At 41.8% G+C, this 277010-nt stretch overlaps 4 protein-coding genes and 4 long non-coding RNA genes across 18 annotated transcripts; 3 read left to right on the top strand and 5 right to left on the bottom strand.

The window, feature by feature from the left end:
- Positions 1 to 20871: 20871 nt before the first annotated feature.
- GUCA2B (guanylate cyclase activator 2B) lies at positions 20872 to 23348 on the top strand. The gene is made up of 3 exons (XM_019429177.2): positions 20872 to 21019; positions 22139 to 22325; positions 23060 to 23348. The coding sequence occupies exons 1-3, from the start codon at positions 20930 to 20932 to the stop codon at positions 23119 to 23121; spliced, it is 339 nt and encodes a 112-aa protein (XP_019284722.1). The 5' UTR covers positions 20872 to 20929; the 3' UTR covers positions 23122 to 23348.
- LOC109254890 (uncharacterized) lies at positions 22695 to 23883 on the bottom strand. The gene is made up of 2 exons (XR_002075012.2): positions 23804 to 23883; positions 22695 to 22859 (listed from the first exon to the last, which is right to left on the bottom strand). It is a non-coding gene; the product is annotated as an uncharacterized LOC109254890 (long non-coding RNA).
- Positions 23884 to 26617: 2734 nt separating this feature from the next.
- GUCA2A (guanylate cyclase activator 2A) lies at positions 26618 to 28016 on the bottom strand. Its single transcript, XM_019429179.1, has 3 exons — positions 27885 to 28016; positions 27250 to 27445; positions 26618 to 26857 (listed from the first exon to the last, which is right to left on the bottom strand). Exons 1-3 carry the CDS (start codon positions 27957 to 27959, stop codon positions 26793 to 26795), a joined length of 336 nt encoding a protein of 111 aa, XP_019284724.1. The 5' UTR covers positions 27960 to 28016; the 3' UTR covers positions 26618 to 26792.
- A 9783-nt stretch (positions 28017 to 37799) lies between these two features.
- Positions 37800 to 185484, bottom strand: FOXJ3 (forkhead box J3). 5 transcript variants are annotated; one of them, XM_019429184.2, is made up of 13 exons: positions 185313 to 185484; positions 162618 to 162678; positions 134361 to 134685; positions 121213 to 121287; positions 97381 to 97464; positions 80034 to 80135; positions 67325 to 67453; positions 63968 to 64142; positions 59650 to 60066; positions 55802 to 55903; positions 54983 to 55174; positions 42864 to 42971; positions 37800 to 40819 (listed from the first exon to the last, which is right to left on the bottom strand). In XM_019429184.2, exons 2-13 carry the CDS (start codon positions 162659 to 162661, stop codon positions 40704 to 40706), a joined length of 1869 nt encoding a protein of 622 aa, XP_019284729.1. In that variant the 5' UTR covers positions 162662 to 162678; positions 185313 to 185484; the 3' UTR covers positions 37800 to 40703. The 5 variants fall into 5 exon arrangements, with proteins under 5 accessions (XP_019284729.1, XP_019284730.1, XP_019284726.1 ...); XM_019429185.2 differs by lacking the exon at positions 185313 to 185484 and adding an exon at positions 183110 to 183671; XM_019429181.2 differs by lacking the exon at positions 185313 to 185484 and adding an exon at positions 168471 to 168510.
- On the top strand, positions 184711 to 232771 carry LOC128775445 (uncharacterized). Of its 2 annotated transcripts, none has more exons than XR_008420140.1 (6): positions 184711 to 184915; positions 197779 to 197880; positions 204498 to 204578; positions 220352 to 220413; positions 228078 to 228282; positions 232659 to 232771. It is a non-coding gene; the product is annotated as an uncharacterized LOC128775445 (long non-coding RNA). The 2 variants fall into 2 exon arrangements; XR_008420141.1 differs by lacking the exon at positions 232659 to 232771 and adding an exon at positions 231938 to 232115.
- On the bottom strand, positions 218229 to 233892 carry LOC128775446 (uncharacterized). Of its 2 annotated transcripts, none has more exons than XR_008420144.1 (3): positions 233362 to 233892; positions 232281 to 232882; positions 218229 to 218424 (listed from the first exon to the last, which is right to left on the bottom strand). It is a non-coding gene; the product is annotated as an uncharacterized LOC128775446 (long non-coding RNA). The 2 variants fall into 2 exon arrangements; XR_008420142.1 differs by lacking the exon at positions 218229 to 218424 and adding an exon at positions 232056 to 232168.
- A 62-nt stretch (positions 233893 to 233954) lies between these two features.
- On the bottom strand, positions 233955 to 239540 carry LOC109254833 (uncharacterized). The gene is made up of 3 exons (XR_008420146.1): positions 239430 to 239540; positions 238814 to 238881; positions 233955 to 233987 (listed from the first exon to the last, which is right to left on the bottom strand). It is a non-coding gene; the product is annotated as an uncharacterized LOC109254833 (long non-coding RNA).
- A 346-nt stretch (positions 239541 to 239886) lies between these two features.
- Positions 239887 to 272930, top strand: RIMKLA (ribosomal modification protein rimK like family member A). 5 transcript variants are annotated; one of them, XM_019429190.2, is made up of 7 exons: positions 240154 to 240174; positions 253682 to 253742; positions 254340 to 254469; positions 255974 to 256204; positions 260292 to 260378; positions 265761 to 265964; positions 268440 to 272930. In XM_019429190.2, the coding sequence occupies exons 3-7, from the start codon at positions 254433 to 254435 to the stop codon at positions 268928 to 268930; spliced, it is 1050 nt and encodes a 349-aa protein (XP_019284735.1). In that variant the 5' UTR covers positions 240154 to 240174; positions 253682 to 253742; positions 254340 to 254432; the 3' UTR covers positions 268931 to 272930. The 5 variants fall into 5 exon arrangements, with proteins under 5 accessions (XP_019284734.1, XP_019284735.1, XP_019284739.1 ...); XM_019429194.2 differs by lacking the exon at positions 240154 to 240174 and adding an exon at positions 240523 to 240771 and having other exon boundaries at positions 254353 to 254469; XM_019429191.2 differs by lacking the exon at positions 240154 to 240174 and adding an exon at positions 240523 to 240771.
- The last annotated feature ends 4080 nt before the right edge of the window (positions 272931 to 277010 follow it).

Below are 277010 nucleotides of genomic sequence, written 5' to 3'. Positions count from 1 at the left end.
CCACATGCCATAGTTTGCCGACTCCTGTCCTAGACTATTGTCTTTGCATGGATTTAGAAAGTTTAGTCTGAAACTTAGGGCTAGCAATGATTTCTTTGTCATAGGTAGTAGCCTCTCTCCTCTTTCCTGGACAATGAACTTGGTCTCCTGGCCCAGCTTTAAGGGCTTCAAGAGAGCAAAAAGTAGATTGCTAAGAAGGGAAAATATATCAGGAGATTCTTCAAAGCACTATCCTTCCAGTATAGTAAAGCCTTAACAAAAAGTATTTATAGCATATAGAATGAAAATCCTATCTGACTTTATTCATTGTTATAAAAGCTTGGACGGCTTGGAACTAATCTCCCCACTTCTGTTCTTGCCTCCTTTCAACCCAGTCTCCACTCTCCTGCCAGAGCATCTTTTAAAAACACAAATCAGATCGTGTCGTTCTGCTGCTTCAAGCCCCACAGTGGCCCCCCGCTGCTGTTAGGATAAAGGCTCTACAGAACAATAGAGTTCCTGCCAACATCCATTCTCCACTTCTTCCTTGCCACCAAAGCCTGGCTGGCTCCAGGGGATGGGTCGTGGCTGGTCTAACTCAGCCACAGCAATCCAACACCAGGGACCGGTCTGGGGTGCACGGGCAACACAGTTTTGACCAATAGACACAAGGAGAAGTCTGCTGGGCACTTGGGGGAAAGTTCTTCTCTGATAAGAGAGAACATTAAAAGAAAGCTGTTTTCCCCTGCCCTCAGATACGCTTCCAACATCAGATGCATGGGCCTCTCCACACTAAGCAAATCTCCCATTCTCCGTGGACACGGAGATAGGCATCCTACAATTTAACTCAAATCTGACACTTTTCTGCCAAGAGTTAGGGCAGGGCAGACCTCCCCCCCCCCCCGCCAGGTTAGGAGCTCAGTCCCACAAGACTGCCCCCCACTCGAGACTCTTGCAAGTCCCAGGCCGTCACCCGTACTTCTGATTGGCTGGCTATACATCGAGAGTTCTAGAACCCCTCCTCAGGTTTGATCATTTGCTAGCATGGCTCACAGAATTCAGGGAACCAGTTACTGATGTTTACTGACTTATTATAAAGGATATTACGGTGGATACAGATGACCAGCCAGATGAAGAGGTGCATAGGACGAGGTATAGGGACGGGGCACGGGGCTTCCGTTCCCTCTCCAGGCACGCCACCTTCCCTGCACCTCACGTGTCCACCAGCCCGGGTGCTCTCTGAACTCCATAGTGTAGGGATTTGTATGGGGCCCTCATCACGTAGGCATAATCAATTATTAACTCAATCTCCAGCCCCTCATCCTTCCCTGGAGGTCAGGAGGTGGGGCTGAAGGTTCCATGGCTTGATATTTCTGGTGCTCATCCCCCCCATTCCGGAGCTCTCTAGGGCCCCCCGCCCCCTAGCCACCAGTCATTTCATCAGCATTCAAAAAGACACACTTATCACTCAGGAGATTCCAAGGATATTAGAAGCTCTTGCGTCAGGAACCGGGGCCAAAGACCAAATGTTAGAATAAAGGATGCTCCTACCACCCCTAGCCCTCGGGGAAATTAAAGGGTTTTAGGAACTCTGTGACAGGAACAGAGACAAAGATAAAGCTGTTTCTTATTCTGTCACAACATGCAAACAGGTTTGCTCACAGCCCCTGCCTTTCTGCTTGGGAAACTGTCCTGCAGGAGGGCTATGCCTGGAGCTGCACCAGTATCCTACATCATACCACCCCAGGCTATCCTCTAGAGAGAAGGAAGTTGATCCAGAATCCCTTAGGAGCCCAAAAGATTGAGCTCCCAAGATGTACCCCAGGGCGAACAGAACTTCTGAGCAAGCCTGGACCAAATTTAGCTCTCGGTTGTATAGGGAGCAAGAAGATGAATGGACACGTCCAGGTCTCCCTGGGTCAAGGCTGACAGGAGCCTCTCTTCTTTTGCCACTGGTGCACACAGCATGAACTCTATCCTCCCAGGAGACCAGCGCCATGGAGAGTTGCCCAAAGCTGGCCGCTTATGGTAAGTCAGGCTCGTGGCTAAACCCTGCTGTGAAACTTCTGCTTGAATTAACACGCAGAGGTACTTGGTTTTATTTACCCAGCTCAGTACCCAGATGGACTTTCAAGATTTTGAGTTCTTATGTATACATGTCATACTGCCAAAGTTGCTATAAACCCTCGGGCAATTTGCAACATATCCTAGTCCGGTCTTGGCTCCCAGGGGTCACCCTCTGAGGAGGAACTGCTGAGTTCTTGGACTGCGGTCAAAGCACTTAACCATCCAGGACTTTTCCAAATATGTGCATTTAGTTGTGAAAGCTGTGCCTTCTCCCCGCCTTGGCCCAGCAGCTTGGGGCGCTCCTGTGGGCAAGAGCCAAGGGAGATTCGTTTTTCTTCTCCTTCCTGCTGGGGACGGCACCTCTTTATGCAGACTGGCTTTAAAAGGAAGCGATGCTGTGAGGAGCCATAAAGAACCCCGCTGCTGAAGAGAACCTGGAGTCCCGGTGTTTGGTGGCGTTCTCGTCCCTGTGTCCCTTGACTGCCCCCCAACTCCTTCCTTTATGTTCTCCAGGCCCCATGGAACAGAAGGCAAGAATCCTAACTGGGCTGGGACTTGCTTCTGGCAGAGGATAAAGTTTAACAGAAAAGAGAAACGTAGAGTGCACATTTGTATTGCACGCAGAATGAGGAAAACCAAGACTTCTAAAGTCAAGGATTCTCCCGTCAGAAAGTTAGTATCGAATAACACCAAGTGGTTACCGTGTCCAGCTCTGTTTTACTTGTTCCCCATGTAATAACTCGTCTAAACATCACAACATCCTCGTGAAGTAAATGGCGTTATCATCATCATCCTCGTTTTACAGATGTGGAATCTGAAGCCCTGGGAGTTTAAGTTACTTGCTCAAGACTATGGAGGTAGCAAGTAACAGAGTTTGGATTTGGACCCAGAAATCTGATTTCAGAACCCTCTGTGACCTCTTAGGAGAGGAGAGAAAACAGCAAGGACAGAGTGTGCGTTTACAAATGCAAACCAGGGGGCACCTGGGTGGCTCAGTCGTTAAAGGCCCGACTCTTCATTTCGGGTCCAGTCATGATCTCACGGCTTTGTGAGTTTGAGCCCCGCATCGGGCTCTGTGCTGACAGCATGGAGCCTGCTTGGGATTCTCTCTCCCTCTCTCTCTCTCTCTCTCTCTGCCCTTCCCTCCCTCACACTGTCTCTGTCTCTCTCAAAAATAAATAAACAAACTTAAAAAAATAAATAAAATAGGGGCGCCTGGGTGGCTCAGTCGGTTGAGCATCCAACTTCAGCTCAGGCCATGATCTAGCAGTTCGTGTGTTCAAGCCCCCCGTCGGGCTCTGTGATGACAGCTCAGAGCCTGGAGCCTGCTTCGGATTCTGTGTCTCCCTCTCTCTCTGCCCCTCCCCCTCTTGTACTCTGCCTCCGTCTCTCTCAAAAAGAAACATTAAAAGTTTTTAAAAATAAAAACCAAAGCTAAAATAAAATGCAACTCAGATCATGTCACCTCACTGTTTAAAATCCCTTTGACAGCTTCCCACTGTTTGCGGGATGGGGACCAGCTCCTCAGCCAGGCCCACGAAACCCTGCACAGTCGGCCACACTCTCCACCACGCCGGCCCACTGTCTGTCTCAGCTGCACTGGGCGCCCGCCTGGCTCAGCGCTTTGGCACGAGCTGTCCCCTCTGCACCAACTGCTTTTCCTCCTTCTCCTCCCTCAGAGCTTCTCTCTAGCATCGCTTCCTCAGGTGAGCGTTCCCTGACCCCTGACCCCCGACCTCTGGCCCTTGAGCTCCCCCGGCCCGTGCTCTTGTCTCCCTCGTGAGCAGCTCGTCCTCTCGGTACTCTCCCTGGTGTCTCTTTGATTCACATTCGTCCCTTCTCTACACCAACACTGTCTGACAGAAGTGAGTGTGAGGCACACAGGTCATTTTGGATTTCCTCGCAGCCACATTTTTAAAAAAGTAAAAAGGAACCGGCAAAACTAATGTTAATACTATATTTTAGTTAGCCCAAAATATCCCAAATACTGTTTCAACATGGAAGCAATATGAAAACTGATGAGACATTCTGAACGACTCTTCTCCAAATGCAGCCTGTGTTTTACACACGCAGGACATCTCTGTCCCACTAGCCCCATCCCAAGTGTTCGATAGCCACCTGTGCCCCGTGGCTGCCCTACGGGACAGTGCAGGTCTAGTCCAACCCCTCGCCCTCCAGGAGGTCCAGTGTGGCCATTTCACAGGTGATGCAGCTAAGGCCCCAAGTGGTTAGTCCAGTGGCTCTCAAGCGGGGTGATCTCTCCCCTAGGGGACATTTGGCAATGTCCGGGGACAGTTTGGACGGTCGTGACTTTGGTGGGGTCAGCGGGGTGGTAAATGCTGCTGGCGCGTCATTGAGTGGAGGCCAGGGTGTTGCTCAAAGCGCTACCCCGAGTGCCACAGCCCCTCGCCATGGGGATGCCAGCGGTGCTCAGGGTCAGAGGAAGGACTCTAGGGCTCACGCACGCACTCGCTGTGTGTTGCCCTCATTCTCACAGCTCACCTCTGCCTGAGCCTGCCTTTATCCATCGGTCCAGCAGGGCCTTCCAAGGACCGGCAAGCCAGGAGAGGGGACTTGCACGGCTGCCCCTGGAGGGAGGGAGGGAGGGAGGGAGGGAGGGAGGGAGCCCAGTGGCTTCTGGCATCTGCCTTGGGTTTGTATCCTACAGACACACACACACACACACACACACACACACACACACACACCAAGAAGCTGCGGGTGGGATATCCAGTGGCGATTTCCATTGCAAACCATTTCTGAGCATCATTAAAAATCTTCACTTGAGCTGGTGCAGGGAGGGCAGAAGCACCAGACCGTGGACAGACGCATCGTCTCAGCCGAGCCCTGTCTGCCTGCCGAGTTTTGCCTGCTCGGGAGACAGGCTGTGATATGCATGAGACCGCCCACGTCCCGGGGGCGCTGCAAGATGACGAACACGTGGAGAAAACACCCAGGGCCCGGCCCCCCGAGACTCCCCTTCCCTGGCTTAGCTCTGAGCCGGGAGGCTGGCACGGGGACTGCCAGCATCGCTGAAACACAATGGTCTTCACCTTCCCCCATCGCCTAGAAGGAGGTTTAGGGAAACCACTCCACGGAACTTGCTTTCTAGAAGGGCCAAGACGACATATCTGTAAAGTGGAGGGCTGAGTGGGGGATGTAAAGGGATTTCTCCAAGCTCTCCCCCACCCCCTGCCCTTTAAGGGGGCATTTGCTTGCACATCTGCTTCCCAGGTCCTGAGAACACAAAGTGGGGGGGGGGGGGGGGCTAGTACAGGGCCTGGCCTGTACTGGAGATTTAATTTTTAAAAAGAGGGTTTTTTTAATAAGCGGTAAGCTAGAGGGAGCCAGGGTTGAACCACTCGGGGCCTCCAAAAGCTCTCCAACCCCCCTCTTCACATAAGCATCTCATTTTCGACAGTTGTGTTAAGGTATAACTGACAGGCAAAAACAGAAGCTATCTAACACCTACAGCTTGGTAGGTTTTGCTAAATGTATACACCTGTGAAACCATGGCCACGCCAGAGAGTGAACATATCTTTCTCTCCTAAAATCTTATCATGCCCTTTGGAATCTGCCCCCTTTGCCCCTCGCCCCTGGTCCCCAACAACCACCGCTCTGCTTTCCGTCGATACGGGTTTCTCTGCATTTCCTGTAATTTCCAGGAAATTACCTGGAAGTTGCTTATCCGTTCCCTTGGCGGGCTTTTACCACCGGCTTCTGTGAACGTCCGTGTGCAAGTGTACCCATGGATATGCGCACCCGTTCCTCTTGGATGAATACCCAGGAGTGTTTACTTGGCAACAGCTGGGATCATAAGACAGGTGTCCGTTCAACTTTTTAAGAAACTGCCACACTGTTTTCCAAAAATGGTTTTACTGCTTTCTGTTCCAGCCAGCAGCGTATGAGAGTTCTGATTCCTCCACATCCTTGCTAACCCTTGGTGCGGTCAGTCTTTACAATTTTAGCTATTCTGGTGGGCGTCAAGTAATATTTGCATTAAAACCATGACAGTTGACGTGGAGCATTCTGTCATGTGCTCACGTGACATCCATTGGACTTCTCGGTTCAAGTGTGGGCTGAAATCTCTTTTGTCCATTTTTTAAAAATGAGGCTATTTGTTTATTTGTTGTTGTCCTTTGACACTTGCTCATGGCATCTGGGTTCAAAGCTTTTATTGATATCGGATTTGCGAGTATTTTCTCCCTGGCTGTCGCTTGCCTTTTCACTCGCTTCATGGTGTCTTACGAAGGACGAGAGTTCTTTGTTTTTAATTAAAAAGAAAGACTCACCTTATGGTGAAGTGGTTTCACAGATGTTAGGGGACCCATCAGGATGGCTTCGCGAAACGCGTGAAATACGTTCTATCGTTCTCTCGTCTGAAACCAAAGCACACCCTTGATGAGCAGCCTGCAGCCGTGTGGGGCTCCCTAAGAGATTGCCCGGAGACACTTCTCTGTGCCTCCATTTTCTCGTCTGTAAAATAAAGACGATAATAATACTGGGGTCATAAGGTTGATGTAGGAACTAACTTATTAATACCTGTCAAGCTCTTACAACAGCGTCTGGCACTGTGATCTGGTATTATTACTTCACACCGTGTCACGCTGGAGACTTCCATTGCAGGCCAAATATACCACCTTGGGGCAAGACACCTGGACAATTCTCGTTGTTGTAATAAACATTTATTTCTAGGGGCACCTGGGTGGCTCAGTTGGTTGAGCGTCTGACTCTTGATTTTGGCTCAGGTCATGATCCCAGGATGGCGGGGTCAAGCCCTGCACCGTGGACTCAGTGCAGAGCCTGTTTGAGATTCTCTCTCTCTCCCTCTGCCCCTCTCCCCCACTCCCGCTCTCTCTGTGTCTAAAATAAACAAACAACCAAAACCTTTAATTCTACGTGGGTCCTGGGCTAAAAGCTTTATGCATTTACCTACTGAAACAACCTCCCAAAAGGTAAAATTATTATCCCCATTTTACATATGAGGAAACTGAGACCCAGCGTGGTCGGGGAGTGGCTGAGCTGGAATTCAAACTTAGGTCTTTTTGGCCCCAAATCCATGCTGTTAACTGCCAGTCCACAGTGACTTTCCTCCCAAAAAGGATGCCTTGCCAATGAGTAGAGTGGGCCATTTCTAACACCACGTGCTCTCCTGCCCCAGGCCTTGCTTATTCACCCGTCCTGGTGGGAGACTGCAGACCTGTCCCAGGACCTCGTTTCAAGTGGGGGAGAACCTGCCGTGTGAGGAGGCTCCTCTCTAGATCTGGCTCTCTCCTAGGGCCAGAAATGACACAGCTTCAAGGGCCACTCGGGTGCAAGTCAGACATAGACCCGCAGGCTCTTAAGAATGGAAATGAGGGGCACCTGGGTGGCTCAGAGGGTTGAGCGTCCAACTTTGGCTCAGGTTATGCTCTCACAGTTCATGAGTTCAAGCCCCGCATTGGGCTCTGTGCTGACAGCTCGGAGCCTGGAGCCTGTTTCAGATTCTGTGTGTGTGTGTGTGTGTGTGTGTGTGTGTGTGTGTGTCCCTCCCCCGCTAACGCTCTGACTCTGAAAAATGAATAAACCTTAAAAAAATTTTAAAAAAAAGAATGGAAATGAAATTTCAGGGTCACCCAGTTCAGCATTTTGCTCACACAAAACTCCCCATCATCATCTTTGGCCGTGTTCAGGGAGGGAGGGAGCAGAGAGAGCCCTGTCTCTCCAGGCAGCCTTTCCACTTCTCCAGCCCCAACCATCAGACACCCTCCCTGCCTCCCTTGCAGCTTCCTGACACAACAAGCCACCCCACAAACGCTTTGAAATAATGGGCTGTCATGACACAGGTCTTCCAGGGTGGCGTTCGCCAGGCCTTCTCGATATGACACCTGTGGCCCACCGGGAGACACCACACCTGTCCCGTAGTGTGTTCTCAAGTCAGGGATCCTGGCTCTACCAGTTCCGAGCTGTACCAGCTGGGACACAGGCTCTCAGAGCCTCAGCTTCTTCATCGCTGCAGTGGTGCTGACCACGTCCCAGAGATGTTGTGAGGAGTAAATGACTGAATACTGTAAAATACTGACAACTTCTTGCACAGACTAAGCCCTCAGAAGCTGCTGAGAGTTGATATGATGGTGACAGTTTCCAGGAAGGTCACAACCTCCCAACCTGCTGCCAAGTCGTTTCCTGAATCGTGACATAAAGAAAAAAGAAGGACAAGTGGGGGATACAGGTACTGATAACACTATGGATTCTTTTTAAAGTAGTCTCCGAACCCCGTGTGGAGCCCAATGCGGGGCTTGAACTCAAAACGCTGAGATGAAGAGCTGATCTGAGATCAAGAGTCGGATGCTTAACTGACTGAGCCACCTAGGTGCCCCAACATGATGGATTTTTCTAAATGTTTATTTTTGAGAGAGAGGGAGAGAGAAACAGAGAGAGCAGTGGAGGGGGAGAGAGAGAGAGAGGGAGACACAGAATCCAAAGCGGGCTCCAGGCTCCGAGCTGTCAGCACAGAGCCTGACGCGGGGCTCGAACTCACGAATCGTGAGATCATGACCTGAGCTGAAGTCGGAGGCTTAACTGACTGAGCCACCCAGGCTTCCCCCAACATGATGGATTTTTAAATGAACAGGTGGGAACGTATGCCAATGAATGGTGCCCCTTCAAATGTACCGCCTTGGCTATTCAACGACGCTTGAAAACTTTCAGTCACTGCCCATTCCTGTGCCATTTCTTCAGGAGCCTCAGGAGTGGCAAGTGACAAGGGAAGGAAGTTGGGGACCAAGCTGGGGTGCCATTTGGCGTCCAGATAAGGTGCAAAGGAAACACCATGAAATTAGTTTTCTCTGATTGTCATTTCCAACCCAGATTTGAGCAATGGCAGGATGGTGGGACATATGCAACAGGTGCCCGGCTCGGAGTTGAATAGCTCTTTCAATGTCCACATTCTTGTCTTTTTTTCTCTCAATACTCTTTCCATGACTTTTTTTGATTCACTCCCTCAAAAAGCATTTACCACCTCTCAGTCGGAATAACCACCTTCTGGTAATTTGCCACAGTGACAAACACAAAGGAAAAGAGGAAAGACGGCAACTCTGTGTTCTGTAGGCTTTTAGAAAAACACAGACTTGGGGCACCTGGGTGCCTCAGTCGGCTAAGCCTCCGACTTCGGCTCAGGTCATGATCTCATGGTCCGTGAGTTCGAGCCCCGTGTCAGGCTCTGTGCTGACAGCTCAGAGCCTGGAGCCTGTTTCCCATTCCGTGTCTCCCTCTCTCTGCCCCTCCCCCACTCACACTCTCTCAAAAATAAATTTTTAAAAAGTTAAAAAAAAATTTTTTTAAAAAAGAAGAGAAAAGATAAACACGGACTTGATCTACACAAGGACTTGTTCCATGCAAATCTGTAAAGAAGGTGATATCCAGACAGCAAGGGAATGGACACTCTTCAGAAAGGAAAAGAATGGCCCGTAAAGGCCACGGCAGCAAAACCGGAAGGGTCTGCGTTGCCCAGCGTGTGTTGCTGGCGTTGTTACGAACAGACAAGTTCAAGGCAAGACTCTTGCCAGGAGAACGAAAGTACATCTTGAGTGTATTAAGCGCTCTAAGAATGGAGTGAGATTCCCAAAAGGCCTAGGAAAAATGATCAGGAAAAGACGGTTCAACTGCCACCAGCCTCTCCATCCAGAGACACACGCTTGTGGGAAGCAATGAAAAGGAGCCTGAATTCATGGCCTAACAGGTGTGAAAAAAGGAGACGGAGAGGAAGAAGAAGACGGTGAAGGAGGAGGAGGGCAGTGAAGGCACTTCGTGTGACGTTACAATGAGGCATGTATGTCATTATACGTTTGTCCAAACCCATAGAATATTCAACACCAAGGGTGAACCCTAAGATTAACTATGAACTTTGGGTGGTTACGATGTTTCAGTAGGAGTTCATCCTTGGTTAAAAAACTGCGCCATTGTGGTGAGCGGTGTTGAGAACAGGGGAGGCTGTGCACGTGTGGGCACAGAGGGCAGGTGGGGAATCTCTACACCTTCCTCTCAGCTGGGTGTTGAACCTAAAACTGCTCTTAAAAAAAAAAAAAGCATAGTTTTTTTTAAGACCTCCAGGATGTTTTTTAAAAGGCATTTATGGAGCACATTTCTGCCAGCACTGGGTTAGGCATTCTGCCAGCGCATGAGAGATACAAAAATGAATAAAATACAGTCCCTGGCTTTGAATAATCATAGCTAATGCTTTTATAACTTGCACCAAATGTGAGGCTTCGAAGTGTGCTCATGTATTCCCGAGAGCAATCCTATGAGAAGAGTACTCTCATCATCCCCGTTTTATAGATGAGGAAACTGAGGCAAGGAAGCATTAAGAAGCTTGTTGGAGATGTCACAGTTGGTAAGGAGTAGAGCCAGACCTTGGGGCCAGGAAGGCTGACAGTAGGGTCCATCCACCCCACTGAACGGCCGCTGGAGAGCTTCAGCTGGGGGGTAAGGGCGAGAGAGAAATAAACACACAACTGGACAATACGTGGAGGAGAAGAGGGTCCCTAATATGTTTCGCAAGCTAGAGGTGTCTGTTACAAAAGCTTGGTAACCCTGGTCTGAGGGTGTCACCTATGCCATTTGAGTCACCCGTTTATTCAAGACATACTCTCCAGTACATGGCCCTGGGAGGCACACACCATGAGCGCACCACCCAGGGTTCCTGCCTCGTGATGGAGAAGACACATCCGGGCAGGAGTTGCAAAGGCACTGAGTGCCATGAGGAGGTACAAAGAGATTTGGGACCATCTTAATGGGGACCGGCCTCCTCTGAGAATAAGGACAAGCTTGCCAGAAGGAGGCACATTTTAGCTGAGTCACTTATGCTAAGTGAGGAGGAGGGAAGTTCTAAGCCAAGGGGAAAACGTATGATAAGGTCATAATGTTGGAGACTGTCCAGAGCATCCGAGCACCTGGGAGAAAGCCCATACGACTTGTGTGTAGGAGAAGAGGGGAGGGACATGCTTGGTGGAGCCGGGAAGGCATTCAGGGGCCAGGCTTTTCCGGACCCTTCATCCTGAAGCAATGAGGGAGCCACAGAAGCAGTGGAGCACTCCAATTAGGGTAAGCCAAACTGCTATCGCAAGTCAACCCCAAAACGTACGACAGAACTTTCCGGCACAGATTCAGTCCTGGCTGGTAGACTGCTGTGTCGGCTACCTATCGTCGTGATGCCACGTAACGAACAACCGCGAAACTTCAGCGGCACACAACAGTGTCTATTGCGCAGACATCTGGAGTCAGATGGGGCTCGGCGAGATAGCTCTGCGCATCTCACCGGGCTCATTCAGGCGTCAGGGATTGCTGGTTGAAGGCTGGTCTAGGCTGGCCTTGGCTGCACAACTGGGGGACTAGGCTTACTCCATGCAGGCCAAACTCTCAAGTGGCCATTCGATGGGGTGGGTGGGCTCTGTTGCCTGGGTCCAAGGCCTGGATCTACTTCTTACCAACTGTGACATCTCCAACAAGCTTCCTAGGCTCATCTCGTCTCCTCTAGCAGACAAGTCAGCAATGTTCACGTGCAGATGGCAGAAATGAAAGCCCACACACAGAAGCATGTGGGGTTTCATGAGATTTAAGCTTGGAAGTTTTGCCTCATTTTACTGATTCCCCATTCCTCTGATTTGACCAGTATACTTCACCTTTTTGAGGGGAACTATGAGTTCACATAACAGTAAGACGTAGATGCACACGGGGACAAGACGTGGAACCATTCGATGTACTCTATCTGCCATGGACCCTATCCTGAAGGTATCGATTTAAGGACCCTGGCTCCTTCCCCTTTGTGACCCTGCCATCTTATAGAACATTGTCATCATCTGAAACTAACCAGCAAAAGAGGGAAATAAGGATGGAGGAGGCATGTTGTCTCTCAAGAGCCTTGAACTTCAAGTGGCCCGCATCACTTCCTGACATACTCCAGCGATGAAAGCTAGCTTTATGACCAAGCCTAGCGGCATGTTCCCAGCTAGACAGCTGCTTTCCAGCCATGACTGTATAGTTCGGGAGGGGAAAGGGAGCTTCAATGGACGACCAGCCATCTCTGACATCGGGAGTGACTCACCATTGTGCTACCTTAAACTCCTGAGAGGATGAGAAGGAGGGTAATAACCTCTTGCATCATGGCACTGCCCCAGGTAGAGGTGATGGCAAAGCCACATCACCCAGCCAGATGGTTCAGAGAGTCACAGGGAGCAGCGTATGTACTGGGGCATCATCGGGTGGGCCACGATGCCAGTCTTCGCAGACCCTAATGCAACTGACAGAGAGATACAGAGGGGCCAGACAGGTTACATTGTCCCTGGGCTCCACCTACCCTCCTGAAGTTCAGCCAAGCTCCCAGTGGGGCTTATGTGAGGGGATCCCCCTCCCTCCACGCAGATGTCCTCTCCCACGAAGAGGATGCCATGCAAATACTCGGGACACCCAGCCAACATCAAGCTCAACAGGCTCCACTACAAGGCAAGGAGGAATCCCGGCACCCCCTGCCTGCTCCCTCTCAGAATGATGCCCCAGGAGCACGTGTCTCTGGAAAGCAGTGGGTCGGCTTGGCAAGCCTCTCTCCAGAAAGCCGAGACATGACGTGAATGCCAATGATCCCCTACGCCCGAGAGGAGGGGGACGCAATTATAGCAAATTCTGCTTACGGTTCAGATTCAATATTTGGAAGGGATAATCCTGAAATAAGAGATTGCCTGATTTCTCTCCCAAGCCTGTGAATGGTTCATTAGCTCCTATTTGACATTTGATGGTTGAGTCTGATTGGCTTTATTGTGGAGTTGGACTTTAAGACGTCCCCAAGACAGAGCAATCAAGTTTCACAATGATCCCCAACTGCAAATTTTAAAACATAAATGGCAGCTGCGCCTTGGACATCGATCCATGAATGCTGCGGAGAATTTGTGTTTCAGCCCCACTTAATGAAACGCAATCCTGCTTGGCAAAGCTGGGCCCTGACTCAGCACTTAGGATTTCCTCAGCAGTTCAGCCCCGGGGGCTGCAAACAAAGAACCCCCAGACTCAAGCATCAGTAAAGATGAGTGTGTCCCCGTCTTGCGTGGGACCACCTAGGCACGGGCGTCCCTGAGGAACGTGACATTGAGGTTGTACCCTGGAGGGGACACAGTCTGTGCAGATGGGTCCCTTGCACCAAAAACAGAATTATAAAGATAGCAGACACTCGGTTCCACCGTGGGGGGCCCAAAGACTGCAGGAACTCCTCAGAAGAGGAGAGAATGGGGAGCCATGGTCTGGGCTGGTGCTCCAGTAGGGTGGGAGAGGGCATTCTAGGCATGAGATGTGAGCAAAGGGCCGAAGGAGCCTGAAAGCTCCCTGCTTCCTCACTGGAGGAAGGCGGTGCCTTCTCGGGGTTCCTGCACCTCCTGAGCTTCCGCATTCCCTGCATCTAACACATGACATCGTCCTCATCTGTCCTTATCGACCATGGGCCCTTTGCAGACCGACACTGTCTTCTCCATTTCCAGGTGCCTAGTAAACGTTTGTGGGTCAAACGAAGCATCACGCCTAACCATGTTCTACACTCTCCATATGTTGTTGCTGTGATGTTGCCAGTGGTGTGGTTACACGAGCCAACATCTGAGTCTATTCTCCGAGCGACCAGGATTCCAGGAATCCAGGAACTTCCTGTGGTGTAGTGGTGTTCACAGGGGACGGGAAGAAGACTCATTCTCTCCCTCAGTTGATCCCTTAAGCCCTAGGAGGGACAGAGAGTGGAGGGGATGAGGGGACACCTGTGGAGGGTCTACGATGTGCCCAGCACTGGGAGGGGTGCCTCATAGTCACTTATGGCTCACGGAGGCCGATCGTACAGTGCTTAGGGCATCAGCGCGGGGGCTCTGCCACTTTAAAGGTGTGGGTTCTCAGGCAGGTCAGCAAAGCTCTCCGTGCCCCGGTGTTCTCTCTAAAAAGGGAGTTGCCTACTGCCCAGGCTTGTAGGAGGAAGCCACGTGTTTGCACTTGCAAAGGCCTCAGATCGGGGCCCGGCGTGTCGTCGGCTCCCAGCGAGCGCTAGCGGGCACGACTGCCCCCATTCACCCTCATCACCCCCACTTTGCAGCCAGGTGTCGTTCCCACCTCACCACTGAGAGCTCACACTGAGACAAGTGGGTGACCGGCCCCAGACCCGGCAGTAGTGGGACCTCACTCGGCCTGACTCCAGAGCCATACCATTCAGGTGGCCACTGGCAGGAGGGAGGAGTGGAAGAAGGGAGAACGTTCTGATATGGCTGCCACAGGCTGGACACCCTCCCGGCTCCTGCGTCACTTCAAGTCAGCTGCCCGAAGGCCCACCTCCGCCTGGCTCCAGCCTCCATCTGTCCACACCGCGAGCCCTCCCCTCACCCTGGCACCACGCCACAGGGTCTCCCACGTGGGACGGAACCCTCTCAGCCACTCTCCGCAGGCAAACGCGCACGGCCTCCCTTCCAACACCGGACACGCACTCACACACCCTCACCTGTACACACTCATGCCGACCCAAAAATACACACACACACATGCTCCTATGCACCACTCGCACACACATCTGCTCACCCTCGTGCTCTTGCACGTGCCTACACACACGCGCTCAGATACACACACACCCACGCTTTCACACCTACAGGTGCACGGACACAGAAACCGTACCCATATACAAATGCACGCTATTCTCACACATGCACGTACGTGGACACATAAACACACTCACACGGGCGCACAGTCACAACACATCCTTCTCACCCCTACGGGCACAGATACACACAAACACACTCACGTGTACGCACACGCACACACACGCTCGTTCACACGTGCGTGTTCACACACACACACACACACACAACTTGCCACGCTTGCCTTTGACACAGGGGAGGGAAGGCAGAAATGCCGGCAGAAGTCAGGGTCAAAGGCACACACCCACCCCTTGTACCAGAACAGCCCGGCTCAGGCAGCACCGGTCTCCGGAAGCCCAGTGTCTCTTCTCAGTTTCTCTTGCTGCCCCAGCAGGCCCTTGGCTGCCCCCCAAGACCCGATTTCAGTGCCAGGTCCCCCCTCCCCATGGCCTGAACATTCTCTTCCCCATTTCAGCCTTTTTGTTCACCTCAGCATCTGCTATCTGGAGACCACAGGACTTGGGTATCTTCCAGCAAACAGGAACTTTTCCGAAACAACCTCACACGTTTTCCTTCCTGGCACCTCCAAGGAACATCACTGACGGTGACCATCATGACCGTGCTGGTAGGAGCCCCCCCCCCGCCCCCCACCTAGGCATACACATGGGGACCAAGCCTTCCCATTGCCCCTCACATCAGAGACTGTAAATGTCTGCTCACCCATTAACTCTCAAGCAGCGCCTCAGAAAGACGTGGATTCTTCGAGGATTAAAGGCAATTCATCTTTCTCTGTCTGCAGTGTCACCTGCCCATCACCAGGGGGCAACCCTGATTCACGTATTTGTGTTTAAACACTTCTTACCCCACCCCCAGTCCATAAAAACAGTGAAGCTGGTGAGAATATACACAAGCCAGAAAGGAGTGTGTGGGGGGTGGGTGGGTTTGGGTGAGTGGGTGTGTGTGAGTGTGTGGGGGTGTGTGGAGGGGTGTGTGGTGTGGGTGGGAGTGAGGATGACTTGGTGAGGGTGAGTGCGTGGGTGTGTGTGGTTGTGGGTGGGGTGGAGGAGGGAGGGGGAGGGGGAGTGTGTGTGGGTGTGTGGGTGTGTGGGTGTGTGTGGGGTATGGGTGGGGATGTGTGGGTGGGGTGGGGGTGAGGATGAGTAGGTGAGGGTGAGTGTGGGTGGGGGATGAGAGTGAGGGTGAGTGGGTGGGGATGTGTGGGTGGGGGGGTGTGGGTGGAGGTGTGTGGATGGGGCTGAGTGGGGGAAGGTGAGTGGGTGGAGGGGGTGAGTGGGTGTTAAGTGTGTGGGGTGGGGTTGGGGGTGTGTGGAGAGCAAGATCAGTGCAATATGGATAGACTGGGAAAAGAGACAAAGGGGAAGACATAGACTGGATGAGATTCAATGTGGTTACTATTATTGGGGTATATATTTGATTCTGAGTTTCCTTTTGGCCATAGAAAAAATAGAACCATGCCCTAGGTCACCCACTTCTCCAGGGACAGGCCAAAATTTCATTTGGGAGGCTGCTGGGAAATCCACCACACCTTGGCTTATACAGCTGCCCACACAGGGCCTTCCAGATCGATCCTGCTCATGCATTGGACCCAGTATGCTGACCCTTCTGTAAATCTGTCATTTTCCCATTTTAGCCTTGAATGTAAAGGGATAGCTAAGAGCTCTCACCCTACAGCCACACCTGCACTCCCACCAGGTCCTGCCCTGGTGCTTGTCGCATGGTAGGCCATCAGTAAATATTTGGTGACTAAGTTATTGGATGCCTTAGAGTTTGCCAAGCACATAAGACACAAAGAGGATTCTGTTTCTTGATAAACAAATGATTTCTCAACTCTGAAAATAATAATCACCAGCATTTTTTGAAGACGCACCACGTGCCAGGCTCCTTGCCTGTGTCAGGAAGGTGCTAGATGAGATGAATAAGGCTCAGAGAAGTAGGATACTGTCCAAGGCCAAACATCTAGTGGTTCCTGGAGTAGATATTTCAAATATATTCATTTATTCAACTCATCAGGTGTTAGCTGAGCACCAGCCGTGTGCCAGATACTGTTTTGGGAGAACAAAATGGACAAATGCCTTACTCTAATAGAGCTTACAATCCAGTAGGGGGAGAAATGTAAGAAGTAAAATGTATATATAGGACCAGTGCTACAGGAAAGCAAGTTAAGAAAACAAGGATTGATGGGGGAAGCTCTCTGAGGTAGGATGGCCAGGCAAGATCTCTTTGGGCAAGTGGCATTTAGGCAGAGACCCAGATGAAGTGACAGGTGAGCCACATATATAGTGGGTGAAGAGCAAAGACCCGACGTAAGCAACCTTTAGTGTGTTTGGGTGACAGCAAGGAAGCTAGTGTGGCCAGAATCCAGAGAGTGAAGGGCGGAATCTTTGGAGATAAGCTCAAAATCTTTGGAGGGATGCCAAAGGAACCTTACAGAACAGTAGAAGCCTTTGGGTTTACCCTGAGTACACTGGAAAGCTGTTAGATTTGAGCAGAAGAGAGACATGGTCTCACTTAGACTGTGATAGGATCACTCTGGCTGCTTCAGGTGGAGAAGGGCCTGAAGAAAGCCAAGAGCAGGTACAGAGAGATCTAGCCGAAGGTCTCCCTTGGCCAGGCTGTGGTGCCCAGTTGTTTGGTCAAACAACGGTCTGGATGTCGCTATGAAGATATTTGTTCAGATGTGATTAACATTTACAATCAGCAGACTTGAAGTGAATAACACGGATGGGCTTCACCCAATTAGTGGGAGGCCTGAAGAGCAAAGACTGAGGTTTCCCAAAGAAGAGGGAAATCTGCCCCAAGACAGCCACAGAAAGACCCTGCCTGCGTTTGCCACCTACTGACCTGTCCTACAGGTTTCCGACTCAAGACTCAGACTCAAGACCCAGACTCAAGACCCAGACCCGAGACTACAGTGTCAACTCTTAACTGAATTTCCAGCCTGCCAGTCTGCAGTCTGCCCTCCAGATTTCAAACTAGCCAGCCCCACAACGAAATAAGCCAGTTCCTTAAAAAACATCTAGATAGATAGACAGACATAGATTAGATGATTGATTGATAGGTAGCTGATAGGGGGATAGATAGATTGTACAAAGAAAGGAAGGATAAGATATAAATTATATATATATATAAATAGGATATATGTGTGTGTGTGTGTGTGTGTGTGTGTGTGTGTGTATTCATATTCTGTTTCTGTTTCTCTGCAGAATTCTGACTAATACAAGGCTGTTGGAATAATCTGTGAGACCAATGACCAGGGATGATAGCTTGGACCTCGGGGAGCAGTGGACATGGTGAGATACGGTTAGAGTCTAGAAATATTTTAAAGGGAGAGCCAACTGGATTTGCTAATGAATTGAATTTGGCAGATAAAAGAAAAAGAGGCATGAGGGATGACTCAGATTTTCGGCCTGAGCAATGAGGTGATGTTAGTGCCATCGACTGTTATGGTAGATGCTGAGCTCATAAATAAAGGAGTCTGGAACAGAGGGGAGAGGCCAGGTTAGGGAGAGAATAGGGCACTGGTGGCATTTAAGTCCTTGAGACTGGATCAGATCACTGGTGACTATGGACACAGGAAAGTGGTCCGAGGATCGAGCCCTGGGGTCCCTGGGTCATTCTGAGGAAACAGAGAAGATGAGCCAATGAGATTGGCAGAAAATCTGGGGAGCGGGTGGCCCAGTCGGCAAGTGGAAAAAATGCTTTATTCCAAGAAAGACAGGGTGGTCTGCTGTGACAAACGCTGCTCTGCTGGGGAAGGGGTCCGTTTAGGGGCAGGGAGGGTCACAGGCTCTGGGGCACCACGGCGGGGGGGCCCTGAGTGGGGAGCCCAGTGTGGAGATAGACGTTCCCAAACACACACACAGTGAGCTGTCACTCACTCCGCTGGGGTGTTTGAGGCTTCCGCACAGGGACCAGAGTACAGGCTAGCGCGACAGTCGTTTCCCAGGTCCCTCAAGAAAGAAGCGCCCTGAGAAACGTCAGAGTACGCTGGCCGAACGGGGCGGCGGGCAGGGTTTGTGTCTGTGACTGGTTTAGTTTTGATAGATAATGGGTCATTCGTGAAGTGATTAGGAGGAGCTGGGCTGAACTATGAATTTGAGTCATGTTAGGCAGATAGGGAAGTCACACAACTTGTTCCCAGGGAAAGAAGAACACATGAGGGGCCCTGGCTGGCGGAGCTGGAAGGCAGAGAAGAGAAAGGGGGGTCTCCAGCCCCTCCAGGTTTGTTCCTCACCCTTTGGTGTGGGGGCAGGGGGGCTGAGCTTGCTCTGATGGGGAAAGCAAGGGTTCGGGAGCCAAAGATCAGAACTGTTCCAGCCGTAGGTTCAGAGATGGGGCTTGTCAGGGAGAGCTCCCTGGAGAAGGAGAGGTGGACGACCCAGCGCTGACTGCGTGGCCACCGTGGACCAGACGCTGGCTGGGGAGACAGTCCGCTTGGGGACAGGGGGAGTCACCAGTTCCTCTGGGATCGGACTGGTCCCATGAAGCCACGATGAGGTCGTCCATTATTTCCCACACTTACTGATGAAGAAACAGAGGCTCGGAGAAGCTAAGTGAGGTATCCAAGGTCACACAGTTGAGAAGCACTGAGATCTTCTTGCCTCCAAGGCCCAAGTTCCATTTTCTAGAACACCATCAGCTGAGCAGATGCAAGAATCTCAGCGATAAAGCCTGCTCTTCCCTCTCACTCACATGGTGCTTGACCTTGTCAGGCCTCAGGTTACTCATCTGGAAAATGGAGACAACCATTACACCTCTCCTAGAGGATTCGAAGGACTCGTGCACATAAACCAGGCCTAGCACGCGGGGCCTGTTCAAGAAACGAGAGCTATGGTTCCCGACGATTCTTTTCAGTTTAACGATGAGAAAGCGTGTAAGGGCGCGTTAATTCCTTCATACTCTAAACAATAAAGGCTGAAGTCTGGATCCAGAGCTAGACATAGGAAATGCCAGAGTTCACTCCAGCCCTTCTCCATTTCCTGCCAAGTTAAGAGAAAGGGACATGGGCATCCTAGGCAGGTAGAATGCGTCAGCAAAGGCATGTGCAGGTAGGGTTTGTCTTAGGACATGTGATGACAGCAAATTTGAACCACAGGTTGGAGAGTGAGCCTCAGATACCTAGCTGGGCCACCTGGGCTTCAATTCAATGTCACGTGTGGGGTGCCTATCACATGCCAGGCTCCCTGTCCGGCAGAGGTGAGTCCTGACTCTCAGGCACTGTTTACAGCTACCTGGTGGCAGTGGTGATAACACCCTCGCGGACTTTGTCCTCTTCTCTCTGACCCCACCTTCAGCCACGGATATAGTGGGTTACACATTGCCTAGAAGGAGATTAGGGGGCAAGTATTACTCAGTGGACCCGGCCCCATCACCCCCACAGCAACCTCATGCAGTGGATTTTGTCATTATGCCCATTTGATGGAAGGGGAAAGAGGCTCAGTCAGCGTTGAGGTGACTTGTCCAAACTGATAGAGCTGCAACAGGACCAGAATTCGAGCCGAGGTCAATCTGTCCCCAAGGTCGGCATTCTTTCCTCCTCCTCTAACCCAATAGCATGCTGGGTTAGGCGATTGGCTTCTGCGAGGCACGGACAGGCGAGATGGGTCAAACATGGCCTGAGGGTCCCGAGCACCATTTGCAGGTGGCAGAGAGAGGCAGGTTGAGGGCCCAGGTGGGGACTGATCAGGAGGAGGGGCCTTAAACTGAACCCGGTGGAGGGTCAGGAGACAATCAGGTCCAGAGCCACGGAGAGTGCTGACATCAGTCCTGTGTCTGCCCATCTCACCCTGGACCAGCCTGTCTATCTGCCTCCTTTGCCCGGAGAAAGGACCATAGGCTGACCTGAGTCAAAGACGCTTGAGTCCCTGCTGTGTCACTGACTAGCTTGGTGACCTGAGGCAAGTGAATTCACCTCCTGGGCCTCACTTTCCCAGTCTGTACAATGGTCTCTCCATCATTCCATGTGAATAGGTGTCTCACAGAGCTAAAGAGAGGGGTGCATCCAAGGCCCTCCCACAGAGCCACCCGCACAGGTGCCTGACACATAGTATCTTGTTTCTGAATTCTCTGGGCCTCTCTGCCCTCATCACCCCCAGCCAGCCAACCAGCTGTCAACCCCGCCCCAGCTGGCCAGTTAATGAGTGGCTAGGGTACTGGAGCCTGGCCTATAAAGAGCTGCTCGCTGGGGAAGCAGGTGGGAGCCTGTGGGAGCAGCAGCGGGATACAGACGGCGTGAGATGCGCGGCAGGATGGCGTCAGGACTCCTGTCCAGGATGGCTGTGTTCCTCCTGGTGCTCCTGCAGGGCACACAGTCAGTCTACATTCAGGTGAGTCCCTCCGGCCAGTGTGCCCTTTGCCTGAAGGTCCCCCCGTGAGGGGCTGGGATGGAGAGGGGACGTTAGAAACGTCATGGGATATAGGGGAGCAAGAGCTGGTGGGCCCAGGGCTCAGCCCAACACCCAAGCACGACCCAGGGACCAAGACAGCTGGTGGGTGGCGGCAGCGAGAATGCTGAAAGGAGTGATGATAGCAGTGATGGCAATAATAAACCGCTGCTATTCAGCATTGCTCTATCAGAAGGCCGGTCCTGGCCAGAGGTCAGAAGGTGGAACAAGACATAGTCCCTGCCCTTCGGGAGCCCAGAAGGAGGGGGGTCTCCCACAGCTCCCTATATTCTCCCATGAATGGGTGGAGCGGGGGAGAGTCACCCGAAGAGCTTCCCTGGCAGGTAACTGAGCTGATATTGCAAGATGAGCGGGAGGTAGCTAGGCACAGAGGACAAGGACAGTTCAGGGCAGAGGGCACAGCGTATGCAAAGGCTCAGAGAGAAGACAGCAGGGGGGCAGGGGCTCCTTCCTGGACAACCGTGAGGCTGGAGGGAGTCGTGGAAGCAGGGTCCGCCTGCCAGGCGGTGGGATGCCGCTGGCCAGCAAGAGTGGGGAGGTCTGTGGCCCTGTCACATTCCCAACTCTGGGTGGAGCCTCCTTGGGAGGGACGGGAAGAGTCACCTTCCCCCCACCCCTGCGTCCCTGGCCTTGGAACCCGGCCAACTTGGGGTTGCCATCATTTTGCCACGTCGGTTCAGGGGTGATCGCCCAGTTACCCAGCGTGGACTGTACTGGTGGCAGGCGCTGGGGAGGGGCCATTTGCCAGATGACTCTCAGGGTGCAGAAGACACAGGCGGCCTATTGGGAAGAGCTGGGATTTGAACCGGGGTGGGGGAGGGGGTTTACACTGGTCTCCAAAGCCCGTGCCCTGAACCACCTGCTCCCCAGCCCCATCGGATCCTCATCTACAGTTCCTGGGGGCCTGAGGCACGATGGGGTGTGAAGTGGCAGGTGCCTGCTCCCACCTCCCAGGCTGTCCTTTGAGTATGGCCTGGACCCCCCATGAGAACAGGGAAAGTTCTGCGGATCCCTCTCATCTCCTCTCCTCTGCCCCCCTAGTACCAAGGCTTCCAGGTCCAGCTGGAATCAGTGAAGAAGCTGAGTAACCTGGAGCAGCAGTGGCTGCCCAACCCCCGCCTCCAGGCCCAGAGCGTCGTGCCCTCCGTGTGTCACCACCCAGCCCTGCCACAGGACCTCCAGCCCATCTGTGCATCCAGGGAAGCGGCCAGCGTCTTCCAGGCTTTGAGTGAGTGCCCCCACCCCTGCGAAGCTTCCTGCCTCTGGCTCCCTCTCCTGCCCACACCCCAGCTCCTCCACTGCCCGTTCTTTCCATTAAGCACCCAGTGGCCGGGCCAGGGAGAGTCAAGGCCTGCCCCCTCAGGCCCTGGCAACCTGGACCGTCGATTGTCCTACCAGACGTCACGGATGGGAGGGAAGGGGGCACCGGACAACAGACCCGTAGGCCATGCCTGCAATACGGTGGCTGATGGGGAAGCACGGGGGACACAGAGGAGAGATGGCTCATGTCTGGGGTGGCATAAGGAGTCTGAAAGACTTCCAAGAGGAGGTGACATCTAAGCTGAAATGTGAGGGAAGAAGCAGAACTGGCCAGTGACAATAGCGACTTACTAGCATTTGTTGAGCACCTACTAAGTGCCAGGCCTGTGTCAGTCCCTTTGCTGGTCTTCTCTCTTCACGGCCACCCTGTCAGTTGATGCTGTCCACAGAGTCAGCAGGGAAACTCCAGCCCGGAGAGTGTAAGAGGCACGCCCAGGCCCCGCTAGGAAGGAGAGGGCCGGGACTTGAACCCGAGTCACTCTCTGCTTCTCCAGCATCATGCTCCTGATCTGTGAGAAAGATGCTGGTCCTCGCCCTCAGGCCCCCTCCGAAGCAGCCTTCTCTGGCTGCCCGGCCAGCAGCTCCCTGGACCACACGTGGTTCACGGGCAGGGTCAGCTGACCGGTTTTCTCCCCTGCCCAGGGACCATGGCTAATGACGACTGTGAGCTGTGTGTGAATGTCGCCTGTACCGGCTGCCTCTGAGATGGCTGGGCATCCTGAGCCCACCCCGGACACTTTGTCCCCAGCCCGCTGCCTTCAGAGCCTGCACCCCCACCCGAGTTCCGGGGGGGACCCTGAGGTCATCACCACCAGCCAGAGGCTCGAGCGGCTAGATCGGGCACAAAGCAGTTGGACACTTGGTTGGAGGAGAGTTTGGCCCCTGAGGCAACCCTGCTGCTGAATAAAGATTCCCCACCTACACACGGAGTCTGGAGTCCATTTGTTCATCCCCGGGGGCCATGGGCAGAGGCGCTCGGGTAGCTGAGCGGTTGAGGAAAAAGGTTGATCTAATGATATGGTCAGGAATTTCCCAGTTTCCAGCACCTGGGGAGTTGGTTCATCAAGCCCTATTTCATATAGGAGGAGGGAGGCTCCAGGATGCGGGCCGGGGGAGTGAAATGAGTCTCGCACAATCACAGACCTAAGAAACCATGGAGCACCTGTTCCCACCTGACCCCACAAGCCGAGCCCAAGCGCTGGCCCAGCCGCAGAGCCAGAGCGACAACCAGGGGGCAGGGAGGGCAGGGAGCGTCCCCCAGGAGGTGGGGCTGCAGGAGTAGTGGGTGCAGGGAAGAACCACGTGGTGCCCCCTCCCCAGGCCCATTTTCTGCTCTGCCTCCACCCCGGGGCTCCCGAGAAGAGGGGCCTTGGCCCTTATCCTTACCTTCCTGGGCTCCCCAGGACCCTCTGGCCAGCTCTAGATGGAAGGAAGAACTTTCCTCCCTCACTCCATCCTGGCGGCCCTGAGGAATAATAATAACAATAATAGCCAACATCTACTGAGCATTCGCTATACCCTAGGCCCTATTCTAAATGCTTTGCACTTATTAACTCACTGAGTCCTCAAAACTGTCTGATGAAGCAGGTGCTATTATAAATACTCCACTTTATGAATAAAGAGACCCAGGTACAGACAGAGAACCAGCTCGCCCAAGACCACAGGCTCGGCAACGTGGCAAAGCGGACTTCTTCCCAGGCAGTCGGGGACAGAGCCCATGCTCTGAAGCATCTTGTTGCCACCTCCCTGTGACTCGGCCACGCTGATGACACCTGATGCAACACCCTTGCAGCTGCAGCCCACTCCTTCACTCAAGGCAGGAGCCGTGCTGGGCATTCCCTGAAGAAGGGCCCTTCCACACGATGGGCTCCTCCACAGCCCCTGTCCCAGGCAGCCAGAGAGGAGAGCCAGGCATAAAGGGGTGGTGATCTCTGAACTCAGATCACCCAGGGCCAAGGCCATGGCGAATTTCCCCAGACCAGCTCCCCATCCCAACCGCCCAGCTCTGCTCATGAGCCCCACAGCCCCCCATTTGACCAGGCCACAAACCCCAGAGTTCTAGTTCCTTCCTCTCCCTCACCCCACGGGCAAGGCTGGCTGGGGCCTTTGCAATGCCTCCTGTGACTCTCGGGGCCCTCTCTTCTCTTACCACCACTCGAGATGAGCCCTTATCACATTTCCCCAGGCCAGGCAGACCTTCCTCCCTGGCCCTGCATCCTGCAGACTCTCTGTGCCCAACATGCCAGGGGAACCCCGCAGCCCTGCTCTGACAGGGCCCCTTATCCTTCTGGGGCTCCCCAGCACGCCCTCTCCGTTCTAAACTGAGCCCAAAGGTACCATTTGGCCTCGCTCCCACTGCTCCCTTCAGCTACGCTGGGTGTCCACCTGCCTGGGGAGGAGGCAGTGAAGGGAAATGCCACTGACCGACCACCTACTATGTGCCAGGCTCAAGCTGAGCCATCTACACAGAAACTGTAATAATAGCAGCCGCAGAAGTGTCCACTATGGGCCCTGCAGGGCTCTCAGAGTTTTTCCTATGTGACTGCATTTAACCTTCCCTCAACCCTACCAAGTAGGGATTCTTGTGATCCCCATTTCACAGATAAGGAGACTGAAGAGAAAAGACGCTAAGTAACTGGCCAAAGTCACACAGCCGGTAACAGGCAGAGCCAGGATTCACACCCAGAGCTCAGCTCCAGAGTGGGAGCGTTTCATGATTCTGCCCCAGCATGCGTCACATCAAATCCCCTGCAGCCCTGGGAGGTGCTGTCATCATCCCCATTTTCAGATGAGGAAACCAAGTCTCAGGGAGACTTGGTTCGTAGGGTAAGTAGCATTACATACACATTTGCGTGCATTATTTGTACACAGCTTGTAAGTGACATGGTCAGGTTCAAACCCAGCCCTGGGTGCCTCCCAGGACCCACCCTGTCCAGACTGAACCATTCTAGTGCCTTGGACCTTCCCACTTCTAGGTCCGCACCTACTCCCCCTTCTGGAACGCCCTCGGCCTCCCTCCCTCCAGATTGGTTTTGAATGTCCATCCACCCCAGTGCCTATCCCAAACACTCGTGCAGATGCCTGCCACCCCTCCCCTTTGCAGAGCCTCCCCTGACCTGGCCCTGAAGACACCTCGCCCTCTGAATTCTGCGGCCCAAGGACTTCTGCCTCAATCACCCCATGACACTTCTCTGCCTGACTCCCCAAGAAATACCCTGGTCACCTCCTCTTTGCCCATTCCCTCTAACTTTGCTAACAAGCAGCCCTCCATGCCTCGCCTCCTCACCCCTGTCTGAACCATTCTCAGCTTGGCTCTGGTTCCCCATGTTTTGGTTTACTTCTCCCAGCCTGGGTGGCAGATACTAGTACAGTCCTAGTTTTACAGGGAAGGAGATTGAGGCACAGAGAGGGAAAGTGACTTCTCCTAGCATTGCACAGTATGTGGTATGGGGCTGGAACTGGGTATCTCTGGCTTTTGCCTGCCCTAGGTTATATCCTCATGCAATCATTGGCGTGGTGGGTTTCACCCACTCTGGGGGTCAGAGAGACTCCCCTGGCACAGAAGCCATTATGGCTCAGGGTGGCCAGAGCCTCGCAAGGGGCATGGGTGATCAAAGTGCCCACAGAGCACAGAGGACAAAGCGGGAGCATGAAGACCCCCCTGGGAGGGTAAAGAAAGGCTTCTGGGGAGGGGCCATAGAAGCACAACCTTGGCACCTGAGCAGGAGTTTATCTGGCCAGGAGTGTGGGAAGAGGAGCAGAGCACAGGTGAGGGGAGCAGAGGAAGGGGTGAGTCCCAGGGGGTAGGGCAGGAGGCAACGCTGAGGTGGTCAGGGAACCAGGGCTGGGGGTCCCCTGAACACCGCAGAGTTTGGGGCCAGTCTCACAGCCACCCAAACTGGGCTGGACATGCAGACCAGGGACTCCTGAGCTCACTCAGGGCTTAGAGACTTTGGTGCCCTCCCCCAACCCGCCCGGAGGAGGTGAAAGAAAAGCAGAGGTTCTGCTCCACCACCCTCCCCCCAGCTGGTGGCCTGCAGATTGAGGTCCCCTCAGTGCCTGTGTGCGATGGCAGCCCCAGTTCAGTAGGGAGAGAGGGTCCTTGCACTTCATACAGTAAACTCTGAGCTTGAGGGCAGGGTAGGCACCCATAAAGCTGGGTGATGAGTCGGCTGGCAGATGAAAGATCGACACCAGGAGTACTCTGGGATCTGGTTTATTAGCTGAGGGTCGGAGGGGATCTTGGGGGGCAGGGGCCGGGCTTGCGCAGGTCGCCCCAGGCCACGCCCTCTTCACGCCTCCCCTGGGGGCAGGGTAGGCCGAGCTGCGGGCAGTGGGAGCATCGGCCGGGGCAGGAGGCAGCGAGCCGACCGTCCTAGCATCCAGCACAGGCAGCGAAGGCACAGATCTCGCACGAGTCCGGGTCCTCGGCGATGGCCTCTGCGCAGGAGAGATGGGGCGCCCAGAGAGCCAAGGCCCCGCCCTCCCTTGAGCCAGAGCTTGGACATCTGCCCCGGAGTCCCCAGGAGAAACCCAAGCCTGTCCTCTCCGACCGGCTGGCCTTTCCCCCTCAAACAGGTAGCGCTCAAGCCAGCCAGTCAAAGTGGAGATGCCGCCCAGAAGGAGCAATTGCTAAGGCCGGAGGGGCGGGATGCAGAACTACCAACGAATCATCAGCCAGAGCGGGGATCTTCCTAGAGCAAGCTCCACCAATTACAACTTAGAACTACTTACGACCGCCTCATCAGACCCACCAATCAGAGCACATCCCCCTCCCGTGCCACCAATCAGGGAGTTCCCAGGCCCCACCCACCAGGGAGGTGGCTACTCACCCAACCTCCGGAGGATCTCCTGGGCATTGGGCTCCTTGCAGAGAGGCTTGAGTTCTTCGGGAAACTTCTGGTGGCTGCAGGCTTTGGGAACCACGGGCCCACCACTCTTCCTACGGTTCCGAATGCTGGGCTCCTGGAGCTCCCGAAGGTCTTTGAGCTTCTTCACTGACTCCAGAGAAAAAGAGAACTCTCCATCCTGAGAGAGACAAGTTCAGAGTGTCAGGCCAGACTACAGCCTGCTCTGGGATGTCCGCATGGTTCCCAAGACCCAGGTCGATGCTCTGGCTGAGAGGAAGGTCTAGAACTGAATCTAGCTCCTTCACTTCCCAGCCGTGTGCCTAGGGCTAGTTACAGAACCTCTCTGAGGCTCAATTTTCCTCCTCTGAAAAATGGGACTAATAATCCCATTCTCAGTAAATTGGCTAATCAACCCGCTTTCCCAAATGGTGATTTCTCTTCTGTCCAAGTTTGAAGGGGAGGGCATACGAGACAGGACTGAGAAACAGGTTCCTGAGAAAGGGCCACACCTGAGACCTTGCTCCAGCTCCAGAAAGAGGGGGTGCTTTCTCAGGGGACGGGCCCTGGGAACTGGGAGCAGAGAGCAAGCCGGGCCGGGGTAGGGACAGAGGATTTACCTGTACGGTGACTCCCCCTGCCAGGACTGCCCAGGTCCCGAGGAGGCACAGTGCAGAGAGCAGGAAGGTATTCATGGCAGCAGTGCCCAGGAGGGAGAAGCGGTCGGTTCTGGATGCCAGGGGGAAACAGTGGGATTTTTAAAGAGGGCAAGGTTACTGAGTAACCCGGGAACCATGTCAGCATGTCACCAGCTTGCTTTCAACTCAGGCCTAACCAGATAAGGCTGGAGACAGCCCTGGCAAATAAGAGATCAGTCCCAGAAGCCCGGCAGAAGCCCCGCCCCACCCTGAGCTCCTTCCTACTTTAACCCCTAGCCAGGTGGGTCCTGTGTTCATTCACCAACCACACGCACTCACTGACACCTGCTGTAGGCCGGCCCTGGCTGGGGTGGGGCTGCAGACCGAGCCCAGCCCTTAAGGAGGGAGGCCTAGACAGTGGTAATGCAGGGTGGTCAGGGAGTGGGGGTTGGGAGGTAGAGAGGCCAGGGTGGTGCCCCCTCACCCAGCCTGGGGCAGGCAGTTCAGAAAGATTTCCCAAAGGAGGTTGTGCCAGGGCTGAGTTCTGGAGAAGGGGTGGAATTTTCTTAGAGAAGGGGCAAGGGTTAGAAGGCCACTTCTTGCACAAGACGCTATATGCAGAACATCCAGGAGGTGAACACGGTCTGGAATATTCAGGGAAATGCGAGGAGTTCAGCCTGCAGGGAGGAGGGGCTTCCAAGGGGGCTTCAAATGATGAGAGATGAGTCGCAGGCCAAGGCAGGTCCTAGGTTTGGCCACTATGACTTTGAGGGAGGCCTCAGCTCTTCCTGTCCCACAGGCCTGGGTTCAAGTCCTACCTGCTGCCTGATTTTAATGTGCATGAATTTGGGCAAATTGTTTCTCCTCTGAGCCTCAGTATCCCTTGTGGATCAATAATTCTAATACCACCCACCTGGTGGGCTCATGCTGGGGATTAAATGATGTCATACAAATGCTCAGCTCGGTGCCTGGCACACAGGAAGCACTCGGTGAAAGCTCATTCAGCTATTACTATTATTATTATTATTATTATTATTATTATTATTTTGATCAATATCAGCAGCTTCTGGCCCCGGTTGACCCCTCTGGTGACCACCTGCCTGCCTGTGCTGACCTGGCTCTCCCGTCTGTCCTTCAGTCTCAGATGGTCTTAGAATGAACTCCTCCCCTCTCCCTCCAGATACCCTGGCCGCTGCTCCCCCAGCCCTCTCCATCCCGCTGTTTCTGCCTTCCGACTACCCCCACCATGTGTGCCTTTCCTCCTACCCCCTTTCTTCCCCAACTAGACCAGCCTAACCGCCCTGCCCTGGCCTTTCTTACCAGGCTCACCTCCCCAACCCTTCCTGAACATGCTTCCCTGCCTTTGAACGTGCTATTTTATCTGCCACCCTTGTCACTAGGTGAACTCCTCCTCAAACTTTAAGACCCGGACCAAAGAACCCCCACTCCATCCCTAGCTGCCTCTTGTAGCTCCCATAGAAGCAGGCACGTTCCTCTACCGGGAATGTTGGGCAGGATTACCCGGGTGTATGTCTCTGCCCCTCTAGACTCTGATCACCACGAGGACTTGCCCTGGTCCAGTGGGTGTTCATCGGACTCTGTTGTGAGACAGGCCTCCAGGACACAGAAGAAGGAAAGCCCTGGGAGCTCCGTGGTTCTAATGTACAAACAAACCAGGCTAGAAGCCAGGAAAGCTGGGAGAGGGGCAGGAACCGCTCGGTGGAGAGAGTAAGTATTGAAGAAGGAGCTGGAGGAGTCCAGCCGAGGGTGGGGCACGTTGGAGTGCGTGCATGTCTGTGCATGCTGAGGGGCGTGTGTATGTGTGTGCACCCCAAGGTCTGCACATGCAGTCCAGCCACGTGGCGGCCTCTGCTAGCTGAGTGCTGGGTGGGAGCGCACCCGCGGGGAGGGTCAGAGATGGGATAGGGTCTGGTAGGGTTATGGATGGAGTCCAGGTTGAAGGTGAGGCTAGACGTTTGCGTAAGGGTAGAGTCTGCTGTGATTGGGATGGAGGTGAACACCAGGTACAGATCCGGGGTACAGCTGGGGTAAGGGGAAAGCTGCTTAGGGTCAGCCTGAGGTTCTGGGCTGGGGTCGGGGCTAAGCTGCGGCAAGGCAGACAAGCAGTTAGTGTAGGAGTTCAAGTCGGGAGCCAAGGTTAGAGGGAGCGGAGGGTGGGGCGGGACTTCAGGGTGAGGTTTGGAATTGGGGTGCGTCTGAGATTGAGTTGATGTCGGGATTGCCAATGATGTGGATGCTGGTTAGGACTGGGTTTGGGATCAGGGTTGCGTCAGTGGGGGACTCAAGGAAACTGAAATATAGTTTAAGGATGAGGCTTGGGTGGGGCTGCTGTGTGCTGGGAGAGCCCCATTTCTGGCTTGCTTTGGTTTTTTTTGTCTTTCCCCTCCTGAGGAACAGAGGGACTGAGGGGCTTTGGTTCTTAGAGCCTCTTTGTCCCACAGCCCCCTAGCCGGGGGCTGTCTGGTGCCAGGCGGGACTGGAGTGGGTGGGGGCTGCAGGAGTGACGTAGTTAACACAGTTCACACTGTGGGAAAGAGGAAATAGCTCCCTGCCCTCAGGACTTTGGGCCCTGCCCTACCTAACTCCACCTCTGATGTCTGCCCTGGGAAATGGGAACCAGCTCCCCTTCCCGTACCCTCCCAGCCCAGCCCTGGCCCAGGTGTGAGTTCGGGCCCCCTCCCTGCCGGGGGCTGGATCTTGGGGCCCTTCTGGAACCCCGGGCCCACACCTGAGTCCTGAGGCATTGGTCCCCAGGACACCCAACACCCCTCTTCGTTCCTTATGGGGAGCAGGGGAGGCTGGGGTTGTTGTGCTTTCCACATCCGAGGCCACCTCTTTTGGCAAACTCCTGCTCCTCTGTAGCCTTCCAGGCCATTCTGCCTCTACCACCTGCTGCCCTACCCGAAAACCCATCCGTGGCTGTCCCAGACCTTCAGAAGAAAGCCCAGACTCCCTGGCCTGGCATTCAAGGCCCCTCATGATCAGCCCCTGCTCACCCTTCAACCGGAATCCCAAAAGCGCCCCAAAGAATGAACCGGGAGGCAGGGCCCAGACCTGCTGTCGGTGACAAAGCTCCAGCTTTGAAGCTAGGCAGCCCTGGCCTAGGGTCCCAGCCCCATCAGTGAACAGCTGTGTGGCCTTTCCCAGACTCAGTTTCTACATCCGAAAAGTGGAGACAACCCCATTGCGAATTTCGGATTGTCCAGGAAACTTTCCTCCCTGACGCCCAGCTCCAGTAAGGCTGGCTTAAGACCATCTCTACCTCCTCTGGGCTCCACCAACCTCCTACCTACCCTTTCCCACTGTAAAACCTGCCAACCTGTCTGTCCTGCCCACTCTCCGGTGAGCTCCTGGAAGCAGAACCTGTGTCGTGCTTTGTTGTGACCCCAGTGCTCACACAAGGCCTGGCATCTAGTGGGGCTGCTGAGCCCTTAGGGGATCAGGAAGGTAGTGGTTTTTGCAATAGCCGTGGATGGATATTTGTCAGACACCCATTATGGACTAAGTGCTCTACAGGTGTGGAAGCCAGCCACCCCTCACCCCCACCAGCAGCTGCCTGAGAAGATGCCTGGTGCTACTCCTTTCTGCCCAGCGGTTAACTCAGCCTGGTTCCAGCGTGCACGTCAAAGTTGGGTCCGCCGAGGCCCGGTCCGCCAGGGCCAGAGGCCCCCCGCTGACTCCAGCAAGAAAGGCCCGGACCAGAGCCCAGGCGGGAGTCTCTGATATGTGTGACCTTGAAGAGGGCGTGGCTCACATTTCACAGGCTCCCCGTCCGGTTGTAAACATGTGCTGGAGGGTGTAACAGGTTCTGGTTCCTCTAAGAGAAAGAGTTGCAGTGTATGTGAAATTCTTAACACTTCTGGGAATATGTAAGAAATAATATTTAAAAAATTTTTTTTATTTGAGAGAGAGAGAGTGGGGAGAGGGGCAGGAGAGGGAGAAAGAACCTCAGGCAGGCTCCATGCTTCAGCGTGGAGCCTGAGGCAGGGCTCGATCCCATGCCCCCGGAACCATGACCTGAGCCGAAATCAAGAGCCAGACACTAAACCAACCGAGCCACCCAGGAGCCCTGGAAGAAATAACTGTAGGACCCCACTTTATAGATGAGTACACTGAAGCTCAGAAACCTAGAGAGGTTGGGTTGCCCAGGTGGCTCAGTTGGTTAAGCATCCGACTCTGGCCCAGGTCATGATCTCGCGGTTCGTGAGTTCGAGCCCCGCGTCGGGCTCTGTGCTGTCAGCTCAGAGCCTGGAGCCTGCTTCAGATTTTGTGTCTCTGCCTCTCCCCCGCTCACGCTCTGTCTCTCAAAACTAAATAAAACATTAAAAAAGAAAAATAAAAAGGCATTCCTCTCTTTGAAGAAAAAAAAAAAAGTTGAGAGGCTAAGAAACCATGGCTTTCCCAAGGGTGCATACACAGGTGCCATGTACAGTTGTACTGGTAGTGCACTGCTCAGGGCACCCAGCCAGCAAAGAGGATAAAGTGCAGACACGAGCACGTGGCTACCTAGGCCTAGTGGAAGGTGCAACTTTTCGGATTCGTTGCCATATGGGCTTGGCCGCAGCTACGGTCATAAAGCTGAAAAGTTCCAGAAAAGAAGTCAGTTCTCACCAATTCCAAAGAAAGGATTCAACATCTACTCAGTCCATACCTCCGCACTATCTTCCTGGCCCCAGGCTCCCATCTTTAAAGAAGGGGAAGAAGAAAGGAGCAGCTGCTGAGTCAGACTCCAGGAAGTAGGTCAATGATCCCCATTTTACAGAAGAGGAAACAGAGGCTGTCGGAAGAGAGTGCCCAGTGTTACACAGGAAATGCCTGCTGAGTTGGCATCTGAAGCCTATTGGCTTGATCCAAGTCCAGGCTGGGCTGGAGGGGTCCCTCCTCTCCCCCAGGCCCTGGGGTAGGCAGGCTCTTTCACTGATGCTCCAGGGGGCAGCGGGGGAGTGGACAGAGGGTGTGTCTGGTTGTCATCTCACATCCCTGTGGCCTGGCCAGGAGGCAGCAGTGTCAGAGCCCCATTAACTGGCAGCTGCCTCCTCACCCCCCCAGCCCCCAGTCTGCTCTCAGCATTGGCCACTGAGACGCCCTACCTCCCCGAAGACTGTCGGGAAGGAAAGGGACACAGCTGGAGCTCCCACCACATGCTCCGGAGGCCACAGGCTTGAGGGAGGGCAGGACACGAGCACAGGAGCACAGCCTCCCCAGGGCTCTGCGGGAAGCAGACCAAGAGCCACCGGAGAAGATCCCCTGGGGCCAGGTCTGAGAATGCTTGCCCGACCAGGTGGCGTTTGAACTGGGCCTTGGTCACTGGGCAGATTTGAGGCCCCAGAGATGGGGGCCGTGGGGCAAAGGGCAGGAAGCACAGAGAGGAAGGGGGCAGTGGACAGGGCTGAAGCCGAGAATGTGTCAAGAGGTGCTGTGGGCAACAGCCAGGGAGGGAAGCTCTAAATACCGGGCTGAGGCATTTTGCCCTTCACCTCGAGACGGTGACAAGTCGGGGAGGGTTCAGAGCGGGGGAAGATCACGAGAAGAGCAGCGATTTCCAAAGACTACGCTGGCACCTGGGGTGTTGCACCAGTCCAGCAGCCGAGGGATGCATGCCACCCCTGTCCCTGCTCCGGGAGGGCGAGGATGGCGTGCAGGAGACTCGACTGGTCTGGACGGCGCAGCGACAGGCTGCGCGTGGAAGACAAAGAAGGCGGCGGCAGACAGGGCAGGGCAGTGTTCAGGACTGAGATGGGCCGGGGCCCGGCCGGCTGCCTTCCGTCGGGCTTCTCCTGGACCGTCTCATCAACGCTTTGAGATAAGGCGTTTCATCTCCATTTAATAGATAAGGAAACCGAGGCTCAGAGAGGACAGTGTCTTGCCCAAATGGAACCCCAGCTTCTTCTGACTGCAGAGTCTGTGTTCTTACTGTAGCCTCTTGTATTTTTCTGGCCTTTGGGGCCTGCAGGGAACATGCTTAGCCACAGGCCAGCAGCTCAGGATGGACCAGCTTCTGGGAAGCTTTGGGCGGGGCAGGGTGGGGGCTGCCTGGGGACAGGAGCAGGTACAGCTAGATCTGGGATCCAGCTCCGATCAGGAGGGAGGAGTGGCAATGGGGCCAAGGCCAGGGCCAAGATGACAAAAGGGGAAGAATTCTTTTGTATGGGACTCCCAGTCCTCAACCCTGACAGTGCCTGGGAACCCAGCTCTCTTCCAGGGAAGCGTCCTCTGGGACATGGAGGATGTTGCCTCTTTGACCTTTTGGGGCCTGCGTTGAGAGAGGGGCATCATTCACCCGCGATGACGTCAGCTCAGACCCTGCACCGAGGTGGGTGGGGTGGAGTGGGGTGTGGTGTGGTGACTTTTGCGGGGAGGGAAGTCAAGGGCACCTGGACAGTGCTGTGGAAGAGGCAGCGTGCCTCAGTGGGAAGAGCAGACTGGAGGGAGGCAGAGCTGACTTCCTGATCTCTTGCCTGCCTCTCTCACCGGCTGTGACCTTGGGCAAATGACTTCACCTCTCTCAACAGCAGGGACCAGCAGGAAAAGGGAGATGATGACCCCGACCTCCAAAGCAGTTGGGAGTGTTAACTCAGATAGTGGCTGTCAAGCACTGGGCAGAGGGCCTGGCAAATGGTGGCAGTAATCACAATGTTTGTGACGGCCGCGGGAGAGTGTGAGTGTGTGGGGACACCAGAACCTGCTTAGGCTGAAGCAGGGCTGGGAGGGCCACAGCCCTCTCTCCATATCTGCCTGAACAACGCCAGCCCCCAGCATCAGTCGGTCCGAGAAAGGCAGAAACTCAGGACAGTCAGAGTTTGGGGGTGAAGGTGGGCTGAGCTTTCCCACCCTGCCTTCAGTCAGAGTAGGGGGACAGCAGACAGCAGAAGGGCTGGGACAGGGCAGCAGGCTCAGAGGCAGCTCTGGAGTAGGCCCCAGCAGTATGTTTACTGATGAGAACTAGGCGGGCTCCTGGCTCCATCCGGCAAGCTCTAAATCGGGAGAAGATCCGAGGGCCGGTGGCTGGGCTCCCTACCCAGGGAGCAGCCAGCCCTGGGGGCTGTGGAGAAAGGGAGCACAGCCCCAGTGGGAAAGGCACACAGCCGCAGCCCTCTGCCCTCTGGTGGCCTCCGGTGCTCACTGCAGCCTCGCTGCTTGGAGGCCCTGACGCTCTGACGGGCCAGCCCTGGGAATAGGAATCAAGGGCACGTTGTGATGAAGAGGGCAGAACAGCAGGGCTGGGCGGCCTAGGTCTGAAATGGCAGCTCTCCGGCTGTCGCTGCTATTATTACATCTACTAACTTACGAGCTGGATGACACTGGGCCAGTGACTTGATCTCTTTATAGCTCAGATTCTGCGTTTGCAAAAATGAGGTTGATAATAATAGCTGTTTCGAACAGTAAATACGCTCTACATCAAGCGCCTGGGATAAGTAATATTAAGTAACAATAAACAGTCGCCATCCTATTCTGTACTTCTGGGGTCAGCGTTACTTAGGGGCACTGCTTGAGATTTAGAGGTTGGAGACAGCCCTGACTCGGGGCTGAGTTCTGGCTCTGCTGCAGCCACCTCCCAGGTCTGTGCTTGGCACATGTTGACTGGTCACACATCATAAATGGAGGGAGAGACACAGGGAGGTGAAGTTCAAAGCCACTCTTGAAAATCCTTTAGGAAGGCACCATGTTGGGGATAAAGAGACCATGTCTCAGTAAGGCCAATAACGCCAGTTTTTCTACTCTTGGTTACAGTAGGTCTTTGAAGTAGCTGGCTTGCATCCAAAAGCAATATTGCACAGAACAGGTGTATCTTAACCCGCCGGAATCACGCTCGGCGACGAGACAGATGCTCACGCAGACAGGTACATGGACGCAGCTACCACTTATGGTCTCAGGTTCAGATTTTCCACCTCGCACTCACAGAGGGGCACATGTTCGTCGCAGGTGGATCTTCGGTATTTCCATTCTCCCTTTTTGGCTGAGCTGAACTAGGAGAGCTTTGATGGAAGGCATTCAGGATGTAGCTGCACTGTGCCTGCTTCTCTGCTGTAAAACGGGGAGTAACATACTACAGCATCAGGTTCTTGCGTAGATCAAATAAGATCTATGTAGGAGTTTTAAATGCTTGCCAAGTAAATGACGTTCTCCACTCCTGCCCTTCCCCAAATCCTCTAGATCTGTGACTTCGAGCAAGTCACTTCCCTTGCTCACTAGGTCATCACTAGACTTCAAAGGCCCCTTCTAGCTCGAAGCCTTTAAGACAGCTCTGTGATCCTAGGGCGTTTACACTGGACCCTCATATGAATGCTAACTGATGCTACTGTGGCTTCTGCAGGACTGCTTTATCCAACTGGTAAGGGCGCATCTGTAAACAGCAGCCCTTTGCACACTGGAACATGTCAAAAGCTCAAGAGTTAAACCTGCATCTTAATGATCTTGTTTACTTTTTTCATTTGATGAGCCCAAATTCAGCTGCACCTGAATCAGCACAAAGTGGCCAGACTTAACCATGCCCCAACTACAGTCCTTCAGAGGCCCTGCTGATGACCAAGATTTACCTCTAACGGGAAAAAAGCAGAGCTCCTCTCTCCAAGGGACCCTTATACGCTGGTGGGCAGGCGTTATCTCTGGCTTTGGGAAAATTCCCTTGCGGAAGGCAGTGGGGCAAAAAGAAATGAGCTTTGGGGTCAGTCCCAGACTGAATTATCCCAGATCCATTGGCTGGGAGAACTCAGGTAAGTTAACCTTTCTGAGCCTCAGTTTCCCCAACTGTAAAGTTGCAACAAATAGCTTTTCCTAGCAGTGATGTACAGTTAAGTTAGAAGTAGCAAGAGGCCCTGGGCAGGAAGCCCTACCTTTCCTGAGGGAGGCAGACTGCAACTTCAAGTCCACTTCCATCCATGTTGCTCCCTGCCCAGTGCTTAGCCTCTGCACCTGTCATGTCAGTCAAGCTGGGCCACCATCACTTACCTCCTAGGATCACTGTGCTTGGTTCTTCCCTGACAAGCCACAACTACTCCCGCTTCAAACTCCAGCCCTCTGCTGGTCTAGCTTGCGTGCCTGGCCCAGTAGTATAAATGGAAAAACCTTCTCCTGTGTGTCCAGGGCCCTTTTAAGACTCAAATGAAACAGCCCATGCCAGCCTGAGGCCTTCCTAAACCATTGCCTCAGCCCTCAGCATGACCCACCTCCTCACCAGCAGAACTTTGCTGTGCCAAGGCTGCTCCCCCCGGCTGCTGTCCACACCTGTCCCGGAGAAGTCTGCACTCGCTAAAGGCAGGGGTTGTGGCTTTCTCATGGAAAGGCTTGAGCTGGTGTCTGTTCGGCAAACTTTAAGAAGCTCCACTTTCACCTTTAGAAGTAGCTCTCTGGGAAGGCCGCACGGGGGCAAGAACAGGGGCCAAAGATAGGGGGAAGGTAGGGGAATTTCCTGGAAGTAATGGAGGATGGTGTAAAAAGAACACAACATTGGATTCAAATGACCCAGATTCAAACTCAGCTCTGTCACTTCCAACAAAGGATCTGGGGGAGCCATTGTACCCATATCATGAGAATAACAGTATCTACTTAGCATCGCACCTGGCACACGCTGAGTACTTTTTTGTGTTCCGATACTGTTCTAAATGTATAAATGCATTGATTTATTTAATCCCACTACAACTCTAGGAGACAGGTATTATTATTCTCATTTTAGAAGCACTGCAAATGAGGAAAACGAGGCTCAGAGAAACTAAGGAAGTTCTTCTTAGAGCTAGTGAGATATTCCTAAAGGCAGCAACAAATGGGACATACAATCTCCAAGACCACAAGGACTGACTGCAAGTTTCTGCATCAGGACTGGCTCCAATCTTGTTCCCTCAACTGTAGCAAATGACACAGGCCAACTGGTGTTGTAAATAGAGTTAACATAATATATTTATTTTAAGTGCCATTCATGCATATCAGTCTGGCAGCAACAATCCTAATGACACTTGGGATATTTCTTTACAGCACTAAACAGTTACAAAGAATGGGTGCCGTTCATCATAGAGGCAAAATATGAAATCGTGCAATAGCAAAACTGTAGAAACATTAAAACACTGACTGTCCAACAGCAGTACAGAGAGCAGATTGTGTTTGCACAAAAAGCCAATGCATTTTCATCACATATATACAATATAGATATGTACACATCACCCTCTGAATGAACAATATCAAAATACTCTATTCCATTTGAAATAATCCCCGGATTGATTCCCTCCCACTTCAAAGGACATCTGAGAGACATGTATTTACAAGAACACACATGAATACGTTTACATTTCAAAAACTGCCACAAATGCCAGTCGGATTATTCTCCTGGACAGAGTGCCCCCATCTGATTATATGCATTTATTATTCTTTTCCCCAAGAGTCTTCGGTCAATTTAAACCCAAGACAGAGCTTGTTCTGCACTGACAACTAGCAACAGAAACAGCCGCCAGAGGGGATGCGCTGCACCTCACCGGGTAACTCCCGGCTGTCTGGCGCCCCCCACGAAGGCCTGTCCTGGGCTCCCGGGCCACCTGAGTCACAAGGGTGGGATGGGTCCGAGTGGAGGCTCTGCCTCCAGGGCCGTGTGTGGTTAGGTTTAAATTCTCATAAAAATATTGATCACTGCAAATCAGTAAATGATTGCCAAATGGGAAATCAGCTTCACACAATTTGTAAAATCTTCATCAGTGGTTTCTACTCAAATCATTCAATGTAAGACTGCATTCCAATACCCAAATTGTTTAAAGTGCACATTGCTACCCAAGCAATTTAAAGTTTCAAAACAGCTTTTGTGGTATCTAGAAAACAGTGACTTGAGCAGACTATTGAAAATCACCCCCATTTTTCCAAGTGTTTGCTCTGCAGGCTGCTAGCTCATCTTGCCTCCGATCCACGTAAGAGGGGCCTGTTGGCTGCCTTGCCAGAATCCTCCGATTTTCACCGAGCCAAGGGGCTGGAACCGAGCTTCATTTTTCATGCCAAGCAAGGTCCAAACAACAGGAACATAAAAGCCCTTCCTTTCTCCCCAACCTCATCAGCCTTTTACCGTGGCTGGCCTCCCAGTGATTCATTAAAGGCAACACTCCATTAAAACAAAATAGCCACACACAGTGACAAACACTCTCACATACACACATACAGAAACAAAGATGTCTGTCTAGTCCCAGCAGAGGACACTCAACCACAAAATCACTAAGGCTAACTGGAGTGATTTAATAAGCATGGCTGTAGAGACTAGAGATGCTGAAAAGCAACCAGTGAGCAGTGATTACCCCCTGATTTGATGGAACAGATCATTCCCTCATCATAACTGAAAGAAATTCCACCTTTTTATGGTCTAAAGAACCAATTAAAAATCTATTCATTAAAAAAAAAAAGTAATTTCTGTTACTTTTATTATAAAACTAAGACAATCAATCCATGCAAAGTAACTATGATATGATATGAAACAAAACAAAACAAAAAAAACAACTAATAAAAACCTCAAAGAGGCAGGCTGCATTTCAAGGAAAGTAACCAAATGTCATGCATACACAGACACAAAGGACAACAGAAACAGCAAACCACTTAATGACATCTGCACTGAAGACTGAGGCAAATAAAATCTATGTGTGGCTCTACCCTCCTTTCAGTGCTTCCTAAGTGGAAAGAGAATGAGTGAGGAAACCTGCTTTATAAACAGTGCCCTGCTGTTCTACTGCCCAAATGAACTCTGATTCAAATTCCAGAAAAATTCTATTTAGCTAGTAAGTCTCAATCAGCAGGAATGCTAAGACAGAGACATGCACTCTCACGGTAAAAGGAGTGCCAACAAAGAGAATGACACAATCTTTCTGATTGTCTTGTCTGTAAACTCTTAAGAAAAACAATTCTGTGCTTTCAGACACCGCACTTCTCCTTAATGAACCCAATAGGAGCTGAGCATTCACAGAAGGTAGCAATAAATATTAAAATAACACTTCTGAATAATAAATACAAGAGTGAATATGGAGGCAATGATTTTGTTAAAGAGCTGAGCAATATGCCCAGCTGCTAATCGATCAAAGAAATTTTAGAACTGTTATAATGCAGATTTAGGGAAACAGACATGGAAAAGGTACAACATAAACTCTATAATCCCCCCAAGCATCAGAACAAATTTGGTCAGTTCTTTATGCTGCTCAGGAACAACATGCCCCTCTGGACTGTTTGGAAAGCATCAAACTCTGGGTCCTTACTGAGTAGAACTCAATGCCCATGTTTCTGAAAAACAGATTAAATGAGGGGAACTGGGCTTTGAAAAAATCCATTTCCTTTCAGTTGCCTACATCAGTTAAAAGCATCCTGCAGAAAATAGCCTAACAAGGAATAAAAACTCACAGTTAACTTTCTTTCCAAGACGTAATAATCCAATTAGAAAAACTGAAGCCTTTCAGTAATTTTTGTACATATATTTACACATATGTATCTATAAACTGCTTGCAGCAAAATAGGCTCTGTCTGAAAAATCAGTCTGGCACTTGTGGTCAACATGGAACTGACACAAATATGCAAAAGCCGTTCAAATCACACAACAGTTAGGAGCTACATAGGGCAGCTGGCAGGGAGACAAACATGTAGTACTTGTTTGGGTCAGATAAAAGCAGTAATTTATCCAGCTAAAATCTTTTTGATTGTCTTCAAAAGAAATTTTGATAACATCGGTAAAGTGATTAGCAACTTTGTTTTCTCGACTGGATTCTCTGAAACCTTTCCCTTCACTGCACAGAAAGGTGACGCTGGGGTCTGGTGCCTTTGCAGAAACAAGCTCTACACAATTGAATCCCAATCAAAGTCATCCTGGATGTCATCTGGAGGCAGAGAGCGCCGCATCTGGAAGGCTTGGGAAGGCATCATGTGCTGCTGGTTCATGGCTCCGTGATGGCCTAGAAGGAAGGAGGCAATGTCAGCAGTGACTTGGGTAGAGAAGAAAGAAATAAATGAACACTGATTGAGTACTTACTATGTGCCAGGCACTCAGTGCACATTATTGCTCTAATCTACGTAAGAGCCTTCACCGAGGTGGCTCTTATGATCCTCATTTTATAAATAACAAGGCCTGGGTTTAACAGAATGAGCAAGTTACCCATGGTCATCCAACTAGTAAAGGGAAGTGATTTGAACTCCATTCACTTGGCTCCAAAACCCACACCTGTTGGATTAAACCAGGAGATAGCAAGGAGGGCATAAAAAGAATGCTAGAGTGCCCAAGTATGGGCACAACCCTTTCTCTTAGTCTGTCCTGCGTCAATCTGTGTTTCAGCAACATGAATTGGCTCCCATGAGAATGGGAAAAGGAGAATGATGTCAGTGTACCAGTGAGGTCACACTGGGTCATCATGAATTCTCACCAGCAAGTTAACTTTTGAGCCACCAAGTAACAGCGGGTAAACACAGAGGATATCAGCGTGGCTGAGTGCCGGAGGCCCTCCCTGAGTGCAGGACAGGGCGCCCGCTCTCCACGTTCCTCTTCTTAGATCTGTGTGGCCGTGTGCAAGAGCTTGTGCTCTGCAATTTTGGTGTGTTCTACCCTTGTCACCATGGCTTTGACAAACCCCTTTCCAAACCAGACTTTTTTTTAAAAGTAATAATCTCTGTTTACTTGCAGAATTCATTCTTTTATCAGGAATTAAACATATCCTTTTCATGCAGATTTTTTTACTGGATTACAGTTTTTGTTTGGCTTGCTTGACCTGATTACAAAGTTTCAAGTAGTCTGCTGCTAATCTCATTTTTCTTATAAGCCCTGCCATTTTTAATGTACCGTTTTACAAAATGCTAAGGTTTTCAATACATCACAGTACAGCAGAAATGCCTATATTTATTTTTTAACTTATAAATATCTTAACTATGTGCCAAGCACTAATTTAAGTGATTTGCCTATAATTTTCATTCAATTCTCTTAACAATCCTCGGAGTTAGATAGTGTTGTGAGCTCTCTTTAACAGAGAAGGAAGTGGAAATAGTAAGGTTAGGCAGCTATCAAGTGGCAAAGCACCAGAATGCAAACCCTGCGAATCCAGTGCCAGAGTCTTAACTACCCTATCTTGCCACTTTCAAGTTCCTGGTGAGTGCTGAGGACAGATAACACTTATTCTTTCCTGTTCACCAAAGAACAGGTCACTTGGCCCCCAACTCCTCCTTCACTATTACCTGGCACACAGTTCTTTGGGGGTTTTGAGTTCCTGTCTGCACATCACCATTCTGCTCCTCGAGCAGCCTAAGTGGAGGGGGCAGTGTGGTACACGAGAAAAACAATGAACTCTAAATCCAGATATCAAGGCTTGAGTCTTGGTTTGGCAACTTAGCCAAACTGGGGGCTCTGAGCAAGTTATCTCAACTTCTGAGCCTCCATTTCCTCGTCTAGATAATCCTTAAGCTCCCTTCCACCTCTAACCACGTGCCTGCCTTTGCTGCCCTGGTAAATGTAACTTATCCTGTATTCAGGAACCTAGGGGGGAAAGCTTATGAACCAGTGACTCCTGCAACTTACCTCTTCTGTAAGAGGCTTCCTTAGAAACTAGAGGTGGGGCGGGGGGAGGGGGACTTCAGCAGAATGAATGGAACAGAATACGTAGGAGCTAATCAAAGCAAGTTCTTGAAGCCTGCTCAAGTCCCATCAAAGTCAAAAAGCCTCAAAGATTCCTAAGACCCCAGGACAAGCTCTATGCCCTGGACCTCATTAGAGAGGCAGGACAACAATTAGAATCATAGCATCGAAGAGACTTCAGGTCAAATGGCCTAAAAAGCAAATGGCACTTGAATCCCCTTCCTCAGCACTGAAGCCAAGTAACTCTGCACCCCACACCCCATCCTCCCTCACCAAGGAGTTTACTCCCTCCTCAATGGCCTTGTTCACTGCTGAGACAGCTAAAGCTTTTCCGTATCACCCTCTGAGTACCAAATGCAACGCAACACAGCCCAAATTACCTGCAATAGTCGTTCCTGGAGTGCTGAGTGCCTGTGGGATGTGAGGGTAACCAGGGGGCGGCATCACTGAAGGAGGGAGATTTTGCCTGGAGTCTATGTACAAATTTCCTAATCAGATTGAAAAACAGAAAGAAGGAAAACATATTGCCATAAATAAACAAGTTAAACATTAAAATCTTAATACAATTGTTACCTAAAACTAAATTAAGCAGGTAAGGCAAGGAAGAAAAGAGAAAGAAAAATTACTCCTTTCAGATGCTAAAACTACCAAAAGGTGGTGCTGGCTTCTCGAACATGGTGCCAGGCTGGATGTGAGTACACGATGCTAATTCCAGCTCTGCCTCTTACCGTCTGGAGGCCTGAAGGCAAGTTATATGTCTCTATTGTTGTTATATACTTCATAACAGTTCAAAAGCATTTTCATATCTATTACCATCTGAGCCTCCCATTAAGTCCAAAATGAGGGCAAGACAGGGATTATCCCCATTTTATGGCTGAGGCAACCGAGGCTCAGAGAGACTAAGCAGACTTGCCCAAAGAATATCAGTTTGACAGGGGTAGGGCTACAATCCAGTTCTCCTAAATCACAGGCTCTTTCTAGTAACCACTGTCCCTATGTCCCTGATTTTCTCACTTTCAAAGCAGACCTATCTGTAAGTGCCCTAGCTGATTAACAAAGTGAATGGGGGCACAAAATGACAGGAAAGATCTGCGCAAGTTTACCAAGTAAAGGTGATCAAAAATGTATTATTCAGAAGTGTGGAGATGGGAAACAGAAATCTCATTTGAATGGCATTTCAGAAGGTTCTTAATATATTTTTGTTGACAGGAGCCACTAAGTGTAACAGCTCTAAAATGTCAATTACATTGCATCCTAATGCAAAGTAGAAAGAGAGGGAAGCAAACATCATAAGCCCACCACCAATTACTCCTGGGGAAAAAGAACCATAACACTGGCTCACATTGTATGGAGCATCTGGAATTCTGGAAAGGCTATTTCTCCCTTAGGTATTCTACTGTGTCACACAAATTACAATTGCATTCTACCACTGCTGTAATCAAACTAGAAAATAGCAACCATTTTCCCAGAGGAAACTAAAACGATACTCATGGTAGGAACACTGTATTTGGCTGCTCACAAGTTTTTACCTGTCACTGGAATGTCAGACTGTCCATGCTTAAAACAGCCTCTGAAACAGTCTAATTCAGGCCTACCTCTGTTCATGCAAATGAGGACCTAAGACCAGAGGAAAAATAAGACAGAACCAGGAACAGAACCCAGACCTCTGACTTCCAGCCACTGCTTCCCAAGATAACATGACTTTTTATAGCAAAGTTTACAGTCAGAACTAAACTCTTTGGCCAATTTCCCATACTGAAGATTTAGGAAGAAAAGAAAGGAGAAAAGTTACACTAAGCTGCAGCTCTAGTATATTCTTAGAGGAAAAATCCTGCCCCCAAGTGCTGATGAGGCTTTACATGAGTGGCTGGTGCAATTTCTAAACACTGCACCAGGGTGGAGGGACTATGCCACTTTGAGTAATATGGTCACTCATTTATCAGTGACTTCTCAGCCTCTGTCTTGTAAAATCTTAGCTCTCTTTCTACTCATCCTTAAAAATTCAAGTCACAATCAAAAGACAACTGATTTTTATGAAGATTTATATCAGTTTAACTTCTATAATACCCAGAACCTCAGTTCCTTTACAGCTCCATCTCTACCCCTTTTGGTTGCTGACATCACATAATCACTTCTTTATACATAGTGTGCCCAAAAATATATATCAATAATTCCTTTAAATGCATTCGTCTCTTAAATTATGTAGAAAACAACATGTGGAGTTACAAATGAAAGTTACAATAATATAAGCTTCTAGACTAATCGTTTTTAGAAAATATATTAGTCTCTTTAGTCGTGTAGAGAAGAAAAAGTAGTTATAGATTGTTGCTACAGTAATACTAGCTCTTGTGATTCTCATGTATTTACCTTTTTTGAGATCTGTATTTCTTCATACAGCTTTGAGTTACTGTCTAGTGTCCTTTTATTTCACCCTGCACAACTCCCTTGAGCATTTCTTGGAGGGCAGGTCTAATGGTAACAAACTTCTTTAGCCTTTGTTTATCTGGAAATGTCTTATTTTCTCCCTCCCTCTTGAAAAGGACAGTTTTGTTGGGTTTAGCAATTCTTGGTTGACACTTTTTCTTTTAGCACTTTGAATAGATTAGCCCACTGACTTCTGACTCCCAGCATTTCTCATGAAAAATCTTCTATCTTATTGAGGTTCCTTTGTATGTGACAAGTCACTTCCCTCTCCTTTTAAGATTGTCTCTTTATCTTTGGCTTTTGAAAATTTGATTAGAGTGTTATAACTTTAGGATGGTAAATGTAATCCCCATGGCAACCACAAAGCGCTATGCAATATACACAAAAGGAATGTGAAAGAATTCAAATATTTCACTACAAAAAAATCAACTAAATACAAAAGAAGACAGTAATGCAAAAATAAGTGTCAAAAACCTATAAAACCTTATAGATGACAGAAATCACTCACCAGTAATTACTTTAAATGTGAAGGGATCAAATTCTCCAATCAAAAGACAGAGACTGGCAGAATATGTAAGAACACATATCTATAAAAGACTCACTTTACATCCAAAGACACACATAAAATGAATGTGGAAGGATTGAAAAAGATATTCCATGCCAAAAAGCAACCAAAGAGAACAGGGATTACTACATTAGTATCAGACAGACTTTCAATCAAAAAAGGTTACAAAGACAAAGAAGGACATTATATATCAACAAAAGGTTCAATACAGCAAAAAGACATAACAATTATAAACACCTTATGCACCTAATAATAGACCACAAAAAATATGAAGCAAAAACTGACAGAATGGAAAGGAGAAATAAACAACTCTGCAATAATAATTGGTGATGTAAATACCCCACACTCAATAATGGAAAGAACAACCAGGCAGAAGAGAAGTAAGGAAACAGAGAACACAATAAACCGACTAGATCTAACAAATACAGAACATTGTACCCAAAACAGTATAGTATACACATTCTTCTCAAGTGCACCTGGACATTTCATAGGACAGATCATATTTAGGCTCCACATTAAGGCTCAACAGATTTTAAATGATAAGATATACAAAGTATCTTCTCTGACCACAACAGGATGAAGTTAGAAATCAGTAACAGAAGTAAACTGGAAAATTCTCAAATTTGTGGAAGTTAAAACAACCCTCAAACAACTAACAGATCAAAGAAGAGATCATAAGAAAAATTAGAAAATACTTAGAGGCAAATGTAAACAAAACAACATATGGAGACTTATGGAACAGCCAGAGTAGTGTCAAGGGGGAAATTTACAGCCAGAGTAGTGTCAAGGGGGAAATTTATAGTCATAAACACATAAAAACAAGGAAGATCTCCATCAAAAACCTAACTTTACAATTTTAAGACCTACAGGGGCACCTGGGTGGCTCAGTTAAGTGTCTGACTCAATTTCAGCTCAGGTCACGATCTCATGGTTCATGAGTTCAAGACCTGCATCAGGCTCTGTGCTGACTGTTAGCCTGCTTGGGATTCTCTCTCTCCCTCTGCCCCTCCCATGCTGGTGCACACTCAATACCTCTCTCAAAATAAATAAACATTAAAAAAAAAAAAAAAAAAAAAAAGACCTACAAAAAAAGAACAGAATAAATCCAAAGCTATCAGAAAGAAGGAAATCATAAAGATTAGAGCAGAGATAAATAAAATAGAGAACGGATAAAATCAGAAATGAAAGTGGTGATAGTACAATGGATAAAAAATGGGGCACCTGGGTGGCTCAGTCAGTTAAACATCTAACTTTGGTTCAGGTCATGATCTCACAGTTTGAGTTCAAGCCCCATGTTGGGCTCTGTGTTGACAGCTCAGAGCTTGGAGCCTGCTTCGGATTCTGTGTCTCCCTCTCTGCCCTTCCCCACTTGTGCTTGCTCGCTCGCTCTCTCACAAAAATAAAATAAACATTAAAAAATTACTAAAACTGATCAAAAAGTAAAAAAACAGGATCATATGAGAGTACTACAAGCAACCGTACACTAATATATTGGATAACCTAGATGAAATGAACAAATTCCTAGAAACACAAGAGCCACCAAGACTAAATCACAAAGAAATAGAAAATCTGAATACACTTAAAACTATAAGATTGAATCAGTTAATCAAAAATCTATCAGCAAACAAAAGCCTTGGACCTGACAGCTTCACTGGTGAATTATACCAAACATTTAAATAACTAACACCAATCCTTCTCAAACTTTTCCAAAACAATGAAAGATAGGAAGCACTTCCTAACTCATCCCATGAGGCCAAAATTAGCCTGATACCAAAGTGAGACAAAGACACCTAACAAGGAAACTACAGACCAGTGTCCTTTATGAACACTGATCCAAAAAGTCTAAACAAAATACAAGCAAAATTAATTTAATACCATATTAGAAGGATTAAACACCATGACCAAGTGAGATTATTTCTGGAATATAAAAGGGTAGTCCAACATATGAAAATTGATCAATGCAATACACCACACTAACAGAATAAAGGGGGGGATAAACCTACATGCTCATCTCAATTGATGCAGGAGAAGTTAATGATGAAAGTTTCATAATAAAAACACAAACTAGGAATAAAAGGAAGCTACTTTAACATGTTAAAAACCATATTCGGAAATCCCACAGCAAACATTATGTTCGATGGTGAAAGACTTGAAAACTTTTCTAAGACCAAGAACACAGCAAGGATGTCGACTTTTACCACTTTCATTCACCATACTACTGGGAGTTCTACCCAGAGCAATTAAGCAAGAAAGAGAAATAAAAGGCATCAAAATCAGAAAGGAAAAAGTATATTTATCTCAGCTCACAGATATGATCTTATATGTAAAAACCTCCAAAGTTTACACCCCCAAAGTAAGCAAACTGTCAGAATAAGTAAATCCAGCAAAGTAGAGGATACAAAGCCAATATGCAAAAATCAGTTCCATTTTTACACAATGAGCAATCTGAAAAAGGAAATTATAGAAATAAGTCCATTTACAGTGGCATAAAAAATGCTTAGGAATTATTACAGAAGTTTAAGACTTGTACAATGAAAACTACAAAAACACTGCTGAAAGAAATTCAAGACGACATAAATTAAATGAAAACGTATCTCATGTTCACAGACTGGAAGACAATACTGTTAAGATGTCAATACTATCCAAAGTGATCTACAGAGTCAATGTGATCTACAGATACAATGTAATGTATCAAAAATCCATTTTTTCTTTTTGGCAAAAACAGAAAATCCCATCCTAAAATGTATAGGGAATCTCAAGGGACCCTGAAGAGCCAAAACTATCTTGAACAACAAAGCTGGCAGACTCACACTTCCTGATTTCAAAACTTACTGCAAAAATATAGTAGCTGAAATAATGTGGTGCTGGCATAAAGACAAATATAGTAAGAACACTGGAATAGAACACAGAACCCAGGAACGAACTCTTGCATATATAGTCAAATGATTTTTTTTCAAGTTTGTGTATTTATTTTGAGAGGGGGTGGGGAAGGGGCAGAGGGAGAGGGAGAGAAAATCCTAAGCAGGCCCTGTGCTGTCAGTGTGGGGCCCAATGTGGGGCTTGAACCCATGAACCATGAGATCACGACCTGAGCTGAAACCAAGAGTCAGACGCCCAACTGACTGAGCCACCCAGGAGCCCCTGGTCAAATGATTTTTAACAAAGGTGTCAAAACCTTTCTATGGGGAAAGGACAGTCTTTTCAGCTAGGAAAAGACTGGATATACATATGCAAAAGCAGGAAACTGGACTGTTATCTGACAGCATATACAAAAATTAACTCAAAATGGGTCAAAGACTTAAATGCAAGACCCAAACCATAAAATTCTTAGATGAAAACATAGGGAAAGAGCTACATAACATTGGATTTGGCAATGATTTCTTGGATAGGATACCAAAGTCATAGGCAACAAAAAACAGATGAGCTGGACTCCATGAAAAATTTAAAAACTGTGCATCAAAAGATACTATCAACACAGTAAAAAAAGAAAACAAAATAATAAAAGAAAATATCTGCAAATCATGTACCTGACAAAGCGTTAATAACCAGAAATATCAAGAACTACTAACAAAAACTACTAAAAACTCAGCAACAAAACAAAAACACAACCCAGTTAAAAAATGGACAAAGGACTTGAATAGACAGTTCTCCAAAGAAGATCCAAAAATGGCCAATAAGCAGATGAAAAGCTGCTCAGTATCACTAATTATCAACGAATGCAAATCAAAACTACAATGAGATACCACCTCACACCCAATAACTATTTTTTTTAAAAAGAAAGAGAAAAAAAACAACAACAGAAAATAACAAATGTTGGCGAGGCAGAAAAACTGGAACCCTTGTACACTGTTAGTGGGATTGTAAAATGGTATAGCCACTGTGAAAAACAGTATGGTGGTTCCTCAAAAAAATGAAACAGGGAAGCTTGCTAAGAGGGTTCTCGGTGAAAAGCCTGGCTCGGCTTTTGGCAGGCCGACCAACTGGAAAAGAGCTATTCGCTGATAACCCTGCTGCTAACCATAGTCAAGCAGTAATTTGGATTACTTCCGCAACCCAGGGTGGAGCTCCCGCCAGTGCTAGACCCTGAGCTTGGCACAGTGGGGATCTCTGAAGACCTAAAGTAGGATAGATCTGCCTGTGAATGAGTGGAAATCATATGTATTTCAGAAGTGGTTTTTGTTCGGGAAGTCCATTCCGGTCATAATCTCTACTGCAGAGACTTTGAGCGATATCTTTCTTCACTCCTCTTTGCTTCTTCAACCTGAGGATGAGATGTTTTTGCAATCCAGGCCTATCTCAAGAAACAAGAAAAATCCGAAATACAAAATCTAACAGCACACCCCTAAAGGAACTAGAAGCAGAACAGCAAAGACACCCCAAACCCAGCAGAAGAAGAGAAATAATAAAGATCAGAGCAGAAATAAACAACATAGAATCTAAAAAAACTGTAGAGCAGATCAATAAAACCAAGAGTTGGTTTTGTGAAAAAATAAACAAAATTGATAAATCTCTAGCCAGACTTCTCAAAAAGAAAAGGGAGATGACCCAAATAGATAAAATCATGAATGAAAATGGAATTATTACAACCAACCCCTCAGAAATACAAGCAATTATCAGAGAATACTATGAAAAATTATATGCCAACAAACTGGACAACCTGGAAGAAGTGGACAAATTCCTAAACACCCACACACTTCCAAAACTCAAACAGGAAGAAATAGAAAACTTGAACAGACCCATAACCAGCAAAGAAATTCAATCAGTTACCAAAAATTTCCCAACAAATAAGAGTCCAGGACCAGATGGCTTCCCTGGGGAATTCTACCAGACATTTAAAGCAGAGATAATACCTATCCTTCTCAAGCTGTTCCAAAAAATAGAAAGGGAAGGAAAACTTTCAGACTCATTCTATGAAGCCAGCATTACTTTGATTCCTAAACCAGAGACCCAGCAAAAAAAAGAGAACTACAGGCCAATATCCCTGATGAATATGGATGCAAAAATTCTCAATAAGATACTAATGAATCTAATTCAACAGCATATAAAAAGAAGTATTCACCATGCTCAAGTGGGATTCATTCCTGGGCTGCAAGGCTGGTTCAACATTCACAAATCAATCAATGTGATACATCACATTAATAAAAGAAAAGAAAAGAACCATATGATTCTGTCAATCGATGCAGAAAAAGCATTTGACAAAATTCAGCATTCTTAATAAAAACCCTCGAGAAAGTTGGGATAGAAGGAACATACTTAAACACCATAAAAGCCATTTATCAAAAGCCCACAGCTAATATCATCCTCAATGGGGAAAAACTGAGAGCTTTCCCTGAGATCAGGAACACGACAGGGATGTCCACTCTCACCGCTGTTGTTTAACATAGTGTTGGAAGTTCTAGCATCAATGATCAGACAACAAAAGGAAATCAAAGGCATCAAAATTGGCAAAGATGAAGTCAAGCTCTCACTTTTTGCAGATGACATGTATACATGGAAAACCCGACAGACTCCACCAAAAGTCTGCTAGAACTGATACATGAATTCAGCAAAGTTGCAGGATACAAAATTAATGTACAGAAATCAGTTGCATTCTTATACAGTAATGATGCAGCAACAGAAAGACAAATAAAGAAACTGATCCCATTCACAATTGCACCAAGAATCATAAAATACCTAGGAATAAATCTAACCAAAGATGTAAAAGATCTGTATGCTGAAAACTATAGAAAGCTTATGAAGGAAATTGAAGAAGATACAAAGAAATGGAAAAACATTCCATGCTCATGGATTGGAAGAATAGTTAAAATGTCAATACTACCCAAAGCTATCTACACATTCAATGCAATCCCCATCAAAATTTCACCATTCTTCTTGAAGCTAGAACAAGCAATCCTAAAATTTGTATGGAACCACAGAAGACCCCGAATAGCCCAAGTGATATTGAAGAAGAAGACCAAAGCGGGAGGCACCACAATCCCAGACTTTAGCCTCTACTACAAAGCTGTAATCATCAAGACAGCATGGTACTGGCACAAAAACAGACACATAGACCAATGGAATGGAATAGAGACTCCAGAATTGGACCCACAAAAGTATGGCCAACTAATCTTTGACAAAACAGGAAAGAATATCCAATGGAAAAAAGACAGTCTCTTTAACAAATGGTGCTGGGAGAATTGGACAGCAACATGCAGAAGAATGAAACTAGACCACTTTCTTACACCATTCACAAAAATAAACTCAAAATAGATAAAGGACCTGAATGTGAGACAGGAAACCATCAAAACCCTAGAGGAGAAAGCAGGAAAAAACCTCTCTGGCCTCAGCCGCAGCAATTTCTTACTTGACACATCTCCAAAGGCAAGGGAATTAAAAGCAAAAATGAACTATTGGGACCTCATCAAGATAAAAAGCTTCTGCACTGCAAAGGAAACAATCAACAAAACTAAAAGGCAACCAACGGAATGGGAGAAAATATTTGCAAATGACATATCAGACAAAGGGCTAGTATCCAAAGTCTGTAAAGAACTCACCAAACTCCACACCCGAAACACAAATAATCCAGTGAAGAAATGGGCAGAAAACATGAATAGACACTTCTCTAAAGAAGACATCCAGATGGCCAACAGGCACATGAAAAGATGCTCAACGTCACTCCTCATGAGGGAAATACAAATCAAAACCACACTGAGATACCACCTCACACTGGTCAGAGTGGCTAAAATGAACAAATCAGGAGACTATAGATGCTGGTGAGGATGTGGAGAAACGGGAACCCTCTTGCATTGTTGGTGAGAATGCAAACTGGTGCAGCCACTCTGGAAAACAGTGTGGAGGTTCCTCAAAAAATTGAAAATAGATCTACCCTATGACCCAGCAATAGCACTGCTAGGAATTACCCAAGGGATACAGGAGTGCTGATGCATAGGGGCACTTGTACCTCAATGTTTATAGCAGCACTTTCAACAATAGCCAAATTATGGAAAGAGCCTAAATGTCCATCAACTGATGAATGGATAAAGAAAAATTGTGGTTTACATACACAATGGAATACTACTTGGCAATGAGAAAGAAAGAAATATGACCTTTTGTAGCAACACGGATGGAACCGGAGAATGTTATGCTAAGTGAAATAAGTCATACATAGAAAGATACGTATGTTTTCACTCTTACATGGATCCTGAGAAACTTAACAGAAGACCATGGCAGAGGGGAAGGGAAAAAAAAAGTTAGAGAGGGAGAGAGCCAAACCATAAGAGACTCTTAAAAACTGAGAATAGGGGCGCCTGGGTGGCTCAGTCGGTTGGGCGTCCGACTTCAGCTCAGGTCACGATCTCGCGGTCCGTGAGTTCGAGACCCCGTTGGGCTCTGGGCTGATGGCTCAGAGCCTGGAGCCTGCTTCAGATTCTGTGTCTCCCTCTCTCTCTGCCCCTCCCCCATTCGTGCTCTGTCTCTCTCTGTCTCAAAAATAAACGTTAAAAAAAAAAATTTAAAAACTGAGAATAAACTGAGGGTTGATTGGGGGGGGTGGGAGGGAGGGGAAGGTGGGTGATGGGCATTGAGGAGGGCACCTGTTGGAATGAGCACTGGGTGTTGTATGGGAACCAACTCGACAATAAATTTCATATTTAAAAAAAAAAAGAAAAGAAACAGAATTACCACAAGATCCAGGAATTCCAGATATGGATATACACCCAAAAGAACTGAAAGCCGGGCTTTGAAAAAATATCAGTACACTCATGTTCACAGCAACATTATTCACAACAGCTAAAACATGAAAGCATCCTAAGTGTTCATCAACAGATGAGTGGATAAGCAAATGTGGTATACACATAAAGTGCACTAGTACACAGCCATAAAAAGGAAATTCTAACATGTGCCACAACATGGATGAAGAGATGTGAAGTGAAATAAGCCAGTCACAAAAAGACAAATACTGTATTTCACTTACATGAAGTACTTAGAGTAGTCAAAAATCAGAAACAGAAAGTAGAATAGTGGCTTCCAGGGCCTTGGCAGGGGGTTGAGGGATGGTTAGAATGGGGGGCGGGGGATGTATTGTTTAATGAGTACAGAATATCATCCACTTTACAAGATGAAAAGAGTTATGGAGATGGATGGTGGGGACAGTTGCACGCTATGAATATATTTAACGCCACTGAACTATACATTTAAGGATGACTGGGATGGTGAATTTTACATTATATTTTACAATAAAAAATGTTTTTCATAGAGTATATATCAGGAAGATACCAAAAACGAAGTGACAGAGAAAGACACAGACAGGAATGAGCTAAAGAGTTATCAAAACATGAAGCTTAGTTGTCAGGCACATAGAGGGCACTCAACAAATTCAGGTATATGGCAAGCACTGAATGAGGTTCTTGGATATAATTTATGAAATGAGTAAGTCATCAAAATCAAATAGCCACTGAGGGTTTCACGTTAGGTAAGCTATTCAAGTGGAAGAAGCACAGATGATGGAAGATTGCTACCAAAAGACACATAAATAAAGATTTCAGGAAAAGAAAGATCTGGGAATCTTGAGAATATGTAAAGACCAAATATGTGAAATTTGCTAGGATAATGGTTGAAGAAAGCCACTCAGGATAGAAAAGAAAGGACTTTTGGCGGCACCTGGATGCCTCAGTCGGTTAAGCATCCAACTCCTGGTTTCAGCTCAGGTCATAGTCTCACGGTTTGGTAAGTTCAAGTCCTGCACTGGGCTTTGTGCAGACAGCACAGAGTCTGCTTTGGATTCTCTCTCTCTCTGCCCCTCCCCCACTCATGCTGTCTCTGTCTCTCTCAAAATAAGTAAATAAAATGAGAGAACTTTTTAAAAATGCATCAAATATAAAACCAAAATAACAAACAGAAAGTCAACTTAAGAGATAAAAGGTGGAAAGAAATTAAAATGAAGAAAGAACTTGGATATTAAACACCTACAGAACAGAAACTTGAGAAAAGGGAAGGCATTGTAATCAGAGATGGCTACAAAGGTAACGAGAAAAGAAAGTGAGATGAAAACTACAGAGCACAAATTTTGAGTCAAGAGTAAAATACTGAGACTATTTACCATTATGTGCTCTTCAAGTAAACTTTGAAATTTAAATCTTAACATTCTTGGAAGATATATAAAATTAGACATGCTGATTTTCTTTGCAAGTCTATACACATTTAAACTGATATAACTTCATAACTATATTCTTATAAAAATGTATCTAAAACATTTAATTCTTGTTTGAGAACTTAAAAGATCACAAAGGAAAGTCAATTGTAAACAAAAGAATCATAGAAATCATGACAGAAAAATATAGTCTCTTTATCTCAATTTTTCTAAAATATACCTTAAATACATATATTATTTGAGTTCATTTCATTTCTTAAAAATAAAAAGATGCAAACAGATCATTGTCACCATTAATATACCAGGTAACATACCAAGTTACCTCACTTACTGAATTTCACACAAATAAAGAGAGAAAATCGAGAAGATAATTAAATCCATACCTGTTCCAATGTGTTGGGAAGGTTTTGCTGGATGCATGGCACCATGACAGACGTTTTGCTGAACATTACTCTGTGAGTGGATAAGGCCAGTTTGTGTAAAGAATTGGTTAAGAGAAGAACAGAGATCAGCAAACTGAACCTGATCCAAAGACCAGTTCTTGAGATCTGCCTGTCTCATACTCTCCATCAAACCTATGAGAAAAGCATTAGAAATACAGTTAGCATAGGTTGTTCTACAAATATCCCAATGAAAATAACAAGACACAATTTTTTTTTAGCCCTCAAGATTTCCACTGGTAGTGATTTTCCCATGCAATGCAAAATGACATTTAAAAATTATTCAAAGCCTAATTATTCTAAATGTGGCCAAACTTCTTTCAGAACTCTTGTCTGACCCTCTGCTATATCAACTGACTAAAAGACTTAATTATGAATTTTGCAGAATTTTTAAGCATACTCCAACTGCAAAAGAAACACTAGATAAGAAGATATCTGGGGTGCCTGGGTGGCTCAGTCGATTAAGCGGCCGACTTTGGCTCAGGTCATGATCTCACGGTCCATGAGTTCGAGCCCCGCGTCGGGCTCTGTGCTGACAACTCAGAGCCTGGAGCCTGCTTCAGATTCTGTGTCTCCCTCTCTCTCTCTGGCCCTCCCCCGTTCATGCTCTGTCTCTCTCTGTCTCAAAAATAAATAAACGTTAAAAAAATAATAATAAAAAAAAAAAGAAGACCTCTATTTCTATCACAACGAAACTTGTATCTATGAGAGAAAACAGGATCATGTGTATTTGGTTATATGTCAAAAAGACCCAATACTCACCTTGGAACTGTGAAAGGTCTACATCTGACCAATTAACACTGCTGGCAATTCGACAACTTTCTTTTAGCATATCAAGTGTTGCATACCAATCATTCGAAACACCTATAAAAATAATATTGACAACACTATAAGTCTTGAATAGTGAGCGTGAAGTATAGAGGGGAAGATAATGAGCTGGGCTTATTCCTGACACTGGCAGATTCCTATCCAGTTTTACAAATGGATTTGCACACATTAATATCATGTATTTCTGGGGGCAGTCATCTCTGTGAAACAGGAAGAGGGGTCTTATTCCTCTTCGTTCCATAAATAAAAAGAAAATGAACCCAGAGAGATGGCATAACTTAGCAAGGTCACCATGATGAATCCAAAACTTGAACCTGGTGCTTCTAAGCTCTAGTCTGACAGCTCACAAATAGCCCTATCACCTTAAAATGTCAAACTTGATTAGTGCTCTTTACATCTGTACAGTACAAATGAATGGCCAGGCACTACAGGTCATATAAATCAATAATACATCTGCCCTCGCCACTATATGAAGTTCATTTTCCTGTCTTGTTATGACATTAAGAGATATGTTCTTTGTAACTCAGAGGTAGGTTCCCATTTAGAAGCAACACAGTATAACTTAAAGCACTGACTTAAGTGACTTAGGGAGTTAAATGAGATTGTATAGCAAGTAGACAAATTTCTTACAAGGCAACCTTAGGAGAGAGAAATGTCTTAATACAGTCCTCCTGGCAAAGTAGCAAAAGAAAGGGTTGAGACCTCTCTAAGAAATGCTGATGAATCCAAACCAGGGCATTTCTAGTCAGGAACAGTGCGCTCTGATGTGACATCATCAGGAGGGTTAAGACTCCACAGTTTGTATGTCAGCAAAGTGATCACTACTCAGGGGCATGGGGCAAGAACTACCCTCAATGAGACAGTACTGAGCAGAGGAAGAAAATCCTCCCTTCAGTGACTGCTGCACAAATTATTCTGTTATCGGAATCATCCCTGGATGGATAAAGGTAAGAACTAGTAAAAAGGATTTTTTTGCCGTAACACGGATAACTCTCTAGCAACTACTGGTTACTTGGTTTACAAAAACCTGCCAATTATGGACTTTTGTTTCAAATAAACAATGAACCAGAGACAACATGACTCTGCCCTTAGGCAACTCTTAATTTAGCGAGAAATTTGTTGGGGAAAAATAATGCCCTAACTGAGGCACAAACATTCAAGTCCATCAGACTTTCAAGTCCATAACCTATAATAAATGCTGACTTGGCAACGCAAAGCAATCTCTGCAAGAGAGTGGCTAGGCAAACAAGCTCTACAAATCAGTAAATGGTTACTGATTTTAGTCCTTTTGGAATTACTAGTGTTACAATCTTTGAAGTCCTGAAGAGCCACAAAATAAATTCCAATTCTACCACTTATTAGCTCTGATCTCAAGCAAACTACTTAATTTTTTTGAGTTACACTTTCCTATCTACTAAATGTGGTAATTCATACTTGAATTGGGAAGATAATATGAGATGATGTATCTAAATTGCCTACCACATAGTGGGAACTCAAACAACTATTAGTTTCTTCCATTCCTTCCCTATTTAAGACAACCTGCTTAGCCTCATCTTATAAATGACAAATTTTTAATTCAAAGAGATTATTATCACAGCCAAAATGTTTATTCCTAACAGCTCCAGGTGAACAGCTACTTTCCTTCTCCTGCAAGCAACTGCTGATATAATAACAAGCAACTAAGACCACATGATGGAGTGTTTTCAGCTGTAATAGTACTTTTTTTCTGCCCTAGCAATCATTAGATTTAATAGAAAGAAAGACCAGAGCATCAGACTTCTACTGGTATCAAATCTCTACGATCATTAGTCAATCCTTAAAATCATATTAAAAACAAGGTGCCTGGGTGGCTCAGTTGAACATTTGACTCTTGATTTCACCTCAGGGTATGATCCCAGGGTCATGGAATCAAGCCCCCCATCAGGCTCCATGCTGGGTGTAGAGCCTGGTTAAGATTTTCATTCTCTCCCCATCCCTCACTCTCTGCCCTTTTCCCCCACTAGCGCTCTCTAAAATAAAATACAATAATTTTTTTAAAGTGTCTTTAAAAAATCATACTAAGAACAAGCTTAACTTTCTGAAGAGTGCACTGACATTAAAAGGTAGGCAAGTGTAAGTGAAGAAAGTCAGAGGAAGTCAAATATCATTAAGATCTCACTTATATGTGGAATCTGAAAACACAGAACAAACAGGTTGGGGGTGCCAAATGGGTGAAGAGGAGTGGGAGGTACAGGCTTCTAATTATGACACAAATCACAGGTATGAAAGGTACAGCGTAAGAAATACAGTCAGTGGTAGGTATTTTAACAGCATTGTATAGTGACAGATGGTAGCTATACTTGTGGACAGAGCATAACATGTAGAGTTGTTGAATCACTGTGTTGTACATCTAAAACTAATGTAACATGGTGCATGAATTACAAGTTCAATAAAAAAAATTTTTTTTAAAGGTGGGCAATAGTGACTAACACTAACAGTTACAAAAGAGGCCTATATTTATACTTTTTTTTCTAGGCATAAACTTAAAAATAATTTTAAGGTGTTTTAGGAGATCTTCCATCAAGGAAAGAACTATACCCAATTTTCAACTTTATTCTAGAACCTACTTAGTTATTAACTGGGAAAACAAAATAAATTATGAAAAGAAACTTACTAAGTTTCAAGTACTCTGATATGCATTTCTGTACCTTAATTCTCCCCTCCCCCCAAATTATATTTTTTCTACTTTGTAAAAAAGGAAACCATTTCAGAAAAACTTAAACTTTATAGCAAAGTCAGAATATAAGAGACAGTATACACTATCTAAAGGTTACTTCCCCCTCAACAGATTTTTAATTGCCTGAAATAATGATCAATTTCTAATTGGTAAGAACTAGCACTGGCCAGCACTTAGAAATTGTCCCTCCAGGATAGAAATCTCATCAGTGATTTAGATGGTTAAGTGGGCAGCCAGGCAAGCTGAGGGAAGGATCTGTACTCTGGCACAGCTCCAAAGGGCCCCAATCACCTTGTAGTCTATGTCTGTGGCACCCCTTGGGAGTGCTGCAATACAGAGAGATGCCTGGTCTATAAGCAATGTCAATTAAGCATGTCACCAGAAACTATCAAGACCTATCTTAAGAGCAATAGATTTTTTAAAAATGAGAATGTGAAGAATGTCTTCTTCCTTTGCAATCTATCTTTCTAAAATGAGATACTTGGCAGGAGTAAGTGAAGAAAGGAAGAGTGGGAACATTCTCTGAATACTTAAAGGCTAGGTACCTGACGAGGCATTTCCTATTTGTATTCTCAAAGCAATCCTCATAACAACACTGTATATCAGGGTACTTTAGTTCCATATTTATAGATGAGAAAATAATAAGACTAAGAGAAATACATGAAAGATCATAAGAGCCATAATGAGGACTCAAATACACGTTTTTCTGACACAAATCTATACTTTCTTCTATACCACACTGAATCACAATAGATTGTAGACAGACTGTGCATCCCATTCTTATTTCAAATGATCACAAAAACACTTATTTTCCAGAGAACAAACAAGAGTTAAAACCAAAACCTACAAGGTTACTGAGTCTGCCTATGATGTCACGATAAATTTTAATCACAAAAATCTGATACAATGTACGGATTCAATGCGTTACAACTACAGGATTACAGCAAGGAAACACAAAAGGAGAAGAGAGAAGAGTTTTGGTAGTAAATATACATAAGCCCCAGATAACAAAGAACATATCCTAATTCACAGTTAGCCAAACACAAGTCAGGAGACACCAACTTACCAGAATTACAGGATACCTGTTGTGGGGGTGGCGGCGCCTGATGTGTTAACGGCTGATGTTGATGGTTCGGATGGTGCTGTACGTGTTGATGTGGAGAGGGGTGCTGGGGGTGAGGGGGCTGGAGCTGGCTGTGTTGCTGCGGGTGCGATGCCGGGTGCTGGGGACGCTGTGGATGCTGTGGTAAACCATGTGGTCGATGGGATGGGTGTGGAGACGGCTGTGTATGCATCTGGGAGTGAGGCAGTGAGACCTGTGCGACTGAATTACTGCCCGTGGTGCTGAGGCCACTGCCATGATTGTTGGACAGGTTGCTCTGGTTGCTGTGTGGATGAGAGCTCACTGTGTTGCTAGGAGAGTGCTGATATGGACACGAGGTGTGGGACTGCTGGGAAGATTCGGAAGGGATGGTCATCAAACCTAGACATAGTCAGAGAAGCAAGAGCATTCAGGGTCAGATTTCAGTTGTATTTTGTGGCAGACGTTTACAAAATAAACAGACGTTTACAGAGCAGAGGTACACATCCTCAGGAAACAATGCAGTTCGGTTTAAAAAGTGTTGATGGAACATCCACTGAACACCAGACTCTGGAATCACTGAGAAGAGTTAAGAAACACCAGGCTCTGCCCTCAAGTAGCCCATGGCCTAGAAGAAGGACAGACACTCAAGGAGGTTATGTCCAATAACGTAAGTACTAAGGCAGAAGTATACAGAAGGCACACAGGAATTCTGCCTCTTGCCTATTCAGTTAGGAAAGGGCTGGGATATGGAAAAGCTGTCCTTAAAAAGGCAGTATCTGAGGGGCGCCTGGGTGGCTCCATTGGTTAAGCATCCGACTTCAGCTCAGGTCATGATCCCACGGTTCATGGGTTCAAGCCCCGCATCGGGCTCTGTGCTGACAGGTCAGAGCCTGGAGCCTGCTTCGGATTCTGTGTCTCCTTCTCTCTCTGCCCCTCCCCCATGTGTGCTCTGTCTCTGTCTCTCAAAACTAAATAAATGCAAAACTTTTTTTTTTTCCCCTTAAAAAGGCAGTATCTGAGATAAAGTCTTGAAAGACCGAGTAAATGTTAGGGGAAAAGTGGGAAAGGTGTTGGGTTACGTCCAGGATGGTTCTCTACAGGCCTGAAGACCAAAGGCTTTGACAGAGGTGGAAAGGAAAATAAGGCCCTGTTATTTCTGAACTCTTTGACTACTCCAAAAACTCTTAAGTCAAAGGTAGCTAGAATTCTTAAAACTAAGAGAAACAAAACAGCCACCTCCACTGCTTCTTCATTTGGCTTATGGAGTATTCTTGAGACATGTACACTTTAGGGACTAAGACTGCATAATTTACAGCACCGGAAAGTAAGGATTCAAGTCTCTGTACTGCCATCTGCACGCTTGGTAACTTTGAAAAGTTATTAACCTCTGCAAGCCACCATTACCTCAATTATAGATGGGTATGATATATCTATTTCACAGAATCGTGAGGATTAAATGCCATGGTGCAAGTGCAGGGTGCGGATGAGCTCAGTAAATGTTAGCTGCTATGATGATAATGATGATTAGACCAGAAGCACCTAATGTTAAAAATAATGTACTTTTGGTTTGCAGGTACACATTCATTTTAAGAAATCTTATTCCAATATTTTGTTCTACATGACTACGCTACTTACAGATCCCAAAGGATGGCACATAACACATTTTACTGAACCAAACACAAGAAAAATTTTATTAAATGAAAAATAAAATCTTGAAGCGTAGTGCCAGTCAGTAAAAGAATCAAACCTTTTAAACAAAAGTGATATTATTCTCATACTCCCCATTAATAGTAAAATTACATTAGAGGCACCTGGGTGGCTCAGTCGGTTAAGCATCCGACTCTCAATTCAGCTCAGGTCATGACCTCACGGTTCATGGGTTCGAGCCCTGCACTGTGTTCTGTGCTGACAGTGGGGAGCCTGCTTGGGATTCTCTCTCTCTCCTTCTCTCTCTCTCTCTCTCTGCCCCTCCCCTGCTCTTTCTCTCTCTCAAAAAATAAACTAAATTTTTTTTAATAGCAAAATTGCATTAGAGTACATTGTAAGATAACCTCAAAACCTAATAAATTAAGGTTTTATACACGGAAGAGTTAAGTTCTTGCCTTGGCCCTGGAAAGAACTGTTATTTACAGGGAATCTACAAGGTTATTACAGTCACATAAAATAAAGCAGTTACTTCATTATCTATTTCCAATAACATCTTACCATTTTAAAAGGGAACCCAGATATGATCTATTCCATTTTCAATCCCAAATTGTTTAAAAAAAAAAATTTAGTGTGATGAAATATCATTAGGGGTTTCAGAAATTCTTGCCATTGCTATTTCAAAGCCAGTATTTCTCTTTTTTTAATGTTTATTTATTTTTGAGAGAGGCAGATAGAGTGTGAGCAGGGGAGGAACAGAGAGAGAGAGACATCATCTGAAGCAGGCTCCAGGCTCCGAGCTGTCAGCACAGAGCCCGACGCAGGGCAAAGCCAGTATTTTCCTAATATGATCACCACAGCTGGATCTGCTAGCAAAATCTTGTATTAGTCCCTTTTGCACTTTTCTAGAAAGAAAATTTAAAACAAAATTTGAGAAAAATACATGAATCTTACCTTAACCAGAAAAACCAACTTCCTGTACAAGTTACTGATATTCACTGATGCAAATAACTTTCATAGTATTTGACAATGATAATCATTAAAATGTAAACTATAAACACAGGGATTTTTGTATATTTTATTCACTGCTGTGAACAGGTACGCTCTCTGAGTTGGGGCAGAAATAATTTGTCAAACGAAGCAATTAGAAAGTACTTTAATAGTAGAGTTCCCAACAATTTCTGACTAGTATTTTATGGAGGAAGGACAATGCAACATCTTGATCCTATCACATGACTCTAACTAAAATTAAACCAGCAGCTAAAGGACAGTAACACATAACAGAACAATCTAGCATTTGACTGAGATGCCAACAGAGCATCTCAACCAAAATCACTTTTATTGCTAAAATATGATTTAAGTGTGTTGTATAAAATGGTGATCCTATAGTGTTCACTTATAAGTGCCACACATTAAATTACAAACTTGGTGCTACCATATTCCAACAGCTATCTCTTTGCTAATAACGGTACAGAAAGGCAAGGCACATCTATTCCTGTAGTGCAACATTTACCACTCAAACACTTCACATGCCAGACACTAATTAACCATGGCAGCCTCCCCCACAGGGCACAGATGCAGTGTCAGAACTCTTCACACAGCACTCCTCCAGGACACCACTAGGAAGTGAAGTAAGTATGCAAGATGAAATTGATCTGCATTCTTGTGCTATTATATAAATATACACAGGGCACAGTAAAGGCACAAAGAATATTCAGTTTGATCATGATGATACTGTTCAACCATTAAAGAAATGTAACAGCTGCTATGTGAAAATAAGCCTTAAAAAGATTTTTCAATAAAAATTTCCTTTACAACAGTATCATATGACTTCACTCATATGAGGACTTTAAGATACAAAACAGATGAACAGGGGCGCCTGGGTGGCTCAGTCGGTTAAGCGGCCGACTTCGGCTCAGGTCATGATCTCGCGGTCCGTGAGTTTGAGCCCGTGTCGGGCTCTGTGCTGACAGCTCAGAGCCTGGAGCCTGTTTCAGATTCTGTGTCTCCGTCTCTCTGACCCTCCCCCATTCATGCTCTGTCTCTCTCGGTCTCAAAAATAAATAAATGTTAAAAAAAAAAATTTTTTTTCAAAACAGATGAACATAAGGGAAGGGAAGCAAAAGTAATTAAAAAACAGGGAGGGGGCAAAACATAAGAGACTCTTAAATATGGAGAACAAACAGAGGGGTTGTGTGGGGGGGGATGGACTAAATGGGTAGGGGCATTAAGGAATCTACTCCTGGGGGCGCCTGCGTGGCTCAGTCGGTTAATCGTCCGACTTCAGCTCAGGTCATAATCTCACGGTTTGTGAGTTTGAGCCCCACACTGAGCTCTGTGCTGACAGCTCGGAGCCTGGAGCCTGCTTGGGATTCTGTGTCTCCCTCGCTCTCTGCCCCTCCCCCACTCATGCTCTGTCTCTCTCTCAAAAATAAATAAACATTAAAAAAAAAAAAAAAAAAGGAATCTACTCCTGAAATCACTGTTGCACTATATGCTAACTAACTTGGATGTAAATTTAAAAAATAAATTAAATTTTTAGAAAACTTTACTTTACAAAAAAGGTATTTTAAAAAAGTCCACCTGAAACTAATAGGATATGTATGTCAATTACACTTCAATAAAACAATCCCCACCCCCAAGAAAACAAACTCACCTTGTTGACTAAGTGACTGCTCAAAAACTGACTTATAAAGGCTCCGAAATGAGGCACTGAGATCTTCAAAATTATACTCTGAGAAAAGTAGTTGTTTGTCTCGTTCGGGAAGGTTGTACTGTGGCTGCTGTTGAGGAGTTAATGACTGAGAGACCGTTTCTGGATGGTTTGTCACCTAACGTTAAAAGAAAATACCACTAATTTAGTAGCTCTATACATCAGAATTGGTTTGTTACATACAATACAGGAATGAAACTATTTGAATATTGTCCCTGTCTTTGGCTTTCCCATTCTCTGTTAAGTTGGGTACACATAAAGGACAAGACCACAAAATTGTTAACTTGGATTTTAAAGAACCACAGAAATCTAACCCAATCACCACATCTCATAAAAGAGGGGAAAGAGTTCAAAGAAGTTCAATGACCTTCCCAAGATCACACTAATAAATGATGAGCCAGGCCTGGAACCCTTCCAGTTTCTGTAGAATCTTCATCTTGATTCTTCTGAAGCAATTTCGTCTCCAACTCCACTCTATTAGGGTATTACTAACATTTCTCATTCATTTATTCAATTAATCTTTAAGTATTTAAACTCAAATACTGTGAGTCAGGTTGTATGGCACTGCCCAAAGCAGCAAGGAGCTTCAATACACCTAACTCTCCATTTCTAAAGAAAATTGTTTCAAATGAAACCAAGGGGAAATAAGAAACGAAAGGTAACAGGTAAAGAAGATTCTGAGAAAAACAAATACAGCCTGGCTTTGAGCTATGCAAAGAAAAAAAAAAAAAACAGCATAACTACCTAAAAAATAAGAATTATCGTTGAAGGCAGCACAACTAGAAATAAAATAAAAAATGATCATCTGTATCTCTTAAAGATTTTATCAAGGGGTGGTACTGGCACTGACACATTGGCAACATTACACATCTCTACACAGGCCATAGAGGCAAGGCTCAATGGCAGGATGACCTAAGCTGTGGCGATTATCCTGGAACATGGAATGCGAGTGGTCTTTGAGGAGCAAGTTCTCATCCATTTCTCATCTGCCTTCCTATTTTGTGGGAGGCAGCCATGGGGCAGTTTCTCATCCCCCTCTCTACCTTGCAGGAAGTTGCCACGAGACAGTTTCTCATCTGCCTCCCTATTTCCAGCGAGGCAGGGGACTTTCTACTTTACCCTCTTAGGGTACAGCTGTAAGTTATACAACTGCTTAGTTGCAGTATGGAATGTGTTCCTGCACTACAGTGACCCACCACTTGTGAAGTCTGTCACCTGGCTCCCCTAGTTTGGAATCATCCTGTGGGATGTGGAGCTGACACCATACTGATCTGGCTTATACATAAGTAGTAACACTGTCCCAATGCATCTGGGCTCACTGTGTCATTACAGACTCAATCTATACACCTGTGACAAGCCCAACCAGCAGCTGGTGCTATACGATTGCTTAAGAAGTGTTTGATGACCACTTGGTGTCTTGTTAAATGAAAAAGAGCAGTCTAGGGGCACTCAGGTGGCTCAGTGAGTTAAGCATCCGACTCCTAATTTCACCTTAGGTCATGATCTCATGGGTCGTGAGTTGGAGCTCTGTGTCCGGCTCTGCAAGGGCACTACGGAACCTGCTTAGGTTTCTCTGTCTCCCTCTCTCTCTGTCCCTCCCCTGATTGCTCTCTATTTCTCTCAAAATAAATAAACATTAAAAAAATAAATAAATAAGAGCGGTCTACAATGTCTGGCTTTTCACAGAGAAGTTTAACCCTCCTACGTGTACATAGATAGGTTTGTTCTTTCTTCTGTCACCTAGTTCTACAAATTTAATTTTTTCCTTTCCTTTTATTTTATTTTCTGATACCATACTCTGTGTTCTTTGATTCTGTTTGCTGTCAAGATTTCCTACATTCACATTATTTTAAAAGCAACTTAAAATCATTAAATCTTTGCTTAGTTTGCTTCAATGCACCAACCAATCCTTTTATATCGTGATTTCACCATTACTGAATGCTTTACTCTAGTTCATCTCTTGATCAGCGAAGTAATGTTTTTTAGGAAGGGTACATGAAAACAAAGGTAGGATGCTTTTTAAGCTCCATGTATCAAAGAAGGTCTCTCTCTTGAGTTCACATATGAATGCAAATTTAGCTGGACATAATCCAAACCTATTCCCTCAAAACTCTACATGAAGTATTCCATTATCCTCTGATACTTAGCATTCCAGAAGTATGATTTGTGTTTCTTTGAATATATCTTATTTCTTCTACCAGAGTATTTATATGGATGATTACTTTTGAAATTTTAAAATGTGTCATGATGTGTCTAGGTATAGGTTTTTCCCCATTAACTTTTCCTACAGCTCAGTAACCCTTTTATAATCTCTATTTCTTCTGAAAACTGCTTCTATGCTAACTATTCTAGCTGCTTCTTCAGGGACACCTATAATTCTCAATTCTCCAGATCTAGTACCTTCTTTTACATAACTGTTATTCCATTATGTTACTTCTGCATTCTGAAAGAGTATTTTTTTCCCCAGAGCACTGAAAACAGTTTTGCAGAGCCACCTTTTGTTTTTTTACATTCAATGTGAATTTTAATTCTGCTCTTTCAGTTTGGTTTCCCTGGAGTTGTTTTCTTATTTAAGGTTCCTCCCACCCCTGTGTATCTTTATCCTGTATAAGGTTTTGCCTATTTACTCAATCTGGGATAGGGACTGAACTAGTGAGACCAAATTTAAACCAAAGAACAGAGTAGTATATGGCTCTTGGGCTCTGTTCTATCTTCTAGGGAAGACAGTTGCCAGATGATTTGAAAAGAGGTATCAAATAACACAAGGGTCATGTTCTTATTATAGGTAACAAAATCAGCACACACAGGTCCCTTAATAGCATAGCTTTGTTTTCCAGACTAAAATTAAAAATATAAGGCTGCTTAACAACTGGGTACCAAGTCATCCTAATCTTTGTGGTTTGTAGAATCCCCCTCTCATATCTACAGCTGGAAAACGAGGTGATATGTACATCTTCTAAACTCTTTTACCAAGGACTGTAAAGTATCATCAAGTATAGCTTTGCTAGACTGAAGTAGAATTTTTTTTCCTATTCCAATTACTTTTCATTTGGACACAGAACAGATAAAGTAGACCAAAATAATAAAACATCATACAACCATATATTTGTATCTAACCTGGTAAAATATAAGTCCAATTAATACACTGTCAAGGTAGGAATCTGCTCTACTTATCTAAGCTAATGAATTGATTGTGAAAAATACACATTTTCACTTTTTATTTGCACTTCAATGATATCTGGTTTAGTTTTAAGCACTAAAGGTGTACTTAACAAAGATGTTAACTTCATCAAGACTTACCGGTGTATAATTATGCACACTTCCAACACTGTTCAAATTAACAGATGCCAAACTCTGATCTGAGAGACTGTTGTTAAGGCTACTGCGTGGGCTATCACTACCATCCTGATCAGTGTTGTACAATGTTACCTAGAAAAGAAAAAAACATTTGTATAAGTAGTTCCCACTGAAAAGAGTACTTTTTAAGCAACTCTACAAAAATACAATTAGGCTGGTATATGGCAGGAGGATAAAATGTTAGCAGTCTTTCCTTTGCTGCTTACCTACCCCAACTCCATGCCCTTCATTGCTAACTCCATGTTCACCATTAAATAAACAATTTACTCTCAAACTGAAAAGCATATCCTATCTAGAAGTCATAAATTCGATATATTTTCAGGTATAATTAGTTCATCAACATTCAATAAGGGGATTGTAGATTTTTACTGTTAAACATTTCTACAATGCATACATTTATTTTTACTCAAGCCTTAAACAAAACTGTTATTCTCTTCTGTGAAAATCTTAGGCATCAGGGTGCCTGGGTGGCTCAGTCATTTAAGTGTCCGACTCCTGATCTCAGCTCAGGTCATGATGCCACATTTTGTGTGACTGAGCCCCATGCTGGGGCTGTTAGCACAGAGCCTGCTTGGAATTCTCTCTCTTCCCCTCTCTCTGACCCTTTTCCACTCATGTGCGTGCGTGGGCACATGCTCTCTATAAAAAAAAAAAAAATCTTAGGCATCAAAAAACACAAAAAAGGAATTTTTAAAAATCACAGGCATCATAGTGGTTGCATTATTGAAAAGTGGAAACTCAACAGTCTAACACATTTGCAAACTCATAGGTATGTGATCTAATTTTTAAAAATAACAAGATGAAGGGGTGCCTGGGTGGCTCAGTCGGTTAAGCTTCCGACTTTGGCTCAGGTCATGATCTCACGGTACGCGAATTCAAGCCCCATGTCAGGCTCTGTGCTGACAGCTCAGAGCCCAGGGCCTGCTTCGGATTCTGTGTCTCCCTCTCTCTCTGCCCCTCCCCCACTCATGCTTTGTCTCTCTCTGTCTCAAAAATAAACACTAAAAAAAAAAAACAAAAAAAAAAAACCCTCATTAAAAAACAAGATGCTAATATAAACATTAGATGTTAAGGTCTATAAATCAAGCTGTTAACAATGGTTAAATTGGCAGGTGGCTGGGTATTCCTGAAGACTTATCACTGATATTTTTACAATGCTCAAGTTTGTTTAAAATAAGTAATATAATTTTTAATTAGAAACCAATAAAAATGAGATTTTTAAAAACAGTTAACTAGCCTAAGTATAATTCAACGTTCTATTCAGATGCTACTACCAACTTTCCTTTCTATGCTATTTCCATGGGCACAATACATTTAGCTGTATGGTATAACTAATTTTTATCAAATTTTTATCCACTATTAGACTGTTAGCTCCTTAAGTCCCCAATAAGTAATCATAACCAACATAGTGCTTTCTACCAGTATACAGTTAATAAATATTTGCTAACTTAATAACCAATTGACCTATCACCACCCTTCTGTTTGTGCTAAAAATGGAGTCATGCTAAATGCTACAAATATTTGCCAAGAGGCCAAATATGTAAAAAACTGGGCATGTATGCCTCTATACTTAAGGCAAAACCAAACTGTTCCTCATTCAACATCAGCTAGGAACAATACATGCCTAGGAACTAAATAGGGAAAAGAATATAAGAAAAACTAAGAGGGAGTAAAGGAAACTCTGGCAAAGATTTTTCTGGTAAATACTTCCAATATAAATTTCATTAAAAAAAAAAAAAAATCAACCTTACAGGCTCCTAGCCCAACAAATTACAAGCATCCTATGGTAATTTTCTTAGCCGATCACTCTGTCCTGTCCATGCTCAGTTACCTATCACTCAAGTCAGAAATCTTGGACAAAATCTTATCTGGAAGAAGGATAAACATTTTTTATTAAAATGTAACACATACACAGAGTAAAGTGCACAAATTACTAATTTATTACAAAGTGGGCTACTTATGTAATCACCAGCCAGAACAAAGTATAGAACAGTTCTCAAACTGATCTTAGAACACTTTTGCAGTCTTAAAAATTGGAGAGTCAAGGAGCTGTTTGTGCTGATGTATCTACTAATAATTAGCATGTTGTATATTAAAACACATTTTTCATTAACTTAAAGAAAACAATTATAAACCCAACTAAATGTTAACATAAGAAATATTTTCTCCCAATAAACAAATAAAATTAGAGGAGTTCCTTTAGTTTTACATTATTGTAAATCTCGATGCCTGGCTTAAGAGAAAACCACTAGATTCTCTTTCCTGCTGCAGTAAGTTGTTTAGGTGCAACTATAGAAAGCAAGCCCAGTATCTCTCTCTCTCTCTCTCTCTCTCTCTCTCTCTCTCTCTCTCTCTCACACACACACACACACACACACACACACACACACACATATATATTTGGAAAAGGGAAGAATATTTTAACAGGCTTTCAGATCATTGTGGATGGACTTTTTTGATACCATACCAAAACAGGACAAATGACAATTTTTTAAAGATTAGTTGCAATGTGGACCTGAAAACATACCACTAAATTTTTCATACTCTGATACATTAAAGTCCACTGTTGGACCCTGTATTGTGAATGGACCGTTCATCTATGCATGGTTTTGTAACATTATTCACTGCCATATGGAAAATACTCGTTCATTGTTATACAGATCTTCTAAATACGGACACATTTCATTACACAACATCAAAACATCATACTTGCTAATATCACCAATGATCTCATTAGAAGTCTTTTGTGGTGGATACAAGTGTTCCAAACTTCTACTTTTTGCTTCAAAGCTCAAATTTTACCATTGGCAAAGGATACTGCCAACAGTTTTCCTGGAGGTGACAGATTCACTATGTTCATTACCAAGAAAACACCTGCCAAATGCCCAAATCTGAATAATCAGTGTCAACTGTTCTTTCAAGTAAAAACAATGATCCAGGGGCACAGGGGTGGCTCCGTCCAACTCTTGATTTCGGCTCGGGTCATGATTCCAGGGTCATGGAATTGAGCCCAGTGTGTGGCTTTGCACTGAGTGTGGAGCCTGTTAAGGATTTTCTCCCTCTCTCTCTCTCCTTCTGCCCCTCTCCCTCAACCCTAAGGAACCCTATGATCCACGAACAAAGCAGTTGGCTTCACATCCACCTCAAACAACCACACAAAACAACCACAGGCAGGTACTTCAGCATGTAGTCTAAGTGTTTTATGCATACTTCCCATTTCATTACAAAGAATGTTAAAAAGACATGTACTCAAAGGTCACAACTTAATAAAACTATTTTTCCTGCTTCACCAAAGAAATCTTTAAGTAAAACTGTTATTCTTTATTTTAATCTGAAGGGTGTGGGCAGCGAAAATACAATGACTATTAATACTTAGGTGTCACTGCCTTGATCTGTGCTAACATTTACATACTACTGCTTCTGCTCCATCAATGAAAATACAAAAATAAAGGAAAAGACAAATAGTATGATAGTATTATTATAAAAATAGTTTTGACCTGATGGAATCCCTAAAAGGGTCTTAGTTACCTAGGAGTCCAAAGACCACAGAACCTGATACAGAACATTACCAGCATTCCAGAAGGCCCACTCAGGTGCTCTCCCATTCACCAGCTAGTCATTATCCATCCCTTTCTCTATCACAGGCACCCACTATACCAACTTCTACCACTATTGACTGGTTTTCCTGTTTTTGAACTAAGTATAAATGGAATCATACAATGTATGCTTTTCTGTCCTTTTATAGTAAAATTAAAGGATTACACAAAGCTTTATTTTCTGTTACACTAATATCTACTCTTAAATCTTTATTACTTCATTACATTTCTTAAAATTCCTTTTCTTTTTCATCCAACTGAGAGTTTTATGGTTTTATCATTTATATTTGTATCTCAGATCCATCTCGAACTGATTTTTGTGAATGGAAAATCTGGTTTCCCTATTGATCCAGCACCGTTCGTTCAAAGACATCACTGAGTTCTGTTCCTTAAGTCTATTTGTGGACTCTTATGCCAATATCACTCTTTCAATTATTGTAGGCTTACTCTTGATATTTGGAAGTATAAATATAAATCCTCTACCATTTATCTTTTTCTTCAACATTTTCTTCAACTACCATTTGCCATTTGGATTCTCATTTACATTTTAAGATCAGTTAGTCATTTTCTATTCCCTTCCCTTCCCCCCCAAAAAACATAGGGGACTTTTGATTGAGATTTTAATCTACAGATCAATTTAGGAAAAACTGACTTTATAATAATCTTCTCAATGAAAATTATACATACATTTGTTTATACTTCCTTTGTTTTCTCTGGGTTTTTTATTTTTTATTTTTTTAATTCTTATTTTGTTCTTTCTATAATTTATTTTTCTGAGTCTTTTTTTTATAGTTTTCTGTGTAGAGTTCATCTTCCATTTAATCCTAGGTATTTGATGTTTTTGGAAGCTAACTTAATTGTCATCTTTTTATTTTCTGTCTCATATAGAGAAATGTAATTGATTTCTAAAATCTAATACTGATATCAAGACCTTGTTAATTTATTAGTTCTCAGTTTATCTGTAGATTTTTCTGAATTTTCCATATAAACAATCATGTCACCTATAATAGCTTTGTTTCTGCTTACTCAAAGTTTATTTAATACTTCTTTCCTAACACTTCCATTTCTCCTCTACCTGCCTGAGTACTACTGTTGTCCTATATTTTATTTCTACATGTTATAAACCCAGAACATACTTTTGTTATCTTTAAATAGTTTATTATCGGGGCGCCTGGGTGGCTCAGTCAGTTAAGCCTCTGACTTCAGCTCAGGTCACGGTCTCCCAGTTCCTGGGTTCAAGCCCCGTGTTGGTGTTGACAGCTCAGTGCCTGGAGCCTGCTTCAGATTCTGTGTCTCCCTCACTCTCTGCCCGTCCCCTGCTCACACTGTCTCTCTCTCAAAAATAAATAAACATAAAACATTTTTTAAAAAATAATAAGAAAAAGTTTATTATTTTTTAAAGAGATTTAGATTAAAAAGAAAAAGCTTTATATTTACTCATGTCGTTACCATTTCTAGTCCTAATTCCTTTCTATAGATCCAGAGTTCCATTAGGAACTTCAATTACACATATATTAGGTTGCTTTAAGTTGTTACCAGTGCTAATACTCTATGTATGTACTTTTTTAAAGTCTTTTCACGTATTTCATTTTGTCTAACTTTTACTGCTATATTTTCAAGGTCAATCATCTTTCTGTCTTATCTGCTATTAATTCCATCAAGTGTATTTTTCAAGTCAGACACAATTTTTATCTCTAAGAAGTTTGATTTGTATTTAAAAAAAATATCTTCCATGTGTCTATACAAATGTTCAACCTATCCTTTAGCTCCTCCATGAATACAGTTATAATAACTGGGCTTTTTCCAACTTTGAGATAGAACATAAAAGTTTAAGGTATACAAGGTGTTCATTTGATACACTTATGTACTCCAAAATAAATACCACTCTTGCATCAACATAATTACCATTTCCGTTTAATGATGAGTATATTTAAGATTTACTCACCTAGCCAGCTTTCATGTACACGTGAATACAATACTGTTAACAATAATCACCACGCTATACAATAGATCCTCCACACTCAATCATCTTATAACTGAAAGTTTGTACCTTTTGACCAACATTTTTCCATTTCTGCCACCCGATAGCCCCCTGGTAACCACCGTTTTACTTTGTTTCTAGGAGTTTGGCCTTTTAAGATTCCACATATAAATACAGTATATATCTTTCACTTGGTATAATGCCCTCAAGGTCTATCTATGTTGTCATAAATGGCAGAACTTGCGTTTCATGGCTAAATAATATTCTATTTTGTGTCTACACACACACACACACACACACACACACACACACACACACACACACACACACAGAGCTTCATTACCCATTCATCCACTGATAGACACTTCGGTTATTTCTGTATCTTGGCTTACAGTAATTGTCTATGTCCTTTTATACTAATTCTATCACCTGTGTTATTTCTGGGTCAGTTCTGATTAATTTTCACCTCATTATGGGTTGTTTTTTTTACTACTTCTTGCCAGCCTGGTAATTTTTTATTAGATGCCAGACCACTGTGAACTTTACACTGTTAAGTGCTAGACAGTTTTGTATTCTTGTAAATTTTCTTGAGCTTTATTCTGGAACACAGTTAAATTATTTGACAACAGGGACGAAGTCCTGATATATGCTGCAACATGGCTGAACCTTGAAAATGTGTTTAGTGAAAGAAATCAGACATAACAGGTCACATATTTATTATAGGATTCCATTTATACGAAATGTCCAGAATAGGCAAATTCATAGAGTTAGAAAGTAAATTAACAGTTACAGGAAATGGATGGAATAGGGAATGAATGCTAATAAGTACAGGGTTTTCTTTTTGGGTGATGAAAATGTTCTGGAATTAGATGGTTGTTAACAGGAGCACAACCTTGTGAATATACCAAGAACTCCTGAATTATAAACTTTAAAAGGGGAAATTTTATAATGGCCTCTGAATTACATATGAAAAAAATCAAAATCAAATTTAAAAAACTGATTTATCTGAAAATAGACCGATCTTCTTGGGTTTTGCTTTGAAGGTGTGTAGACAGGACCAGAGCAGTGTTTTAGTCTAGGGCTAATTTTATTCCACTATTAAAGCAAACTCCTGAGTACCTTACCTAATGACCTGTGAATTACGAAAACACTTCACTCTTGTGTGAAAGTTACTATGCCTGGCCCTATAGGAATATCAGTAATTATCCACACTAATCCTTTCAGGTGGTTCTTTCCCTTGTCTTCCTTACTCATGCATGCACTGGTAAGTACTCAGCTGAAGACTCAAGGAGACCTTTTGCATATCACTGGAATTCTCCCTTGGTGCAGCTTTCTCTTCTCTGATATGCTGCCCTGCGAACTCTAGCCACCCTGGAGTTTCCATGATCTCCTAGATCCACATGCTCTACTCAGGGAGACCTCTGTACCTTGGAAACTTTCTCCAGACAGTAAGCTAGGACAATCATAGGGCTGACCTTATTTGTTCACAATTTCTCAGGGATCATTGTCCTATGGCCCAATCTCTTAAAAACCATTGTTGCACATATTTTGTCTGTTTTTTCAATTGTTTCAGGTAGCAAAGTAAATTTAGACCTTGTTATCCCACCTTGGCTAGAAATTTTATTAATCCTTACAAAGAATCAACTTCTTGCTTGCTGACTTATTTATAACCTTCGTCTTCTTCAGATTTATTTTGATCTTTATCTAGACGCTTAAATCATTAATATTCAATCTTTCTTCTGTTCTAGTACATGCATTTAGGCTAATACTTCAACTGCATTCTACAGGCTTTCATATTTTATGTTTCTTTAAGTATTTTCTAATTTCTATTATGATTCTTTCTTGATCCTGGGTTATTTATAACTATACTGCTTAATCTGCAAACTTTAGGTAATTTTTTAATTATCTATTTGTTATTATTTCCACTTAAATTCCCCTGTGCTGGAAAAGATACACTGTACGATGGTCTTCTGAAATTTGTTGAGACTTCTTTATAGTCTAGCATTCATCAGTATTACATGATCAATTTTGGTAAATATTCCATGTGCACTTAAAAATGTATATTCTGCAATTGTTAAATGCAATATTCTATATATATCAAATGGGTCAAATTCCTAATTTCATGATTCAAATCTTCTCTATCTTTAATGGGATTTGTTTGATTTGTTATGTTTTAATTTTGATCTGCTTCTTCCAGGAGTTATAGAGAGACATAAAATCTTCCTCTGATCAAGGACTTATCTATTTCTCCTTTTAGTTTTGTTGGCTTTAAAAGGCCGACAAATTTAGTATTACTAAAATGATCCTTTTTCATAATAAAGTATCTTTTATTTTCAGTAATGTGTCTTGTCCTTTAAGATATACTTCTTGTAAGTAGCACATAGTTGAATTTTACTTTTTTATCCAGTCTGACAATCTTTGACTTCTAAATGGAATATTTTGTTCATTTACATTTCCCAACACAATTCAATCTGAATACATATTTATTTTCCTATTTCTCTATCTCTTCTTTGCTCATTTATTTCTCCTTTTGTGTCTACTTCTGGATTTATTATTTTTCCTTGCTTATTTTATATTCTTTTACTCTTCTTGTAGTAAGCAATAATAGGACCAGTATCTGAGTACTATTAGAAATTCAAATTTTCAGGGGTGCTTAGCTGGCTCAGTTGGTAGAACATGTGGCTTCTGATCTCAAGGTTGTGAGTTCCAGGCCCATGTTGGGTGTGGAGACTACTTAAATCTTAAAAAAAGAAAAAAAAATTCTAATTTTCAGACCCCAAATCCAATGTACTAAATCAGAAATTCTGAGGCTCAGCAACCTCGGTTTTAACAAGTCCTCCTAGTTATTCTGATACATGCTGGTGTGTTAAAATAACCACTGCCCTAAATATCACAACATGCCCTTGACTTCGTACTTTTACCAATTCCCATGTAATGCAAAGGTTTCAACTGTATACACAGCTGGTCCTTAACAACATGGATTTGAACTGCGTGGGTCTACTTATACAGAGAATTTTTTCAATAAACCCAGCACAGTACTAGGGAGTCTGACTGCCTTAGTAGGTAGAGCATGTAACTTTTGATATTGGGGTCATGAGTTCAAACCCCATGTTGGGTGAAGAGTTTGATTTAAAATTAAAAATAAATAGGAGCACCTGAGTGGCTCAGTCAGTTAAGTGTCTGACTTTGGCCCAGGTCATAATCTCATGGTTTGGGAGTTTGAGCCCTGTGTCAGGCTCCGTGCTGACAGTGTGCTGACAGTGCACTGTGCCAGTGAGGAGCCTGCTTGGGATTCTCTCTCTCCCCCCTTCTCTCTGCTCCTTCCCCACTTGTGTGGGCACACATTTGCTCTTTCTCTCTCTCTCTCTAAAAACAAATAAACTTTAAAAATAAAAAAATACAAGGGCGCCTGGGTGGCCTAGTCGGTTAAGCGTCCAACTTCAGCTCAGGTCATGAATTTGCGGTCAGTGAGTTCAAGCCCCACGTCGGGCTCTGTGCTGATGGCTCAGAGACTGAAGCCTACCTCAGATTCATTTTTCCCACTCTGTTCCTCCCCAGCTCTCACTCTGTTCCCCCGCCCCCAAACATAAAGATTAAAAAAATTAAAAATAAATACAAATAAATACATACATACAATACAGTACTGTAAAAATATTTTTTCTCTCCCTTAAGGTTTTCTTAATAACATTTTCTTTTCTCTAGCTTTCTTGTAAGAATACAGAATATAATGCATATAACATACAAAATATGTATTAATCAACTATTTATGGTATCAGTAAGGCTTCCAGTCAACAGTAGGCTATTAGTTAAGTCAAAAGTTATACACGGATTTTCAATTGTTTGGGGGGCATGGGAGGTGGCATCCCTAAATTTCACATTGTACGAGGGTCAATTATATTTCTTCCTGCCTTACCCTAGTATTGTCATGTATTTTAACTTCTGTAGTATTTTAGACTCAAAGGCATTGTGTTATGTAACAGAAATGTTATTGTTTTAAATACTCAATACACATTCACATTTATCAACATACTCTTTTAGTGTTCTCCATTCTTTCCAGCACAGGATAATTTCCTTCTATCTAAAAAATTAGTTCCCTTTAATTGTTTACTACTGATGTATTAGTAACATATTCTCTCTAATTTTGTTTTTATAAAAATCTATTTATTTAACCTTCATTTTCCACAGAAATTTTAATTGCAGAATTCTGGATTAGTAGGTATTTCCTTTAAGCATGATACAAATTTCATTCTCATGTCTAGCTTTTAGCATTTCTATTCAGAAGTCAGTGCCTGGCTTACTGTTGTTCCTTTGAAGTTGCCTGTTTTGCCTCTGATTTTAAGATTTTTTTAATCTTTGTTTTTTTAGGAGCTTGATTTTCTTTGCCCAATAAGGTTTCTTTTCATTAATCTTTCTTGGGGTTCTCAGAAATTCCTGAATCTGTACTGTGTTATCATCAGTTTAAAAACTTTAAAATATTGTTCCTTCCTTATTCCTTTTTCCTCTGGAAGACTAAAAAGTTTGTTAGACCTTTTCCCACATATCCCATTTATCCCTTAAGTTTTTCTGAATTTTCATTGTTTTTCTTTGTGTTTCATTCTATTTTCTACGAACCTTTCTTCCAGTTCACTATTCTCTCCTCTGGTGTGCCTAATTTACTGCTGAACCCATCTATCAAATTCTTAATTTCAGTTATTATATTTTTCAATTTTAGAGTTTCCTCTTGATTCTTCCATACAGATTCCAATTCTTGGATAAATTTTCTATAATTCGACTATTTTGAACATATTAGTCATAGTTATTTTAAAATCCATATCTAGATCACTTGTAGATATGTTTATGTTGTCTTTCCATACCCACCCCCTTGTCACTTATTTGGTCCTGTTTCCTGGAATGTCTGAAATTTTTGACTGAAAGTTGAGATCTTATGAAAAACTGCAAAAGCTCAGTATGATGTTATCTTCTTCCAGAAAGGATTTAGTTTTCTTTTGGCAAGTAGAAGAATATTAGCAACCACCCAATAATAATTTGCAGTTGGTCTATTTTGGTTTGCTCTTCCTCTGGAACATAACCCTTCTGAGGTAACTTGAAAGCCTTTTACCATGGCTTCCTCCTCCCTGAAGATCATGAACGACAATTTTTGTCCCTTCCTTCTCTGTGAAACTGCTTAATTCTGAGTAGTGAAAAATCCACTTGTTTTGTCTAGGCCTGAGCCCAAGTACATAAATGAATCAGGAGTTAGCAAATGCCTTAAGTGGATATTACTTGCAAGAAGGTAAACTTACTTCTGAGATCCATGAGGATCTAGTCCTCAAGCCCAGGCTGTTTCGTAGCCCCAAACTCCAGTTTTTGTCTCCCTAACCCAATGGCTGCTTTTGGCTTCTGTTTTCTTTTCAGTCTGTATGTCATGCATTAAGAACTGAGAAATGTCCCAAGGCAAAATTTGTAGGGCTTATCTCAATGTATTTCCCTTTTTTATGGGATCTTCATCCCTGAAGGCCTGGCTTTTCTGTTCTCCAGTGCCTCTTCCCTGTTTTTTATTGGTAGTGGGGGATGGTAGTATTTTATATAGATAGGAAGAAGGATTAATCTAAAACTAGCTACTCCGTTGTATCTAGAAGTCCAAAAACTCCACCTCCTTTGACCTCCATATTATTTCATCATGAAGTCCTAGCATTACTAGTTCCTAATTGTTTCTTAACAGCCATAACTACCTATGTTTAAGCCTCCTACTTGGACTACCACAAAGAACAGTATTGGATATTTCTGATCCTAGCCCATTCTGCTTCACCAGAAATTCTCAAGTCTAGTTGGGCACAATAAGGGATGATTTCTTAAAGTACAGATTTCTGAACCCTATCCATAAGTGTAAAATAAATGATCTGGTAGGCCTGCTATAAAACCTTGTAATTACCACCACCACCACCAAACACTCACACATATGCACCCACACAGACCTCTCCTAAGTGATTCTGATGGAATCATTCCATGGACTGGTTATTTGAGAAAAATCAATACTCTACACCTCAGGTGCCAGTTTACTTTCTAAATTGTAAATGTGATCAGTCACTAAAATTATAAACTGTCTTCTATTGGTTTATTATCTTTGTACAAATAAAAAGATCCTGTGTACGCTGTGTCAGTATAGTTATGGGTGTGTGTGTGTGTGCGCACGTGCACGTGTATGTGTTTATGTGTGTGCATGATAAAGTGGAAGAGAAAGAGACAGAAATAAAGTAAGAACAAGTGAAAGCAAGGGAGAGAGGAGATTAGGGTAAAAGCAAGATTTGAAAGTTAGACTGAATGAGAATACAAGCATGAGTGTCAGAAATATATGGCTTCAAGGCGTTCATGGTCTAGGAAGGGAGGAAATGCATGCATAGAACTGAATTACTTCATAAACCTCCCAATACCTTTTAGGATTTTGAGATATGACCTTAACAAATTACCTTGTAAAGATGAGACATGTATTTCCCACTAGGTATCTGACTTGGCATGAAATGTGAATGAGAAGGGAGGGGAGGGGAGGGGAGGGGAGGGGAGGGGAGGGGAGGGGAGGGGAGGGGAGGGGAGGGACAGCAGATTATAACATACTGTATTTCTGGATATGGACCTACAGTTGAATATCATGAAATAGGGTGACCACCATTCCAACGAACTGTATGAGTTTGTCCACATTATTCATTTTCCTGGATTGTGCTGACTGCTTGGGAATCTGACAATCTTTTCTTTTTCAATCACATATTTAGAGGGGTAATCAATGGTTTTTTTTAAACAAACTGATTTGATAAAATGCAGACTCAAAATTTTATCATTGGGAACTGGCAGTGTCAAGGATTTAAATTAATATAGAGCTTCCCAATAAGCATCCTCCAACTTGATCTTCAGAGAAATATTTCCTTCTAATTTGTGCACACCTCAAAACATTGTGGATTCAAGCTTTCAAGCTGCCATGAATAGGTTAGCCAAATTTATATCATCTGTAACCTCACTCATACAGAACTCTATTGTTATTATAAAGGCAAATTAAATGGATTATTCAATCACATTTCAAAAGTGTTTAAAAAAACAGAATTACTTTGTTAGTCACAGTGTTGATTGCCAGAGTTGGAGAGGCACTTCCCGAAATAATACACTCCATTCCCAAAGAATCTGAATCTATGCTATATGGAGTTGAGGCCTAAAATACAAGAACAAAATAAATAATTATTAGCTCATATATCCAGCAACTTTAACACAATTTGAAGATATTTCATCAAATTCTAACATCTGGTTTTGTGCTTTGTTCCTAAAAACATGAACTTAAATCCCTGCTTAAATCTCTTGTACTATATTTTAATATGCTACTGACTTGATATCACAAAGTCCATTGGTATGGCTACTTCTTACCAGCTCTTTTAATTGACTGTAGGATAGTTTAGCAAAAATTCTATAGCAGAGACTGCTAATGGTCCTATAAATATCCATATTCCCCCCTTCTTCCTTTTAGTAATAAAACCCTACAGTTACTGACTTATGGCCTGCCCAGCTAAATACTACCTTTTCCAGCCTCATTTGCAACCATCTGTGTCCATGCGACTAAGGTGTATGTGGCCATATAACTAACATGTGTAAAGAAGATGTGAGCAAGAGTGATGTGTGCAAGTTCTGGATCGTGCCTGTGAAAAAAAACCTGCTTGTCCTCCACTCTTGTCTTTCCCTACTACTGCAGGCTGGGACACAGAGTGGTGGTAATCTTGCTTCATCATAAAGCTGAGGGTAATACCCTGGGGAACACCGAAAATACAAGATTAGAAGGAACACGGACATCTAAATGAATTTGTGGAACACAGCTGGTTATCTGTCTGGTCCAATCTATCTCAAAACTTCTACTTGAAAGAGAAATAAATCTCTCTGATTTAAGGTTCTCAGTTGTTTCATTTTTCTTCCCTTGTTAGTGCAGCTAAACAGCACTGAAGAACATAACTTCATACACATTGCTTATAGAGCTAACATGGGGGGTCAAAATTCTGTATTTAGAATTTGGGGTATAAATTGTGATAACTCCTCTTTCTTCCATCAAAATGGTGCTTATGGCTTTGATGAGCACTCAAGGGAGTTCAACTTCAATGCTGGAAGTTAAAGAAAGGGAAGATATAAACAATTTGTGGCTATGATGCTAGTTCTATGTACATTCCTCTTCTGGAAAAAAAAAAAAGTGCCACACATGATCTCAACTGAATATGCATTTTTAAAAGATCACACTAAATGAAAAAAGAGAGCAATTTCACTGAGACATATTTCTAAGATTAATCTATTTATCAATTAATTCCTCACCGTGAATTTTTCACCAGATATCCTGTGAAAGTAGGGAATAGGCAGCTTATTGAAATGAACAAAATAAAAGATAAGAATCACCCCCCAGATAATAGTATCTGGCACTTAGGTGCTGGGTACACAATGAGAATGAGGTGAAAGTGGCAAAGGGCTTCAGAAATACAAGTAGAAAGGGGCGCCTGGGTGGCTCAGTCGGGTGAGCATCCAACTCTTGATTTCAGCTTAGGTCATTATCCCAGGGTCGTGGGATACAGTCCAGTGTCAGGCCCCACACTGAGCGTGGAGCCTGCTTAAGATTCTCTCTCCCTCTGTCCCTTTCCCCAACTTGTGCACACACTCTCTAAAACAGAAAGAAAAAAAAAGAAAAGAAAGCAATACAAGTGGAAGAACTACACAGACAACTGTGTCTATGCCTCAATTTTGGTGCCAACCAATTTAGCTATACCTGAATTAACATTTACTTTGGAACACTGCAAATCTCATGTTCCTCTAACCCAACTTAGTCATCTCCATTTCGACTATAATTCTCACTCCTCCTCACTGGTAGGAAGAGGCAAGCCTGTGTGGTGTGACTGCAGACAAATTACTCAACCTTTATGCTCTTTTATCCATGTATAAAAAAGAGGATTATGTCACTTCCTTTAGAGGTCTGTTAAGAGCATTAATGAAATAACTTGTGCAAAGCTCTTAGCACAGTACCTGAAATGCATGGTAAGGGCTAGCTGTTATGATAACCACGAAAACTTAGCTGTTACTGATGCTGAATATCTATGATACAGAAGGATATTTAATAGTGATTAAGGAGAAAAGAAAGAGCTTTGATATGAGACACTGTTTTCCTACAAAGGCAGATTCATAACTTCAGCTATAATAAATTAGATGGCAAAATTTAAAACTCTTTTAATTATATATTCTTCATGGATACTTCAGTCTGGTTCCATCAAGAGAATAAACAACATTCTCTTTACATGCTTTGATATGCTCAATAGTATGGTATATATTTTTAGTAATAGGCTCAAGGATTCTACATTATTAACAGACAATAAACAGTCTGATTAGTAAAGCCAGTCATCTAGGTATCCCAAAATGTATCCTGATAACTATTATAATGGCAGCCGAAACTCAAATTCTGGACAAAGCAAGTATCAATGAGTCTAATCTAGGAGAGAGTAGTCAGCTTGTGAAAGGTCCTTTCTGGAGTTTCCTCTTTCTCCCTGTCAAAATCCTATTCATTCAAATTCTACTTCCAGAATGGTGGTGTGATCTTCCCACAGACCAAGCTTCTGCTGATAACAACTACAAGTTGGGGGCGGTGGAGGAGGGAGGCATGGGACACAGAATGAAAACTAGCTGAGGATTCTGAAAAGTAATTCTATGAGGCAGATGTGGAGACAAGTCAAAACTTGGGAGACACCAGCCTCAGTTTCCTGTTTTCTTGCAGCTTTGCCCCAAGACTGGGCAGTAGATGTGGAACTAAGTAGATGTGGCTGAAGTTATCTTTCTGTCAGAGGGAACTAGGGAAGAGAGCCCAGGTAAACACTGCCAGCTATCAGAGAGAAGACTGAATCCCCTGGGGAGAAAGTCAAAAGAGATGCCCTAGTACTATGTATGAAACACCACAAAAGTTTTCACAAAAGGCTGACTTCTGAACCATGCAAATGCAGACTAAAGCACAGACTTAAAGAATTAAATTGAAATTAGAACCACTGTCCACAGAAGGCTAGAGAGAATTAACAGTTTGAGTCTAACGTGGTTACCTGCCAGCTAAAACAAAAATATCAATATTCTATACAAGATTATAACAGACCTCAGAGTCTATATAACATAACACGGTGTCCAGGATACAATCTAAAATTACTAGACATACAAGCAACAGGAAAATGAAACCCATTCTCAAGAGAAAAGCCGATCTATAAAAGCCTACAACAAGAAGACTGAGCTACTGGAATTATGTGGCAAAGATTTTTAAGAAGCTATTACAATTAAGCTCAATGAGGTAAAGTAAAAACAAAACAAAGCACACATGAATGAAAACATAATAAAGGAAATCTCAGTGGAGAAATTAAAAATATAAAAAGGAACAAAATCAACAAATTTTTCATTTACAAATGAAAAGTACATTATCTGTATTTTTAAAGTCAATGGATAGGCTGAATATTAGAATGGAGATAAAACAGTGAAGAGTCAATGAACTCAAAGGCAGATCAACAAAAATTACCCAATCTAAAGAACAAAAAGAATAAAGACAGAAGAAGAAGAAGAAGAAGAAGAAGAAGAAGAAGAAGAAGAAAAAGAAGAGGAGGAAGAGGAGGAGGAGGGAGAGGAGGAGGAGGGAGAGGAGGAGGAGGGAGAGGAGGAGGAGGGAGAGGAGGAGGAGGGAGAGGAGGAGGAGGGAGAGGAGGAGGAGGGAGAGGAGGAGGAGGAAGAGGAAGAGGAGGAGGAGGAGGAAGAGGAAGAGGAAGAGGAGGAGGAGGAAGAGGAAGAGGAAGAGGAGGAAGAGGAAGAGGAGGAGGAGGAAGAGGAAGAGGAGGAGGAGGAGGAGGAGGAGGAGGAGGAAGAGGTGGAAGAGGAAGAGGAGGAGGAGGAGGAGGAGGAGGAGGAGGAGGAGGAGGAGGAAGATAGATCAGTGTATCAGAAAGCTATGGGATAATCTCAAATGGTTTAATATGTGTCACTAGAGTTCCAGAAGGAGAGGAAAGGGGGGGGGGGAGCAGAAAGAATATGAAGAATTGATGACTGAAAACTTCAGAAATTTATTCAAAGACAAATGTACAGACTTGAGAATTTCATAGTGAACCTCCATCAGTGTCAATTAAAAAAAAAATCCCACTTGGATACATCATAATTGAGCTGCTGAAAAATAAAGATAGAAAGCAGCCAAAGAAAGATGGCATCCACATACAGAAGAACACTGATTGGAAATGACTGTATTTCTCATAAAGATGACAGAGGTCATTAGACTGTAAACATCTTTAAAGTACTGAAAGAAAAAAATTTTCAATCTAAACTTGTATATCTAATGAAAATATTCTTTAGGAATGAAGGCAAAAGAAAGACCTTCTCAGAGAATGTAAAACCAGGAGAATTTATTGCCAGGAGACTTGCAATATAAGAAAGTTCACTAAGATGAAGAAAAATTATAGCACAGGAAAACGTGGATCTTGAGGAATGAACTAAATAAAACAAAAGAAATGGTAAACATCTGAGTAAAATATAAGACTGTTTTCCTCTTACGTTTCAAAAATCACATATGATTATTTAAGGCCAAACTTAAAACACTGCCTTGCAAGGCTTCCATGTAATACATCATACATATTACAACTAGGAGAAATGATGAGGAAAGGGGCAAAAGGGACCCATATGGTTGGAAATTTCTGCATCTTGTATGAAATGGTAAAATACTGGGGTGCCAGGGTGGCTCAGTCACTTAAGTGTCTGACTTCGGCTCAGGTTATGATCTCACAGTTTGTGGGTTCGAGCCCCGCATCGGGCTCTGTGCTGACAGCTCAGAGCCTGGAGCCTGCTTTGTATTCTTTGTCTCCCTCTCTCTCTCTGCCCCTCTCCCACTTCCTTCTCTGACTCTCAAAAACAAATAGATGTTCAAAATATTATTTTTTTAAATGGTAAAATATGAACTGAGTAGACTGAAAAGGTTAGGAATGTATACCAAAATGCCCAAAAATGTACTGAAATACTCAAAAAGGTGTAGATAAGTTAAAATAGAATACTAAATATAGCTAAGTAATGTAAGTAACATATAAGTAATCTAAAAGAAGGCAGGAAAGGGGGGAAGAAAGGAACTAAAAATGTAGAGGTCAAACAGAAAACAAAATGTAGACCTAAATCTAACAATATCAATAATTACAAAATGCTAATAATCTAAACCCTCCAATAAAACAAGATCATCAGAGATACTAAAAAAGACTTAGCTAACTGCAGCCTACAAGAGTCACAACTTCATATAGACACAGATGAAAGTAATACATGGAAAAATATATACAATGCAAACCAGTAAAAATAAGGGTGAAATAGCTGTATTAATATCAGATAAAATAGACTTTAAGACAGAGTATATCAGACATTTTAAAAACATTTGATAAAAGAATAATTGAAGATATAACACTTATAAATGTAAATGTGACTAATAACAAAGCTTCAAAACATATGAAGTGAAAAACTGACAATTAAAAATCAGTAAGAAAAAGAACACTGGGGTACATTAGCAAATGCCTTGATCTGAGAACATTACACTAAACTGTGTAATACATATTCTTTTCAAGTGCACACAGACATTCACAAAGATATAGGAAATGTTGAGCCACAAAATAAGTCTGAATAAATATGTAAAGACTGAAATGAAAAAAAAAAACTATTCTAAAATAATAAGATATCCAGGAAAACCCAACATTTGGAATATTTGGAAATGAACACATCTGTAAGTAATTCATGGGTCAGATAAGGCTCACCAGAGAATTTTTTTAATATTTTGAACTAAATTATAAAAAAGATGCAACATACCAAAATTTGTGAGATGCAGTTAAAGCAGTGCTTGGAGGTAAACCTATGGCTTTACACTCCTATATTACAAGAGGAGGTGCATCAAATGGGTGATGGGCATTGAGGGCACTTGTTGGGATGAGCACTGGGTGTTATATGTAAGTGATGAATCACCTGGTTCTACTCCTGAAGCCAAGACTACACTGTATGTTAACTAACTTGAGAATTAAAGAGAGAGAGTGAGAGGGAGAGGTGGAAGGAGAGGGATGGAAGGAGGGAGGGAGGGAGAGAAATATAATAAACCCCAGGTATTCATGAGGGGAAAAAAAAAAAAGAATGGAGTGCATTTTTACAGCACAGCCTTTACATGCAGGTTGGTTTTTTCCTAAATATTCTCTACTTTCCAATATAAGTATCATTATTATATTCCTCTTCATACAATGAGACCATTAAAACAAGTGTAAGTTTTTCAGGATACTACCTGGATTACTTTTTGGAATTTATCAGAGGATAATAATGTTGTGAATTATCTTTCTTCTTTCTTGATATTTGAGATTCGTAATGGAAATAGTATAATCTGTAAAACTGCAGAAGAGTAAGCAATTTAGGCTAAGTTAAACCTATAATTATACAGACAATAAATGTTCCACTTTGTGTTGAAAAAAAGAAAGAAAATTTTAATAGTCCTATATCAAATAAATTAAATATCAAAAACAGGGGTGCCTGGGTGGCTCAGTCGGTTGAGCGTCCAACTTCGGCTCAGGTCATGATCTCACAGCTCGTGAGTTTGAGCCCCTCGTCCAGGCTCTGTGCTGACAGCTCGGAGCCTGGAGCCTGCTTCGGATTCTGTGTCTCCCTCTCTCTCTGCCCCTAACCCACTTGCATCCTATCTCTGTCTCTCTCAAAAATAAATAAAAATTAAAAAATAAATAAATACCAAAAACCTCCCCCCAAAAAACCCTGCAGGGCCAGATGGTTCCACTAATGAACTTTCTCAAACATTCAAGGAAGATATACCAATCTACAGAAACTTTTTCAGAAAATAGAGGAAAGAATACTACCAACATAAGGCCAATACAACTCTAACACCAATACCTGACAGACATTACAAAAGAATAAAATTATAAATCCATATCCTTCATGAACATACATGCAAAAGTCCTTAACAATAAATACAGCAAACTGAATTCAATAATACATGAAAGGGGTAACATATCACGACTTAGTAGGGTTTGTCCAAAGAATGCAAGGTTTAACATTCAAAATACAACCAATGTAATTCAACATGCTACCAGAATAAAGAAAAGCCGTATGACCATTTCAATAGGTATGAAAGGCATTTGATGAAATTCTTTCTACATCCATTCATGATAAAAACTCTCAGCAAACTAGACTTAACAGAGAACCTCCTCATTCTGATAAAGGGTATCTACAAAAGCCCTACAGCTTATGTTCCACTTAGTGGTGAAATACTGAACACTTTATACTTTTCCCCTAAAAATGGAATTAAGGGAAGGATGCCCACTTTCATCACTTCTATTCAACAATGTAGTGGAGATTCCAGTCACTATAAGGTGGGAAGGGACAGAAGAGCAAGAGGGAGAGGGACAGGAAAACTATTTGCAGATCACATAACTGTTTATATAGAAAATCCCAAGGCACTATAAAACTATTACCAATAACACGATTACAGGATGCAAGGTTAATATATAAAAATTAATTACATTTTTATATACTAGCAGCAAGCAATTGGAAAACTGATTTTAAAATATATAGCTTCCAAAAACAAAATATTCAGTATTAAATCTAACTGGAATTATCACAGTCCCCTACACTGAACTCTAAAAACATTCCTGATAGAAATTAGAGATCTAATTAATGGAAAGATACAACATTTTTGTGACTTGCAATGATCAATATCATTAATATGTCAAATCCCCCCAGATCAGGGCAGCCTGGGAATGAAAACGGAGGAAGGCATAAATTCCAAAGGGGCATGAGAAAACTTTTGGGGGTGACAGCAGTGTTCATTTGATACTGGTGATAACCTCACATGTGAAAACTCCTCAAATTGTAAACTGTATTTGACGAATTGTCAAATCCTACCCATTCGTCCAAATGACCCCTCATGAAACACTTCCTGGTCAAAAATCTCTAACTGGATAGGATTTCTCTGACTTTAAAACTCCCAGGAAATTCTAGTCACACCTATCTCTTGCAGGCAGCATGTAGCTCCTCCCACATAATGTACACTCTGTACATGTTTGTCCACTTGAAATAGATGTTTTTTTCAGTTCTAGGAGTTCGAAGAGTGGGCATGTAGATTACATTCCTTCCTCTGTTCACTTATACCTTTAAATGAATCCCCCCTTATTCAGACTCACGCAGGCACACAAGTGGGCTCTCTGAATCAACAAGACCACTCCATATGACTGAAACTGCGTCACAAAATAACAACAGAATGACAACAATCTGAGATATGCAGCAAATGCAGAATATCCTGCCTAGAAGAATGTCCTCTTTTCTATTTATCCATCTATCTTTCAGTTATCTCCCCGATTAAACCTGTAATCACCTTTGAACTGTTAACACACAACTTCAAGAAAAAGTAATGTGTTACGCCCCCATCTTTGTTCCAATAAAAGCTGGCTAATCGCAGAGTAGGTGTTTCTTTGCAGAGTCCAACACGCTTAAGGCAGTGAGTTTATATACTTCTATCTGGCCTTTACTCCTTCAAATAATTTCCACAGCAGTGCTTGGAAGATTTAAGCAAAACTATCCACAGCAATTTCCTCCTGATTTGCCTGCTTCTAGTGCTGTTCTCTTACAACTTACACTCCACACAGCAGCTACAGTGTTCCTATGAAAATGTAAGTCACATTATTTCACTACTTTGCTTATAGCCTTCCATTCAATGGCTTTCCACACCTCCCTCAAAGTAAAAACAAAGTCTTTATAAAGGCACACAAGGCGCTACACCATCTTTTTCCTGCTCCCACCATTTACTTCTCTGATGTCAGGTCCCACTACTCTTCCCTCCTCACACATGGCCACAGTGACCTCCTTGCTGTTTCTCAAGGTGCCAGGTATGTTTCTCCCTCGGAGCCTTTGCACTCGAGGGATTTCCTGGGCCTACAGAGCTGACAATCCACTTATATTTAAAGAAACCATGACCAGAAAATTAAATATTTAAGTTATAGTACAATTAATTTTAAAACTAGATCTCCTAACTTCCTGGTTAAATTCTATTTCCCCCCAAATCTTGTACTTAATAAAAGTGACACCTCATGACTCTGTAATATGACTTGATTGTGCTCATAATTTTACTATATTCTTAAACAAAAGAACTTTGAATAATTACATGAAGCTAAAACATAACACAGTCCAAACGTTGTTTTTTTCTTGTTTTTGTATTTAGAATTTCTATTTCCTACCACCAGCAGTACCCCATCCTCCTTCCCAGCTTTGAAATGTTCAGAAATTTTACATTCCTAACAGGGGCATTATTTCCTACTTACAATTCTTTCAAAGCACCTTACTTGTGCCAAGCATAAAACAAAAACACTTCACTATCCATAAGCAGCAGTCACATACAACCATTTCAACAACTTCTCTAACAGTACTAAATTTTGTCCACTTATTTTAAAACCCTGAATGAGGCACCTAGGCAAATACTAACCAGTGACCAGGAAGAGTCTCTTTCAATTACAAGAAATCTACTCCAAAAGATGTACCTTCAATCTACCAATTTAACAGTTGTGCCCATACACACCTTGAAGAGACAAAAGATTTTTTAAAGGATTTCCTGGATTGGATTCAATCAATTTCTTAGGTCAAAGGCTATGAACATCCAAGAGCCTGTGAAACAAACAAACAAACAAACAAAGGTGCACACAGATCTGAAAACACACACATACACTCCACTAGTAGAAAAGAAGTAAAGACACATAGTAAACACTGTCAGAACCCAACCACATTCCCCTCGGGTTCCTCTCTACCCTGCTTACTACAAACACCTCTACCTCTCCACCTGAGCATTTTTTTTCCTAACTGGGGAGCATGCTTTGGCTTTGTGCAGGGCAGGCCAGAAGTGCAGAAAAGGTCATGTCCCCGGTAGCATCATCACTCAATGGGGGAAGAGCTGATGGACAGATATCTTAGCTTGTTGTCCACAATTCTAAACCACCTCCCAACATTTCCCAGTTGGACTGCGCTCTTAAGTGCTCACAGTGGTAACTGACTTGATAATTGCCCTACTTTCCTAGTATCACCCCTCAAACTACCTGCACTCAATTCCTTGTCTACTTGCAGTAGAACTTAAATCATGACAAAGATCTTTTCTCAAAAGGAATGTCTCCTGGAAGAGACAGGAAATCTTCCTTTAATACAATATGCCTCAAATTTTATCTCAGGACCCCTTTGCAACTATTTAAAGTTACTGAGGCTCCCAAAGAGCTCTTATTTATCTGAGTTATATCTATTGATATTTACCTACTAGAAATTTAAACTGAGACAAAACTTATTAATTCATTTACATTGCATGCTAACATAGTTCTGTATGAAAAATACAGTCTCTAAACAAAAAACTAAGTGAGAAGAATGGATTTTAAATTTTTAAACAAACTGCTTTAATGCTCTACTTAATAGAAGACCACTGGATTCTCATATCTGCCTCTGCCTTCAATCTATGGTAAAATCACAGGTCATGTAACCTCTGAAAAATTATGAGTAAAAAAGACAAAGTTCTTTGCCTCAGTATTATGAACAGTTTTCACCTTGTGGGTCCCCTGAATGGGCCTTACACACAGAGAACCACTGCTTTAGCATAAGAGATTCCATGTAAGTAAAGAATAACTACAAAATAACTAAGACACATGATTTAGTTTGGGGAAGGGGAGGGCAATCAAAGCATGAACAGAGAATATGTTTCTGTGATTATCAATATGATAAAGGAAATAATTTACCATACTAATCTTCTGGAGTACTCATTCTCTCAAAGCATTTTTTTTTTTTTTTAACAAAAAACTGCCCAAAACTGGAGTTACCTTTTCTATTCCTTAATATTTGGTTCCCTTGAAATAGTTCACTGCTTTGCAGTCTTCAAACAAAACTCTGTAGATAATATCCAGCTAATCTTGCTTTTTTTCTACACTAAGCAGCTTCCAGGACAGGGCACTTTTCAGTAATATATCCTTTGGCTGAACTGAACAAGCAAAGCCAAATTAAAAAAGAAAATAAATGCAAAAGGTCAAAGAGAAATGTATTTATTAATCAACGTAAGAACAGAAACTAATAGGACAGAAAAAAATGAAAGTTAGAAATTACTGTCCTTCTTGGACTCTTATGTTCCAGCCACACTAACTAGTCAGTTCCTCAAAACTTTGGGCACTTGTTTTAACGACTAGGCTTACACATGTGATTTCCCCTCACTCTCACATTGCCAACCACCCTCATCTGCCTTATTTCTGCTCATTTAACAGGCCTCACTGCAACATCAGCTCTCTGCTATATGGCCGCAAAGTTCTCAAAACCCTTCTCTTTAGAGTACTTACATAATTTATCATCCAAATGCTATTCTGAGAATGATCAGGGAACTATTAATTATGCTAAGACCACAAGCCATATTATGAGTTATCAGCTTAGCTTTCCTGCTTAAGAGCTTCGTAAGGAGAATCTGTCTTGCGTACTACCACTATTCCCCCGACATTTAGCTCTACGCTTATAAAAGGTGTACACTCACTCTCTCAACGAATGGCATGTATAATGCAAATTAAAGTAAAAGAGGAAAAATTCATCCAGATAAAATGACCTACTATGTTCTCTCCCAAATCCTGACACTATTCCACCCCTATTTTCTTACCTTTGATCATGCCCTCGTATCTCATGCCTCTCTATCCACACCCCACCTCAACAGAATATAAACTTCAGGAGAGCAGAGAATGTCTGTTTTGTTAATTGAGGCTTCCCCAGCACCTAAAACAGTGCCTGCTCAGAGCAGGCACTCAACACTCAGTAATTGTGTGCTCAGTGAATGCTGTTCTGTGTTGCCCTGCTTATCTATACTTGAAAGCCAAACCATAGAACCCATATGAAGGTGCCCCAGATATTATGGTAAAACATAATTTCTCCTTCCTTTGTATACAATAACATGTCATATCCTTCTTAAAATACTTTCTGTACACTACTTTGTCTTTGTGTTAGAATTCTAGGTCTTATCAGGTCTCATTATTCTTGGTATACCGTACATTTTAGCATAATGCCTGACACACAGTATCTAGAGAACAAAGATCTGTCAAATTAACGTGGTAAAATGACAGCATTTCACAAAATTATGAGTATGTATTAAGAAACCTGATACTATGCTAATTTTCTAGAGAACTTTCTTATTCATATATATATCCCTAGCCCAGGCCATTGTCATTTCACAATGGCAACTCCATCCATTGAGGGGATTCAGAACAAGGCATCCCAAAACATGCCCCACTCCGGCACATGATTTTTGAGCTGAAGGCAAACAGGACCCAGTAGATTCAGTAAAAATTACTTTCTCCTTCACTGCCCAAAAGAAATGAGAAAGGGATCTGTACCAGGAAGTTTTTACCAGAGAAAACTTTTTATATCTGACTTTTCTGCACACCTGGGAAAACATTTATTTACCAAACATCTGCTCTTCTCTCCCCTTTCTGTGAATTGCCTTCTTCCTCTCTGAAACCCCAGACCACACTCCTTTCCTTAGCTCAGGGTGGTATATAAGCCTCAAATGCCTTTGAGCCTGATATCTTTGTGGGACTTCCATATACACATGTGTAATTAAATTTGTTTTTCTTGTATTAATCTGCCTTTTTATTACAGGGGGGTCCCAGCCAAGAACCTAGAAGGGTAGAGGGAAAATTAATTTTCTCCGCTACAGCATATTCCTTTTGCAAGGAGTATTTTTATAAAGAGCAAGTATCTTCCTTTTTTTTTTTTTTAATTTTTTTTTTTAACCTTTATTTATTTTTGAGACAGAGAGAGACAGAGCATGAATGGGGGAGGGGCAGAGAGAGAGGGAGACACAGAATCGGAAGCAGGGTCCAGGCTCTGAGCCATCAGCCCAGAGCCCGACGCGGGGCTCGAACTCACGGACCGCGAGATGGTGACCTGAGCTGAAGTCGGACGCTTAACCGACTGAGCCACCCAGGCGCCCCAAGAGCAAGTATCTTTCTTAACTGTTTGATTCCTTTCTCAACACTACAGGTTATCAAATCAAAATAACTTCCTTGATTCCAAGGCTTTAGGCTTTCTACTCCTTATCTAAATGTCCATGCCCTAAATTCTTCACTATTGTTAAAAGGGTTCTCAATTATCCCACCTGCACTTCCTACCTGCCACTCAATCATGCACAGTTTTCTCCAAGTGGAACAACTATTTCTAGGCAAAAAAATTCCACGCCAAGCTTCACTCCTCTTCCCAAAGGCCTTCCCAGGGCAGTATTATCCATATTGTGCTACTTTAGTTATCCTTGCTTGGTGTAACAGATTAACTAGTACTTGTTCTGTCATTTATAATCATATTCATGTCCCTAATTATGTGTCTATGTATGCATATATATTATACATGTATGTTAAATGTTAGGGTTCTCTTTTAAAATCAAGGACCATTAATTAGCTCGCAAGATATGCACACATAAGAAGAAATTTGATTCAGTAATGTGGTCTTCAGCATAGTACATACTAGTGGCAGGACAGGACAGTTGTAAACAGCACAGACTCTAAAGGCAGACTACCTGGGTTCATAATCCTGGTCTTGGTACCCAGTGGTCTTAGTACCCTTTGACAACTTACTCAACATCTATACCTATCCGTTTCATAATTTGGAGTTACTATAAAAATTACAGGAGTTAATATACATAAAATTCTTTAAAGCATCTGGCACATACACTCAATACAATTATCTATTATTATTACAATGTTGTCTTAGCACACAGATTTCTACAACAAATCATAAGCTGGATGGCTTATCAACAAATGAAATGTTATTTCTCACAGTTTTAGAGGCAGGGAGCCCAAGATCATGGTGCCAGCATGGTCAGGTTCTGGTGAGAGCCCTCTTCCAGGTATTCTCATGGGTATTCCCACATGGTACAGACAGCTGGCTAGCTCTTTGGCCTATTCATGTAAAGGCACGAATCCCATTCATGACGGCTTCATCCTTTTGACCTAATTACCTCCCAAAGGGCCCACCTCCAAATACCATCACACTGGAATTAGGCAGGGTTTCAAACATATGAATTTGGGGGGTTTTTGGTTGTTGTTGTTGTTTTTTTTTTTTTTTTTTTTTTTAACGTTTATTCATTTTTGAGAGACAGAGAGAGACAGAGAGGGGAAGGGGCAGAGAGAGAGAGGGAGACACAGAATCTGAAGCAGGCTCCAGGCTCCGAGCTGTCAGCACAGAGCCTGATGCGGGGCTTGAACTCACGAACTGCGAGATCACGACCTGAGCCGAAGTCAGACACTTAAACGACTGAGCCACCCAGGCACCCCAAACATATGAATTTTGGAGGAACACAAACATTCAGTTCATAGCAGCTGTCAAGACTTCTATCTTCTTACTTTATAACTGAGGATACTGAAGCTCAAAAAATGTCTAACAATTTGCCAAAAGTCACAAGAACAAGTAAATTGTAAAGCCAGAAGAGAAACACAGGACTCCTAGTAAAGGAGCCCATTCATTTCACCATGCTAAATTTTATTCAATATATTTTTAAGGTCTACAGGTCCATTTTATGATAAAAGTGGTAAGAAAATGGAAGAAATAAGAAAAAGGAAAATGAGAGACATTTATACTCAAGAATTAAGAAAAGAAGAAAGGGACACTGTAATGATCAGGCCAGAACATGGGCTTCTGTTCAAGTAAATAGAGGGACAGGGAGGTGGTCCAGAGAACTGAGTTAAGAATATTAGGCTGGAAATAATGATCATGCTTCATTTTTCATTTAGGACATAAAGACATTGTTACTTGCATTTTTAAAAATTCTTTCTCTTCAGCAGTTTAGAAAGCCAATTCTGTTCCACTACAAGCTCATCTCTTCAAAAATGTGTGAAATATTTTGATTTTTCACATAGAATTCTGATGTTTACACATGGAAAAAAATAACAAATTTCAGAAATTTAATAAGAATCTTTGAGGGATGTCAACATATTTGCCATCTACATTTTAAAATCTTTTAAAAATTTAGAGGTGTCCAACTGGCTCAGTTGGTAGAGCATGTGACTCTTGATCTTGGAGCGCTGACTTTGAGCCCCATACTAGGTGCAGAGATTACTTAAAAAAATAAAAATAAATAAAATCTTTTAAAAGTTTCAACTTATGGGTCATGTTTAGTTTTTGAGAAAACTTTAAATACATGAAAATCACATTCAGAACCATCACTATTTGACTGTCTTACACATTTCCTTAGATAAGACCCAACGGTCATTTAAAATACAAACTCTGTTCTAATAAAAATATTACTACCCCTCTACTCCCAAGAAAACCTCTAAATGAAAAATATAGACATAACCAGCTTGTCAAAGCAATAAATTTTGTTTTGAAAGATTATCGTTTAGAGAATTTGTTAAACAACATCTGTCTCCCTGATTATATGTACTCTGCTTACGGCTAGAATTTTCTATATAGTTTCTCTCTTATGGTAGCAACCAATACACAGCTCAGGCCAAAATAATTATCAACAGTACTAGCCAAAAGGCTCTGGTACTGGATATTTTATGGGACTATACTACAAAGATAAGTTGTTGAAGTTTTTACACACATTTTAGCTTAAAATGAAAATAAAAAGATAAACATCAGAAAATATGTCCAAAATTCAAGAACACATGCTTTGTATGTAAAACATACTTCTGTAATCTGAATCCTTTATTTCTATAAACTTCCACTGTAAACTGGACAATATGGTCTTCAGAAAAAAAAAAAAGGACTCTCAGAGTGATTGCTCTAAGAACTATGAAACAAGAATAAAATTTAAAGCTGATACCCAAAAGAAATGCACAGTTGTCAACCCAACAATCAATTCAAATTTCCAAAAATAATTCAAGTTCCAGGCACTGCAGAAAAAGAACAAATGGTTGAGAAGACCACAATTCCTCAACCCTCCAAGATATGCATCCCTGCTGATGCTCTGGGTTAACAATGTGGATACCTCTCTCCTTCCTTCACATTCTGGCAAGAGATGCTAAAAATCTTGTGCTCCACGTTCTCACACAATTAAAGTCCATGTGCTAAGTCTCTTCTAAAAGGCGGAAGTGGGAGGGCAGGAACTGAGGTTGGTTCCCTCTCAAATCATTACATGCATAGTTCATCAGCATCTCAATCTTAAAACTGTTAACAGAAGACCATCCCACCAATATGAAACTTTAATTTCTTAAACTTTGGTATGTACAAAACCAAAAAGTGGGCCTAAGAGTTCACCTCTAATTCCATATAGCTTGGTAACTGGAGTATCGAATTCCTTCTGCTGGCTCCATAAATCTGCCTCACTAAATCCCATTGCACCTATACTTCATGAGCTCGCCTGATCCCAACTTAAACCCTCAGCTTAATTAAGGTCCTTATCTTTAAGATTGAAAAGTTTTATCTCTCTACCAGGAAGGGGCATAAAACAAATTTATCTGACCAAACAATTACCCAGTTTCCTTTATCTTATCTTATTCCCTTTGCCCTGATTTATTCTGAAAACACTTACTGATACTTATAAGCTGTGAAAAATACTAACACTGGAGATACAAATATATTTTCTCTGCTCTTAAGGGATCACAGTCCAGGGAAGGAGACAAATATGGAAACAAATAATTTCTACCAAGTATGAGAAATTCTATAAAACAACTTTGTAAAAGTTCTACAAGAACACAACGAATTGAGGAAAGGTTTCACAATGCAGTTAACGTCTGAAATGAGTCAAAGAATAGTAGGGTAGAATGGGGTCTGTATGTGTTTTAGCTGAGATGGACATACAGAATGAGGAAAGCTGAAAGGTAAAGTTAATGTCTGATGATAGCCAAAGTGCTGACTAAAAGTATGTTACAATAAGTATCCTAGGATATCAACTAGAGCTCCTTTTCTCTTTCGTTCTTGCAAATTCATTCTAACCATAAATTCCCAAGAATGATCTTACAAACAACACAGAGGCACAGATTTTGTACACAAAATAATTATTCCATGGTTGGAAGCAGGAAAAACCATTTTGAAAGCCATCAGGAAAATTCAATGTAATCAGACTGATTCTCTGCAGTGAAAAGGAACAGCTCTGTTACATAAAACCAGTCCTCGGTGTTGGAGATACAGAAGAAAGAATAGCAAATTACAATTCAAGAGACCTGGACTCAAGTCTATGGGAACAGTTATGCCATAATTACGAAACAAACCTTTTACTTAATTCCTAAACTGCCTACCTCACTCAAAGAGTTATGAAGATCAAATAAAATGAGTCTGAAAGTGCTCTGTAAAAACAGAAATGCTATACAAATAAAATACTACCTTCATTAAGGTTGTAGTTGCTATATAGGAAATGAACTTTAAAAAGCTGTACTGCTGACATAAACCCTGCCATATTCAATTTGTGATAAAGAGCGTTTTACCCGTTCTACAGATCGTGCTCTCTTCTTTGGCCGAGTAGGCAGTGCATCTTCCTTCGGATTGGTGTCTATTGCCCAGTAGGACCCCTAAAGGTAAAGAAAGAAATATTAACAGTATATCACAGCAACTCTATAAGGTTAAAAATGGATTTTTACAATCTTCTGCTCCAGAAGCAAATATTTTGCAGATACAACAGTGGAAAAGTAGCATGAGAAGAAATACTAGCTTTGCACTGAGAAAAATAAGGTTTACATGAGAAAAAAGGTCCATTTACAACTAGATTATTAAAGAGGAAAAAAAAAAATCACAATCTGAAGTAGTTAAGTCCAAGAACTTCTGCCACAGCCAAAGAACAAATGAACACACTTTTTAAATATATACTAATTCTTTGGACACATATGATAATTACAACAGCATATGACATTCAAGTCTGGGGAGAGTTTTATATATATAAAGATACTACAGTTTCCATACTCTAGGACCTCACAAATCTAAATGGTAAATGAAACCATTTTATATAAAGACAAACTGCTTGAACACATTTTATATAATAAATGCATCCTGGAGAGCAATGGTCTGTACATAAATCTTTTATTGCTTATTGTGTTAAAGCTTTTTAATTATTTATCCTCTCTTAGATACAAATTCTCAAGACCACTCATTTGAACATACATATTTAGCACCTACTGTGTTCCAGGCACTCAAGAATTGGGACTCCCTCAAAAAATATTTGAAAAGTATAGATCATGAAGAAACCAAAGCTCAAAAAGAGAAGTGGTTTGTTCAACCAAGGGTATGAGAACCGGGACCAGAACCAAGGCGTGCTTCCTTTCTCCCTCAGTTAACTTGTTTATACACACACACGCACACACACGGGAGGAGGGCAAGGAATGAGGGAGAAAGTAAAAGGAAGGGAGGGAGATATGCATTTCAGAAACAGAAATACAATGCACATCCCAGTTTTATAATTTTACAATTAATCCAGTGTTAAAAGTTTAATCTTTGCCTCTATTACTTCATTAACATTCTCAGGCTGTTTTTTCAGGCAGTATTTGACAATAAGGGGAAATATAGCTCTCATCTAACAATCCTCATTCTTTGTGTCCAACATGAATTATCTGCTTATCATCTTTTAAGCATACGTACCATGTTCTTTCACACAGCTTTGCCTACCCTACATGCTGATCTCAGTACCACTGACAAACTCACATTCTACCTTCAAAACCCAGCTCAGATCCCATCTAAAGGAATCCTTCCTCTGATCCTCCTACTAAATTCATCACTCTCTCCCTCTGTAAGATCTCCACACATTTTATACATTTAGACCACTGACTGCACTTTACATTATAAGCTTATTTATAGGTCTGTATCCTTTCTGGGCTGACTGAGTTCCTTAACGGTAGAAACTCATTTCTATATCCACTGCGCCAGGTACAATGTCAAATACATAGTAAGTACTCAATAAACATTTTTTGAAAAACGAAGAAGAGCATTTGAACAGTGCCAACAATTTTAAGAGTACAGGGTATGATACCAGGTCTTCCCAGGTCCTAGTCTATAAAGGTACCTCAACTTAGCACTCATTTCATCACCCAGCCATTACTGGAGGATTCATCTCTATCTTTTCAAAGTAGTCACTGTGGTTTCAGCTAATGAATCTAGCAGACCTGATATAAACTTGCCAAGAACCATGTAAAATGTAGACACTACAGAAATTAAGCACTAAAAATGAAAACAATGATTTTTGAGTAGGTTCAGCTAGCAAGTTGCAAAATAAAGAAGGAAAAAAGTTTTATATTCCGTTGTTATAGAAGTTGAAAATTAAAGCAGGAAGACAAATACCAACACTTGTTGAACAATAGTTTAATGTTCATGGAAATGACAAATTCCAGTGTTTCATGCTGTTTTCATGGTGTACACTTGTGTGTTAATCTGGGGAAACGGTTCACTGTCCAAACTTCAGACTTATTAAACATTTTAATAAAACTATTTTTAAAAGTATCTATTCTTCCACACAAAATATGATGGGTGTAGCTTATCACAAAGAAAAAAATTGTTCATACGCCTAACTATTTAGGATATAGTCACAAAACCCTGAATGCCTAAATGCAAACACAAACCGTTGAAATTCACAAAAGAAATTGTAAAATCGTCCACCTTAGGTAGCTCTTGCTAACCTACTGACTGAATTTCATCTGCAAAATCACAGGTTTGGATTAAATGACCTTAAAATTTCCCTTCACAAATGAAAACCACAAGATACCACTTCACACCTATTAGGACGTCTATTATCAATCAATAAATAATAATAAATAAAATAAAATAATAAAATAAAATAAAATAAAATAAAATAAAATAAAATAAAATAAAATAAAATAAAATAAAATAAAATAAAATGTGCTGGCAAGGAAATGGACACACTAATAATGCAAAATGGTGCAGTCACTGTGGAAAATGAGTGGCAGATTATCAAAAAATTAAACACAGAATTACTATGTGATCCATCAATTTCACTTCAAGGTATATACCCACAAGAATCAAAAACAAGGACTTGAACAGATATTCATATCCTCATGTTCACAGCAGTATCATTCACAATAGTTAAAAGGTAAAAGCAACCCAAATGTCCATCAATAGATAGATAATATGTGGTGTATACATACACACACACATACACACACACAATGGAATGTTATTCAGTGTTTAAAAGGAAGGCAATTCTGTCATATATGCGATAACATGAGTGAACCATTATGACATCATGCTAGGTGAAGTAAATCACAAAAAGACATGGTGTAATTCCACTTACATAAAGTACCAAGAATAGTCAAAATCACAGACACAGAAAGTAGAATGGTGGCTGCCATGGGCTGGGGGATGGGAAGAGGAAGAATTACTATTTAGTGGGTGTAGTTTCAATCTGGGAAGTGAAGGAGTTCTGGAAATAGATGGTGGCGATGGTTGTACAACAATGTAAATATGCTTAATGCCACTGAACTATACACTTACATGGTTACAATGATAAATTTTATGTTCTATATCATACCACAAAAGGTCCCTTTCAGCTACCTTTAAAAAGCAGTTATCTTTGTTCTTCCTTAATAATATTTCTCACAGAAACTGAACTGCCCAAATATAACCTATCTACAAACACACATTTCATCGAACTTCTTCCCAGAGTAAGGCCTACTACTCTAGGCTCATGTGCAACAAGTAGGAAACAACAGTTTATTGTTGTGATTTTATTTTTAAAACCAACTTCATTGGAGTATACATATTTTTAAATGAAGTACACCCATTTGAAATATACAGTTCAAGGAGTTCTGACAAATGTATACACTCATGCAATACCAAAATCAAGATACAGAACATTTCCATCACCCCAAAAGGATCCTTTTTGTGACTCAGCAAGCAATTCCCTTTCCTTTGCCCCCACCTCCATCCCATACAACCATTGATCAGCTTCCATTATAAATTATTCGCCCTTTTCTAAAATTTCACATAAATGGAATCAACCTGTCAAACTATTTTCCACACCGACTAGCAATGCATGAGTTCAGCTGCTCTATGTCCTAACCAACACTTAGTATTTTAAGTCTTCAAGGACAAACAATATAGTGGAAGTTGTCATTGTAACTCAGTGATTTTTATGTGTGCTTCCTGAATGAATAATGATAGTAGGCAGCATCTTTGCATGTGCTTGCCATCCATGTATCATTTTGCAAAGTGTTGAAAACTTTTGCCCATGTTTTATTTGGATTATAAGACTTTGGGTTATTTGTATTCCAAGAATTTTTTAATATTTTTTGAGTAACAAAAGAGATATAGATAGAAAGATAGATAGATATAGATATAGATAGATAATATATAATAAATATTTTCTCTCAGTCTGTGGTTATCTCTTCATTTTTATTACAGCATCACCTAAGGAGCAAAAATCTTAAATTCAGCAAGTCCCAATTATCAATTTTCATTTTGTGGTCTGTGCTGTTTGTCTAGCTTAAAAAAATACATTTGCCTACTCCAACATGGCAAATATTTTCCTCCATTTTCTTCTAGATGTTTTATAAAATAGTCTTAATTTTTATGCTAAGGTATCTCATCCACTTAAGGTTAACTGCGTAAGTCTGAGATAAGGATCAATATAAATTGAGTCTATTCCTGAACTCTATTCTATTCCATTGATCTACATGTCTATCCTTATACCAATACCACTGTGTCTTAATTATTGTAGCTAGGTAGAAAGTCTTGAAATCAGGCACTACAAGTCCCACAACTTCATGTTTTGTTTTGTTTTTCAAAACTGTTTGCTTATTCTAGGTCCTTTGCATTTCCTTGCAAAGCTTGTTGGTGGGGTGGGGAAGGGAAGGGAGGGGAGGGGAGGGGAGGGGAGGGGAGGGGAGGGGAGGGGAGGGGAGGGGAGGGGAGGGGAGGGGAGGGGAGGGGAGGGGAGGGGAGGGGAGGGGAGGGGAGGGGAGGGGAGGGGAGGGGAGGGGAGGGGAAGAAAAGTATGCTAGGATTTTTATTGGGATTGCATTAATGTTATAAATCAATTTGGGGAAACTGACATCTAACAGTGAGTCCTCTATTCCACAAACATGCTGTATCTCTCCATTTACTTAGGTCTTTTATTTCTCTTGGTAATGTTTTACAGTTTTGAGTAAACAGGTCTATATTTATTTTGTTAAAATACATCCCTCAAGTATTTCATTATTTTGCTACTGTAAATGGAATTGCTTCTGTTAACTTGCAGTCATTCCTCAGTAATATAAAGAAATTATACTGACCTTGTATCTTCTGACTTTGCTAAACTCACTTATTAGTTCTAGGGGCTTTCCCATAGATTAGGATTTTCTATATATGCAATAATGTTGCTTCCAAATAAAGACAGTTTCACTTACTATTTTTCAATATGGATGTCTTTTCTTTTTCCTGCCTTACTCCATTGGCTTGGACCTCTAATAGAATGTTGCACAACAGTGAATACAAACATCTTTGTTCTTAATCTCAGAGAGAAAGCATGCAGTTTCTCATCATTAAATATGATGCAAATTGTTAAGTTTTTGATAGATTTCTTTAATCAAATTAAGGAAATACCCTTTTATTCCTAGTCTGCTGAATGAGTGCCAAAACTTTTCTACACTTAAGATGATATGATTTTTCTGTTTCTTCTACTACATGGTGAGTTACATCAATTAGTTTTCCAATTTTAACCTGCATCGCATTCCTGGGACAAATCCCACTTGATCATGATGTATTCTTTTTATGTATCAATAAATTTAGTTCGGTGCTATTTTATTAAAGATTTTTGAGTAGTCTATTTTCACAAAGGATATTGGTCTGTAGTTTTCTTATTGTTTCTTTGCCTGACTTTGGTATCATGGTGATGCTGAACTCATGAAATGAGCTGTAAACTGCTACTTCATCCACTATTTTTTTAAAAGTTTCTGGAAAACTGGCATCACTATTTCCTCAAGTATTTCAGCTTCTGGTTTCGTTGCTTTTGTTTGTCCATTTTCTATTTTATTTATTTCTAATTTTACCTTTATTGTTTCCTTCCACTTACTTTGGGTTGAATTTGCTCTTTATTTTCCTAACTTCTTAAGGTAAATGCTTACATAACTGATTTCAGACCCTTCTGATTTTTCTAATTTAAAGTTTTAAGCTTCTTTCTCAACATGCATTGGCTGTATGTCACAAATTTTTATATATTCTGCTCTCATTATCATACAGTTCAAAATACTTTCTAATATCCCTTATGATTTTTGTTGTTGACCCAGAGGTACTTTAGAAATGTATCATTTAGGGGCGCCTGGGTGGCTCAGTCAGTCGGTTGAGCATCCGACTTCGGCTCAGGTCATGATATCTCACAGCTCGTGAGTTCAAGCCCCGCGTCGGGCTGTGCTGACAGCTCAGAGCCTGGAGCCTGCTTCGGATTCTGTGTCTCCCTCTCTCTCTGCCCCTAATCCACTCGCATTCTGTCTCTGTCTCTCTCAAAAAATAAATAAACATTAAAAAAAAAAGAAAAAAGAAAGAAATGTATCAATTAGTTTCTAATTTGGGGTTTTTAAAATATATTTTTGTTACTGACTTCTAATTTAATTCTACCAGTCAAAAAATATATATGTAAATTTTCACCCTTTAGTTATGTACTGAAACTTGTTTTCGTGTTACTTTAGTGTCTGGGCATTGTGGACTGATGGGCAATGATGAAATAAGGAGATGCAATCATTTCAAGATTTAGGAAAAATAAGATCAATAAAATCCCATAATGCATGTTAGATTTATAAAGGAATCACATGGTAATTGCAAGAGAGAATAAGTTTTATTCACTTTTTAAAATGCATAAATTTTCTATTTGTTCTTTAGAAAATTTCTAAGAAAGAATATAAGTCATAAAATAACCATCTTTATGAATCAAAACTGCTCAAAAGAGATGCTCAAAAACTGAACCGGGTCCAATGGACTCTGATGAAGTACTGAGGATTAAATAAAACATATATAAAATATTTCCTCCTCCAGTATTTGACCACATATTGCTTCAAATTACTCTTCCAATATTCTTTCTCATCTCCTACAATTTCTATCAAACAGCAAACAAAAAAATATTTGGCAAATCTTAAATTTTAAGGGCTGAAAAGGACCTTTGAAATAATCTATTACAACTTTCATTTGATTGCTTGAAGAGAGCTGTGCCTGAGAAAGTTAAATAATTTGGCTGATCCTAAACTTTCATCTTTTCATTTAACATTTATTTTATTTGTACTTTGCACAAAAAAAGACAAAAGATTAATGATAACAGCCAAACTACATTTAGTAAGGCTTATCAGAAAGTAAATGCAAGAACAGCAAGCTATGCCTAGATATAACCTGAATATTATCTAACCCACCACTGGGAAAATGACACATGTTCAATCACCCAAACTGGTTAAACTTCTCAAACTATGGACAGACACAAGAAAGGTGAACAACCTTTCTCTTAATGACAGTTCATGAAGGGCTGATTGTGTATGTGCTAGTCACAACATTAGCACTAGGAATACAAATAAAAAAGTCAGTCTTCAGCTGTGGTGAAGGAGACGGAAAAGGTATCTGTATTGTTAACTCTCACCACTTCCGTGTTCTTGTTAAAAGTCATTTTCTCAATCAGCTTACCTTGCTTATTACTCTTTTGAAAATGGCAATGCATACTGAATCCACTTTATCCTACTGCATATTTTTCTACAGCATTTATAATTATCTAACATTCTATATAATTCTATATAATTTATGTATTTGTTTACTGTCATTCTCCCATAAGGCTGTAAGTTCCTCAGGGGCAAAGATTTTTGTTCAGTTTCCTGATGTATTCCAAATACATCAGAATAGTGACTAGCAAATAAAAGGCAAGTAAATAATCAGCAAGTGCTAAGTGAGACAAGTGAGCTAAATCTCAGGCTGATCATCATCAGATGCGGCAGGAGGAAAAGGGAATAAAAAACAATTTTAGGCAGAGGAAAAGAGTGGAAATAGCATTTTTAACCTGGCATTCATGAACTCCGCAAGGGTCTATGCACAGGATTCAGGAACATTATGAAATTGGGTAAGGAGAAAATGCTGAAAATTCAGCATGTCCTTCCATTACAAATGTAAGGAACAAATGACAAATCGATTTGATTCCTGTCACGTTAATAGTTTTTGTCTCAAAAGGTCAGTCATTACTACTCATTATTCATTTCCACTTTTGTTATTTAATAGGCTACCACACTCAAAAATACTACTACTACTATGCTGCCACATTCAATTTTGTTATTTAGTGTTACTAAAGCAGCATGTAGATTACTGAATCATGAATTTGTTATAATATTTTTATAACAATTTTAATATAACTGTTTATCTTTTGCATCCTGATTATTCTGGCTTAAGTAAAATATTATTCTGGGGAGCGCGGGTGGCTCAGTTGGTTGAGAGTCTGACTCTTGATTTCGACTCAGGTCATAATCCCAAGGCTGTGGGACCGAGCCTTGTGTCGGACTCCGCACTGAGCATGGAGCCTGTTTGGGATTCTGTCTCTCTCCCCTCTGCTTGTAATCCCCAACTCATGCAAAATAAAAAATAAAAATGAAGTTAAATTAAATTTAATTTAATTTAAATTTAAATATTATTCCAAGAGGGGTTCCCAGGCTTCAACAGAACTGCCAAATTCTGGTGCTAAAGTCACACAGATCTATGAGACAATAATAAATTAAATAGGACTAGGTTTTAAAAAAAAAAAAAAAAAAAAAAAAAAAGGCAAGAAAGGAGTCCAGATAGCTAAAGAGAATTTTTTTCTTTTTTTAGTTTTTCTTTTGCTTTACATGAATGCTGTTTATTTCCTTCAATATTTTAGGTGGCATGCTGATTCTAAGTTTTTTTGTAATTATTAATTCATAAATCCTGAAAATTCATTAAAAATGTATTATTGATACTAACAATCCAAAATTCAAAGTCTTAAGAACCTTTACGGTACTTATTTTTAACTTCTCTATAAGCTATCACAACTAGGAAAAGTTGTGCTAATACACAATTCATAATCACTTTTTTATGTAGCAAAAAGCTTTACACGTGAAGACTGGCCAACAACTCTCAAGAAATCTTTATCTCTGAACCTAATATACTGTATGAAATTATCTTTATAAGTGATTTCCTCCCTAGACCAGAAGTCTTAATGGCAGTGATCTCTTAGTCATCCTTGTATCTCCAGAGCCAAGCTTAATAACTAGCATAAGTTATAATTTAATAAATGATTACCAAGCTTAACTCCAATAAATGTCTTATTTGAAGATACACTAAAATTATTAAAATAGTTAAAATATTCAGAACTTCCAGAGGTTCATGGGACTATAGATACTGCTGCTCTACTTGTTTTTATACATACCCAGTATTTTATTCAAGTTAAAAGGAATAAAGGATGTAAAAATATATTGTGCTCATGGACTGGAAGATTTAATATTGTTAAGATGGCAATACACCCCAAATTGATCTCTAATTCAATGCAATTCCTATCAAAATCACAGTTTATTTGTAGAAATTAACAAGCTGACCCTAAAATAAATATGTATTTGACCTAGAATAGTCAAAACAATCTTGAAAACGAAGAAAAAAGTTGGAAGATTCACATCTCCTAATTTTAAAAGTATGAAATTATAGTAATCCGAATTAAGAGTCTAGAAATAAACCTGTATATTTACAGCCAAAGGATTTTTCCACAGAATACTGAGATAAAACAATGGGGAAAGAACAGTCTTTTCAACAAATGGTGCTGGGAAAACTGGATATCCACATGCAAAAGTATGAAACTGGGCCTCTTCACAGCATACAAAAAATTTACCCAAAATGGATCAGGGACCTAAATGTAAGAACTGAAAGTATATAACTCTTAAAAAAGAAATATAAATCCTCATTACCTGGGATTAGTCAATGACTTTTTAGATATGACACGAAAAGCACAACAACCAAAGAAAAATAGATAAATTTATCAAAATTTAAAGTCTGTGTTTTATCAATAGACACTATCAAGACAGTGAAAACACACCTGCACAATGGAAGGAAACCTGCAACAAACATATGATACCGGACTTGTACCTAAAATAGATAAAGGACACTTAAAACTCACTAATCAAAAGACAACCTGATTAAAAAATGGCCAAAGGATCTGAATAGACACTTCTCCAAAAGAAATATATGAATGGCCAATACACACATGAAAAAATGAACCTCATCATTTACCGTTAGAGCAATGCAATCAAACCCATAAGAGAATGAGATACCACTTCAAACCCACTGGGATGGCTGTAATCAAAAAGGCATAATCAAAAGGGTTGGCAAGGGTATGAAAAAACTGGAAGCCTCATAACTGTGAAAATGTAAAATGGCATATAGTTCCTACAGAAAAGTATGGCAGTTCCTCAAAAGATTAAACATATGACCCAGCAATCCCATTTCTAGAAAAATGAAAACATTATGTTCATACAAAAGCTTGTACAAAAATGATCATAGCAGCATTTTTCATAATAACCAAAGTAGAAACAACCCAAATGTCCATCAACTGATGAACAGATAAATAATTGTGATATGTTCATACATATCACAGAGTATGATTTAGGCACAAAAAAGGGATGAAATACTGCTACATGCTTCAATATAGATGACCCTGAAAATCTTACGCTAAATGAAAGAAGCCAGACACAAAAGGCCACATACAATGAGTCTATTCACATAAAATGTCCAAACTGGCAAATCCATAGAGATGGAGAGTAAAGGCAGAATGAAGGATGACTACTAATGACTACTGAAGGGTTTCTTTTTGGGGTGATAAAATAAAAACGTCCTGAAATTAGACAGTGGTGATGGTCCCACAACTTTGCAAATATACTAAAAACCACTGAATCATATGCCTTTAAACGCTAAATCTTATAGCATGTGAATTAGATCTCAATAAAAAATATTTAAGAAAAAATAAGAATCAAGAGCTCTAATCTAATAAAGTGATATGCTTAACGGTCAAAAGTCACTTTTCACAAAACCAAGTCAGTAGTATTGCCCAGAGAGAACTCAAATCTCTTGATTTCTTTGGACCACGTGAGTCTTTGATACAAGTTCTAACTAGTCATTAATGTCAGAGAAAGTCAAGCAGTTCATCTACTTGAAGAACTCCAAAGATTCTCTCAAACTCGTATTAGTAAACTAATGTTGAGAAATGAAATAAATTGTCTTGACGCTGCCTTACTGATCAAGAGTAAAAGAAGAAATAAAGTGACAACTTCTAAACACCTAAAAACCATCCTTAATTTAAAATACCAAGAGAATTAATGCATAATTAGAAAAGTTTCCTTAAGAAACATACAACAGCCACTTCTTGGTTAACTAGGAAAAGATAAATATCATTCTTGTGATAAATGTTTATTAAACAGCCACTATGTACAGATAAAATGCTAGGTGCTATGGGGGTATGAAGATGTCAAGTACAAAGACCCAATCCCCAAACCTTATCAACAAAAAACTCACAACAGAGTATAACAGATAAAAATACAGATAGCTACCATCGTTCAAGAACTATAATAGTGGTATGCTCAAAGAGCTATGGTAATAAAAAGAAGAGAGGTGAAAATAAACAGAAAGGAAGAAAAGTTGTTACAGGGAGAATAAAGACTTTTACCCACTGTTCAGAGTAATGTGGACATTTCAGTTGGCCACCAAAGGATGAAGAAGATGGAAAGAAAGACTATTTTAAACACAATGAAGATAGGAAAATACCTTCAGAAATAAAAAGATATAAAACTGCATCATAAATGGAAGAAAAATAATGCAGTATAGCCTGAATATAACTTTAGGGGCATGAAGCGGGGGGCTGGAGTTGAAAATATGACAATAGAGACATGTTTGTGGTTTTACTTGCATATCATAGCTAAAGGTAGCATTGCAGAAGATAGAGCAGAGGGAAACAGATTAGAGGAAGGAGACCAGTTGGAAGTAACACAGTAATATAACTTATCATTAAAATAACTTTATTTCTTAAAATTCTCATTTCTTGTAATAACTTTGTTTTAAACATAAAAACCCAGGATCCAGGGGCACCTGAGTCCCAGTGACTCAGTTGGTTAAGCGTCCAGCTCTTGATTTTGGCTTGGGTCATGACCCCAGGGTTGTGGGATCAAGACCCATGTTGGGCTCCATTCTGAGTGTGGAGCCTACCTGGGACTCTCTCTGTCCCTCTCCCCAACTTGTGTGCATGCTCACTCGATCTCTCTCTCTCTCTCTCTCAAAAACACAAAACAAAACAACTCTTTAAAAACCCAGGATCTGAAAACATCAAAGATGTAAGAAATCAGATGTAAGAATAAACTAGGTTCATGAGCTTCCTAAACCCTGTACAGATCAGGGCAGTACTACATATCTTCTTACTATAAAAATGAAAAAAAAAAAAACAAAAAAACAAAAAACACAATGAAGCAGAAGCTCCTGGGCATGTCTCAGGTCCAGGAACTGGCTGGGACAAACAAAAAAGCCCTAACGTCCCAGCATCAAAGCATTTGATTAAACTAATTTCACCAATTATCTGTGAACATACCCAAAAAGACCAATGGAAATTCTAGATTTAAAAATCCAGTAACCGGAATAAAAAGTTCACCAGACAGGTTTAACAGGACAAAGTGAAAGAGAAATCCTGAAGATAGATCAGTAAAAGTGATCTAATATGAGGAATAAAAAGAAAAAAAGAACAAGTGAAAATAAAGCCTCAGTGACCTATGAAATGATGTCAGTCATTTCTGGGGAGGGGCAGAGAAAAGAAAGGAGTTGAGAGAATCCCAAACAGACTCTGCACTATCTGTGCAGAGCCCCATGTGGGGCTCAAACTTATGAAACATGAGATCATGACCTGAGCCGAAATTAAGAGTCAGATGCTTAAAAGACTGAGCCACCCAGGTGCCCCAAACAGTCTATATTTTATTTTACTTTATTTTAAGTCTGTATTTTAACTGGACTAGAAGAAAAGAAAACAGGGCCCTAATTTTTTGAAAAAACTAATGACCCAAATATCCCAAATTTAGATGAAAACCTCTCTTTGTAGATCCTAGAAGATAAGCAAATCCCATGCAGAATAAATACAAAGAAAATTACACTGGGGCACAAACTCCTTCAATCTAAAAATAGAGAAAAATCTTGGAAACCACAAAAGACAGAGAGGGGAGAGCAAGGGGGCACATTACCACAGCCCCCCTTATCTACAGGAAATACATTCTAAGACCTCCACAGCGGATGTCTGAAACTGGATAGCATCAAACCCTATTCATACTATGTTTTTTCCTATACGCACATACCGATGATAAAGCTTAATTTAAAAATTAGGCACAATAAAAAATAAAAATAATAATCAGGTACCATAAAAGATTAACAACAATAATAAAGTAGAACAATTATAACATACTATAATAAAAGTTATATGAATGTGGTCTCTCTCTCAACATATCTTATTGTGCCATACTCACCCTTCTTCCTGCGATGATGTGAGATGATAAAATGCCTATATGATGAGATGAAGTGAGGTGAATGACGTAAGCATTGTGACACAGCATGAGGCTACCACTGACCTTCTGACGATACGTCAGAAGGAGGATCATCTGCTTCAGGAACACAGCTGACCACGGGTAACTGAAACTGCTGAAAGCAAATCCATGGATAAGATGGGTCTACTACAGGTACAGGGGAATAAAAATACAAATGACACCTGACTTTTCACCAGAAATAAGGGAGGCTAAGTACAACAGAACATCTGAAAGGTGGGGGAAACCCTGCAAACTGAAGATTCCACATCCAGAAAAAGGATTCAGAGGATGAAATAAAGACCTTTTCAGATAAATAAGAGCCAACAAAATGTGTTTTCTGCAGACGTGCACTATAAAAAATGCCCAAGGATGGTATTAGGCTAAAGGGGAAAGAGATCAGCTTGAAACTTGGATTTACAGAAAAGAACATCAGAGAAGGTAAATAATTAGGAAAATATTTTCTGCAACATGATTTCCTTAAAACACAGCTATCTAAAGCAAATAAAACAATCCTAAGGTGAGACTTGTGTCGTAAGTAAAAGTATAAGCTATGACAGCACAAAGAAAGAAAAAGATAAATAAATAGAACTGTACTGTTCTAAGGTTATTGGATTTGTCAAGTGGGTGGGAAAAGGTAAGTAGTAAACGTTATGAAGTATGAAATATGAAGTGAAAGGTGGTATATTACCTCTAGACTTTGGTAAGTTAGTATTACACATTTAGCTCTAGCATGACTAACAAAAAAATAAAAAGAGCACAGTTAAGTCAATAAAGGAGATAAAAGAGAGTACTTTAAACTAGTTGATTAATCCCAAAGGTTGCAGAAATGAAGCAACAAAGAAACAAAAGAAAAACAAATTGCAACCATATGAATAATCATATTAAATATGGACTAAGCACCCCAACTAGAAGGCAGAGATTGTTAGACTGGATTTAAAAGGCAAGAGCCAATAACTACATGCTGTTTATAAGAGACATACTTTAAATACAAAAGCATGTATAGGCCAACAGCAAAATACTAGAAAATATATACCGTAAAGCTACATAAGAAAACTGTAGTGGTTATATTAGGATAAGAAAAAGTAAGCTTCAAAACAAAGAGTATTTTAAGAACATTTCATAAAGATAAAAGACAAATCAACAGGAAGATTAAACACATCATTAAACACATTAATTTCAAATGAGTTACAGACCTAAAAGTTAACTCTAAAACCATAAAATCTGGGGTGCCTGGCTGGCTCAGTCGGTAGAGCAGGCAAATCTTGATCTCAGAGTCCTGAGTTCAAGTCCCACGCTGGGCATAGAGATTACTTTATAAAATTTAAAAAATTAAAATTAAAAAAATGTAAGATCTACAGAAGAAAATAGAGGATAATATTATGGCCTTGGCTGATTTCCTCAACGCAAAACTCACTAATCATTAAATTAAAAATTGGTAAATTAGACTTCATCAAAAGCCAAAATGTCTACTCGTTTTAAGACACTATTATAAAAACAAAGGCAAACCAGTCTGAAAAAATATTTACAAAATTTAAATCTAAGAAAAAAACGTATCCAGAATACATTAAAAAACAACAAAACCCTCCTACAGCTCAGTAATAATGACAACCAAATTTTAAAAAGAAAAAAAAAGGGCAAAAGACTTTAAAGGAACCTTGAGAAGAGAGAATATACAAATGACCTGTAGGCACATGGAAAGATGCTCAACATAAAAAATTCAAAATAAAGGGGCGCCTGGGTGGCGCAGTCGGTTAAGCGTCCGACTTCAGCCAGGTCACGATCTCGCGGTCGGTGAGTTTGAGCCCCGCGTCAGGCTCTGGGCTGATGGCTCGGAGCCTGGAGCCTGTTTTAGATTCTGTGTCTCCCTCTCTCTCTGCCCCTCCCCCGTTCATGCTCTGTCTCTCTCTGTCCCAAAAATAAATAAAAAACGTTGAAAAAAAAAATTTAAAAAAAAAAAAAAAATTCAAAATAAAACCATAACAAGATACCACCTCATACCCCCCAACATGGCTAAACTAAAGAGATAGCTGACACCACCTGTTGACCAGGATGTGGAGCATCTGAAATTCTCATGCACTGCTATTGGGAATTTAAAATACACAACTACTACAGAAAAGGATTTGGCAGTTTCTTATGAAGTTACTCTTCCACCTGCCCTTTGACACAGAAATACTGTATTATTCTAGAGAAATGAAGGCACATGTCCACAGAAAACTTGTACAAGAATTTCTTAGTAGCCTGTTCTTAATAGTCCCAAAATGAAAACTACCCAAATGTCCATCAACAGATCCATGAATAAATGGAATACTACTTAGCAATAATAAACAAAAACTGACATATGCAATAGCATCACAGACATGACTGAAAGAAGTCAGACATAAACAGAAAATACAGTTGCCCTGAGAACATGCTTTGGGGCATGTTCATCAAAATTTAACTTTTGACTCTCCCATACCTTAACTAATAGCCTACTGTTGACCAGAAGAAGGCTTACTGATAACATAAACAGTTAATTAACACATTTTGTGTTATATGTATTATACTCTGTATTCTTACAATAGAGTAAACTAGAGGAAAACAATGTTTAAAACAAATGTAAGAAAAACAAAATACACTTAAAGTACTTTATTTCTTGAAAAATTCCATGTATAAGTGGATCTGTGTTTTCAAGGATCAACTGTATACTGAATGATTTCATCTACGCGAAGTTCCATTATGTGACACTTACAAAAACTAATCTTCTATGGAAAACTCTACCATGGGCTTAAAGATCACCATCTAAAACTGGGGTTTATTGTAAAGATTGAGATAATACCTATAAGTAACTCCCTCATCTGTAAAGTAGTATACAGATGTAGAATTGTTATTAATTCATGTCAACAATTCTGGTACAGCAGGTTAATGTCCTCCTGAGGGAGAAAACTGCAATGTCTTAGTGTGCAAAATCCCAAAGATCACAAACTAGAATTGTACAGCTTTGAACACATCTTCCAAAAACAATCAACTGCCAACTTCAAGATATCCCACATGGGGTACCTGGCTGGCTCACTTGGAAAAGCGTGCAACTCTTGATCTCAGGGTTGTGAGTTTGAGTCCCAAGTTAGGTGTAGAGATCACTTAAAAAAAGTCTTTTTGGGGTGCCTGGGTGGCTCAGTAGGTTGGGCGCTTGAACCCTGTGTCGAGTTCCGTGTTGACAGCTCAGAGCCTGGAACCTGCTTCGGATTCTGTGTCTCCCTCTCCCTCTGCCCCTCCCCCGCTCATGCTCTGTCTCTCTCTCTCTCTCTCTGTGTCTCTCTCTCAGAAATATGTAAACATTAAAACAATTTTTTTAATAAAATATTTTTTAATGCCATTATCTGATTAAATATAAACATAAGAAGTTACTATTTATTTCATACTCCTGGGGAAAACAGTCCCTATCATAAGTTGCTAACCATTCCAAATGGCTAAATCTGTGAATTTTATGTTTTAACGAACCCTACTGCCAAGTATACATGGTTCGCTGGTAAAGTGAATCATCACAGACTATTCTCTGCTCATCCTCATCTCTCAATGCACATCATCAAGAGCCTCAGACACAATACTGGATGCTTTTTGTCCCTGACTTCTTTGGCTTTATACTTCATATTTTGTCTCAATGTTTTATTTCTCTCCCAGTTTAGATTTGCAAATCAGTTTAAAAGGTTTGTTTTGTTTTGTTTTGTTTACCTTCCAACATCTTAGGATGCTGGTAACTGCCTGGTAACTGCCCATAGTTCCATGGTACAGCAGTTGCATGTACCATACAGAGTGAACATACTTCCCAGTTTGTCTTGGTTTATACCTGTTTCCTAAGCATAATTACGAATAGTGCCCCCTTTCATTCTTAGCAGTCTCTAGTTTGGACCAGAAGTTAAACAGTCATTCTACTCAGACCACAAAAACAGACTATAAGCAGTCGAATACACAGGAGGCACTCAAAGGCAGGTAGCGTGGCTAAATGAATATATGGACAAAAATTATCCTGATGCCAGCTCAGTTCCCTGGAATACTCTTGCTGAACAAGTGAAGGTTTTTATTACTTTTAAATATATTGATTATCAAATTAAGCTAAGTGTTGCTCAGGAAAGACTGTTAAGGAATTTACCCCTAATCACTGAATTAAAAATATATAATTAGCATATCAATTATAGTATATCCTTAAATGTTAAGGATACTTAAAAATAATATGCTCTAGTAAGTGATTAATAGTTGGCCATATCTTGTTTTTAAATCATCAGTGCCCTTAGTCCTTTTGGAAATTAATTTCTTAAGCTGGAAATAAATAAAGTTTACTGTATCACAACTGATTTGCAAGAGACAGAATGCTCACCTATATTTAATATAACCCACAAAGCAGTTTAGTATGACTATTACAGGTTATTAGTTTAGATTAATTCAACATTGTCCTGTATCTTAGTATTTGCCAAATTAATTATTGAGTCTAAGCCTAAAAGAAAAGAATTTGATGGTCAAATGAAATTACGGCTGGCAACAACCCACATGTTCTTCAAATGGTGATTAAATGTGGTAAATCTAAACAATGGAATATATACAATAAAACAGAATGAGCTGCTAATACAACAACATAGATGGAACTCAAATGCCTAATGCTAAGTGAAAGAAGCCAGACTCAAAAGGCTACCTACTTTATGAGTCTCACTTATATGAACTTCTGGAAAAGGCAAAATTACAGGGACAGAAAACAGATCAATAGTGACCTGGGAGTGGAGGAAAGGGCTGACTACCAACGGACAATAATATTCCACAGCTTGATGATAGTGTTGGTTAAATTGTATCCATTTGTCAAAACAACTAGAATTCTACACCAAAAAGGAAATTTTACCATATATAATTTTTTAAATTAATTTGTTGGCAAAATACTATTTTTTAAAGTAGTTTAGATACAGAAAAGAAAACAGGAGGCCAGCAACAACAAAATGTTACCTCCCACCCTTAAAAAGAGAAGAGAGAATATGGTATGGTGCAAATAAAAGGCCACTCTAAACTGCCCTAAGTATACTGTCAAGGCTCTATGGCAGCACTTCTGTCGATTTCTGCAATGCGCTCTCTCTCTCTCCCCCTCTCTGAATATGACCCTCATATCTCTTACTTCACTCAATCTTTCAAACCTCTTCAAATGCTGTGCTCACTCTGGGCTTTCTAATCGTGGTTTGTCTAATGAACAGTCTTACATTCATAATCCACCTTTGCCTTAAAATGCACTCATGGTACCAATCCTTTTTGTCATTCTTGGACCTCATAAGAGTACACTAGTCCCTCCCCTATCCCCAGTTTCACATTCTGCAGTTTGTCACAACTATGGTCCAGAAGCAGATGACCCTCCCTCTAACATCGTCAGAAGGACAAGAGTAGCCCAGTGCGACATACCACAATACCTACATCATTCACCTCTCTTCATCCCATCAGGCAGGCAGGCATTTTATCATCTCACAATCATCACAAGAACAAGGGGGAATAGATGATAATAAGATATTTGTGGGGGGCATGACATTCACATAATTTTTATCATAGTATATTATAAAAATTGTTAATATTTTACCATTAGTTATTATTGTTAATCTCTTACTGTGCCTAATTTGTAAATTAAATTTTATCATAGGTATGTATGTATAGGAAAAAGACATAGTATAGAGCCTCTGTACTATCCACGGCTTCAGGCATCCACTGGGGGTCTTGGAATATATCCCCTGCAGATAAGGGGTGACTACTGTACTTACATTAATTCCCTTAACTCCTGATTCTATCCCAACTTTGTTCTCACTAGTCCCTCAGCTCAACTTGATCATGTCCTGTTCTCAGCCTTCAAGTGGGGCTCTTACCTACCATGAGTTAAAACCACAAAGATTAAGAATTTCATCTATCCTTAAAATGCTTCAGAAGTGGCAAACTCTAAAACATCCCTTGGAACCCTACCAGTGTTTTTTTTCAATCAAATAAATAAGATGCCCTTATTTTTGTCTAACCAAACTCTTGCTTTTGTCTTTACAGCCTATTTCCTGTTTGGTTTTACACAAAGACAAAGATAAGAAGTTAACTTCTTCTTCACAAAAATCATACACCTACTTTAAGATTAGTATTAAAATTACACTCGTATCTTCCTTCTTTACGTTACGCACCTGTGATTGCTACAACACTGTTAAATCACTTAATGTTGTATCTTATGTACTTTCAAACCTCTCCATTTTTTTCTACATCTTTTAACAAATAAAGTGACCAAAACAGGATACCAACAAATAAGAGACAATTTATAAATAAATACAACACAATACTAATAAGGCCAAAAAAAGAATATCCTTTGAAAACAAGAGATCAGTCAACTAAGCTATGGTCTCCATATCATGACAGAGGACAAGAATAGAAAAAAATTACAGTCTCAGAACTTCCAAAAGTTCATTTTCTAGCAGCTGAGTTTGTTGTTTCCTCACCAACCAGGAGACTCCGATATTCACAGCCACGAAGCCTTTACAACTTTCCCATCCCCGGGCAAGAAAAAGCATCACCTCCACCAGCCCCAAAAAGCTCTTCTTACTATGAATTCACTGAAGTTATCTTTCCCAGAACAGAACAGACAGGTGGCCTTCACGGGGTATTCTTAGCTACCACCTCAGTTCTATTAGAACCCACTATTGCTAATTAATTATGCAATTATTGAAACCACTTCCTATTATCTTTCATTTCCTTTAAAATCAAAGTACCATTTTTCTGAGTTGGAGAAGAGGGAAAAGGGTTGAGAAATGATGAAGGTAGAAAGCAAAGAAAGACATTTTTTTTTTAAAGTAAATTTAGCTGATAGGCTCTGTTTTCCCATAATGTGAAAATATTTACCTTCCTTTAAGTTAATTAAGAGGCATGTGTGAATAAAAGGCAGGATAAGAAGACTTTAACAACAACAACAATTAGATTAAAAAAACAGACAAAAATACAGAAAATAAAGCTAATGAAAAGAGAAGAGATAAAAGGCAGAAATAATTTAAAAAAAAAATGGAGATGGACTAAAACATACAGAAACATGGTTGTAATCAAGGGAAAAGGGGCACCTGGGTGGCTCAGTCGGTTAAGTGTCCCACCCTTGGTTTCTGCTCAGGTCATGATCTTACCATACATGAGAGTTCGAGCCCCACATCAGACTCTGCACTGACAGCATGGAGCCTACTTGAAATTCTCTCTCTGCCCCTCCCCCACTTGCTCTGTCTCTCTCAAAATAAATCAATAAACTTTAAAGGGGGTTGGGGGAGAGAAAATAGAAATCTGTCCCACAAAAGACAGAGTTATGGCTGCAAAATGTAATTTCATTTTGTGTTTCTTTTTAAAGAAAGTATAATGTGGCTATTTGAAATTAGTTTAAGGGAACATAGGAAAATCAATGTCAGCCCATTAATGTACATGGGAGAAATTCAAATATTAAGGGTTTTTATGACAAAGATTTCTAGAAAATGAAGAAGTGAATCAGGAATAAATAATCATATAAAAATATCTGTAATTCATCAACACTCTTCCAAGTTTAGGTCGGCCTTCATATCTCTCCGGTAATCCACTGAACAGGAAGCCATACAAATGAAAATAGAGGGAAAAAGACACTGGACACACTACTTCTACCTCTACCTCTTGGACCCAATGTGAGTCATGGCAGCAGCTAGTAAAATCCTAAGGGGTTAAAGTCCACCCCATACCCAAGACCGAAAACTACTCCCACCCCACCTTGGCTCAATGGTTTTCTCCCACTGTGGTGAGGGTGGTTTTGGAAAAGCTCCTCAAATGCCAGGAAACACTGTAATACAAAAAGAAAAAACAATTCATAAGTACCAAAACTTAACTAACATTTTGGTCTCTCTCTCAAGGAAGACTGGTACAGCAGAAAAAGCATTAGTCTAAGAAACAAGGAACCAAGAAACCAGGTATGTTCTGCTTGCTCAGCAGGCATTCTAAGATGTTTGCTCTATTCCAGGTGACTCGGTGGGGGAGGACACCAAACACCCCCCTTCTGCTAAGGGTTAGTAAACTAGTAGAACAGAAGCCAGAATAAACTAGGAGAATAGAAGCCAGAAGCTGCTGATGGTCATCTCTGCCATTAACTGGGATGAAAAAAGAAGCCATCAGAGAAGTTAGCAGAACTAAGGGATGTAAAGAGACATTTGTGGTAGAACCAGGCTCCAGCTCGTCCTGTAGATGTTTAGTTGGTCTGTAGTTGGGTTACTGTGACTGCAAGTAAGTCTGGCCAATTGGGCTCTTATTCCACACTAAACCTGGACAAGTCATTCTTCATTTACTGGCCTGAGTTTCCTCTTCTATCAAATGGGCTAGATCTGAAGTTTTTCAAAATGTTTTTTAGGCAATGGGATTTTTAAACAAAAATCATATTTTGATATCAAAAATTAAAATGATTTGATTCATATAAATTTTATAAGATGAGATTTACAACATTTACTTCTGACCAAAATAAGTAAGAACAATGGGTATTTAAATCTCACCTTGAGACTGGAAAAAAAAAATGTATCTATTATTAATATACTGTACTTTATAAGATTAAATGTATGGTATTTACTATTGTGACCCAAATCAATGATAACAATGATGCATTTTGATTAAAACAAACTTTAAAACTGGAGACTAATGGTAAAAGTTGAAATCTGTTATTAACTTCTCAGGATTCTATTTATTTCTGCATTTTGTTTTGGTTGCATGTTAAGACAATTCTGATTCAAAAAGAATAGTTGAAGAGTAATATATGTTTTCTACATCTGCCTTATCCATGACACTATTTAATTAAAGGTGGAGAAAAGTTTTAGGTTCTGCACAAAAGAAAACCTGACAGCACAAGCTTTTTAAAATAGATCTCCAACTGGTTAAGACTTAGTACATAATATAGTAAAGCACTCAGGTGTGTTGGTTTATTTTTTTAATGATTTAAACCTCATGTAAAAATTAAATCTGAACCAAATATTTATAAAATCCAATTAGTGCCCTCAAAGAACTCTAATAATCTCTAAACTCTTAAGAACATTTTCATTGAGATTCATATATACTCACTGCCCCCCAAAATTGTAATGAAGCAAATATAAAAAGTTACAATTCATTATTATTATTGTTTTTTTACAAATAAGCCTGCTTTAAAGAAAAGAAACAAAACCTTGGAGAATTATGAACACAGACAAATAATAAATTGGACCAAATAACCAGACTATAATAATAATTTATTCAATCTTACTGAGAACCAACTTAATGGGGCAGGTCACAGAAGGTGCTATAGAAAACTTCCACTTTTTAAGAGTGCCTGCTTTATAGTGAAAATGAGTAACTCTCCATCTCTAACCTCAAGAAATTAACCATCTAGAAGAGGATACAATACATTCATTCATTCAACAAGAGTGTGTCCTCCCTCAGTGCCACCAGCTACTGTCCAAGCAACTGGAGCTAAAAAGTGAACAATATACATGATTCCCTACCCTCATAAGTTTAGACTTTAACCCAAGGACAGTAGATAAACAATGAAGATTTTAAACACAGAAAACATGTGATTAGCTTAACATTTTTGAAAGACAGCACTGGCTACTTTGTGAAAGTTACTATACATTGTAGGTAGTAAACCCAAGAATCGAACAGTCAGAAGCTACTGCAATGATGACAAAGTAATAGGAAATCAAGAGGGAACAACAAACTCAGCTGAAGTACATGGAAACAAAAAGCTTCAGAGAAGTAATGCTGTAGCTCAATCTTAAAAGACCCAAGGAGTAGGCCAGGTAAGCAGAGAAAGAGAGTTTGTGCAGCAAGAGAAGATCATATGAAAGGCATGAGAAACTTTAAGTAGTTCCTCACAGTGGGTCTTGAACGAGAATCATAGCTAGAAAGGCAGATCAAGGAAAAGCATAAAGGGTATTTGACAACACAAGGAAACATCTCCAAGACACGGGGAGTACTTTTAAGCAGGGTGGTAACATAACCAGGCTTACTAAAATTTTAGAAACATTCTTTCAGGGATGGTTAGCTTAAAACACCGGCTGGTTCCAGCCAAACAACAATGCACGTTTGCCAACAGATACACTCTCTCAAAGTCCTAATCTAATAATTTATCATGACAATGAAATTATGGTCTAACAGAGTACCCTGAGGTTTAGAAGCCAAGTAACTAGTACCAAGTTCAGGGAACACTGCAGTTAATATGACTATTAAAACCAAAAAGAGGAGAAGTCTCTGTAGATAAAATACTAAAAGTGTACTGGTGGCAGGATATAAACGGAATGCAAAGGAAAAAACAGCAACTAAGAAAACAAGGAACATACAATTTTATTTCAGGGTAAGAATTACTTCTATGTGTTGTCAAGATCTACCAAATCTACCTCCTACATGCAATAAATAACAAACTGTGGTTCCTGACAAGCAGTTCAAAAACCAAATTTAAATTAATATACAGTACTTAATAACCAAAGAGAAACAAGATTAGAAGTACTAAACTTTAACAGAAGACCAGCTCTACACTAGCTAACTTCGACTGCTTAAAAAGAATGCTGTCTCTGCCTAGTTGGTCCTTGAAGATTACCAATTAAAATGGGGATGAGGTAGGGTGAAGTGAAAAAGGATCAGGAAGGTTCCTAATCAATGAACTAGGCATGTTCTTGAGTGCTCTCATTCCAATTCTGTTTCTCTATATATAAAAGACATTACTCAGATACAAACGTGATAACAGATATAATGAAGAATCCAATTATTTTATCTTAAGATAATGAATCCTACCTTTCCGGGGTCATCCTTTGATCGAGGCACTTTAAGGAAACACTTGTTCAGTGACAGATTATGTCGTATGGAGTTCTGAAATTAAAGAAGAGAAGCCACAGGGTCATTGGAAATCCAAAAAACCAAATCCCATCTTTAAAAACAGAATCAGGGGATGCCTGGTTGGCTCAGTTGGTTAAGTGTCCAACTCTTGGTTTCAGCTCAGGTCATGATCTCATGCTTTCATGAATTTGAGTCCTGCATTAGGCTCTGCGCTAGCAGCACAGATGCTGCTTAGGATTCTCTGTCTCCCTCTTTGCCCCTCTCCCACTTGCGCGGTCTCTCTCAGAATAAACTTAAAAAAAAGTAAAACAACAACAGAATCAGGAGTCTAAATATCTCTATGCATAGAATACAATTTCAAGTAGAATAAGCTTTTTAAATGAGCTTCAGATTTAAATCTTTCTGGGGGGTGCCTGGGTGGCTCAGTTGGTTAAGTGTCCATCTTCAGCTCAGATCATGATCTCATGGTTTGTGAGTTCAAGCCCTGCATCGGGCTCTGTGCTGACAGCTCAGAGCTTGGAGCCTGCTTCAGATTCTGGGTCTCCCTCTCTTTCTGCCCCTCCCCTGCTCATGCACATGTGCACACACACTCTCTCTCAAAAATAAACATTAAAAGAAAAAAATTGTTAACCTTTCCAATTTTCAAATTATCAACGCTGAAAAAAATTCCACTGTGCCATTACAAAATGAGTGTATAAATGCCAATTAGGTTCTTACTACAATGAGAAGATTACTACATGAGAAGACACTGGCTACAGAGGGCTAGCAAGAACACCTACATTCCTCAGTGCGGCAAGAAAGAATAACCATCTTGGATGACAGGAAAATGCACTTGAAGACCTGAAGAATCTGTGAAATAGGAAATCTTTTCATGAATAAGTAGGACTGTGCCATAATTTTTATAGAAAATAACCAAAGGCCATTTCTTTTTAATGAAATGCTCCAAATCCATTCCATAAATTTTGTTCCACAACAGCCAGGTATTTGGTAGAGAGGGACTCCAACTGCATTTAGCCACTACTTAGAATTTTAGGAGGCATATTTTGGCATAATGTCTATTTTATTTTTTAACATAAAATTCAGAACTCTAACAATAATGCCTATATGAAAATTCCCCTCTCACAGGGTAATACTGGCATTAAAAAAGTTTTTAAAAGATGACCATAGAACATAAATTCAAGCCTATCTTATCAAAACATCAATTGAAAACTTATGAATGGGAGTTCCACCTCTGCTTGGGTAAGTAAAAATAAAACCCTATTTTTGAGCCACACTGGGGAGCTAAAGCTACAAGGCAGACCAATAAATTAAATTCCTGAGAAGGACAAGCCCAAAGAGAAAAGGGACAAGTTGTCTCACCTTTTGGCAGAGTATAGGAGAAAGAGGCGGCCACCATCCAAGCATGTAAGAAGCTAGCTAAAATTTGAAAGGCCAAGGGCTAGTGTGTCAGTTTAGAGTACCAAGGGCCCCAAATATAAGGGAAGTTCCCACTCACTCTTTAAGCTCTTCTCCATGGGCCTTTACTATATGCTCACAAAAAAAGAATGGGGATAGGAAAGGAGAACAAAGAAAGTCTCCCTAGTGGCATAGGCAGGAAGTAATAGCTCTAAGTGGAAGACAAAGTCCTACCACGTTTGACAGATTTCACAAAGCCAAAGCCTTAACTGTGAGGTAAGAACAGCAAAACTTCTCACAGGACTCTGGCAAAGATAGCTTTCGAGAGAACAGAAACAAAAACCCTTCTCAAGACACAAGCAAAGATCTACCGCTGGCTGGTAGAGGAAAGATAGAAGCAAAAACAGTTTTATCTCTGAGACAACTGTCAGAAACTACCTTGGGTCCAGGACCCTACATCAAAAGCAACTACAGATACAGGCTAGAATGGCTGAAGGAAAGAAACACTGAAGAAGCCCCACCTAAGTCCAAGGGCCTGAGTAAGACTGAGGCTGAATCAAGAAAACAGAAGGGTGCCTGGCTGGCTCAGTGGGTAGAGCATGTGACTTGATCTTAAGACCAGCAGATTAAGCCCCACATTGGGCACAGGTATTACTGAGAAGAGAAAAGAGAAGAGAAGAGAAGAGAAGAGAAGAGAAGAGAAGAGAAGAGAAGAGAAGAGAAGAGAAGAGAAGAGGAGAGGCGATGCGACGCAACAAGACAGCGGAAATGCACAGCCTCTACCACAAGCCTAGCAGTGAATAACACACACTAACGACATATTGACAGAGGAGGCACAGGAGCATGGAGAGAGACCCCCATTTGTAGCAAGGTAGGCAGAGACAACTAACAGCTAAAGAGAAAGCAGGAAAACAGAAAATTCTACAGCACCCATGCCCCTCATTCCAAGCACAGGTAGTAAAACCCTACTGCTAGAGGAATGCAAAATCTATGGTATACTGAAGGTAAAGATACCAACAACAAAACCCAAATCCAACTCAACTATTGACAAATCGACTCAATTTCCCATACAAATGGCCTGAGGAAAAAAAAAAGAGTCTGTGCATCTACAAGTATAAATACCATTTATCTCAATCTCTACCACTCTTTTCTACACACATTATCTGGCACTCAAAAATTATATGACACATTAGAAATGCAAGGAAAAACAAACATATTGACATGAGATAAAATCATCAATACTCAACTGAAAGGTGTCAGAACTATCAGACAGGAAATTTAAAATAACTATGACTAATATGTTCAAGGACCAAGTAGAAAAAGTGGTAACGTGCATAAAGAAGTGGGAAATTTCTACAGAGATATGGAAATTGTAAGAGTCAAATGTAAAGGGGTGCCTTGCTGGTTCAGCTGGTACAGCATGTGACTCTTGATCTCAGTATCATGAGTTCAAGCCCCACAGTAGGTATGGAGCCTACTCAAAAAAATAAAATACACACACACGTGTGTCTGTGTATATATTTATTTATTATATATTTATATATACATGTGTGTGTGTGTATATATATATATATATATACACACACACACACAATGTAAATGATATGAATAAAAAAACATGATCAAAAATAAAGAATTCCCAAGATGGGTTCATCAGTAGACTGGACACAATCAGAGAAAGGCTCAGATATCCTGAGGATACATCAACAGAAATGATCCAAATTGACTCACACATGTACATAAAACTTACACACACAAGATATTTCAAGAACTATGGAATAATATATATATTGTGAGTCCTAGAAGGAGAAAAAAAAAGTATGGGGCAGAAGAAAAATGTGAAGAAGTAACAGCCAAGAATCCTCTGTAAGACATGTAGGACATCAAATCAAAGATGTAAGAATTTCAGAGATCACCAAGAAGAAGAAATTAAAAATTCACACACATATATTCATTATAGATCAAAATGGTGAAAACCAAAATGAAGAGAATTTCTTGAAGGCAACAAGAGGAAAAAAATGATGTACAGAGCAATAAAAATAAAAATCGTAGCAGAACTCTCAAAAACTATGCAAGTTAGGGGCACCTGGCTGGATCAGTCGGTTAAGCTTCCAACTTTGGCACAGGTCATGATCTCAGTGTTCGTGAGTTTGAGCCCTGTGTTGGGCTCTGTGTTGACAGCTCAGAGCCTGGAGCCTGCTTCAGATTCTGTGTGTCCCTCTCTCTCTGTCCTTCCCCTGCTCATGCTCTCTCTCTCTCTCTCAAAAATAAATAAACATTAAAAAAAAAATTACAAAAAAAAAACAAAACTATGCAAGTTAGAAGACAACAGAATAACATCTTTAAATACTAAAAGAAAAACTATTCATATGCAGTGAAAATATCCCTCAAAAATGAGGGCAAAATAAAGACTTCCAGACAAGAAAAAGCTGTAAGAATCTATTTTGAATAGTGCCAGGGGGCTGGTAATATTATCAGGAAGTCTTCAGGCAGAAGTATGATAAATAGAAACTTGGATCTCAAAAAGAAAGAGTTCCAGAAACTGTAAAAATGAAGGTAAATTTTAAAAACCCTTTTTCTTATTGGGTGCCTGGGTGGCTCAGTAAGTTAGATGTCCCCTTCTTGGTTTTGCATCAGGTCATGATCCCATGGTTTGTGAGCTTGAGCCCCGCATCAGGCTCTGTGCTGACAGTGTGGAACCTGCTTGGGATTCTCTCTCTCCCTCTCTCTCTCTGCCCCTCCCCTGCTCATGCTCCCTCTCTCTCAAAATAAATAAACTTAAAAAAATAAATAAAAACACTTTTTCGTATTTATAATACCTTTAAAATGTAACTGTCTAAAGAAAATGTAACAATTACATGGTTTATAACATGTGAAAGTAAAATGTACAATGATAGCACAAAAGATGGGTCAAAAGAATTAGAAATATAAGGTTTATAAAGTTCTTACATTATACATAAAATGGTATACTTGAAGGTAGGCTGTGATAAGATAAAGATGTATGTGGTAATAGCTAGAGCAGCCACTAAAACAAAATTTAGGAAAAGGTATAATAAACTTATAGCAGAGATAAAATGGAATCATAAAAAATAGTCCAAATATAAAAGAAGACAAGAAAAAAAGAACTAATCAGATAAACTGGCATTCACCTAACCACCTTAGAAGTTCAACAGGGGGGGAAAAAAATCAAGATGGTCATGTTTTTTCTAAATGGCCAAAGAGGAAGAACACATCTCTACTTGAGGCTTCCTCCTCTACAGAAAGTTTAAATGTTGGAAATCATCAAGGCTCTGCTCTAAGTCCTTTTTTCATTTCTACATTTGCTGCCTACGAAAATATCATCTACAGTCACGGCTTCGATGACCATCTGTGACAATCTATCTAGACCTCAAAACTACACCTGTTTCCTGAGTTCCAAACATATATTTTTAACAATCTACTGGACATCTCCAGAAACACCTAAAACTCAGAATGTCTAAAATTAAACTCGATCTTTATCCCCAGTGTGATCTTCCAGTTTTCTCTTCTGAGGTTAAAAGCAGTTATTCACATAACAGCTCCAATCAGAAAGCTGTAAAACATCCTTAACTCTTCCTTCTTCCTCACCATCTAAAACAAATCTGTTACCAGATATTAAGTCTACCTTTGATCTACCTACTTTATTCCATCTCTACCATGCTCCTTCCTGAGGCAGTTATCTCTTCATAAGGTAAATTCAGTATTACTTAAAACTTTTCCATGACTTCCCACTGCACTTAGGATAAAATCCAAAATCCTTAACAAAGCTTCCAAAGGCCCTTCATGATCTGACCCCACCTCCCTACCTTGCTGTCCATACTCATCCTCTCCAATGTTCTTTCTCACTACTAGGCTTTCCATTTGTTGCTCCCCCTGCAAAGATGACTGTCCCTGGTATTACCCCATCCGCTTCACTTAAATGACTCTACTCAACTTTCAATTCATTCTTGACTTAAACATCAGTTCTTTTTTTTTTTTTTTTTAAGTAGGCTTCACACCCAGTGTGGGGCCCAATGCAGGGCTTGAACTCACGGCCCTGAGATCAAGAGTTGGACACTTAATCAACTGAGTCACCCAGGAGTCCCAACATTAGTTCTTTAGAGAAGTCCTTTCTGACTTTTCTTGACAGGTTAGCTCTCATCATAATAAATTTATCACCCTGGATTTCTCATCACACTTGTAATTATTTAATGTCTTCTTCCTATATACTGCATCCTATACCAAAATGTAAGTAGGCTCCATAAGGGTGGGAACCTTGTCTATCAACTCACAACCTAGAATATAATGCTTTTCATACTGTAATCCCAAATCTGTTGAAAACAATACCAAAAGCATATTGAGAAAGTAAAAATACCCAGAAAGATACCAAAGCCAAGACAAGAATATAGACACACACAATTAAGAAAAGAGATTACTGGGGGACCTGGTGGCTCAGTCAGTTTGATATCGCAGTTCATGAGTTCAAGCCCCACATCGGGCTCTGTGCTGGAGCCTGAAGCCTGCTTTGGATTTGAGGTCTCCCTCTCTCTCTGCCCCTCCCCCACTCATTCGCTCTCGCTCTCTCTCCCTCTCTCAAAAATAAATAAAACATTTTTTAAAATTTAAAAAAAAAAAAAAAAGAGATTATTTCATACAACCTGGGCAGAACCTACCTCTAATAATCACAAGAAAAGAAGTTGGGAGAGTAGAGAGGTAGATATAATTTAAATGGTCTAAGTTAATGTGGAGAAAAATGGCCCAGGTTAAACAATTAACCAAGGCATATTGCTTGGGTTTGAAAATCCAAGCCCCAAGTGTGGTTTCTCAAAAGTACTGTCTACCTGCACTAGAATTAAGATGAATTTTAATGCAGATTCCTAGGCTCCATCCAAGATGACTAATTCAAAATCTCTGGAGTTGTGACCCAGGAATCTAAAATTTAAAAACATTTAAAAAAAAATTTAAGTTTATTTATTTTGAAGGGGGAAGGGGGAGGGAAAGGAATCCTAAGCAGGCTGCTGTCAGCACAGAGCCCTACGTGGGGCTCCAACTGACAAACCATGAGATCATGAACTGAGCCCAAATCAAGAGTGGGACACTTAACCAACTGAGCCATCCAGGTGCCCCTAAATTTTAAAAACACTCAGGGCGCCTGGGTGGCTCACTTCGTTAAGCGTCCAACTTTGCCTAAGGTCACATCTCACGTTTGCGAGTTCAAGCCCCTCATGGGGCTCTGCTGAGAGGTGGGAGGCTGGAGACTGCTTCAGATTCTGTGTCTCCCTCTCTCTCTGCCCCTCCCCTGCTTGCACTCTATCTGTCTCTCTCTCTCAAAAGTAAACATTAAAAAAAAAATTTTTTTAAACATTCTAAGTGATTTTTACTTTAAACTTGAGTTTAAATGGGAACCTCCAATTCAAATTAACTACCACATTCCTACCTGTATCTTTTTTTCCCCCACTGTGAGAACCTTGGTTCCCCCACAACATCAATATATGTACTCATTTTTTCTACCCTACCATGCACATAAAATAGTTTCAGAATTGTTCCCAACTTCCCAACTTCTTTTCTCGGGGTTACTGGAGGTAGAGACAGCCTCTAGTGAAAAACCACTAGACAAATCCATTAAGTAAAGGTCATAATTTCTTTGCAATTCTTTTCAACCTTAGTATGTATCCCATGAAAACAACAGAATGCTCTTTAAGTTTTTTGAATTTTTTTTGTGTGATTATTTTATCCATTTGATATGATATACAGCTTATTTGTTTCTGCTTATATTCAGTTCCAAGGTTTCCTTTTTCCATCCTGTTTGATTATATGTAATATTTTTTAGATGTGTAAAACACTTACATGGCTTAGAACTAAATAAAAAGATATACTTGAAGTCTTATTCTTGTCTATATCCCTTCTACCTGAGTTCCATCCAACCTCCATGGTTAACTATGTTCACTACATTTCTAGTTTATTATTCCTAAGTTTCTTTTTGTAACAATAAGCAAATATGTATTTTTCTCCCCCCACACACACACATAAAAAGTAGCACAATATACCCCCACATATGTATAACATTCTTTTGTATTTTTCTTTCTGTACCCTAAACTCCAGTAAGTTAATAGGCTAATTTTCTTTAGTAAAGTGAATAGCACAAAAATGTTAATTCCTTTTCCTCTAGTTCAGATTACATAATTATTCCATTATAGAAACCTAAAGAGTGTTTTTTAAATTCTTCTGGAATATTCAAAGAGTTATTTTTTTTTTAATGTTTATTTATTTTTGAGAGAGAGAAAGAGACAGAGCATGGGGGGGGGGGGGGGGGGCGGGGGGCAGAGAGAGAGGGAGACACAGAATCTGAAACAGGTTCCAGGCTCTGAGGTGTCAGCACAGAGCCCGACGCGGGGCTCAAACTCACAAACCGCGAGATCATGACCTGAGCCAAAGTTGGACACTTAATCCACTGAGCCACCCAGGTGTCCCAAAGAGTTATTTTTAATATTGTAATCTCCCTTCAATACTCTGGCATAAGTGAAAAGGAATTTTACCTAAATATTAGAATTTTATTTGAATTCTTTTAAATGACCATGGCAACATTTGTCCTCTGGGTGATAGAAGAAATAGTGAGCAGCACACTGTAGGAGTGTGCAAAACAAATCTAAGGATAGCAAACTGTAAAATATGAAAAGAGAAATAGGACCTGAGAAAAGGAGAAGATAAACCAGTTTCCATTTGTCTCCATTTGCAATGTTTACTTACACTATTTCTGTGTTTACAAAAATAAAATTAGAAGCATTCATGGCAAGTTCTAAGCACCTAAAACTAGGTGGAAAAGACTTTTTTAAAAGAATAATCATGAGGGATGACTGGATGGCTCAGTCTGTTAAGCATCTGACTTGGGCTCAGGTTATGACCTCACGGTTCATGAGTTTGAGCCCCGCGTCAGGCTCTACGCTGGCAATGCAGAGCCTGCTTGAGATTCTCTCTCTCTCTCTCTCTCTCTCTCTCTCTCTCTCTGTCCCTCCCTGCTCATGTCTTCTCTCTCAAAATAAATAAATAAGTACTTTAAAAAATAAAAAAATTAAAGAATAATCAGGAGCTGGCAATCTCTGGAAGTATTAAAGGTCTGCCTAAAGCAAGAGACTAGAACAGATAATCTCTTTGGTTCTAAGAGCAACATCATCCTCCACCTTCCCATTTCTCCCGTTCCTCCTTCTTTCCTCGTTATATCTAAATTATATCTTCCAGTTGAAACTGTAACAGTTACCTCCAAACCAGTTTCAGAATATGACTTGGGCTGGCCAGCAGCATGGAATTCAGCAGACTGGATCTGGCACTCTCAGGTGGACTTACACTTTAGTTGAAGCTGAGGTCAGACAAGTAAATGCAGTATGTAACTGATATCCATGTACTATTCACTACCAAATTTGGACCAAGCTCTTCAGCTTGGCACTCATATATTCATGGAATCTCTGCATTCTGGCTCCATCCCAATTCTTATTGGTCCCTCCCAAGAACCCCTGTAACCAACTGTTTCCTAAGAGTGTTTTTTATTTAAAAAAACAAACAAAAGAACCTAAATCTTACTCTTCTTCAAAACAGAGCTCAATTACACTTCCTCAATACTTTTCTACTGATTCACCCTTCCTGTATTCTCATAACACTTACTTAGTCTTTTTGCCACTCACTTTAGAACCTCATCACACTTCCTATAAGCTCTTCTAAATTTTCACAGCACTTATTAGTTTCACCCCTCATTTAACACTCTTTTGCTAAGTCACATATACAGTAGTTATTATTATGGCTTACACACAGTAGGTGTGCCCAATTAGTCAATTCATCGTAGCACAGCACTCTCTCTATTACAGAGCTGTTTACATACCATCATAATTCCTTGTTTATATATATATCCCCCTTATCCATTAAAGATTATAAGCTTCCTTAAGGGCCCTGTGCTATGTTTCTTAGTACTGCCAAAGCCCAACATACTGCTCATAAGAGTATGTAAATAAATCCTTTTCAAATTTAATGAATGAAAGACTAAATTAGCTGAAAACAAGAGGATATGATCTAGAATAGTGATTGGAAATTTGTAGTCCATAAACTGAACTCACTCAACAGACTCATGTTTGGCCTGCACAGTATTTAAGAAAACGAGAACTAACAACATTTAGAAATTGGGAAACTGCACACAAAATCCAGATTTCTGGGAAAAAATTGTTAAGATCTGACATATGCCCTAAAAACCACAAGTGCCTGCTCCACATTAGACATGCACTCCTCAGGCATCTTTTTTGCTTTGCTCTTTTATGTCACCTCTCTGGTCCCTGCAAGTATGTAAGTTTACAACCAGTGATATAGACCCATGAATCTCTGGTGGGCTTTCTAAGCCACTTATTCAAATTTGGGGCATTTCTACTCCCTACCTACTGTGTTTTTCCAATGCTAAACAAGTTTATCAAAATCTGCTAGCCTTCCCTCATCCTCAATCTTGATAAAAGGACTCTACTGTATAGTAGTGCCTAGTAGTAAAGCCAGAAAACACAGCTTAGATAGATCACTATACTTGGTTAGAATGAGTTTTTTCTTTTTGATTCATGGATCAAATTTTATTATGTATTTCCTCCACTGAAATATTCTGTAAGAATAGACTCTTATTCAAATTATACGATTTACAATCACTTCTCATACCGAGTCAGCCAGTTAAGAGACAGTTCATCCTGGCAAATTAAATTCAATAAACATTTATACATTGTTTGCAAAATTATAGGCCCTGCACAATGGTTAAGGCATGAGATTTGGTATCTCCAAATCTACCAAGTCTGGTACCAAATATTGGCTCCTCTCTTCTATAGCTGAGAAACTCTATAAAGTTACTTCTTCTCTAAGCCTTAGTTGCCTTACTTTTCAAATTTGGACAGTAACGGTACTTATTTCCTAATACTGTGGTGTGACTTAAAAAGACAAAGATGTAAGAAGGCACTTTGGCATGTAGTGCCTGACACACAGAAAATAATAAAAGAAGCTATCATTTAAGTACTTGAGTACAGAAATAAAAACTAATGAAACAAGATATTTAAACAAAATTCTCTAAATCTATGATACTGTCATTAACCAAGCATATGGAAACACAAGAGATTGGTTCTATAGGGAGGAGAGAGGTAACATATGAGCCAAAAGAACAAATAGGATAATGCCAACTAGAAAAAAAGGCAGAAGGGAGAAAGTCTAAGGACACGTAAGAGACAAACAAAAGCAAGAAAAAAAAAAAAAAATCACAGTTTTTATTTCCAGGGACAGCTAGTAGGTTGGAATAGGCAAAAAAAAAAAAAAAAAAAAAAAAAAGATACATGCGAAGGAACTTGAGACACTTGATTGTCTAGCATGGTACACAGTACAATGCATAAATCAGTAAATGCCTTTAATAAATCTAGTCAAACAAAAAAGACAAAAGTGTTGAGACAGGAAGGCTTAAGAAAAAAAAAAGAGTAACTACCATCTAAAGCTCTATAAACTCCCTTTTTTCCACATGCACATACACACATACACAACATACGACTGGGTAATTCCCGTATAGGAAAATAAACATAACGTGTGCAGGCACAAAAATAAGTTGAATTATTTGTTGCAGAATATAAATTAGGTAGGAAACCAATGTGACGGTCCATCAAAAAGCCCAGATGAGGAACCAGGGCTTCTTAAAGAACTGGTTAATTTTAGGGCTAAACAGGAATGAGACAAGATGAGCCTGGAACATCTTGTGGTGCCAGGAAGTTAAGAAGGGCTAAACAAGATAATAGGGCCATGTCAAAAGGGCACAGGAGCCAACTTGCAAGACCCCTGATGGCCAAAGCTGCAACAATTTGAATAACAAATGACAGCACAAAGAATAAATGCCCATGAGTGGATACTATGCAAATAAATGATTAAGTAAATAAAAGGGGAATAAAGAACAAATCTTCCATACAGAAGAGTCCCAATTAGGGGCGCCTGGGTGGCTCAGTTGGTTGGGCATCTGACTTTGGCTCGGGTCATGATCTCACAGCTTGTTAGCTCGAGCCCTGCATCAGGCTCTGTGCTGACAGCTCGGAGCCTGGAGCCCGCTTCGGATTCGGTGTCTCCCTCTCTCTCCCTCTCTCTCTCTGCCCCTCCCCCCACTCACACTCTGTGTCTCTCTCTCAAAAAATAAATAAGCATTAAAAAAATTTTTAAAAAGGAGAGCCTGGGTGGCTCAGTCAGTTAAACAGCCGACTTTGGCTCAGGTCATGATCTTGTGGTCCGTGAGTTCGAGCCCTGCATCGGGCTCTGTGCTGACAGCTTGGAGCCTAGAGCCTGCTTCAAATTCTGTGTCTCCCTCTCTCTCTGTCCCTTCCCCATTCACACTATCTCTGTTTTTCAAAAATGAATACATGTTAAAAATTTTTTTTAAAAATTAAAAAAAGAAGAATCCCAATTAATATAGAGAAGGAATGAACGAAAAGAAAAAAATCACTAGTAGAAAATAATAAATACTGCTATAGTTATGATCTACCAATGAATGTTAAAATTAGCAAAAGCCTAAGAAACAGGGTACTTACTTGTATGCCCTCTAAGTAGCTCCCCAAAACATTTTATAACTTACAAAGTAATAGTAATTTAATGCAGAAACCTGAAAGACATCACCTTTACCAAAGAACCAAGGTTAACATTACCTTGTTATAAGACAGACATACTAACAGCAAGTACCTCTTGATATGACATACAGAGAAGGGCACATCATCTCTGCATTATCCTTCCCCAAAATGCATTACCTCAATCTAATCATGAGAAAACACCAGACATATCCATACTATAAAACATACCATCCAATACCATTCTACCAAACATTTCCACAAAATACCTGACAAGGACACTTCAAAAGTATCAAGGTCATAAAAGACAAGTCTAAAGAACTGTTACAGATTAGAGGAGACTAAGAAGACATGACAACTAAACATAATGCAGGATCCTGGATTAGATCCTGAATTGAATCCTGTAATATAAATGGACATTAGGAGAGAAACTGATCTGAATGAAGCCTTGGAAGTTAACAGTACTATTTAGTCAAAAGTATTGTACTAACATTAATTTCTCAGCTTTTATCACTGTACTATGTTTATATAGGTTATTAACACAGAGCAAGTGAATGAAGAACACATGGGAACCCTTTCTACTATTTATGTAACTCTTCCATAAATTTAAAATTCTTTCAAGATAAAAAGTTGAGGTCAAACTTTCACTCTTCGCAGATGACATGATACTCTATATGGAAAACCCAAAAGATTCTACCAAAAAACTGCTAGAACTGATTCATAAAGATAAAAAATTAAAAAGAAAAAAAAAAAAACAAAACCATAGATGATGAAAACAATAGTAGTTGTAATACTTTTTTTTTTTTAAGCCATAAACTCACTATCAACTTACCTGAACCATAGGTATTGTTTTCCAGTGAATGCTACATTATCTCTGGTCTTAATTTATGCTGTCAGTCTTGTAACATAATAAAACTCTAACAAATTGATACTCTACCAAAAATAAAGTTATTCACTTAATAAAAAAACATTTAATTTCCCTTTCTGACATCCTAAAAATGACTACTAATCAGAATTTTTTTAATTATATAAGCCTCTACAAAGCTTTATCTTTAATAGAAGCCAATATTGTTACTGTTCACAGCATAAAAATAATAATTTAAATAAAATCCTTACCTTCCAACCACTGCCAGCCTCTCTATAATATGGGAAGTTATCGCAAATCCACTGGTAAATCTCACTTAGAGTCATTTTCTTTTTGGGTGAACTATTAATTGCAAATGTAATGAGGCTGGCATAACTGTATGGAGGTTTCCCATCTTTGTGCTGTTGGACTTCTTCCTGGTCCAGTGTTGTATTTGGGTCAAGGAGTGCATTCTTCTTGGAAATTCCTGTTCCGTGTGCATTTTGTGTAGCATCAGATTTTTGGATGGCTGCTCTCATGGTGAGCTGTGGTAACCAGTCCATAGATGTTAGGCTGCTCTCCAGTTCAGATGTCATCCTGAAGGTAAATAGACTCCTTAGTCAATATCAAGGAAAGAACCCCTGCTTCTCAAAATATCCAATATTCACAAATCTAGGAGTTCCAAAGTGAGGGAAAGCCTGAGTTAAATCTGGAGGAAAAAGATTGAGTATGTTAATGACCAAACCAAATATTTAAGGGATCAATATTTCCAATCTTGTCTCTTAATTTTTTCCTCTCCAAAACACAACCAATTTGGTTTTAAAATGTTTAAAATACAGGGGCGCCTGGGTGGCTCGGTCAGTTAAGCGTCCGACTTCAGCTCAGGTCATGATCTCACAGACTGTGAGTTCGAGCCCCGAGTCAGGCTCTGGGCTGATGGCTCAGAGCCTGGAGCCTGCTTCCGATTCTGTGTCTCCCTCTCTGTCTGCCCCTCCCCCGTTCATGCTCTGTCTCTGTCTCAAAAATAAACGTAAAAAAAAAAAAAAATTTTTTTTTAAATGTTTAAAATACAGAACAATACATACACACAAAGTGATCCCAATGCCAATGTTTCTAAAAGACTGTCACTTTAAATAGGGCAACAGGATCACAGTATGAAAAATAACTCTGCAGTCCAGCTCTTTACTCACCAACACCACAGGCCCTTTAAAAACTTAAGATTGTACATCTGGCATTTCTTTTACACAAATTTTAGGGAAGTCACACAAACAAAAGAATACCCAAAGTAGAGGTCAGAGAAGTAACGGAGAAATAGGCACAGGAATTTCCAAGGAAGAAAGAAGGTAGAATTGAGCAGGTGGGAGGTAGGAAAAGCAAGCAGGATACACAAGAATAGTAAGTAGACAAGCTAGCTGGGGGAGCTGATAGAAAAGAGGAATGCAAATTCAAGGACACTGATGAACAAGAGAAAAGAGAATATGCAGTACCCAGGCAGTTAAAAAAAGCAAAACAAAACAAAAAACAAAGGCAAGGAACAAGATTAAGAATACTAAAGATCTGGGAGCATAGGATAGGAGAGATTAAATCATATAAACGGATAGCAAGAAGCATTAAAAGCTCAGGACAGGCTAATGCAAACATCCAATGATCTGGATTCTATAATGCGTTTCTCTCCAAGGCTAAAAAATGCAGGCCATTATCATCCAAAGAAAGAAACAAGAAAAAATCTACCAGGTCGACACATATTCTGGAGAAGGGAGAAAGCTGCTCCAAGAATTGAAGATAAAAATATAGAAACAAAGCCTGACACTTCACACTGTAATTGCTAACTTTCGACGGAGAATACAAACCTCTCTACCATACCGTCAAAGAAACAGGAATAATGACCCTGACAATAGAGAATTAATGAAAGACTTCTAAGTGATATCAAAATAATGGGGGGGGGGGGGGGGGGACAAGAAACTTGAAGTACCTCAGTCAAAAGAAACAATGTGTGGTAAATAAAATCCAATACAGGCCCTTATCCCAAATGGAATATGTGCTTAGGATATGAACTTCTGGGAAGCAATACAGAATTGATAAAGAACATAGCCTCTCAAGTCAGATCAGAGTTCAAGTACTGATTCCACTAGTTATTAGCTGTGGGAAATGAAAATGTTAATATCTCTAAACTCCAGCTTTCTCTTTGGTAAAATGAAATAATAGTTCCTACAGTTAAAATACTACTTTGAGAATTAAATGTGGTAGCATTTACACAGAAGAAACATCCATCGTGTGTTAGTTAATAATATTACTCTAGGATTATCTGGCAAGGCAATGCACTATAAAGTAAACCAGATTAGGCAACAACAATTATAAATCAAAAAACAGCCAGGAGGATTCTATCTACACTGTAGTAGAGTCCTATTACCTTGCTCTTCAGAGATTTTGAACCATCGTTTTACCTTTTTCATTTCCTCAAATTCCCTCCATCTCTACTCTACACATTCCTCTGATATCTAAACTTTAAATTCCTCTACACAGCACCTTCAGAGATGTAAAACAAAAACAAAAACCTTACCATCCTGCTCTATACTCTCAGCATTATATGAAATGCTTTTTTCCCAGCATGAAATAGGTTACGGGAACTTATGGAATAAGACAACAAGGTAACTCAGACATCACAGATTGTCAAATGAGTGGGCAAAGTACCCTAGATCTCAAGTTAAAGACTTGCCCCCATTCACAAAGGTAGTTAACAGTAGAACTAAAACCAGAGCCCAGGTCTCCTCACGTTCAATCCAGTAGCTTTTCTACCATACCTCATCTGTAAAGTGAGCGTAACAGTACCTACCTCACCTGATGTGAAGTACTGAGAACAGTGACTGGCAAACGGTAAGTATTCAATAAATGTTAGCTACTGGTGGTGGTGGTGATGATGCTAATAGTAGTTGCTGCTGTTATTATTATTCACATTTCATTTATAAACACCGGCAATTATTATGCCATGCTGTCATCCTATTTGCCTCAATTAAGGCTCCACTGAGTAGCTTTATTTTGTTCAAATTCCCAAAGGAGCCAGTCACATATATATTCAAAGTTACTATAAATGTACATTCCAAATTGGAATATAACTGATATTGCAGATACCCCATTCAGAACCATCTTTAATTTCTGCTTCCTTCCCCCAGTGCCACTGAAAGTTTGAGTCTCAGTAATATAAGCATGTAATCAGTAGGTACTTAATACATGTTACAACAGTAAACAAGAATTTATAATTACACATGTACAAAACCGTTAGAGTAAAATTTTGTGTACACACACACACACACACACACACACACACACGAAGTATGATAAAATTTCTGGAAAACTGTAGTCCAATTAGGAAGGCCAAACATAAGGAAGAATTGAAAAAGAAAGCAAGGCTGAGCTCTGGGTGCAGTTAATAGTACAAAAAAGGGAGAGGACAACATGGACCACAGTCTTCAGAGGTAGAGAAGAAAGAACTTGGGCTAAGATTTGAAGAAAGTTAAGACCTACACAAACTAGAAAGAAAATGGTTCCTAGTCATCAAAAACACCATGAGTAAGAATCTTTCCATTGCTGTACTTATCTTCATATGGTTCTGCTAAATCAAACGTGAAGTACACTATAAAATATCTTAAACTAAAAAAAAAATTATAATGTCGTTTATTCTTGAGAGAGAAAGCATGAGTGGGGGAGGGACAGAGAGAGAAAGGGACAGAAGATCTGAGAGCAGCAAGCCCGATGTGGGGCTCAAACTCACAAACTGCAAGATCATGACCAGAGCCGAAGTTGGGATGGTCAACCGAGTTACCCAGGTGCCCCTCAAATTTAAACTCTGAAAAAGTGCGGCTTCTGTTTGCAATTTATTAAATTTTATATATTCTTAGCAGTAAGGTAAAAACTGCTTCCATTGTTGATGCATCATCTGGCTGTGGCCATGGTCCTCCATTAAACGCTAAAGCACATAAAAAAAATGACCATTAAATTTGGCCAGATCATCAGTAACTTTAGAAAGAAACCTTTTAATGGAATGGTGATGACAGAAGTCCACTTGTATAAAAGAACAGATGGTGACAGAACAACAGCACGGGAGGCTCTGAGGAATCTGGTTATGGAAGTCTGGTTAAGAAATGTCAGGCCCTCATTACCTCACCTCATTCCAAGAGCTTCCTAGCTGGCCTCCTAGACTCTAATTTCTTACCGCCCCTCTCTGCTAATCACCTCCAGAGTCCAAGCATACCCTCTAAGAGAAATCTCTGAGCACTGTTTTCATGTCATCATGCCCAAAGACTTTCAGTGGTTTCCTTTCTCCTATTAAACTACAGGTACTTTAGTTTTTATTAATTCTTTTCTAAATTCCTGGAGCAACTATAACCTCAATTTGGTATTTACCATGCTGTTTCATATGTTTAACTGCATCATATGCTTAAGCTTTCTACCCTCACTCTCTCTTCCTCCACCTCCACATTGAGGACAGTAACCACACAACTAATACTTCAGATACTACCTAACACCATGCCAGGTACATGTTATCCAAAAAACACAGTACTTGGATGAAGAACATTCGTTTCTGGAATGTCTTTTCCTTCTAATACTGCCTAGCTGGCTTCTACTTTTTCTTCAAGACTCAGCCCAAACACCTCCCTCTCCAGAAAGCCTGGTCAATCCATTCTTCTTATCTTCCATTTCCTAAATTAAACTAGATCCTGCTCCCATAGAATACAAATATCTCTATCCCAGGATTTATACAAGATTATAATGATCTTTATCCACCTCTCCAGAGACCATGAGGTCCTTGGAAGAAGAAACTTTCTTCTTTTCTCTCTCTGTCCAAAGCCTGGGAACATAACGGGTAAAGGGTCAATAAAAGATGGTTAAATGACTGAAATAGTGACTATCCAATGAAGGTGTGGGTGTGGTTCTTCCCAAACAAGTGAGACCATATACTTTTACAAGCTAAAAGGAAGAGATGGGGGGGGGGGGGGGGTAGGGGGGGAAGACCAGTACCAGTAAAGATATCACAAGATTGAAGTCCTTTATGAACTGGAAAAAAAAAAAAAAGTAGGACTCAAACTGACAAGTAGCACTACACAGGAACAGAGACAGTTTTAGAAGAGCAGGGAAAAATGGGGAGATGGAAGCAAAGACAAAAAGATAGTGTTACTTATGGGAGAAAGCAGGGCATGAAAACTCACGTCTGAAATTTTTCAATCTATGATATTTATTACTTAAAAAAAGTTCCGTAAGAAATCTTTTCTGCATAAAATGAAAATGTAAAACAGCATCAACATACAACAACTCAGGGTTGCCTGGGTGGCTCAGTCGGTTAAGCATTGGACTTCAGCTCATGATCTTGCAGTTCTGGAGTTGGAGTCCCGCATTGGACTCTGTGCTGACAGCTCAGATCCTGGAGCCTGCTCCACATTGTGTCTCCCTCTCTCTCTCTGCCCCACCCCCGCTTGCACTGTCTCTCTTTCTCTCTCAAAAATAATAAAGATTTAAAAAACAGTTTTTTAAAGATATGACAACTCAACATTAAGTCATGAAATGGGGGGAGAGGAGAGGGTTCTAATCCCACTTTATGAAACACCGCCACTGATACAATACCAAATACGCTTGCTAGCTACTTTAGCACATTGCTTGGCCTCCCTCTGCAACTTCCCTAACTCCCAAGAAGTAACCAAGGATTACTCAGGTAAGTTTTCAAGTTTTCAACAGTATCAAAAAGGGGGGAAGTGGGTAGAGATATTGCTGGCTTCCTAAATAAAGGTAAGAAGAAAACACCAAGGAAAATAAAATAAGAACAATGAGGATAATGATGTCGTGATCTAGATATTCCTGAATCCTTGCACTCTTCCTAGCATGTGGCATTTCATCTTAAAAGACTTAAGAAAAATCGTAACAAAGATTTACTCATAAGAAAAACTGAGCAAGTGAAAACTCAAAAGAAATCCTTGTAATAACCGCAGGAGTACTTCTAGTCACAGGCATTTCAAGGCATGTATATGTATATGTATATGTATATGTATATGTATATGTATATGTATATGTATATGTATATATTTTTTTAAATATATAACTCCTGTTACAGCATCTTAGCACCTAAGACAACCGGAAGCAAGGTCTATGGCAGAAAACTACTAACCGCCACCCAACATCTGTTTTTACCTTCTTCCTTAGGAATACAACCTTTCATTCTGGATGGCATTGTACCTCTTACCGTTCCTCCTCTCTGAAATGTGGACACAGTAGCTATTGCTCCAGAAGTCAGCTTGGATCACAAGGTGATCTTTGAAAATGGAAGTGACACACTGAGGATATGAGAGCAGAGAGAAGAGATCTGGGTCCTTGATTTTTTTGTGAAGCAATTGTGAAGCTGCCATCTGAGCCCTGAACTGCCTACCTTCCAGACTTCTTCTGTGTGAAACTACTACAAAAAGATATCTATCAGCAGATGAATTCAATTATTAACAAACATGAAATTTGGGACATGAAGTGGGGTGACACAAATAATAGAACCTAAAATAAGATACTCTTAAAGCAGGAGTTGATGAGGCAAACAATAACTCTGATATTGCAGGCTGGAAAGCTAGTGACCTTATTAAAGAATGAAAAGGATTTGGTCAAATTTGGTCATCTACAGAAGTTAGAAAGCAAACCATATACCAAATGAAGCTAGAGCAAGGAGAGAAATACAGGAAAATTTTAGAATGCTGGCATGTGTTGGCTCCCTCCGGTCACTTAGAACAAAGTTGTAAGAGAAATAAAATAAACTTCGATTAGAGTTGCAAGCAGAGATGGAGAAAATGCAGATTTGCTAAGGGAGGTAACTCCCTATGGCCTGCAATTTAAACTAACACTCCCATAATTTAAAGCTTTGCATAGCTGAAAAAACACCAACTGTTTCTGAAGAAGCAAAGTGAAGTAATTGAATGGTAGCTGCAAAACTGCAGCCTTGGCAATAGAGAAGACTGGTGCCTTGTCACACAAAAGCAATGATGTAAGGGTGTTGTCTTTCCACCCACGATTTCCACCACTGTTTCAAATGGCCTCATCAGAACCATCATTTCTTCAGAACCCAGAAGAGGTCAATGAACTTGAACGGGGGAAAAAATACTCTTCGTTTCCACTAACTTGTGACTGAAATTTAGCATCCCCTTGAATTATGAAGTCAGACAACAAATCATAGTAGCATTAACAGTACTTGTGACTTCTGCCACCAATAAAAATAACAAATATATTCCTATCACATGCAAATGTTGCAGAATCTCAACTATTAAAGTCAACTACTTTAAAATTACGCTACTGTATTAGACTTGCCACTAGATCTTTTATTTCAAGTGTTAAAAGCACAGATATTATGACGTTTTCAAGTTAATATTTTGCCAACCATATTTCAACAGAATCAGTTTCCTGTGTAATCCTAAGTATTTTATTTTGTGAATTTTGAGACATTATTCTGAAACAGATCCACAGGTTTCACCAGACTGTTAAAGGGGTTCCATAGCACCAAAACAAGATTGGAAATTCCTGGGGTAAATGGAGCACAAAGGCCACAGTCTTCACACTGAAAAACTGTCTTGGCAGATACTTTAGATCAAAACGGCAAAAAGCCTACGAAGTATTTTAAAATAACTGTATGGAGGGTAGGGGGAGAGAAAGAGACTAGACACAAAAGCTCTTCTGTTTCCAAAATAATACCCAAGCCCATCAATAAGAAGTGAGCTATAAAAGCTGCACATTTCCCAGAAAGGGCATCTTCAATAATATCCATCTCAGATGTGGCCATGGAAGATAATGGACAAGGTAGGATCTTTCATAGGGCACAGGGGACAATAGAGGCCCTATCAAAGAGCAAAATCAAGAAATTTATTACACTGTTAGGGAGTCACTGTCATTCTTACCCAGTAAGATTTTATAATGCATTAATGACTGTTGAGTGTTACCTGTTATCCTCTTTTCTGAATAAGTTTTTATTGCTGTTATCCTTACTCCTTCTCCACAACTATGTATTAGGTAGAATACAGACAACTCATCTTTGGTTTATAGATCTTTGAACCACAAGAAGCCACACCAGGATCTAATGAAAGAGACTGCAGCTATAGAGCTTGGATCTTGAGCTAATTATAGTAACTGGATGAAACTCTGGGTTGTCTCCCTTGGGAAAAGAGCAAGTAAGTTCAAGATACAGGAGGAAGAGTACATATGAATATTTATGTACTCACAGGGGCAGATTTGTAGTGGAAACCTAAAAAGAAATAAAATAATCCAATATAAATTGACTTTACATTCTATAACCATATGACATGAAATTAATTTTTTTAAGTTTATTTATTTATTTTGAGAGAGAGCAAGCACAAGAGAGTCGGGGGGTGGAGGGGGCACTGGGGGAGAGAGAATCTCAAGCAGGCTCCATATGCCAGCACAGCAAACCATGAGATCATGACCTGAGCCGAAATTAAGAGTCAGATGCTTAACCGACTGAGCCACCCAGACTCCCTGACATAAAATTAAATTTTAACTTACAAATGAAATAATTTATTTCCAAGCAAAAGTAGCTGGTGTTACTTTAGTTTTCATATACCAGCAAAATCAAAGTTTCTACTCTTAGTTCAATTTCAGCAAAGTGGAAAAGATAAGACTTAGTGATTAAGAACACAGGTTCTTGAGCAAGTCTGCCTGGATTAGATTCCTAACTCTCCCACTTTCAGCTATGTGACCTTACACAAGTAAATTAACCTCTTTATGCCTCAGTTTCCTCATCTGTAAGATGAGGATAAAAATAGTACCAAACCCAAAGTATTGCTGTGAGGATTAAATGAATTAACACACACAAAGCACGAAGAATAGTTTCAAAGAGGGGCACGTGGGTGGCTCAGAGCCTCACGGTGGGCTCTGTGCTAACTGTTGCAGAGCCTGCCTGGGATTCTCTCTCTCCCTCTCTCTCTCTCTGCCCCTCTCCTACTCTCATTTTCTCTCAAAATATATAAACTTAAAAAAGAATAGTTTCTAACTTATAGTCAATAAGCACTCAATAAATGTCCACACTCGATTTTTATGATCAAATTCATACTCTTCAGGATTTTCTAAATTTTAATTTTTTTTTTAGATTTTATTTTAATCTCTACACCCAACATGGGACTCAAACTCAAGACCCCAGATCAAGAGTCACACTAACTAAGCTAGCCAGGTGCTCCAGAATTTTCTAAATTTTAAATGGTTATCACTCTTACTCAGTGGTTTTAGACTTACATGCCCTAAATGACACAACAATCATTTAGCAACCTCAATGGAAATGAGCCCCTCATTCATACACTAAAGTGACCCAGAAAGGATTACATTTAAAATTTTTGTTTGTAGACTGTATATGAGAATTGAGAACATACTTTTCCCCATAAAATAAGGTGATAAGATGACTCCTGCAGCAGCCCACAAAATCCTACTTATTCCATAAAGGAATTCTAGGTCGACAGTTCTTAGAGTATAAAAGCCCCAGTTGGACATCTTGCAGCAGAGAGAAAAAGGAGTTACCCAGGAAAAAAAAAAAAAAAGAAATAAGATTTACCATTTTCCTGGTGCAGGACCAGCTTGTTCCTGACAAAATTTCAATATGGTTTATATATGGCATACTTCTAACTACCTTCTATTCCTTGGATCTCCCATCTCATATGTCCTAAGTCTCTAATACTGGTCCCCAAGGTTGGTGTTATAAACTCCAAAATTAATTACTTGTTCTTCTTTTCTAGTAAAAACTCCCATCTTTTCAAAACAGTGATCTCTGCTCCATTTAGGAGAAAAATGGACAGCATCAAACTAATCTCCACTAAGGTATGAATAACTGAAGCTTTAAACTTTCTAAGTTTATGGCCTTTTTAAAAGATAAACTGAAAAATCCTCAGTGGTTTCAAGTGTAAATACAGGTGAAGGAATCATAATTGAGGAGAGGGAATCCAATACACAGTGAACTATCCAAAACTCTTGACTTTCTCAACTTCTCTTTCCCCCTAAAATTCCAAGAATATTCACTAACGCAAAATTCTGGGGGATTTAGTAGTGAGACAACCACCATTTGTAAAAACTAATGTGATTTCAGAGTATTTATCATAAAATCAGAGATGAAAAAGAACTTCATTGGATCATTTTTTTTTTTTAAGTCCTGGTATTACCCATCTTGGAGACCAACAATATTAAGATCTCCAAGGGAAGAAAAGTTCACAATTTACTCAATTATATACCTGTCTTAAGGTATATAACTCATGGTGTTTGGGGGGGGGGGGGTGGTTCGTTTTGGGGTTTGTTTTTGTTTTTGTTTTTTAAGTTTAAACTAGCCAAGGGCACCTATGGCTCAGGTGGTAGAGCATGCAACTCTTCATCTTGGGGTCATGAGTTCAAGCCCCATGTTGGGCACAGAAATTACTTAAAAATAAATAAACAGGGGCACCTGGGTAGCTCAGTCAGTTGACTTGTCCAACTTCAGCTAGGTCATGATCTCACCGTTCATGAGTTTGAGCCTTGCATCAGGCTCAGAGCCCACTTCGGATCCTCTGTCCCCCACCCCCTCCGCCCCTTCCCCTTTTGTGTGTGTGCTCTCTCTCTCACACACACAAATAAATAAAACATTTAAATTAACACTAAATAAAAATAAATATTTAAAAAATTAAAAGTTTTGGGGTGCCTGGGTGGCTCACCTCAGCTGAGCATCCAACTCCTGATTTTGACTCAGGTCATGATCCTAGGCTCATGGGATCAAGCCCTGCATCAGGCTCCGTGCTGAGCATGGAGCCTGCTTGGGATTCTCTCTCTCCCACACTGCCTCCCTTGCTCATGTTCTTTCAAATTAAAAAATATATATAAAAAGAAAATGAAAAAAAAAATTAAAAGTTTTAACAGGTTAATCTGTATCTCCCTTGCTACACAGAAGAAAATTTCTTTACATTCTCTCTTGGAAAATTAGAACTGGTCAGAGTTCTATTCATGATGATGCTTCACATATTTTACAGTATTAACACATCTTGTGTTCCTTTTCCTGTAAGTTTCAAGTCCAGAACTTCTCCAACAGGACCGGAATTTGAAGCCCTAATATACTTACTGCCCTTCTCTAAATTATCTCCAAATTACTCCAAATAGAATCTTAAATTCATAAAACTGTATTTTAAATTTATACAAGCTATACTCATAGTTCTAGCTCCACTCAGTGTACAAACTTAGGGATCATGCAATCAAAAGATATTTTTAGGGGCACCTGGGTAGCTCAGTAGGTTAAGTATCCGACTTCAGCTCAGGTCATGATATCATAGTTCTTGAGTTCAAGCCCCGCATCAGGCTCTGTGCTGACAGCTCAGAGCCTGTAGCCTGCTTCAGATTCCGTCTCTCTCTCTCTCTCTCTCTCTCTCTCTCTCTCTCTCTCTCTGTGCCTCTCCCATTCGTGCTCAGTCTCTCTCAAAAATAAATAAACATTAAAAAATATTTTCATGCTATATGTGTAACTCTCATCTTAGGTATCTTCTGCTCTACAATGTAGGAAGGAAAAATAAGTATTTTTGGACATTAACCACTCAACTACATTCTGTCATTAAGTAAATACTATATTTTGCATTTAAATCTCACTTACTTACTGGAATCTGAGTAGTCCGACAGACTGATGAGCACTAATCCCTTTAACACAAGAACCCCCAAAGCCATCTTTGCAGCTGTTTTTTAAAAATCCAGACAGAATCTGCTATTAATAGTCCTTACACTTAGTTTAAAACACATATATAAAATGTACATACAGTAAAAGTCCTCTGAATAACACGTATTCACTGGCTCATCCTGTCTTAAGTGTACATTTATCCTGACCTCTCTACAACCATACTGCTTCAACCTACCATACAACATTACACAAGTAGTTTGGCATTAGTGCTGGCAGAGGGCTAACATTGGGAAGCTAATCCCATCTTATCATTTAGTGTTAAGTATGATGCACAGAAAATGCTGAAGAAACAGCCTGAACTTTTACACGTGAGGTCTATGATTCAGCTGGTCCTCAAAGTGTGATACAGACACCCTTTCAGGGAATCTGAAAGGTCAAAACAATTTTCATTATAAGATGTTACCTGCCTTTTTCATTCTCGTCCTCTGATGAGCTTTTCAAATGCTATGTGATGGGTGATATCACATCAGACTGAATGCAGAAGCGGAGATGAGAATCCAGCTATCTCTATTAAACCAGTTTTTAAAATTTGCAAAAATGTAAAACCAATGCCAAACTTCTTACTTTTTTTGTTTTGCAAAATACACTTAATGTTTCTTAAAGCACGTTATCATGGGCTTACTGTTGTATCTTTGTAAATTAACAAATGTTTTAATTTTTTCTTAGTTTTAATTCCTAACATAATAAAATTTGATAGATAAAACACACAAACAAAAGCTTTGTGGATACTAAATAATTTTTGAGAGACCAAACAATTTAAGAACCATGTTATAATAACTTATTAACTTAAAGACTAAAGATCAGTTTCTAATATATTACAATGTAATGAAAAAAGAGCTTTCAAGTCACTCAAAAAGCTTGAATTTTCACTCTTCCACTTATTAACTGCATCCTCGAACAAGTCAAACAAACCTGTAAGCCTCACAGATTTGCTTTGAGTTGTAAATGACAAAAAATATGTGGAACACCCTAACACACACTTAATGCCTGGCATACAGTAGACATTCAACAAATGACAACTATTAGAAACCTTTAAAAAAGAAAAAGACACCTTGCTTGTTTTCCCCTTGGTCAGTGAAGTCTCTGTAGTGCACAGCATACAACAAATTTAGTTGAATTCAGTTCCACGTTGCGTATTTTTAAAAATGTTCAGTATCATTTAAGTTTCCCTGGCCACAACAGGTAGGGAACATCAGGCCTTTCATCCATGTCGTGGATTTTTAAAAACGTCCAGTATCACTTAAGTTTCCCTGGCCACAACAGGTAGGTAACATCAGGCCTTTCATGAGATGCACAAAACTTGAAAAGGCCAAAAATCAACCTCTAAATTTCCTGTAAGTCTTAAATAAGCAATCTGACATACAGCTGTTTAACAGTAGGAAATGTCTGTAATAATTATAGACTACTTGAATTAGAGATGTTCTCAGAGTATCATAAATGTATTCTTCTAATGTCTACTTTTAGACTCCTGGTTATAACTTCAAGTATGGCTAGGTTAAAAGAAAAATCAGACTGAGTCTTACACAACAGACTTCAGTTTTCATAAGAAATGGACCAAAAATTTTAAAGGGTAGAGAGGGAGGGATCTGTGTGAAGAGGACACCCAATTCTAAACTTTAAAACAATCAATGAGGCACCTGGGTGGCTCAGTCAGTTGAGTGTCTGACTTCGGCTCAGGTCATAATCTCACGGTTGATGAGTTCAAGCCCCGCGTCGGGCTCTGTGCTGACAGCTCAGAGCTTGGAGCCTGCTTCGGATTCTGCATCTCCCTCTCTCTCTCTGCCCCTCCCCCGCTCATGCTCTGTCTCAGTCTCAAAAATAAGTAAACATTAAAAAAAAGTTTTAAACAATAATCAATGAAGAAGAAAATTACAGAACTATACCAGTCAAAGGCATATTCGTTGAGGTAATTCAGAAAAATAAGTGAGAATGAGTTAAGCTACAATCTAAGGGAATTTCACCATGAGTCAACTGATCAAACTATTAAAATCTAAATACAGACCTTCTATTGTAAGATCACATCAATCAAACATTATCAGTGCACATAATACATCAATACTGATTATCATTCCATGGCTTGAGATGGTCTGAAGAGGATTAACTTCCACAGACATCCCAGTGCTGTTTAGGGTAAAATGTTTACTAGTAATCTATAAAAAGATACTGCAGTTCAAACTTTATTAGACTCTAGGGGAATCTCTCTGCCTAGAGACTTACCTTGCTTATTCTACTATTAGCTCCTAAAGACCTTACATTTCTGTTTTTGTTTTTTGTTTCCTATCATCATCACTTCAAAGTTTCTCAGCTTTGCGGTCTTTAACACAGACTTTATCCTTTTTCTTTTCATCAAGCATGGCAATTTCTTCCATAAATCATCACAATCTTTTCTTAATGGAATAAACTACTTCCATAAACTACTTCCATGTGCTCAAAAAACCACAGTTCTTTACCATCTTCTAAAAATTTATTTGGCAATTTATAAATATGAAAGTTTTTCTTTACCCTTTTAACCCACCACTAAGCAGATACTGGGTTATCAGGTTCTTTTCTCAACAGAGTACTTAAAACTACCAGATTTCAAGACTTACTGTAAAACTGCAATAATTAAAACATACACACAAACTACAATAATCAAGACAAATGGTCTCAGTGAAAGGATAGATATATAAATCAACAGAACAGGGTCCAAAAATAGACCCACACCTATATGGTCAATTGATTTATTATTATCATTACTGAAGTATAGCTGACATACAATGTTATAATAGTTTCAGGTGGACGACATAGTGATTCAACAATTCTGTATGTTACTCAATGCTCACCAAGTATAATCACCAATATTAACATTATTACAGTATTATGGACTATATTTCCTATACTGTACTTTTCATCTCCATGATTCATTTATTTTATAACTGGTATTCTCTACCTCTTAATCCCTTTCACTTACTTGTTTCCTGGCCAACTGATTTTTGATTAAAGTACCAAGACAAGTTAGGAAAGGAAAAACTTCAAAAAATGATGCTGTAACAACTGGTTATCTATCTGTATGAAAAAACATGCAATGGCCCTTATCTCATATCATAAACAAAAACCTATAAACTGAATTACAGAAATGTAAAAGCTAAAACTATAAAACTTCTAGAAAAAATCATGAGAGAAAATCTTTGTAACATTTGGTTAAGCAAATATCTCCCAGATAAGACATGAAAAAAAATCACAATTCATAGAAGAAAACTGGTAAGTTGAACTATATCAAAATTAAAAATTTCTGTTCTTCAAAAGACACCGTTAGGAGAATGAAAAGACAAGCCATGGCCTGGAACAAAATACAAAGCATGTATCTTAAGAAGGACTTGTATCTCAAGTCCTTTGTATTCTCAAAACTTAGTAATAATAAAGAACACCCAATTTTTTTTTTAATGGGCAAAAGATTTAAATATTTATGTCTCCCTTTTGTGTTGACAGTTTAGCTCGTATGGGAAAAGTCGAGCAGTGTTTTGCAGTTCATTGAAAGTAGTTCTATATATAACAATGTTATAAGCATTTCTTTAGAAATGGTTGAAATGCTTCTAAAATGTGATTATCGGCATATGCATGATTGCTGTAATGGTTGACATTCGTTTTAGAAGTTGTGAAATGTTATGACTTGTGCTTATGTAGACACGATCTTCTGCCTCAGTATAGAGGCAATGGACTTCAATAAAGTCTACTGAAAGAAAAGATGAAAAAGAGAAAAGAAAGGAAAAAGAAAAAATGAAAAAGAGAGAAGAGAAGAGAAGAGAAGAGAAGAGAAGAGAAGAGAAGAGAAGAGAAGAGATAAAGGGAGGGAGGTGGGAGGGCAGAAGATCTGAACAGATACTTCAACAAAGATATAAGATGGTAAAGAAGAAGCACATGAAAAGATGCTCAACATCATTAATCATTAAGGAATCGGAAATTAAAACTACACTGATTATCACTACATACCTATTAGAATGGCTAAAATTAAAAGACTGACCATACCATGTGTTGCCAAAGATATGGAGCAACTGGAATTCTCACACACTGCTGGTGAGAATGTAAAATGGTACAATACTTTCAAAACCAGTATGACAGTTTCTTAAACATAAACCTACCATGTGATCCTGTCATTTAATTCCCAGGTATTTACCCAAAATAGATAATATGTCCAAAGACACACGTATAAATGTTCACAGCATTTTTATTTGTAATAGCTAAAGCTGGAAAACAATCCAAATATACATCAACAGGTAAATGTTGTACACATATCCAATGGAACAAAAAGGTATGAACTATTGATGCATGCAGAGACACAGGTGAATCTCAAGGTAATTATGCTAAATTAAAGAAGATGACAAATAAAAAAATATATACTATACAGTTCCATTTCTATACAACTTGAGAAAATGCAAATATACATATAGGGACAGAAATGCAGATCAGTTGATATCTTGCAAAAAGTGACAAGAACCATACAGGGACTTGGGAGTGAGTTATGTTGTGGTAATAATTTTATGGGGGGGGGGGGGGCAAGCTTATCAAATCATACTGTATCTCAATAAAGCTGTTTTAAATATATATACCGTAAAACCTTGGTTTGTGAGCACAATTTGTTCCAGAAACATGCTTGTAATCCAAAGCACTTGTACATCAAAGCAAATTTCTCCTTAAGAAATAATGGAAACTAGGATGATTTGTTCTACAACCCAAAAATATTCATATAAAAACGATTACAATACTGTGATATAATACAAAAAAAATAAAGAAAATACAAAATATAAAGAAAGCTAAACAAATTAACCTGCACTTACCTTTGAAAACCTTTGTGGCTGGTGTGAGGGAAACAAGAGAGAGGAGGATTATTGTGCAGGACGACTTTCACTAGCACTAACAAAATCACTGCTACCTATTGGTTCAATGGAATCTTTTTCTTTCCATGCAACTTTTAAAGGAACTATCCAATGACACTTTTATTTCCTTTTGAGGATTTCACGGAAATGTGACATTGCATTGTCTTTAAACAGACTCATTTCTCACATTGCTAAAGCCTTATTCGGGTGGTGCTTTTCTACAAGATTTTGAACTGTTTCCCACATTTTACACATCTCCCTAATCTCATTTGAAGTGAGGGATTCCTCTGCCTTTTTCTCCTCCTCCTCTGCAGATGAGATCTCGTCGATAACCTCTTGCTGTTGCTCATGATACAGATCCATCAGTTTGTCAGCTCCTGGCCATGTTCCTCTCCAACTCTTCTTTTTCTTTTTAATATTTATTTTTGAGAGAGAGAAAGAACACAAGCGGGGGAGAGAGCAGAGAGAAGAGAGGGAGAAGAGAGGGAGAAGAGAGGATCCCAAGCAGGTTGCACACTGCCAACACAGGGCCTGGCAGAGGGCTTAACTTATGAACCATGAGATCATGACCTTAGCTAAAACTGAGTCGGACACTTAACCGATGAGCCACCCAGGCACCCCCCTCCACCAGCTCTTGAATATCGTCTTCATTCACTTCCAGTCCCATGGTCTTCCCTAAGAATATAATTTCATTGACAACTGGCAGCTCCTATCCATGAGTAAGCCCCTCTAAGTCATGTCCAAGAATCCAATCAGGCCACAGTTTTCTCCAAGAAGAATTGAGGGTTCTCTTGCTGATCCCATCCTAGGCTTTACTGAGGACCTTGAGACAGTTCACAATGTAGAAATTATTTTTCCAAACTCTCGGAGGGTAAGGTTTGTTCCTTAGGTCACCTTGAAGCATCAGTGAAATAGTGCTTTGGTGTAAAGCTTTTTAAAGTTAGAAGGACTGGAGGACTGGAGTGGTGCTGGGAAGAAAGAACTTGACTTTAATGAACTCGAATTCCTCCAGTAAGTCATCCTCAAAGCCTGGAGGATGAGCAGGAGCATTATCCATAACCAGCAAGGCTTCAAGTGGCACCTTTTCTAAAAGGTGTTTCTTCACTGCAGGACCAAAGACCTTGTTGATCCACTCAATGAACAAGACACAAGTGACCCAAGTCTTACTGTTGGACCTCAATATAACATTTAGCTGGCTCTTCTGCACCTTGCATTTCTTGAAGGCTTGTGGATTCTCAGAATGATAGATGAGCAAGGGCTTGACTTTTAAATTACCGCTTGCATTAGCACAAGAGAGTGAGACAGTCTTTCATGGGCTTGTGATGGGGTATTGTATTCTCTCCTTCTGTAAAGTAGGCCCTCTTTGGCATCTTTTTCCAAAAAAACTGTCACCTCGCAGTTAAAAACTTACTCCAGCCAGTATCACTCAGAAACCATGAGCTTCTGGAACTCAGTAGTGAACACCTCAGCTGCCTTAGTGTCCAAATTCACAGGCTCTCTGTGCCTCACAACACTTTGGATGCCATTTCTCCTCTTACAGTTATCAAACCATCCCCTGCTTGCCTTGAAGCCTTGTTCCTTTTCTGCTGACGTACATGGTGGTTTACTTACAAGGCTGGTGTACAAGGCCTTTGCCTTACTGCAGATGAAATTCTCTCTCATGGTATCACCTGCTACTTGCTTCTCATTTATCCAAACCAGAAGTAACTTCTCTACACCTTCCAGAACACGTGGCCATTGCTTTGATATTTTGCTGCATCTAGCCCCCTTATTTCTTCTTTAATATTGTGCAAATGGTCGATGTAGACTTCTAAAATCTTGCAATTTCAGCCACTCTCATTCATACTTCACGATTTCCTTAACTTCCATCATAATCATTTTCTTCTTCTTACCACCTTTTTTTTTCAACCTTTTTCTGTATGGGGGCCATTGTATACACTCTCACAGATGTTGACTATAGTACAGTATTAATAAACTCTTGTCATATACTGTATTTAATGTAACTGGCAATAAGGCAGCAGAGCAAAGAGTCTATATCTGCAGGCAGCCTGACCTAGAATGAAGCAAAGCAATCCTAAGCTTACTCTTGTGTGGAAAAGCAAAGGACTGTCCATAGGTGCATTAAAGTGACCAAAAATACACTAATGCCAGATGTGGACACCTTCCAACATTCTGAAAAATCAGATTTCTGCCAAATACCTTGGCCTGAGACCAGCATCCAAGCAAGGGAGACAATCACCCACAGTCCCACAGCAAGAGAGAGAGAGAAGAACCACTGGCTCAGTTGTGATCATGTGACATTCAACGTCACATACTACTCATACTGCAAGACATTGCTCCTTTATCAAGTTAAAATTTACTAGAAATGTTTGCTGGTCTTACAGAATACTCACAGAACAAGTTACTCACAATCCAAGGTTTTACTGTGTGTGTGTGTGTGTGTGTGTGTGTGTGTGTAGTGATTTTGAGTAAATCACAAAGAAAAAGTAAACTGGAAGAAAAAATTTAAAAACTTTTTTGCTCTAACCAAAAAAATTGTGCCCAGAATATTTTAAGAACTCTTACAATGCAATAAGACAACAAACTACACGGTTTTAAAATGTGCATAAGGTATGAATAAAGACATACAAGTAGTCAATGAGCACATGAAAAGATGTACAACACATCATTAGTCAATAGGAAAAAACAAATTAAAATCACAAGTGAGATACCACTCTATACCCATTAAATATCTAAAATCAATTTGAAAAGCAGTAATATCTTCCTTTATGAATTTAAACCCCGTAAGTTTTGTCTTGATTATCAATAACAAAAATAACTGTATCTGTGCTATACAGTAAAGCATGAGTGATTATCCCCACTTTATATGGCTTCTAATCCATTAATCTGATTACAATACATGGGCTTCTCAGGTTTTTATTTTTTGAATTATCTATAGGCCTACCTGTAATAAAGTAAGCACTGTATTTTTCTCAGGCTCTACTCACTCAAATAGCGTCATCTTTCCATAACCTCCACGAATTATCTTTTTTATACCTTCTTACATAGCTAATATATCACTCTCCAAGTTGGGCGGGGGGGGGGGGGGAGGGGGGGAGGGAAGGGGAGTGGAAAGAGTGTTAACTGTGAGGAAATGGTTTCCTATGCTTAAAATTTCCATTCTGTACCATAACCTTCAACAGGGACCTGTCCATCAGCACCTATCCCTTAGGCTCTCAAGTAAGCATCAGTATGGGGCAAAGTCATCTTTCTGCTATCCTTTTCTTTTGTTGTTTCTATGACAATCTTGAATGCTAATAAGCACATAATGAGTATGGATTCAATATGTATCTGTCAAATAAACAGAACTGGGGTAACAGTCCAATTCCAAATCCACAATTCTAAGGATACTCTGTTCCAAAAGGAAGGTAGAAATCTAGTCTTCAATTTATTACCCACATGACTATTAGGAAAGGGTCTGAATCCTAAAAACATCCTCTCTTGAAATCCTAACTCTTCTCACCCAACACAGGATACATGCTGCTTTGTATCAGACACTCCCTGTAGTATTTTGCCTAGCTCACCATGCCCTTTCTCGGAGTTGTCTCCACCCCCAGAGCCCTGAAAGTCTTCTTTACACCATATCTGTATGAGTACTACAACAAATTAAAGGATGAAAACCAGGGTTGATATTTGACCTAAATTGTTCACCTGAATTCTCTTCCTTAGGAATTCAGAATTAGGACTGAAGTGGTCTGGGCTGGTATCTTGAATGAAGAAGCTATGAACTTGAGAGGTATGGGATGACCATGTGCCCGAAAGACAAAGAAAGCTTATTTGCATAAATGAAGAAATAAATTACAGAGAAAAGCAACAGAGAAGAGAGTATACTGCCTAGTTTCCTAAGAACCTAAGTTCTATTTCCTCAAGAGATCCAGCTATCCCTGGGTTCTGTGAAACACCCCTGTATTCTCCATAAATAAATTCCTTTTCTTTTTTGATGTATCCAGTGCTGGTTTCTTTTACTTGCAGCCAAGCAAAGCTTGACTAAAATAAGCTTACTAAATCATAAATCAAATCATATTTCTTTTTTATTTTTCAGTATTTTTTTATACCATATACACTGTTGACAGGCACAGATTTTACATTTAACTCTTTTACTTTGCCAGTATACCCACTGATACTTTTTATTCCCTATTATCTCTTATATTATTTCCCCCATATGTATATGAATTCATGACAACTCAAATTCCTCTACCATCTCCCCATAAAAAAAGCTGATGCTTTTCATAAAAACATTTTTTCAATTTTAGACAATGGATTTCAAAATTAAATCACCAGTTTTCTGTCACTTTTTTCCAGTTTCCTGCATTCATATTTCCCTTTTACAACTATTTTTTATAATATCCTCAATTAAGTGGATTTTTTTTTACAGCCTTCATTTTAAGAAAAAGCCTCAAATGATGATAAATAATGACAACCAAGAGGCAGAACTTCGTGATTAAGAGCATGGGTACTGGAGCAAGACCTACAATATGAATCCCAGCTCTGTCCACTAATTCACTGCATGTGCTTCAGTTAAGCTCAACTTTTGTATTTCCATTTCCTCATTTGTGAAATGAAGATAATGGTACCAACTTCATAGAGCTGTTGGGAGGGGATTTAATTTATATACTTTAAAATGCTTAAATAATGCTTGGTCTAGTAGTAAGAACACCATAAATGCTAGCTTCCAAAGTCAATATTCAGTCACAAAAGTAACTTGTAATAATATGTCCTTAAGTCAATGACTGATCAATGGTACTCTTCAACGCCTAATGCTCAGAAATGGAAGCTCTAGGATATTCGGTCATTTTAGATCAAAGATTAAATTACATTTCGTATACTCCAGGCCAGCACAGTCCAACAGAATTTCCTGCAACAATGGAAAAGTACATGTGCTATCCAGTAGGATAGTCACTAGCCATGTGTAGCTACTGAGCACTTAAAATGTGGCTAGCGTGCCTAAGGAACTGATTTTTCTTCTTTTTATTTTTAATTAATTTAAACAGCCACATGAGGCTAGTGGCTACTATATCAGACAGCACAGCTCTAAAAAATAAGTCAGAGGGGCGCCTGGGTGGCTCAGTTGGTTAAAAGTCCAACTTCAGCCTAGGTCATGATCTCACCATTCCTATGTCGGGCTCTGTGCTGATAGCTCAGAGCCTGGAGCCTGTTTCAGATTCTGTGTCTCCCTCTCTCCCTCTGCCCCTCCCCTGCTCATGCTTGGTCTCTCTCTCAAAAATAAACAAACATTTTAAAAATTTTTTTGTTTTTAAGCCAGAAAAGTTCAAAATATAGCTTAGAAAAATTTGTCAAAATTACATAGTTGTCAAAATTAAGAGGATTTCTCATTACTCCTCATTTAATTGGAATATGCCACATCTAACGTGCAAATTAACAGATTCTATCAATTTCCCCAAAAAGCTTGATAAAGGTGGTAACAATGAGGGACGACCAGGTAGCTCAGTTGATTGTGTCTAACTCTTGATTTCAGCTCAGGACATGATCCCAGGGTCATGATACTGAGCCCCAAGTCAGGCTCTGTGCTGAGCATGGAGTCTGCTTAAGATTCTTTCCCTCTCAGGGTGCCTGGGTGGCTAAGTAAGTTAAGTGTCTGATTCTCAGTTTCAGCTGGGGTCATGACCTCATGGTTTCATGAGTTCGAGCCCTGCATCAGGCTGTGCGCTGCTGGTGTAGAGCCTGTTTGGGATTCTCTCTCTCTTCCTCTCTCCCTCTCTGCCACTCCCCTACTCACGCTGTCTCTGTCTCTCTCAAAATAAATACGTAAACTTAAAAAAACTTAAAAAAAAAAAGGGGCGCCTGGGTGGCTCAGTCGGTTAAGCGGCCGACTTCGGCTCAGGTCACGATCTCGCGGTCCGTGAGTTCGAGCCCCGCGTCGGGCTCTGTGCTGACAGCTCAGAGCCTGGAGCCTGCTTCAGATTCTGTGTCTCCCTCTCTCTCTGCCCCTCCCCTGTTCATGCTCTGTCTCTCTCTGTCTCAAAAATAAATAAACGTTAAAAAAAAAAAATTTTTTTTAATTAAAAAAAAAAAAACTTAAAAAAAGATTCTCTCCCTATGCCCCTCTCCCCTGCTCACTAATTTAAAAAAAATTTTTTTTTTATTTTTCAAAGATAGTAACAATGATAAACTATGGCATGATCATGCAAAAGCTATTTTTGCCACTGTGTGGGAGAGACCTGACAGCATAAAATTATAGACATAACAAACATATGACATTCAATGTCAGCGAACATCCTTAGCCTGAAGGCCAGTTGCAAACCTGAACACTACTGGTAGATACTCTAGAATCTACGAATTCAGAGTGAAGGGGAGATAGAAGGGAGAAAAGAAATCCCACCCCCCCACCCCCCGCCACCATGTTCTTGAGCTGACAGCAAAGGATACCAATTTGTCCTCTTTTATTCTAAAAATGATGACCTCTTTGCTTCCTACTATTGAAATAGAGAAAAGAGGAAAAAATATGCCAGGTGACTTATGTATACATTTAATCCCATGAATCTTAACAGACCAGTAAGGTAAGCATTAATAACCCTATTATAGCAAAATTGGGAAAAGTGAAACAACTTCCTAAGATCATATGAGTAATATATGGCAGAGATTTAAACCTGTAGGTACTTGATGCTAAGACTACATATCAGAGCTGCCTTATCAATACCAAGCCTATTACTAGAAACAAGGCAGCAAGAGGTCTTAAAATAAATCCACCCTGCTCTGGCCATTCTAAATAGCAAAACAGCAGGATCAACAGTATCAAGAGAAGAGAAATGAGGAAACAGATGGATAGGAAATACATCTGGGATGCTAACACATGAGCTTCACTGGTGCTAAAATATCCCTATGTGTTTCCTAGTATATCCTAAACAGACAGCCTGGATCAATAATCCTCTTTAAGGGAGAGGTATAACAAAAAGGAAAAAGCAAGTGCAAAAAAAAGGGTAAAAGCAGAAAAAAAAAAAAAAAACAAAAAAACCCACAACAACAAAAGGACAAGATCTCAGGTAGAAGTGTCACCAGAAACTACTTATAGTGCTACGAATAACCCAGTGTCCCAAAATTTATATACATATGAATCATAAAAATTCAATCCTATAAAATTACCAGGCAATTCAGAAATGCAGAAAGGACCTCATTTGAACAAGTCTAAAGAAACATCAAATTTTATTTTGCTTTAATCAAACCAAATAATAAGTCTATTGCTACAACATGTGAAAGAAATTATGTACACATATGTGTTGACTTGTCTACATAAAGCAAATGTTCAAGGTGAGTTTCTACTTTCAGTAAGCATTTGCTCTTACTGAATCTGTACTTGGAAATAAAATACAGGTACATCTCAGGATTCAAATCCATCTTATGCAAACTCAGGAACCAAACAAATTCTGCTAAATTTTTAAGATTCTATTGTTTGATAGAAACCATATCCATCATCATCTGAATTCTCACTCTTACTATTCAAAACTGAGGAACTGAACAGATGTACATGACTCAGTATTCACTATCTAGATTATCCAAACTGAGACTATGAATGCAATAGATTTAAACTGCAAGCAATATTTGTGAATCTTATATCAACTTTTAATACAATTTCACATAATTTACAAAATCAGGATTGTTTTTTCTTTTAGAAATGTAAGCATTCTGTTAAAATCACATAAACACTAGCTGCAAAATAGATCTGAAAAAAACATTTTTTTATACATTTTATTCTTAGCGGTTTGCCAGAACAAGTTATTAAGTTACTGCCTCTCAGCTCCAACCAAACCCCAAGCCCTTCTTCCCAATCTGCCTTAATGATGCTAGAACTGGGACTCTGTAAACCACATGTGCTTTGCCAGGTGGTTTCCTATAAGGTTCTGCCAAAAGGGAGCGTTTAAAGATGGACCACAACTCTGGGGAAGGACAAAAGATACTGGTGCCTTCTAGTTTATTCTTTAGGCTTCATAAAAGCATTACCCCACCAAAGATTTCTTCACTCCTACAACAGCAGATCCTCCCCCATAGTACTAAGTGAATCCCGTTTATAGTTTTCCCAACACCTGTGGAACTATTTTCATCATACACAATTGAAAGACACCCAGCACTGATCAATACCCATTCCTCCGAGGTCTGGGTCTCAAGCCCTAGGGACCCCTCTTTTGAACTCAGACACCAGCACAAGTCATACAGTGCCTTCTCCTCAGAGCTCCAAGTTTTGGTTCTACAGGACCCTTCCTTTAAATCTCTAGGTTTTCCCTTCGGTCTCAGAGCCCTTGGGGCTGGTAGATGCTTCTGGAAGTCTCTCTCTCCATGATCCTTAGAGTTTTATTTTTATCCTTTCTGTTACCTAGTTAACATTCTGTTAAGGTATCTCTGTACAAATAAGTGGTGTGGTTTCTGCCCCTGACAGCACCCTGATTTAAGAAAAAAAAAAAAAAAAAAAAGGCTCATTATACAGAATACAGTGTTGTTACAGTAACTTGCAAATATTCAATGCTACCTATACCAACAAGCAAAGAAAAACAAAGTGTTAATTAAAACCAACTTGGTCAAAATTAAAGAGTATACCTTGCTATTGTAGGGAAATAGGTGCTATTTACATAAATGGGTTAGGAAAAAAAGCTTAGGGCTGAAAGCTGCCACCAATGGGGTGAAAACGCCAAAGGTTAGCTAGTGAAATATTGTAACAGGATCGTAAGTAAAACTACTTTCCATCTGACACCAATGTACCATTGTACTTTGATCAGAAACTCCATTTGCCCCCCAGACCCTTTGCTTTTTACACATACAAGTTAATGATTACTATCTGATTGTTTTCTCCACATTCACATATATAAGATCTTGTTTTCTTCATGTTCACCACGTGGGTAATATCTTGTGAGCTCAATAAATATGGAGCAGAAACCCCTATTTGGGGCTCCTGTCTCCTCCCAGACATTTGCCTCTCTCATATTCAATTCTGCATCTGCTCTATTGCTGGACAAGAGAGAACTCCAGACTCACAGTCTGTGACACCTATCACTACAAAATTTTTTGCAATCATTCTTTTACAGAAATATGGGGTGTCTTTTTCTAATTCATACATTAACACCTACTAGTATAGAACTGTATGATACGAAGACATTAAAAATGGCCATCTCTCTCTGTCTTCCCAAATTTTCTACAATGTGTTATTTTAATACATAAAATACAAGTTCAATTTAAAAAATAATCCTAACATATTCAGATTAAATACTGAATATCTACCAAAACAATACTTAACTTGTTTATTAGCCTAAATATTTAAGGTAGTGGGGCATAATCCATTTACTACCCTTTCCTACCCAACAGATTTTTAAATATCACATACTTTCATTTCAGCCCCTACCTTCATTTACACTAAAAGGTCCACTCCCACTCTCACCTATGCCTACAAATCCCTACCTACCTACCCATTTTCTCATTCTCAGCCACATATCCAGCTCTTCACCACCAACTCATATACTTCCTATTTTGAAGCTAGCCATTTTCTAGATATACAGATAGTACAACCCAAGATACATATAAAGGTAGTACGTACAAGTAAAGTATGTTTATCAGTGCATTTGAGTTAAGAGTTCTGACTATTCCTATTTGGATCGTGTCACTGGGGAGGTCATTTCTGGTTTGGGGAAGACTATGGGAAAGCAGACTAAAATTTGTATGGTTTTAAGTAATCCAGTTTCTATCCCACCACCACCATCAAAGAATAGTCATTCTTTTCTCTTCCTTGTATCAAACTCAAGGCTTGCCTCCAGTTACAAAAAAAATCAATGACAAACGACGGTTTTCTACCCATACATTTAAGGCTAGGAACTCTCTGCTTCGTAAATGGACCGTGCAGAATATTAACAGAAATGAAAGCTGTATATAAAACTACCAAATAACCCAACTCAGACACCAGAGTCCTAATGTTAAATTTATAGCTATATGTTCAAAAAAGATTCTAGAATATTATGCACAATTGTCAGTGTTACAAATTACCAAATTATCAAATAACTCAAGGTTATCTCTTTTCTTTCATCATCCCTTCCAATTCTATAATTCTACCAAGCACAAAAGTTAGATATACATTATTCCTAACCCAATGTCACATGCAAGCTTAAACCTTAACATAAAAACTCAAATAAAGGGGTTTATAATCTCAGTCCATGACTTTGGTATAGGATTATTTCAGCATATTCCACAACTAAAATTACTTTCAGGAAGTCTAATCAACAGAAGATCAAAGTCTGAAAAATATCCCAATATGACCATATCCAAAGTTTTAAACATTCAAAAAAAGGGTAAAATGATTCCTCCCATCATACTGGGCAGTAATCACTATTAGGTCAATTAGTTCCACAGGAGCTTTGGGAATTAAAGAAACGATAATAGTCTTTTTTAAAAGGTTCTATTCAGAGCTACATAGGTGTCCCTTGTTTGGAGGCAGGGGCAGAGGACACACAAAGTAGAAAAGCAAATCTCTCCATCTATTTCCTCAAGCTGGAGATGCATTCTCAGGGAAAGAGGTGCCATAATGGCAAAGATTAAAGCTTTCCTAACTGAGGACAAAGGACAGCCATCCCTGACTGGCTGAAAATTCAAGAACATAAAAAGGCAACTTCATTTTTCTTCTGTGGCATTCTAGACAATCAAAACTGCTTTCAAGCCAAGGATTCCTTGAATTCACATTCATCACTCTAATAATTTTTTATCCCTCCTTTCTCTCCTGCCCTCCAAAACTGAGCAATCCCAACTCTCTTCATCACTTACTCTACTTTAGCCACACTGACTTCCTCACTGTTCCTCCAACACACAAGGCAAGTCTCCTGCTCTACCAGTTCCTGGATTCCCTCTGCCTGGAATGCTCATATTCCACATACCCAAAGTGGAAAAGTCCATCTCTCTTTCACGTCTTCAATTGTCACCATTTCAGTAAAGGTTTCCTTGGCTACCCTATCTAAAAATAACACACACCCCTGTATTTCTCATTCCCTTTCTCTATTTTATTTTTTACCTTAGTCCTTATCACTAACATACTTTTTGTGCTCACTTCAGCACCATATATAACAACAGATACTTCTTGTTTATTAATTGTCCCTTCACCAGAAGGTAGCTCCAGATTATAGGATTTTGATCTGTTACATTCACTGTTACAGCCCTAGCATTGAGAATAGTGCTTGACAACATATTAGGTGCTCATATGCTGAATAAATGATGCACTAGTTGAAGCAGTTGCAAGTAGTTAAATGATGCTTCCATCAACACTTCATACGCTAGTCTGAAAGATTTTAATTAACAGATTAGACTTAGGTTATTTTTTCAGACTGTTCTCTGGGACCTGCAACAACCCCTCAGGGGCAACTGTGGGGGTAGAACATGAAAGCCTAAGCAAACAGAAAAAAGTCCTGTATATATCTGTTTTATTCACTGGATTTCACATAAGATTTAATTTGTAGAAAGGACTTAGCAACTTCAAAAAAAATCTAAGACTACTAGGTTGTATGTAACTCAGCTCCTACTTTTTACACTTTATTTATTGCAAATGAGGATCATCAAGGTGTCATGTTTACATCATCATTTACAAAGAGATAAAAACTAGCACTGAGTCTTATTTAATCTGCTACACAAAGGCAACCAAAATTTACTGGGTATTTTCTAATTAAAACAAGTAGAAAGCAGAATCCTTTTTTTTAAAAGGAATGACAAAGAAGTATAAAAATTTTGTTACTCCATATACAAGAACATATGTAAATTCACTAAATGGAAATTAAGACCCAAATCCCATTATCACAAATGTCTCTGTGAGCAAAAATATCTCCCAACCCATCAGATAGCATAGTCTGACAAAACTATCAGTATTTTATTACCTCACCTTGATTTCATCCTAATATGATCTGACCAGCATAACTTTTAAAATGTTACATGTTCCAATAAGGAAAAAAAAGAGTACTCACCTTAATGAAGTTACAGATGGACAAGCTTGTCCATACAAACCCATCTGGCCACAAAGAGAATCTGAAAAGTAAACAAGAGTTAGTTATTAGAAGCTCCAAAGTAAATTAAACTGTAAATAAGACTCATTTCTAATTAAAACACTCTGAAAACAAATAGAAGGCTAAAACATTCACCACTATCTGAACAAATACCCATATGAATCAAAAATGCTATTAAACGATAAGAGGAATTATACTGAAGAAGACAAACATACCAGAGAATAAGAGAAATACACTGTAACATCCAAAGGAGCTGAAAACTCAAAATTTAGCAAATTGTTATGCTTATGATATACAGAGACTGCGTCCAAACTATTTAGTAGAATCCCATGGATTGCAGAGAGGTGTCTAGAGGAGACCAAAGAGCTGAGTATGCAGGTTCCCATCCCCACATAACTGTCCCCCACTCTATCTACTCTTCAATCAAAGCAGTGCTATCTTTCCTGGTTTTATACACCAGACTTCACTAAGACTTCATCTGAAGAATGGTTCCATTATTTAAAAAAAAGAGTTAATAATAACATTTGAACAAAGGAGTTTGGAATAAGAAGTTCCAGGTTCAAATTCTACTGTGACACTGTGAAACTTTGAAGAATTTATGTAACCTCACTGAACCTCAGATTCTTCACCTGTAACATGGGGATAAATACCATCTATGTAATTTTATTTACTCATCAGGGATAAACTGCAGGTTTGTTGTTAGATTAAATAAATTAATGAGCAGATGTAAAAGTCTCTATTAGCACTACTAATTGGCAAAAGGATGATCCACAAGTGTCTACAGGTAACATGACTGAGAGAAGCTGGAATGGATATAAGCATATACACATGAATACACTGCACAAATGGTAGAGACTGTGTGCAACTAAAGAAAACATGTTCATGCTGCAGGGGATGGATCAGCTACTATTCCCAGTTCCAGCCAACTGCTGTTAAGCATGACTGCAAGCCCAGTATTCTAAGAAATAATTTTTATTTTTTTAAGATTTTATGTTTTTTTAAATCTCTACACACAACGTGGGGCTTGAACTCACAACCTCAAGATCAAGAGTTGTTGCATGCTCTTCCAAATGAGCCAGCTAGGTGTCCCTCTAAGAACTAATTTTTGCAGAGAAGCAAGATATCCAAAATTTTATTTATAATCTCCTGATTTTTATTTTCTTAACACTATGTGGACCAAAGAAAACATCAGATTTTGTCCCAAGTTTATAACCTTTAATCCAGAGGCTGACTGAACTCCCTGCATCTAATTGTTCCGCACACACTGGACAGAGACAAGGCACTTCTCTTTCTGGCAGAATGACAGACTAGATAGCTTAATCAACATGCCACTGAAAATTAAAAACAATGGATAAAATCTTTTTAAAATCTTTTATAAATTAATCAATAATCCTGCCAAACACTAAACACAAGAGAGAAGCTAAAGAAGTATACAGAGTACTGAAACCAGCTTTCATTCACCTTCAAGGCGTTTTGCCAAACCCTATGAATTTCAGCTTGCAATTACAAGGCCTAACGGGACCCAAGGTACAAGCAGCAAAGTCCAGGTGTTACCCAATAGAATAGTAGCAAGGAAAATGGTTTCTTGGCACTGAGTGCCAAGGAGGACATGGGGGGTGGCTATGATAGCAATAAAACAGTATCTCCTCTGATATTCATAACCATAAGCTGACTCTCACTAGATTATGGTTTAAAAAGCTTCATACTTAAAATTTTCTTTAGGGTAGCCCTAGGATGGTAATGTTCCCCACCCATCCTTGAGAAAAGCAAATGCAAATCCTTTCTGGGGAATCTGCCTTTGATCTAGGCCTAGAAGAATTTCCACAGGTAAGGTTCCAAAATAAATAAATTCACAATAGAAAAATCACAAAACCCAGAAGGAGGGAGGGGAAAAAGTCACAAAACATAGAAGAAAACAAATCACTCAGAATAAGATACAGTTGAAATATCAGTAGGCAGAATCAAAACCTCCAAGACTTCCAGATATGGTAACTACTAGACACTTTACTGTTTCACTTTATGGGTGATTTAACTATCCTGTATTTCAATTACCGTATGAATCTCAAATCTGTATCTCTAGCAGGGATCAATCTCCTAATCTTCACATAAATATCTAGTAACATTCTATCCTGGAAAACCGAAATCTGTCATTTCCAAAACAAAATTCATCCTCTTTCTTTAATGTCTTTCCTATCATAAAATGACACAATCCTATTATCTAAGAATGGCCTTCTAGCCTAACTCCTTTCTTTGCCTTTGTTAGAGCAGAACACTTCTTTCCAACTCTTGATTTCTATGAGGAATGACTGACTTCTCTAAACACTCCTGGGCTCTTAGCCCACTCATCACCAAAGAGGTAAGTAACTTGGTTACTAGGTAGAGATAACTCCAGGACTCTACATCCAGGACTCTACTGGCAGTGATCTGGGTGTACCTGCTCTGCTGACCCTAACAATCTAGATACCAGGTGGGCTGTCCCATGGTCTAAATTAGGTCAGTGGGGATAAAAGAATGTGGAGAGTGAGCTAGACCATTTGGTTTTTAAATCTAAACCACATTCTACAGTCGTCTACAATATCAGCTTTAGCAAAAACAAAGGTAACTCCTCGAAAAGTTACCATATGAACCAGCAATTCAACCCTAGACATGTATGTATGTGTGTATGGCTATATAAAAAATCTTCTTTGGGACAGATGGACAGACACACACACACACACAGATTGGTATGTGCACATCCCAAAAGAATTTAAAACATATGTTGACAAAAACTTGCATACAAATGTTCATAGCAATATTATTTATAATGGCAAAAAAACAGAAATAAAACAAATGTTCAACGATGAATGGATAAACAAAATGTGGCATATCTACACAATATCCATACAATATACAATATTATTCAGCCATAAAAAGGAATGATAATCTGTAACATGCTACAACATGGATGCTAAGAGAAAGAAGTCAGACACAAAAGGCCACATATTTGGAAAGCAGATTAGTAGTGACCGTAAGATGGGGGGGATGCAGATGGACTGCTACCAGGTTTTTTTGGGATGATGAAAAGTGTTCTGGCACTAGACAGCAATGATAGTTGTACAAAACTAGCACAAAGTTTGTAAAAAAAAAAAAAAGAAAAAGAAAAGAAAACCCAATTTTAAAAGCAGTAATATTTTATTTTTTCAACTGTCTGTTCTTGTTTAAACTCCTCAGTTCAGAAATCAGGCAAGGGAACAGGATATTTTGAGTCCCCCAAACATCAACACCTTTAGGATCCCCAATGGGTTACCAATTACCACCAACTCTAGCTCCTAGATATCTTTCTAATCTGCTCTAGCTTCAATGCCTTAGTTTCAGTTTTTTGCCTTTTTAATCCAGATAACTGCTCCTAAATGGTGAACTCCAGGCTGGGGTTCTGCCAATCTTCTCCCTACCCAGCAAATGATCAGCAACATGGAAATCTCACAAAAGAAGGTTAAGGTTCACAGTTCAGTCAGGAAAGTCTCAGTGTCCTCTGAATTATAAGCTCATATTTCTGAAGCCAACTGTAGTTGAATAATCGTATTAACTAATTCAATTACATCCATAATTTATACAGTTTAAGGTGGTGTCAAAAGTACCTAGAATTTTCTCCAAATGCTTTAAAACCCAACATGCAAGAAAGTCTGTGCAGAATGACACTACCAGACTGGTAGTAAAAACCAGTCATTTCATTTGATGAGTATACTCCAGTAGAAGCTACTGTACTACATACCATTAGCAACACGAGAATATGGAATTCCTTTTAACACAAGCAGTCTTCAAGTGTATATTAAATTGAGTTACAGAGGCACTTGCCTGGCTCAGTCAGTAGAGCATGTGACTTGATCTCGAGGTCATGAATTCAAGCCACACAGTGGGCACAGAGATTACTTAAAAAAAATTTTTTTAATAAAATAAAATTATTTTATTTATATATATAAATATTTATTATTTATATATATAACTATATATATAGTCACATAAAAACTACATATAGTTTTTATATAACTATAAATAGTTATAAACTATTTACACTTAGGAAGCAAATGTTTAACAAACTAAAAGTAGTATAATGATGCATTATTTGGGAGCAGTAGGTGAAATGGGACTAAGTATTTTGAAAAAGCTCTGAAATAATTACCTTAATTCTTATTTTCCTTTCTCCCACCGACACAGGGATATAATGCCTTATAGTTTACAAATTAAGTCAAGACCTAGATTGGAATCCCAATTGTGACCTTTGGTATAGTGTTAACTTCTCTAAGCTTAATTTCTTCATCTCCACAAAAGAGAAGATTCATGCATCAGTTCCTGTGAGCACAGCTTGAATGGAAGCGTAGGCATAATATTAGAAGAATTAAAAGTTTATTCAAAATAAATGCTACAGCACTAGAGGTAAGAGACTATTCCTTCTCTTTTTCTTATTTCCTAACTCAGACCTATCTTTCAAAAGATTTCAAAGTATAAAATTCACTAGCACCCATGAAGGAACAACCCCTTTGACTCATGTTACTTAACTAAGCATTGTGACTTGTTATACCATTAGTCACAGGTAATTATTAAAGCAGTCAAGGAAATAACCTCTCTTAATCAGCCTGAAGAGAAGAAATCTGCCAGAGGATGGAGTAAAGGGAAAAGAATCCCGCTGAGTAGCAATCAGCTGCTCATCTCAGCTCCACTAGATAAACCTGAAGGCAGTGGCACAGCTTGAGCTAAAAAAGTGAGATCTGAGTCCTATACTCTTAGAAAGCAATTAAAATCATGTGAGAATGATGGATTCACCACAGGAATATTAAAGGAAGACGAGAGGCCAACCTTAACTTTGGAGAACTTTAATAGATAATTAAGAGAAGAGGCACTAATTAAAAAAAAAAAAAAAAAAAACAAAACTTGGGAGAATTGTACTGGAGATGGCTGCAGGTGATTTTAAAGCACAGAAAGGCAACAATGTTATTATTACATGTCAATTAAGATGGACATACACAGAAAACATTGGCTTTTAATACAATATCATGAACACTAAAGAGGGTAGGTTTTGTAGCCTAGGGAAAACAAAAAATAGGCTGCAAAAGGGTTAAGAATTAGGAGAGAGAAATACAAGTTTAGCCACAAATTGTATAAAATGAAAGTAAATGGAAAGTGCAATAAGGTCAAGCAGTAAGAGCAGAGAAGAACAGACTAAGAAATCAGGAAGGGTGAAGAATATGTCAGAATGTTCATCACACTATATCCCCCATTATCCTGTTTTGGAGCCTGCTTGGGATTCTCTCTCCCCCTGCCCCTCTCCCCCGTCCATGTGTGTGCTCGTGCGCTCTCTCGCTCTCTCTCTCTAATAAAAAAAAAGATCTGAATGAAAATTCACCAGACCTTTTAACTATGGTCTTTGTATCCATCAAATACTTCTCCCTACCTCAAGGCAAGTAATTTAGGACCAATCCTCAGTAAGAAGAGCAAGTATCCAGAATATATGAAGAATCTTCAAAACTCAATAATAAAAAGATAACTCAATATAGGGATGCCTGGGTGGCTCAGTCAGTTAAGCCTCCGACTTCGGATCAGGTAATGATCTCACGGTCCGTGAGTTCGGGCCCCACATAGGGCTCTGTGCTTAACAGCTCAGAGCCTGGAGCCTGCTTCAGATTCTGTGTCTCCCTCTCTCTGCCCCTCCCCACTGATGCTCTGTGTCTCTGTCAACAATAAACAAACATTAAAAAAAATCTAAAAATTGGCAAAGATCTGGATACATAGCTCATTGGCAGAGTATTTGACTGCAAAACATGGCTAAGATCAGTGCACCTGGGTGGCTCAGTTGGTTGCGCATCCAACTCTTGATTTCGGCTCAGGTCATGATTCCAGTGTTGTGGGATCAAGCTTCGTGTTGGGCTCCATGCTCAGCATGAAACATGCTTAAGATTCTCTCCCTGCCCTCCCCGCCCCTCTCCCCCACGCTCTCTAAAATAAATAACTAAATAAACAAACAGTATTTTAAAAAATGGGCAAGATAAAAGTTACAAAGATCTACAAATGGCCAATAAGCACATGAAAAGATTAGTCAGCAAGGAAATGCAAATCAAAACCACAATGAGATACCACTTCACACCCACTAGGATAACTATAATTAAAAAAATAGACAATAGCAAGTGTTCAAAGACATGGAGAAATTGAAACTTAAATATTACTAGTGGAAATGTAAAATAGTGCAGCCACTTCAGAAAACAGTTTAGCAGTTTACTGAAAAGTTAAACACAAAATTACCATATGACACGACCATTCCACTCCTGAGATATATAGTTAAAAAATGAAAACATACATTCACAGAAAAATCTGTATACAAATGTTCTTAGCTGCATTAAATCATAATAGCAAAAAAGCGAAAACAATCCATATGCCCATCAGCTAATGAATGGGTAAATAAGATGTGCTATATCCATACAGTGGAATAGCTGGCAATAAAAAGGAACGATGTACATGCTATAACATGTTATGAGCCTCAAAAACACGCTAAGAAGCCAGTCACAAGACTACATGATTTCATTTACATCAACAGGCAAACTCATGTTAGACTATGGATTAGTAGTTATATCAATAATTGCTATTAATTACTATTAATAATTATTAATAAATTACTATTAATAATTGATAGACTATGCATTAGTAGTTATTAGACTATAGATTAGTAGTTTCTCAGGGCGCCTGGGTGGCTCAGTCCTTTAAGCGTCCAACTTTGGCTCAGGTCATGATCTCGCAGTTTGTGGGTTCGAACCCCTGTTGGGCTCTGTGCTGACAGCTCAGAGCCTGGAGTTGGTTTCAAATTCTGTGTCTCCCTCTCTCTCTCTGCCCCTCCCCTGCTAGTGCACTCTCTCCCTCTCTCTTGCTCTCTCTCAAAAAATAAACATTAAAAAAACTTTAAATCAGATTAGTAGTTTCTTAGGGTTGATGGGTAGGGGAGTAAAAGCCACTGGGTATGGGGGTTTCTTTCAGAGGAAGAGGAAAATGTTCTAAAATTAGACTGAAGTAATAGTTTCACAACTCTGTGAATACATTAAAAAACAATGAGTTTCACACTTTAAATAGGTGAACTGTACAATATATGAATTCTAGCTCTATAAGGCTTAAAAAAAAATTTAGAACTCAATCACAGGCAAATGTTCTTTTTCTGTTCAGTTCCTGCTTCCCTGGCTAGTACATCAGGAGCCACCTCAACCTCCCAAACTAGAACAGGAAGGGGAGAGTAAAAGTAATGACTTCACCAGAAGGCAACACTACAATAGCAATTCTTTTCAAATCTATAACCCCCTGAACCATTAGTGGTTCAGGAAAGTTTGTTTTCTGGTGGGCTCTACTATTTCCAAACTATACCATCTATTAATTAAACATGTTTCATGAAAATACATGTATGGTTCATAAAAAAAAGTGTTATACTAAATTCTACAGACAATCATTCTACTAGTATCTACAAATCAACTACTTAGGTCATACCTCCCTTCTCCTAAAACAAAACCAAGGCCAGGTCCTGTTATTCTCTAATAACAGAAGATTAAAAATTCATGCCAACCAACAATCACATTGGCTTTTTAAGACTATTTTAAGACTAAGAAGTCTGACCTGTCTCTTTCCCCACCACAGTTTAGGTCTGGTGTCAATCAAACAGGTGGTAAATGTTGGGGAGAGGAGCTTCTTGGCCAAACATCACAGAGCTATAGCTTCTTCCAAACACCAAACCTTACTTCCTGCAATTTATACAAACAGATCACAGGCCACCCTCTTCAAACTAAATCATAACCCAAGCAAGTAACACAGGATTCTATTTCTGGGTCTGTCATTAACTTACTGGATAATCCTGAAGCTTCAATCGCTCTACTTTGCTCAATAACTTAATCACAATTTCCAGTCTCAAAACCAAATTATGTGATCTAATAAAAAACTTTTTCCCAATTTATAGATTTGGTTTTATGATAATGACAAAAGCATATGATATTAAATGTTGTATGTTTAAACCATTTTTATTGAATGTACACGAAATATGAAAAATTCAAAAGATTGGTCTAAAAATGTTGAGCCTTTCTATTTTAAACTCTTAAAGGTATTCACTAAACAGAGGGAGAATAAGCTTTCAGAGAGGGCTGAAGTATTTTGAGGCTTTAAATTTAAACTCAGTTATATTTAGAAAGTCAAGATGCCACCTCTCTGGATCCTGTATCTTTATCTTGGGCATTTGATTCATGTGCTTTGCCTGGTGTAATTCAAAGCAAGAGATCCTACCATATCCCTAAAAAGTAAACATATCAGAATGTACTGATTACCAGAGGAATGTCCTACTGTACTGCCAATGAAAAGATGGAAAGCTGTAGTCTCCCACTGCTATAGCTGTTTAACAAAATAAAAATTACCTGTCTGGTCCCCAAAGTCAGTCTACAAACCACTTTATAAGAACCAATTCTATTCCATTCTTGAAAATCCTGACTCAAGAGTTCACAGTGAAACCTAGAGAATCTATTAAATAAAAGTATGTCAGGAGATTCTGATGTACAACTTAATCCAGGAACTATTGGTTTAGGACAAGGATAGCAGAAAGGTTCCATATCATTTACCAATTATGCTCAATTGTGCTCAACAGGTAATAGCTACCTGCAGTGCTACACCGAGGTCATGCCTAAAAACAACCGGAAATTAGTAGTTTGCCACAGACATAAATGATGGGGAAGTGGCCACATGCAAACCATCTAGCTGTCATCTGTGATCGAGACTACTGAACGGGCTTTTTTTATGGACACTTTTGGGGTAAGAGAAGAAGAAACTTAGATCTGGATTATTTACTTTTAACTGGCAGAAGCTCTGGCTGATTCTGGGAGGGTAAGAAGCAGCAAGAATAGGCCCACTGGCATATGTATCAGTATTCTCCAAAAGTACTTATTAAGCTTCCCAGTATTATACAGGAAAAAAAAAAGATAAAGTTTCTGCTCTCAAATTGTCAATAATCTTCTGTGACAAATGAAAATTCTACACAATTATATAAATTTGGTTCAGAAAAAAAAAGGTGGATGTGCCTTGAGGGGTTCCACTTTAGGTAAAGGTGGAAGCCAGTAGAACATGGAGTACCATGCAAAAACAACTATAATTTTTTGATTCAAGAGGAAATCAACTGTAGGTTCCTCATCAGTACATGACTAAATTAACATGTTAAGATTTCACTGGCTGCATTTTCCAGGGTGAAAAAACAAAAACAAAAATGGGAGGTGGGGAGAGGCTATATAATCAAGGCATGACCCACTGGAAGGCAAATGATCTGCTTTATATTGTTTTGTATACATCTAACATTCGATTGCTGGCTCATAGGGGGCCAGGTATATACCAAATTAACTTTTCTATGTCCCACAATGCTTAGCTCATGTTTTGTACATAATACTCTAAAAATGTATGAATTGGTGTAAAGAAGGACAACTCTTACAGATATTTCAAAAAGAACAGTAAAAGAACTTGGTACCGAGACATGAAGGGTCAAAGGAGCGGACAGGGTGAAATTATGCCAAAAAGTAAGGGGAGGGGGGAATGTGTTAGGTTAAAAGAGAAAATAAACATAATAACCAAATGTAATATGTAGACATTGTCTGGGTACTGATTCAATTAAAAACCAACTGTAAAAAGACAAACAATTGAAAGCATTTTATTATAAACTGGTTGTTAGCTAACACCAGGAAATATTGTCAACGTTGTTATACACGATGGCATGTGGTTATGTGCCAAGATATCTTTAAGAGATGTATACTAAAGTTTACAGAGGTGAAAAGATTTTCTTTAAAATAGGCAAAAAAGAAAAAGACAGTTGAGGTATATGTGACACATATGGTCAAATCTGTGATGGATAAATAGGGATTTGTTATATATTATCTACTTGTGCATATACTGAGCAATGCAGTTGTGGACCTTCCTGTTACTTGATCAACTCCGGCACTGTACAATTAATTCTTTTTCTTTTCTTAGATTTCAGGAAGCTTAAGAATGACTAGTACTTCTGAAGAAAACAGCCTAGACTCAATGAGAAGAAAACAGGCATTCATTTGTTAGCTCTACTAATAGGAATCTCTCTGAATCTACTCAAAGAACTTCTTGTAAATTAATATGAGAACTGAATATGAGCCAAGAGAGTGACTCAGCTGCTAAAAAGAAACCAAATACAATCTTAAACTTCATTAAAAGAATAGTACCCAGATCAAGGAGGGTAGCAGTCCCATGCACTCTTCACTGCTTAGTTCACAACTGGAGTATTGTGCTCTGTTTTGAGCACCAAATTTTAAAAACACTTACAAGCTAGAATGCTTGCAGGGAGAGATATCAGACCAGTGAGGAGTTTAGAAGCCCAATGTCAAGTGTAGAATGACTGAAAAAACTAGGTGTGTTTAGCGTAAAGAAGAAAACACTTCCCAGTCTTCCATGTCACCTCAACCAGAGACCCCCAGTATAGTATTTTCCAGAGGATTTCAAGAGTTGGTAATAGGCATTCCACTGCCAGATAAGTTTAAAATAAATATTGTTTTCTCTAATAGATTTATCAAAATGTGCAATATCCTCAAGTGCTTTGTGATTCTTTAGGGATGGTCAGTATTTCCCAAATGTGACCATCTGTTCATTCATACAACAAAAATTCACCAAGCCGCAATTATTTGCCAAACACTCCTCCAAGTGCTGGGGATACAATGAACATTTTTAAGATTCTGGAGCATACCTTGTAAAATAGCCAACCTGAACCTCTTGATATTCCTCTAACTTCCATTGTGCTTCCATATCTCTAGGGTTTTTTTTTTTTATTCTGTCAGCCTAGAAGGTCCATCACTAATCTTGATTCAAACATTATCTCCAACACAAAGCTTTTCTGACCATAAGCAAAAACTCTCTTTTCAACAAGCCAATGGCTCCTTCTCTGTATCCGTTCTTTGTGAACAGACTATGCCTTTTAATCACCTTCAGATCTCTCATAATGCCCAGGACAGTGTCCTGCATGCACAGGTGTTCAAGAAATATTTGCTCAATGAATAATCATTGAATTATTGAAGGATTATCTTGTTAAAGAACACAAACTAGGTCTCTACTGTTCCACACAGGACCAGAAAAGAAATGAAGTTAAAGGAAATTTTGCCTCAGTTAGAGCTAATGACAATCTACCTTACAGGTATCAGTGACTATAGGTGTTCTAAGAGTAGCCAAAGGACTATGTATTAAGTGCTTTAGTGGGAAATCTCACTGGCCAGAATGATTAATTCTCAAGATCCTAGGAACTACTGTATTTCTCACTATAGTAGACAAAAGGAAACTTTTGATATATTTGTATCAATATTAAAATTAAGCTTAAATACCCTTTCATTTACTGCTATAGTGAATATATAATGATGCCTGTTATGTGTTATTTACAGTGCTAAGTATAGAGGATAAATAACAAAAGACACTGTCTCCATCCTAGAAGAGTCAATATAAGGTTGCTCCCAAAGCAAATATGAATGCCTAGGTCATTTACCGCAGTAAGAAATGCTCCTTAGATGAGGAAATTCTTTAGATAAATGATTTTCAATATTTTGCAGGCAGAGAAATAACCATGAAGCCATTAGCTCTTCTTAAAGACATCTACTGAAACCACTAAATACATTAAGTTCTTCAAAAAAACAAAGCTAGGGGCGCCTGGGTGGCTCAGTCGGTTGAGCGGCCGGCTTCGGCTCAGGTCATGATCTCACGGTCCATGAGTTCGAGCCCCGCGTCGGGCTCTGTGCTGACAGCTTAGAGCCTGGAGCCTGTTTCAGATTCTGTGTCTCCCTCTCTCTGACCCTCCCCTGTTCATGCTCTGTCTCTCCCTGTCTCAAAAATAAATAAACGTTAAAAAAAATTTAAAAAAAAGTTTAAAAAAAAAAACAAAAAACAAAGCTAGCCATTCTGCCTTTTTAGTCAAAAACTAGAAAACAGAAGAAATTCCAGGATACCTCCATATGCCAAGGCTTATCTCTGCAATGTCACTCCCAAACTAAAACCTGTAGTCTTTTACTTGTGTAAGGACCCTTTTACTTGTGTCCCCAGCATTTAGTACATTGCCCAACACACAGCAGATGGTAATAAATGAGCAAACATGTGAGAGAAATTAATGAGCCCAATGTCCCTGGATGAAAACAGTATCTTAAAGAAGCACTAACAAGTGGTTTTTCTTATTAGAAACCTGCCAACAATACAGTACCAGACAAGTAGATCTTAAGTCTAGTTTTCATTATAAATCAAAGTGCTATTTTTAGGTCACTTATTGATAAGTAATTACTGTAAGTAAACCTAAGGTCTTGGTTGCTTCTAGGGAACTAAAATTAATTCCTTAATCAGCAGAGTTAAACGACCAAATTGTAATGCAGAGAAAAACCCAAACACTTAACACACCCTCAACTTGACCCATAGATTACAATAAAATAATTTATTATAAAACTGATTTATTAACATAACCGCCCAAAAAGGAAAGTACTTTGGGGCACCAGGGTGGCTCAGTCAGTTAGGTGTCTGACTTTGGCTCAGGTCGTGATCTCATGGTTCGTGGGTTCAAGCCCTGCGTCAGGCTCTGTGCTGACAGCTCAGCCTGGAGCCTGCTTTGGATTCTGTGTCTCCTTCTCTCTCTGCCCCTCCCTCCCTCCCTCACACTCTTTCTCTTTGCCCCTGCCCCACTAGAGCTCTGTCTCATCTCTCAAAAATAAAACGTTATAAAAAAAATTTTAATAAAAAAAGCAAACTTTGATAACACCAAGTGTTTAAACTGCTCTTCAAAAGTGTTATGATTCACGTTTTTCTAAGTTCTCATATAAACCATAAAAATCATCCTTGTTTATTTTTTCTGATTATAAAAATGGTATGAGCTCACTGTAGAGAACTTAGAAAATATAAACAGGTTCAAAGGAGAAAATAAGGACTACCCATTGTAACGGTTTCTTTCAGTCTTTTTTTCTATCCAGTTATAGCTTCTTTATATACCATCACTCTTCCTACCCACTGGGCAAGAAACAATATCCTAACTATGATAGTAACCCAAATAGCCACAGTAGATTCATGTTCCAGGTACAATTTCTTATGTCTAAATTTTACAGATGCGTACTTCCATAAAATAAGACCAAATCTGCTATTCTGTAATTTTTTTAAGTTTATTTATTTTGAGATGGCATGTGCGTGCACAAGTGGGAGAGAGGCAGTGACAGAACAAGAGCGAGAATATCCCAAGCAGGCTCCACTTGCTGGATCGATCTCACGAACCATGAGATCATGACCTGAGCAGACATCGAGAATCGGATAAGCCACCCAGGCGCTCCACTATTTCGTAATTCTTAAAAGTATCCCTTTTGATTCTGTCTCCTCCTTGCCTCCAGAATTCTACAAAGGAGACTCAAGTAAAAATACATCCAATGACTGGAAATGGACCCAAATTTAACAAGGGAAGAAGGTATTCTCAATAGTTTTATGTCCCTTACTCTGTTATTGTCACAAGACAAGTTCTGCTCCAAGTAGCTCAGGTCCTTTGGGGTCCATAACCTTTAAGTTCTATCTCAAAAACCCAAAGTATGTTCTTAAAACTTTCTCAGTTTCTACTAAACAGTACAAGACCAGAAACAGAATGCAGGATCTGGGTCCCAGTCTCTGCTCTACTAAACAACTGGAGTGACACTGAGTCTTAGCTTGTATCTCATTTTCTCTATTTGTCAATAAGCATATTACTTGCCCTACCTCTATTACTTGGCTGGTGGGAGGTTCCAGAATCCAACAAATTAGAGAAAATACTTTTCAAAAAGTATTATTCAAATGTAAGATGAGTATTTTTCCAAAATACACATCCCCTATAATAAACTATATAAAACATGACTTCCCCATTTCATGGGGAAGGCAAAGATGCCTTTTCTGATGGTGATTCCTGTCTATTTACATGAGGATATAATACCTTCAACAGCTCCTTACAAAGGGTAGACAGGTAAAGCATGTCTTAGATTCACAGACCCAACCACACTAGCAGAAACTGAATCCATATATTATTTATCTCCGTACCATGAGTCAGTCAACCTGCTCCTGACTGTAGCATATTTGACTATTGTATATTTCCCGAAGTTCTACACCCAAACCACAGAAACTTTAGTCATTTTTAACAATTTAATAAGCACCCACGTACCCACCAACTAAAATCTAAGATCTTAACAATAACTTATTTTTACCTCTCAACCCCATCTCTATAAACAAACAATTTAAAATTATTAGCGAGTTCTAGTGGTCTGCCCCCCTCATCCATTCCTCTCACAAATCTGTGTCAACATACAATAAGGACAGGTCTGAACTGTAAGAAAAATTACAATTCCAATTTCTGAGATCTTCAATAAGGTAACATCAGCACTACAACAATCAGATCAATCTTATTTCCTTGATATCACTATACTACTGTCCAGGTAGGTGAATTCAGTTACAGCTTTTAGCTGTACTGAAAATGAAATGTACTGAAATGTACTGAAAATGTTGTATACAGATACACAGAGTCGTCCTGGAATAATCAACTCTACAGTGTCTCTCCCATATGTGACCTAACTCTTCAGGACCATCTCTACATAGGAAGATTATGAAAAAATAGCCAATGCTATGCTACAGTTTGAATGTGTCCTCCCTAAAATTCATCACATGTTGAAATCCTAACCCCCAAAAACGATGGTAGTAGGAAGCGGGTCTTTGGGAGGTGCTTAGGTCATGAGAGTAGAACTTTCATGCATAGGATTAGTGTCTTACTAAAGAGGCTCCAGAGGGATCCCTTGCACCTTTCACCATGTTAAGGTGCCAGCTACAAAGGGGGCCTTTACCAGAAGGCAACCATGCTGGTGTGCCTTCATCTTAGACTTACCAGCCTCCAGAATGACAAGCAATTAACTTCTGTTACTTATAAACTACGTAGTCTGTGGTATTTTGTTATAGCCGTCCAAACAGACTAAGACAGCCAACATGCAAAGTTTGTAGAGACTCTCTCTAAAAACTCCCACACAAGGACTTTCCCCACCCCCAAACTGTTAGCATTTCAACTCAGAAGAGAGTTCTCTAAGATTATGTTTCGACAATAGTGCCTCTTATTGCATTCCATAAGCGTGAGTCCATCACAAACTACTTCACCCATTGATGATGGGAAGGAAGTCAGACAGGGCAGCGTCAACGTAGGTCTGATTAGGCTAAAACGAAATCACTTCAGATTTATGGTAAAAATTCTTAAAGCAACCAGAGTGGTTTAGTTAATTATTAAAACTAGGTTTATTAAATGTGTCAAAGTAAGAGTTCTTATTGAATATGGTTCTAATTATATTCTTATTTATCCTATATTTTATCTTGTTACAGTACTAAAGTTTGACACCATATATGAATCTCATTTGCTTTCTGTTTCAGTTACTTTGTTTCAATTCTATAGAAAAGTGATAACCATTTTGAAAGACATCACATTCTCAGGTAATCAGTTGATATGTCAAGCAGAATAGCAGCCAAAGGTACCTAACTACAAAAGGTTACTTAAAATAAGTAGAATGCCATTGTTATAAATATAAATACAACATCTGGCTCCACATAACAAAGCTATTTCCATATCCCAACAGATGGCCCATAGTAATAATGCTTTGCTGATCTGGTTATAACAAATTATATTAAATCCAAAATCCTGTATAGCAGATGCCTTTTCCAATTTCAGTATAAGTCAATCTCTTTAACCAAAACACTGTGCTTTGGTTCTTGTGATTTGTGCACTAAAATCCAATTACACCAATTAAGATGGTCAAATTTTTTGACAGTTGTTATAAAATGCCACTGTGGGGTTTTCTGAGTTTTGGAGTGAAAGACGGTAGTGTACCTCTATCTAGGACTGAAACATTAACTGCTGAAAATGGAAAACAAAAATTCAGTTATAGGAAAGCTAAGGAAGGTAAAAGTGAGTTTCTGCTGTCTTAAGCCAAGGTTTCTGAACAGTAACAACGTGGTTAAGTTACTAAAGGTTAAGTGACTAACAAAGACAACAGTGAAGACCATGAAAATAATGCAATTTCTGAGCTGAGAGGCTATTAGCAAGGACAAACAAAAAGCAGCATAAACATGTATCCCTGTGCACTACAGTATTAGGTTCACATTTTTTTTAATGTGGACACAATGTCAACTTTAATTTTGCTGTTTGTTTCCCCAACATACTCAAAATCCAATCTTCATATTCTCGTCATGCCCCCTTACTTGAAATATTACCCTCCGTTAACTCCTATAACGCAGTAAGCAGTACAATGTAGTGATTAACAGCCATGGAGTTCTGAAAATAGACTGCAGGCGTTCAAATCCTGCCTCTTTCCATCCCTACCTACACAACCTTAGGCAAACTACTTAATCTCTCTGTGCCCGTTTCCTCTCTGTGCCTACAAAATTGATAAAAATAAAATCTTTCAGAGTTGTTATGAGAATTATATAAATAATAAATGTAAAGTACTTAGAACACTTTCAGACCCACAGTAAGACTTCAGAAAATGTTAGCTATTACTATTATCACTACCACTATCATCATCATCACACCCACTGATGTTCTGAAAGAAAAGGCAGAAATATGAGATGACTTATCTAAATCACAAACAAGTGACAGAATCTGGTTAAAAAAAACAACAACTATACAAACACACACACACACACACACACACACACACACAAGTGTTCATTTTAAGTCCTGAAGATTAAACATTAAAAATCACTGATTCACTGGGGCGCCTGGGTGGCTCAGTCGGTTACGCATTCGACTTCAGCTCAGGTCATGATCTCACAGCTCGTGAGTTCGAGCCCCGTGTCGGGCTCTGTGCTGACTCAGAGCCTGGAGCTTGCTTTGAACTGTGTCTCCCTCTCCCTCTCTACCCCTCCTGCGCTCATGTTCTGTCTCTCTCTGTCTCAAAAATAAGTAAACATTTAAAAAAAAATTTTTTTTTTTTTTAAATTACTCATGGGGCGCCTGGGTGGCTTGGTCGGTTAAACATCCGACTTCGGCTCAGGTCATGATCTCACAGTCCGTGAGTTCGAGCCCCGCGTCAGGCTCTGTGCTGACAGCTCAGAGCCTGGAGCCTGTTTCAGATTCTGTGTCTCCCTCTCTCTCTGTCCCTCCCCTGTTCATGCTCTGTCTCTGTCTCAAAAATAAATAAACATTAAAAAAAATTTTTTTTTATTAAAAATAAATAAATAAATAAATAAATAAATAAATAATAAAAAATTACTCATTCACTAAGGGGATTTCCCAGCCCCTCTAATTATCCAGAAATTCATATAAGAATCCTTTAAGGGGCGCCTGGGTGGCTCAGTCGGTTGAGCATCTGACTTCGGCTCAGGTCATGATCTCACAGTCTGTGAGTTCGAGCCCCACATCAGGCTCTGTGCTGATGGCTCAGAGCCTGGAGCCTGCTTCTGATTCTGTGTCTCCCTCTGTCTCTGCCCCTTCCCTGATCATGCTCTGTCTCTCTCTGTCTCAAAAATAAATAAAAACATTAAGAAAAAAAAAAAAAAAGAATCCTTTAAGTTAGAACAGCAGCACAGAGTAATAGGAAGCAATGAACAAGAAGATCCAATGGACTAAGAAGATCCAATAGCTCCATTACTGATTTAAATTTACAATCTTGGGTAAATAAACTAATCTGAACTTCAAATCGCTCATCTCAAAAAATGCTTTGCCTATATTATAGGACTGGGAATGCTGTATGGTATACGTAAACCATTAACACTACATGAATGTTCGAGGGCCGTGTCTTACTCATTTTTATATCCCTAAGGCCTAGCAGAATGCATAGCAGAGGTTACACTCTAAAAGAGGGGTGGAGGGCATCTGGGTGGCTCAGTCAGTTACACATAAGACTTCACTCTGGCTCTGGTCATGATCTCAAGGTCATGAGATCAAGCCCTGCAGTGGACTCCGTGCTGAGCATGGAGCCTGCTTGGGATATATTCTCTCTCTCTCTCTCTCTCTCTCTCTCTCTCTCTCTCTCTCTCTCTCTCTGTCTCCCCCTCTGCTCCTCCCCCAGCTAGGGCGAGTGCTCTCTTAAAAAAAAAAAAAAAAAAAAAAAAAAAGAAGAAGAAGAAAGAGAAGAAAAGAAAAGAAAAATAAAAGAGCTTTAAGAAATTTTTTAAAAAATAAAAAATGAAGTAAAAGGGGTAAAATTGGCAGGGTGAGGATGAAGATGAAGAAATGGAAGGGTTTTTAAAAGTATAAGAAACTCAAAAATTCAATAGATAAATGAATAAAAGGTAGCATATTATTCAGCAATAAAAGAGAATGAAATAGTGATACAAACTACAAGATGGGTAACCCTTGAAACATTATGCTAAGTGAAAGAAGCCAGACACAAAAGACCATATGCTGTATGATTCCATTTATATGAAATGTCCAGAACAGGGTACAGACTTCCTTTTTGGGGATGATGAAATGACTAAAGATGATTGTGGTGATGTGATGGATAAACAACTTGATGAATATACTAAAAACTGTTAAGCTGTCTAAACCAGTGAACTGTACAGTATGTGAATTATACCTCAATAAAACTTTAAAGAATTAAGAAAAAAGTTTGCGAGAACCATTAAAGTATAAAGTCACTGGCTTTAGAACATGTTTCTTTTTTAAAGAAAAAACATCCGGGGTACCTGGGTGGCTCAGTCGGTTAAGCATCCAACTTTGGCTCAGGTCATGATATGATGGTTTGTGAATTCGAGCCTTGCGTCAGGCTCTGTGCTAACAGGTAGGAGCCTGGAGCCTGCTTCAAATTCTGTGTCTCCTCCTCTCTCTGCCCCTCCCATGCTCATGTTCTGTCTCCCAATAATAAATAAACGTTAAAAACAAAAACTTGAGTTTTCTGATATTTGAGTAGCTCTGACATGTGGACAAGACTGAGACTGGCAGAAGCATTAGGAGAAAACACTTAAAATTACCACCCCAGACCATAAGATCTCTACAAATCCTTCTGTGGAAAAAAAATCTGACATCTATTCTTATCCTTCCTTTCGAAATTCTAAGGTTAAAAATTACTTCCTGGTCCTACTTCAATAGTGTTTTCATCATGATCATTGATTCTAAACTTCCAGACTACCTTTGATACCGTGAACCATACTACCTCTCCTCTTCTTGGCTTCTGTAGCAGTAAGGTATTTCCTGATTCTTCTCAGAATGTTTTACCTGTTAGCCTATATAAAACGACACCCAAAATTCCAAACTTCAAAGTTACTTCACCAGCATACTACCAACTTCCCATCACTCATCTGCTCACCTGTTTTTTACTTCCATCTGTAGCCCTGGTCAGTGAACAATCTACATTTTCATCTGTTAATCCTATAGCAATGTACTACTCTACTCAATTCTTCATTGTCTTTACTAAGGTTGGAAAGCAGTGGTATGGCTCAACCAAAATAATTCCTATGCTATTTCTAAGTGGCTTTGCAACATGGGGTACATTTTTTTCTTCTGAACAGTCTCTGTTTTTCTAACTGTTCTGCTTAAACTAGCCCCCATTTCCAGAGTCAAACGAGCGAAGAGAGAAGGCCATCAGGACTGGCAGGAAACTAGCCTGCTACTGAAAAATTTATTGTACACAATCTAGCGTTGCCCATAACCAATCTTAGCTCATTTTCCTTCACAGTGATACTTCCCTGATTTCCCTATTATCAGTCATCCTCCCAGGACTCTAGGCTTTTTGTCTTTTAATGTTTTATTTGCATTCCTCCCTTTGCCCACAATCATTATTAAGTTGAAATTAATTTTTACTCACATATACATCTTCTTATATATCCTATGCTTCTTAGGACAGTGTAATAACCAAATATAAAAGCTCAAAAATGAGACTGCCTGGGTTCAAATCCTGGCTCTGCAGCTTACTCTATGGGATTTGGAGCAAGTTACTTAACCTCTCTGTAGCTTGGTCTCTTCATAGGAATAGTAAGACCTTATTATGAAGATTTTGAATTAAATACAATTAATAAGCTTAGAACAGTGCCTGGGAAACAGGAAACAATAAACGTTGGCTATTAGTTTATTCCCATAATCATTATGTCAGAACCTAATCTTATTCCTAAATTCTCAAAGAGCATTCTAGTCAGTCTCCTCGCTCCAGAACATTCAGATAATACAAAAACCTTCATCGGGAACCATATGCATGATCTCAGTCCTAGTCGTTAGAACCCAATATGGCACCTCATCAAACTAAACCTTCCATCCTTGACAGATTCTCCACAAACACCTACTCACCAATCCTGAACTCATCTGTCACTGCTCACCAACACAGATTCTCTGTGCAGGCCAACAGGCTTAGTATCTTTTATAAACACTGTCACTTCTCCACCTTTGTAAACACCCCTCCTTCACCCTCCTGGAATACATCTTCTTCCCTTTGAAAATTCCTATCTTTTGCAAATCTCACTTATACCTTGAACGTTGGTTGCACTGCTATTCCAACCAGGCGTTTGATGATGCTTGATAATTATGAATGACGTCTTACATGCTGTTTCCCCAAAGAAGTTGAAGCATTTGTAGAGACCACATATTTTATTCCTTGAGTCTCTTCACACAGACTACTTCGCACACGGCACAGTATTTTGCCGAAATACACAAATGCTGACTGACTTACTAAAAAACTGTTTCGGAATGCATCAGAAAAACAGTCTCTATTTTCCACTGCCCCACCCAAACTTAGCATGATGAAAGCAGATAGAATCTGTATTTATTTTTATTTTGCACAGGAGAATACACTAACAGTTGTACCACATAAAAGGAAAATATATTCAAAGAGAACACACAATGCAAAAGAACAAATCAAGAAAAAGTGACAGTGCCAGCCATCTTGGAATCTGAAAAGTGACTTCAAAATATTAAGATTTTATTTCACCCAAACTAATGAACCAAAGAGAGCCAAAATAAACATGTCCTGACTCCATCCAAAAACTACCTAATGAAAGCATGACAAAGTCCCCGGTATCACAAAAAAATCAAGAACAAGATTCACCTCAACTCCGAGAGACACAAAAAGAAAAAACAAATCCTCAGGTGTACATAAAAAAAAAAAAAAAAAAAAAAAAAAAAAAAAAAACTAAAAAAGTCAATCACATCTATATATGCCACCAAAACAGAAATATGAAGGGAGTTACTGCTTTTCTACAAATATTTGCTATGGTCTAGGAGGAATAAAAGGCTTCTCTCACTGCTACTCTAGCTACCGGGAGCAATCTGTGGTCACACAAGAGCAAAACACAGGAAGATGGAAACCTTTAACCTGGAAGAGACATTAAAAAAAAACTACCCAAAACACATGTTTCAAAACCAGTTTCAAAATACAAAGCAGCTCAAAGGTACTCAATAGAACGAAAAGAAAAGTGAAATAAAAGAGCTCCCACGAAATATGTGACTCAGTGAAAACTATCTAGTACCCCCTTGCAAATAAAGAGCAATGGATGGAATACTTTCATGACATGCACTCGTTCCAGTGGGAAGCAAAATAGAAGGAAAAAATAAAGTGAATGTCAGGAAAAGCCAAGATGCCCACCAACCTCTGACTCCCTGGCCAGCCCAACGCAGCTCATTCAGGAATCCAACTGAACTGCACAACACAGAAAAGGGACATCTTTGCCAGCCAAACACGCGCGCGCACACACGCACACGCACACACACACACACACACACAAAGTAGAACGGAGAAGTGAAAACTATACACCTCAATGCATCAGCAGCTAGAGCCCACTCTTTTAGACGGAGCAACAGAGAAAAGAACAAGAACAGCTAAATGGAGAGGAGGAAAGACGTCTCTGAAAACTAAGCCCTGTCATGTCCCCTACTGCTCTCAATTTCCGAGAGTACAACTCTTGCTTTCTCCCAGCTAACCAACAGTCGGCCTCAGCAAAGCAAACTGACCCTAACACCTTCCACGCCACGGGAGGAAATCAAAGAGGAAAAACCACCGCGTAAACCTCCCTCCTCACCAGCTGCAAAAAATGGAGGGGGGAGGGGGGAGACACCCTACCACGTGGGCAGGATGCAACACACACAGGGCAGCAACACGTCCGCATGGAACGGCGGCCCCTGCCCCAATGCCGGCAGAGGACACGCCGTCAGGATGGGTGGGAACGGAGGCCCCTCGCGCGGGCCTCACCCAGAAGGGCACCCCTGAGACGCGACATATTGCCCGACCCGCCGGCCGAAAAGCACCCCAAGCTTGAAGGGAAGAAGCTGCCATGCCGAGGTAGGGGGCCAGCCCAGGCCAGGGGGCAGGTCGCGGAGAGGAAGAGACGGCCGCTGTCCTCGGACTCGGCGCCCCCGGGAACCCCGTCTGGCTCCCCCGGGCCCCGCCTGGGGGAGGGGCCGGAGGCGCGGAGCTGCCGCTTCCCGGCTGAGGGGCAGCAGCAGCTGAGGAGAAGCGCCGCGGGGGAGGGAGGGACCCAGCCCTCGCCACCCGCCAAGCCCCAGCCCGGGCCCGGGCCCCCTGCCCCGCCCGCCACCCACGCCGCAGCGCGGCCGCGGCCGAGAGAAGGGAGAGGGCGTCTCGCGGAGGGCAGCCCCTGCCTCCGTCCCGGGAGATGCCCCAGCCCCGCCTCCTCGCCCGCCGCCCCGGCCCCGCCGCCCTGGCGGCTGGCACTCACCTCAAGGCTGCGCAGGCCGGGACGGCCCGGCCGAGCCCCCGGCCGCTGCGTGCGTCTCCGCCCCCGGGAAAGATCCCAACGGCGCCTGGTGCGAGCGGCCGAGGCCCCGAGCAGCGCCGAGAGCGGCGGCGGCAGCGGGAGCAGCCAACATCCGGGGCCGCGCACCCGGAACTACTTCCCGACCCGCTCCCCTCCCGCCCCCGCCGTCGCCTCCGCCTCTCGCGACGTCGCTGCGCCACCGGCACGGCGTCAGCGGCGTCCCCTCCCCTCCGCGGTCACGGCCACTTCACCGCGCGCGGGATCCCTCCGCTGGGACAAGTAGTGCCCCTCGACTAGGGGGGGCTCTGCCTCGGCGCGGCGGGTGTTTTGGAGCGGCCGGCAGCTCCGAGGGATGTGGGGTGTCCACGCATCAAAGTGGAGACTAGGAAGTTTGGGAGAGGGCTGTGGACAGCAGGGACCTGCGGCCTTGGACCCTGCTCACAGATTTCCCAGACCCCGTGCTCCGGAGGGTTGACGCCTCGTGACCTTGCCCCCCACCCCTTCCCAGCCACCTCACCGTAGCGACAGGCCCCTCGGCCTCTACGGGGAAACCAGACCCCTTTTCCAACTTCGCACACCGCGAATTCTACGGGCCCCAAACAAGGGCACCTTGGACCTTCGGCTCACCCTTCCTTTTAGAACCTCCCAAGTCCCGGGCTCTAGGCCCATCTCTGCCGAGGCCATACCCTGCCCTAGCCTTAGTTTCCTTCTTAAAGCAGCTGGCATTCTAAAGGCCCTTCTTGATTCTAAAGTTAGTTGTTCAGCTTATGGTCCTTGCTATCAACAGGTGGAGCCTACAGAAGGGCAGTTTGGACGACTTGTGAACTTTGGAATTTACCTCTACGTCAATCTTCACTGATTCTTTCTCTAAACTATTAGCACTGCTAATCTGCCCTGTAATTTCACACTTAATTACATTCAGACCTCTAATTTGCTGTTGCTTCATTGGGTTAGTCACATACATAAAAGCAAGCACCCAACATGCTTTTGAACTCACGGTAGGTGCTCAGTATTTGGATACTCGGACATTTGTTAGATGAATACTAGCTTAATCGGATGAAGGAAATAGGAGAGGTTTGAGTGAATTGGCCCTGGGAATCTTTCTGACATGGTCCGGTAGGGATCAGATAAAGACCTCAAGTAGTTAAAGAGCTGAGGACCCAATTCCCTCAGCAAACACGGAACACTTGCCATTTGCCGAGCATTTCTAGGCAATGGGGATTCAAAGTACTCCGATGTTCCTTTTCTATTTAAGACTCTAGCGAGAGTCTGAAAATAAAAAGATTCATTCATGCATTTATCTAACAAATATTTGCTAATTACTGCTAATGTTGTCAGACACGATTTTAGTGCTTGGGATGTATCAGCCACATAGGAGGACACATATCTTTCCCTTTTGGAGCTTTCCTCTGTTATGGGGAGGAAGGCGATTAACCTAACAAAAAATTATTTGGTGTATTAAAAGGTATTCAGGGGGCGCCTGGGTGGCGCAGTCGGTTAAGCGTCCGACTTCAGCCAGGTCACGATCTCGCGGTGCGTGAGTTCGAGCCCCGCCTCAGGCTCTGGGCTGATGCCTCAGAGCCTGGAGCCTGTTTCCGATTCTGTGTCTCCCTCTCTCTCTGCCCCTCCCCCGTTCATGCTCTGTCTCTCTCTGTCCCAAAAATAAATAAAAAACGTTGAAAAAATAAATAAATAAAAAATAAAAGGTATTCAGTGCTATAGGGGAAAATAGACCAGAGTAAGGTACAAAGAAAACTGGAGGATGGTGGGGCTTGGGATTTTTTTTTTTTTTTTAAGCAACAGTTTATTTATCAATAAGATGTTTATTTGTTCACCAAATACTTAAGCCAAACCATGTGTTAGGTGCCGGGGCTTGAGTGGAGAACACGCTCAACAAAGTTCCGACCTAGTGGACTACCCAGCTAGTGGGGACCACATACCAGGTACTTTTGCGTGTCCTCTCATGCAATGCTTTCGCAAGTCTGTCGGAAAGAACTCCTGTGCTCGTTTTTGCTGCTGGTGAAACTGCAGCTCAGAAGAGAATCACCAGCTGGGGAGAAAAAACAGCCAGGGTTCAAACCTAATGTCTTCAGAGTCTAACTCCCTTTCTAGCTTCCCCTCAGCTTCATCTCCTGTTTCTCCATTTCATTATACCTTACCTCTTTCATCATGGAAATGCAGGTGTTAATCTAGGCAAGTGGCCTTAGGCCTATATTGGGGCAAAAGGGAGGGGGAAAAAAAGGAAAATATATTTAGAGGAGGAGAGGGAAGACTTCTCAAAACATCTAGACTCGTGGAGCAAAGTAATACAGGTAGCAAGAGGGTTTAGTAGAAGGGAAATGAAGGTAGATTCATAATATCCCAATTCTGGTTTTAGAGGATGGTTTTAAACAGCCATTAGAGAGAGCCCAATTCATAAGGTGACTTTAACGAGAAGCTTGAAAGAGGTAAGGGAGTGAGCCACGCCATTGTCTGGGAGTGTCCCAGGCAGAAGGAATGGCTAGTGGAAAGGCCCTGAGGCGACAGCATTCCTGGAAATGGTAGAATCCAGGACAACTGGAGCGGGTGAGCTACTGAGACAAGAATGGGGAGATAAGGGCAGAGTTGGGTCTTGTAGGCCATTGTGAGCATCTTGACTAAAATAAAACCACCACAGGGCTTTGAAGAGAGGAACGCTATACAGTTCATGCTTTCAAAAGACTACTCTAGCTACTGTGCTAAGAGTAGATGGGGAGAGGACAACATTGGAAGCCAGAGGCTCCACTATCCTGGTTCAAGGTGATGACTTGGACCAGTCAAATAGACTGAGTAGGAAAAATATGATACAATCTCTCTACTTTAAGAACTCACAGTATAGTGGAAAGCAAATAGATTAATCACAGTACACTATGATAAGGGAAATAGTATCCTAAGAAGGGGCTACCCTTGCCAGCTTGCTTGAGAGAGAGTAGAAGATCTCTCTTCTACCAAGTTGCTAAGGGAAATGGAAGACTCTAGTTCTTTTTTGGACCACTGGGTGAATCCTTGATAACACAGCTAAAATTCATCTTCTTCCCAGTCCTCCAGGTCTCAAAACTCACCATCATCTGAGGGGCTTTAGGCAGAACAGTTCTGAAGAACAGTCTGGGTCATGCAATTAAGAATATGGGAAAAGCTGAGATTATCCCTATTTATCAGAGGAAAAAAAAAAACTATGGCAAAGAGTCACCAGGTTTCAACTTTAGACTAGGATCAAGGTCATCAAAGTCCCAAACCAGAAGTCTCTCTGAACCACTTGAGTTGGGTCAGCCAAATGATGGGGTAAAGGAATAGAAAGACTTGTGTCTGGACAGCTGCCAGAATGGGGTTGGGGCCTTGGGGATCAGCAGCCTTTGATAAGGAAAGAAGCACAAGTCCCAGAATGTCAAAGATGGAGAAGCACCCCCCTCACCTACCCCCAGAAGGATGTAATGGCCGGGGAGGGATTCTGGGACCTGGTAGGAGTGGGGAGGAAAAGCTTAAAGCTCGGGCTGGGAAGGCAGACCTGGGTTCAATCATGTTCCATAGCTTACTTCCTGTGTGCCTATATCAAGCTATTTAGTTTCACTTAATCTCTATTTTCTTGCCTACTAAATGGAAACAATAATCACGGCTACGTAGCAAGAGATCACGCACTGGCTGCTATAAAATAAAGGCCGCCAAAGATTGTTATGTACAAGGTTGAGTGTCAGTACAGAAAAGAGTAGTTCACGCAGTCTTGGGAAGTGGAGTAGGCTGGGACAGAGTGTGGGGAACAGGAGAGCCCTCAAAGGGATCGACTCAGGGGACAGATCCTTAAGAGAAATAGATTGCTCAAAGCAATGAGATAGAGGTTTTATTGCTTTGTGTTATTTGCAATCTTTTCCTAGCCTCATGTGGATTATAAATTCCCTGAAAGAAACACAGCCCTGAGCTGGGCTGCAATTGCCCTACAAAAACCTTGATTCAGCGGCACTGGCAGTACATCAACAGCAGGGTGTTCAACACTTCACGTGACCCACAGCCACTTAGACAAATGAGGCTTTACCTGATCCTTTTCTCCCTCTTTATTTAGTGTAAGAGGAAAGCAGAAAATGAGAAATGAATTTTAAATGAGCCAAGACCTGTTACAAGAGAGAGAGAGAAAAACACGAGAGAGTCCATCCTATTATTCCCAGTCCTGGAGGATCCTTCCAGATTGCCTGGATATTTTTATATAATATTTTATATTTCATGTATTAGATGAACAACAACAAAGCCTGTATACAAAGGCCACTGGGAAGCTCTTGGCACCACTAATGCTATTTAAAAACAACTCTTGGGAGTTGGATGTTGGTCACTCTGCACACTTAACTGGCATTCAGTAATCATTTATTGAGTTCCCACCCTATACCTTGCATTGGACTAAATACTAGCGGATCAAAAGGGAATTCGTAAATTCTCTATCTTCAATGTGCTCCTAAGCTTCTGGAGAAGCAGACATGTAAACAACCACAATGCTATTTGGTAGAGATTTGTACTTGTGCCACGGAAACTGAGAAGAAACAAGGCTTAACTGAGTCAGATTGGATGGGGATGGGGCACCAAAAAAAGAGGTACCCTGAATGGTAAGGTCAAGGCTAAGTCTGACTAAATGAATAGGAGTTTGCCATGTAAAGACAGAAGCAAGGCTGGAGTAGAGAAAGAAAATCTGGAGTAGAGGAGGACAGCTTGTGTAAAGTCAGAGGTTGGATAAGTAAGAGAAAAGTAGAAGCCATGGAAATTACAGTCATGTAGGTGGTAATTAAACACTAGTGACTAATGGGAATAACTAACTCATGAAGCTACACCATATCAGACTACGTAAACCATCCATAAACTGATTTCCTGCCCTCTAGAAGCTTGATGTTAACTTCAGATTATATCAGTACAGCATAAGAAAGGAATAACTTAGAATATTTTTCCCCAGTAGAAGACAGTAGCCTAAACTTCTTCTAAGTTCTACCAATGCCATTTGCACTAGGGCACTCATGCCATCCGCCTTCCCCACTCCACAGCCCCCATCCTGAGGTGGTACCCCCTTCTGTCTTCCTTGTAACCACCTGGCTCAAACTTTGGCTTGCCTCCACTCATAATCAACCAGGCTAATTAAAAGCATAATGAAAGACAAAAGGGCATGGAGACAGCTGAGCAAACATTAACAGATACGTAGATTAAGTGAAGTATTTACCTTATTATGTGTAAGCAACGGTGTAGAAGAAATTTAGGCAGCTCTAGGAAGAGTGAGTCAGGGGATGTTCAAATAGTGGGATTAGAGGAAACCTCCTCTCTTCCAGATAGTTAGCTGTATCTTTTGGAACGATTGAATGAAAAACGTAGTTAGCAGGAAAAGACAGCCAAGGTTTGCAGCTCAAAGGAGGCCGAAACTCTGGAGACAAACAAGGTAGTTAAGAAACTACTAAAATTATTTGAGGGGGCACCTGGGTGGCTCGGTTGGTTGGACGTCCAACTTCAGCTCAGGTCATGATTTCACGGGTTCACGGGTTCAAGCCCCACATCGGCTCTCTGCTTTCAGCGTGGGTCCTCTGTCCCCCTCTCACTGCCCTCCCCTGCTTGTGCTGTCTCTGAAAAATAAACTTAAAAAAAAGAAACAATTATTTGATTTCAAGTTGTGAAGTATTGACCTACTCCATGCCTAATGCGCTAAATAAGAACAATCAAGAACCTCCAGCATGGTGGGAGAGTGGCTAATATTTATTGTGTTCCTTGTGCGACTGGGAACATGATAGCCTTTTATACTTTTTAATTTAATCCTTAGAGCAAAACCAAGAGGGAGGTGTCCCTGTTTTATTTATTTGTTTTTCTAAAGATTTTCTTTTCTTTTCTTTTTTTTTTTTTTTTAGTTTTTATTTAAATTCTCGTTAGTTAACACACAGTGTAATACTGGTTTCAGGAGTACAATTTAGTGATTCATCGCTTACATATAACACTCAGTGCTCATCACAAGTGCCCTCCTTAATATCAATCACCCATTTGACCCACCCCCTGCCCGTCTCCCCTCCAGCAATCCTCAGTTTACTCTCTATTGTTAAGAGTCTCTCTTACGGTTTTCCTCCCTCTCTTTTTTTTCCCCTTCCCCATGTTCATCTGTTTTGTTTCTTAAATTCATATGTATTTGTCTTTCTCTGACTTATTTTGCTTAGCATAATACACTGTAGCGCCATCCATGTCGTTGCAAATGGCAAGATTTCATTCTTTTTGATCGCAGAGTAATATTTCATATATACATCCCCTCTTTATTCATCAGTCAGTGGACATTTGGGCTCTTTCTATAACTTGGCTATTGTTGATAGTGCTGCTATAAACATCAATGTGCATATGTCTCTTTGAATCAGTATTTTTGCATCCTTTGGAGAAATACTTACTAGTGCAATTGTTAGATTGTAGGGTCGTTTTATTTTTAACTTTTTGAGGAACCTCCATACTGTTTTCCACAGCGGCTGCACGTTTGCATTCCCACCAACAGTGTAAGAGGGTTCCGCTTTCTCTACATCCTCATCCACATCTGTTGTTCCCTGTTAATTTTAGTCATTCTGACAGGAAGTGTTATCTCTTCATAGTTTCGATTTGTATTTCTCTGATGGTGAGTGATATTGAGCACCTCTTCATGCGTCTGTTGGAAAAATGTCTATTCATGTCTTCTGCCCATTTCTTTACTGGATTATTTGTGTTCTGGATGTCGAGTCTGATAAGTTCTTTATAGATTTTGGATACTAACCCTTTATCAGATACGCCATTTGCAAATATCTTCTCCCATTTCATTGGTTGCCTCTTAGTTTTGTTGATTGCTTCCTTCTCTGTGCAGAAGCTTTTTATCTGGATGGAGTCCCAATAGTTCATTTTTGCTTTTGTTTCCCTTACCTCCAGAGACGTGTCTAGTAAGAAGTTGCTATGGCCAATGTCAAAGAGGTTGCTGCCTGTGTTCTCCTCTAGGATTTTGATGGTTTCCTGTCTCGCATTTGGGTCATTCATCCATTTTGAATTTATTTTTGTCCATGGTATAAGAAAATGGCCTCATTTCATTCTTCTGCATGTTGCTCTCCAGTTTTCCCAATACCATTTGTTGAAGAGACTATCTTTTTTCCATTGGATATTCTTTCCTGCTTTGTCGAAGATTAATTGACCATATATTTGTCGGTAAGATTTTTTAAAATTTTTTAATATTTATTTGTGGGTAAGATTTTTTAAATTTTTTCAATGCTTATTTATTTTTGAGAGACAGAGAGACAGAGTGTGAGCAGGGGAGGGGCAGAGAGAGAAGGAGAGACAGAATCCAAAGCAGGCTCCAGGCTCTAAACTATCTACACAGAGCCCGATGCGGAGCTCGAACTCATGAACTGAGAGATCTTGACCTGAGCCAAAGTCAGACGCTCAACTGACTGAGCCACCCAGGCTCCCCTGTGGGTAAGATTTTTTTTAAGTAATCTCTACAGCCAATGTGGGGCTCAAACTCACAACCCCAAGATCAAGAGTCACATGCTCTGCCTACTGAGCCAGCGAGGTGCCCCGGTCATCCCCGTTTTGAAGAAGAAGACAGTAGTGAAGGTGGTAGCAGAATTTGAACCCAGAACTGCCTGGTTCTTAAGCTCATCTTCAAAGACCCTCAAAACCATCAATTCACATAGATATGAGAATTGTAGCCTTTTGAGTGCCAGGCATTGCAAGAGGGTGTATTTATATCCAAGTACTACTTCAGGAAACCTTTCAAACCTCGTTAGTGACACAATAGGGGCTGGAACCCATGCACAACGTCCCAAAGAATTCTCTTCATTTTTTTCTATAGACACACAGACCAAATAGTTTTTACTGCATGAGGGGCAGGTAGCTGAAAATCTGTTTGTTTTGCAACAACAACAACAAAAGGATAAAGAGAGCAACTGTAGACCATTTTGTTGTTCCCAAACATCTACTGTGCCTCTCAGGGGTAGATCCAGGATGGATTGTACTTCCCTCACTCCTTTGACAACACGCTTGATTATGTAACTTGCGTTAGCCACATGAAATGTGTGAGGGGCTATATGAACCACTTTCAGATAGAAGCTTTAAGAGTCAGTGTGCTTCACTGTGTTTTCCTTTCCTGCCGTGCTGATGACCAGGAACATTCAAGGCTAATCCATCTGCCTTGATTCCAGAGTGAAGACAACGTACAGCAAAGCTACAGCTGACTTAGGAAGGACACAAAGCATAAGCAAAAAGAACAACTTTTGCTGACTGAGTCATTAAAATTTGGGAGTTACGGGGCGCCTGGGTGGCTCAGTCGGTTGGGCGTCCGACTTCGGCTCAGGTCATGGTCTCGCGGTCCGTGAGTTCGAGCCCCGCGTCGGGCTCTGGGCTGATGGCTCAGAGCCTGGAGCCTGTTTCCGATTCTGTGTCTCCCTCTCTCTCTGCCCCTCCCCCGTTCATGCTCTGTCTCTCTCTGTCTCAAAAATAAATAAACGTTAAAAAAAATTTTTTTTTTTTTAAATAAAATTTGGGAGTTACTACCACAGTGTAACAGAGTCTATCCTGACTAATGCAAACTCCTGTTGAATTTTTTCCTTTTGGTGATCCAAATTTCTGGCGTCATCCCCAGGTATAAAAGGTTGTTTGGGAAGTAGGAGAAAATATAGGAAATGAATGACTGGTGTAATGTAGTGAAAGCCTTTAAAAATACAAAAAAAACAATTTTTTTAAGATTTTTTTTTTTTTTAAGGAATCTCTACACCCAACGTGGAGCTCGAACTCACAAACCCGAGGTCAAGAGTTGCATGCTCCACTGATTGAGCCAGCCAGGTACCCCATGAAATTAAAGATTTGGAACTCAGTCTTGATCTATAGGCTCAGACAAGCCTTTATAAGATAGGTTCCATAGACCATGTCACGTCTGAGAGAAAGTTTACAAAGATAAAGATACGGTCTCCGTTCTTGAGGCAAGGGCTATCCTCATATTCTTTTTTTTTTTTAATTTTAGAGAGAGAGAGAGAGAGAGAGAGCACAAGTGGGGGGGAGGGGCAGAGGGAGAGGAAGAAAGAAAGAGGGAGAGAGTCTTAAGAAGGCTCTACGCTCAGTGTAGACCCCTGGTGGGGCTCAATCCCCCAACCCTGTGGGATCATGACCTGAACCAAAATCAAGAGTCAAACATAACCGACTGAGCCACCTAGGCACCCTTCAGATTAAACCTAGCGCTCTGCTGGGTGCCTGGCACCCACAAGACTCTCAATAAATTTTTATAAATTTTTCTTGAACCAATGTAATGGAATGATCTGGAATTATAACTCATGTCTCTTAACTCTCCACCAAGGCTCTTCCTGTGTTGTGTATTGCCTATGTGGGCTAAGAGATCTTAGAGGGTAAGCCTATAGTAATGTCTTTTTTGTTTTACTGAGAAATAATTTACATATGTCAGTCTATAAGTTTAAGGTGTGCAGCATGATGGTTTGATTTACACATATTGTGAAATTATTACCACAATAGGTTCAGTTATTCATCGTCTCATACAAATGCAATAAAAGGAAAAGGAAAAAAGGGGAAAAAAATGTCTTGTGATGAGAACTCTCAGGATTTACTTTTTTTTTTTAACTTTTAGTTATTTTTGAGAGAGAGAAAGACACAGCGTGAGCGGGGGAGGGACAGAGAGAGATGGGGACACAGAATTTGAAGCAGGCTCCAGGCTCTGAGCTGTCAGCACAGAGCCCAACACCAGGCTTGGACTCACAAGCTGTGAGATCATGACCTGAGCCGAAGTCAGATGCTCAACCGACTGAGCCATCCAGACGCCCTAGGATTTACTCTTTTAACATCTTTCCTATGTACGTGCAGCAGTGGTAACTAGTCATCGTGTTGTACACTACATCCCCGGTTACGTATTTGTCTTAAAACTAGAAGTTTTTACCTTTTGGCCACCTTCCTCCAAGTCCCCCTCACTCCACCCTCTGCCTCTGTTAGCCACAAATCTGCTCTTTTTCTATGAGTTTTATTTCATTTTCGATTTCACATATAAGTGAGACCAGATAGTATGTGTCTTTCTCTGTCCAATTTATTTCACTTACCATGATGCCTTCAAGGTCCAGCCATGTTTTCCCAAATGGTAAGATTTCCTCATTCTCTTTTATGGCTGAAAAGCATTCCATATGTGGCATATATACCGCAACTGTTTTTTTTTTTTTAAATAGGGTTTACACCCACCATGGGGCTTGAACTCTTGGCCCTGAGATCATGAGTCACACACTCCACTGACTGAGCCAGCCAGGCATCCCCTATACCACAACTTCTTTATCCATTCATCCATCAATGGGACACTTAGGTTGTTTCCATGTCTTGGCTATTGTGAGTAATGCTGCTATGAACATGGGGGTGCAGATATCTTTTTGAATTAGTGTTTTTGTTTTCCTTGGACATATTCCCAGAAGTGAAATTACTGGGTCATATGGTAGTTCTGTTTTTAGTTTTTTGAGGATCCTCCCTACTGTTTTCCATTGTGGCTGTGCCCATTTACAATCCCACCAACAGTGCACAAGGGTTCCCTTCTCTCCACGTCCATGCCAGCATTTATCTCTTGCGTTTTTGATAATGGCCATTCTGACAGGTGTGAAGAAATATCTGACTGTGGTTTTAGTCTGCCTTTCCCAAATGACTGGTGGTGATGTTGAGCATCTTTTCATATACCTGTTGGCCTTTCATATGTCTTCTTTGGGGAAATGTCTACTCAGGTCCTCTGCCCATTTTTTAATTGGGTTATTTGTGGGTTTTGCTATTGAGTTGTAGGAGTTCTTTACGTATTTTGGATATTAACCCCTTATCATATATACAGTTTGCAAATATTTTTTTCCTACTCTGGAGGTTTTGTTTTCACTTTGTTGATGTTTCTTTGCTGTGCAGAAGCTTTTTAGTTTGATGTAGTCTCACTGGTTTGTTATTTGTGCTAAATTTGTTATTCGTGTTGTGTTATATACTTATGGTAATATTACTACTAATTTTTATATGATACCTTATCATTTATATGCACTTCATTTATTTGAAGGGCCACATAAATGAAAAATGTCTAGGATATTAGCATCTGCTGGGCTGGAGCATAGTAGGCACTCAATAAAGTGCACAAATCTCCCTCAGTAAATTACAAAGAGTAGAAAGCCATGAAGAGCCCAGGGGACTTGGCAATAAGAAATCCAGCCTGAAGTGTACTATGAATCAATTTTTTAATGTGACCAGACTAAGAGAATATGCAGGAGAAGGCTAAACCCATACAAACAAAAGTACAGGGCCCTGAGGCATCTCCAAAGAGTACAGAGCAGTAATTGAAAAACTTTCCATGGAACATCCTTGAAGCAAGCATTGAAGACAGTCATGAAAATAAATTAGGACTGCCCAAATCTGTGGATCAGTCCTTCAAAACCAGAAAGAGATTCAACCTGGTATTACTACTATTCATTTAAAAAGCTAAGATCCTGCAAGTATGATTTGCATCTAATACTGAAGTAGAACAGGGTTTGGGCATAATTAGAATATCCAAAGAGCTAATACAAAGCAGAGAAATGGAGAGTTATCCAGGGAGCCTATTTGGGTTAACCTTACCAGGTTAACCAAACTGAAAAACATGTGCAAAAAGATTCTTAAATGTTTATTTATTTTTGAAGGAGAGAGAGAGAGAGAGAGAGAGACAGGGTGAGTGGGGAAGGGGCAGAGAGAGAGGGAGACACAGAATCCAAAGCAGACTCCAGGCTCCGAGCTGTCAGCACAGAGCCCGCTGCAGGGCTCAAACTCACAAACCGCGAGATCATAACCGGAGCCGAAGTCGGATGCTCGACTGACTAAGCCACACAGGCGCCCCACAAAAAGATTCTTTATATTTTTTGCCAGGAGACCACATTGGGGATTTTTTTGGTAAAAAAAAAAAAAATAACAAATTTTTGCAACTGAAATATTTAAAATGAACTAACATAATGTCTGGGATTTGCTTTTAAATACTCCAGGGGAAAAAAATGTGGGGGAGATCTGTGAAACAAGACTGGCAAAATGTTAATGTCTATAGAAGTTAAGAGGAGGGAACAATGGCTCCCTCAGGAATAGGAAGTGGAAAAAGGAAGTAATATTTTGTCTTACTAAATTGCTATAATGATACTAAGTTGGAGATCATCATCCCCACTTTACAGGCAAGGAAAATTGAGGTCATATTGCTAGTGAATGACATAAAAACTTGAGCCTCAATACCATGACTTCAAAATCCCTTTTGCTTATACCCCATATTGATTGTCTAAATATATTTTTTCAGATTCTGATATTTTAATGGAAATGGTGAAGAGTTGTTTTTCTGTATAATGGAAACTTATTTGCAATTCCTCCACCTTTCATTATAGGTTTTCATCTCTACTGTGTTGTTGTTGTTGTTGTTGTTGTTTTTACATTTTTTTTTAAGGTAACGTCTATATGCAACATGGGATTCAAACTCATGACCCCAAGATCAGGAGTCAGATCCTCTATCAACTGAGCCAGCCAGGTGCCCCTCTCATCTCCACTTGTGAGCAACTATTTTGAATACTTTCTGACTCATGAAGTTGTTTTAATTTCATTTAATCTGAATTCATGATCCATCTGTGGTTTGCTTCCATTATTCAGCATAGAATGAATGTGAAATGGTGTTTTTCCTTTTTTGCAACAATTCTCAAAGCAAGAGATGCCAAAATGCCTGCATGCACATGCATATCCACACATAAACACAAAGCTTATGTATACGTACTTAGGTACAGTTTTTCCTTTTTAACTACTTAGTGATTTATCTGTGGCCTGCTATGCACACTTCCTCTACCCAATCACTTTTTCTGCCATGTAGGTATAGCCAAGCTTAACCCTTCTAGTGGGCTTGGTTCCTTGCTACCATGAAAGACATTTGTCATCCTTGTGCCTATAAATTGCATCTGGATTTGATCCATTTCTAAAATGAAATTTACTAGAAAGGCTGATGTGATGGCTATCCATTCATTCAGTAAACATTTATTAAATGCTGACTCTAGGCTGGGTCCTGTGCTCAGGGTTTGGAGCACAAAGAGAAAAGCAATATTTTGGGGACAGTACAGCATAATAGTAATTAAATGACTACGTGGTCGTGATAAGTAAGCACTAGTGAATGCTAGGTGAAGAGGGGCTCCCTTACCCAGGGTGAAATCCCAGCCCTGCCAGTTAGTAGCTCAATGACTTTAGTTGGGCAAATTGCTAATCTCTCTGAGCCTCAATTTCTTCATCTGTAAATGGGTAGAATAATAGTACCTACTGCATAGCTATGTCGTGAGTTAACTGAAACAATTGCACATGTAGAGAGCTCAACATGGTGTTTAGATGTTAAAAAGTGTTATAAATGGGAGCTCTTTCTATTCCCCTGTGTGTTCATAGAGGAAGGAGAGTGGAGGAAGAAATTTGACCTGACTGGGGATGGAGTTTTTTTAATTTTTATTTAAATTCCAGTTGGTTAACAAACAGTGTAATATTAGTTTCAGGAGTACAGTATAGTGATTCGACAGTTCCCTACGTCACCCAGTGCTCATCACCCAGTGTACTCCCTAATCCCCATCATCTATTTAACCCATCCCCCCACCAATCTCCCCTCTGGTAACCATCAGCTTGTTCTCTATAGTTAAGAGTCTGTTTCTTGGTTTGCTTCTCTCTCACTTTTCCTTTTGCTCATTTGTTTTGCTTCTGACATTCTACACATGAGTGAAATCATGTGGTATTTTTTTTCTGACTTATTTCACTTAGCATAATACTCTCTAGTTCCCTCCATGTTGTTGCAAATGGCAAAATGCATTCTTTTTTACGGCTGAGTAATGTCCCATTGTACATATATACCGCATCTTTTTTTTTTAATGCTCATTTATTTTTGAGAGAGAGCAAGTAAGTAGTGGAGGGGCAGAGTGAGGTGGGGACAGAGGATCTCTAGTGCACTGTGCACTGACAGCAGCAGGCCCGGTGTTGGGCTCAAACCCATGAACCACTAGATCACGACCTGACCCAAAGTCCGACACTCAGTCAACTGAGCCACACAGGTGCCCCTACACCACATCTTCTTTGTCCCTTCATCAATTGATGTACACTTGGGTTGTTTCTGTAATTTTGCTATTGCAAATAATGCTGCTATAAACATTGGGGTGCATGTATTCCTTTGAGTTAGTATTTTTGTATTCTCTGGGTAGATACCTACCAGTGCAATTGCTGGATCACAGGGTAATTCTATTTAAAAATTTTTGAGGATCCTCCATACTGTTGTCCACAGTGGCTGCACCAGTTTGCATCCACCACCAACAGTGCAAGAGGGTTCCCATGTCTCCACATCCTTGCCAACACCTTGTTGTTTCTCATGTTGTTGATTTTCGTCATTCTGAAGGGTGCGGGGCCATATCTCATTGTAGATTTGTTGGTTTGTTTGTTTTTGAGAGAGAGAGAGTAGGAGCAGAGGAGGGGCAGAGAGAGAGGGAGAGAGACAATTCCAAGCAGGCTCCACATTCTTAGTGCAGAGCCCACATGGGGCTTGATCTCACCAACCATAAGATCATGACCTGAGCCGAAATCCAGAGTTGGATGCTTAACCAACTAAGCCACCCAGGCGCCCCTCATTGTAGTTTTGATTTGCATTTCCCTGCATAACTGATGTTGAGTATCTTTGCATGTTGTCTGTTGGCCATATGTATGTCTTCTTTGAAAAAATGCCTATCCACATCTTCTGTCCATTTTTTTAATTGGATTATTCATTTTTAGGGTGTTGAGTTTTTAAGTTCTTTAAATACTTTGGATACTAATCCCTTATCAGATATGTCATTTGCAAGTACCTTCTCCCATTGTGTAGATTGCCTTTTAGATTTGTTGATTGTTTCCTTCACTGTGCAGAAGCTTTTTATTTTGATATAGGCCTAATAGTTTATTTTTGACTTTGTTTCCCATGCCTCAGGAGACCTATCTAGAAAGAATTGCTATGACCAATGTCAAAGAGGTTCCTGCCTGTATTCTTTCCTAGCATTTTCATGGTTTCAGGTCTCACATTTATGTCTTTAATCAATTTTGAATTTATTTTTATGTATGGTATAAAAGAAACTAATTAAAATGTCCATGCCACCCAAAGCAATCTACACATTTGATGCAGTCCCTATCAAAATACCAACAGCATTTTTCACAGAGCTAGAACAAGCAATCCTAAAATTTGTACAGAATCACAAAAGGCCCCAAACAGCCAAAGCAACCTTGAAAAAGAAAAAACAAAGCTGGAGGCATCAGAATTCTGGACTTCAAGTTATATTACAAAGCTGTAGTGATCAAAACAGTATGGAACTGGCACAAAAATAGACACATAGATCAATGGAACAGAATGGAAAACCCAGAGATGAACCTATACTTACATGGTCAATTAATCTTCAACAAAGCAGGAAAGAATATCCAATGGGAGAAAGAATGTGTCTTTAACAAATGGTGCTGGGAAAACTGGACAGCAACCTGGGGGTGGATGTTTTAAAAAAAAGTTCACAGACACAGAAACATTTGAGATCAGCCTTGAAGGCTTAGTTCAAGTTTGTTGGGGCAAGGGAAGGAGGAGGGTGATGTCAAGTGTAAAGACCTGGCCCCAGTGCTCCAGGCTGTGTATATTTGAAGGGCCCTCCTATCTCCTGAGCTCCCTAGGTGTTGGGGGTAGCGGTGCTGGATCAGATGACATCTGTTTGGCAACTGGATCACAGGTCCAGTTTACTGGACCTTTACTCTGCCCATTCCTCTTTACTGCATTCCCCACGAGAAATGATCACAAAAGCACACTTCACCCCCTCTTGCCCACAAACTCCCTATCAGAGTCTGTTGTGTTTTTTTTTCAAGGAATTTAACCTACAACATTATGAATGATAATAATTGTAATTTGAAGTGGAAAGATATCATTTGTGTGTACATTGTAGAAACCTCACTGTGGAGGACCAACAAGGGGAGACATATACATTAATTTATTTGTTAAACCAACACGGTGTATTCGTCCAACACTGCAGCATGGAATATCCTGTATTTCTTTACATCTGAGCATCTTTATTGTGCATACAATCTTGGATAAATGCACTTCCTGTTTTAAATATGATTCTTTAATCCTCTTCAAACAGAGGCAAATAGACAAATAATACAATGAACCCTCCCCATCATCTAGCACCAACGGTTGTCAAGTAGTAGCCAATCTTGTTTCATCTAGACCCCACCCTCACCTTGCCCCTTCTGTGTTATTTTAAAGCAATTCCAGATACCATACTTCATCAATATACACATATCTTTTTTTTTTTTAATTTTTTTTTCAACGTTTTTTATTTTATTTTTGGGACAGAGAGAGACAGAGCACGAACGGGGGAGGGGCAGAGAGAGAGGGAGACACAGAATCGGAAACAGGCTCCAGGCTCCGAGCCATCAGCCCAGAGCCTGACGCGGGGCTCGAACTCACGCACCGCGAGATCGTGACCTGGCTGAAGTCGGACGCTTAACCGACTGCGCCACCCAGGCGCCCCAATATACGCATATCTTAAAGCTATATCTGCAAAAAGTTAAGAACAGTTTTTGTTTTAATGTTTATTTATTTTTGAGAGGGAGAGAGAGAGAGAGAACACGTGAGCCAGGGAGGGGCAGAGAGAGAGGAAGACACAGAATCCAAAGCAGGCTCCAGGTTCTGAGCTATCAGCACAGAGCCCGATGCGGGACTCGAACACCAACCTCGAGATCATGACCTGAGCTGAAGCAGGAAGCTTAACCGACTGAGCCACCCTGGTGCCTCAATAACAGTTTTTTTTAAAACAAATCATACCATTCTCTTATCTAAGAATTAATGGAATCTTTGAAGTCAGAAAATAAATTAAAACATATGTGAAGATATATCTTTTATCCATCCTGTCAGTGTTTAAATTTCCAATCCCCTTATGAATTTCTTAAAATTTTGTTTGTTTGAGTCATGGCTCAAGTAACATCCACAAATGGAAATTGGATGATATGTCCCTTAATTTTTGTTTTTGTTTTTGTTTTTTTCTAGGGAGAGAGAGAGAGAAAGAGCATGCATGTATGTGCGTGAGTGGGGGAGGGGCAGAGAGAGAGACTCTCAAGCAGACTCGGGACTATCAGCACAGGGCCCCATGGGACCCATGTGATCATGACCTGAGCCGAAACCAAGAGTTGGATGCTTAACCGACTGAGCCACCCAGGTGCCCCAAATCTTTTTTAATTTAGAAGTTCCTTCTACTTCTTTTTTTCTTGCAATGTATTTGTTGAAGAAACTACACTATTTTTCCTGTAGTATTTCTCACAATCTGGATCTTGCTGATTGCTTCCCTGTGGTGGTTTTTAACGTGCTCTGCCCTCTGTGTTGTAAATCAGTAGTTGGGTCTAGAGGCTGAATCAGATTCATGTGTGATTTTTGAGGGGTTGGGGGGGGCACAACTACTCCACTGGTAGTATGTTTTTCTGTCTAGGAGGCAACAAAATATGTGGTTCTCTCTCCTCTCCTTTTTCCTCACTAAACAGTTAACAAATTTTTTCTCCCAAGAAGTTACAATCATCATAACTTGGATTGCAAGCTAAGAATTGCAGATGAGGTGGGGTGCCTCGGGGGCTCAGTTGATTGAGCGTCCGGCTTTGGCTCAGGTCATGATCTCGCCGTTCATGAGTTCAAGCCCCACGCTGGGCTCAGTGCTGACAGCTCAGAGCCTGGTGCCTGCTTCAGATTCTGTGTCTCCCTCTTTCCCTGCCTCTTGCCTCTCACTCTCGGTCTCTCTCAAAAATAAATAAACATTAAAAACATACACACACACACACACACATATATATGTGTGTGTGTATATATATATATAAGAATTGCAGCTGAGGTATAGTTGGGCGATCACAGGACAACTGATCTTTAAGGACCCTGAAGATTAGATCTAGTTCTACTGTTATCCTATCATCTGTCATCATTGTCGTATTGTTCATCAGGTATTACTAAGTGCTAATCATGGCATCCAGGACTGGGCCTGGGCACAATGTTATAATAATTGGAACTATTTATTGAGTCCCTACCATAGGCCAGCTGCTTTATTTAGGTTATCTGTAATCACCGCAACAAACCCACAATGCAAGTTTTATTATCCCCATTTTATAGAAGACAACTAAATTTCAAGAAGATAAAATGACTTTGCTAAGGCCACACAATTGACAAATGACAGAAGCACACATGGTATGCAAATGCAAATTTGTCTAGCCCAAAGGTCTTCTTGGTCTCTTTTTTTCCACTAACCCCCAATCCTTTGAAAACATAACTGAATTATACGAATGATCCCTGCCTTCAACAGGATTATATCTATATAGGAGAAAGAGATAAATTGCTAAAATAATTAAAGACTATCAGGCAAGAAAACACTATATAGAACACGAACAATGAAAATGTGTGCACTTTACAGGCAGTGATTGCTATAGATGAACAGGAAGGAGGAGAGGGGCCATCAATGGTGATTGAAGTTCCTGGGGGAGGTTTCATCAAGCAACGCAAGAATTATTGCAAATATAAAAGCTTTACCAATGAGCAAAGGGTCCTTTGCACAAGCATCTTCTCCCTTGGGATCCATGTCACACTGACACAAAGATTTTGTCACCATGGCAACTGGTCATTGGACCAATGAAATAATCAGTTGTCATGGTAACATGATCTCCATCTTACTCCCACCAGGCACCTGTTCCAAATCGTCACCATCCTCCAACAACCTCATGCCACCTCAGTGATCCTTTCTTTTTTCCCTAGTCACCCTGTTATCCCTAGCTACCTATGTCTGAGCCCCTAAATTTATGGCTCAATATATATTTGAGACTATTAAAGCCAGAGCAAAGGAAAGCGACTTTGTAGTATAGAGCTTCACTACAGATGGGGGAACCCCCTAAAATCTAAGAGTTGAATAAGCCAGAGTGCTGAGGAAAAAAAGTATATGATGCTTCCCACCCCTCACCCCCCACATTTCCCTAAGTAAAATTCCTTTGGATTTTGAAACATTGCATTATTCTGATTCTCCTCCTACTTCTGTCTATTCATCCACTGGGTCCATTTCCTCCTCCTATCTCCTAAATGCATATGTCTCTCAAGGCTCCACCCTTTGTGTCTGCTCTTTCTCTAAACAGGACTGTCCAGTTCGGCACCCACCAACCACGTGATGGTCATAGAGCTCTTGAAATTATAGATATACCGAACTGAGATATGCTGTGAGTATAAAATGTGTACAAGATTTTAAAGACTTCATACAAAAAAAAGAATAAAAAATATCTCATTAATAATTTTGTAGTGATTGTATGTTGAAATGATAATAATTTGGATATGTTGAGTACAATTAAATATGCCATTAAATTTTAATTTTATATCTTCCTTTTTAATGCTTTTAACACGGTTCCTGAGAAATTTAAATTGCAAATGTGGCTCACATTCCTGTTTTGTGTTCTATTTCTATTGCACAACATCGCTCAAAATTTTCTCTTTCAAGCCATCTCCCCCATGCTTCAGGTGAAGCATCTATGAGATGATTCTAGTATCCCGAATCGCACCCTCTTTTCTGAGATCCATTTCAGAAAACCCGCATTTCCAATGGACTTCTGGCCCTTTCACAAATAACCACCTGCTCCTTACCATAGCAAGAGCAAAGCCATGAGCCTTCCTTCAAAACCTTTTCTTTCTCCTGATTAGCTTTATTAACCTTTTGTGTTATTTTCTTATTGTTGCTGTAACAAATTACCACAAACCTGGCTTAAAATGACACAAATTTACTAGCTTACAGTTCTGTAGGCCTGAAGTCTAAAATGGGACCTACTGGGCTAAAATCAAGGTGTCTCCAGGCTGCGTTTTCCTCTGAAGCCTCCAGGAAAGAATCCATTTTCTTACCTTTGTCAGCCTCTAGAGGCGGCCATTATTCTTTGGCTTATGACCCCCTTCCATCTTCAAAGCCAACAATAACTGGTCAAGTCTTTCTCAGGCTGCATCCCTCTGGCACTAACTCTCCTGCTTCCCTCTTTGACTTCCAAGGGCTCTTGTGATTACCCTGGGCCCATGAGGATAATCCGTGATAATCTCCCCATTTAAACATCAGCTGAGGAGTGCCTGGATGGTTTTAGTCGGTTAGGTGTCCGACTTCGGCTCAGGTCATAATCTCATGGTGCATGAGTTTGAGCCCCACATCAGGTTCTCTGCTGTCCGCACAGAACCCACTTCAGATCCTTTGCCTCCCTCTCTCTCTGCCCCTCCCCCGCTCATTCCCCCCCTCTCAAAAATAAACAAACATTAAAGAAGTAACTAAAATTAAAAATAATAATTAAAAATAATTAAAATAATCAGTTGATTAGCAAATTTATTTCCATCTTCAATCTTAGTTCTCCCTTGCCATGTAACGTGACATATTCACAAGTTCTAGGGATTAGGGTGTGGACTTCTCATCTGAAAGGTCTGGGCAGAGGGGGACAATCTGTGTGCAAGGCCAACAAGAAAAGAAATGTAATCAGGGCAGACCAGACAGAGAGCTCCCATTGCTTTCAGGGCAATTGCTGATTTATAGGAAACAGTTAAATTCCATATGGCCGGTGTGGACAGCAATGGTCTAACACCTTTCTTAGTTCACTGCAGAATATACCTCCTCTAAGACTTCTTTCCTGATCACTCCTTTTCCCCAGTTACACCTCCCCTCATGACAGTTTTTGTACATCCTAGACATCTGTCTTACCTTTTTGCATCGTGATGATGTATGTATGCACTTGGTCTTAACCTCTCTACTAGGTTGGAAAATATTTTGTAAATAGGAACTATTTGTTCATGCCTAACATGGTACTTAATGTAGTTTCTCAATAACGATGTCTTGAATTTAGTTGAATGGAGACAACTCATGTGGACTTACGAAGTGTGTGCTTTGTCGCCACAGCCACCGATTTCCTTAAACCGAACGCTTTTTAAATTGACTTCCACTTAACCGATACTCTCAATTCTGTTTTAAAAGGACCATCAGGGGTGCCTGGGTGGCTCGGTTGCTTGAGCAACCAACTCTATGATTTCGGCTCAGGTCGTGATCCCAGGGTCATGGGATCGAGCCCTGTATTGAGCCCTGCGCTGGGCTCCACACTAATCATGAAGACTGCTTGAGATTCCTGAATTAATTAATTAATTAATTAACTTAAAAAAATAAAAGATCTATCAGTGTGGGGCGCCTGGCTGGCTCTGTTGGTAGAGCCTGTGATTCTTGATCTTGGGGCTGGAAATTCGAGCCCATATTGAGATTATGTAAGCATAAAATCTTTAAGAAAAAAAAAAAGAAAACAATGGGGAACCTGGGTGGATCAATTTCAGCTTAGGTCATGATCTCACAATTGGGAGGGCCTGCTTTGATTCAATCTCTCTCTCTCTCTCTCTCTCAAATAAATAAACATAAAAAAAAAAAAACAACCATCAGTATAATACTTGTAGGTAATGGGCTGCTGTGCACTTGTGACCCTGCCCATCCGGGGTCAGCTGTATTTGATTTCATAACCTGATGCCAGGTGTACTTAAATAATATAATATAATTTAATTTAAAGTTATGTACAGCAATGTAATATGAATGTCAAAAGAATGAGAATTGTTTCTATGAAGACTCAGTTGGTTATCCAAAAAAATGAAAGAATTACAACAACCTAAAATCTATTGATATTATATACCACGTGAACAGATTAAAGGAGAAAAATTGACCGTGCCAGTAAATGCAAAAAAAAAAAAATCAACAACATTTAGCACTAATTCATGATTTCTAAAAATCTTTAAAACTGAGATCAGAAGACCATTGTCCTTATTTACAGATAAAATGATTGATTACATACAGAATCCCAAGATAATTCACAGAATAGAATCTATTTAAACTAATAAGGGAGTTTAGCAAATTTGCTGTATTAGAGATCAATACGGAGAAATCAGTAGTGTTTCAACATCAGTAAATAATCAGAACTTGTAGCAAGAATGACAATCCCATTCACAATAAGGACAAAAACAAGATTACTAGGAATCAATCTGACAAAATTATCCTTGGGAAGAAAAGTACAAAATTGAAAAACGCATGTACATATATACATACACAGAGATCTGAGTAAATGGAGAGATCTACCAGGTTCATGAATTGGAAGATTCAATGTCATAAATATGTATGTAAATTCTTCTCGAATAAGTTCATAAATTCAATACAATGTTAAATAAAATCAAAAAATGACTGTGAAACTAAACAGAATGGTCTTAAAATTCATATAGAAGAAAAAAAGAATAAGACAGTTTTGAAGATGAGAACAAAACAGACTCTCCCACCAGATAGCAACTTATTTTAAAGTTACAGTTAACATGGCATTATATTGGCTTAGGGATAGACAAATTGGTGAGTGGGATAGAAAAGAGACTCTGGAAAGGGGTCTGTGAACATATGCAGACTTTGATATATTCAAATGTGGCATTATAATGGGGGGAGGGTGGGGAGGATGAACTATTCAATTATGAGAAAATTGGTTGTAGAGAATCCGAACGATACACCTGGACCCACCCGTCCCAGGAAGCCCCCAGTCACTATTGACATTTCTTCGTCTACTTTTGTTTGTCTCAATCTCACCATAGAGTGAGAGCCTGCCTTCGTGTGGTCTCCATTGTTCCTAGTACAGCAGAAGACACGATGGCTCTGGTGCCCAGGTTCCCCCCCTACCAGACTCATGGAGGATATATGCCTCTTCCATCACTGTCAGGCTCGGGTAAAGCATGAAGCTCTATATAAAAGCCCTGGAGGGGTGCCTGAGTGGCTCAGTGGGTTCAGCATCCCCCTTCGGCTCAGGTCATGATCTTGTGGCTCATGAGTTCAAGCACCGCATCGGGCTCTGTGCTGACAGTTCAGATTCTGCGTCTCCCTCTGTCTCCCTGCCCCTCTCCTACTCTCTCTCTCTCTCTCTCTCTCTCTCTGTCTCTGTCTCTCTTTCTCTCAAACATAAAAAAACATTTAAAAAATTTAAAAAATAAATAAATAAAGGCACTGGAGACTGGTTTGCCCCCTGGCTATACAGAGAAAATGTGTAACTCAACCCAGAAGTGAATTAAATCCCTGTGGAGTAAACTTCAACCAAGAACAGGGAGGGGAAATTTATCCAGCAGGTAAATTGTTCACCCTTCTTCCTCTCCCTGATGGACTGTTCTGAGGTGTGGTGCTTACACAGAACTTGTCGGGAAGATGTCCTAGGTGACCAAGGCTGGATTTCCTTGGGAGGCTATAGCCAGCTTGCTACCCTAACATATCAACTTGCTATTTGTTTTCTTCTACTCCTCACTTCTCTTTTCCTTAACTCTTGCTGCCCTGGGATTGCTCCTCTCAATACTTCAGCAAGAGTGCCTTGGGTTCTATTTTTCAGAGAACCTGGGGTAAGATGATTCTGTATATAGAAAAAAAGAAAGCTAGGTCCCTACTCCCACACCACACGGAAAACCGTATCTAAGTGGAATAAAGACCTAAATATTAGAAATAAAGCTTCAGAACATTTTGAAGAGAATGTTAGGAGAACCTTTCTCTCAGAATAAGCGAGTATTTTTTTTAAAACCCAAAAGCACAAACCATGACAGAAAAGATTGGTAAATGTGATTACCTACAATTTAGAAACATTTATTCAACAAAAGATGACATGAACAGGAGTGCCTGGCTGGCCCCACTGATGGAGTGTGAGACACTTGATCTCGGGATTGAGAGTTAGAGCTCCGCATTTGGGCACAGAGATTACTTTAAATCTTTAAAAAAAAAAAAGATGATATATGCAAAGTTAAATTACAAGCTGGAATCTGAGAAAGAAAGATATTTGCAGTTCATTTGATTGACTAGGTATCCGGAATTTAACAACAATTTCTACAAGTCAAGAATAAAAGACAACAGAGAAATGAGCAAAGGACAGAAACAAGCAATTTCTAGCAGAGACTTCTGGATGGCCAATAAACATATGAAAAGATAATGAACCTCATTACCGATTGGGCAAATCAAAGTAAAATCACTTAAGATACCGTTTCACCCCCATCTAACTGGGAAAATCCTGAAAGAATGATAAGGTGTATTGGGTATGGAGCAATGAACTCTCACACGCTGCTAGCGAGAATGTAAATTGCTACAACCGTGTTAGCAGTTAATTTGACGACATACTTGTGAGGATGTGCATGCCTTTGACTCCCAAATTCCATTTCTTGTTATATTTTCTAGGCTAGAGAAACTCCCACATATATCTACCAGGAGATTTATGAAGGAATGATCACTGTAGTGTTGTTTGTAATAGAAAAAATGGAAATAGCTCGAATGTTCGATAAGAGAAAAAAACCAAGTTTTGGAATGTTTGCAAAATACTACAAATTGAATGGAAATGAATTAACTAGAGCTCTATCAACAAGGATAAATCATAAACGCATAATGATGAGAGAAAATAATCAAGTTGCAGAATAATGCATGTAGTATGATACTATTTACATATAGATGCAAAATATGTAAAACAAAGCCATACACTTATTGGCACACATATGTAGTAAGTATAAAAACTCATATGGAAAAGGTAAATGCTAAATTCAGGACAGTTGTTATGGATGGGGAAAGTGGGATAGAAATGAAATCAGGGACGCGTGGGTGGCTCAGTCGGTTGAGCATCAGGCTCTTGATTTCAGCTCAGGTCATGATTTCACAGTTTGTGGGTTCAAGTCCCACGTCCGCATCAGCGCAGAGCCCTCTTGGGATTCTCTCTCTTCCCCTTCCCCCACCGTCTCTCTCCCTCTCTCTCTCTCAAATAAATAAAAATAAACATTTTTTTAAAAAGAAATAAAATCAGGAGTGTGCAGGAGTTTTCAACTCTATCTGTAATGTTTATTTCTTTTTGTAAAATCTCAAGCAACTATACCAAAACATTAGCATTCATATAGCTGAGTGTGGAAACAGGTGTTCCCTCTGTTTTTCTCCTTGTATGTTTGCAACATTTCATTAAGTTTTTTTTTTTTAAGTGGAATGCTTTGAAAAGATTCAGTAAAAGCTGAGTCACTGAAAAACTAAAAAACAAAAACAAAAACTACCATTGAAATAAGTGTGGGCAAAACAATTGTAAGAAGTTGGGTAAATAATTCTAACCACGGTAATTTCAAGTCCCGCACACAGACTTCCTTCTCAGGTGTGTTGAAGTTCTTGTTCCATTGTAAAGAACCCAAAGTGGGGCACCCAGGTGGCTCAGTCAGTAGAGCATGAGACTCTTTCTTGATCTGAGAATCCTGAGTTCAAGCCCCAATTGGGTGTGGAGCCTAATTAAAAAGGAAGGAAGGAAGGAAGGACGGAAGGAAGGAAGGAAGGAAGGAAGGAAGGTGGGAGGGAAGGAGGGAAGGAAGGAAGGAAGGTGGGAGGGAAGGAAGGAAGGAAGAAACCCAAAGTAGAAATCATCAAAATGCATATTGTGGGTGTAGTTTGCTCAAGAAAGATAATGCAGAGTTCCAAACAGTGGACTCATTCTCAACCTTGCCTTACATCAAATATTGATGTATATAAATATGCTTGAGAAGCACCTAGGTGGCTCAGTCAGTTAAGCATTGGACTCTTGATTTTGGCTCAGGTCATGATCTCACAGTTCATGGGATCGAACCCTACATTGGACTCTACGCTGATAGTGCAGAGCCTGTTTAGGATTCTGTCTCTCTCTCTTTCTCTAGCTCTATCTCTCCCCTCCCCTGCTCGTGCTCTCTCTCTTTCTCTATCTTTCAAAATGAATCAATAAACATTAAAAATAAATAAATACGCTTGAAGTTAAAATATTTAAAGTAAGTACAGATCCCATTATTGTGATTTCCTACTTTAACAGAATTGTTCCATTTCTGGTCCTGATCTGTTGGATAAGAAGGCTTCTACGGTAATCATTCTAAGGCCCATAAACACACATTATGTGTTATATGCCTCCATGCTATGCATTGAACTAGGTGTAGATGTCTCCTTGAAGGATTGAGTGAACCAAAGAGGTGGGGGTGCAAGCATCCTGGGCAGAGGATAAAATGGGAGCAAATTCAGCAAAACATGGACAGGAAATAGAGCATGAATTTCTTCTACTGGAAGGTGTAGGAGCAGAAAAGAGATAGATTGAGAAAATAGGTTATGGTAAGACTGAAGAAAGAGGGGGGCGCCTGGGTGGCTCAGTCGGTTGGGCGTCCGACTTCAGCTCAGGTCACGATCTCGCAGTCCGTGAGTTCGAGCCCCGCGTCGGGCTCTGGGCTGATGGTCGGAGCCTGGAGCCTGCTTCCGATTCTGTGTCTCCCTCTCTCTCTGCCCCTCCCCCGTTCATGCTCTGTCTCTCTCTCTATCTCAAAAATAAATAATAAATGTTAAAAAAGTTAAAAAAAAAAAGACTGAAGAAAGAGGTATTTGAGTTTTGTCTTAATCTCGGTTTTAGCATACTATAGTTTCCAAATTGAATGCATTTTGTTCATTATATTTTTCTTAATGTTTATTTTTATTTTTGAGAGAGAGAGAAAGTTTGAGCTGGGGAGGGTCAGAGAGAGAGGGGGACAGAGAACCCGCAGCTGGCTGGCTCTGCACTGACACAGAGCCCCGAGCCATGAGATCGTGACCTTAGCCAAAGTCAGAAGCTTAACCAACTGAGCCACCCAGGCACCTCTTTTGTTCATCATATTTTAAGTTGTCATGTCAGAAAGTGGTCACCTGCAGTTTCTAAAGTGCTTCAAAAAAAAATGCTAATGTAACTTCTAAGAATAACAATGTAGGATCAGAGTTATCTCTTTCACCTTCTATAATAATTGGTAAATTATCATATTTTTAAAATAAATTTTGACACAAAAAATTAATACACCTTTAAAAAAAAAAACAAAGACCCTACGAATTAGGCCATGGTTCCTTTGGCCACCATGCCAATCCTACTTCCCCCTCCCCACAGAAAGCCACAGTCAAGACCTGTAGCTCTGAAGCAAGATTGTCCATGTTCAAATCTTTTGTTTGGTTGTTTGGTTTTGGTTTTGATTTTTTTTCTCTTTAAAAAAAACACACTTTATTGGGATATCTGGGTGGCTCAGTCAGCTGAACGTCCAACTCTTGATTTCAGCTCAGGTCATGATCTCAGGGGCGTGGGATGGAGCCCCGCATTGGGCTCTGCAATGAGTGTGGAGTCTGTTTAAGATTCTCTCTCCTTCTGCCCCTCTCCTCCACTCGCACTCTCTCTAGAATAAAAATAAAATAAAATAAAATAAAGTAAATAAAATCAAAGTATAAAAAACACTTTATTGATGTATGATTAACATGAAAAATGAGATATATATATATTTAATACAGACCATTTAATGAGTTTGGGATTAAGTATAGGCCTGTGAAATCATCACCGCCATTAAGACCATAGATGTTTCCATACTCCCCCGAAGTTTTCTTCCTCCCCCTTTATTACTTTTTGTTATGTGGCATTATTATTTTTTGTTGTGTGGTAAGGGCACCTAACATAATATCTACCCTCTTAGCAAATTTTAAGTATAAAATATAATATTGTTAGTTACAAGCACTATGCCATAGGTTTCTAGAACTTATCTTGCATAACTGAATCTTGTTCCTCTTTGACCATCACCTCCCCATTTCCCTCTCCACCCACCCCCTGGTAACCACTGTACTACTCTCTTCTTCTATGAGTTTGACTATTTTTGATTCCATATATAAGAGAGATTATTTACAAATTCAAATCTTGATTCTGCAACTTACTCAGGACTTGGACAAGTCATTTAACTTCTCTCAGCTTCAGATCATCATGAAGGTAATAGCAGTACCCATGTTATAGGCGTGTAAGGACTAAATGAGGTAAATCTTTCAAAAGGGCTTAGAGCAGTTGTTTTTTAATAGAAAGCACTCGGGGTGCCTGGGTGGCTCAGTCGGTTAAGCGTCCGACTTCAGCTCAGGTCACGATCTCGCAGTTTGTGAGTTTGAGCCCCGCTTCGGGCTCTGGGCTGATGGCTCAGAGCCTGGAGCCTGCTTCCGATTCTGTGTCTCCCTCTCTCTCTGCCTCTCCCCCGTTCATGCTCTGTCTCTCTCTGTCCCAAAAATAAACGTTAATAGAAAGCACTCAATAATAGCTATTCTCAGCTATTATTTTCAGGTCAGTAGTATCTCAGCCCTCTTATGTATTTTGGGTTTTGTTTTGCTTTGTTTTGTTTTGTTTTGTTTTTAAGTAGGCTCCACACGGAGTGTGGGGCCCAACGTGGAGCCCAACACAGGGCTTGAACTCATGACCCCAAGATGAAGACCTGAGCTGAGATTAAGAGTCGGACCCTTAACTGACTGAGCCACCCAGGCGCCCCTTACTCTTATGTTTCATACACAACCTGCAGGTAACACTGTTTTGTGTGAGGTTGTTTGTACTAAGATGGATGAAATATTTTATTTTAAATTAAATTTCTCTGATTCCTGGGAGAATTGGCCAAATGTATGTTTTAATATATATATGTATACATATTATGTATTATACATATATAATACACATACATATACATGTACATGTACATATATTAACTAATATGTATATTAGCACTTGTGTTTTCCCATTTGTAAATTCTTGGTATCCTATTTTCTTTTTTTTAAATTAACTATATGAGTTGTTTATATATTATGAGTTTTAATTCTTTGATACATATACTACAAATATATTTTCTCAGTCAGCTAACTGCCTTTAGCTTTCCTTATGGTACCTGCTGTTCTGCAGAAGTTTTTAATAGCAATATAGTCAAAGGTATCAACTTTTCTTTTAAGTTTTTCTTTTTTTCTTTTTTAATGTTTATTTTGAGAGAAAGAGAAAGAGCGTGAGCAGGGGAGAGAGAGAGAGAGAGAAAGAAAGAGAGAGAGAGAGAATGAATCTCAAGCAGGCTCTGTGCTGCCAGCGCTGAGCCCAGTGCGGGGCTCAAACTCACAAATTGTGAGATCATGACTTGAGCAGAAATGAAGAATTGGGAGTATTAACCGACTGAGCCACCCAGGCACCCCATAAGCTTTTTTTCCCCCTATTTGAATCTTCTTTAGCAAGATTTTTCTTACACATAAGGCCATAACCATTTTTCTATAGTTTTTTGTCTAATAATTTGATACCATTTTTTTTTTATATCTAGGTCTTTAATTAGTCAGAAATGTATATTTTGGGGGCACCTGGCTGGCTTAGTCTGTAGATGTCTCCAACCCCAGTTTTTGGACATCAGCTTCATTGATCTCATGCTGTACAATGCACCCATTTAAAATGTACAAGTCAGGGCACGTAGGTGGCTCAGTCAGTTGAGCACTGGACTCTTGATTTCAGCTCAGGTCATGATCCCAAGGTCGTGGGATCGAGCCCCCGCATCAGGTTCTGCACTGAGCATGGAGCCTGCTTAAGATTCTCTCTCTCTCTCTCTCTCTCTCTCTCTCTCTCTCTTTTCCTCTGCCCCTCTCCCCTGTTAGCACATGATCTTTCTCTAAAATAAAAAAATAAATTTAAAAAAAATCTTCAAAAAAAAAGATTGCCAAATAAACTAAACTAAAATATAATATACAAGTCAGTGGGGGTGCCTGGCTGGCTCAGTCAGTAGAACATGCAACTTGATCTCAGCATTGTGAGTTCAAATCCCACATTGGATGTAGAGATAAAGCTAAAAATAAAATCTTTAAAAAAATTAAAAATAAAATAAAATGTACAAGTCAGTGGTTTTTAGTATATTCACAGAGTAGTATAATCCTCACCACAATAAATTTTGGAACATTTTCATCATTCCCAGAAGAAACCTCATCCCCTTTTTACCCCAACATTTCCCCCAGTCCTAGACAACCATTCATCTACCTTCTGTCTCTAGATTTGCCTCTTCTGGACAGTTCATATAAATGAGATCATACAGCATGAGGTACTTTTTGTCTGGCTGCTTTCACGTAGCATGATGTTTCAAGGGTCATCCATGTTGTAGAATGTATCAGTATTTCATTCCTCATTTTATTTATCTCTGCATCAGTCGATGAACATTTGGGTTGTTTCCATTTTTTTATTATGAATAAAGCTGCAATGAGCATCATTGCCCCAGGCAATCACTAATCTAGTTCCTGTCACTCTAGGTTAGTATTCCCTTTTCTAGAACTTCATATGAACAAAATCATATAGCGTGTATTCTTTTGTCTCTGACCTTTTGTACTGAGCATCATGTTTGTAAGATTCATCCATGTTATTGTACATATCAGTAGCTGATGCCTTTTTCTGGCTGATTAGCATTCCATTGTGTGGATGCATCTCCAAATTTTTTAATTCTGATGGGACCCAATTTACCAATTTTTAAAAATTACATGCTTTTCCGATCTCATTCACAATGTGCCTTTAAAATGTATTCATTGGGGAAGCTTTCTCCTTTGGTCCTGATGAATCTCAGGCATTCACATGACTTAGATAATAAAAGGTCCCATGGTCACAATAAATGACCATCTTAGTTCAGGCATTGGAATGCCGAATTCTATGTAATAATTAAAAGGCCAAACTTTATTAAAGTGAAATCTCCTCTCTTGTAACTTAGACCTTCTGCACGAACACTTACAGCAAGAACGAGGGAGATGGGGCCATGGTTATGCTCTCTTTCCCTATCCGGGGTATCACATCTCCTTCCAGGTGGCAGACAGGCAGACTCTCAGTTTTGGAAGATAGTCAAGAAAAATTTTTTCTCTCAAGTTTGGGAAAGAAACACTTTTGTTAAGTGGTTTCAAGTTCTCTGGGATTGGCAAATATTCAAAACCGACTATTTCTTTCTTGGCTATGTTTATGCATTATGCAGAGGCCCCCAGTAGATACCTTCTGTAGTATCTGTCACAGTGCAGGTGACACCATTTTCCTTCTATTGGCTGCTCCCATCTCAGCTTTTGTGGTCTTTTGTTTGTTTTTTGGTTTGTTTTTGTTTTTGTTTTGTTTTTTAGTGGCCCACAATAACCTGGGTCTTTCTGTTGGAGTCCCATGGCTCTTCCAAGCAATTCTCCTGGGCAAGATCTAATAGGGTTTAAGCCAGCTCTCCTTCCAAAGAAATCTTCCACCCTAACTCTTGGAGTGCAGGCCACTTGACATAGCCATTTCCCCTTCTCCCCTATGGGTTGAGCAGCTACCCAGCCCATCTCTGCTCTTCCCATGTTCGAAGCATGAGGCAGTCACTGACCTACCACCTGGAGGAGTTACAGATCAAGGTCTCCAGGTGGTCGCATTGAAATGGCTCCCCCTTGAGAATGGGAAAATATCCCCTACCCCTGCTCACTGAGCATAGCTCTCTTCAGAAAAGTCCTCTTTACAAAGTTTTACAGCAACCTTAAACCCCTGAAGGTGAGAGGGTTGAGAATGTGTAAACTAGGTTTTCTTAAAGTTTATTTATTTATTTTGAGGGGCGGGAGGGGGGAGGGACAGAAAGAGAGGGACACAGGGAGAATCCCAAGCAGGCTCTGCACCATCAGGACAGAGCCCGATGGGGGCTCGAACTCCTGAACAGTGAGGTTGTGACCTGCGCTGAAATCAAGTGTCAGATGCTTAACCAACTGAGCTACGTAGGCACCCCTGTGCAACTAGGTTTGACCATTTACTTTGAAACTTCCACAAGATGGTTTGCTGACAACTTTGTTATCTAATATCTACTGCCTTGGGGTTTCCGACTGAAACTTCTAATTTAAAATCCTATTACACTTGCATTTGTGAGCTAAAGGCTACTTGGATGTGATGGATTATTCTTTTTACTATCCTAATGGATTACATTTGTCAATGTTTTATTTAAGATTATGGAATCTATGTTCATAAATGAAATTGACTATACTTGTGCTTTTTCTGTACCAACCTTGTAAGTATCATGCAGCAGGACAGAAATTTGCATACTATGGCTCAGATGTGCCAAAGAATATAATGTTCACTATTTTCTACAATAAATTCTTAGACTCAAGCCTCTATTCCTGCTAATAGCATGGGGAAAAAAACTTTTCATTATGTTTATGTCTCTATAAGTTCAAATTGAATTTAGTCAATTCAAAATTCTACTCCCTGCTGGCTGTTTTCCCCACTCATGACAGCAGGGGAGGAACCCCACGCTGTCCTGTGGCCTCCCCTGATCCCACTGTTACAGCCTACTGAGGAAAAGCTAGTCCTCCCTTATCTTTTGCAGTATTGTTCTGATGTCTACTACTGAAATTCATCATCTCTGCATTCTGCACCCCCCATGACAACCTCAGGCAGGAAGAGAATCCAAATTATTAAGAAGGGGAAAATGCATCAGGAGGTGTTTTCTAAACATTTTAACTAGCTTACTTATCCTTAAATCCAAGACATTTATTGTTCGTATGTTTTTGTGGCTAAATCAAGAATCCAATCACAGGACAGTTCCCAGTTATAATGGTGGGAGCGTTTCCTCCAAGTGCTTTACTCAGCTTCTCAGAATCCTCTCAGGAGCCCTATGCTAATAACTATTACTATAATAGCTCTGTCAGGTGCCTTACTTATATTTTTTAATGTCTTTTTTTAATTTATTTTTGAGAGAGAGAGAGGCAGGGGAGTGGCAGAGAGAGAGAGACAGACAGACAGACAGACAGACAGAATCCAAAGCAGGCTCCAGGCTCTGAGCTGTCAGCACAGAGCCTGATGCGGGGCTCGAACTCACGGACCAGGAGATCATGACCTGAGCCGAAATCAGACGCTTAACCAACTAAGCCACCGAGGCACCCCTTACTTATAATGTTTTAAATTCTTGCTATAACCCAGTGGAGTACGTAATGCCATTGCCATTTTACAGAAAAATAAACCGAGGTACAGAAAGGTGACTGTATTAATTAGGATACAGGCTAAGTTGCTGTAACAAAGAGATAACAAAAGACAGTGGCTTAAACAAGCTGGAGGTTTATTTCTCTCCCAAAACACAGCAGAGGCAGGCAGAAAGTCCAGGATGCAGGTGGCTCGGCTTCACTCACCCGTACCTTTCTTCTGTCTCATTACTCCACCATTGAATCATCCATTGTGCTGTCCTCATTTGTTTGGTAAAAGCTGGCTCACCACTACACATGCATGTCCCAGCCTGTGGGAAGGAGGAAGAGAGGATGAAGGACAGGCAGTTCCTTTAAGGAAATTGCACACAAACACTTCAGCTCGTGTCCCATTGTCCAGAAAGATCATAGTCACGTGGCCACAACTAACTGCAAGGGAGGCTGAAAAATAGAGGCTCTACTCATGCAAGGGAAAACTAGTGGTAGGCAGATGTGGTAATGATTCTATTACTAGAAGGAGGGAATCACGGGGTGCCTGAGTGGCTCAGACTGTTGAGCGTCCAACTTTGGCTCAGGTCATGATCTCACAGTTCATGGGTTCAAGCCCCGTGTCAGGCTCTACACTGAGCTCTTGTTCAGAGCCTGGAGCCTGCTTTGGATTCTGTGTCTCCTTCTCTCTCTGCCCCTCCCCCGCTCGCACTCTGTCTCACTCTGTCTCTCAAAAAGAAATAAATGTAAAAAAATTTTTTTTTTCTTAAAGAAGGGAATCATGGACACTGGGGATTGGTTAGGCATTGCTGCACAGAATCTAACGTGATTCCCTCCTTCCAAATTCTGAGCACTGTGTGCAGATGAAAAACTGCAGTTCCCATTTGCCCTGCAGATAGGAGCCACCAATTAGATATCAACAGAAGTCACTGTGTGGGGCTCCTGGAAAACTTCTGTTGTCCTTCCTCCCTTCATCCATTCTGCTGCTTGGAAAGCAGATGAGGTGACTAGAGCTTCAAAAGCCGTATTAGACCATGAGTGACCTAGAAGGTGCTAAGGATGGTGAGGCATGCAGAAAGGAACTAGAAACTTAATGATCAAGGAGCCACCATACCAAACTGGGACAACCTAACTCTGCACTTCTTTATTTTGAGGGAGAAATCAGCCTCTTTCACTTTTCAGCTGCTTTATGACCTACACACAACCAAATGTAATTCTTAACGAATTCAAATTATCCATTTAAGCAACATATTCACAGTCATGCAGCTAGGAAGATGTTTGTACTCAGATTTACCTGGTTCCAAAGCCCATATTCCTGCCCCTGCGGGATTAAATTGGCCTCTTACAAGACAAAAACGGTATCCTTTTGTTAAGATTCTACAACGCAATGAAGAAATAGTGGTATAGTCTCCATCCTATTTAGGGAAAGATATTTATCCTTTACATCTAGAGTCCTTTATGTGATACAGCATTTTGGCTAGCAAAATATTTCTCTGTTAGATGTATGCAACATAAAATTACAGGAAAGCACCATGAGCTATCGAGCCAGGCATGATTTGTTATTCTTATCTTTGACTTTTTTCTATTAATTTTAATTGGCTTCCTATTCATTCCTTTTGTTGTCAGCTTGCACGTGCTGACAGGCAAGCAGTAGGAAGCACCAGTGTTAAGGAAGATTAATGGGGAACATTTTTGAAATGTATAACAATCTATTCATCACTGTAACTTTTTCCCATTTGGAAAAAAATCCATAATTATTTAACTTTTAATTCTAATACACTGGGCCCACCTTATGGGACACATAGTTGGAGATTCTCTCATCTACATGATTGACAGATGAGCCTTATATGCCAGGATGGAAAACACATAGATAAGAAACAGGCCAGGAGAGCCACTATGACCCTATGAACCTGGATGAAGGCTTTATTCTTTCTCGTCTGGAGAGCATTTGGTTCAAGTAGGAAATCAACTACATGGATTGTTTAAGCCACATGTTCTAAATTGCTATTGGGGATGATATCACTAGAATTCGGAAAATTGTGCTACTTTGGGGGGGTGGTAAAATACCAGAAAGTTGACATATATTGTTTAGAAGGGTTTATTAGATAATATTGTTATTATCTCCTTTTGAGAAAAGGAGAGATGATTGTCGGAGGCTGTCAAAAATACTTAGATTTAGAATGTCCTATGTAGTATAAAGGAAATAGGTAAGACTGTGATTTACCAGCAAATGTCACTTTTTCATTGTAGGGGTTTGTGGCAGATAGAAGAATGGCCCTCCAAAGATGTTCAAGTTTTAATCCCCAAAACCTGTGAGTATGTCACCTTACATAGCAGAAGGGGTTTTGCAGATGTGATTAAATGAAAGGTTTTAAAATAAGAACATTCTACTTTCTTTTATTTATTTGAGAGAGAGTGTGAGCATGAGCAGCAGGAGGGGCAGAGAGAGAGGGAGAGAGAGAATCCCAAGTAGGTTCTGTGCTGTCAGCACAGAGCCCAGTGCGGGGCTCAATCCCATGAACCGTGAGATCATGACCTGAGCTGAAATCAACAGCCGGATGCTTAACCAACTGAGCCACCCAGGCGCCCCATAAAATAAGAATATGTTAAAGGTTGCAGGAGTCGAGATGCCATTGCTGGAAGGGGCCATGAGGCAGTGTGGATTGCCACCAGAAGCTGAAAAGGCAAGGGACTGATTGTCCCTCAAGTCTCCAAAAGGAGCACTGCTCTGTCAACACTTGATTTTAGTCCCATAAGGCCCGTTTCTGACCTCCAGAACTGTAAGATAATAAATTTGTGGGATGCCTGGCTGGCTCAGTCAGTGCAGCATGTGAATCTTGATCTCGGTGTTGTGAGTTTGAGCCCCACGTTGGGCATAGAGATTACTTAAAATAATAATAATAATAATAATAATAATAATAATAATAATAATGACAACAACACCCAAGTGCCCCTCAAATGAGTTCATTTTATATTTTTTTATTTTTTTTTAACGTTTATTTATTTTTGAGACAGAGAGAGACAGAGCGTGAATGGGGGAGGGTCAGAGAGAGGGAGACACAGAATCTGAAACAGGCTCCAGGCTCTGAGCTGTCAGCACAGAGCCCGACGCGGGGCTCGAACTCACGGACCGCGAGATCATGACCTGAGCTGAAGTCGGCCGCTTAACCGACTGAGCCACCCAGGCGCCCCAAATGAGTTATTTTAGATACAAATATGCAAATCAGGATAAACTCTGGCTCCTTGGAGAAATGGCTGATTCTAGGATTGGGATAGGAAATATTCAAGATGAGCCTGAAGCATCTTGTAGTGCCAGAAAGTAATGGAGTGCTAAAAGACATAGAAATAAATAAATAAATAAATAAATAAATAAATAAATAAATAAATAAAAATAAGACAGTGATGGGGATATGTCAAAGAGGCAAAGGAAGCACCTGAAAGAGCTCCTAATGGCCTAAACTGGTACAATTTAAGCAACAAAATAAACAAAGTAGTATTGGGTTATAACCCAATGTACAGAATAAATATCCATGAGAATCCAATGTGATTCTCTCCTAAATTCTGACCAGAATTTATGTGACCAGAAAAAAAAACAGACAAACTACAAAACTACATGTCCATTTCTTTTGCAGATAGGAATAGCAATTGAATATAAGAAGTCACTAGGTGATAATAATGATTGAATAAATAAGTAAATGGGGGAGAAGAGACAAATGTCCCGTGCAAAAAAAAAAAAAAAAAAAAAAAAAAAAAAATATATATATATATATATATATACACACACATATCTATATATATATCCAAATAATTTATGTAGTTGCTCTGCTTTTAAGGAGGTAGAACAACTCTTGATATCAGGTATCAACTGATAGGAGGTATCAACTCTTAATATCAGCTCAAGTCATGATCTCATGGTTGTGAGATAGAGCCCTGTGTCTGGCTCTGTGCTGAGAGTGGAGACTGTTTGGGATTTTCTCTCTCTCTCTGCCCCTCCCCTGCTCATTCACCCTCTCTCTCAAAGTAAGTAAATAAACTTTAAAAAAAAAAAAAAGGAAGTGGAATATAATTGCCTCCCCTTACGTATGAGCTGCGGAGTGACATCTATCCAAAGAGTACAGTATGGAAAGGGGGAAGGGGAGAGTAATTTTACAGTAGAGAAGCCTGACCAGCACTACCTCAACCAGGTGATCAAGGTCAACAACAGTAGTTACAAGTCATATTGATAGTATGTATCCTTGATACAATGTGATGAAAACTGGCATCTATTAAAAAGAAAACCATAAGCCCAAAATGGCATCACTTAGACCAACTCACCAAACCTGGGCTTAATACCTAACCTAAATGCAATTTCAACCTCCCCCAGAAATGTAGTCTTAACAGGTCAGTCAAGAATTTTCTGGGGTGCCTGGTTGGCTCAGTCGGTGGAGCAAGTAACTCTTAAACTTGAGGTCAGGGGTTCAAGCCCCATGTTGGGTGTAGAGCTTATTGAAAAAAAAATTTTTTCTGATAAGCACCAGTGAGGTAATCTGTCACATGGGCCCTCACTGTTCCACACCGCCCAACCGGGTCCCTCCCTCCCCTACCCCCCCCACCCCCCAACAAAGGAAGAGGACGTAAAACTCCCTGCTCTTTCCACTAAGAGAAGTGACCCAACTTGAAACAATCTTTTCTTTCTTTTGCTAGTAACTTCCTTGCCCACCCTCCTCCCTATAACAATCTTCTATTTTATACAACTCTTCGAGCTCCTACTTGCTGGGTGGGATGCTGCCCAACTCATGAATCACTTAATAAAGTGAATTAGATCTTCAAATTTACTCACTTGAATTTTGTTTTTAAAAAAAATAAATAATAAATAAATGGAAGATTCAAAGATTATATATGTTCTCCAAGCAATCCTCCCTAAATACTGCTTCTCTGAGCCAAACTAATAACAATGGAAAGCATTTTGATTCCTAACAAGTGGTGGGTCAGAAGCTATTCTGCTCATGCTAAATACAGACCCAGCTGGGAGCAGCACTGACTGAACTTGCTTGTAAAAAACTGAAGGGCTGGGCAGAGACCTGGGGCCAGAGCCTCACACAGGTGAGCAGAGCAAAGACGTGGCCGGGACAGGAATCTCTGTAGAAAATGGTTTTGGATCCACTCCAACACACAGATATCTAGATGATGGAGACCCCAGAGTTCTCCTCCAGTTAGTACTGACATGGGTTAGGTCCCAGAAGACACTGGGGGCAGATATAGCCACACTCCCAGCTCTGTCATTAAAAAACAAAGGAAACAAAACTCCCTTTGGATAACTAAAAATAAATAAATAAGTCAAATTTGTTTTTTAACAACCCTTACCTCTTGTGGTCTTCCTCCCAAAAGGCAATGACCTTTTATTCTATAATAATAATAATAATAATAATGTATCAATATTTTCATATGCTCATATATTGTCATTGTTCGTATGTTCATTATAACAAATATGCCATAGTAATATAAGACATTACTAATAGGGCAAACTGAGCACAGCGTACATGGGAAGTATCTTTACTATCTTTGCAAAATCTAAATTTTTCTGTAAATCTTAAAGTTTTACATTATAAAGCTTACTTAAATTTTTTTTTTGACATTTATTTATATTTGAGACAGAGAGAGACAGGGCATGAACCGGTGATGGTCAGAGAGAGGGAGACACAGAATACGAAACAGGCTCCAGGCTCAGCTGTCAGCACAGAGCCCGACATGGGGCTTGAACTCACGGACCGTGAGATCATGACCTGAGCTGCAGTCGGCTGCTTAACCGACTGAGCCACCCAGGCGCCCCTATGAAGCTTACTTAAAAAGAAGGAAGAATGTGGGGCACCTGGGTGACTCAGTCAGTTAAGTGTCTGACTCTTGATTTCTCCTTAGGTCATGATCTCTTGGTTCATGGGATCAAGCCCCAAGTAGGGCTCTGCTCTGACAGCACAAAGCCTGCTTCTGCTCTCTCATCCTATCTCTCCCTGCCCCTCCCTTGCATGCTCTCTCTCTGTCTCTCAAAATAAATAAATATTAAAAAAAGAAGAAGAATGAATCTTAGTTTCTGATATATCATCTGTGGGGATAACAGACCAACGATAAGCTAGTCCTTAATCTTGTGTCATGTTGAATCTGATATTCTTGGAGGATGTCCTAAGATCCTTCACCATTCAATTTTTCCTAGGATCTCAACAGGAATTCAGCATCTACCAGGCAATTATGCAATTCCTCAATAAGTAATTATTCAATTCAACTATCACCACACCCTGTGGCAGGCCTGGTTATCCTAAAAGAGGAAGGTACTCTGGACATAGAGCTGGAAGAAAACAGGATGTACCTACTATCCTACTAATTCTTTATCCCCCGCACCCTAATGAACAGTGTTCTACTGGGTGTTATGAGCACTTAATTTATTTTGTCCCAAGGGGTAGGTTAGATGTGCTGTTTCACTTCTGAAACTTTAAGCCTCCCTATGAGACTAGAAAAAGGTCTAGGACTTTGTTAATGGGAAGAGTGGCTGGTGGAACAGTGCTTCCTCTCAATTTCACACATCCCTTCCGTTTGGCAGGTGCAGTACTCTTAGCATAATACTGGGGAGGAGAGTAAGTTATCTGATTGGTAAGTTTGAAAGGAGAATCTGAGGCTGGACAATTGGTTCCTAGACCTGTTTGAAAGCAGAAACAACACTATAGCTTTTTTTTGAGAGAGAGAGACAGAGAACACACACACACACACACACACACACACACACACACACACACACACACTCAGTGGGGGAGGGGCAAAGGGAGAGAAAAAGAATCTCAAGCAGGCTCTATGCCCAGTACAGAGCATGACATGAGGCTCAATTTTACCACCATGAGATCACGACCTGAGCCAAAATCAAAAGTTGATGCTTAACCGACTGAGCCACCCAGGCACCCCAATAGTTGTATTAGTTATATTATTAACGTATCTCCATGTTGTTCTGTTCCCTACTTAATTATGTTTTATGCATGTCTTAAGCCCAGTGCACGACCAATCATTAACTGTGCCCTTGTAACTCTACCACTTGTTTGCACATTGATTATTATAAGAATCTGACGGGACACAGATGCTGACATTTGCCTTAAAACTATCTGATGTACCAAGTCCTGAATGGCACTTCATTGTCTGGAAGCATGTATACCTCCAGATGTTTCAAGCCCTCCCCCCCCCCCCCCCACTTAAGGTTTCAAGAAACCCTTCACCCTCCTCTTATGAATTTATCTTCTTCTCCAAACATACATAAGCTGTGCCTAGGCTCAGCAGGGCAATGCAGCTGTTGGAAATGATCCCCTGCCTCCTCATCGGACTGCCCTCTGGTAACAAAGCTTTCTCTGCTTCAAAACCGGTGTCTCAAGACATTGGCCTACGGCACATCAGGTGCACGGACAAGTTTGAGTTCAGTGACAAAACTAGGTATGCACAGCAGAACCCCTTTCCTACCTCCTTCCTTTGGGGAGTGTGTCTGGCCAGAGTTAGCAGGCTCTATGCTCTGCTCCTTCGTGTTGTGTATTTTATAAATGCCCTTCCCTTATGGAGGAGTCCTACAGAATTCAGTGATTTCTCTGACTAGGTGATAAATCCATCTAACTCTAGGTTTCAGCATTGAGAAGACAGTTGAACTCTCACATCTAAGCCACGTTCTCTGATGTCATAGAAACATAGTCTTTTGGCCTCCATCTACCAGCTCTTGCCTTGTTTATCAAGTGGTTCAGAACTTGGATAGAAAAGAGAAGTGTTAAGCATTACCCCTATAAGGCCTAAGCTTTGGAGTAATACTCCCCAGGGAAGTCAAGGCCATGGTGTATTGTGCTCAACTGAAAGCAAGTGTATGCAGTAGGATGCCTTGCCTTGATTCCAGGACTCTTGTGTTGGGACACAGGATCTGCACATAGCCTGGGACTATCTCTTGAAACGCTGGCGTTCAGAAAGACTTCCTAGGTGTCTCATAGGTCTCGTCTGCAGCCTGTGGGAATGTGATACATATTTCCAGACCTAGACTGAGCCTTGTCTCCTATAAGCCAGGGCCCTCTCTCCTGTCTTGTAGACAACTAAGAGGGCATTTGGAACCTAAGCTGCGCCATCAACAAAGTACAGATCATATCTTAGGAACGTGAACGATATCAAGCAAGGCCGGGGGGTAACCAGTAACCTTTGGGTCACATTTAGGCACATCTAGAATGGCTACAACAACATAATTCTTTATCCTAGTGTTAGCCACTGGTCCGTTATGTTGTGTACAGCCTCAGCCTCTATAGGCACATGAAGAACTTTACTGTGTGAGTAGATCTCTTGGGATATATTTCTCTACAGTTATAATAGACAAAAGGGGAAAAGAGGCAAATCACAGAGCACTTTTAGATGTATCTTTTTTTTTTAATTTTTTAAATATTTATTTTTGAGAGAGAGACAGAGCACAACAGGGGAGGGGCAGAGAGAGCGAGACACAGAATCTGAAGCAGGCTCCAGGCTCCAGGCTCCAAGCTGTCAGCACAGATGCGATGCGGGGCTCGAACTCATGAACTGTGAGGTCATGACCTGAGCGGAAGTCAGACACTTAACTGACTGAGACACCCAGGCGACCCTAGATGTATCTTAATCTCACACCTAGACCAAAAGGAACATTTAGGGAGCCCGGGACTAAGTATTTTCCCAGGACTGTCTGCCATGGCCCCTGTGCCCAGCCATCACACAGCTCCCTGGAAGACAACGGCAGACTTTGCAGCTCTTTAGCCTTTACCAGCATGGGCTTGTTTCCTCTGTGGGTGGGCTCAGTTCAGTCCATTTACTCCTGGCTCCTGGTATTTGTCTATGAGTTTCTCGAATACCTAGTGATGTTCCAATAAGACTATGGAATTATATAGCATTGTATTTTATTTTATTTTTCAAAGATTTTAGGCAATCTCTATACCCAAGGTGGGGCTCAAACTCACAACCCCGAGATCCTGAGCCACACACTCCACCAACTGTGCCAGCCAGGCGCTCTGGAATTATAGTATTTTAGAGCTGGCTTTAGAGATTATTTACATAATGGGTTATCTAATTTAAAATTCTTCATCTTGCAGGTAAAGACTAGTGAGGGTTAAGTGACTTTTCTAACATTCCATTGCTGGCTAGTTACAGTGCTAGCTTGCAGGACAAGAACGTGGGTCTCCTAATTCAGTAGGTTTTTTTCCTACTACCTGTGCTGCCCCCCATGTATCCCATCTCTTGTCTGCTGTATACAGTACACTCTCTTCTACTGGACATGACTAAATTACCTGATGCTTTAGCTGGTATCAAGATTTTAAAAATAATACAATCTGAAGTCTTCAGAGAGACAGGACCAAAGAAATACCACACAGTGTGTTGTCCGATTCCCTGGCAAGAAGGGACAGAGTCAATTACTATTAGTTTTTCCAAGTAATGGGTGTGACTCATGCAACCTTTGCTTTTCATCAAGGGTTTAGTTCATCAAGGGTTTAGCCCCATGACTGCTCTCCCTTGGCAAACGAGTTTGAAAATGAATTATTCACAGATGTTTCACTCTCATTGCTGAAAGTATCCTTCTTCACAGTTTTTTTGGTGTGTTTTTTTTTAATTTTCTTTAATCGTGAGCAGTCAAATAGAAGCTCCTGTGCCTCGGGCTGTCTGTCTTACTATCTCCACTGTCTCTAGATTAGTTTCTTCCAACTCTCTTTGATGGATTCGGTAACCACCTCAGGACACATCCCTTCCACACCTCCCTCCTACCCTGGCCCTATCACTGGCTAGAACCCCATCCGATTTAGTTTTATGGAGGATAACACAAAAGGAGAACAGGAGAACGTCTGAGCGGCAGAGTAGGAAGCAGTCCTGTGTCTTCAATTTAACACCCTTCTGCCGAAAAATAAAGCCCTAGGGCAGTGGTAGGGGAGACACAGATTGAGAAATGTATACACATTTGACCACCTTTGACTCACCACTCCAGGGGACACCCCAGATGGCAATGGCGGCCACATTCTCCTCTATCCCTACTGGAGCGAGTGCCCACTGGGATCAAAGTGGGATTTGGGTACTGCTGGAGTGTTAACGAGATGACACGTCTCCCAGTTTTCTGCTGCATTCTGTTTTGCCCGATTGTGAAGGAGCCTTCCAGGAAAAGAACTCAAGCCATATCCACGCTGTGTATGTAGGTATGTCTGAGGGGCTGGGGGAAAGGAGGCAGGGGAGGGCTGACAGAAGCAAACTGCAGGCAGGACTCCAGATTCCCAGGAGAGCATTCATCACAAAAGAAATGGTGCAGTATCATCGGCCACGTGCAGCATCAGGGCTACAGGTTTGGTTTGTATGGTAGTTCTGGGACCAACATGGTGGCTATTACCTAACCTTGTCAAGCCCAGTCTCTCGTCATTGGTATCTTCTCTATGTTCTGGGGAACAGGAGAGGGCCAGGTTTAAGCTGCATGTAACACTACAAAGGCCTGCCTTGGCACATCGGAGAGCCATCACGGTCTTAACAGCGTGACTAAATGTGAGCATGGCTTACCCTGGCATGGTGTGATGGTCAGTACTTCCGTGAGATGGTTCTCACAGCTTTTCTTTTTTTTTTTTAAGTTTATTTATTTATTTTTGAGAGAGAGAGAGAGAGAGCAAGCGGGGGAGGGAGGGAAAGAGAGAATCCCAAGCAGATGCAGGACTTGAACTCATGTACCACGAGATCATGACCTGAGCCAAAATTGAGACCTAGACACTGACTGAGACACCCAGCTGCCCCATGACAGATTTTCTTAGATTTTATTTTCTATCTTGATAAGAGATGTACCAGTTTCAGAAAACATAGAACCCCCCAATGCTTCATAATTTCCACAGCTCATGACTGTGTGCTTTTGACAGCTCTGTCACATTCGTGATGGTTTTTCATTATTTGTTTGGTTTGGCATATTGAGAGGGCATATGAGGCTGTTATAGTTGGATGACAAGGTGGGATGGGCCTGTGATCCCTCCTGCTCCCCCGGTGCTATGTTGAACATAATGGCATTTCTTTGATACACTGGCGAACAAGAGAGGAAGCTGTTCCTCTGCTTTTCAGAGGAAACAGTAGGAGCTGTGCTCCTGGTAGCCTTCAGCTGCCTAGGGGCAGTCACAGTTCCTGAGGGCAGGGATCAGGACCCTAGTACAAATAGAAAAAGTGCTTCTTCCTCCTGGAGAACACAGGTGGGTGGGTGGGTAACTCAACATTAATGAACTACGTTTCGTGCTAGACTTTGGTCCCCATGCTTGCCCTTACTGGGTGCCCTTGTGCACTGCACAGTCTCTACAACTGGACATAATGGCACAACTCTCTGGACTGGCCCCTGTCAGATAATCTGGGAAACTCACGGGCACATCTCCAAACAGAGTACTAAAAGGAGGTGCAGGAAAGAAACACAGCACAGGCATTGGCCTGAGCACCAGAGTGGCCAACCACGGTCCAGCTAAGTGGCATCAACAACATAAGCAGCGGGAAATCCAAGGGAACCATGGAGCAGGAATCCACACAGAAAGCAAGCAGTGATCAGTGTGGAACGTTAAGAGCGGAAACATCGAAAGTATGACATGAAGCCTGGGCTGTTTCGTGGGAACACTGGAGATATTTAGTTGGGGACTCTCAGGCATGAGAAAGGAGAATGTGGTGGAAAGTTCTTGTTTTGTCTGCCCAGACCCACACAAATTGCATGAGTCTGGTGAGGCTGCCAACTATTCCTCCCCACTTCACAGCCACAGGGCCCAGCCAACCAAGGAACCCAATAGCCTTGGCTATGATTAGCCCAGAGGTAGGCCAATCAGGTTCTTCCTGGGGATTTTTTTTTTTTTTTCCATTTAAAGGTAGAAGAAAAGGCATGTGGCCTTCCAGATAAAGAGTGTTAAGAATGTGAATGGGGGCCCTCTTCTCTGCCATGTAGAGGAACGTATCTCTTGTAGAAGAGAATGGGGCCAATGTCAGAAAGAAGCAGAGTAAGAGTGAGAGAAAGGAAGGGACAGGGATTGAAAGAGTGAGAAAGACCAATTTTGAAAATGTATTTTAGTCCCCTAGATCTAGCTGTGACTGAAGTCCACTCCTAGACTTCCAAGGGTTGTAAGCCGCCAGTACATTCCCTTTTTGCTTATGATAGTTTAAACGGAATTTGTCACTTGCAAATTGTCAAATGTACATGCAGGTGGGACCTATCTCTAACTCTTTAAAAATCTTTTTAAAAGTTTATTTATTTATTTTGTGAGGGAGAGAGCGTGTGCGCATGCACACACATACACATGTGTGCACATAAGCGGGGGAAGGGGCAGAGAGAGGGAGACAGAGAATCTCAAGCAGGCTCCATGCTGTTGGCTGAAACTCAAAACCAGGAGATAATGACTTGAGCCAAAATCAAGAGTCGAATGCTTAACTGACTGAGTCACCCAAGTGCCCCCCATCTCTAACTCTTAAGTGACCTTTTAGAGTTGGGAACCTTCAGTTCAATACAAACTGCCAATGCATCTTCATATTCTCAAGGATGCTAAGAGTTACCTGCCTCTCAGTTCCCTGGATATTCCCAAGGTCTTTGGATGATTTGACCAAATTCCTGACTTTTTATGGTTAAACTTCCTTGCTTCTGACCCATCTCTTTGATATACAGAAGGACAGATTATGTGGCTGACCAAATCATCCATCTGAACTGGGAATTCTGCCTTACTGAATAATTACTAAAGTTGCACCAAAAGAGAGACATATTAATTCCTAAGATTTTACTGGCAACTCCTTTTGTAAAAATAAAACATATTTGCAAATGAGTAACCTGCTCAATACACTGGTTTTGCATACTCAAATATTTATATTTTAAGCTATATATATGTGTGTCTATATATATATATATATATATATACTTTCAAAATGTTTATTTTATATATTTTATAATGTGCATTATAAAATAAATAAAAATATATACACACACCAGTAATTTTTCATCCAAAGAAAGTCTTTGTGCCAGTGATATGCCACAAAGCTAAGAATTGATTCCTATCTTGGACCAGTTATCTTCAAACAGAAGGTACAAACAATACTTATTAATCCTAACATGGGCACATTTATTCACAGGTCAAGCATGATAGAGCTTTAGCAGGATGACCAGTGGTGAATGGGAAATGGCCAGAGCCCACCAGGAGCAGAACTAGGGAAAACTGACCTAGCTAAAGGGTCATTTGTCAACATCCCAAGATAAAGAATATGCCAGGACTAAGTTCCAGCTGGTTTCAGTATCAAGGAAGTACACAGCAGATGAAGCATAGCTTAGACCTAGTGAAGGGTCTAAGATCAATGTCAGCAAATGGCAGTCATACCATGGTTCTAGGTTGGCAGCCAGCCCCTAGAGGGTAACAAAAACAGGTCTTGGGCTCACGAGGGACAGGAATTCAAAGAGCTAGGAAGAGGGTCAGGATTTTAGACCTGCCAGGGTTTCAGGCTAGTCCTTTTGTCCAAATGGGAAGAATGCCCACTTAGACAGCCTGGACATTACGGATGAAAGCTATACCTCAGTGGGCATGCAGGGGGTCAGGCGATGGCACAGCTTATTTCACCCACTGGCGGGAAAAGGAATTCAGCTCAACCTAGGTAGTAAGACACAAATATGACTAAGACATAGCAAAATTGCTCTCAAATGGCTTACAGTCTAGACAGAAACAGAGCACAAGGAGATGATTTCACACGTGTGCAGATACTGGAGGACTTTGACAATTGCCAAAGGAGAAAAATGCACAGTGTGCTACCGTTGGGAAAATGAATACAGTTTTACACCGTAAGATGGCCAACGGGACTAAAACCAGCTCTGGTCTCTAGTTTGGAGGCCCCTCTTCCAGGTTCTTCTTGCCCTGTTTGCCACGCGCACAAGCCTGCCACAGATATGGGAGCTGACCACTATAAATTACCCTTCCTCCCTTCATTCGGAGCTCAGATCTTTGGAAAAACAGTCTCCTCTGAGCCCGCTGGTGTTAAATAAATCTCCGATCCACCAAGATCTCCGAGTGCCGCTTGGTTTTTCCGCCAGCGTTCCAGCCTGGTTCCATAACACTATCAGAACACAAAGAAGGGCCACTTACCCCAAACTAAGATAGGAAGACTTCCTGGGGAAGGTGCTACTTGAGCCGATGCTAGCAGGCAACGAAAAGTGAGAAAGATTTACCGTGAACAGTCGTGGAGCTGGGACACAGAAATGCATATTCAGGGAATTTGAAGAAACTGGAGATTACTAGAGTGGCACATCCGTAGGGTCTCTTATCCCCACATAAGGATAGGGAGGTACGGTGGGAGCTGTTCTTCATCTTCATGTCCATTTCTTCTCTTCCTTTTAGTAACAGAAGCCCTTCTCACCCCACACTGAGTTTTAGCTGGGCACACACCTAACCAATTAGGGAGTACAGTCTCCAGCCTCCTTGCAGTAGATGTGACTATGGGTCCAGGTTCTTGGGATGTGAATGGAAGTTAGGAGTATAATGTTCATGTTACATCTTTCAAAGGCGGCCACTTGTCCACTTCCTCTTTCCTCTCTTTCTCCTTCCAGAGGCCTGGAACACAGTTGTGGCCACGAGAGCCGGCCCCAAACATGCCAACAATGAGTTGGTGGCACAGTAGGATGAAAGGAACCTGGGTCCAGGGTTGAACCAGTGAAGCAGAGCTACTTCCCCATCCCGGACATCCTCCTTACTGGACTACTGAGTGACAGAGAAATTTCTTGTCGAGTCACTGTCTTCTGGGGTCTTTTTGTTATTGAGCATAGCCTGTTCCCTAACATGAGAGGAAAGGAAAGATAGTGTTAGGATTTCTTTTTTTTTTATTTTTTTATTTTTTTTTTAAATTTTTTTTTTCAACGTTTTTTATTTATTTTTGGGACAGAGAGAGACAGAGCATGAACGGGGGAGGGGCAGAGAGAGAGGGAGACACAGAATCAGAAACAGGCTCCAGGCTCCGAGCCATCAGCCCAGAGCCTGACACGGGGCTCGAACTCACAGACCGCGAGATCGTGACCTGGCTGAAGTCGGACGCTTAACCGACTGCGCCACCCAGGCGCCCCGTGTTAGGATTTCTAATAGAATTCCCGACTTGGTCAGAAAAGGCTAAGGAGCTAGGAAAGGCCGACGGAACAACTGTCTGTCTTAATGATTACAGCTGCATGAGGCTGGGGCTGGCAGATAACAAGATAAGCAATTATGCAGCCTTGTCTCCAGACAGATAGGGCAAGCCCCTTGAGAACTATAAACTCCTACCTGGTTCTGGGAGTCTAGTTCATCCAGAGCAGGACAGCAGCCGGCAATCCCCTCCTGGACGTCTTCTTTGTACCCTGCCTTGCAGACCTGTGTCCGCTGTACTCTTCAAAAGCTGGCTCCAACAAGCTCCACATGAAGACTTCATGAAAAAACCCCATTTAGTCGTTTTGTGTTAATTAGGTTTACAAAAGAAAAATATTATTTATAATCGCCTTCTATTTCCTGAAGAGGGAAGGTCCTGTAACTGGAAGAACTTGCGGTTTTGCTGAACGTGGTCATTCGTTGCGCACAGGTTTGGATGTAGAAACTAGGATGAAATGCATTCCTCTGAATAATGAAGGGTTGAGAAGTCTACATAGGGCTGGTGGGGGGGAAGGTAAAGAGCAGGAAAGCTGGAGGCTGGGAGGTAGGATGGGGTAGGGGATGGGAAGAGATCCCCGTGGCAGAAGCGGAGAGTGTGTACTCTGGAGAAAGAGGTGTGTCGTAGCGGGGTTCCAGCTGCTACAGCCCACGTGACATAAATCACGTCTCCCCTTCAGCAAATTCTATCTTGTTCACTAAGATGCTGGTAGGAGAGGGCATAAGGGGTGTGAGCTTGAATAAGAGGAGGAGGGGAAAACTGACACCTGGATTACATACAGCACAGAGAGAAGAAACAAGAGCACAGAAAGTCAGAGTCAATGCCAATGATGAACAGTTATAGAATTGCAGACCCCTTCTGTTAGTTATTATTTCTATAATTCGAAATTATGTGTACTGGACTGTCTTAATCTGAGTTACTATTCACCCAGTAGCTACCCAATGCCCATTACTGGAATAATCATCACTAGCACATATTCATCACTTATGAAAATTCAGAAACAGCGTTCTTCTAGCTGAGGGTAGGCTGAATTTAAGGAAGGCACCAGACAGGAACTGTATTTGAGCTGGGCCTTGAAGAATGGACAGGAATTGGTTATGCAAAGTCTTCTCAGAGGAAGGGAACAGCACAGATAATCTGACCAAAGCCAAAGTCGTGCATTTTTTCCACATATACTTAGCAACGTGCACTGTGTGCCAGGCACTAAGCAAGGTCCCAGGGAGGTGAAGATGAATTTGACTTCACAGGCTTCTGTTAATATATCCTGCTGTTTTTCTTTTCGTTCTGTTATTGGTTTGCCGCATCTATCAGGTTTTTTTTGGCCACATTTCTGCCCGGCCAGTTTTTCTTTCTTGAATTTCTTGAATTGTGTGTTTGTGTTTGCGTGTGTGTGTGTGTGTGTGTGTGTGTGTGTGTGTGACAGAGAGAGAGAAAGATGCTTCTTTCGCTACCTAATGCATTTTAACCTGCCATTGATGACCATTTCTCTAATTTATTGAGGTCAATTGAATTTTGATCTTCTATATACTTGGCACATCCATCTGCTTAGGGTCATATGTAATATTTATGAAGACTATCACTTTCTTTCCACTGTCCACACCCACATCTCAATACCCATTTGTGCCAGTCTATACTGAAGGTTAAAAGTAAGATGAGAAATATAGCCCCAGAATCCCAGGTTACAAAACCTAGTACGCTTGACCCTTGAGCAACACAGATTTGAACTGTGTGTGTCTACTTATACATGGATTTGTTTCACTAAATATAGTACAGTCCTGTAAGTATATTTTCCCTTCTTTTTGATTTTTTAAAAAAATTTTTTAATGTTTATTTAGAGAGAGAGAGAGAGAGACACGGGGAGGAGCAGAGAGAAAGAGAGGGAGACACAGAATCCAAAGTAGGCTCCAGGCTCTGAGCTGTCAGCACAGAGCCCGCCGCGAGGCTCAAACTCACGAACTGCAAGATCATGACCTGAGCCCAAGTCAGACACTTAACTGACTGAGCCACCCAGGCACCCTTTGATTTTCTTAACAACATTTTCTTTTCTCTAGCTTACTTTCTTGTAAGAATACTGTGTAGAACACATATACAATATATGTGTTGTTTATGTTATCAGTAAGGCTTTTGGTCAACAGAAGGCTGTTAGTAGTTAAGTTTTTAGGGAGTCAAAAGTTATAAATGGGGGCGCCTGGGTGGCTCAGTCGGTTAAGCGTCCGACTTCAGCTCAGGTCATGATCTCATAGTCCGTGAGTTCGAGCCCCGCGTCGGGCTCTGTGCTAACAGCTCAGAGCCTGGAGCCTGCTTCGGATTCTGTGTCTCCCCCTCTCTCTGGCCCTCCCCCGTTCATGCTCTGCCTCTCTCTGTCTCAAAAATAAACATTAAAAAAAAAAAATTTTTTTTTTAAATAAAAAAAAAAAAAGTTATAAATGGATTTTCAACTGTGCAGGGGGTCGGCATCTCTACCCACCGTGTTATTCAAAGGCCAACTGTTTATCTGTAATTGACCACAGTTTTGTCAACTGAAATTGCAATGATGTCTCTTAATGATGGTCATAACTATTATCAACAGTTACCTGAGTACCTACTACAGGTAGAAACAGTGATACACAATGCTTTAGCCCCTGTTCTTAAGAGGCTTACTGTCTAGATGAGGAGGCAAATAGATGATGCACAGGCCACTTTTCTATTCCTCTTCCTAACAGAGTAAGAACAGAAGTGAGAGTGTGGGAACATAGGAAGGAATTCCCTTTTCTGCCCTTTTATGTATTTGTTTGTTTGTTTGTTTGTTTGTTTATTTCGAGAGCAAGTGGGAGAGGGGCAGAGAGAGAGAATGCCCTGTCTTCTTAATGGTTTCCTTCAGAAGGAAGAATTTGTTAATCTGATTGCTCAAAACCCAGTACGTTAATGAGTTCACATTTTACATGGTTACGGTCACTTTGTCTTCAAAGGTCACATGGCCGTGTGTGCTGCTTTGCTCCCCATTTCCTGCTAAGTGGCCCGGCTCAGTCTCTAGCACACACTAAGAAAAGTAAATCCAGTCTGCTTTGCAGATCTGATCATCTTCTCCCCTCTTTCTGCAGGCATGCCCACGCATACTGGCCCCAAAATGTAGAGGGGGGAAAGGGAACAGGGAATTAGGGAGCTTCACTGTAGCCTTAAACCTATGCCATGTCATTCAACCTAGTCTTCTGGCGGCAGATTTCTGTTCTGGAGGTTATTGGGTGCTAGCTCAGCTATGAATAAAATAATCCACTGGTTTAGATTCCAATTTCTTTCTTGTGCATAGTCCCCTTGGGAACTCTAAGGAGAGGAGAGATGATTAGCAGAGCAAGATCTGGTTATTTCTGGTCCTTGTGTGTGGCCCGCTGTGTTGTTGGTCACAGTTTTAAACAAATATTTGCTGTCCTTCCTTAGTGACGTCAGAGTTGGCCAGAGGAACTTTTTGTGACCAAGAACATGTATCGGTTCCAGGTAGAAATATTAAGAATTACTGTGGGATTCACATGATCACTTTTCTTCTTTCATGAGACCAACTGTGTTCCAGATAAGGGTCCAGTGTGGGTCCCAGCATAAGGACAAACTAGAATATAGCCAAGTTGACCTGCCATGAACATGTAGGGTATTTCAAGAAAAAAACTTTGTTGTCGTAAGACACTTTGAGATCATCTGTTACCACAGCCTAACCTAGCTGACATATTTACTGTATTACCACATGTATTAAACACTGCTATTTGTCCCCTTAACATCTATTCTCCTTTCATTCCTCCTAAGAAAACCCCCATTTTGCCCAGGTTATTCACCTAAGTCTACACGTGCTTGGGGAAAAAAAGTCTAATTCTCAGCCACAGGGGCGAATCATAATTAATTTAAGCCATTCATGATAGTTTCTTCCTCCTTGATGGTGACTGGTTTAGATGTCAGCATATGAGATTGTGGGAAGATGGCTTGAAGAATTCCAAGACAGGTTTTCCTTGATAATAAAAGGGATACATGGGAAGAAACAGTCTCTCTACTTCTGCCAGATGTTACGTGTATGCATGTGTTAGGTGGAACTGTGGCAACCATTTTGTGACTACGAGGGGCACTAACCTAGGAAGGTCAGAGTGACAAAATGGAAAGAATCTGGGTCCCTGAGAATGTTATTTAGCTGTTAAATGAACTAAATCTAAAGCTGCCCTACCTGCCACATGAGATAATATATTTTCCTTACTGTTTAAGAGAGTAGAATCTAGGGGCGCCTGGGTGGCTCAGTCGGTTGAGCGTCCGACTTCGGCTCAGGTCATGATCTCGTGGTCCGTGAGTTCGAGCCCCGCGTCAGGCTCTGTGCTGACCGCTCAGAGCCTGGAGCCTGTTTCAGATTCTGTGTCTCCCTCTCTCTCTGACCCTCCCCCGTTCATGCTCTGTCTCTCTCTCTCTCTCTCTCTCAAAAAATAAATAAACGTTAAAAAAAAAAAAGAGTAGAATCTGGAATGGAGGGGGAAAGAGTGAGTTTGGCTTTAGGGATGTTGAGATAATGGCAGGACAGCATTCTGTTTTATACTGTTGAAGCTCAAAAGATGTCAGGATTCAATGTGAATTTGGGAGTCATCTATGGAGAAAGTTACATAACATAATACATCTGGGAAAAATAATCCTAAACCTGGGACCATATCTCTGTGCGTGAGGAATTTCCGTAATATAACAAAACATTACACCTATACAAGCATAGCCATCTCCTAATGGGATATGCCGCTGTCCCACGTCCTCACCTGTCACCCATCCTAGAAAAGGGAGACCACAGGGGTGGTATTAACCTGCTAGCAAGGAAGAGCAAAGACAGTGAGGAAGCAGACCCTGCTCTCCCCAAGCCTGGATATGCATCTGTATCTTCATATGACTTAAGTATTCTAGCCTTGTATAGATAGCTATGGACATAGATGATAAGCAACTTCTAAATTTACAGACCCTTATACGGTTTTCAGTAAACAAGTGTGCCAGCAAACTACGGTTCGTCATCTCATAGACATGCTATGTGTGATACTGCAAAAGCCCCATAGGAAGCACCAGGGTCAACAAGGTGAATACCATGGAGCATCAAGGAAATGGCCAACGTAGAAGACAGAGTCTCTAGTGCCCAAGCTCATCTGTGGTTAGAAGATATTTGGGGGGGGGGGGGAGCACCTGGGGGGCTCAGTCAGTTGAGGGTCAGACTTCGGCTCAGGTCATGATCTCATGGTTCATGAGTTCCAGCCCTTCATTGAGCTCTGTGCTGATCGCCTGGAACCTGCTTTGGATTCTGTGTCTCCCTCTCTGTTGCCCCTCCCCCTCTCACACTGTCTCTCAAAAAAATAAATAAACATTAAAAAAATTATAAATAAAAAAAGATAATTTTTGGAAATTACTAATCCATAGGGCACTAGTGTACTGATTCTTGAAGAAAATACATGGTAGTGGGGGGGGGGGGGCATTTTGCAACACAAAAGGATTTAGTTAACCTTGCTTGAAAAAGAATTAATTTTTGAAATTCTATTTAGATATAACTTTTCCAAAGGCACATCTAGTGGGGTAAATGCACACATCTGCATGATATTTACAGTGAAGCCTGTACCTTACCTGAGACATCTTAAGATGGGTTTCCAAGTCGTCACTGCTGGGCCTGCCTTGAAATTACTCTTGCTTCCCTAAGCCAAAAAAAAAAAAAAAAAAAGTCATATATTTTAATGAGCTGGAAGAGCAATTGCGATCTTCAAAGATGGCTAACTTCAGTCTTGCAGTTATTTAGAAGGGATCTGGCTTCAAACATTGTTTGCAGGCAGAATATGCAATTGGCTAGGACCAAGGACGGTATTTAAAGATGACTCAGTTGCACGGCCTGTGGGGGTGGAGAGGGGGAAGATCAGCCAGTGGTCCTTCTAAAAGGACTCTTAAACCCGTTTTCGTCACATTGAGGTTCTGAGGCCCACAGCCGCCGCAAACTAGTTGGGGGTGTCCAGTGCAAGAAAATCTGAGACCCTGAGAAATGTACCTTCAAATTATCTGAATGGGAGGCGGCTAAAGCCTAATCCCCCTCAAAACCCCCCACCCTCCACCCCAGCTCCAGGCCGGGATTTCGGCAGAGAATTCCGAGGCCAGGGTCCAACTGGGGGCCTTCCCGGGTGACCTTCGCCAGGCCCCAGAATCCCCCTTGGGATGTCCCTGAGGCCCTGCCCGGGACTCTGCTGGGGCCCACCGGTGCCCCTCGGACCCCGCCGCTCGCGACCGCGTTTGGGACGCAGCCCGCCGCCCGCTGCGCATCTTTAGCGGGGTAGCGGGGACACCCTCTCCGCCCCGCGGGCCGCCGCCCCGGCCCCTCCCGCTCCCGCCGTCCCACCCCGGCCGGCGACGCCACGCCCACCGGGGTCCCGGGCGGGGCGGGGATGCCCTCCGGCTGCCGCGCTAGTCGCCCGCCTGCCACCCGCGGACTCCCCGGGGCCCGTCCGCCGGGCGCCGCCCCTCCCCCGTCCGCCGCAGGCCCCCGGCCCCGCCGCCCCTCCCGGGCGCCGCCCGCGGAGGCCGCCTCTGCAGCTGGCCGCGCGGCCGGCCCGCGCCCGCCGCCGCGCGCTGATTGGCTGGCCCGGGCCGGCGGCGGCGCTGAGTGGCCGGGCAGATTCGCTGGGTCAGGGCTGCAGAGGCGCCTGGCGCACCGGCGGGAGCGGAGCCGCGGCTCGCGCTCGCCCGGGACGCCGGCCGCCCGCCCGCCCGCCAGCCCGAGCGAGCGGCCCGGGGCGTCGAGGGGGCCCGCGCCGCGCCGGGCGCCGCCGCCCTGGCCGCCATGTGCTCCCAGCTCTGGTTCCTGACGGACCGGCGCATCCGCGAGGACTACCCGCAGGTGCAGATCCTGCGCGCTCTCCGTCAGCGCTGCTCCGAACAGGACGTGCGCTTCCGGGCGGTGCTCATGGACCAGATCGCCGTCACCATCGTCGGCGGCCACCTCGGTGAGCGAGGCGGGCCCCGGGAGGGCGGGGAGGCGCGCCGGGGTCCCCGGGAGCCGGCCGGTGGGCGCGCGCACCCGGGCCTCCCCCAGCCAAGTCTCCTTCGGGCCCCGCAGACCAGCCGCCTTCCCCCGCGAGCCCTCCTAGGGTTGGAGAAAGCCCCTAACCTTGAGAGCTTCCTTTGACCACCACCATCTGCTCCGAGACCAAGATTTGAGAACGGAATTTCACGTACTTAGGGGACTTTGTTTTGGGAGGAACTCGAATTCACCTGAAGCCGTCTGGAGGTCCGAGGAAAATTTGCAAATTCCGCTCGCATCCATACCCTGTCAGTATAGCTTTATGGAAACCCTCACTAAATTTACAAAATTGCCATTAAGATGAATGTTTTTAAAAGTTTTCTAGGAGCGTGTAAGCGTCAGTAATGCACTACATAGAATGTCATTCCCAGACTAGGAACCTACATAGGGGAAGACATTTACGATTGGAGTCACCTCTTGAGTATGTAAGTGGGAGAGTGGACCGTTGATGGCTTCTCTTTAAACTCATCCTCCTTCCTAAAAGTGTTGAATTCTGATTCCAGAAAAGCCAAGATTTCAGGTACAGACCATTCTGGCCTCAGATTTCTCTATGCTGTGTCCAAGAGACATTTTTTGGGTAAGACTTGGTTATCATCTGTGACCCTGACCTCAAAAGGTTAAGTATGTTTTTAGATATTCTTAATTATCTTTAATACAAGCAGTCTGTGACAGGAATCCGTGGCTTAGGAACCTCCCTCTGGTTTGCAGTTTGAGTCGCTCCAGCCTCCACTCTGGAAGTAATCCAGCTACTTCAGGGGGATCAGATGTAGGGCTGGGGGCGAAGGGAATTGGGGCCCAGTTCAGGGTGCTTTTTGGGACACCATTCATAATATTTCAATCATACCTGGTTAAATAAGCTCATGATTCGTTACTCTTCTTTAGCAGAGGAAAGGGATTCCAAATTCTGAACAGGATACTTACAGGCATTTTGAATGTGACCTGTGTAGAATGGATCTGTTCTAGATGCTTCATCCATAAATTTATCTAAACCCTTCATAAGTAATATCAGATTATATAGCCTGCTGGAGAAATATACTATAAACATTAGGTGTCACACATTAATCTAAAGCAATGTGTCATCTATAAGGGGTACTGTCTCTCTATTCCCGATTTGTTAAAACGCTTAACAGTCAACGTAGAGTAAGATTCCTGAATAAGGGTTCTGCAAAGCTGAATTCTTACCACAGCTTTGCTACTAACAAGTATCTTGGCTTTACCTTGGCCAGGTCCCTTTATGTCTTTGAATCTCAGGTTTCTTGTTTATAAAAACTAAGTGGTTCTTGCAGCTCTAAAATTCTTAAATGGAACAATCTGTTATATTTTCCTGATCTAGATCTAGTATACATTTTTCTACCCCCAAGGTCAGTTTGTTTGCTCTTCATTTTATTTCTTTATTTTGCAGCTTGTAAAGATGCCATTTTTGAGATATAGTCATTGAAATTCCACATCATATTCCTGTTGTAAACCCATCACACATTCTGTGAAAGAGTAGGGAAGTGCTGTTTTGTATCTAAAATCCCCTTTTAGGGGTGCCTGCCTAGCTCAGTTGGTAGAGTATGTGGCTCTTGATCTTGGAGTTGTGAATTTGAGCCCTATGTTGGGCGTAGAGATTACTAAAAATTTTTTTAAAACATTTTAAAGAATTCATCCCAGAAAAAGAGAAAATTAAATTCTCGGTGCTGCAGAAAGCATTTAAACACTTCTGTTCAGTGTCTTAAAAGTTTATAGGAATTTATTTGTGACTGTAGCTCAATCTATTCACAAACTAGGAGTTACTTCTTCTTACAGTAGAAGAAAATATGGTTATTTGCCTAGTTAAAGGAGAAACTGAAAACAGGTATTTTTTGAAGCAGTTTTAATCTTTTGCTAATTCAGAGATAGCCACACACAATTTATATAATATAAAACAAACCTATCAGATAACTATTTCCTCCGTCCAAAGGAAGGGTGTGAAGGGTGATCTCGCTTGCTTGTTCAGTGCTGTAGCGATGACTGGAATAGTGTCTTACAATAATAGGCACTCGATATATATTTTTGAGTGAATAAAGATATGCACTCTATTTCCCAGTTTCTTCTGCAGTCAAACTATAGAAAAGACTTGGTGATTGGCTGAGCCAAGTATTCTTCTGAAATGAACTCTAGAACTTACTGGCTTTGAAATACAGAAATAGTTACTGATATTAATGCAATTTCCCATTTGAAAATTATTGAGTGAGAGCTGGGAAAGCCTTTGGGATTGTCCATCCCGACCCTTTCATTTTACAAATGAAGAACCACACGCTCAAAGATACTCAGTGCCACCCAGCTGGTCAGCAGTAGCGACAGTTAAAGACCTGGTCTGATTTCCAGCTGTGGATACGGAATAAGTCTGTGCTGGGGCATCCACAGCCTGTAGTACCTTTTCCTGTGGATGTGGAATTGAACTGAATTAAATTACATTGAGGCTAGAGCGTGACTTTTCAAAGTGATTTTAAAGTTTAGGAGTTTAATGAACCACCTTTACAAAGTCTTCATTCATACCATTGCTTCCTTCATTCCTTCTTCAGATTAGTGTAGGGGTTGATGCAGGAGTCAGTATGGGCAGGACCTCAGCCAATTACTTCAGTTCTTTCCTGAGCTTCCCCCTGTGGAGGCTAGTGGGACCTTAGATCCAGAGATAGAATTTCAGGTTATATTCAGACAAGAGATGAAAAGTTTAGGATTTAAAGATGGCAGTTATTTTAAACAAGATAATACAAGTAAGCTGAAGATGCCATGCAAATGCAAAGTTTTGTGATGAGTATTTTTTTTAGTGTTTATTTATTTTTGAGAGAGAGAGAGAGAAAGAGAGTGTGCACAAGCGGGGGAGGGACAGAGAAAGAGGGAGAGACACAAAATTCAAAGCAGGCTCTGGGCTCCGGCTGTCAGCTCTGAGCCCGATGCAGGGCTCGAACCCATGAACCATGAGGTCATGACCAGAGCCAAAGTCAGATGCTTAATTGACTGAGCCGCCCAGATGCCCCTGTGATGAGTATTTTTAACCAGTGATCTAGCTGCCCCAGCCTACCTTTGGATGGGGTGAGTGGGAATGGCCACTGGGAAGAGTGGAATGACCTTCAGGTGACTGAAGCAATCCTGTAGAAAACACTTTCCCTTCACCTTTCCGTGGGATGTAGCATCTCTGTTCCTTCTTAGAAACCACAAGTTCTTCATTCAACAAATATTTCTTAATTGTTCCTAACCACAGGCTAAGGTGGTGGTGCATGTGTCACCAAAATGCACATAGTAAGAGTCAAAGCAAAATATGTGTAGTGTTTGTTGTGTGCCAGGCAGCTGTTGAGGTTCTTTCTGCAAATTAACTCTCAAAAACGTCACTAGGGTGTCTGGCACACAGTACTGGCTGGCAGTGAGGACCAGCGCTCAGGAATTCCAGTCTCAGCAAATTTGTTTCCTCTCTTCCACTCTGCCCCATGCATCACCTGCACTGACTTCCCCGTGCCCCGTGCACTCGATTCCCTTGGCCCAAGGTGCCCATCTGGTGCAGTTCCCCTCACATGGCAAACTTTCTTTCTTTCTTTCTTTTTTTTTTTTTAAGTTTATTTATTTATTTTGAGAGAGAGAATACATGTGAGTGGGGGAGGGGCTGGATGAAAGGGAGAAAGAATCCTGAGCAGGCTCCATGCTCAGCATGGAGCCCAGCATGGGGCTCGATCTCAAAAACCATGAGATCATGATCTGAGCCGACATCAAGAGTCAGATCCTTAACGGACAGAGCCACCCAGGAGCCCCTCATGTGGCAAATTTATTCCTCCTCCATCCTCAGCTCCCATGATTCGCCTCTGTACAGTCTTTCTTGAACTTCCTCCCCTCCCCTCCCCTCAGGCAATCTCTTTCCCATTTGCTGCCAAGTAACATTGTGTATCTTTCTAAAATAGCATCCATCATATTTTATTGTAATTTATCTATTTACGAAGTTTGTCTTCTCTTTGTCTCCCGAAATGACTGGGGATCCCTCAAATGTATGTTCCGAAGCCGGTCTCCATACATAGTAGGCCTCCAGTTAATGTTTGGGTGATTGAGTGAAGGGCATGAGAAGCTAATTTGAAGCGTATGAGACTTTTACTGTAATTAGGTTCTGTTCGGGAGATCATTTTTGGCCATGTAAATGTTTTTGTGATGAGCCATTCTATGAGGACAGAGCCACCAGTGTAAATTAAGTTCTTTGATCACCCACAGGTCTTTACAATGGCAGTTTATTGTCTCAAAAAACAAGTATAGTCACAAACTCAGGGATAGACATCGAGACCAAAAAGATGCACCTGACCTGGAAATGAGGGTGTGTGGCAGTTTGTCTCTTAGGAGCAGAATGACTCAGCATTCCTTGTCTTCCTTTCAGAGCTGAAACCTTGGTGGCCATATGGCAATTTCTAGGTCAGGTTCTTTAAATTAAGGTGTTCTGGGATATTTTTCTTTGGTTCTTTGTTGTAATCAGCTGAGTTAGATGTAAGTGCTCGAGTGGGAGGAATCCGAACTGAATTTGATGAAATGGTCGTGTCGCAGCCTTCCAGAAGATGGCAGAGGCCTCACAGAGAAGGGATGGTCTCCCATTGCTGTGCAAGGAGGCCCTAGCAGGCAAGGGTACATACTAACCTGTGCATAGAGGTTGATCTTTGACCTCGCTCTCTGCCCAAAGCCTGGGCCTGACATTCTGTAATCTGAATAAGCTACCATACGGGACTAGTGGAAAAGTCTGAGAGTGGATGGAAGCATCTGCCATATACTGTTTCTAAACCGACGTGAGCACTGAATGGATACGCCTTACCGCGTGGGTCCGCATTTATATCCGTGGGCCAACCTCAAGGACTGAGGATGGACTGGATGTGTACTTTATGATTCTAACGGTAGTTTTTAGGGATACCTCATGAACTGTGTTGGAAAGAATTCTAGAACCAATACATTGGGGTCCTTAGTAGATCTCAAAGCCTTACTTACAGAGTTCTGAACCACCTATTGCTGTTACCATAACACTTCCTCCAAATTTGTTAGGATTGCCTGGTGGAAGGGGTAGAGCCATCGTCAGAGAGGTCCACGTAATCCCCATCCCTCCACACGTCCTTGTCACTCCCCTTATTAGCAGGGAGTCCAGTGACATCCAGGTATGTCAGTGCCAGCCTCACCCCATTCCACCCTCTTCTCCAGTGGTTAGGTACGCCAACCTTACCCACTTTCCTGAGACACGTTACCTTATTATGGGTTTATATTGTTTTAACACATAACTACAACATGATCTGAAATGTTTAATCTAGTCCCATTTGATCCTTCACTCTTAAAAATAACTCAAGCGATGCCCGGGTGGCCTAGTTGGTTGAGTGTCCGACTTTGGCACAGGTCATGACCTCACAGTTCATGGGTTCAAGCCCCACACTGGGCTTTACACTGACAGTATGAACCTGCTTCATATTCTCTGTCCCCCCCCCCGCCCCTCCCCCCTCACGCACTTGCGCGCGCTCTCTCTCTCTCAAAAATAAACATACATTAAAAAAATAAAAGTAATTCAAGAAGACCCCCCCACCATGAGAAAGTGATAAATTTAAATTAGTTACTTTGCATTGAGGAACCAACAGGAATAATGGAATAACTATTTCTGTAACTCTGTTATTAATGCTTTCATATCTTTTTTGTGCCTTCGTCTTCACAACAGTCCTTCCCATTCACAACTGTTGCCTGCCCAATCTGTGCCAGGCACTGTGCTAGGTACTGGAGATGTGATGGAGAGTAAGAACAGTCTCCATCCTCATTGTTAGGATTTCGTTCATCCTTTTGGTCAACAAATACCTGTTGACTACCTACTATGTGTAAGGTATCATTCTAGGTACCAGAACAAAACAGGAAGAAATCCCTGCCCTTCCAGGAAATTAGAGTCTAGATGGCAGAGATAGGATACAAACAAGATAAGTAAAATATATAGTATGTTGGTGAAAAGGGCTAAGAAGGAAAAAGCAGGGAAAGGGGATGGCATGTTTCTGGAGGCAGGAGAGGAGATGCAATTTTGGATAGGGTGGAAGGGTGTTCCTCACCTAGGAGATGATGTTCAGCTAAAGACTTGAAGGAGGTGAGGAAACAAGCCATTTAGATATCTGAGATTAGAGTAGTTTAGGCAAGAGGGAGTAGCAAAGCAATTAGTATGGCCAGAGCAGAGTGAGCCAAGGAGCAGGCCCTGGGAGAGGAGGTCAGAGAAGTGGAGAGTGAGGGGAGAAGAGCCAATATATCGGGCCTTGTGGGCCATGGAAGGACTTTGTATTTTACTCTGGATGAACTGGGAATCCATTGAAGGGTTTTGAGCAGAGGGGTGACATGACCTGCCTTATGGTCACGGGGTCACTCTGGTCACAGTGTTGAGAACAGACTGATCGTACCAAGGGCAGAAGCAGGGAGATTGCTGAGGTCATTGCTACAATTCGGGTGAGAGATGACGATCGTTGGACTAGAATGATTTCGGGGGAGGAGGTGCAAAGTAACTGGATTTGGGGTAGATTTTGAAGACAGAGTTGTCAGGATTTGCCTACTGGATCAGATGTTGGATGTTCAGGAAAGACGAGTCAAGGAGGACTCCAATGTGTCTGTCCTGAGCAGCTAGAAGAATAAAGTTTGCCATTTACCCACCTGGAAAGGATGTAGGAGTAGGTTTGAGCAGGGGGTGAGGATCAGGACCGAGACTGAGATGCCCATTAGACATCCAAGTGAAAATGTCAAGTAGGCAGTCTGTTTTATCAGTTGGGATAAAGGGGAAAGCCCTGGCCCAAAGATATCAAAAGTAGAAGCATCTCCACATACCTATCAAGGGAGTGACTTCACAGAAAAGAGAAGAGGTCCAAGGACTGGGCTCTGGGGCACTCCAGTTAGTGGTTGGGGAGATGAGGAGCAGCCAGGAAGGGAACCTAAGTATAAGGGATGAAGAAATCCAGGAGAGAGGAATGTCCTGGAAGCAGAGTGGGGAAAGTATTTAAAGAAGGAAGACGTGATCAGACTGTGTCAGATTTTGCTGATAGATCAGGTTAGATGAGCAGTGAGAATGGACCATTGGATTTAGCAACATGGAGTTAGCATTAGTGTCTCTGATAAGAGAAGCTTCATGAAATAATGGAAAACAATGAATATACGCACTGTCTTAGGAGTTTTGTTATAAAGGGAAGGTGAAAAATGAATTAGTAGCCTGCTATGAACTGAACTGTTTCTCCCCCGAATTTTCTCTCTCTCTCTCTCTCTCTCTCTCTCTCTCTCTCTCTCTGCCTTCTGATGATACAGCAAGAAGGCAGCTATCTGCAAGCTAGGAACAGGGCCCTCACCAGAACCCAGTCGTGCTGGCACCCTGATGTCAGATTTCCAGTCTCCAGAACTGTGAGAAATATATGTCTGTTGCTTAAGCCCCCCAGTCTGTGGTATTTTGTTGTAATAGCCTAGCTGACTAAGACCTTGCTCAAAGGGGAGATGGGTTTGAGAGTCTTTCCTTAAGACAGAAAAAACAGTGTGTTATATGCTGGTGTGAATGATCCAGTAGAGAGAGAGAAATTGGTGATGCAGGGGAGGTGGATTGCTGGAGCAGTGCTTTATAAGTGAGAAGGAGGGATTGGGATCTGTTACATATTTCAAGGAATTGGCCTAAGCTAGGAGCAAGGATGCTTCAAGTCATTGTAAGACGGAAGATAACCTACATGGCCCAGTTGCCAGTAGATGGATAGATGTGCTTGTGGGAGCTTATAGGGAAGTTCCTTTCTGATTGCTTCAGTTTCTCTCATTGAAATAAGGAGGGAGAAAGTAGCAAGAAGAGAAAGTGAAATCATTCTTTAGGGTCAGGGAGAGTGAATGGACCAGGGAAATAGGGTGCTTGCCAGGCAGCAGTAAGAATGCCCTTGAGACCAGTCGGCAGGTTTTTGTATTTTTTTCTTCATGTTCCACTGCACAGGAGGGAACACGAAGTAGGCAGAGTTGGATTGGTCTAACCAGGGATGTGGTTCAGCCAGGCAAAAACTAGGTGCAAGATCTGAGGATGTACCGTAGATTTGAAGATGCATGCTACGGTGCTTTCCTATGAAATTTAAATAGGTTAAGGCAGGAAGTGAGGGTCTGAAGCGAGGGGCAGTAAAAAACAGGGATCTACACATGGTAGTTCCTAGGGTCAAAGTGGGGTCAAAGTTTGGCTGGAGTTGGGGGTACTAGAGAAAGTAAGCTGGAAAGATAGGACACGGTGTTTGGAGACTGGAATTATGATGATTGCATCAAGTCTAGAATGTAACCCGGAGTGGTGACTGAGTTGGGGTGGTGGACTTCAGCCAAGGACTTCTATCCTTGGAGGAAATGAGGTCAGGAAACAGAGGCATGGGCATCGGAAGAATTCTGCACAAGGGTACTGAAATCAGCATTAGCTGTGGCAGTGTTGAGGGGTCAATGAGTCAGGAGCTAAAGCTTCAGAGACAGAGGTGGGTGACTGGGGTCCCTAGATGGCCTGTACAAGTGGAGTGCTGTGCAGTCTGATGAGAGCTGAGCTGGGAGTTTTAGGGGAGAGAGAGGAGGAAGGTCTGGAAGCCACAACAAGGAGCGCATCTCTCCCACTGGCAGGTTAGGGAATCCCAGGTGCCAGGAAGAGAGCACAACCACAACTGGGAAGGACCGTTAGGGAAGCGGGTTAACTGGGGAGAGTCGGGGGTGAGCCACACTCAGGAAAAGAGGGTGAAGGGAACACTCACTATAAAGGTTGAGGATGGGGGATTTGCTGCCCGTTGAGTCCCAGAGGACACCGCGAGGTGGAAAGGGGTGGAAGATGGGAGTAGAAAAGACAATGTCAGAGCCAGGTGGGGATTAGCGTCTAGGGAGATGAGGTGGCCTCGGAGACTGGAGTCTTGGGTGACTGATGTGAAAGGGATAAAGGGCTTGAGGAGATTTGTCTTCGTGGTTGCAAGGAGGCTCGTTACAGTGAGGTAGGGGTGGGGAGGGTTTGGGAGAGGGCAGGTTGGTTTCCTGGGACCCTTCCATTTTACGGATGAGGAAATCGACACCCACAGAGACTTGTGTCTTGCCAAGTTGTTGAATGACAACGAGGCATTTTTTTTTAAGTTTTATATATTTATTTTGAGAGAGAGAACGCGTGCATGCTTGTGCACAAGTGGGGAGGGGCAGAGGGAGAGAGAGAGAATCGCAAGCAGGCTCCACGCTGTCAGCACAGAGCCCAACACGGGGCTTGATCTCACGAACTCCAAGATCATGACCTGAGCCGAAATTAAGAGTTAGGCACTTAACTTAACCTACTGAGGCACCCAGGTGCCCCTAAATGACAAGGAATTAAATCACGTCTCTGACTTGGAGACCAGCACTTTATCTCCTTCATCATAATGGCCTTTCATCTCAAGTTGTCTTAACTTCTCCCAGTGCTTTTGCAAATACATTCACCCTGGGATATCCCTGAACTCAGTGCTTGTAAGATGCCAGACCTTGCCCATAGATTTCTTTCTGAGAGGTGAACGTGCATTTATTAGTTTCACATATTTTTTCTGAGCCCAAAGGCACCATGAGTCAACATCTCCTTTCCAAAACTTTCCTTGATTCTCTCACATATATATGTCACTATATGTGCCCTGACATATAAACCTGTTCGACCACTTGTGTTATAATCAGTCACCTCCTCTCCCCACCCACTGCCCAAACCAGACTGATAACTCTTCCTAACACCCAGATACCCTGTACAGAGCATCGACAGCATTAACCACAATTGTGTGTTGTCTTTCTTCTTAAATTCCAGGGATATCATCTGTTTCACCCACACCCCTCTACCCCCGTGCCCAGCCCTTAAGATGGTGCCTGTTCCTTAGCTGTGAGTGGCCCTCCAGTGTCCCTGTTGCCCTCCCATTTGATGGCACTGGGGCCCCACTTCTAACCATCAACACCAGAATCTCTGAGGGCTCTCTCCGATCCCAAGAGGCCACTTGGCCCATACGTGCAAGGCAAGCTAGAAGGGCCAGGAAATTAATAAGCTGCTCCCTGGAGCAGCTTTCAACCAAAGACTGAGTTGGTGCACAAAAATTATCGATTGCCAACTCCGTCACCCCTCACGTGGGATAACTGAGGCGTGTGCACTAAACTATTTCTTACTGTTACACAGCAGGATTAAGCCCTGGTTGCCAAGGCGGTCACTCACTTAATAATATACCCTCTATTTGCCACATTCCCTTCTCTCCTCTCGCACCCGTGTTTCCTGAAATTACCATCCTAATAATAAACTTCTTGCACTTGTCTCGGGAGCGCTTCTGGGGACACCCAAACTAACAGTGGACTCAGCCCAGAGTAGCTGCTAAATAGATAATTGCTGAATGGATGTGTTGAGTGACAGACTGAATGTTTACGTTGTGTCTGTATGTCCCTAAGGAGACTAAGCCCCTCATAGGCAAAGATCCCCTGGCTCAGCTTGGTATTCCTGCTTCATAGTGTGTCTGACTCACCCCAACAGTTCACTAAAGGTTGAACTGAATTAAATGACCTGAAAATAGCAATTGGTGGAGAACAAAAGCAACCACTAAATGACTGTGGGTTTTAATGAGGTGGAGGTAAGACCTCTTTGGGCCTTGTGACAAAGAACTTTAAAAGGGAAGGAGTGGCGATAGCATCTCCTTAAAAATAAAAATAACTTCCTTCTGAGAAGTAACTTCCTTATGGGGGGAGGGGGCGGGTGGAGGCTAGAAACACACAGGGAAAGCCTGGAACATCATCGAGAGGGGCCAGGTCATGTTTCAAATGACACATCTTCCTTATAACACGATGAGATCATGTGAAGCGCTCCGTGGATCATCCACTTACTTTACTTCTACTGTCGATGCCATTCTGACAACTTTCAGAGCTTCACTACCAGCCACTGTTACACAATCCTGAGTCTGGGTGGCTCAGTCTGTGAAGTATCCGACTCTTGATTTCGGCTCAGGTCATGATCTTGAAGTTCATGAATTTGAGCCTCACATTGGGCTTTATGCTGACAGTGCGGAGCCTGCTTGGAATCTCCTGCCTCCCTCTCTTTCTGCCCCTCCCCCGCTCTTTCTCAAAAATAAACATTAAAAAAAATATATGTATATGTATATACATATATATATGTGTGTGTGTATATATGTGTGTATATGTATATACATATATATATGTGTGTGTATATATATGTGTGTATATAGGGGTCCCGAAAGCTGCCGTAAGTGAGGTCCTTGCTTGCCATCATCCTATAGTGTCCTGTGATTTTCTTATCTCCGCTGCTTGCTTTGTACATGAAGGTTTTTTTCTAGTGCACTACAAACCAGTTTACCTTTTTTTTTAATGTTTACTTATCTTTGAGAGAGAGAGTGCGAGTGGGGGAGGAGCAGAGAGAGAGGGAGACACAGAATCTGCAGTAGCCTCCAGGCTCTGAGCTGTCAGCACAGAGCCTGACGCAGGGCTTAAACTCACAGACCACAAGATTATGCCCTGAGCTGAAGTCGGATGCTTAACTGACTGAGCCACCCAGGCACCCCTAAAACCAGTTTACTTTTGAAGCTTTCTCTCATGAAATCAAGGATGTGTGCGTCTGTGCACATGGGGTGGGAGGTAACCCATTATGCATCAGTCAACGTGGAGACTTTTAAAGTCAGATCTGGGCGCCTGCGTGGCTCAGTTGCCTAAGCGTCAGACTTCGGCTCGGGTCATGAGCTCGCAGTTCATGGTTTGAGCCCACGTCGGGCTCTGTGCTGACAGCTCGGAGCCTGGAGCCTGCTTCAGGTTCTGTGTCTCCCTCTCTCTCTGCCCCTCCCCTGCTCACGCTCTGTCTTTTTCTCAAAAATAAACATTAAAAAATTTTAAAAAAATAAAGTCAGATCTAAGGCAGGGATCCATATGACAAGAAATCTTTATTTATTTATTTTTAATTTTTTTTAAGTAATCTCTATATCTAGTATGGGTCTCAAACTCACAACCCGGAGATCAAGAGCCACACACTCTGCTAACTGAGGCAGCCAGGCGCCCCAAGGAATTTTTCCTTTAAATGAGATAATATATGTGAAGGTTCTTAGCAAAGTACCTAAAATACAACAGATGCCCACTAAAAATGCTAGCCAGATTCAGATCTGAGTGGCCTCACCTCTGACTATCTGTGCTTCTGTTTCCCTCTATTGATATCAATGGTTGAGAATGGTTTTTAATATTTAGAGCTCTACTTTCCAAGAATGATTTGCTTCTTTCTAAACCGATTTCTCTGTATTACAAAGTACATGTCTTTGCTGTTGTACATATAAATGCAAAAGTCTAGTTTTGATTAACTTAATTGAACCTGATATGTGAGTTAGAAAAAAGCAGGCTTGGTTCTTTGGAAAAAGTTATCCCATTTTTCTATCCTGTTTTTAATGTAGTTAAATATTTCTGAATGTGAATAACAGACTTCAAAAGGAAATCAGAATGTAATAACCCATGAGAGTAGATTATTCTTTTTAGAAGTAATATGAAGAAAACATTGTTATGGCTTTAAATGGTTGATTTAGATCAGATTGGCTGTTGGCCACTGTACTAACTAGTTTGGGGTCTGATCTTTTTCACTGTCTTACTGACCTGTTTGGGGACAGAATGATATAGTTAAAAAAAAAAAGTGGTTTGAGGCTGAAGAGTAAATTTCAAGCCCAATGTAGGAGTCTGGGAGAGTCTGAATATTCCAGAAACAGCTCTGCTCCCTTCCTCCTGCCCTGTCACCCAAGTCAAGGTGATGCCCAAAAGCACTGGGGCACTTAGTCACATGAAATCCCTTGTTATTTGTTATTTGAGGGCACGAGCCTCTCATTGCTGAGCGCTTTCCGTCTATCTACAGGCCGCCAAGCAGAGCCCTGCCCTCCCTGATGTCCTGCATCAGCTCTTTATTCCCTTGGCCTGAGGCCTTTGGATTGCAGTGAAAATGTTAAGGACTCTGGGAAAGGTGACACATTTAGGCTGCATCCTGTATTAAGTGTATCAGTTCCTTTCCTGAGAGCAGATATTTGAATGGGGAGAGGGGAAGCCATTTCTGAGTGGTTCAAGGTCTCAGAGTTCAGCAGCAGGTTTGCCAAGAGCCAGCCTTAAACTCAGGTTGTTCTTGGCCACGGCCGTGTGGAACTGCCGTTCGCAGTGAAGCCACGGGCCAGCAGCAGCCTCTTGTCTACTACTTCTAGAACCGACGATTTCTTTAGGTTTAGATGGCAAAGAGAACAGGAATGACCCGGACAAGGGAAGATGCCCACAGCAAGAATCGCGGGAGCTGTGGACGTGGGCGGAGGCGGAGCTGGGTGTGCACATGTAATTCCTTAACCTGTCCCACCCCTCTCGGCACAGAGCTGGAAGCAGGCACGGCCAGAGACCACACCTGTCTAACTGCTTGGTAGAGTCTTTTCGGCTACACTTAACCCCCTTCCATTCTTCATTTATTGAAGGCTCCAGTTGGAATGAGCCAGGCCCAAAGATTTACCTTTGGGGAAGAGAGATGAAGTTCTGGTAAGATTTCCTAGGTGTACGTGACTCTGCTTGAGGCCGCGCTGTCTCCGTCCACGTGTGGTTGATATTTCCAGAAACGATTGAATTCTTTTCTTCCCATTTAGAAGCTTCACTGTTCATGTGTGGCCTCGTGTTGGGATTTAAAAGCCAGACGGTTCTGCTGCTTCTCGTTTCTCTAGGTCACTTTTCTGTTGCAAAGCCATTTTCCTCCCCAGCGGGCACGAAGCTGCATAAGTTGTCCTCGCTGGCTTCATCGAATGTGCAGTGATGATGCCAGCGCCTCACGTGTGTATGGCACTATATGGTTTTCAAAGCATTTTTGCTCGTATTAGCTCCTCGTGTGATGTCATCTCAGGCTGTTGCTTTTGCCCTGCGTGTTTACTCTCCATTTTCACCAACATGAATACTTTTCTTTCTTTCCTCTATCAGTTTTGAGGATGCTATACGGGGTTTGCTCTTTTTTTTTTTCTTCTTCTCCTTTTATGTTATTTTCCCCAATGGCTGTAAGTGGCAAAAGGAAAAAGCCTGTATAAATGATACTGTTTTCTGACGGCAAAGGGAAGATAACCTAAATGCTCTTTATAAATCACCCCTGAGAATTCTGTTCTAGTTCCTCGGGTTCACGCTATCCGCAGAAGTACTAAAAACAATTTATCTCCGTGATTACGCCGACCCCCTTTTGTTGCATTGATGAAACATCTTCTAGAACGCGGGGGAAACTATGCAGGTTAGATCCATGTAGTCGTTTTGTGGTTTTGGTTTCTTTGCTTGCTTACTTTTGTTTTGCTCTGAGTTTTTGTATTGAGATTCTTCATCCCCCCCAGTGGAGAAATAGTGATTTCATGAGCATCTTTTGCGTTCTCCGAATTCTGTGGTTGTATAGCGTGTCACTTATGAAATAGAAGGCACTTGGGTTAAAGCCTATAAGATGGTTCTGACACTGTTTAAATTTTAGATTTAAACACTGTGTTTAGATTTTCTTTAGAGCCTGGTAGAGACTCCTTTAAGGTTCACGAAGGCTGACCAAGTAATTCCCTGAACTCACTCCTCGTTGCCCTACCCATCCCATTTCCTGCCTCTGTGGTTCCAAACCTATTTCCCTGGGGCCTCTCAACAATTCAGCAACCATCAAGTGCCTATCATGCACCAGGCACTGTTCTAAGGGCTGGGGATACAGGAGCGAGCAGACAGACAAAATAATGCTCATGGATAGCTCTATCTCTTGGGGCTAGAGAAGACAAACCAAATTATGTCTTCTGCATGAAAGCCCTGCGGATCCGTGAAGACTGAACTGCTGATCCTCTTGAGTCTTCACTCCAAGCTGATACTCCCGGTTTGCCCGTGCCCTTATGCTGTGTGGACCAGCTCTCTTCAGACGCATTCTGATTTTGTTTAATATTGAATTGATTTTTAGCAGATTGATATTTTTTTAAGAGTTTTGTTGTTATAAGGAGAATATGCACTTGGAGACATCTTGGAAAATACAGATAAGTAGAAAATAGGAAATTACCTATAATCCCATTACCCATTGTTAAAATGTTGGTATATTTCCTTCTAGTCTTTTCTAACTTGTATTTATAATTTTGTGTCCTGTTTTTTTCCACTTAACATTGGCATTTTTGCATTTATTACATTCATGAAAATCATTTAAATGGTTATATAATATTCCAGACATATTTTTATCTTTTTTTTTTTTAAGTAATCTCTATGCCCAGTGTGGGGCTGGAGCTCACAACCCCAAGATCAAGAGTCACCTGCTCCCCTGACTGAGCCATCCAGGTGCCCCTCCAGATAGACTTTTCAAGGTTAAGTCATAAAAGACTAGTAAGGATTCCTTAAGTGAGCTGCACCGCTTCCTTTTTATTTCGTCTCCAGCCTTGAAAGACACTACACTTTGAGTAATACTAGTGCTCCATCGAAGGAAGATGCTGGACTATGTAAATCTCCTGTGGATTCTTCTAACTTGGATTATTCTTGATATGCTGCTTTTCTTTTCTTTCTTTCTTTTTTTTTGTTTCCCGTTCATTCTTTTGTGTTTCCTCATGATCATGCTCTGCCCATTTGTGTGGAGTGCGGGGTTGACTGTAGCTTTCTTGTTACTACAGGATATCCAAGTGCCATTTTCAAGGCTGTCTCCCTGCTGGGTTGAGCCTTGAGTCTGTCAGAACCAGTTCTTCTGGTGGGACCAGACCGTGGCAAGCATAGAACTCACGCTGGCCCTTCGATTGCAGGTCTTCAGCTGAACCAGAAGGCACTTACCACTTTCCCAGACGTGGTGCTCGTGCGGGTGCCCACACCCTCAGTGCAGTCAGACAGCGACATCACCGTCCTGCGCCACCTGGAGAAGCTGGGCTGCCGCCTGGTCAACCGCCCACAGAGCATTTTAAACTGTGTCAACAAGTTCTGGACTTTCCAAGAGCTGGCTGGACATGGGGTTCCTATGCCAGACACCTTCTCCTATGGTGAGTGTCCTTGGGATTGGAACGTAGCTTTCCACATCACCTGCATCTCTGTTTTTTTTGCCCAGAAGCGCTCCAGCATCTTGGTTTTCAGTGTGAATCTGTTCCTCTTAGGTGGTTCAACATCTTGAGTTTTTCACATGGCCGCTCCCTCTGTCTGAAATGCCTTCGCTTCTTTCTGTCTGTGATTCACTCATCCTACATGCATCTGGTACGCACTTGTGCCAACCCCCATGCTAGGTACTGGGCTATAGCAGCAAGTGAGACAGAGTCCTGCCCGGAAGGCATTCCCAGTTCACCAGAGGTGGAGCACGGCAAGTAAACTGGCCGGGTCAGGGCAGTGTAACAAGTGCCACGGTAAGAGCCAGGGCAAGGTGGTATGGGACACGCAGGAAGGCTCCGCATGCAGTTTAGGAGATGTCGAGCAAGGCTTGCTGAAAGAGAGAATGTCTGAACTAAGCTGAAGTTATCCAGCTGAAGCACTGGGGACAAGGGGGTTCCCTACACAGAGAACAGAATATAGATCAGCCTGGAGGCAAACGAGAACATGACGGATGGGTGGTACATAACAGATTATGTAGAACATAAAGGTGATGGAATTGAGATTTAAACTAGAACGAGTAGAGGGCGCCTGGGTGGCTCAGTTGGTCAGGTGTCTGACTTCGGCTCAGGTCATGATCTCATGGTCCGTGAGTTCAAGCCCCGCATCGGGCTCTGTGCTGACAGCCCAGAGCCTGGAGCCTGCTTCAGATTCTATATCTCCCTCTCTCTCTGCCCCTCTCCCGCTCACACTTTGTCCATCTGTCTGTCTGTCTGTCTCTCTCTCAAAAATAAATAAACATTAAAAAAAATAAACGGCATGGGAAGTGGAGTAGGGTGAATCCTAAGACTAATAGGAAGTTACTAGAAGGTGTTAATCAAGGAGGTGGCCCAATCAGACTTCAGTACTTCATACTTTGGCTAAAGTGTGAAGAAGGAATCAGACAGGGCAGAGTAGAGACAAGGAGGCAGTAGGGTTTTTAAACTGTCAAAGTGAGGGGCACCTGGGTGGCTCAGTTGGTTAAGTGTCTGACTTGATCTCAGCTCACATCTTGAGCCCAGGGTCATGAGTTCAAGCCCCACAATGGGCTCCATACTGGATGTGAAGCCTGCTTAAAAATCAGTCTGTCTGTCTATCTGTCTGTCCATCCATCCGTCCAAATGAGCAGTGATGATCTAAACTAAGGTAGCCATAGTAAGAATGAAGATATGTGAACAGATTCAGAAATTATGAAAGAGACCAAAATAACAGGCCATGATGACTGGTTGGATGTGAAGAATATACAGAGGACTCCAGAGTGACTCTGGTTTCTGGTTTGGGCAACCAGATGTGAAAGCAAACATTCACTGCAACTAGACACACCAGGGAGGAGAAACAGGTTGGTGGGGGGCAGGGGTGGGGTGGTGAGGGGTTATCGGGCAGAGATGATTTCAGTTTGGGACACATTCTTTTTGAGGCGTCTATAGTATGAGCAAGTAAGAATACTCAGTAGGCAGGAGATAAATGGATCTGGAGCTCCTGAGAGAGGTGTAATTTAGGGAAGCGGATTTGGAAACCTTCATTAGGTTAAGTGAAGTCACAAGAATGGATGAGATTGCTTCAGGGAGAACGTATAGAATGAAGAGAGTGCTGAACTCTACACTTAAAATGGTTAACATTTTATGTATATTTTACCACAATAAAAAATAGAATTTAGTAAGAGAGGGTTCAAGAGGGAACCCTTTAGAAAATGGGTAAAGGAAGAGGAACACATACAGGAGACCAAGCAGGAGCATTTGGAGAGGTGAGGAGGGAAGGCAGAGATGCCAGATGCCAGTGGAAAGAACATTCCAGAAAGGATGAGTGTTGTTTGGTTCTGAAAGGACAGGTGTGTTGGGTAAGTGATGGGGAGAAAAGCCCATCAAGGTTCAAGGATGAGGGAATGAATGAGAAGTGAGAAGATGAAAACCCGTCTCAGTAGCTGATGGTAGTTAAGGGATGATACAGGAGCAAGGATGGCGATTTTGTTTGTTGAAGATGGGAGAGAACTGGGCATGTTTAAAATGGCGACAGAACTAGGAACGGGGAAGCTGAAGACCCGTCAGAGAGAGCACACTTAATAGCGCAAGAGCTCCGAGGAGGTGAGAGGGAGAGGGGTCTAAAGCACAGGTGCAGGGATGGCCTTGGATAAGAAGGACCCCTCTTTCACTGTTTTATAAGGGAAGGAAAAAGCATAGCTAGAGAGGAGTTAGATATGTCAAGGGATGTCAGGAAGATGGGATATCCCTATTTTTTTTTTTTTTTTTTTTTTTTTTTTAAGGAGATAGAAGTTTATTAAATACACTGCAAGGGAGCGGCGGGCAGGAGAGAGACTGTCTGCGGGAGTTCCTTTCTAATAAAGTGTACTCTTCGTGAGGATGTTCCTGATTACCTACACGGCCTCACCATGGTTTTGTTCTAATCATTAACACTTTTGTAAACAAGGCAGATCTTATTAGTATGCCAGGGTATTTTGCTTTGCAAAAATCGATGAACTGTAATACCACCTGTGGCAGGCAGACTGCTGTCCCCCAGAGAGGCGAATGTATAGAAAATCAAGGACGCTTATGAAACAATTTAGAAAGATTTTAATATACATTATTATTCATATTTTTTAAATTAAGAATTAGCGTATAGTGGAGGTAATTAAGGCTTTTGAGTCATGCCTTAACTGGTGAGACAAATCCCCAGGCTTAGTTTCTCTGGGCATCGGCTTTCTATTGTTGTACCGCAAAGTACTAAAAACTTAGCAGCTTAAAATAACACCTGTCTAGGAGCAGCTGGTGAGTTGAGCACCCAACTCTTGATTTTGGCTCAGGTCATGATCTCAGGGTTGTGAGATTGGGCCTCACGTGGGGCTCTGCCCTGGGCTTGGAGCCTGCTTGAGATTCTCTGTCTTCCTTTGCCCTGCCCCCTGCTCACACAGCCTCTCTCTAAAAAAAAAAAAAGAGAGAGAGAGAGAGAGGGAGACATCCATTTATTATCTCACAGTTTCTGTAGGTCAGAAGTCAAGCCACAGCATAGCTGGGTTCTTGCTCAGGCCTCACCAGACTGGAATCAAGGGACAGCTGGGCTGTGGTCTCATCTGGGGTCTGGGGTCTTCCAGGCTCACTAGTTGTTGGCATTTAGTTCCTTGCAGTTGTAGGACAGAGGTGTCTACTACTTTCTTGCTGGTTATCAGCTGAGGGCTATTCTCAGCTTTTAGAAGCTGACTGCTGTCCCTGTCACATGGCCTTCTTGACAATGGCCAAGGACAATGTGCTCCTTCAAGGCCAGCAGGAGAGTCTCTCTGACTTTTCACCTTTCCTTAAAGGACTCACCTGATTATGTCAGGCCCACCATAAATCCTCCCCCTCTTTATCAACTCAAAGTAGACTATTAACCTAGTCACAGGAATATCCCATCATATTCACTGGTCCCTCCCATACCCAAGAGAGGGGATTATACAGGGCGTGTAAACCAGGGTGTGGGAATCTTAGGGCCATTTTAGAATTCTACCTACCACAGTCTTTTTTTTTTTATGTTTATTTTAGAGAGAGAGAGAGAGAGAGAGAGAGGGAGCATGTGCGGGGGAGGGGCAGAAAGAGAGGGAGACACAGAATCTGAGGCAGGCTCCATGTTCTGAGCTGTCAGCACGGAGCCTGACACGGGGCTCAAACCCACGAACCGTGAGATCATGACCTGAGCCGAAGTTGGCTGCTTAACCTACTAAGACCGCCAGGTGCCCCCTGCCACAGCCATTTGAAAGGGAAAGATACCTGCCCTGCCTATGGGATTGTTAGGAGGATCGCATGAACTAAAGCAGGTGCAGCCTTTGCCACACTGAAATAGTTGAGGCGCTCCAGTTTCCTTGTGTCTCTACTCCTGCATATAGTATAGGTCCCCCATGCATGTCTGTCGGATGGAATGGGTTCGAATCGCTTTAATCAGGAACACGAGGCCTTGAAAGACATCCTACAGAAGGGGCACTGCGGGGCTGACCGCTCCTGACCATCAGCCTTACCTTCACTGACGTTTACCTTTTCTTGGCAGGTGGGCATGATGACTTTTCCAAAATGATCGATGAGGCTGAGCCCCTGGGCTACCCGGTCGTGGTGAAGAGCACACGAGGACACCGGGGTCAGTGCTGCTCCTCCTGGACTTCCGTTAGGGCCGCACCTCTGCGAGGGCAAGACCCTCACTGGGTGTCGCGGAAGCGCTGGTTTAGAGAAGCGGAGCATCCCCTCAAGGGGCTCACAGTGTAGTCCTTCCTCTGTCCCCTCCTCTCTGTCCCCACCGTCCTTGCTTGGTCAGACCCTTCTCATCCATCCCCTGGACTCTGACTCGTCTCTCTGACTTCAGCGCCCGTGTGTCCTCTCTTCCTTGGAAGTGATTTCTCTGAAACCTCTGTTCTTGTCACTCCCTTGCTAAAAAGCCCTCCCGAGAGCCCTGTTGCCTGTTAGACAAAGCCCATATTCCGCTCTGTAGCTCCAAAGGCTCTGAAGCTTCAGCCTTCCTTTGTAGCCTTCTCTGGCCCCGTGAACCCTCATAGTCCACTGCAGACTACTTCTCATTCACCAGCTGGACCGTGCGCTGTCTTCTCTTTCCTTTGCTGGAAATGCCATCTTCCTCTGGCACCTAGGGATGCCACCTGTAAAGGCCAGCCCTGGCTATTGTCTCTTTCCCCTCCACACCCCCAGTCTCCCTGCCTCTCTGCCAGGCAGAATTAACTGCTCGTCTTTCATGTTTCCGTAGCACGTTGACCGTGCCTCTAACAGTACTGTGCTTTATGACAGTTACGGGTGTATGTGCCTTTTCCCCCTCATTGGCTGTGAGCTGCTCAGGGTTGGGAACTCAGTCCCATGCATCTCTGTCCCAGAGTCCTGCTCCGGCGCTCCGTGCATAGCAGAGACTGGTGCAGCAGGTGAGCAGGTACCCCCTGATGCAACCCAGATGGCATACTTAACTGCTCAGGGCATCTGCAGCGAGTGGAGGCACCGTGAACAGACATGTCCTGAGCAGTTCCTGGGATGTAGGGACTGGGCGGTGAAATGAACTGGACGCAGTCACTGCTGTCAGGGAGCTCCAGTGTGTAGAGAGTAGAGTTGGTGGCCTTGCAGGGTGATGGCCGCTGTGGCAGGCTCATCCAGCACCTGCTTGTACCCAACAGAGGGGGACCAGCTCTGCCACGAGCAGGGTGGGCTTTGCTGGCGGGGGAGGAGACTTAGGCTGGAGTGTGCAATTCGAATTGGAGGAAGGAAGTGAAAAAACAGAAGTAGATGTGAGCAAAGCAACTCGTGGGAACCAAGGACACTGTCGAGGAGAAAGAAGAATGAGTTTGAGGGGCAGAGTGGGGCCCTCAGTGCTATTTAGATATGCTACACTGCTGAAGTTCAACATCCCATTTCTTTTGTGCTAAAATATACAGAATTTAAAATTCAACTAATATTATTAGCCTACAGACTGCCAGGGACTGTTCTAGCCTCTGGGGATACAGAAAGGAACAAAACAAAAACTCCTGTCCTCAGGGAGCTCATATTGTAGAAAGGTAAGAAAGACAATAAGCAGAAATTAAATAAAATACATCGTATTGTCAAACGTTTCAAAAATTGAGAGGTAATTCACATAACAAAGAGTACACTTTTTTAAGTGTACAATTTAGTGGATTTTAGTACATTCACTGTTGTGTACAACCATAGCCACTATCTAATTTCAGAACATTTCCATCCCAGAAAAAAACCCTGTATCTATTAGGGGTCAATTGCAATTGCCCTTCCCCTTGTCCCTGGCAACCACTAATCTACTTGCTGTTTCTATAGATTTGCCTGTTTCGGACATTTCATATCGATGGGATCACACCCTATGTGGTCTTTTGTGTCTGGTTTCTTTGACCTAGCATGATGTTTTCATGGGTCACCCATGTTATAGCGTGGAATAGTACTTTGTCCCTCAGTAATACTCTGTTGTATGGATAGACCACATTTTGTTTATCTGTTCACCAGTTGATGGACGTTTGAGTTGTTTCCACTTTGTGGCTATTGTATATAATGCTGCGATAGACATGTGTGTAAGTTTCTATGTGAACGTATGCTTTCATTTCTCTTGGGTATCTGCCTAAGCACGGAATTGCTGGGCCAGTATGGTAACTCCATGTTTCACCTTAAAGGAACTGCCAAACTGTTTCCCACATTGGTTATGCCATTTTGCATTCCTACCAGCAGTGTATGAGGGTTCTAATTTCTCCACATCCTCCCCAACCCTTGTTTTATTCATTCATTCATGATTAGTTGATTGATTTATTGATTGATTTTTTTGGGGGGAGTAGTAAATAAAACTTTTTGATTGTATATATTAATTTGAAAGCTTACAGCCTGAAAAGTGAGCAGGTTTAACTCTTAGAATATACATGTATGAATGTCCTCTTTGCCTTGACAAATAAAGAAAATAGCCCCCACACTTCCACCATAAAAGCAAGCCACAAGCCAAAATACATGTTTTTCAAGCATTAGTGATGTAGAGGCCCACTTCATTTATTTTACATGTTTTTTTAAGATATGGATAAACAACATAATATCAGTTTCAGGTATGCAATGTAATGATTCAATATTTGTATATATTGCAAAATGATCGGCACAGTAAGCCCATCACCATACAGAGCTACAGAACTTTTTTTCTTGTGATGAGAACTTTTAAGATTTACTCTCTTAGCAGCTAGCAAATATGTGATTTGTTTTTACCCTTATGGTATCTTATCATGGTTTTGCTTTTTATTTCCCTAATGACTAATGATGTTGAACATCTTTTCATGTGCCTGTTGGGCGTGTGTAGATCTTCTTCAGACAACTGTCTGTTCAGATCCTTTGTTCACTTTTCACTTGGACTGTTGGTCTTTTGATTGCCGTGTTAAGAGTTCATGACATACGAACATAATTGGAACAGGTTTTTTCCCTACCCTGTAGCTTTTCGTTTTCACTTTCTTGATAGTGTCCTTGAATGCACAGAAGGTTTTGATTTTGATGGAGTTCAATTTGTTTATTTTTTTTTCCTTGGGTGACTTGTGCTTTTAGATGTCATTTTCTGGTTGCTTAATCCAGGGTCACACAGATTGACACCTGTGTTTCCTTCTAGGAGTTTAATAGTTTTCACTCTTACAAATGGGTCTTTGATCCATTTTGAGCTAATTATGTATATGGTGTGACAAAGAAGTCCAGCTTCCTTCTTTTGCATGTGGATATCCAATTTCCCCAGTATTACTTGTTGAAGACTATTCTTTCCCCCATTGGATGCTTTTGTAACTCTTGTCAAATATCACCTGACCATTGTGGGCTCTCAGTTCTACTCTGTTGATCCCTATATCTTTTTATGCAAGACCACACTGTCTTCATTACTGTAACTCTGTAGTAAGTTTTCAATTGGGAAGTGTGGGTCCTCCAACTTTGTCCTTTTTTTTTTTCCTCAAGATTGTGTTGGATATTTGGGATCCCTTGCATTTCCATATGAATTTTAGGATCAGCTTGTCAACTTCTGCAAAAAAAGAAGTTGGGCTTTTAGTGGGGACTGCATTGAATCTGTAGATCAATTTGAGGAGTGTTACCGTCATAACAGTATTAAGTCCGCTGGTCCCTGAACATGGGATGTCTCTCCATTTATTCAGATCTTTAATTTTTCTCAAAAATGTTTTATAGTTTTCAGGGGTACGTCTTCTACTTTTTTGGTTAAGTTTATTTTTTTTTTATTTTTTTTTTAACGTTTATTTATTTTTGAGTCAGAGAGAGACAGAGCATGAACAGGGGAGGGGCAGAGAGAGAGGGAGACACAGAATCTGAAACAGGCTTCAGGCTCTGAGCTGTCAGCACAGAGCCCGACGCGGGGCTCGAACTCCCGGACCGTGAGATCATGACCTAAGCCAAAGTCGGACGCTTAACCGACTGAGCCACCCAGGCGCCCCTGGTTGAGTTTATTTCTAAATTTTTTGTTCCTTTTGATGCTATGGAATTGTGTTCTTAATTTAATTTTCAGGTTGTTCCCTGCTAGTGTAATATATAGTATCTTAGGGGAAATGGGTTGGAAGTAAACAAATTATAGCAGCTATTAAACTTCAGTATGTGGGAATAAATCTGAAGAAGGCAGTGGGATGGTACAGGCTGTGCCCTTGAGAAAGTTACTAATCTTGTAGACCTTTATTTCCCTCTACTGTAAAACAAAAATAACTATCCTGTTCTAATGGCTTCATAGGGCTAGTATGAAGTGTAAATGAAATAATAAAAAAAACAAAGGGTTTGGCACATGGTAGATGATTAATCTTAGTCCTCTTTCCCACCCCCTCCCCCTTTTTGCTCTGTGCCTAAAAACTAACTGCAGGCTAAGCCCCATACTGGAACCTGCCAGCAACCAATGAACCACGTTCCTGTATCTAGCCCCCATTTCTGCTGAAAATCCTACCTAATGTCCAGGGAACCCCCAGTGCCTCTAATTGAATCCCAGCCATCTGGTGTCAGTTGCCAGATCTCCTGGTGCCAAATGTGCAGTGATGGAGACGTGTGTTGGAGGTTACTTCTCAGTCTCCTAGGCCACTAGGGCCTGAGATCCATCACTCTTTTTATTAAGATTTCAGAAGGGTCCCAGTCCTTTTAAGGTGGTTACACACTTCCTAGGAAAACCGTGTCTTCTTTTCCCATATTTGCTAACAAGAAGGCTCAGACTGGGTATGCTCATGTCAGATTTGCAGACATCAGAATCTCTTGCTCAGATTTGTTGGCTAGTATGCAGATGGAAAGCAGGTGCCGAATAATTGTAAAAGCAGTGGTGATTCAAGCAGAAAATAAAGAATTGGGAGTCAAGAAGGAATGCTTTCCCTAGACAGCATAAGTATAGATCATTCCATCTAGGATTGAACAGGTATAGCCAAGTAAGAAACTTCCTATGTTTAAAGGGAGGAGGGAGTCTGTCAGTGGCTTCTTCTTTGAACTCCCATGGCATTTTGCATAGACCTCTTTTAATGCTATATCATGCTGTGTTGTAGTTACCTTTTGCGGGTCTCTCTCCACCTAGACTTGGAATTCCTCTGAAGTGTGTTCAGTTAATTGTGTTCTGTAAGCGTGGATTGGCACCTGCCTTGTGCCTCGAGCCCAGTGTAAGTTTTGGAGATTAAATAAATGGGGTTAGAGATGGACCCTGCCTAATCAGCATCCTGGGGTGATTGGAGATGCTAACTGCTTTTGGAACTGAATTGACTAGATCCTTAGGATTCTATGTTGGCCTCTTCTCTGTGTCTCTGGAATACATTATTGTTTCATCTTGAAAAAAGAGTTGTTGAGGGAGAGGGACCTGAGTAAAACCAAGAGAAAATAAGGTTCAGTGGCCATTTGATAAGAAGCTCGAGTCTGGTCAGGAAACAGAAGGGGCCAAGGTAAGGCAAGTTTGGGAAGAATTGACAACTGTATGGGCCAGGGAGATGGGAGGGCAAGGACAGGACTCAGAGGCTTCTGTAACTACTCTTGCTCTGTGTCTTTCTTCTTAAAGGAAAAGCAGTTTTTCTTGCAAGAGATAAACATCACCTCTCAGACATCTGCCATCTGATCCGCCATGATGTGCCCTACCTGTTCCAGAAGTATGTGAAGGAGTCACATGGCAAAGACATCCGGGTGGTGGTGGTCGGGGGCCGGGTGATAGGCTCTATGCTCCGCTGCTCCACAGACGGACGGATGCAAAGCAACTGCTCTCTCGGTAAGGTATAAAAGCTCACAGTCAGTGTGTCAGTCACGGGAGGCCACCGGGATTTTCATTAGGATGTTTGCACCCATTCAGTAAATGTGGATGGATCCCTCCTATCTTGTCAAATGCTCTGCTAGGCGCCAGGATCACAGAAAAGAGTTAGAAACGAGCCCTTGCCACAGCGAGCAGTCCAGGAGAAGAATGGACAGGTGTAAGTGCTGTGATAGAGGTCAGGCCAGGGGTATCAGGACACTGAGGTTGAACCCTATCTGGGAGGTGTTGGGACTCAGTCAGGTTTAGTGTAAGGGGTGACAGGGGGATCTGTGTTTGAGAAAAACCCTGGGTAGGGGAGGGATTGAAGGCATAAGGCAGGAAGCAGGAAGATGAGTTCAGAAGATTTTACAGTAGCTCAGGCAAGAAATAATGAGGGTCTACACTAATGCATGGCAGGAGGAGAGTGATTCTGCTTTTACATTGTAATTGAAAATTGTGTTTTTCTTATACGTATGATACTATTAGCTGCAGTTTATGTTTGGGTCAAACGCATAACCCCATCCCATGAACCTATTGTTTTTTGTGGGGTTTTTTTCTTAATGTTTTTATTTACTTTTGAGAGAGAGAGAGAGAGAGAGCGAGCATGTGCAAGTGCTAGCGGGGAAGGGACAGAGACAGAAGGGGACAGAGGATCTGCAGCAGGTTCCACCCTGACAGCACAGAGCCTGATGCGGGGCTCGAACTCACCAACTGTGACATCGTGACTTGAACCCAAGTCGGGTACTTAACTGACCGAGCCACCCAGGTGCCCTCCGTGAACCTGTTGTTAATCTTGTTTTCTGTTATGGTGAATGGAGATGTTCCAGGAGGGATGTAGATTTTTGTCCCCATCAAAGAAAGCTCTCGTCACCCTCATTGAATGAATGTGTGTGTTGGTAATATGAAAGAAACAACAACAAAAAACAACTATGGTTATTTCTTAAATGGCCCGGTGAGTGTACCAAGGCTAGTGATTGATAAAGAGGCCGAGACACAGATTCGGTCCTTCATTAATACTGGTTAAGCAGCCACCACGAGCAGACTCTGTGAGTATAGCGATCAGCCGGGGAGCCCCTGCTCTGGAACAGCTTACGGGTCCATGAAGGAGAAGACACGAAAGCACATCATTGCAAGACACTGTGATGAAATCCTGTGAGGGGGGCAGATGCTAGGCTCAGGCTGACACAGTGCTAAGTACCCAGCATGCTGTCCCATCTCATTTTCGTGTGTGGTACCACCACAGTGAGCCTCGTGGATGATGCTGTCTTTTTTAGTCACCTTACAAAATCCCTTCTTTAACTAGGAACCACACAGTTTTGTCATTTACCCATGTTACTGAGCTAGTCCAAAACTCTTTTATAGCCTTTTCCTTCTATAACCTAACAGGTGGGGAAGGGACAGTGTTAAGGTAAAGACGTTAGTTGTTGGACCTGAGAACACAAGTCTTAAGTCTTTCCAGGGAGACTATTAAACCTGAGGTCTTAGCTTTGTGGTACGTAAGGGCAGTCAGACTCTATGTGTCTTTGGTATAGGATTTTGTCTCATAAGCCTTTCCGTCTCCCTCTTCCTAAGACATAATGTTAATTTTGCTTTTTCTATACGAAAGGAACACATTCTCGATGTAGAAAATTTGGTAAGTATGACAAAGTCAAATGAAAAAAGATGTCTATCATTAATCCCACTCCCTAGAGACAGCCATTGTTAACATTTTCTTATCATTATTTCCAACAACATCTATTTTATTTATTTATTTGGAGAGAGAGAGAGAGCACGCATGCACAGGGGAAGGAGGGAGGGAGAGAGAGAAAGAATCCCAAGCAGGCTCTGTGCCATGAGCACAGAGCCCGACATAGGGCTCATTCTTACAACTGACCTTGAGGTCACGACCTGAACTGAAACCAAGAGTCAGATATTTAGCTGACTGAGCCACCCAGGTGGCCCCAACCAACAATATCTCTTTGCACACTTGTGGTCATACTGCACAGTCTTCAGTCCTTTCACGTGTTTTTCCAAAGGATCACAAGCTGTCTACAAGCATTATTATTAATGATTCTAAAATATGCTGCTTTCCTCCATTAGGAGATATTTGTAGCTTTTCATTTATTTATCAACAAATATTTAGTGAGTGCCTACTATGTACAAGTATTTCAGTTTTCCAGGATTTTAAATAACTCTACCATCCATTTTGTGCAAAAAGCTTTTTTCCATTATGTAAGATTATTTCCTTAGTGGTAGGATGAGTGGGTCTGAGGAAATAAACATTTTAAAGACTCTTAGATAAGACATGACCCTGTTGTTTTCCCAAAGGGTGTGCTGATTTCCGAACAGACCTTCTGTGAGTGATGACAATGCCCGTCTCACTGCCCCTCCTTGGCATTCCCCATCTCTTCTTTGAAGGGTTATTGTGTCCTCGGTGTCTGATGTCACCATTATGTCACTGTGCTTTCCCCACAGGTGGTGTGGGTGTCATGTGCCCGCTGACAGAACAAGGCAAGCAGTTGGCTATTCAGGTGTCCAACATCCTGGGCATGGACTTCTGTGGCATTGATCTCCTCATCATGGACGATGGCTCCTTTGTGGTGTGTGAGGCAAACGCCAACGTCGGCTTCTTAGCCTTCGACCAGGCATGCAATTTAGATGTGGGTGGCATCATCGCAGACTACACCATGTCCTTGCTGCCCAATAGGCAGACTGGCAAGATGGCTGTCCTCCCGGGACTGTCCAGTCCCAGGGAGAAGAAAGAGCCAGATGGCTGCACTTCAGCTCAGGGAGTTGCAGAGAGCGTCTACGCCATCAACAATGGGTCTACCTCTAGTGAGAGTGAGCCTGAACTGGGAGAGATCCGGGATTCCTCAGTGAGCACAGCCGGGGCCCCGCCCCCCATGCTGCCTGAACCTGGCTACAACATTAACAACAGGATTGCTTCAGAATTAAAACTTAAGTGAATTCCTGCTTTTTGGGCAGCATTTAAACCAAATCCTACTGCTTCCCTATAGTTTTGAGTGAATAAAATCTGGACTAATGTGATTTCATTTGCACAGAAACTAGAAATCCCATCTGGGCACTCAGCATTCTTTCTAACGATGATTTAAGCAAACGGCTTAGCTTTGTGGTTTTTACAAAGACTAACCTAAAGACACTCACCACGAGCAACATCCCGACTGATCAACTTGAGACCGATGTCTGCTGCGAGCACTTGGATATACGGCTGACTTTTAAGGCGCTGACTCTGTCCTGCTGCTTCTGGCTGTGATCAGCAGAGCCCATTAACTCAGAACGGCCCCTGGAAATACTGTACTCAGAAGCCCCACTGGACGGAGGCGGGTGCAGAAGAGACCGAATGTGACTGCGGTTATGTGCTCTTCGTTAAGTGTGTGTGTGATGTGTGGAGAATACACGGTCCAAACGCTATGAGAGGATCGATCTCTGCTCCCCGTCAATCACCATCTTGGCCATATTTCTCTGACACTCAGGATATGGTGTTTTAGGGAGCTTCCTCATTAGCAGTGAAGCACTTTGTAGAAAGTTCGAGATTGAACGTTCTTTGACTTCACTGGTTGGCAGATAATCCTGCTGCGTAACTGGGGCTTTCTACAAATTGCTTTGCCGCTCCGAATTTATAGACCCTGCTTCAACTAATGCCAGCCCCAGCAGCCTCTTGCACCTTTGCTGCCTTTGGCCTCAGCTGGAAATGCACTTCAACGAGCTAGTGGCCACACACTTTATTTCTTATGCGTGCACTAGAATTGAACACCATGAACTTTCTTGTCAATGGACTCTGTTCATTTGTCATCCAGAAGCCGGTGGGTTTTTATCATAGAAGCTACTGGAAGATAATCATTTTCCCTCTTCTCTCCTAAAACTTTGTGTACTGCTTAGCTGTAGGAGGTTTTCTTGTACGTGTTGGTGTTGTGGGCCTGTTGGGTAGATTGAGCCATTGGAAACACACTCTAATCCCCTTGACCTTCTAGTCCTATCCAGGTTTCCGAGACCTGTCCTTACCCACTTTTCCACACTGGGGAGACTCAGGTATTAGGAATTGCCCATTGCACATTTTGGGGGAGGACGGTGTTGGATAATGTAGACGTGACACCAAGTGCTTTTCATTTTCACTCTTTAAGCAGTAGATGCTGATCCTTCCCTTGGGAGAAATCATGGAGATAGAGTTTTCCATTTCTGCTCATATGAAGTATGATGAGAATGAGCAAGGCTCCCTCTTTAACCAAATACACTAAAACGTAAGCCCTCAAGAGTTACCATAACCTATTATTTCCTCGAGAGATCATACTCTGGAGCTGTGATGTTACGTATGCCAAGAACACATAGACTTCCTCTTTGGAATGATCTCTGAAGCCATGCAAGGTAAGAGGCCTCCCAGCCTTACAGTGAGACCTCGTTTTTCACACCACCCCTCCCGAGAGGTAGTCCCAAGCTCCATCACCCATTTTATTTATCAGACTTATCTTCTAATGCCCTTTGGCTCTTCAAAAAAAAAAATCATTCCTCAAAACATAAATCTACCCATAAAGGACAAAGACCTACCAACACTGAGGAAGCTCACAAGTGGACAGTTTCCAAGGAAGGCTCTAGAAATAGTCTGACTTAAGGTCAGCTTCACTGGACTAAACATCCATCTTCCCAAGGTGACTAGTTTGAAGGCAGCAACACCCATTTGGGTGTATAAATTCCTGTACTTATTCTGCTGTAAATGTAAAAATGTGTATAAAGCCAACACTGTCACGTTTTTTCACAACACATCTAAGTAGCAATTGGCTTTTAAAATATTGTGGCTAAAAGCACATCTCACCAAGTAGTACTTAGACAACTGAAAAACGTTTGGCTCCATGATACGGAGATATGCACTACACCATTGTAGTCTAAATGCAGTCCAACGTAGGGTGCATGCCACTCAGTTGTAACTCTAGTAAATTGTACGGTTGACGAATGATAACGCTTCACCTTTATACAGGTTACGACATTTACCTTATCTTTACCACTCAGGGTGGGTTTAGGAGGAGAGTTCTAGGTCTGTTCTTGTTGAATTGTCCAAATGCTTTCGACGTAAACATCTGAACTGAGTGATGACCTTCTGGAAGCTGCATTCACTCATTCCCACCGTTCAGTGTAAGCCCAATCCCCCCACCTTATCTCAAAGGATACTAGCGGGCCCTGTGCTAAGCAGAGCAGCTAGAGGGTGCTTCCGGATTTGTCGAAGGGGGCTCATCTTCCAGCTGCTAGTGACATCTATAGTCATTGGCACCATTGCTTTTTGGCCCAGCCTAGAAGCAGAGAAAGCTGGGTCACACCCAACTCGTAGCTCCCCTCCAGGATTTCCCCTACTGGCCGTGGGCCCTGTGAGCCTCGGTCATGCGTCTGGGCCACACTTGTTACACCTGCGGACCAGACCTGCTGGAAGGAACGCGGGGCTCAGAGCCAAATCCCGGTTTTGACTCTCCCCTTAAATAGCTCACTAACCTTGTGCAGTCAGGTGGAGTCTGCCTCCATTTTTCCATTCTGATAGGGGAGATGCCTACTCTGTTTACCTCTTGGGGGTGCTTTGAGGTTGACGCGAGTTATTTAATGAGACTTTGCATCATGTGGGAGGTGGTAGAAGAATACCTCCCACATCTGGTTTTATAAGTTTCTCCTCACCCCTCCTCTGAGGGAGTTAAGAAAGAAAGAGGCCACGAATTCTTGGCATCAGCACATTAAAGAGTGTCAGGGGAACCTGAAAAGGATGCAGCTTCTCAGAGGCTTCACCGCCTGAAAGAAGGAAGGCTCTCCGTGTACTCGAACAGCCTTCTGGATGTATCGTATATAACCGGAAACTCCTGACTCTCCTATATCAACTAACGGTCTTCCTTGTGTAACATAAATTGCAGTGTCTGTACACGGTCTTCCCATTATCTTGAAACTGGTCGAAACTTGAATGCCAATAGCTCAGTCACGCAGAATATATATGATCCTGCACTTGGGAAAAATGTCTTCATGCTATCTGTCTGATTGCTGAGGGGCATGGGGTTGCCAGAACGTGCGTTTGGGCCTTTTAGGTCTTTAAAATCCGATAAAATCCTAAGCTCTTACTGTCACCGTTGCAGACTCCCTGCACGCAGCTCAGAGGGGATTCTGTGACAGTTGGGGGTGGGGCAAGGAGGAAAGGGAAGGAGAAAGGTCTTGGATACTTTTGTGACATTTCAGGGGAAGAAATAAGAAATTGGATCATTTGGAATTCCAGGGGGAAAGAGGAAGAAGTGGCTCTTCTGTGGATTGTTTTAAGGAAAGAATCACGCACACGTATTCATTAGAAGTAGGGGTCTTTGAAACTCTTCTGTAGAAAGAAAATGAGATGCACGGATTCTCATGAACCCTGAGGAAGTGGGAGAGACATCCCCTAGCGCTTTATGTCCTGATGAATGTTGGTCTAAGATGATGCAAATCCAGTGGAGATTGAAGCAGCTCACCGGGGGTTCCAGGATCCCCCTAGTAACAGCTGGCCCTTCTGGAAGTTAACGACCAGAATGCCACGTGCAGGCAAGCTTAGAGCCACAGCTCTCTGAGGTGGGTCTAAGGAGCCATGTCAGACCGAATCCAAAGGCAGTAAAACAGGGCACTTCAGCTTAATACTTTCCTTTGCACCTGGAGGTGAGGCTACTATTTGCTGTAAGTCTATGCAGATGTTCGGGGAAGAGTCCTGACAACCGTCATCTTTGTCCCTGTCCCTGAAGTTAGTGTTGTTCCATCTGTTGCTGCAGCCCAGCAGCAAGCCTGGTCCTATTTTTGCCTCTGAGACTCAAGATCATGACTTTAAAATGTTTCTACCTGGAGAACCCCCATCTCAGGAATATGTTGTTTGAATACTTTCTTAAAACTATATTATGCTTCCATTCCAAGCCTACCGTCAGACGCTGCAGCCCTCCCTTCCAAATGAAAATTTTTTTCCTTCAAGCTCTTCCGTTTCTTTCTGGTGTGGCTCCTGTGCCCACGTGTGGCACTTTTCTGGGCCCTTGTGCCGGCATCCCAACCCTGTCTGGTAGTCTCACTGTGCCATTTCGGGTTCACTGTGGCTTCGAGGCAATACTGGGAAAGTCACCCATGAAGCCAGATTTGAGGACACAGGAACAACAGCGCTTTGGACACCAGTTCAGTTCCCCATTTTATAGATGGAGGATCTGAATCCCAGAGGCTGAGATCATTTAGCGAGTCAGCCACAGGGCTGGGACCCGGGCCGTCCGATTCCCCATTCTGGTGTAGCATGCTGCCAGAGGTGGCTCTGTTCTTCCCTGGCGCCTAGCCCTTGCTCCCGTCCTGGGCTCACCCTCTGCCCTTTTTCCTGCTGAGCCTCTGCTCGGGATTAACGTGGTGTTGTGCCAGCTCTGAAGCGTTCGGCTCTTGGATGGCTTGTAAATGAGAGCCCCAGAGGTGTATATGAGCTTTCCATGGTGCAAGCTGGCCTAAGGCCCGAGCCTTCAGACCGGCTAAGACCATTTAGCCCTGCCCCACACCATCCGTGAGAGAAAGAGGGAAGGTCCCGGCTGAGCTGGCGGAAGGCTCCCTCGGCCCCAGTTTGGCTGATGTTTCCCCACTGCGGAACTTCTTGGATTTGTAGAGGCTTTTATGGGCCTCTGTGGAATCCAAGGGCTTGAAGGGCCCATATTTCTCCCATCAGGCACCCCTGCAGGGGCATCCTGATGGACGCACACGCTCCAGCTACAGCCAGCCACAAAGTCAAAAGTTCGCTCCCTCTTGGTGCTTCAGCTCCATGGCGCACCCGCCTGCAGCCAGCCACTGGGCCGGATCCCTCCCTGTTGTAGCCCTCATGTCAGCTGAGGACCATCTACCCCTCGAGATCCAGACAAGCCTGATAACTGGGCCTTCAGATGTCTGTGATTTCTAAGGCGCTTACATTGTGGCAGCCACAACTGACTCCAGACTTCTGCTACCTCATTTTAAGCAACGATGGAGTCTCATCCCTGCAGTGCATCAGCTGACACGAAGCTCGGTTCTGTCCCCCATTTTCACACAACAAAATGCAAATGAGCCAGTGTGTGTGTGTGTGTGTGTGTGTGCGCGTGCATGTGCGTGTATGAGCACGTGTGTGCTTATGTATCTTTCGAAGATGTGAGAGGAAAGGACATTGCAGCATAGCAGACAGGGCACTCCCATTCATTAAATGTTCTTTTGATACGCTACAGAGGAACCCATAACCTTCCACCCCACAAGTACCTGTCTCCCTTCTTGGGACAGACCCAATTCATTTACATTCTCTTGTACAGCAGCATAGCCAGTCCTTTCCTTAATTTGATTCCTGCCAATGCCATTACCTTTAAGATTTCCCCTTCTCTAACAGGTGGCTTATTTAAAAAAAAAATTTTTTTTTAATGTTTATTCATTTATTTTGCGAGAGAGAAAGAGTTTGAGCAGGGGAAGGGCAGAGAGAGAGGGAGAGAGAATCCAAAGCAGGCTCCATGCTGTCAGCACAGAGCCCGATGGAGGGCTCGAACTCATGAACCCTGATATCATGACCTGAGCTGAAACCAGGAGCCAGCCACTTAACTGACGGAGCCACCCGGGTGCCACACCAGTGGCTTATTAAAGGTATTTTCCTAAACAAAGATGGCTCCCTCCTCAAGAGAAACTCAAGTGTCATCTCCCAAGGTGATATTTCTTTCCCACTCTGCTAGCCAGGCATCACCACGACTGGCTGTCAGGATCGTCACGCTTTATGGAAGGCAGCACGAACTCACGCCAGTTTGAGTTAGACATCCCCAGTTCAAACCCTGACTCGATAACTTCTAGCTTGGGAGACCTCAGGAAAGTCAATCTTGCCAAACCTTTGTTTCTCTACCTATAAATGTGATAAATACAATCTTGAGTGACCACAAGTGTTTGAGCACTTGACCACATGCCTAGCCTTCAGCAGCTTCCTTTCCTCTTGCTTCCTCCACCGTCAGCAGTCACAGACAGCTCCTGCCGGTGACCGTGGCTCTGTGCCAGGAGATAAAAGCTGGCAGACAGCAGCTTTCCAGCTGGGAGGGCGAGGAGGGCCGGCAGCTGCTCAAGCATGCCATGGCTTAGGCTTAATAATTGGAAGGCCCCCTCCATGCTTGAGATGATGCTATAGTGTAAGAGGTAGGTGGTGTATTTGGCTTAGGCTTGTATTTGAAGGAAAGGCTGCCTCGGACAACTGGGAGGCTGGAAAGCTGCTGAGCAGCCTGACCTTGGATGATTTAGCACCTGGTTTCCTTGGCTTTTCCTGTATTAGGTTTGCTGGCCTTGCATCAAATGGAGGGAGGAGGTGCCAGGGACTTGAATGAAATCTGTCAAACAGAGGGTGAGGGGAGTGCAGAAGGCCAGGGTGGCGCAGGGCACTCCGATAGCCCAACGGCACCATCTGGACTTGGCAGGGATGACAGCCCTGAGATCAGATGGGGAAGCAGCCGATACAGTGGCTAAGGTCCTGCTGGCCTGGGCCTGTCCTGAATGAGACGCCCATAATCTCCTGTCTACAAGGAACGCTCGTCTCCTGAAAGGGGAGCTGGGGCTCTCGAGCCCTCTGCTGAACTAACAAAGGTCTCTGTGAAGACAGGATCGGGCAGGTCGCTGGTTCCTTTTAGTCCCACCCGGAAGTCCCCCAGAGTGCCAGCGGTGTGCTGGAGCCGGCCCGTAGTGGCCCGTGAGAGGAATTTGGAGAGCTGGTTTTTAAACACGACCATCATTAAACAGTAAATTCTATAAACCTACAATTAAAGTATATTAAAAACATAGGTGATAAGTACTCAAAACTCATCACTTCCTAATTATTTTACTACATTTTGCTATTCTCAATGCTCTTGAGGTTACGCTGTCCGTTGTATCTGTGCGGTGGAAACGCCATGTAAAGAATGGCGAGCTGCTTGCGCGTCTCTTCAAACGCCCCCCATTCAGGGACATCACGTTGGCCACTTGAAATCAGCCGTGGTAGGATATGTCCGCCACAGAGATGCGTATCCAGTTGTTCCCCCCCCGCCCCGGAGGGCTGGTTCAACATTTGTCAGTACGCCACTACCACGGGGTGACGGAGAAAGAAACTGAGCATTGGCACGCCTGACCCCAGGGAGGTGGCCTGTGTGATGTATTTCTCAGAAGCGAGTGTGCTGGTCTACTGTGCAGAGCTGGCAAAGGAAAACACTCGAAAATGCTGCTTCTCTGCCTATTTTGTCTTGCCTCTGTTTGTCACGCGTGAGCAAGGTGTTTAGTTTGCTCCTAAACTGAACGGAGTCATGTGTAGGTTCTGTCTCACTGTGGGCTGTGCTTCAGTTCCCTCCAGGAAAGTGCGTGCGGTTCCTCCACCCTAATTGGCAAACTGGAAAATGTGCTATAAGGGACGTACCTTAACTAGGCACCAAAGGAGCTCATTTCCAAGTGGTTTCTACAGCAATAACAATGTTAACTTCTCCGACAGGGAAGAAATCATTCCTAAATGATTGTTTTGCTGTCTTTGCTTTTTATTAAAATTAGTACTGTGGGACAAAATGCCTTGTCTGCCTTTGTTCTCCAAACCCTGTGCCTTTTTCAGTGAGAACCACATGCTGAATCTACATTTTATTATCTTCATATCATAAAAGGAGGGAAAAAGCGTCACAAAAACTTCATCCCATTCACTGGCACACCAGCTGCATTCTGAAAAACCGTAATTTTCCTTTCAAGTGCCGAGTGTCATCTGAGTTGTAACACCGCCAACTCTCAACCGTCAAAATGATGGAGGAAAATACTAATGCAGATCGTGGGGGCTTGTCATGGGCCTGCTCCGTTCGTTCTCCTGGGCTGACATTTGAACTAAGACTCAAATAGCAAGAAAGGGCCGAAGGCCATTAACGGACGGATGGCCGCGTGGTGCAGTCAGGGTCACGGGGGACCGAAAGGATCTGTGTACCCATCTGAAGAATGCTCCCGGGTCAGGCTGAGCCGGCAGGACCTGTGTCTGCATAACGCTTCGCAGGGCTTCCTGGCAGAAAACTGCGATCTGACCTTGAACTCACCGTGGTC

Source organism: Panthera pardus, unplaced genomic scaffold (genome assembly GCF_024362965.1).
Source record: "Panthera pardus isolate Hobbes unplaced genomic scaffold, ASM2436296v1 HiC_scaffold_11, whole genome shotgun sequence".
Taxonomy (NCBI): Eukaryota; Metazoa; Chordata; class Mammalia; order Carnivora; family Felidae; genus Panthera; species Panthera pardus.
This window is presented reverse-complemented; position numbering and strand designations above follow the sequence as displayed.

What these genes read in the sequence shown, in the direction of transcription:
- GUCA2B (XM_019429177.2), top strand. Translation starts at nt 20,930, where the DNA reads ATGCGCGGCAGGATGGCGTCAGGACTCCTGTCCAGGATGGCTGTGTTC. An exon ending in CACAGTCAGTCTACATTCAG is followed by an intron (nt 21,020 to 22,138) that starts GTGAGTCCCTCC and finishes CTGCCCCCCTAG; the next exon opens with TACCAAGGCTTCCAGGTCCA. An exon ending in CAGCGTCTTCCAGGCTTTGA is followed by an intron (nt 22,326 to 23,059) that starts GTGAGTGCCCCC and finishes TCCCCTGCCCAG; the next exon opens with GGACCATGGCTAATGACGAC.
- GUCA2A (XM_019429179.1), bottom strand. Translation starts at nt 27,959, where the DNA reads ATGAATACCTTCCTGCTCTCTGCACTGTGCCTCCTCGGGACCTGGGCA. An exon ending in CAGGGGGAGTCACCGTACAG is followed by an intron (nt 27,446 to 27,884) that starts GTAAATCCTCTG and finishes TGTCTCTCTCAG; the next exon opens with GATGGAGAGTTCTCTTTTTC. An exon ending in GGAGATCCTCCGGAGGTTGG is followed by an intron (nt 26,858 to 27,249) that starts GTGAGTAGCCAC and finishes TCTCCTGCGCAG; the next exon opens with AGGCCATCGCCGAGGACCCG.
- FOXJ3 (XM_019429181.2), bottom strand. Translation starts at nt 168,495, where the DNA reads ATGCGCAACCAACTGAGCCACCCAG. An exon ending in GCAGTCACTTAGTCAACAAG is followed by an intron (nt 60,067 to 63,967) that starts GTGAGTTTGTTT and finishes GACTATGTCTAG; the next exon opens with GTTTGATGACCATCCCTTCC. An exon ending in TCCAGGAACGACTATTGCAG is followed by an intron (nt 40,820 to 42,863) that starts GTAATTTGGGCT and finishes CCTTCCTTCTAG; the next exon opens with GCCATCACGGAGCCATGAAC.
- RIMKLA (XM_019429189.2), top strand. Translation starts at nt 240,012, where the DNA reads ATGTGCTCCCAGCTCTGGTTCCTGACGGACCGGCGCATCCGCGAGGAC. An exon ending in CATCGTCGGCGGCCACCTCG is followed by an intron (nt 240,175 to 255,973) that starts GTGAGCGAGGCG and finishes CTTCGATTGCAG; the next exon opens with GTCTTCAGCTGAACCAGAAG. An exon ending in GCAAAGCAACTGCTCTCTCG is followed by an intron (nt 265,965 to 268,439) that starts GTAAGGTATAAA and finishes CTTTCCCCACAG; the next exon opens with GTGGTGTGGGTGTCATGTGC.